Genomic DNA, 288,358 nt, shown 5'->3' with positions numbered 1-288,358 from the left:
CACACGTCTTTAACTGGGAGCCAGAGGTAGGTGGATCTCTGAGTTCAAGGCCAGCCTGGTCTTCGGAGCGAATTCCAGGGCAGCCAAGGCTGTACAGAGAAACAAGTTGATACTTGCCTCTCAAGTTGTTTCAAATACTGATTTTAGCGATCATCTTATTTACTATTCTTTATCACTATTATGGGTCAAGATGAGAAAAAATAAGAGATGCTAGTTAGGTGGGAGCTGAAGAGAACTGAAAAGGTATTTTCAACACTCTTGCTTCTACCAAGAACTTCTGGCTGCAGCACTTGACTACTTGAAGCCCGAGTTTCTTCATCTGTAAAGTCTCCTCTGCTCAGAAACCACCCGAACACCAGGAAGGCATCTCCCAGACGACATCCCCTGCCAACCCTCCTGCGCCCTCCGTCCAGGCCGGCCAGAAGGTGCCACTCAAACAGCCCACTGTGCCCCTCACAATGCTCCCCGTCGTGGCTCCCCCCGCCCTCCCTCGCTCGCCCGGGCCCCGCCTCCGCGGCGAGCGGCTCTCCCGGAACCCAGCCCAGCCCCCGCCCATGCGGAGCCGCCGGCGCCGCCCCCTCCGCGCGCCCGCGTGCCGCAGCCCGCGTCGTCCACCGCCGCGCGCCTCCGTCGCCCCGCGCCGCTGCCGCCGCCGCCGCCGCCGCCGGGCTCGCTGGGTGGCGGGCTGCTGGCGCCGGGCTCCCGCCGGAGGAGAGGACAAGCAGCGCCGCCGCCGTCGCCGCCTCGGCCCGGGCCCGGGCGTCGGCCCCGCCCCGGGCCCCGGCCCCGGCCCCGTGTCCAGCCCGGCCATGAAGTGTCACTACGAGGCGCTGGGGGTGCGGCGCGACGCCAGCGAGGAGGAGCTCAAGAAGGCCTATCGCAAGCTGGCCCTGAGGTGGCACCCGGGTAGGTGACCGACCGGCGGGCGGGGAAGCTGGGCGGCCCTCCTCACCCTCCCCGTGTCCGCGAGACCCCGGCCGGCCGGGCCCCCGCCCCCTGCCTGCCGCCGGGCCTGACGAGCCGCACGCGGTGCGGACGGCGCGGCCGGGCTCACCCCGCCCAGGCGAGCCTCCGCCCCCGGCTGGGCAAGGGCTTTTAAACACGGCCTGCTCGCGCCCGCCTTCGGATCCGGGGCTCCCGCAGATTTCCACGGCGACTTCTTAGTTGGGTGAACGGCCCGGCGAAGTCCCGAGGTTACTTAGGAGTTTGCTCGCCCCGGGATGCTTTGTGTCGCTGTAAAATGCGTCTGTGGGACTCGGGCGAAGTCTGATCTGTCTTCCAGACGACGAAACTTAGTAGGCGAATCCCGTCCTTGTGAGAGTCCCAAGTTCCGCCAATGTTGGTCCTGGGAATTAAAGCCAGCGCCGCGCACCTGCTGGCGAGCGCTCCGCGGTCCAGCTACACCAGCCGGCGTTTTTAAGAAATCATTTCGGGACGGGGTCTCACTAGGTTGCCAAGGCAGCCTTTGAATTTGGGATCCTCCTGCCTCTCCTCCATGAGTAATTAGGATTTACTGACTTGCGCCACCAGGTGTGACTGGTTTACCTATTTGTTTTGGTTGTTTTATTTTTTTAATAGTTCACTTTAACTTCATAGTGTTCAGAGTGGCTGTGCACACGTAGATGCCTGATAGATACTAATAAATAAGCCTTATTTCAGTAGTATACACTTCCTTTTGTTACCCAAACAAGCTTAAAAGAGAAAAAAATCATATAATACAAACATGTTTAAACTTAGTTTTTCCCGCATTGTGTCCAGAAGAAGCAAGTCACTCGCACAAGTGTATACTATGTAGATTTTTGAAATGCTATAACAGAGACCCCAGAGTCTTGTTAGGAAAGCATGTCTTACATACATGGTAACTACTAGTGTGTGATTGAAAAGAGGAAAAGGAAAGGAAATGACTGCTCCCAGGTCTGCTGGAGAAGAAAGTGTATTATAGATGAAAAGGAGTTCATAGTCAGGGACAGACTGGGAACTTCCAGAGTGGACGTGACCCTGAACCGTCGCGGGACGGGGAGGGGACCAGGTGCAGCCTCCAGGAGGCGAAAGGTACAAAAAGAGCCTGTAACCAAAATGTCTGGATTATTTAGGGAAGGGCAGCTCAACCTTTGGGCTGGAGAGTTCAGGGTGGAAGGTGGGGTAATCAAGCCATACCGTGTAACAGGCAGGGACTGAGGAATGCTGGGAGAATCTGGAGGCTAGGTCTGCTTTGATGTGTTCAATAGGCACCTCAGCCTTTTGCCCTTGTTTGAAACTTAACAGGAGCGGAAGAGTATAATTGCTGTTTGGGTAAATAGAGCAACTGGTAAGCACCCAGCAATGGGGGCGGGGTTACCGCCGTGTACTGAGAGATGGCGAGGCTGCGCCCCAGAGAGGGCTTTGGACCGTGTCCTGTTTCAGGAAGAGCACTGTGGTGAGCAGATGCTCAGGGTAATGAGGGGCAGTATTTACAGGAAGGCTACCGAATGGTTTGGGAGAAGAGTGGAAGGAAAAACTGGAGGCCCACACTAGGAAGGTCTACGGTAGGTAGGTGGAAGAAGAAACAGACACTGGTGTGTTGACAGTAAATGAGGAATATACATATATGTGCACATACACATACCTACTGAAAGGAAAGAAGTTTTATCATTGCAGGAATTCAAAAAAAAAGAGCCAAAGTTAATAAACCCAAGGAAAGTGTACAGGTGGCAGAAATGCATTTTCATAGCGTAATAGCTAATTATCATTAGAAGTTGATTTGGAAGTTGGGAGTTCCTTGACTTTCAGAATGGGAAAGGGCAGGACAGAGAATTCTAATGGCAAGTGCATATGTACTTTTGAAGATAATAAAGCATTCTTGGAGCGTGGACTGAAATCAAATTGTAAAGGGCCTTGGATTGGATATTAGGCTAAACACTATGTTTTACCATTATTAATTTGCTAGTATATAGAGTCCTCGCTGGCTTTATTACAATGTCTGGGATAGCACCATGAAGACAATTGAGAACTGAAGAGGCCTGGATACCAGAGTACCAGTGGACAGGGGTGGTCCCTTGGGGCCAAGGGAGGAGAAAGGCCCAGGTGGAGAGATGATAGACAGGAAGATTAATGAGTTGGACAGTTCAGGGAGGGAAGGAAAAAGTATTACTGATTCCTGTGCGGAACTGAAGGCAGCATCTTCTGATGTCATGATTCATAGCATCCTAAATATCTTAGGATTGGAAATACTTGTATAGTTCTACTTCCTCAGGAGACACACAATTTCGGTATGCTTGCTTAGCTGGTCCACTCAGTCTTTTGGTCGATACATATTTAATTTTATTATGTGTGCAAGGCACTGTGTTAGATATTTTGGGAGCTAAGCCTTGGTTGAGAGAAACAGCCTTCCAGAATTCATCCCTTGACTATTCTCTGAGTTCTCTGCCAGGTAAACAAGGCCAGAGAGGTCCCTGCCATGTTTGTACAGATGTTCTTGAGACAGGAGAGACAACAGGCAGTTTGAGCCCCGAGGAGAGCAGGGTTGTTTGAGGGCAGGCGAATTCAGAAGTTGATGGGTCCCTGTACTCACCTGGGCTAGCTTTGTATGTGTGGGTGACAGCGATGGGAAATGGACCCAGGAAAATGGACTGTGAAGAAGTAACATCTAGGCGGAGACACAGAGTGAGTGGTCGTATGCCTGTTGGAGGGAGTATGAGCATAGGAGAGGCTTGCTCGCATAGCCGACTCAGTGGGGTAACTCTGGGGTAGTGGGTAAGCCATAGAACTGGAAACAGCAGGAAGTCTCTCTCTGGTTGTGATAGGACAGGGTGCTTCAGGCAGAGCCCAGCCTGGAGATGAGGACGGGAGCACCAAACAACCCCCTGAGCACGTTGCCAGCTTGTCAGTGGTTGAGAGCAGTGATTAGAATACAAGAACGCAGCGGAAGGGGAGGTATTGGTGGTAGAGACTATCAGTTAAAAGTGTAAATCTTGAAGGAATGGCGAGTAAAGGGGCAGTGACCAGACACAGACCTGCATCACCACGGGCAGCCGTAGGAGTGCTGTGGCAGGAGGAGGAGAGCCCTGCAGAGAATTGATGCTCTCTCAGAGCAAGGTGCTTCAAGAGACAATCCAGCAAAATCTTCCAGAAGGCACGGTACGAAAGTTTAGGGATAATAGCAGAATATGGGAGTATGTCAAGAGAAAACTACGCAGTCTGGTGCAACCTCGGATGGTTGGTAAACCTCAATTACTGTTTGCAGTACCTCTGTCAAAGTGTAGATTCGCTTATTGCTTGTTTTGTGAGGTTCCTGCTGTTAATTTCAGGTCAACACAGTCATCTAACTCAGCTGCACTTATGTAAAATGAAGCCATGTGATGGATTGAAAACATTATTTACAAAAAAGTTTCTGCCTGGCGGTAAGGGTGCATGCTTTTAATCCCAGCACTCAGGAGGCAGAGGCAGATAGGTCTCTGAGTTTGAGGCCAGCCTTGTCTATGGAGTGAGTTCCAGGGCAGCCAGAGTTACACAGAGAAACACTGTCTCAAAAAAAAAAAAAAAGCATGCCTTTAATCCCAGCATTCAGAAGGCAGAGGCAGGTGGATCTCTGTGAGTTGAAAGAACTCTACAGAGCAAGTTCTAGGACAACCAGGGCAACACAGAGAAACCCTGTCTTGAAAAGCTGAAAAAAATAAAGTGCTAGCTTTCTGCAAATTTCCTTGGGGAGGGAAAGAAGGTGGACAGTAGTACTGATTAGAAAGAAGAAGAAGAAGAATGCATGTACACACACCTCTGGCAAAGCACTGTTTTTACTTTACCTAAGGAGAATCAGTTGCCAACTTTTTACATTTTTAGGTTATTTAATTTGAACTGCATTATTGTGTTATTGTGTCTTGACAGAAATGTTTGAGACTTCCGGTTTGTCTCATTTTCCTAGGAGACCAAAACAAAAACCAGTGACACTTTGGTTGTTTGGCAGTCCACCTGGGGTGTGCTTGTTGAATGCTGAGGTGAATATTGGAAAAATGCCAGCGTGTCCTAGGGATTTGTCCTCATCCTTTTCTTTTGGATCTGTTTATGAATGAGTTGATGAAGACAGAAATCTTAACACTTGTCAAGGGGACTCCATCATGAAGGGGTATGAGGACCGTGTTCAACTGTGTGTGGCAGGAAACAGGGTGTTGTTGCTAATGTCAAACTTTTTTTCTCACCTCACAAGAAATCAGAGATGGCTAGTTCTGACAGGTGTCTGATGAAGCCGGTGGAGACTTACTCCAGCATCCTCACCATGTGTGTTGAGTGCTTGACTCAGATGTGAGCAATGAGTCCCGAATGTAGAATTGCTTTCTCTGTAGGGATAGCTTAGTATAGCAGTTCTTGTCCATGGCTCCAATGGACTTGCTGCCTAGCAGACCACGGCTACCCCCTTTTCTCGTCATCCAAGGTAGCAGTTGAAGCTACTAGTCACAGAAAGGGGAAGGAAGGGGTAAAGAAGAGACAAGAGTTGGTGCTAGTTGCCTTTAAAGGAAGATTCTTAAAACCCACTGTAGAATAATTTTATAGACTTTATTACAAGAGCTTAGTCACATGGTACACCTAAATGTTATGGAAGACTGAGGAACAGAATCTTACTACAAGGGCCAGGTACCCATCATAAGGGCAGGACTCAGTGCTTAGTTGGAAGAAAGGAACAGTCAGTTTGGTGTATGAATTGCAGTCTGCTCCAGTTCTTGTCATTGAGAGCTGGGGCAGGATACAGCAGTGGATTAAGGGCACACTGTAACAAGGCCCACCCAAGCCCACACCTTTCCACCAGAGAGCAGTGTTTTTCCTGGAAAGCATCACATTGTAAACTTGTCTTTATGTCTTATGTCTTGTTTTATTACTTTTCTATTGGTATGATAAGATGCCATGACCAAGGCAACTTAACAGAAGAAACTTTATTTTGAGTGTATGGTTTCAGAGAGTTGGTCCATGATGGCGGAGCAGAAGTAGCCAGCAGCAGGTGACTGGAGTAGCAGCTGAGAGCTTACATTTTGGTCTCCAAGTAGGAGACAGGAAGAGCTAACTCAAAATGGTGCTAGTTGTTTGAAACCTCAAAGCTTGCCCGAAGTAACACATCTCTTCCAACAAGGCCACACCTTCTAATCCTTTCCAAAGAGTTTCACCAACTGGTACCAAGTATTAAAGTTTATGAGCCCTTGGGGGAGCTTCTTAGTCAAAACACATGATTGGCTAATACTTCCTGTCTTCTAATGGGTGCACCCTGCAAAGACTAGAGCTCTGTTACTTCTCAGGGAACGGGAGGCTCACAGAGGTAGAAGTTATTTTTAGTTAGTGTAAGACTAGTTTTAGTGCCATAGGATAGAAGAGCCATGGCAAACTACTGTGCTTGGGAAAGTTCCAGTGTTAGATATTTGGCAGAAAAGCCGCTTGTAGGACTTGGGATCAGGTGATGACACAGGAAACAAGATGCCCTCCCCCGTGAGCCATTTAGACAAACAGTAAGACTACTTGGCTATTTGAAGGGAACACATCCTGTCTTCTGCACTCTTAGAAGCCAGGTATTGAGTAGTAGCTTAAAGAACTTGGAGTGTTCCATGTTAGATTCAAAATGTTTGATTTCCGAATATATTATTTATTTATGACAGGACAAAATTACCAATGCCTTAGGATTTAAAGCAGCAAACAACACCAGTTCATTGTGTAGACTCCAAAGATTCTGAAGCTTAGAATGTGGGAGTGGCTTGTCTTAGAGCTTCTGCCAGGGCTCTCACCACTGTAGGGAGGACCTGCTTCCGGACTCATGGACATGGTTGTTGGCAGGTCTCCGTTTGTTCTCTCCTACCCTCTGTTCCTCACCCTGAGCTTCTCTGTAAGCTGTCCGAGTTCCTCACCCTGTGATTTAAGTATTCCAGGAGAGGGTAAGAGGCCGGAATGGGAGCTGTGGACCTGTCTAGTCTCATAGGTCCCCTTGCCTTCCCTCTGTGCCTGCTGTTGGTCAGACCAGCACGGCTGATGAGGAGAAGGGGCCTGTACAAGGGTGATGTCAGAGACCACTGCTGGCTGCCACTTTCAGGCAGATGCTTTTTTGAGCTTTGCAGTTGAGGCATGAATAAGTAAAGAATAATTAGCATGTATGTACCTCTGTGTGTGTATGTGTGAAAAGGTACACGTGTAGGTGAGAGGACAGCTTTTAGGAGTGGATTCTTTCCTACTATGTGTGTTTCAGTGACTGAACACAGGCCGGCAGGCTTGATGAGCAGCATTTTTATCTATTGTGCCATGTTGCCAGCCCTTTCTATTTAAAATTTATACACACACACACAACACAACACACATAAGGTCTCACCTGTAGCCTTGACTGGCCTGGAACTGACTGTGTAGACTAAACTGGTCTTATGTCTTGACATCCAACTGCATATTCTGCATATTCTGGGATGAAAGGCATATATCACCATGCCCAGCCTATTTAAAAGAATAGAATCACACACACACACACGATACATAGTTATCTGTGTACCTGTGGTTACATAACATACACATGGGTATGCCGTGGAGATTACAAGGAGATCATGTGTTGCCTAGAGGATGGACAACTTGCAAGAGTCCAATTTTCTTTCTCTGCAGTATGGTTCCAGAATTGAATTCAGGTCTTTGGGGTTGGGAACTATTTTGATGGGCCATGCATGTCATCTACTTTTTCCATGACCAAATTTCTGTGACTTTATTTTAACAGATAAAAATCTGGATAATGCCGCAGAAGCAGCCGAGCAGTTTAAATTAATTCAAGCTGCGTACGATGTGTTGAGTGACCCCCAGGAAAGAGCATGGTGAGCAGAACATTGTATTGTCACTCTCATCCTTCTTTAGTTTGTTAGCAGGAATTGTCGATATGGGGTTGATGGTTTCTTCACAGTTTAATTCTCTGACTGGTTTGGGAGTGCTGTAAGCTGCTGTCGCCTCTTCCTTCTATAAAGTGCAGTCTGTGTGTTGGAAGAACTTTAGTGGTGATTATTCCAAGTGTCTGCTGTTATCCATGATGAAGCAGGTTTGGTGGTTACATAGCTTTAACTCAGACACCGCAAGTGGTTTGCCATTGAGTGGGGTCCCTTTAGTGTCTGGCAAATGTATTGGTACACAAGAAGGGCGTTTTGTCTTTAGCTGCAATTCTTACTTTAGTGTAAGAATTATAATACATTTTTGTAGAGTACCTGAGTAAATTTTATTCTACATATGTAATAGATACTTTCAACAAAGATGAATTCATAATATAGTTTCATTTTGTAACAAGAATTATGTGTTTGAAATTGTGAGTTTTTATCTTCTTGGCCTTTTGCTGTAGACGATTAGGTATTGAACTTAGACACAACAGTGAAAAACCCTGCTGTTGGGAAAGTGCTGCTGTGAAGGGCACCTGTTTTAAACTGTGCAGCACACCAGCTCTCAAAAGAGAAAGGATGTATGGGAAAGTCTCAAACACTCTATAAACCACATAGAAGACCTTCAGCTTTTCTCTGATCAGGGTCTTTGGAGCTCTGTCCTAAAGCCAGATGTATGCACATGCCTGTAGCTTCTGCCTGTGGTCCCTGTCCTCAATTAGTGTTCCTTTTAGAGCATTGCTATGCCTCCCTAGCTTCCTTTTATTTAGTTTCTCTCTTAAATCATAGATTGTCTTCTTTTTCCAAGACTCCCTTAAAGCGCCTGCCTGGTGATGCTGCTGTCATCTGGAGCTTGGCTAGGAACCAGGCCTTAGCAGTAGAAGGGACCTGGGTTTATGATGATGATGAACAACCAGTACTGAATATCACTAAGCTTTAGTTTCCTGCTGTATCAAGCAAGGAAGATAGTAATAGTGATAAATACTATTATAGACTTCTTATGAAGAGTAATTGTGTGTCTCCTAGATGAAGATTATGTAGACATAAATATATTTTTCAGGTAAATTGTTAGTAAATTCCCAGGTCATAAATGTGAACTTAGTATATTAACCAGATTATGTTCAATACTTTTCCATTTAGTAGTTGTCTTTCCTATGGATATCTTTACCTGCTCAGAGAGAGGGTAGAATTCCCAGTTGATAAGGACTAATACTGTATACAGTATTAGAAGTTGCGGGCATGGTTTTAATCCTCAATTCCTGAAAGTCTTCCAAGTCTGTTAGTTTTCAGAATTCCTTTAAATTGTGTGGTTATGGATGGGACGTGTTGAAACATATGCAGTTATTTTGGCTGATTCAGAGAGAGAGTCCTTGTGAATTTTTATGTAATTTTATTTAAAATGAGTATTTGTCTGGCTCTTTCCATTTTTAAAATTATTTTAGGTATGATAATCATAGAGAGGCCTTACTTAAAGGAGGACTTGATGGAGAATACCAAGATGATAGTTTAGATTTGCTTCGTTACTTCACTGTTACCTGTTATTCCGGCTATGGTGATGATGAGAAGGTAAGATGGGGAACTTCCGTAGTAATAAGGAATGGTGGGTTCCGCCTGGATCCCGGATAGCTTACCCCCGAAATAATTACACGGAAACTGTATTCATTTAAACACTGCTTGGCCCATTAGTTCTAGCCTCTTAGACAGATGACCCTCCTACATCATACTTCTAATTTCTCATCAAGTGGTTAAGTAAAACTCAAAGAGATCTCAATTACAACAGAAGGCGGAACACACAGCTGTCTGTGCTTAGCTGTGGGCGCACGTGAATGCAGAGCACTGAGGTAGTGAGAGCTGTGTTCAGCTAAATCCTGGCTTGTGTTTTCTGTGCTTAGACTGAGTTTCTGGTTTTGTTTTATTTTGTTTTAGGGTTTCTATGCAGTGTATCGTGATGTCTTTGAGCTGATTGCAAAAGAAGAACTAGAATGTGTGTCAGACGGAGATATTGACGATTTTCCAAACTTCGGGGACTCCCAGAGCGACTATGACACGGTAAAAGGAAAATGACAGTTCGCTTCTCTCACTGTTTTAAAGAAATTCTTTTTGTCCCCTAACCTGACTTCCTCCCTGCCTTCTCCCTGACGGAGCTTGCAGCTGTTTAATAGCGCCCACACTTGACTTGCACTTCTGTGGTTGTAGTAGTCTTTTTCTCTGGCCAGTGAGACTATTTTCTTTCTTCTCTAGAATGTCTTGTTCTGGAAAGTTTTTTAAGAGGACCGTCTTCCCCAGCAATTAGTAGTGTCAGTGTGCGAGGGTGTAGAGTTGTGGTTTAGTGGTGGAGCGTTCATCATGCATAAAGGCCTTGGGTTCTGTCCCCAGCACTGCGAAACCTACCACACAGCAAAAGTAATCTTAGGTACAGGAAAAGAACGGTAGAAGATGTTTTAATCCGTAGTATCTACTGCCTTTTAAAAGAAATTTAAGTAAAAACAAGATAATTTTTCCCATTTTCTTTGTCACTAGGTGGTCCATCCTTTCTACGCTTACTGGCAGAGTTTCTGCACACAAAAGAATTTTGCTTGGAAGGAAGAATATGATACTCGGCAAGCGTCAAACCGCTGGGAAAAACGAGCAATGGAAAAAGAAAACAAAAAAATTCGAGACAAAGCAAGGAAAGAGAAAAATGAACTGGTGCGCCAGCTTGTAGCCTTCATTCGAAAACGAGACAAAAGGGTGCAGGCTCATCGGAAGCTTGTGGAGGAGCAGAACGCAGAGAAGGCAAGGAAGGCGGAGGAGATGCGGAGGCAGCAAAAGCTGAAGCAAGCCAAGTATGTAGTGTGGGAATAGATCCTTCCTGGTGATGGGAGGTCAGGGTGGCTGTCCGTGGGGTCATCGGCATGGAAGAGCCTGCCACTAGGGAGCCAGCATGACACCTCCATGTTAGCTTGGACCATCACCATGCCTTAATCTTATAACATAGTTTTTCTTCTTTTTAAATCTCTAAATTCTGGCATTGGGCAGTGTTTCTTTACCTACTATGTACACCTCTCTAGTTTTGGCTACATATTTTCTGTCAGAGGCCCTTTATACTTGAGATCTTTTATTCTACTAAAGTTTGGTAGTAACTAATATTAATTGAATCTTTACTCTGTGTAAGGATCTGTTTCAAATACTTTTCTGCTTTCTTTCTTTCTTGTGAGGAAATGAGGCATGTAACTATAAGTCACAACTGGGAATGGGGCTCAAGAAGTCTGATTCATAGCTTTGCTGTTTAAAAAAGAATTTTTTTAAACTTCTAAAAATTCATTTTAAAGCAGGTGTAGTGATGCAAGTCTTTAATCCTAGGGAGGCAGAGACAGGTGGATCTCAAGGTCAGCATGGTCTATGTTACATAGAGAAACCCTGTCTTGAAAAACCAGAAAAAGAAAGAAAAAATTAATTTTGTATGTGTGGGAGGGGCACTCACATGGAGAGGGCAGCTTGCATGGGCCAGTTCTCTCCTTCTGTTCCGGTTCCCCCAGACTCTCAGGGTTGGCAGTGAGTCTGTTCTCCTGCTGGGCCGTCTCCTCACTGCAGATTCCTGCTGTTAACTCCCATGCAGGCTGCCTGTCAGTACTATTGTTGTTCCACTTAATTTTGGTATTTTCTTGTTATTGTAAAAAAATTAGTTTCTAGAGTATTTAGGATTTTTCTATTTTTGTTCTTATTTTTGAGATAGGGTATCTCTGTGTAGCTCTAACTGCTTTGAACTCATGCTGTAGACCAGACTTGTCTCAAACTCGGAGATCCATCCTCCTGCCTCTGTCTCCCCAGTGCTGGGATTAAGGACGTGTGCCACTACTGCCCAGCAATTTTGGTTTTTTAAGCACAGGTTATTCATTTACTAAAATTCTACTTAAACCCACATTCTATCTTGTATTTTTTGGCACTTAACACTTAAAGTCACCAGAAGACTTAGGCTGAGCTGCTGAGGTTTATATTTCAAGTCCTTTTACAGAGTAGAGTAGGTACAGCAGGTGCACTTACTGGCAGCGTGGGGGGTTCTCTGTAGGGCTAGTTGTAGAGCCCTGCGGAGCTCTGCCTCCCAGCGGCAGTGAGGCTGTGCTGTGTGTCTAGACTGGCGGAGCAGTACAGAGAGCAGAGCTGGATGACGATGGCCAATCTGGAGAAGGAGCTCCAGGAGATGGAGGCGAGGTACGAGAAGGAGTTTGGAGATGGATCGGATGAGAACGAAGTGGAGGAACAGGAGCCCAAACACGGATTGGATGGTAATTTTTCTTGCTATATTAAGTACTTTTGGGAAATATATATATTAAATTTTGTGTACTTAGTTGCCCGCAGTGTCCCAGGTGTGAGATACTGGGGAGTGGAAGAACAAATGACCACCTGGACAGCACCTGACTTCTGCTTCATTGGCTCAGTGCCTCAGTTTCTATTTTATCGTTTTCTATAAGGAACTAAAAATTGGAGTTCTTTTGTGACAATTAAAAAACATTTTGTTGGCCTGGAGAGATGGCTCAGCAGTTAAGATCACTGACTGTTCTTCCATAGGACCCAGGTTCAATTCCCAGCACTCTAATGGGCAGCTAACAACGGTAACTCCAAGATCTGACACCCTCAGATAGACATACATGCAGGCAAAACACGAATGCATATAAAATAAAAATAATTTTAAAAAAAGAACATTTTGTTAAGCAATATGTGAATTGCTTTTTGTTTGTTTGTTTTTTGAGACAGGGTTTACCTGTATAGACCTGGTTTCCTGAAACGAGGTCTGTAGACTAGCTTCAAACTCAGAGGTCCACCTTTTCAGCCTCCAGAGTACTAAGATTAAAGGCGTGCTTCATCATGCCCAACAAGTTTTAATCTCTCTTTTAGGACAGTACTTGTTAGGAAGGACTCTCTTTGCTACGTGCCTTATACCTCCCACTTGCAATTTATGGAAGGTACTTTGTGAAGTACTAGAATGTTTGTTTTCTCTGCCTATATTATTCGGCAGACAGGTATGTATTTTAAAAGGCAAGGTTTAGCCATTTTAGGGAATACCTATAATCCTGATTTTTTTCTTGATTCTCAGCTTTTCCATTCATGAAGCTGATCTGAATATAATTTTCTAATTTTACTTATTTATAAACTGTAGATTTTAAGACAAATAACTCAGATGATAAAATGACAATCTTTTTTTCAATATGTTTAAGATTGAATGGTTTATTAATGAGTCAAGTTAGAATGTACTTTGAAAAGTTAGAGCACTCTCTACATGTGGAATGATCTAATTACATTTCTATTACAAAGTCCTTTCACATACCAGGCCTTGTTTGGTCTTCAGAAAATAGTCCTTAAACAGAGGTTGTGCTAATGGAATTATCTCCATTTAACTGGTGAAAAAAGTAGGAGCCTATAAAGTTGTGGGATATGCCTGAGAAAATATGAGCACTTAAAAGTCCAGACTTTTTTGCTTTATAGCTGGAATTTTTGTCAGCTGTTTGATGGATTAAAGATGCTTCCACACATGGGAAATGTTGGAAGTACGTGTGTAGTGAAAAAAATCGCATTATGTAAAGTGGCCCTACCTTATCCTCCTTGTTACTTCTGCACTCTGAATGACTTTCAGTCAGCCGTGGTCTGAAATGTTAAATGGAATAATTTAGAAATAGCTTCTATGTCTCAAATGTCTATGTTTCAGATGTTGCCTTGGTCTGTGGGTGACGGGATCTTCTGCTGTCCTGTTCTCTCGGTGCAGAGTTCTGTGCAGTGCATACCTTCCTGGTCTCCTATTAGTTACACAGATGGCAGATTAGTTGTGCTGGTGTCATAGTACTTGTGGTCAAATAACCTTAATGTAATGATGACCCCAAAACATGAAAGTATGGATGCTAACATGGATCATGCCAAAGAGAAGCCAGAGAGTGCTTTCTTCAATAGAAGACGAAAGTCTTTGAGGGAAAAGATTGTGTGCTGACATTGCTGTGGTCCAGGATAAATGAAGGAAAGTCATGGCCATTTTACTGTCAGGCTTCAAACTATAAAGCTATAGTTTTATATGCATTTTGCAAGTATGGAGTTGAAATGGGAAAGACATTAATTTATTTGGTTCTGTACTGTCCAAGGTTTCAGGCATCCTCTGTTAGGGATCTGTTGAAATTAGCATTGAGCATAGGACAGAGGATGTGTTCTTATTCATTGCTGTCAGAATGCCTTTCAGAATCATAGTACTATCTGCAAAGAGCCAAAATGTGGAATATGAGACACTTTGGGATTCTTATCGTTAAAAAAAAATCCCAAATAGCAGTCATTTTACTTATTTCTTTAAAAGTAGGCTGTAAGAAATATGTAGAGACTTCCATTTAAGGTTTAAGTCATTTAGATTTCATAGATTGTGTTGGTAGCAGTCATTTTGTTGTAATAAGCCTCAGATTATGCAAAAGGTCTGCATAAACAGTGCTAAACTTTACATGTAATAAGCTGTTTATGACCTCATTGATAATGAGCGAGTGCTGTAAGCTAAGCTCCAGCGTGTCAGGGTAGACCACAATTTGAAAGTGTGTTTGCAGCAAATCTTTCTGAAGATTGAAAAGGTTTTTGTAGTAGAGGCATTGCAGTGGTACTTCCTGTCTTTGACTTAGCTCACATTTAGGGCTTTAAGGATTTCTGAGTCTCTGTGAGCATCTTTGGTACCTACCATAGTCTGTCATCCCACAGGGAAAGACAGCGATGAGGCTGAGGAGGCTGAACTCTACGATGACCTGTACTGCCCAGCTTGTGACAAGTCCTTCAAGACAGAAAAGGCGTAAGTATCCGTCTTTAAAATCACCTTTTATTTTGAGGTAGTGTGTAACGCTTTGTAAGTGTTTATGGGAGTGTGGTTGGAGCAGTTTGATCAACAGCACCTCATCCTGTGGGGATTCTTGTTCCGTGCAGTAAAAAGAGGGATTTGTACAGTTAAGCCTGTGATACTCATTATCATATTCCAATATTCCTCTGTACTAGTCCAGAAATTCAGCTATGACCAGTCATAGTTGACACAGGAAGGAAATAAGACCAAACCTACCATCTCTGCACTGCCGTGAGGCTGCTGCCACCATCACGCTCCCTCCTGGCAGCCTAGGGAGTGTAAGGTTGTCTGCTGAGGCAGAAGTGCTTCCTCTTCTGAAGAGCATGGAGACTGAGCACTCCAGTCCAGAAGAGAGTGTGGTGTGGGCACCAGAGAGAGGCACTAAATGTCCCTCAAGAGGGTACCCAGGAGTAAGAGAAGCAGCAGAGATAGAAACAAAACAGAATGCCATAGTTAGAGAGTAAAATTGTAAAGTACAATTGTTTATTTTGGAAATAATTAAGCCTAAAGGAAAGTTCAAGGACTAGCATACGGTGCACGCGTTAACACGTTGCTTACAGTGTTCATTTGCATGCTTGCACATTAGCACCCATGTAGACATGTAAGCATGTATAAGCATACAGCTTTTTCTGAATAATTTGAAAATTGCATATATAATGCTTCTTTATCTCTAAATATCTCTCCATATAATTTTTCAATAACAAGGCAACTTTGAAATGATTTTCTAAACCATTCTGGAAGTTAGAAATTGAGATAAAGACCGGATAAATCCAAGGAATAGCTGAGAGTCAACTGACTGACCTTCTCTCCATGTTTCCCGTTCCACCAACACCGGACACCCCCACCCCAATCCTTTTTCTCTCTTTCTGTCCCTCTATAGTAGACCTCCTCAGTTGTCCAATAACTCCCTGCTTAATCCTGTCAGCCAATTGCTGACTCAGTTCTTTGATTCAAGGTGATTGTATTGGCACAGTAGAATGGCCACGTGAACAGTTCTCAACCTCAGTGTATGTTATCATTTTAAGAGAGTGTAACATTGATCTAATTTATTGATCATACTCTAGTCTTGTCAGTGTATTCCTTTCTTTAATCATTTTTTTAATTGATATTTATTGAGCTCTACATTTTTCTCTGCTCCCCTCCCTGCTTCTTCCCTTCCCCCCTTTCAATCCTTGCCCAAGGTCCCCATCCTCCCAATTTACTCAGATCTTGTCTGTTTCTACTTTCTACTTCCCATGTAGCTTAGATCTATGTAAATCTCTCTTGGTGTCCGCATTGTTGTCTAAGTTCCCTGGGATTGTGGGTTGTAGGCTGGCTTTTTTTGCTTTATGTTTAAAAACCATCTATTAGTGAGTACATGTGGTAATTATCTTTCTGGGTCTGGGTTGCCTTACTCAAAATAATGTTTTCTAGCTCCATCCATTTTCCTGAAAAATTCAAGCTGTCGTTATTTTCTGCTGCTGTGTAGTACCCCATTGTGTAAATGTACCACATTTTCCTTATCCATTCTTCAATCGAGGGGCATTTAGGTTGTTTCCAGGTTCTGGCTATGATAAACAATGCTGCTATGAACATAGTTGAGCACATATCCTTGTGGCATGATTGAGCATCCTTTGGGTATATACCCAAAAGTGGTATTACTGGGTCTTGAGGAAGGTTGTTTGCTAATTTTCTGAGAAATTGCCACACTGACATCCAAAGGGGTTGTGCCAGCATACATTCCCACCAGCAATGCAGAAGTGTTCCCTTTACCCCACAACCTCTTCAGCATAAGTTGTCATCAGTGTTTTTGATCTTGGCCATTCTTACAGGTGTAAGATGGAATCTGAGTTGTTTTGATTTGCATTTCTCTGATGACTACGGATGTTGAACATTTCCTTAAGTGTCTTTTAGTCATTTTAGATTCCTCTGTTAAGAGTTCTCTGTTTAGGTCTGTACTCTTTTTTTTTTTTTTTTTGATTATGTGATTTTTTGGTGTCCAATTTCTTTGGTTCTTTGTATATTTTGGAGATCAGACCTCTGTTTGATGTGGGGTTAGTGAAGATCTTTTTCCATTCTGTAGGCTGTCGTTTTGTCTTGTTGGCCATGTCCTTTGCTTTACAGAAGCTTTTTAGTTTCAGGAGGACCCATTTATTGTTTCTCTCAGTGTCTGTGCTGCTGGGGTTGTATTTAGGAAGTGGTTCCCTATGCCAATGTGTTCAAATGTACTTTCCACTTTCTCTTCTATAAGGTGTAGTGTGGTTGGCTTTATGTTGAAGTCTTTGATCCATTTGAACTTCAGTTTTGTGCATGGTGATAGATATGGGTCAATTTTCATTCTTCTACCTGTTGATATCCAGTTATGCCAGCACCACTTGTTAAATATGCTTTCTTTTTTTCCATTTGATATTTTTTGCTTCTTTATCAAAGATCAGGTGTTCAAAGATGTGTGGATGGATATCCGGGTCTTCTGTTCAGTTCCATTGGTTCTCCTGTCTATTCTTATGCCAATATCAGGCTGGTTTTAGTACTGTAACTTTGTAGTAGAGTTTGAAGTCAGGGATTGTGATGCCTCCAGAAGTTCTTTTATTGTACGAGATTGTTTTGCCTATCCTGGGTTTTTTACTTTTTCATATGAAGTTGAGTACTGTTCTTTCGAGGTCTGTGAAGAATTTTGCTGGGAATTGCATTGAATCTGTAGATTGCTTTGTCAGTGTATTCTTTATTAGTGTGTTTGTTTCCCCACCTTAGTGCAGAATCCAGTCTGGGACTTTATCACTGAGTTTGTATGTTTAGCTTTCTTTAATCTAGAAAATATACTAGTGCTTTAAACAACTTTTAAAAAAGAGTACCTCTCTTTCTGAGTTTGTCCCTTTATTTGTGATTAAGTTTAAGTGTGCATCTACGTGTGAGGCACTGCGGAGCTGGGTTGTATTTTCCGTGGTCCCACGTCGTCTTAGTGATGCTGAGTAGCTTGATCACTCAGCCTAAGTATTACCCGGTTTTTGTGCTGTAGAGTTAGAGTTTCTTTTTGCAATGAATTTTTCATGGACGCATTAAACATGCTCATTTATCTTCAATGAGCATTGAAACATGCTCATTTATCTTCAATGAGCATTCTGTAAATTTTATTTTTTTGAGATGTAACAGCTCTGTCTGTCCTGGAACTTACTTTGTAGACCAGGCTGGACTTGAACTCACTGAGATGCACCTACCTCTGCCACCCGAATGCTGGGATTAAAGGCATGCACCACTCTGTGAGAGTCTGTACTTTCCAATGGATACCCCCGCCCGACCCAGGCTGCGCGCTTCCTGAACTCGGGCCCACGAGAAGGGATGATTGTCCTGAGGGTTGGAAAAGAGACACACACACAAAAGAGACTTGGCTCATCTACAAGAGTAAATGGCCACTTTATTAATCTCAAGTCAGGTATTTATACCAGTGGGCTAGAAGAATCGAAAATGCAAGGCCTCCTCCCATCCAGAAGCAGGAGAAGAAGATTAAAGCTTCCTGGCCCCTCGGGCAGGGTCAGCTAGGGGAGGCAGGCTATTGGCCCACTGCTAAGACCTTGAATACAAGTGGAATCACCATAACAAAGAGAACCAGGTTCTAGCTAGGTTATCCCCTCAAGCCAGAGCTAGTGCAGAGTCTCCAGGAAGCCGGAGGTCACGCGGCCCTGCGAATCGCCAGGAGAGAAGGGAAGAAACTTTGGTAGCTACACACCACCACTGCCTGGCTGCATTCTATAAATCTTAAGTGTTCCAAAAGTCCTGAAGTTTTTGTGTGCACACATGATACCATGTATTAGAAAACTTATCACCTGAACTACTGTGAGAATATCAGTCACTGTGCCATGTATTTAAAACATAGCATAAAATGTCTTCTGGAAACATGTTCAAGGCATAAATGAAACACGGATGCATTTTATGCTGAGGATTGGATACCAGCTCCAAAATACCTCATTGCATTTCAATAAATATTCCAAAATTTGACATCTAAACCACTGTGGTAGCAGACATTTTAGAAAAGGGAAACCTACCTGTCCTAGCCTTTCTATTGGAGGCTGAGTGATGCTTTTCTGTATTTACCAGTCAGCGTCTGAACCTCTGTGTAAAGCAGTGCCCTCCTCTTTCCCCGTTTATTTTTTTCCACTGTTGAATTCCATTTATTTATTTATTTATTTATTTATTTATTTATTTATTGTTTTTAGGCAGGGTTTCTCTGTGTAACAGAGCACTGCTTGTCCTGGAACTTGCTCTGCAGACCAGACTGGCTTCACTCACAGAGATCCACCTGTCTCTGCCACCTTAGTGCTGGGATTAAAGGTGTGCACCACTACACATGCAACCATGTCCTTACCATTTTGAGCATTTATTTTTAACTCAAGATACCTTGATTTCTCCAGGGGATCTTGGTCTAAGAAGAATTTAAGTGGGAAGGAACAATAGTCATTTAAACAGGAAATCTAGAAATCTGAACAGAACATGAACTAAATGGCCACACAGTTTGCTGCTTAGGGTTTTGTTACCGTTTCTATGGTACTGGAGATCGAACGCAAGGGTTCTCTGCAGACTAGTCAGCACTGTACCACAGACTACATTCTGAGACTGTTTCCAACTTGACAGTTTAATGTTAGCCCTGGTTGTGGAATGTCTTTGTTTTCTGTATATCATGTAAGTTTGTATTTGGGATATCTGCCTGAACTCTCATTTAAGGTAGTAGGAAAGAGTTGAAAATATGATGTTGAAAAAGTAAAAGGAAGTAAACTTGTTCTTCGAGACTTAACACCACGTCTTCTCTAGGTCCCACTGTCTTCTTGCAGTTAGGATATGTGCCCTACTGTAGCATGGCCTGGAACAGACACACCCTAAGCAGATACTTAGTGATTAAAAAAATCAAAATAAAAAAATAGAGAATTTGGCAAGAAAATGCATTGAAGTAAAACGGAAATAGTAAGGGAATGCTGGTGTTGGGAAGAAGGACTCCTTCATGGTCTAACTGGGCTGGTGATGCAATCCCAAGAGACTTGTGTTGCTCTGTATAAAATCGTGCATGTGGCAGGTCCAGTGGTTCCGTCATCCCACAGTGTACCTGTGCACATGTGGTTACCATAGTACAGCACTCATGCCACATTGTGCTTTCAGCATGAAGAATCACGAGAAATCAAAGAAGCATCGAGAAATGGTTGCATTGTTAAAGCAGCAGTTGGAGGAAGAGGAAGAACATTTTTCAGGAGCGCAAGTGGATGAAAATTTATTGAATGCCAATTCTGAGGAAGAAATGGAAGATACACCAAAGCAAAAGTAATTCACAGTATTAAATGCCTGTTACCCTTTTGTCTTGTTAGAGATGATGGTGAAGTGTGTTTTCTCCCAAGGAGGTTGTTACCTACTGTTGTCTGTATCTCCTTCAGTTTACAGGGACTGCAGGGTTAAAATGGGTAGAGACCATGTCTGATACCTTTTAGACTATCCAGTGACTGTTGAAAGCAATTTTTTCTTATGCAGTTGACATGCCAATTACTGTTTGTCTTATGTTCTCTAAAATAATAATAGGGCCATTTTCCTGTCATTTTAATGCTTTATGATACACATTTTTAGTATTTCTTTATCATTCTATTTCCGTATTTTTTAGTTTTACTTAATAGATCTTCACAAAGCTAGATATTTTACATTTTGATTTATATTTGCTCTTAGACTTTCTAAAAAACAGAAGAAAAAGAAACAGAAATCAGCCCAGGTATGTTGAAAGATTTTATTCTATATCTAACTCCTACAATAAATACATTATAAATAATATAATACCTGTTGTAGATTGGAAGTGCACTTGCTTCACTATTTTTTGTTGGTAGTAAAATTATTTTCTGCTTGTGTCCATGTATGTGTGATGTGTGTACATGTGTACTTATGGATGTTGCCTTTCCACACACATTTGAATGCTAGGGGAAGGTGCTAGGTACCCTTGTTACTTTCGGTTCAGAGTCTCTCACTAACCTGAAGCTTTATCTCTGAACTGGGTTGGAAGCCAGCAAGTTGTTGGGATTACGGGTGCATATGAGATAATGTCCGTCTTGTTCTGTGGGTGCTGGGGTCCATCTGTGCAGTGTGTGCTCTTCACCCTCTAAAACTGTTCAAAAGGAAATGTTTTCAGGTTTTAGTGCATTTTCCTTCTTATATGCATGTAACTTACTTAATTATTGTTGCATATTTGGAGATTTTGCATGAAATTCCTGATTGGAATTAACTGAGTGCCATTGTTTTTAAATTAAATATATCTCGGGGCCGAAGAGGTGGCTCAGGGTTGTTAAGAGCACTGCTTGCTCTTCCTAAGGTCCTGAGTTCAATTCTTACAACCACATGGTGGCTTACAACCGTCTGTAATGAGATCTGGTTGCCTCTTCTGACTGCAGGCAGGCAGACCACTGTATACTTGATAAATAAATCTTTAAAAAAAATTAAAAATATCTGAAGGTAGTTATCGATATCAGCCAAAATAACAATTTAAAATCTGGACATAGGAAAATCTGGGTTTTTGTCATTGCATATGTAAATTTAATCTATCATAGAAGATTTTAATCTTTGTTTTTAAAGAATAATTTTGCAGTGATCATTCAAAATGGATCACAGACCCAAATGTTAGGCTGAAATGTGGACCTTTCTGAGAGGAACGAGGCAAAGACTCATCTACTTGCCATCTCCTTGAGTTAGTTGAGGCGGAAAGCATGTGTGTTACAGGAGAGTACACATGAGTGTGAGTCTGCAGACTTGCTGAGTTGTTACTCAGAGTAAAGCATAGCTGCTCTTAATAAATATTTGGCAGACACCCCTCAGTGATGATTCTTCCCATTGCTTAGTATCCTGACTATAAAGTAATGTTTCTCATAATAATTAAGAAATAGAGAAGTTTAAAAATCTTCTTGAATTCTATAGAGATTGCTTAATATTGAATTGCCTTGTAAATGGATTGTATATATAATTTTTTCTTTTTGAGTTGCTAATATATTATTTTTTTACATTATTGAATGGATAGCACTAGAAATATAGATTAAATTTATTTCTCATATTCACCTGTTCACTTATAATTTTTCTTTAATATCTATAATGAGCAACTAAGGATTTGTAAATTTTTATGATAACAGCATTTTCTTTGCCACAAGCTGGCCTTGAACTATGTAGTCTAAGCTGACCTTAAACTCATAGTCTCTTTGCTGTGTCCTTCCTAGTGCTGGGTTTATAGTCCCACTGTGTTTAGCCTTAGAGCATCTTAACTGTTTCTTTTGTTTTTCTGGACCTCTACTTCTGTGAGTGTGGGGCGTTGTTACATTATTCCAAGTTTTGGAAGCATAACAAACCCCATTGTTATATAAGGGCTAGGGAGATATTTTAGTTGATAAAAGTACTGCATATTATGAAGACCTATTTGTATCCCCAAACACCCACATTAATTAAAAGACAGGCTTGATTGTGCTTGGCTGTAATCTGTACAGGGCGTACAGAAACAAGCAGCTTCCTGGAGCTAGCTGGTCAGCCAGCCTTGCCCATCAGTGAGCATCAGGTTCAGAGAGAAACCCTGTCATAAAAAGATAGAGAGTGATAGTGAGAGGTACCTCACACCTGCTCCTGGCCTCCACATGTACACATGCACATATGCATACACTACATGTCTGCATTTTCACAGATGAAAATGATGCTGCTACTATTAGATTGGTTGGTTTTATAATCACATATGTGTTCTCTAGAATTATGATAGCAATTTCCATGAAAATGGAGCTGAAGAAGGAGTAAAAGCTGACCCAGAAGATACTAACTTAAATGAAGATATTGCCAAAGAATTAGAAAATAGGCCCCAAGAAAATGTCTGTGTCACAGAGACCACAGAAGTCTGTGAGGCTCCACAGAGTGAAGCTAAAAGGTAAGGTAGAGCTGCCTGCACTTCCTAACTACTGGTGTGGGCATCAGGGCAGGTCAGACAGAACCTCCTCCCTATGCCTAGGTAGGTGTAAACTGCATGTGTGTGTACACATTCGTAGAGACAGCTTAGGTATCACTAAGTGTCAGTGTCACTGTGGTAATGTCTACCACACCAGTAGCAGTATTGCTGTCTTAACCATTACTATGTACAGTATCACTGTGCTAACAATGGTACCACTGTGGTAACAGCCACACCACTGTAGTGACCATAATCTTACTGTGATAACAGCGTCACTGTGAATCAGGTCTAGTTTCTCTTATCCTGCTGGGAAAGGCTTACTTTTGGCAATCTGTGGGAATAGGGCTACTCCTGAATCTTTTGTTTCTCTATCCCACTTTATTAGATTGGCCCTAACTAAATAACCATTCAGCCATAAGATGTCAGATCATAGTGACATCTTGGTGCCTTCCTGCTCGATGAAGGCCTGATGTGCTAGAGGAGGGGTCTAGTTCCATGGGCCTAGTCCATAATGATCCTGCGGGCTACACAGTGGACATGAGGACTGGGTCAGAGGTGGAGCTACAGCCCCTGAACTCTTCCTGCATCTAGAGTTAAAGACTACATGCATATTCACTTGAGAATGACAGTTCTTGGATTATAGTCTAGTTGTCTCATTTTACCGATGTGAGAAAAGGACTTAGAGTATTGGCAGAGCTGAGACATGACATCCCCCCGCCCCCAGCCCATTGCTTCTCCTGCAGTGGTGCACACAGTGAGAAGTGCTTCTCTTCTGCCATTCCTCAACAGTTAAAAATTACTTGGATTCTCTGAGTTATTGTTAGTATAGCTCAACCTGGTCTCAAACTTGGAATCCTCCTGTCTCAGCCACCCACACAATTTTTCTAATGAAGCACACCATAGCGCTTATAATCTTAGCACATATAACATGACAGAGCAAATTAGAGCTCACAGAGGAAGGAGACTGATGGAGGAATGTTCAGGATGCAAGTGGAGTAGGAGGAGCCTGACTGCAGTGGCTGGTGTTCTAATTTTTGGTTTAAAGAGTACTGGGAGAGCACACTAGGTCAGCAGATGGACCTTATTTTTTATTATTAATTTCTTTGTTAGCATATAAATAATGGGTTTCTTGTGACATTTTCACACTTTTTACTTTTCTCATCATCACCCCAGATAACATTTTTAATAAAAGTAATTTCTTAGTATTTAGTGAATTAATTTTATGAAAAATGAATTACAATGTTTTTATTCTCATTTTATTGTGGAACTCTTGAAATGTTTGTCACAGACTAGATCAGGATTAGGAAATTGTTAGTTGGGCATGGTAACTAACACCAGTAATCCAAGCCTTCAGGAGGTTGAAGCAGGAGGACTGCCATTAATTTGAGGTCAGCCTGACCTACATGGTGAGCTCTGGGCTAGCCTCGGTATAGTATGAGACTTGTCTTTAAAAACTAAAACAATTACTACAAAACAAGAAACAGATGGAGAAGAAAAAAAAAGAAGTTCATATAGGACCCTCAGTGTCATGTGCTGGTGTGATTAGAACTGGTTTTAAAGGGAGCGTGAGGGTGCTTTTCTTCTTCTTTAATGTGTGTATTTACTCAGGAATGTTTTGGGGTTATTGCTTTAGCTTTTGTTTTTAGTGATTTTTTAGTTTTGTGCCAAATTTAATTTTTATCTTTAAAGTTGTTTTTTAAAATTCTTTGTTGACGTGAAGATATTAAAATGAATAAACAAGCTTGACTCATACATTTCATCTTTTGAGTATTTTTGGAAGTAGATGACAACTAGGAAAGATTCTTTCTTTTGTATTATACCAAGTAATTTATTTTTCAGTGTTCCTAAATCCAAAGGAAAGAAAACCAAAGATGTGAAAAAATCTGTCAAAGTACCTGCTGAACCACAAACAGTGGTAGGTCAATCTTTACGTTCATCTCTCTGTAGCAAACATTATTTTTGTCTTAAAGATGTTAGTGTGTACCAAATAAGCTTCTCTAGGGTGAACTAGAATTTGTATGTAATTCTGTCTCTCTGTAGTTATAAACATGAACTATATGCTTTCATTTCTTTTTACTCTAAAAGAAGCACTTTGGAAATATTAGATACTGGTAGAGTTACCATTTCATTTTCTACACAAATCTAAGACCTTGGTGATAAGACTTGGCCTGTTAAGTTGTGAAGCAGAGACTTCTAGTCCTCGTAGTGAAAGCTCTTGGCTTCTCAGGGCCTCTACAGTTGATAGAGCTTGATGATTTACCTCCTGAGAACGTCTGCCTTTGTTGGGTGCTGTGAGATTTGTTAAACATACTTATTTTGGGGCTGGAGAGATGGCTCAGAGGTTAAGATCATTGCCTGCTCTTCCAAAGGTCCTGAGTTCATTTCAGCAACCACATGGTGGCTCACAACCATCTGTAATGAGGTCTGGTGCCCTCTTCCAGCCAGCAGTCATACACAGACAGAATATTGTATACATAATAAATAAATAAATATTTAAAAAAAACAAAACATACTTATTTTGCATTTATTTGATGTTTAACCTTGACCTTAAAACATAAAATGTTGTCAACCTACCATGTGCTCTGACATGTTTTTACTCTCTTCCTCAGAGTGAAGTCCTTATCAACTGTGCAACCTGCCATAGGGAATTTCCATCCCGGAATAAACTTTTTGATCATCTAAAGGCTACTGGTCATGCAAGAGCAACCTCAGCATCATCATCTTTAAACAGTGTAACAAGTAGTCGAAACAAGAAAGAGAAGCGTAAAAACAGATAGGAATTCTGCCAAGTCTTTCTTTTTCTTTTTCTTTTTTTTTTTTTACTCTGTCTCTAGATTTTAAAACCAAAAACTGAACTGAAATAATCTAGAGTTAAAGTTTCAGTGATCTGCAATTTATTGCATTGTGGAAGATTATTTTTATCTTATAAAGACATTTTTGTTTAATATATCTATATTTTTAAACATTTCACTAGTGATTGAATTCTACTTATGCCATCTGACTTCACTTGAATGTCTCATGACAGGTAAATATTATAAACGTGCATCTTGATTTCTCATGTGAACAGAAATGTACAGGGAAAATTAAATTATTTTGACACATACATGTGCCCCTTCTGCTTCAGTGTTTTCATTCTGCAGTGTTTTATTTACTTACTATTCTATTTTTTTAATGTTTCCTGACTTCTCAAAACCTCTACTCTTTTTTAAAATTTTACATTCTTTTTTTCACTTGATACCATGACTCCAGTTCTAATTATAAATAATCAGTGATGGATTCCAATGTTTTTCTTCCCCCTAAGGACAATTATAAATAATCAGTGATGGATTCCAATGATTTTCTTCCCCCTAAGGACAGTGATAGGATAGAACTAACTGGACACAGGCTCGGTTCAAGACTAGTGTCTCTGATTTAACTATGTTGACTTAGTTTGATATACTGGTAATAATCAATAAGGTATTTTGTTTTCTATGTATGGTGGGGGTGGAGGCTGTGTAGTTTAAGTGCACCTGCCTTAATCAGGTGACAGCATGAAGCACCGTGGAGCAGCAGTGTTAATGACTCTTAAGAGGGGAAGTGTTCTTCATGACCCCCAGCCCCACCCCACCACCCACACACACTAGTTTCTAAAGTTTTTGTTCTGCTTTTTCCCCTTTATTCTTTGGGGGAAAATTTTCTTAGTCCTTTAAAAACAGCAATAAAACCCAACAACAACAAACACATGCAGGTTCTTGCTGTGTAGCTCTGATTAGTCCTGAATTCAGAATTCTACTGCTTTAGCTTTCCAAGTGCTAGAATTAGAAGCTTATGCTACACTGCTTAGTTTAATGTGTGTGTGTGTGTGTGTATGTATGTATGTATTTATACACACACACGCACATCCATACATACATCCATACATACATGTTTTTGGAGACATGATCTCGCTGTATAGCTTTGGCTGGCGCAGAGCATGCTGTGCAGATGTGATTAGCCTCCAGCTCACAGGTCCATGTTCCTCTGCCTCCCATGTGCTAGTTTTCTGAATGCAGTATTTTAGATAGGGGTGGTACTTAAATATTTATTCTGTAGCAGTGGTGATTATTCATTACAGAGAACCATTATAGCTGTGTGTGATCTCCATCCAGAGAGGTACGAGGGTGGATGAAAGAGGCAGCTCTTTCATTTGCTTTTGAGAGGAACTTTATACTCATTAGCTTGAAATGTATGCTGTCTAGTAAATGGAATTATTTCTGTTTTATCTTATAAATGAATAGAATTTATTATATATAATTCATTTATCTTATAAATGAATATAAAATCTTATAAATTTGAGGACTTACAAAAGTTCTCAAATGAGTGTCTCATCATTCATGGGTAAAGTTTAAAATGAGTCCTCAATGGCAAGGTCTTTTCTAATAGCATTTTAGAGGAAAATGCTTAGGTGATCTTGGTCATTCTGAATGCATTACATTAGATACTGGTAGAGTTACTACTTCATTTCCTATGACCTAAGACCTTGGTGATAAGAGTTATGCCTGTTAAGTAAAATGGGTAAAATATATAAACAAAATGCTTAGTCAAATTTGAAAAGACCATTGTCACTTAATGTGACAATTATTTTGTGCTTTCAGATGAACAAAAGATAAAACAAAATATCAAGTAGTGTTGAATGTTGAGACTTAGGAACATGCTTTTTTGAAAGTCAAAGGTATTCAGTTAGGTGATGTCTAAGGAAGTTGATAGTACAATGTTATGACCTAACAGTCTCAGTGTTCACCTTTTATATCCACACAGTGTGTGCAAGGATACCCACAGCTGGGTTGTTTGTACAGGACTCTGGGTAAAATGTGGCCTACTTACAAGATGGCAAACGACTGGTGGTAAGAACGAGTGCACCTGACAGATCTATTATGGATAGCGAGCCCTGGAAAAGATAGAGTGAAAACAATTTGTCAAGGTGATGTGTATACCCCGTGCAGTTTCTCACAGAGCTGTGCGGTTGCTGGTTGTTATTTATGTAATTCTCAGTTTCCCACCAATAAGAAAAAGATTGAGAACAATGATCACTTCAGTAAGTGAAAGGAGAGAACGGACTGGGCAGGCTGTCAAACGGCATCTTAGTTCTTTACCCTGAAAGAATTGCAAGCATTCACTAATTCTGAATTTTGGCTTTGTGGGAGCTTGTTCTGGTTCTCACAAAAATACTTAAGATAGCTAAGAAAAAGTTAAATTGCCATTTCAGTAGGAAAATTATATATACTTAAATAGATTGTTATAATTGTTATTCCTGGCATGTTAAGCCCATTGTGTCCAGGTTCTCTTGTTAATGTTCCTTCTTCCTTTCAGAAGTGTGGTTTGTGGTTGGGAAAAGAGAAGTCTAAAAGATGAAAGCTGCCTCTCCAGCCTGCTTGCAGTTCACTGTCAGTCCTGGACACCGACCTGAGCGGCTTTTGGAATATGCCTTTAAACGTTGTGCCTTTGTCCTTATTCCATCTTTCTATCTGGGTTAAGTGAAGAGGCAAGAACTGAATGTCTGGCCCCAATCTGGAGTCATGAGTCCTTACTAGGGTTGATGAACAGAAGGATAAATCTAATATCCCAATCCTTGGAGGGACCCTAGATCAGATAAATTACATGTGCACTAGGCAGAGGTAAAGCTACGATGTCGAGAAGTCACTCTTCTGGACTTTCTGTCACGTGACTCAAATCCGAATTGACTTACATTCAAACATGTGCAGTTATCTAGATTAGGAACGGCTTTAAACAGAAACAGGACATATGGGGTCTTATGTTGAGTTACAGCACTGATGTTGACTTTGACTTTGACTCTGGGCAAATTAGTTAAGGAATCTAAGTGATTTCTTTTTTATGTATGAAAAAGCTGAGACCAATCTTAGAGAATTATAGTTATTGTCCAAAGCATAAACATGATGCCTAGCCCTTGTAGAGTAGCTGCTACTCGTTTTCCTTACTTGATTTATACTTTGGTACCCAAAATAACCCAAACAAAGTAACTTGAATGGAAATTGGGGAATAAATTGAACCTGTGCTGATTAAAAGGAAGTGCTATTAAACTGAATATGGTGTCTCTCCTAGCACTTGGGAAGCTAAGGCAGGAGAATTGTTTTGAATCCATTCACAGTCTCAAGAAAAAACAGAACTAACTCCCAAATGACTACTGTATGTATGTTAGATACATTGAAATTCTGTCCAAATATACAAGATGTTATAGCTAAAGCTAGACACTATCTTGGAAATTGGTAATCCTTAATTATTTTAGAAGGCTTTGTATAGATAATTAGTTGACCATCAAAAATAGGTAGAAGCCTCACAGATGTCCATTTCAGATGTCAAGTGCCTTCTGAAAATGGAAAAGGCTCATTATCCTCTCCATTACAGTCAGTTGATTTAACGTTCCCCCAAATTCCTGAAAATGTAAAGTCCAGAGAAACTTAGCCATTAGATACCAGATACTTTTCTTGTTTTTGAATTTATTAAGAATTCAGCTATCTCATCATGTCAGATGAGATTCAGATTTTTTGTTTGTTTTTCAACCAGTTTCTCTGTGTAGCCTTGGTTGTCCTAGAACTCTCTCTGTGTAGACCAGGCTGGCTTCTGACTTAAAGATTTACCTGCTTCTGCCTAGCACTGAGCTTAAAAGTTTGTGCCACCACCGTTGGCTATGAATCAGAATTTCTAATAGTCCTGTTTTTTAGTAACATCAGGCTTTTGTGGTGGTGTGAGCTCGCTGTCCGTGTGAGTACATGTGCAGGGCTGGCCATTTCTCTCACAGAACACTTGAGAAGAACGGAAGGGCACCTGTAAATCTGAGGGTTGTGTCAGTGATAAAAGACTGCCCCAGAGAAGTCCCAACCACTGATGACCAGGCAGTAGTTACCTCTGCCAGCAGGACTCAGGCATGCTCCTATCCTGATCATTAAAACTCTCTTTGAAGACTTGTACTGGCAGCTGTTAGCTTCCCATTACAGTGATGCTCACATGCTGTCAACATCTGAAAGGGATTCTGTTTTGGCCCAACAATTCAGGAGTTTCAGGCCATGGTCACTTGGTTCCTTTGTTTTTGGGCATCTCACAAAGGCTGGGAACAAGAAAGGAAGAGATGACCTCAAGTTCCCCTTCAAGGTGGAGCTCCCAATGACTTCTGTCCCACAGTTTCGCTCTGTCACGTGTCGGTAGCACCACAGACTGTTGACCAAGCCTTTAGAGCATGAGCCTTTGGGGACATTCCATACCTGAAGCATGGCAGTCACTCCCCACTGTCTTTTTCAAGGATACTTGACTCACTGTTTTTGATCCCCCATGGTGATGCTTCTGTTTCAGTCATGACATCAGCCCATTGGAGAGTACATGCTGAGGATGTACTCATTTGTGTTTGTCATTTTGTGTTTCTGGCAAGATGGTTAGGACAATTTGACATGTTTTTGTTTTGGAGTTTAATGCGTATTTTTCAGAAAGAAGCAGCAGTTTGGGGGAAGCTGGTTTCATTTTTTAAGTTTAGAAATCGTTTCAAAATGAAATTATAAAGTATTCTCTAAGAAATATTCATCATAACATAAAAACAAATATTGCCTCAATCCTGCATCTGGAAATATTTCTGTGCTCATAACCCCAAACTGTTTCTAGGCAAATGTGTTTTCTGCAGTTGAACATCTCCACTTGATATTGTTTGAAAACTTGTATTCCAACGTAATGTTTGCATTCCATGTCAACATGAGATTTTAAAGGTTAGTGCTGATTTTCCATAATTTAATCAGCCTCCTATTGTGTTGGGTTTTCATTCTCGCGTCCTGATGAATATGTTTACATTCAGCTTTTTACTGCTTTGATTTTTGTCTCTCCTGCTTGAGGATAAATTCCTAAAAAAAGTGTTTGAGCAGAGGGGATTACCCCTTTAAAATATGTATTGCACTAACAAGTGTGTCTGCTTGTTTTTTCCCGGTGGCAGTGTAGAAAGGAAGAACTTATATCCTTTCAGGGCCATGAGTCATCGACAGTACATCTTGGACATTTGAATGCAAGTTTAAACTTAGAAAGGGATGAAATCGTTCTCAGCAATGCCAATTTCTTCCTTATAGCACATACATTTGTTCTTGATTATCTGAATGACATCCATGTGTACTCCTTGTGACCAGTGTGGGCTTTTAGACATTGACAGGCAAACAGAATGTCCTGCCCAATGATCTGACAGTATGGGACTTTACCCTATTTTTGCCATATTCAAGGCGCTTAATGCGATTATGGGATATTGGTGAAGAGAAGATGACAGTCTTTTATTTCAACAGTCTCCCTACGCTAACGAAAATAGACCTTCCAGGGTCCTCCTGGGTCCTTGCTGTTTCCCAAAGGCCTTGCCCTTTTGATATATGGGTTACAAATGACTGGAAAAATCAAGGAAGGTATGTGAGCGGCCTCTTCCCTCAAACAAAAAATAGCAGTAGAGAAATATTGTTCATTTGCATAAGAGCAGAGTGAAGAAAAAACAGGGTACAGGGAGTTGGAGACCACAGTTCCATTCCCAGTGCCCATGTCAGAAGGTTCACACTGCTTGTGAGTCCAGCTCCAAGGGACCCACCAGCACCTGCATGCTCCTGCCTCCCTAAACATAAATAATAACAAATCTTTAAAAAAAAAATGTGTTCCTTCTACTCAGGACTGGGAAACTTCTCTTGGAAATGTCACCCAATGCACTGGGATCCTCATTAAAGTGTCGACAAGTTTAAAGCCATAAGAACTATTTAACACCTACTGTTAGGTTGCTATCTGTTGTCCTGTAATCCACAAATTGTTCTGTATAGAATGGAAGATGATTCTTCTCCCTGAACCTGGACTTTGCAAGTAAATAGGCTTGGGTTAGAATCCAACTCTGTCACTAAGCTGTGTGTGTCCTGAAATGAATTATGTAACCTTACAAAGCTGAACCTGCTCATCTGCAAAGTGAAGACAATGATAAATCAGTTTTCTGTTGCTGCTGCAACTGCTTATCACACATGCAGTGACTGAAAACTGCATGGACTTTGCTCTTGCGGAGATGGCTTAGTGGAGTAAGGCACTTGCCTCCAAGCCTGACATCTGGAGTTTGATCCCTGAGATCCACATAGTGGGATGAGAGAAATGTCTCCCGAAAGTCATCCTTGACCTCCCACTGGTTCATGATACATAAGTAAATGCAAAAACGAGCAAGCCCAGTTTTGAACTTATTTGGGGTTCTGACTATCACACGTCCTAAGATGGGTGGTAATGAGCACAAGTCTGAGCATTGGTTTCCTTTGGAGTCACTAAAGAACCCATCCTTCCTCTTCCTGCTTCTAGCGGCTGTGTTCTTTGACCTCTGAGCCCCAATCATCTTCACAGTTTGCAGGGACAGAGACAGTGGCACAAGGAGTGAGGCAAGGTGTGACTGGTGCTGATGTAGTTCGTTGGATTCCCTAAATAAAACAGCCCTGCAAATGGGGCAGGCCTATTGATTGACATGGGTATTGATTTACACAGGTGTAAGCTGTCTTCAGGGTGAAATCAATAGATAGTATCCTATATGTCCCACCAAGCAAACCACATGGAAAGAGGACCTACAAATGAAAAGCTTTAAAATGAGACTCAAGATTATCTCCACACTTTGGCAGCAGGGAAGGGATCCTTTGACAGAAAATTCTACCACTTATAAGAAATAGTATAGTATGACTTTAGACGGCTGTAGGTCTAACCATAAGTAAAAAAGAAAACTGTAGACCTGGGGAATGGTTTATGTGATATAGGGCTGACAAGGGCTGCTACCCAGAATGCATCTAAACAAATCCTAAAAATTCAATTAAAGATCACTGTTTATAAGAATGGTAGTTCTTAAACTTTTGGTGTTAAGACCAAAAGTTTTTAAAAAGTTTGTGTGAGGGGTATTAGTTATTGATATTCACTGTATTTAGACTTAGAAGTGAGAGAGCTCGAAAGTATTAACTTGTTTAGCACACAGTAGGAAACTGGGGAGATGGCTTAGTGGAAAAGTACTTATACAAGCATAAGGACCTAGGTTTGGATTCCTAACGTGTGTAAAAGCTGGGTGTGACTGTGTGCCTACAACCCTCACTCTGGACGATGGAGGCAGGGAGACCCCAATGGCTTGCTGACTAAACGGTCTAGTTAAAATAGTGATTTCTAGGTTTGGTGAGAGACCCTGTCTCAAAACCCTAGGTAGAGAACAATAGAGGAAGCCATCCAACATCAACCTTTGGCCTCTGCATAAACACATCTGTATGTACCACACACATGCAACAAATACTCCCATCACTGAACTGTAGCCCCATTCCGCAAAGTCCTCTCTGCCATGTAAACATTCATAGCTTCACAACTTTCAAGGTTTAAGGGACTGATGTCTGGGGCAGGAGCATGTTATTTGACTTATTTCATTCAAAGGGTATACAAGGCAATTGATAAGGCTACAGGGACATCAAGGCTGTTTTTGCTAAAAAGGAAAAAAATGACTTTCTTGGGTTTACAGACACCTAGTGGCTAACTTTGTGATAGAACTATATTGCAAGACAAACTCTTGGCATCTCTTTGTTTTGTGTCTATGTCCTTTACTGTTTCACAACTTGAGGTCAGATTTCTGTTCAACTCTGTACATAGGAATGTTAATCACTTAAAGAGTATTCCTTATGCTGGGTGGTGGTGACACATGCCTTTAATCCCAGCATTTGGAAGGCAGAGGCAGGCAGATCTTTGTGAATTTGAGGCCACCCTGGACTACAAAGTGAGTTCCAGGACAGCCAGGACTATTACAGAGAAACCCTGTCTCGAAAAACCAAAAAATAAAAATTATTCCTTATAATCTTTCTTAAAGTCAAAAGATGCCAAGATAGAGTAACTAAGATATTTTCAAGATCCATAGAGTCATCACAACCAATAGATTGCCAACTGTTAGCCCTTATCAATTCATATTCCAGACTCATAGGGTAGTACCCAGAAGTCTCAAGTCATCTCCCTGTTATCAGCTTGCCCTGACAACCAGGAGCTATCATCTCTTGTTAGGAGACCAAGTTACTCCCTCAAGTGGCAGTGATTTCCCTGGTTTGACAGAAGCAGTTCTGATGATGATAAAGCATACCAGTGGGCCAGGGTGGCTTGACTGTACATAACTCTCTCTCTTGTTTCTTTTTTTTAACAGGAGAGGTGCTAAGGATCAAGCCCAGAGCCGAGTGCATGTTGACCAAACACTATACCTGAACTTCTAGCCCTTGCTATTTTTTGGAACGAAGCTCGACAGTGTAGTTCAGAATGGCCTGAGTTTGTTATGAAGTCCAGGCTTTTCTCAAACTCAGAACCTTCTGCCTCTGCCTCTGCCTCTGCCTCTGCCTCTGCCTCTGCCTCTGCCTCTGCCTCTGCCTCTGCCTCTGCCTCTGCCTCTGCCTCTGCCTCTGCCTCTGCCTCTGCCTCTGCCTCTGCCTCTGCCTCTGCCTCTGCCTCTGCCTCTGCCTCTGCCTCTGCCTCTGCCTCTGCCTCTGCCTCTGCCTCTGCCTCTGCCTCTGCCTCTGCCTCTGCCTCTGCCTCTGCCTCTGCCTCTGCCTCTGCCTCTGCCTCTGCCTCTGCCTCTGCCTCTGCCTCTGCCTCTGCCTCTGCCTCTGCCTCTGCCTCTGCCTCTGCCTCTGCCTCTGCCTCTGCCTCTGCCTCTGCCTCTGCCTCTGCCTCTGCCTCTGCCTCTGCCTCTGCCTCTGCCTCTGCCTCTGCCTCTGCCTCTGCCTCTGCCTCTGCCTCTGCCTCTGCCTCTGCCTCTGCCTCTGCCTCTGCCTCTGCCTCTGCCTCTGCCTCTGCCTCTGCCTCTGCCTCTGCCTCTGCCTCTGCCTCTGCCTCTGCCTCTGCCTCTGCCTCTGCCTCTGCCTCTGCCTCTGCCTCTGCCTCTGCCTCTGCCTCTGCCTCTGCCTCTGCCTCTGCCTCTGCCTCTGCCTCTGCCTCTGCCTCTGCCTCTGCCTCTGCCTCTGCCTCTGCCTCTGCCTCTGCCTCTGCCTCTGCCTCTGCCTCTGCCTCTGCCTCTGCCTCTGCCTCTGCCTCTGCCTCTGCCTCTGCCTCTGCCTCTGCCTCTGCCTCTGCCTCTGCCTCTGCCTCTGCCTCTGCCTCTGCCTCTGCCTCTGCCTCTGCCTCTGCCTCTGCCTCTGCCTCTGCCTCTGCCTCTGCCTCTGCCTCTGCCTCTGCCTCTGCCTCTGCCTCTGCCTCTGCCTCTGCCTCTGCCTCTGCCTCTGCCTCTGCCTCTGCCTCTGCCTCTGCCTCTGCCTCTGCCTCTGCCTCTGCCTCTGCCTCTGCCTCTGCCTCTGCCTCTGCCTCTGCCTCTGCCTCTGCCTCTGCCTCTGCCTCTGCCTCTGCCTCTGCCTCTGCCTCTGCCTCTGCCTCTGCCTCTGCCTCTGCCTCTGCCTCTGCCTCTGCCTCTGCCTCTGCCTCTGCCTCTGCCTCTGCCTCTGCCTCTGCCTCTGCCTCTGCCTCTGCCTCTGCCTCTGCCTCTGCCTCTGCCTCTGCCTCTGCCTCTGCCTCTGCCTCTGCCTCTGCCTCTGCCTCTGCCTCTGCCTCTGCCTCTGCCTCTGCCTCTGCCTCTGCCTCTGCCTCTGCCTCTGCCTCTGCCTCTGCCGAGAACACTCAACTTGTCTGTTGTCATGCTTCTTATCGTCTCTGTGTAATCTTGAAGCACATGGTATCGCCCCTAAAGACTGAATAGAAGGTCCTTTGCATGTGCGCGCGTGCGCACACACACACATTTTTCTTCTAATAATGCTCTTTTGAATCAATTCCTTTGCTGCCTTTTGTAGTGATCTTTCATTTGGTTTCTGGAGCAAGACCTAGTTGGTCAGTCCCCTCTGGCCTGGAACTCTCGTAGCAGTAAGGTTAGTGAGACTAGCTGGATGCCCTGTGGACAGGTCTCAGGCTTTGGCTGTACTGAAAAATATTTGTAGGCAGATAGGGTCCCTGCTCTTTTAATCCTCTACAGATCTGAAATAGTGCTAGAATGACATGAGCTCCATGCTTGGGAACATTTCCTGAAGCAAATGCCTCACAGAATTCAGAATGTGTACAAAGAAGGCAGAATAACAGCTAGGTTCTGTAGAAAAGCCAAGGGCATCAGCAAGTCATTTTGGTAGGTATCTTAAATGCTGAGTCCTCTTACGGTGCCAGTTCTAGCTGTACTGGGGATAAATTCAGTAGGTGCTTGTGTTCGGCAGAGCCAAGGCCTAGCTGTGTTTGTGTAGTACTGATGAGCATGGCTGGCTCTCCTGTCACAAGACAGAGCTGTACTTGCTGTATGCATGCTTGATGAGAAGGAGCTGCAAAAGCGTCCCCAAAAGACAAGCCCAGGTTCTGTGCTTGTAGAACATCTTCCATCGTGCTTTGGCTTGAGTTGTTCCTTCCATCAGTACCAAAATAGCCCTTCTTAAATGACTTGAAAACGTCATAATATCAGTGTAAATTTTGGGAGCAGTTTACTAATCTCCTGGTGCTGTTGTTTGCTTCGTAGTGACTCACTGACTAGGGAAATGTCCAGCCTCTCTTCATCCCAGGCTTGTGTTGTCTCCTTTCTTAGAGAAGAATGCATGTCTATTAGATTGAAAATTTGGAAGAGAAACTGAACCTGTAGGGTGTCAGGCACCCATCTGCTACAGGCCCATAAAATAAGCATAACTGTAAAGGGTTTGTTCTGGCAATGATGTGGGCAGAACCATGGTTGGGGTTACTCATGGCTGTACAGTGCTGCTATGATTGGGAAGTCTCTGTTTTATCCAGGGGCTTCGTATTGGCAAGTAATCATTGCTACATATTTTTGACCCATCAGTAGTTGAACTGATATAAATCATTTTAATTGTTTCAGAGTTATGGTGGGAAAATGTAGTCCAAAGGTAACTTTTGAAATAATAATTTATAATACTGACATGTTTGAAGAAATTAAAATTTGGTTATTTAAGCAAGGTCAATTACAGAAAAAAAGGAGTCCAGAATGCCAGCATGATAGGCATTAGTAGCAGGATGTCACAGAGCTGTGAGTTGCTTCCTTTACAAGTGATACTAACACCCACTCAAAGACAATCAAAATTACATGGGCAAAAAGAGACCACCTTTTATTCAACTTGTAAAGCTATAAAATGTAAGAAGTTTGGAAACTCTTTGTGGAGAAAGTATAAAAACAGACAACTTATAAAAATTGTAAACACATAAATTATTGGTGACTCCAGAATTATAATTCTAAAATGTGCCGTACAGATGTACTTATTTAGGTGTAGAAGGGTTATACCTGTATCACTAACATATAACCTGAGCTGGCTTGTGATTCATGATCCTCCTGCCTTAACTTCCCAATTCTGGTGTCCTAGGTGTAAACCACCTCTTCCAGCTTTAGGTGGAGCAGTTTTTCTTTTTGTAAAAGTAAGCTTTTCTAAATAGCTGCATGCATGTGCCCAGCTATAGAATATGGTACAAAATTACCTCCCCGGTACAACATTAACAAAAGCATGGTATATTTTGCACTGTGTGGTATTTGATGGACAACTATTGGTGGCTACCGCAGTGAGGCAGAATAATATCCCAGAATGTCATTTTGGAAGACAGAGTTGTGAAAATACATACCTCCTTTCCTTTAGCTTGCCTTTATTTCAAGAACCCATGAAGATGATTAAAAATACCACTCCTTGGATTGTTAAGGAAGGCATAGTTGGCCTGAGATAATCTGCATGGGTCTCATCTGATTATATTAGCCCCTTTGAAAACATAGACTTTTCTGTGTCTTATGGAAGTAGAGGAAGTTGGAAACGTTCTGGTGAAGGAGAAGCATTAGGGCATCATTACTGTTTTGAAGATGAAGGAGGCCCAAAACCTAAGGGATCTAACAGCCAACAAGGTAAATAGGACATCATTCCTATTGACACAAAGAGATGAATCTGGCCACCAACCTGAGTGAGCTTAGACGCTGGCCATTTCATGTAGCCTGCGGAGAGAAGTCCGGACTGGTTAGATCCTACACAGAGAACCAGCTAATCCATTGTGTTAGTCACTTTTTGTCACCATGACAAATACTCGTGCCAACCCGTCCTGAAGAAGAGCTTTATTTGGGCTCATGATTCATGCTCCATCCATCGTTTTGAGCCTTTCTGCATGAGGCAGATGATGGTGGTGGCTGGAGCTTATGGTGGAGGAGGATGCTCATGGCACCCTGGAAGGAGGGAGAGGCGGGTGTGTGTTGAAGGAGACAGAGACAGAAATTATGTTGGAAAGGAAAATCTCTTTTTAGGAGTGCATTTCACAGTTTGGTAGGACCATTGCCGTGGAAACACTCATGGAAGACTAACTTCGACATGTGTTACTGTAATTGGCTTAGAACATCCAGCACCACTCCCTTGGCATCAGTCATGAAGACAGCTTCTTCTGAGTCACATAGTGGGAATCACATGTCTGAAGACAGTGTCAGTTCTCCTTGGAAGAAGAAAGGAGGGCGTAGACACTGGGAAAATAGCCATCATTGAACGCCACACAATCCAGGAGAGACTGGTAACTCCTTCTTGTCTTTCCTACCTGCCCTAACATGCTCTTCCCAAGAGAAAAGGCTAAGACAGTTATTGTTACTTCCAGAGTAAGAATCCAAGAATGGCTCTATAGATGATTTTGTCTTAAGCTCTTGAAGTCAAATGAAATAAAAAGTCAAAAGAGTAAGAAAAGAAGCTCATGAAGTCAAATGAGATAAAAAAAAAAAAATCTAAAGAGTAAAGCAAAAGATTGAGTATCCATGGTAACAAATGATCCAGTAGGCTCTCATGAGTAAGGGGATGTCAAAGGTGGAACTGATCAGTCTGATTCTCAGCCAAAAAGCCAGATTGCCTCTGAACCAACCTTGTAAGAATGGCATACTTCGTGGACATGTGACCTATGCCAGTATTCTCTCAGAAGGACCTCACACATGCTTAATGTTTGTGTTTCCAGCTGAGGTCATTTAGCACTGTACTCTGCTTGTTAGATTGGTGGCACTCAGTTTCTCAGGATAGCTTCTAAACCCTTTAACATATTTGAACGTTTATTCTTAAAAAATTTCATACATTCTTCACAGGGTTTAGCTGAGGGAGTGTAATATGGTGGAAGGAAATGGGACTAGAAAAAGTGAATTTGATTTTACTTACGTTGAATTTAAGTTCTCAAGAGAACCCAAGAAAGATGCTTATGGATATGTATATGCTTATGGATCTTTCCCAGAAACTGACTCTAGTTAGAAGTTTGCGTGGAGAGTCTTTCTTAGGCATTCTCTTGGAACTACCCATGAAAAAGAGTAAAGGAAATAGGATTGAATACAGAGAAAGATCAGTAGGAGTGTTGGTCCAATAGCATCTTCGGTGGATGGCTCATCAGAGCTGACACGTGTTAAGCCAAATGTCTGAGTCCTTGTGCTCCTGATGTCCCATCATTAACCATCAATGAGTGTGGATAATCTTGGAAATTGGGCAATTGGGACTGACAGCTGGAGATATCTGCTGATGACACCTCTGACCACTGGAGCAAAGAGTACTTTCTTGAAGGAGAATCTGGGTGGCCCATGTCAAAAGCTATTAACATTCTCTCTCTCTCTCTCCCTCTCTCTCTCTCTCTCTCTCTCTCTCTCTCTCTCTCTCACACACACACACACACACACCACTCCACACATGTGCACGCACATCTAGAGACAAGGGAGAGTCGAATGTGGTAAGCAATATGACATTCGTGGTGCAGAATATCTGAATAAGGTCTCCTGAGCTAAGAATAAAGATTTATTTAGTTTAATATGCCTTTGATTACACACCACACTTTTTTCCTATTGTTTTGTTTTAAATGAAAAGTTTTTGCACCCTGATAAACCTCTCTGCCAATACAGTAGTCTTAATCAGACCAAATCATACTGAATTGGAAAAAGCCAAGGTTTAATGGATGCCAGCACTCCAGGTGGCATTCCAGCTCCCCAGCAGGGAGACAGGAAGGAAGACCAGAAACCATGTGTTTTTTGGGGGGGGGGATAATTTAAATACCCTGTGGGAGTGGTCTTGCGCACCTCTGAGGAGGAGTCATCACTGGGTGGGCTTTCTCAGGGGTGGAGTCTGGACTGAGGCAACTCCCAGGAGAGGGGACTTGGGATGGAAATTTCCATCCAAACTTTCCAGACTCTTTAGATATATGGATGCCAGAGACTGAGGTGAAGTCCTTTTTTTTTTAATAGATATTTATTGAGCTCTACATTTTTCTCTGCTCCCCTCTTTCCTTCTCCCCTTCGCCCTTCAATCCTCCCCCAAGGTCCCCATCCTCCCAATTTACTCAGATCTTGTCTTTTTCTACTTTCTACTTCCCATGTAGATTAGATCTATGTAAGTGTCTGCATTGTTGTCTAAGTTCCCTGGGATTGTGGGTTGTAGGCTGGCTTTCTTTGCTTTATGTTTAAAAACCATCTATGAGTGAGTACATGTGGTAATTGTCTTTCTGGGTCTGGGTTACTTCACTCAAAATATTGTTTTCTAGCTCCATCCATTTTCCTGAAAAATTCAAGCTGTCATTTTTTTCTGCTGTGTAGTACTCCACTGTGTAAATGTACCACATTTTCCTTATCCATTCTTCTGTCGAGAGGCATTTAGGTTGTTTTCAGGTTCTGGCTATGACAATGCTGCTATGAGCATAGTTGAGCACATGTCCTTGTGGCATGATTGAGCATCTTTTGGATATATACCCAAAAGTGGTATTACTGGATCTTGAGGAAGGTTGTTTCCTAATTTTCTGAGAAATTGCCACACTGACATCCAAAGGGGTTGTACCAGCTTGCGTTCCCACTAGCAATGCAGAAGTGTTCCCTTTACCCCACAACCTCTTCAGCATAAGTTGTCATCAGTGTTTTTGATTTTGGCCATTCTTACAGGTGTAAGATGGAATCTCAAAGTTGTTTTGATTTGCATTTCTCTGATGACTAAGGATGTTGAACATTTCCTTAAGTGTCTTTTAGTCATTTTAGATTCCTCCGTTAAGAGTTCTCTGTTTAGGTCTGTACTCCATTTTTTTTTATTGGATTATGTGATTTTTTGGTGTCCAATTTCTTTGGTTCTTTGTATATTTTGGAGATCAGACCTCTGTCTGATGTGGGGTTAGTGAAGATCTTTTTCCATTCTGTAGGCTGTCGTTTTGTCTTGTTGGCTGTGTCCTTTGCTTTACAGAAGCTTTTCAGTTTCAGGAGGACCCATTTATTGTTTCTCTCAGTGTCTGTGCTGCTGGGGTTAGGAAGTGGTTCCCTGTGCCAATGCATTCAAGTGTACTTTCTACTTCCTCTTCTATAAGGTTCAGTGTGGCTGGCTTTATGTTGAGATCTTTGATCCATTTGGACTTGAGTTTTGTGCATGGTGATAGAAATGGGTCTGTTTCTATTCATTCTTCTACATGTTGATATCCAGTTATGCCAGCACCACTTATTAAATGTGCTTTCTTTTTTCCATTTGATTTTTTTGCTTCTTTATCAAAGATCAGGTGTTTGAAAATGTGTGGATTGACATCCAGGTCTTCTATTCGGTTCCATTGGTCCTCCTGTCTGTTCTTATGCCAATACCAGGATGTTTTTAGAACTGTAGCTCTGTAGAAGAGTTTGAAGTCAGGGATTGTAATGTGAGGTGCAGTCTTAACCCAAACATTAAAGATGGGAGCTTGTAGCTCAGGCTTCCCAAGAATGTATCACTCTCTATGTAACCCAGAGTTGCTTTTTAAAAAATAAAACTAATTCTTTGAGATTTCATACAGTGTATTTTGATCATACTTGCCCTATTACCCTCTATAACCTCTCCAAGATCCATTTTACCTCCCTAGTCCTCACCCAACTTTATGCCCTGAAGAACAAACAATAACAAAGCAAAACAAAAACTTGACTTTAAGTTGTGCTGCCCTTATATTCCTAGGTGTGAAGCCATCTCCTGGAGAGTAGTTGATGTGCTAGGAGCCATATACCTAAAGAGAACGGACTCGCTTTTCTCTAGAAGCAGTCAAGGGTCCATAGCTTCTCAGCTGAGGGTAAAGGTGAATTTATTTCTAAGTAAAAAAAAATTTACTTCATCCTCCCAAACGCTGGGATTACATTCATGAAACACCATGCTCAGTGTAGAATCCTTATTTAACAGACATCCCATATTGTAAGTGTTGTCTATCACAGATAACAAGTAATGAAGAAGTAGAAGTTTCTGGAATGGCTCATTTGGTGATCTAGAAGACTGCCGTCTTGAACTGGAGTGGACTCTTCTATCAATTCTTCCAGTGGCAATATGTCAACATCTTTCTGACTTGTCATATCACAATATTAAAATTGTTGCCTCAGTTCTGGGTAGAAAATGAACTATAACTTAAAAGGGGGAAAATAACCCCACACTTACATTGCAAATTTCTTATTACATATTTCTTGATTCAAATGTGTGGATTTTTCTCCCACTAAACAATCCACCAATAGTATGGACAGAGTTGTGTCCTAAATTTCAAGTATGATGCTGGTTATCAGGAGTTAATACATGTCACATGGGTTAAGATCTCAGTCCCATATGTCTGCTTCCCACTAAGACACCAATTGCAAATAATATGTTTCCAGGGTATCCACATTTTTATTTGATTTAACTAGGATTTGACGTTCACACAACTGCCTCTTAAAACTTGACAGAGAGATCTCAGAAGGACACTGTATTTGCTTATTGGTTTGTTTGTTTGTTTGTTTATTTATTTATTATTTTTGAGACAGTGTTTCTCTTTGTAACACTGATTTTCCTGGAACTGGCTATGTAGACCAGGCTGGCAGCCCTGAGCTCAGGGATCCACCTGTCTCTAACTCCTGAGTAAGGGGATTAAAGGCATGTACCACCATGCCAATCTTAATGGTTTGCTTTTAAAAGATATTCTAAGGAGTATGCATAGACAGCCAAGTGAAGAGGCACATAAAATGATGTCCAGAAACGCCGTCCCCTCTCTTCCCCACCCCCACCCAGCAGGTCATCTTTGGAGTCACAGAAACTCTGCTAACCTCTCATTGGGGAACTTTTTCAGTGGCTTTAATCACATAAGTAGAATCACTAACTCTGTCTTCAGATTCTCTTCCCTTTCCAGACAGTAGATGTCAATACTCGAGCTTACCAAGAATTATTTAACAAGCACAAACGGATTCCTATCACCCAGGGAACCTTAGGAAATTGGGGGGAATAGGAGCTGGGGAACAAGTTCAAATGTTAGCACACAGAACCTCCTTAGACCCCATCACTCATGAAGAGCTGAAACCTGATGTTGATCCCAGCAGCTGAGGATGAAGATGTATGTATCTTACACACAGCACCCTAGTCATCCCACTCCTTTTAAAAACAGGAACTTCCTATGAAGGTAGGTGGAAGATCTTTGCTAGAAGCTTCCCACTCCTCCTCCTCTTCTTAGCCAGGGACTTCTGAGACTACTGTGGTGGCTGCGAATTCACCCCTGAGGTTGGGCATAAAGTCACATCTCCTTACAGCGGGGGTGGGAGAGTGGGATGGGTAGGACCCTCTTTCCGTGCCAGGAGGGAAATGAGAGCAACATAAAGCTACTGGCCAGTATCGTGGTTTGGATGTGAACTGTCCACAGGCTCATCTGTTGAATGCTTGGCTCCAAGCTGCAGATCCTTAGGAGGATCTAGAAACAAGAAGTAGATCACCGAGGAGTGTGGCTTTGAAGGTTATGCCTGGTCCCAACTCTCCTCCTCACTGCCTTCTGTCCTTTTGTCCATGAGCAAAAGAGCCTCCTCTGCCTTTTGCAGAGTGACATGTACCCACTGCCATGATGTTCTGTCCAAGTGCTTGGGGCCGAGCAATCATGAACTGGACCCTCTGAAACAAAGTGAGCAGAATAAAATCTTCCCTTGGGATAGGTTTTTATTTTGGTCACTGAGTCAGGCAGCCTCCAGGATCTGCTACAGTCGGATAACATTGAAATTCAGTGATGAAGAGGAAGGGACACAAGACAGAGGGTGAAAAGTTGGAGAACAGGGAGAATAGGGGCGGGGAAGCCAGAGCAGGGGGAATAAAAGAAAGGAAAATGAAATAAATTATGGTAAGGTCTATAGAGAAAGTAAAACAACTGACACGTACTAGATTGGGCATTTGCCCTTTAGACTGGGCGAGTCTAGATGTGTCTTGGAACTGTGACCTGTAAAGTGAAGTGGGTAAACAGAAGCTAAATTATAGTAGGATAAGAAAATAAGCATCAAGATGATAAATTATAACAGAATGTGATTGCTGAGAGCGCTGACAAAGCAGGGCATCAGGAAAAAGTAAAGGTACCGTGACAGAAAATGATCACTGGTTGCCAGGCCCGGGGCCTGGGAGACATTCATTCCTAATCAGTTTTGAGCACGGCATTATTATGATATGGGAATAGTCACATATATTTATGCATTTGTCAAAACCTGCAGAACTTATCACTTACAGGGTGAATTTTACAGAATAAAAGTATCATTCCTGTATTTTAAAAATAAAAAAAAAGCAGAGTACCATCCCCCTGGACCTCTCAGCGGGGCCTTTCAAGCCCTTCTGAGGAAGACGAGTATTCAGGATAACCACTGCCCATCTGTAATCACATTTGGCCTAGATCCAGTGACCTAGAGACAGACACCCCAGGATCAGCCCTGAGAAGCCTGCCCCAGAAATCCCTCAGCAATGGAGGGCAAGGCACGAGTGTGAAACAATGTTTTCAGAATCTCTGCTTGATTCTCTTTTAGATAGAAAATAGAACTTGGTAGGTCTCAGCCTCATTTTCTTTAAAATTTGGTTAACATCAAGTTTAATTCTTCATCTTTTGTTTTGTTCTGTTTTGTTTTGTTTTTTTGAGACAGGGTTTCTCTGTAGCTTTGGAGCCTGTCCTGGAACTAGCTCTGTAGACCAGGCTGGTCTCAAACTCTCAGAGATCTGCCTGCCTTTGCCTCCCAAGTGCTGGGATTAAAGGTGTGTGCCACCACCGTCAGCTAATTCTTCATCTTATTTCTTGGTGTCTGCTATCAGCATCAGCACAGTGAGGTCTCGGGGAAAGTAAGGCATTATCCCCTGCCTCCGAAATTATATACTTTTGGGGATGGCCTTATTGCATGTGTTTTCATGAGTCTATTTGAATTTTAGAAACTGACTGGTGTGTGTGTATTGTGAGATGAGAGTGGTATATGTGCCTATGTGTGTGTGATGGGTGTGGCATGTGTGCATGTGTGTGAGATGAGCATGGCATATGCGCATATATGTATATGTGATGAGTGTGGCATACGTGCATATGTGTGTGTGATGGATGTGGCATGTGTGCATGTGTGTGCGTAACATATACATATGTGCCCACTTGGCTAGGGTAGAGGAGGATATCAGGCTTCCTGTTCTTCATCTTATTCTTTCCAGACACAGTCTCTAATTGAGTCTTTATCTAAGCTACTGGACAACAAGTCCCAGCAAACCCCTTCTCTCTAGAGCCCCCAGATCTGGGGCTACAGACACATGCATGGCCACACCAGACTTTTTATGTGGATAGGCAACCTAAACTCGGATCCTCCAACACTTCCTGAGCCTTCTCTGTAGTCCCGATTATTGTTGGGTTTTTAATCATAATGATCTGATGAAGGAGAATATCTTTTCCCTGCTTCATTTGAGACAGGGTCTTATGCAACCCATGCTGGCCTAGCATGAGCTTGAACTCTAGACTTTCAAACCTCCACATTTCTGCAGGCTGGATTACAGGTGTGCATCACCACACGCTGCTTAAAATCTTAAGTTTCATTCAGAACTACACGATAGCCTCATTGAGTAAAAATATCCTTTCACCTTGATAATTTCCTTTTAGTGACTGACACTTTCCCTGTGAGCCATAAGCACTTCCTCATAGGATGAAAATAATGCAAACCAAGAGAAGAGTGCCCGGTAGAAGGTTGAAAAGTCATAAATAGGGGCTGGAGAGATGGCTCAGAGGTTAAGAGCATTGCCTGCTCTTCCAAAGGTCCTGAGTTCAATTCCCAGCAACCACATGGTGGCTCACAACCATCTGTAAGGAGATCTGGTGCTCTCTTCTGGCCTGCAGGCATACACACAGAAAGAATATTGTATACATAATAAATAAATATTAAAAAAAAGAAAAGAAAAGTCATAAATAGACTGGGCCTATTTATTGCGCCTTGCTTTGTTTACAGACTACGCTTGGTGCAGTGGAGCATCCAAAATGCACCCAACATGCTTATTGCTGACTTCATGGAAGAGGAGAAAGTCTTCCCTAATTCCCAGGTTGTGAGACCCACATTCCCCATGCCATCAGCAGCATCACGGCATGTAGAGGACCGCAACCACATTCGCCATTCCAAGATGGCGCTGACATCCGGTTCCACCGCCCGGTGAACAGGATAACGCGCATGTGTTGGTAAATTTCCAACGCTGTAGTCCCTGCCTCTCCCGAGGTGTCATCTGGGATGATGGGTAGCTGACCAATCTGAGAGTGACACGTCCGAGGCGGGGACTGTTTCCTATATAAGGGCTGGGTTCGCCTCGCTCTGGGTCTCCGCCATGTTGGCTTATGCTCTCGCTCTCAAGATGCATTAAAAGCTGTTCTGCAGAAGGATCCTACGTGCCCTGCGTCGTTCTTGCTGGCGAGATAGTAGCGCGGGACAACGGCATCCTTGCGTTCTTGTGTGGGCCTTGGTCCTCAGCAAGTCTGCAGTGCCCTGTGTCAGTGTGTAGGACACATTGGTAATTCAGGCTCTTCGGGTGCTTTCAGGAGATACTGAAATCCTCTAACTGCCAAGAGCAGAAATACTAGAGTGGACCTAGAACTTTGCTTATCTATCTAGTTCAACCTGATCATTTTACAATGAGAACTTGCTTCAGAAAAAGGCCTCTTTACAAGCCTACTCAATAGCAATTACAAACTAGGCTCTGTCATTGTTATTAACATGTATTTGTATATGTATCAATATCTTTTGTTGTTCCAAGAAAGACCTAGAGCCAAGCATCCTCTTAAAAAAACTTACATATAAAGTATATAGATTACTTTTCCTGGGACACTAACTAGAACTGATGTCTGAATTTCTCATTCTGCTCATTTAAATATCTGTAGCAATGGTTTCCTCCACTCTCAAAGAAAGACATATTCTTCATATGGGAATATATACTTTATAAACTTTTAAAAATCATTGCAAAATTTTCCATTTTGGTCATTTTTAAACATTGAGCTCGGCGACACTATGTGTGTTCATGTTGCTATACAGTTATTGAGTAAACTACTCATTAAACAATGATGTTCTCTGTCCCTCAGCCCATGCCAATAACAGATCTACCCCTGCATCTGTGCATGGGACTGCTCCAGCTGCCTCATAAGGAAGAACTGTGCACTACATGCTGGGTTCTCTCACTTGATGTTTTTGTTTTAAGTCTTGACTATGTTATAACTTGTGTCAAAATTTCCTCCCTTTAAAAAACTGAATCACATGCAATAATATATCCAATATGCTGGATATGTATAGTAATAATATATTCATTGTTCATACATGCCATGTTTTATTGAACCACTTGTCTATTGATGGACATTTGGATTATTCAACCTTTTAGTGATTGTGAATTGTATTTTCAGGAATGTGAGCATGCAAACACCTGCATCCCTGTTTTTAATTCTTTTGGTCTCGTGTTTAGAAGTGGAGTTGTTGGACCATATAGCAAACTCTACATTTAGCTCCTTGAGGAACCCCAATATTATTTTACACAGCAGAATGTTGTTATTAGACATACTCAAGCACTCTGACTTCTCCACATTTCATTTAGCAACTGCTGTTTTCTGTTTCACAAAAAAACTTTCTCAAAATAATATTTCAATGTGTGTGATGTAGTAGACCACGATTGTTCTCTCTCTCTCTCTCTCTCTCTCTCTCTCTCTCTCTCTCTCTGTGTGTGTGTGTGTGTGTGTGTGTGTGTGTATGTGAATGCAGACACATGCATGCCACAGTACACTTGTGAGGTCAGGAAACAACCTCAGATATCAACCCTTGTCTTTCATCTTGAATCAGGGTTTCTCCATTTTCACTACTACATACACCAGGCTACCCGGACCAAAGAGTTTCCTGGGAACTTGCTGTTTCCACTTCTCATTTCACCATGGGAACACTGGATTTATAGATGCATGCTACTGTGTCCTGCTTTTTGTGGGTTCTGATGGTCTAAACTCAGGCCATCATGTTTATATGGCAGGGGCATTATCCACTGAACCATCTCACTATCATTATTATTTTGACCATCATTTATCTAGTGATAAGCAATGCTTAGATTGTTTTCTCATGTTTGCTAGCTATATGTATACTTCTTTTGCCCATTTTATTCTTTCTTTCATTTTTGATATTTTAATTAACTCATTCCCTCTTATGTTATTACCACCACCACCATCATCATTATTATTATTGTTATTACTATTATTATTTGATTTTTTGGGAAAGGGTTTCTCTGTGTAGCTCTGGCTGTTCTGGAACTCACTCTGTAGACTGGGATGACCTCAAATTCAGAGATCCATCTGCCTCTGCTGGGATTAAAGGCACAGACCACCACTGCCCAGATTTCCTCTTCTGTTATTTTAAAGTTTTCTTTGCATTGTTACTGTTTAGTTGAGGACCCTTTTTATATATCCTAGAAATAGTCATTATTAAACATCTGACTTGCATTATTTCTCTTCTTCTGTATTACCCTTTCCTTTTTTTCTTTACCCCAACATTATATTTTTTTGCTTACTGCAGGTTTTGAAATCAGAAACATGAGTCTGACAGTTGGGTTCCTTTCAAAATACACTTAAAAAAATTGTACATCCAGACAGCATGCATTTCCAAAAGATGTTTTCAGAAGGGCAAAATCTGAATCTTCACATTTTAATACAGAAAACTGTGTTCTTTTCCTTCCTTTCTGTACCAAAAAACCCCAAATGATAACACATCTTGTTTATTGTTTTCCAAATCCTATTGCCCAGTGGAGTTTATTCTGAACATTAAGATTCTAATGGAAGAAATTCAAGAGGAGGGAGAGAGGTGGAGGAAGGTAATGTCACTGGGCAGAAGAGATGCCTGCTGACGGGAAGCTGGATGATGAGATATTGATAAAAGAAAGGGTGGAGTTAGTGGAGAAGGCCCTGCGATCTAGGAATTGACTCAAAGGACGATGTCAAGGGTAGAGAAGGCCTTACCATTGTTTTGTAGCTTGCACTGAACATTCAAGAAACATGGATCTGGCCCTCTTTGCCAGGCACTCTTGCGTGGCGTGCCCCGTGGTCGTAGCTGGAGCGCTGCACAACTGGGCCAGGTAAGACTAACACCCGTACTAGGATTAACTTACATTGCCTTCCCTCCACAGGTCATCTTTTTGTTTTATTTTATTTTGGTTTTTGGAGACAAAGAGTTTCTCTGTATAGCTTTGGAGCCTGTCCTGGAACTCTCTCTATGTAAACCAGGATGGCCCCGAACACTGAGATCTGCCTGCTTTTGTCTCCCAAGTGCTGGGATTAAAGGCATGTGCCACCACCGCCTGGCACCACAAGCCTTCTTACCGAGCAGAACACTAAAAACTCCCAAATGTATTTTATTTCTGGTACAATTCCCACTGTGCACCCGCTGCCTTTCTTTTTACCTCAAGTGGCAATCGGTGATGCTGCACGGTGGAGTTTTGCTGAAACCAAGGAAGAGATAGAGAAAGCGTAGCTGATTGCTTCGCTCGTGCATGATGGATCCATCGCTGTCAGTCTGGACATGGTGACAAGAAATGGGACAAACAGAACAGTGAGTCGAATAAAGAAGCTCCAGATTGTGCCAAGGGCCGGCTGTGACCCTACCCAGTCATAACAGCCGTGGTAGCCGGGGCAGTCTGACAAAGCAGTTAACTTACCACCAGCAGGTAAACAGGGCAGCAAAAGAGATGGCAAGAAGGGGCATTCGCAAGGGCTAAGCCTGGCAAAGGCGTGCAGACGTACAGCAAGAAGGCAGTGACCAGTTATTAGCTTCCTCTGCCTGATTGAATCTGTCCTTTAGGGGAGAAGACAGAAAATGCAACAGACAGCAGAGAAAGCTCAAGCCCATGGCTGTTGGCAATGTGAATGCACGAGCTCAAGAGGAGGTTGCCCTGGAGATGTGCTTGGCATTCTCAGAATCTGGGTGGGAAAGCTGCCAGGGATAATGGATGAAATCTGGCTAAACAACAGGTACAGGTTAGGAAAAAGGGCCCGTGTACCCCAGCAATAAGAAGCAAATGAGGCAAAATACCAAACAAGAAAGTATGTGAAAGGCAGGAAAGGACTTGAGATGTGTGGGGGGTGGGGAAAGAAAGAACATGCAATAACATTTTTCCTATTATTGAAAATAGATTCCTTTCACATAATATGTCCTGATTACAGATTTTCCTCCCAGTTCCTACTGCCCTGCTTCCCCCAAATCTGGATCCATTCCCTTTCTGTATCTCATTAAAAAATAACAGGCTTCTAAGAGATAATAGAATACATCAAAATAAAATAAGGTAAAACAAAGCCGAATACATCCAAGTTGGACCTGGACAAATCAACAGAAGGAAAACAGCCCAGGAGAAGGCACCAGAATTAGAGACCAACTCATTCCTATACTCAGAAATCCCCTAAAAACACCAACTAAACTGGAAACATATACTATATACATAGAGGACCTGGTGCAGATCCAGACAGGCCCTGTGTATGCTGACTCAGTATCTGTGTGTTATTGTGAGCTTTGCTCATGTTGGTTTAGAGGGCATTGCTTTCTTGCTGGCCTCTACCCAACTGTCTCTTCCACTCTTTCTGCCTCTCTTCCATGGGGTTCCCTGAGCGCTGGAAGTAGGGATTTGATGGAGACATCCCATTTAGGTTTGAATATTCCAATGGCTCTCACTCTCTGTGTATTGTCTGGCTATGGGTCTCTATGTTTGTTCCATCTGCTGCCAGAGGAAGCTCATCTGACATTAGCTGAGCAAGGAGTCTATGAGTCTAGCAGAATATCAGTGGAGGCATTTTTATCACTATGTCTCTTTTTTCTTTAAGACCAGTAGTATTAGGTTTTACCCTAAGTCTCTAGGCTATCTACTATCCCATTCTTGGTTACCCAAGCAGTGCTGGGTATGGGTTCATTTTGTGGCATGGGCCTTAAGTCAAATAAAGAGTGACTGATTACTCTCACAAGTTTTGTGCCGCCATTGCCCTAGCATATCTTGCAGGCAGGACACCATTGTAGATCAGAAGGTTTATGGCTGGCTTGGTGTTTACATTTCACTTTTGGTAGCATACAGAGCACCTTCCTGTACCAAAGATGCTAGAACGTAAGAGTGAAGGCTCTATGTAGGTACCAGCTCAACTTCTCCATGTTCAGTGAGTTCTATAAGTGTTGTCTTCATCAGTGGGCCTTGTCAGTATGGAGATGGCAACCTATTGTCTTTGCAACAGCCTGGGTTGTTTGGGGATTCCCATAGGACTCCTTCGGCCAACAACTCAATTAGATGTAACACAGTCCTGGTACTGGAAACTTTGTTTGGTATTAAAAGATAGAGAGTTGGGACTCTGTCTCTCTAAATACCATTTAGGTCACCTTCAAATTTGTATATATTTTAGGAAGCTTCTAGTGTATTAGGTTTCTATAACATCCTTCAAATGCTCCTCACTTTTAACTATCTCTTCCTGTATTACTTCTTTCAACTTTCTTTCCTCTCCCCTCCCGACTTGATCTGCTTCTTCTAGTCCCTTCATCCATTAATAATTGTCTATTCTATTTCTCATTCCTAACAAGATCTATCTATATCCACTAGTCCCTTACTCTATATCTATGCTTTGTGGTTCTAGAGATTGTAACTTGATTACTATTGACTTAACAGCTAATGTCCTTATATAAATGACTACATACCATATTTATCGTTCTCATTCAGGATGAATTTCTTTTCTAGTTTCACCCATCTGCCTGTAAATTTCATGATGTCATTTTTTTCAAAACTTCTGAGTAATATTCTATTTTCTTTATCCTTTCTACTGTTGAGTGACAGCTAGGTTGTTTCCAATTTCAGGCTATTGCAATAATATTTTTGAAGTGGAGAGTAAAGGCTTTGTGTGGTGATAAATATCTGTAACACCAGCCCTGGAAAGGCTGCAGAAGGAGAACTGCCAAGAACTCGAGGCTAGCCTGGGATTCATGGTGAGGTCTAGGCTAGCCTTGGCTACATTGCATGAGTGCCTGTATCAAAAAAATTAGAAAGAAAGGCATAAATGGAGGAAAATAGACTTTCAAAAGACCTGTGACCAGAAGTCTCAAAGGTCACGGAGATTATGATAAAGTATCATGGAGATTAATGTTTCTAGGGTGAATGGGAAAAGGTCTTTGCCAACTAACTTCAGACTAGGGTGAATATATACACTAAAGAACTGGAAGAACCGAATACTATAAAAGCAAAACTGCCAGTGAATGAGAGGGCCAATGAACTGAGAACACAGTTCTAAGACATGAAAATTGTCAATAAATATTTAAAAGTGTTCAAAAGCTTTAGCCATTAGGGTAATGCAAATTGATATTTCTTTGAGATTCCATCCCAACCCAGTTAGAATGGCCATCATCAATAAAAAGAATGGCAATAAATGTTGATGAGAATGTAGGTAAAAAGAAACATTTATTTGTGAGAATGTAGATTTCCTTAGTGACTTGGGAAGTCAATGTGGAAGCTTCTCAAAAACAAAAACAAAAAAAATAGAACTACCATATGATACAGAGAAACCCTTTTTGAATAAATACCACAAGGACCCCATACCATACCACAGAGAAACTTGCAGATGCTCATGTCTTTTCTAGTCATAGCATCAATGAATTGGAATCATCCTAGGTGTTGAGCAGACAGATGACTAGTGAAACTTTGGTACATTTACACAGTGGAATTCTATTCAGCCTCAGCGAAAGGTATCTGGACATTACTATGAGGTAACTCAGAGTCAGAAATATGAATTCTGTATGTCTTCTCTCATGGACACATCTTAGATTTTATGTGGGTGTCACTGTGGGCATAGTCTGAAATTAGAAAGAAGGCCACGAGACAGGAAAAAGATTTAAGGAGAGAAGGAGGCCATGGAACACAGGTGACATGAAAACAGGAGTTATCAGGGGTATAGGGAGGTAGGAGGTGGTGAGAAAAATGAGGGAGGAGGATGTTTGAAAACTTCCTAGTGAAACTTAACACTTTGTATACTAATGGAAACAAACAGTAACAAAAGTAAACAGGAAAAGAAACAGCTCTAAATTCATATTTGGGACTATGTCTAAATAATTATACTTTATATACGTTTCTAAAACATTTATACATAATACTTATGAGTTAAAGGATAATATTTAAATATGTATTTGTACACACACAAGCAGAAGACTTTATTATATGGGTCATCTTTTATTTCAGATGGGCTTATTGTTGCCTTGTATACCACTGAATAAAATAGGCACTGCACCTTTGGAGGTAGGTTTTGTTTTGCACTACGTTTTTAGGCACTAAATACATAAGGACAAGATGAATAACCTACCAACAGCCCAGAGTTCAGTTAAGGAGAAAATAATTATACACAAGCAAAGTTTGAAGGTAATTGGACACCATAATCTCATATGGAGCGGCGTAAGAGTCATGACTTTGCTGGAGTGGCCATAGCCTTATTGGAGGAGGCGTGTCCCTGTGAGGTGGGCTTCGAGGTTTCCTATGGTCAGGATACTGTTCAGTGTCTCAGTTGACTTTGACTCTCAGCTACTATCTGCCTGCACACCACCATGCTTTCATCATGATGATCATGAAACGAACTTCTGAAACTGTAAGCAAGCGAGGCCCCTCAAATAAATGCTTTCCTTAGAAAAGTTACCATGATCATGGTTCCTCTTTGCTGAAATGAAAGTCTAAGACAGGGCCAATCCCAAGGGCTGAAAGATAAATAATAGAATTGGAAAAGACAAAGGAACAAACAAGCACAAAAGGCAGCAAACCCCGTGGAGAGAGTTAACTACTGATCATCACCAATCCATATATTTTCTTAATCAAATTTTCCCAAGCTTCGTGGAGTTATGTTGCCCTCTTTTTCTTATGGAACACGAGAGTTACAGCTAAGAGAGTTTAATTGACTCTAAATAAATCACATGGAGGAGTGCTTACATAGCTTCTACGTCTGTGCCATGCTGGGCCGTCTCATTAAATTGTGTTTTTCCAGTCTTTGTTGTGTCCTGTCCTGTTCTTGATTACACTGTGTTCGGATATCTCTGTTAAGGCAGCTCTCCGTCCTGGATCACCTTCCCAGTTCATTCAGGGCTCGGAAGCACTCTGCATCCATCACCAACCTGACCTCGAATCATCTCCTTTCTCTTCCCTAAACCCAAAGGAATTATGATCATTAAGCCTTTTGTTTCTTTGGCTTCACTCAACTTCATTCAGTGGGCCTTCTCTTTTGTTGAAATTCCGTCATCTTTTTTTCCCAAGTTGTATGAGACACACATCCTCCTCCTCCTTGCTGACCCCTAGTCCTGTGGAGAGGAGACTTCAGGAAACATTAATATCTTCATGTTTCCCCTGGCAACTCAATGACAAAGACAATTACACCTTTTTATTTTTCTACAGGGCAGAATCTATCTGCTGAAGTCTCAAGGTTTCACCTCGCAGCTCACAGGAGCATAGTAAACCTCCTTGAACATTTCTATATTTCAGAACTTTAACCCGTGAGATTATGAAAAAAGAAGTCTTTTTATAAATGGCTTACTTAAGAATGACTGCCTCTTTGGGGGCTTTGTCTACGTACTGTTAAGCCATTCAGCGTGAAAGACCAAATCACAGCGTGTGAAGGCGGCAAGGCTATCGGAAAGACACAGCTGCTAGATCTCCACCTTAGCTCATACTGGGCAGCATTCCTCTGTGAATCTGAACGTCAGTGGATTCCAGTTCCCAGTCCTTGTTGTTATCTATCACCATTTTAATGGGACAAATGATGCCATGTTTGCCGATTACACTTCCACTTTAAGTATCTGTCTTGGTCTGAATGAGAATGGTCCCCACAGGCCTCTAGGGAATGGCTCTATTAGGAGGTGTGGCCGTGCTGGAGGAACTGTGTCCTTGTTGGAGGGAGTTTGTCATTGGGGCTGGGCTTTGAGGTTTCAGAAACTCAAGCCAGGCCCAGTGGCTCAGTCTCTCTTCCTGCTGCCATTGAAGAATGCAGATGTGGAACTCTCAGCTGCCTCTCCAGCACTAATTCTGCTTTCATGTTGCCATGCTTCTGACCATGATATAATTGGACTAAACCTGTAAACCAGCCCCAATGAAATATTTACTTTTGTAAGAGTTGCTATGGCTATGGCTCTCTTCTTAGCAATAGGACGCTGACTAAGACAATGTTCAAGAGTAAACTTCTTATGGCCCAGCAGTCATTCAAAGCTACTGGCAAGTGATGCTTGGGATTCTTTTCTGGTGATACTTTGATGATGAAGAGGCAAATGCTTTCTGTCATCTTTTGCTACTCTTCGCAGAAAAGGTGAGTTCTGAGTACGAATTCAGGATGCCCGAGAAATCTAACCCTCTTAAAGTTCACAGATGTCTTCTAATGATAATGTGGGTTGCAGTTGGCTTTCCAGGTCTTGGGGTTCCTCATTCACGAATTTAGCCAACTGTAGAACCTGGAAAAATGTTTCTGGAGTGAACATTTTGTTAGTCAGAATTTTCTACAGTAACAGGACTTATAGAATGAATATATATGTATATATACATACATATACATATATATATGCTATATATAATTATATATATATATAAAATGCTAGAATGGCTTACAAACTGTGGTCCAGCTAATCAAACAAAGGCTGCCTATTAATGGAAGGTCTGATACTTCAGTAGTTATTCAGTCTATAGTGCTGCATACCTCAGCTGGTCTTCAGTCTATGCTGGAACCATAAAGAAGTGGACTTTAATGCCACTGAAGGAATGGACTTGCTAGCAAGGCCAAGAGCAAGCAAGCAAAAGGAGGGCTTCCTCTTCCATGTTTTTTATATAGGATTCCAGCAGAAGGTGTGGCCCAGATTGGAGGTGGGTCTCTGCATCCCAAAAGATCTGGATTAAAAGTATGCTTTCCCAACTCAAAGATCCATATTAGAAGTGACTCTTTCAGGACCAGAGAGATGGCTCAGCTGTTAAAGGCTGAATGATCTATCTAAGCAAAAATCCCTCACAGGTGTTCCCAGTCCTTTTTGGATTTTAGTTAATTCCAGATGTAGTGTGGTTGGCAACCAAAGTACCCATCACAGAGAGATGCGTATTTTTTGTAATTATTCCATAAGCAATACTAAAATTCATGGTGTATTATGTGTTATAAATAACCTAGTTGTGACTTAAGTTGTATGTTTGAAGGCTATATCCAAATTCTGTGTATGCCTGTTTAGATAAAGGACTCAAGCATCATAATATACATTATGTTGGGAAGTTGTCATATGTTGCTTACGTCATCAAAGCAGAGCCTGGTAGCAAGGAGGCCTTCCTTTGTCTCAGACTCAAACATGTTTAACAAGAGTCTTTTGTAAACTTCCTGCCCTGGGTCAGGCTTGCCCCTGGCTCTGTAATGGTGGGAGGAAAAAACAGCCAACAACTAAGGGTGTGAAATACATTGTATCCTTAAGAACAGCTAAAAGGTACGATTGAGCATCCTTTGGGTGTATACCCAAAAGTGATATTGCTGGGCCTTGTGGCAGATTGTTTCCTAATTTTCTGAGAAATTGCCATACTGATTTCTAAAGCAGCTGTACCAGTTAGCACTCCTACCAGCAATGCAGGAGTGTTCCCCTTACCCCACATCCTCTCCAGCATAAGTTGTCATCAGTGTTTTTGATCCTGGCCATTCTGACAGGTGTAAGATGGAATCTCAGAGTTGTTTTGGTTTGCATTTCTGTGATGGCTAAGGATGTTGAGCATTTCGTTAATGCTTAAGTGTCTTTCGGCCGTTTGAGATTTGTCTGTTGAGGGTTCTCTGTTTAGGATTAGATTATTTGTTCTTTTGATGTCAAGTTTTTTTGAGTTCTTTGTATATTTTAGGTATCAGTCCTCTGTCTGCTGTGGTGTTGATAAAGATCTTTTCCCATTATATAGGCTTGAATTTTGTCTTGTTGACAATGTCCTTTGCTTTACAGAAGCTTCTCAATGTCAGTCAGGAGGTCCCATTTATTAATTGTTGCTCTCAGTGTCTGTGCTACTGCAAGGGCATGTGCACAACTATGTTCATAGCAGCATATTCCTAACAGCCAGAACCTGGAAACAACCTAGATGCCCCTCAACCGAGGAATGGATAAAGAAAATGTACGTTTACACAATGGAGTACTGTTCAGTGGTGAAAAATAATGACATCTTGAAATTTGCAGGCAAATGGATGAGTCTAGAAAAAAAACCATATTGAGTGATGTAATCCAGTTCCAGAAAGACAAATATAATATGGACTTTCTCATAAGTGGATTTTAGTTATAAAGCAAAGAAAAAACAGCCTACAGTCCATAACCCTAGAGAACCTAGACAAAAAAGAGGACCTTAAGAGAGACATACATGGAACTACATAGGAAGGAGTAACAGACAAGTTCTCCTGAGTAAATTGGGAGCGTGGGGGCCATGAAAGAGGGTGGAATGGGAGAGGGGAGAAAGGGAGGGGAACAGACAAAATGTATAGCTATATAAAAACAATAAAAAAAGAACAGCTAAAAGGTAAACTGTTTCCAGCATGGATTACTATTGTTTATCTATGAGCATAGAAATGCCTGTGGGGGGAAGGGAAGTTGCAAGTTCGTTCATAAAGAGCTCAGCTAGAAAGTCCAGCTGCCGGCCTCAGCTTCTCCAGGCAGTTTGCCTTACCGTGAGCGCGTGGTTTAATGTCGCTGCTTCTGTTTGCTCTTTGAATCAAGCTCTTCCAGTCTTCTCTGATGGATGCCAGAAGAATCCATTTTACTCTCTGTTTGCTGCTTCTATTTATTTGCTGCTTGATAGGTTTTTTTTTCATTTTTACTTGCTATATATTTAATAAAGTTATTCATTCTCTAGACTGTATAGAACAAGGATCCTCATGTTTGGCATCTGTAGAAGGCCCTGGAGACAATCCCCTAAGAATACTGAGAGGCAAATATGTACTGGGAAGCTAAGTACTGCACTGATCTATGAATGGAATACTTTACTGTCCAAACAGGAGTGTAGTTTACTATTTTGTCACCTGTTTGGAGGTGTTGTTTTGCAATAATTCTGATCATTAGTGCTATAACCCAAACTTGGTGTGAATTTAAAACCTTACTCCTTTTTGAATGGATTGGTATTCCAAATATTTAAAACAGTTGCTAAGATTTTACCAGTGTATTCTAATCACATGCTTAACCATCAATAGGTCTCACCCGTGGAAAGAAGTTTACTTGAGCTAAGTATTTGTTATCTTCACTTAAGGCTGTTTTAACAGGAAAAGGAAAAAAAAAAAGAGCTGGCAAGAATGTAAGCGCTTGTCTTATGCAACCTGGCTTGTATCCCACGTCCTGTGGGTAGAGCAGAAAATGGAAGGGAGAAACATGGTGGTGCTAAACTTCTGCCCACGACTCCAAATGGAACAAAGAAGGATGCCTTCGTGTTTATAAATCAGGAAGAGCAATGATTGGCCATCTATGCTCTCAGGCACCAAGCCATGCCCTTCTTGCTCTAGGCCTGTGATGATGGACACCTTCATCTCTTCTCAAAAAAGAGTTACATTTTCTCCTGGTCCTCAGGGAGCTGGGTAGATCCATGCACCCTGTAAAGCCCGGAGATGGAGCCCAGCACCTGGATAACTTTTGGAATGGAATTGTGGGCTTTGTGTTAGGATTTGAATGTTTTGTCTCCGTTGTGGCAGAGGTTGGGTCATGAGGGGTAAACCCCCATGAATAGATAACCGCTTTTGTCTTGTGAGACTGTTTTCTTCCCAGGCTGGGTTAATTACTGCCATCATGATAAAGTAAGTTCTTCTCATCTGTTTTCTCTTCTATGTACATCAAGTGCCTCTTTCTTTTCCCTGTGATTTGAAGAGATCTTCATCACATAAGCTTCCTGACCTTGTGTTTTCCATTCTCAAGTACTGTGAACTCAAGTTGGCTTCTTTTTTTTGTAAACTGTCTAGTCTCAAGTGTTCTGTTCTAGCAAAACAACAAAAACCAAAGCAAAACAAAATAACAACAAAAGGTAATAGAAAATGATTCCTTGTAAGTGGGACATTAGTAGAGTATACTGGGAAGTATATATATGATTCTGTGGGCTTCAGAAAGCCACAGGGAATGTACTTCATGACTTTATCTGAATGACTAGATCCTTCAACTCCCCTTCCCAGAAAATGGGAGGGATAAAAATCATGCACATTATATATTATTCTGTAACCGGTAGGGACCCCAGTCTGAGGAAAAAAAAAACAGATTTGTTATTGTTCTGGGCCTTAAAGTGAGTTTCATTATTTTGTCTTCAAAGTTTACTAGTAATGGCTAACATACATTTTATTTTCAGTAGCATCCTCTTTTCACTTGGAAAAGCAGTGTTAGGAACAGGAGGGTTTTGAAGAATCAGCAGGAAGCATTACTCTTTCTTTTCTTTCTCTCTTTCTTTCCTTTTTTTTTTTTTGGATTTTCGAGACAGGGTTTCTCTGGAGTTTTTGGTGCCTGTCCTGGAACTAGTTCTTGTAGACCAAGCCTCAAACTCACGGAGATCCACCTGCCTCTGCCTCCCAAGTGCTGGGATTAAAGGCGTGCGCCACCACTGCCCGGCGGAAGCATTACTTTCTTGTCTGAACTCTCTGACCCCATATTTCTCCACTGAAGAAGAAGGGAGAACACAGACCCCAGGTCATGTTTTATGACACAATAAGAATGGTGGAGATAAAGCAATAAGATGGCTTCACGCAAGTGCATGGGAAGTCGTTCAGTAGGAATTTGGTTGGGTGATGACTCATACCTTTAGTCCCAGTAGGGAGGCAGAGGCAGGTAGATCTCTGTGAGTTTGAGGCCAGCCTGATCTATACGGTCAAGTTCTAGGACAATAAGAGCTACATAGAGAAACACTGTCTCAAAATACAAAAAGAAAAAAGAAAAGAAAACAAAAGGAGTTTGAACTTTATTCCATGAATAGAAGGGAGCTCTCAAAAGCTTTGAGAGACAAGAGACATTAACTATTCACGAGTTAAGTATCCTTATTACTGGTATAGAGAATAGATAGAGAAGGGCTTTGAAGCTTCAGCTCCTCACTCTAGCTGTCCAGAAATTCATCTTGGATACTACCAATGATGCTTCACAGTAATGAAAACTGAAGGGTGGCCCCCAGAGGAAAAGCAGGACACAAGTCTATCCTAACCCAGATGTGCCAGTTAAGAGATAGATTAAATTGTTTAGCAAATATGATTGCCCAAATTAAGGACAATTTTGATATAAATGTGTCATGTTGAAAAAGTTATATGGAGAAAGTACTGATGAAATTTAATCAATCAAAGAGCTACAGGATAACATGGAGAAAGAAAAATTGAAGACCTGAGTTATGAACCCGTGTTGAAAAGGAGACTACCAATAAACGAGATTCGACAGAAGAGAGAAACTTAGAATTTATAATGTTCTTGTGGTTTCCAAATGAAAGAATCCAGAAAGCTGTTTTCTTGGAGTTGGAGTGCAGAGAACATCTTGGGATTTAAAAGTCATCAGCGTAGTTCAGACATGAATATGTTGTTTACAGGGAGAGAATACAGCATGACAGAAGAGATCATGACTCAGGACATGATCACCAAGTGGAGGTCTGTCTAGGAAAGAGACTGAGAAAGAGCCACCTGAGGTCAGGACATAATAATCAAGTTGAGATCTCTCAAAGAAAGAAAGAAACAAACAAACAAAAAGAACCATCTGAAGCACAAGAACCATATGTCAGAATCAAAGAAAGGTATTATGCAAGAAGCTGGTTGGGATAAACAACTTGCGAAGGAGATATATTTAGCCATAAAGAAGTCAACTATGTGATCTTTTGATAAGGCTATTTTCAAGGAATGGGTGACTGGTGTTGGCTGGGAGGAAAGGAAGTATAAACGGGACACAGAAACTCTTCCTGGAGAAACGTTACTAGTGAAGGAGATAAAGGAAATATAGAGTGAAGGGAAGGAATTTCTCTTTTGCAGCGTTCATCAATTTTCAGAGTTTTATATCCACTGATTCACTTCACTCCTGAGGTGACTTCTGAAGATAAAAATGGTAAGTTAATACACTTCGGAAGAAACTGGGCTAAGAAAGGTTAAATGGCTTGTTCAAAGTCATTTATAGCACATTAAGCAGAGGAACCAAACAGAGAATGCAAATCCTTTGCTCTCTTAATCCAATGACCTTCCTGAAAAGTTTTTCCCGCACTCTGACAAGCCTCTCCACCAATGCAACAATCCAAATCAAACCAAATCAAACCGAATTAGAACAAGCCCAGGTTTAATGAATATAAGATACTCCTAGATGGCTTTCCAGCTCTGCAGAGAGGAGATGGGATAGGAAGACCAGAAAACCATGTGTCTGTTTTCTGGAGGGCAGCTTAAATACCCTGTGGAGTGGTCTGAGCATCTCTGGGAGAGGTGTATCGTTTGGATGGCTTTCTTAGACGTAGCGGGTTTTGGAGAGAGATGGAGGAAGGGTCTTGGAGTGGAATTTCCACCCGAAAGCTTTCCGTGGTGTCAGATTGAACATTTCTGGTGTTTGCTCTTCTTGGGTTCTGAAAGGGCATAGAGTTCCATGCTAAGTGGTTTTCACTTTGTCTGAGGGACGCTATGGAGGAGGTAGGAGGTTTTGCACTAGGGAATGCTATGTTTAAGTCAATGCCAGTTGGAAATAAATCTGGTAGCTAGATGTAGGATGTGTTAGAAGAGACATCACAGAAAAATAAGACAATCAGTACACGGCTTCAAACTGGGACATACTTTTAAATATACATCCAATCACATGGTGATTGAGTTAGTTCTTCAGATGTCCTTTGGCTTTTGTTTAGACCAGGGTCTTGGTTGGTTTGCCAGAATTACCTTTAATAGACTTCATATGCTCTAATGTTCTTTTAAAGGAATTCTTAGGCTGAAATCATTTGTAAATGTTATCTCCTAGGAACAGAATTAACTATCTCTCTCTCTCTCTCTCTCTCTCTCTCTCTGTGTGTGTGTGTGTGTGTGTGTGTGTGTGTATGTGTGTGTCTGCGCAAGTTAGTGAAGAGGCCAGAGGTCAAACTGGAGTATCATTCCTCAGGGCTCTCCACCTTGCTGTTTGAAACAGGACCTCTTATTGTTCTGGGATTTGCTAATTTGCCTAGGATGATTGGAGAGTGAGTCCCAGGGATTCTTTTCTCTGCCTATCCAGGGCTAGAACTTAAGTGCCCACTAACATATATGGGCGATACAACAGAAGTTCCTGTATTTGTGGTGACAAGCACCTTATAGTCTGGATACTCAAGCCTTATTTGCTCTGTTTTCATGGTTACTTTTTGTAAGTAGTATATTTCCTCATTTATGGTAATTATATGATGTTTACTGCTGAGTACATTTCAATGAGTATGTCAAACTGAAAAACGTTGTTGCCACTTCTAAGACTCAGATAGCACCTATAGGAAAGAATATGTATGATTGTATATACTAATGGCTAGAGTTTGGAAAATTGTATACATTTGCAATAGTAGAACAATAGTAGAAATAAGGGTTTAGATGAAGACGAGATGGTGGCAGGGACAACAGAGAGGAAAAATAAGCTCTTCTAGGTATTTTTAGATAGTTTGGAGTGCAGCTCTCACCCTAAGGTATCTTCTGCATTATTTCCAAGATTCCCTCAGGCCAAAATAATGAAAAAATAGTTAAAGTCCCGAGCAGCACACTGAATTTATTATTTTATAAGGCAAGAAACCCTGAGATAGGATGGCTCCAAGGTTTGTGGTCAGGGAGCCATTGGCATTATCAACCACTCAGCTTTCAACCACTTTCCAGGTATCGCATACTGACCAGGCTTTATCTTCATGGTTTCCAGATGCCTGGTATGAATTGGGAAATCCCATCATGAGAGGCAGCATTTCCAGTGTGACAGGAAACTTGAAGGATGAAATAATGCTTCCCCAGAGGTGTTAGCACAGAAAGGTTTTCCATCAGGATTCCTTGGCAGTGCACAAGGCTTATTTACAAACTAGTTAATGCAATGGAAAATAACATAGGCTAATCTACACAAATTAGGACTTATTCTCTGAGCCAGGGATAGATACTGTTTTGTTGACTGAGGTTTCTGTCCCGCCCAGTCCTGCAGCTGTTCAGTCCCAAAGAAACACACAGAAGTCTACAATAATTATAAACTGGTTGGCCTATTAGCTCAGGCTTTGTATTAACTCTTATTTCTTACATTAACCCATAATTCTTGTCTCTGTTAGCTATGTGACTTGGTACCTTTTGTCAGTGAGGAATTCTCATCTTGTTTCCTCAGTGTCTGGGTGTCAACTGCAGACTGAGCCTTCCCTCTTGCCAGAATTCTCCTATTTTGGTCACCCCATCTATACTTCCTGCCTGGCTACTAGCCAATCATCACTTTATTAAACCAATACAAGTGACAAATCTTTACAGGGTACAAGACCATTGTCCCACAACACTGTCCCTGAAGGATGAAATTCTCAGGAGATTAGAGGCTTCATTGACAAATATGACCAGTATCCAGGGGTCTATTACAGTTACTATGGAGAGCTGTAGTTTTTCATCTACTAGGTGTGGTTTAAAGATTCTTTGCATTCCTCTCTGCACATAGTTCAGAAAGTCTTGAGGCTCATGGCTCTTCATTCCTAGGAATCTACTTAGATCTTCTCTCCATGTGTTGAATTAAGGCAGTGCGAAACACTTCAAATGCAAAGTCCACTTCTTGCTTAGTGATGCACATTGGGGGCGCAATGCGGAATGTCTGAGGAGAGAAAAATCATCAGAGAATCAAATGGGGCTTCCGGAAATGGGCTAAACCAAGAATCCAAAGCTTGCTTATCTATCTATCTATCTATCTATCTATCTATCTATCTATCTATCTATCTATCTATCTATATCATATTTCTGATAGTTCTCTCACCAGGTTTCCTTCCTCTTCTTCCCTCCTGGGCTCTTTCACCTTTAAGTCTTTACACAAATCCTTTTATCATCTTGCTTTGAGTTTTTCCTTTTTGCTGTCTGTTGAACTGCTTGCCCTTCTTCCATCTTCCTGGAGATCTTACTTTGCCATCTCTCCGAATGCTCAGTTTCTGCCCTCACAAAACATCAGTTTCCCCAGTTCCCACTGTTCTGAATCTACTCATGTACAAAGTCAATGCCTGAATAAGCCAACTGCTGTTTCCCATCGTGCCTACCAAATCATAAGAATTTGGGGCTCCTCGTTCCTTCATTATTTTCTGACCCGTCACTCCAGTCAGGTCCCTTCCTTCTGTTGCCTCACAGCGTGGGGGAATGAAGTCAACTGAATTACCCTCTTTCTTGCCCCTCTTTTTGCAAACGTTTCTAGGATGATGTTGCTTTGCTCATGTGGCCAAGTCTCAGTGCTGATTAATGCTGTAAATGATCTTGAGTTCTGCTTCTATAATCCCACATTCCTCTAAACTCCCAGCACACCACTGGCCCCCTCTTGACTCCACTTCCCTCCCCTTCCCTTCTGTCTACTAAAGAGAGTTCTGCCCTAAGTTTCTGCCTTAACCTCTTCGTAGACTTCCCCAGTTTTCCTCATTTTACTATTTGCATGTTGACAACCTCAAATTACAATCTTAAACCCTATCTTTCCCACCTAACCACATACTCAAATACCAAACTAGGTGCCCAGGAATGCCTTAAATGAAGCGTGTTTAAGGATGAATACATTCATGCCCAACTTAGGCAAACTCAGACATGAGGCTTTCATCCTTCACTCTTGTTTATTCTTTAGACTCAAATCTTATGCAGTTCACTCCCAAAATGTCATCAGAATGTACCTTTTATTCCTGTCAGACTCCCTGTCTCTGATCTTGTCTCAGAGGACAGACTCAAAACTGCACTCACTAGTTATATGATCTGGGCAATTTACTTAACTTCTAAGTACTTCTCATTATTCATCTATAATGTAAGGATGATAATAGTATCGGTTTCTTCTGGTTCGTTGAGAGCACTATGAGTCAGTACATACAACGTGTCAAGAGGAGTGACTGACAGGGTGACAGGTCTTCTGGCTGTTTCCTGTCATCACACCAAGCTGATGCTCCAGCCACACATGTGTGTGGACAGCTCTTGGCACCCTCCTCTTCTTTTCCTCATACTTTGGCTAACTGTACCATGAGCAAAGGCTCTGTTAGCCAGAATAACTGGCCTAAGCATCCCTTCTCTCTCCTTCCACAGCGTCCCATTTTATAGCTGCAGAAGAGATTAATATATTGTACTGCTGTTCTGTGTTTCTGTGTTATTTTTTTTTCTCCCATAAACTCAGTGAAGAAGATGATCTGAACACATTTATCACTAGCTTTGATTCTCTGCTTATCACTGGCTGCTTAACATGAATTTGAAGGGAAAGCTAAACTAGTAGACAATTGCAATATCTTTATAAATGAAGGTTTAAATAATTAAGTCACACTATTTGATGTGAACAGAAAACCATTCCTGGTGTTTGTTTAGGGATCTTGTCTGATAGCTTCAATATCCTCTAAGCAAGAGGTAAGAAGTGGATCTTTCAGTATCCATTGTGTTAGCCAGGAAGCGGGTAGGACACTGAAAATAATGAGGAGTGTAAAGTGGGTAGAAATATTAAATTGCATTTAGAAGAAAGAAGCCTGGTGTTCTGCACACCGTATTGGCGAAGGGTATCAGCAATGCACTGTATATTTCAAAGTCCATGCAGTGGTTTGAATAAGTATGGCCCCCATAGACCCATGTGTTTGAATGCTTTGGAGTGGTACTATAAGGAGGTGGTCTTGTTGGAGTAGGTGTGGCCTTGTTGGAGGAAGTGTGTCTCAGTCTGCTGCCTATGGATCAGGATGTAGAACTCTCAGCCTCTTCACCAGCACTGTGTCTGTCTACATGCCACCCACCATTATGATTATAGACTAAACCTCTGAATTGCAAGCTAGCCCGAATTTAGTGTTTTCCAAAGAGTTGCCATGGTCATGGTGTCTCTTCAGAGCAATAAAACTCCAACTACTAAAGTCAAGAAGAAAGAATTTTGAATGTTCTCATCGCAAAGAAATGATACGTGAGACTATAGATAAGCATCATCTCTTGAACTTTATAATATCATTCATACGTCAAAACATTGTGGTGGATTCCCTAAATGCGTGCAATGATCATGCTTCATGAAAGAAAATGTTTTGAAATGGGAGCAATTAAAGAGAGAAAAAAAGAAAATTATGGGGAAACAGAAGCGACTCTCGTTCTTAAATCTCTCCCATGGGAGCCCTTCCTGGTGAGGGACCTGATGCTGTGGGGATTTAGAGGCAGGTGGTATAGTGCATCACCAGCACCAGCACAGCACCACCACCATCATCATCACCACCACCATCATCATCTCATTCTTGTAGTACAGGGTCAGCCCAGGGTCCTGAGAGTAGAATGGGTTTAACTTCCAGGAAGGAGATAGGGTGAGCCCTCTCTTGGAATATTCCTGCTGAGGGTAAAGGACACTGGGTGGCTCTTCTTGAGCTCTGCACAAGGAGCCATGTTTAGGATGGTCCCTGATCTTTCTTCGTGGCATCATAGAGGGCAGCCATGGATCTTAGATTGCTGTCTGCTGTAATGGCTGCTAAAACAGAGCAGATTCACACAGACTTCAGAGAGGAGTTAAGAAAGACTGTGATTGTTTTCTCAGGGGTTAGAAATAATTCATACACGATGCAGTGCATATGTATGTACCAGTTGCATGAATATTATAACTCTGTTATCACCCACGCTGCATGTTGTCTAGTTTGTGTGGCCTTTCTAACGCCCTTCTTTGCCCCCCCCCAATAATAACTGAATCCTTTTACCATATCACCCTCTAGTGGCAGGAACTGTCTCTTGTCCATTTCTCCTGACTACACCTGAGCATTATCCTAACATGGAGGAAGTACTTGCTGGGTCCCCTAGCACAGTGACACACCAGGAAGACCCTACCTGGCAGAAAGCCCTTCTCTTACCTGAGAAAAAATGCCCCCTCTGCCCACAAGGAGCCCCATGTCTTTGCAGTCCTCATGGATTTGATTCATTTCAGTTTTAGGAAGAGGCTGGCGGCTCATCTGTGAATAAATTAAAAAGCGTTTTCTATTTGGAGTTTCAGTGGTGAGAAGAATGATCTTCCCAGGCACAAGGCCCAGGGAAAACCACAACAAAACAAAACTCAAGCAACCAATATTTTCCTAATTAAATAAAGCTGTTAATTACTGAGCCAGAGGATTTTGGGGGTGGGGTGGGGTGGGTGGGTATTAAAAGTATTGGTTTTTATTCTATTCCATCCAAAAAATTTCCAAAGACTAAATGAAATTCCATGCAGGCAGTCTGAATCCTGGCTCTGCTAAAGGCTACCCTGGCGGGGGGGGGGGGGGAGGGGAGGTTTGTTGGTCCTTTAATACCTCATTTGGGATCTGTTTCGTTGGTGTTGAAATTCCTTTCAACTCTTTATGGTGCTTTGCTGAGCTGAAGAGTTCATTCCAAGGTCCAGGAACTGGCTTCGAAGTTTCGCAAGGGCACATGCAACTAAGTGTTCCCCGGGCCACAGCATGGCCGTGGGGCTGGGGTGCAGCTAAGTGTTTTCTGTGTTTGTGAAATTGCTCTTCCCCCAAGACTCCAACTCTTAAGGTCAGGAAAGTAAGTGCCTGGGAGCCAGGAGGGCTTGCCAGATCTCTAGGCACTGAGGTTGGTCTTGTACCGGGGGCTCAGATATGCTGCATCAACTCTGGTGACCCTGGGCTGGAGTTTGCATCATTTCTGTGTCCTTGCATCTCCAGTCTACGAGCACAAGTGTTTCCCTCTAGTTTATTCATTTCAAACCTAAGTGTTCCTGCATTATCGGGGACCTTTCACACTGCAAAAAACATGGGCCTTCTGGTAGGACAAATTGGTATACTGGAAAGACTTAGCGTGGGTCATTTTAAAAATGAGCCATAGGTAGCTGTCTTGGGATCTCTTCCAATCCTTCTTAATAAGTCTCAGGGGGTTTTGCTGCTCCGGTCTCCCCAGTGTCTTTCACAGATCAGTCAGTCATAGGGCTCATCATCACTATGACTTCTGTGTTTTAGATATGTAAGCCATGATCCTGCCCGTAGGTCAGCCTCTGAGGTAGAGGAGGGGTCCTTCCTGGGCAGTCAGTTTACTGTTCCCTCAGGACTTCCTACCCACCATTCCCATGGGCCTTGGCAGTGCATTACACATAGTAACCCACAGCTTCTTAGTTTTGGATAATATGTATGCATTTGACCCTATTAGCGTCTACATTACCTGCTACTGGCCCCAGGCAGCCACCCACCCAAACAGCTGCCGAGCCTTACCTTGTCTTGAACCATCTCTATCCCTATCATAAGGCCTTTGCCTCGCACATCCCCAACGATGTCAAATTCCTCCCGCAGCTCAGCAAACTTGAGTATCATGTAGGTACCAACTTCTTGACTGTTTTTCTGTAGATTTTCTTCTTTAATCACCTGTGGAGAGACATCCCGAAATAACCTTACAGGGCACAGTCGGAGGATTGACTGAGAAGCACAGAGAGCTAAGTGCCCCGGGTCCTCTTCACAGCAGCATAACTAGACAAACAGGACCCAGATCAGAGTCAGGTGTGGACAAACTGGGGACCACAGGAGATCTGCTCTAAGGAGCGAAACAGCCGTGGTGAAGGCGATTTCCCTGAACCTGTCCACCTGTAGAGGCAAATTTACAAAATTAGAGATGAAAAGGGGCCAAAATCAAAGACACCAAGGAAATACAGAGACTCATCAGGAAGTACTTTGGAAACTTGCGTTCAACCAATTGGGAAAGCTAAAAGAAACGGGTCATTTTCTTGATACATACCACTTACCAAAGTTAAATCAAAGTTGAATTAAGCCATTTCAATAGACCTATAATCCCTAGTGAAATAGCAGTCATTAAAAGTTATTCCCCCCACCAAAAATAAAAACAAAACCAAACAAAAGCCTAGGGCCAGAGGGTTTTAGTGCAGAATTCCACTAGCCTTTCAAAGAAATTAACACCAATACTGCTCAAATAATTCCACAAAAACAGAAACAGGAGAAACATTGCCTGAATTGTTTTATAAGGCTATTGTTATCCTGATACCCAAACTACAGAAAGATCCAACAACGAAAGAAAAGTATAGACCAATTTCCCTTATGAGCATGGATGCACAAATTTTCAATAAAATACTGACAAACTGAATCAAAGAATACATCAAAAAATCATCTATCATATGTAGCATGAGTTCTAGTTGATCTGAATAATAAAAACCTGGAGTCAAATATTAGGGGGTGCAAGCTGAAAGATCAGAGAGACAGTGTAGTCAGCCACTCTTTCTTTTTTTAAAATTTATTTATTTATTAAAAATTTCCAACTCCTCCCACTCTCCCCCTTCGCCCACCCCCTTCCCCCTCCCTCTCCAGTCCTAAGAGAAGTCAGGGTGCCCTGCCCTGTGGGAAGACAGTGTCCTATGGAACAAAGAAGCCCCTGCAGCAGGAGCTGGAGGGGCCTGTGCTCCATTCTCGGACCTGGACCTTCCGCCCCCGGATGGCACACACTCACCTGTCTGGATGGAACTCCTCAGCACAAGAACAGGGACTTCTGGAAGTCCAAGACCCCCCGCAGACAAAAGAGCGAACTTGGGGGGCCGGGGCAGGGTCGTGTGGAACGAAGAAGCCCCTGCAGCAGGAGTGGGAGGTGCCCTGCACTCCCTTCCGGGGACGTTCCGGCGGCGGGGCTGGCAGACACTCACCCCTCTGGGTGGATAGCCTCAGTGCAGGAGCAGGCACTCCAGCCATTTCTTACCTCTATAGAATCCTCAGACCAAATGGGGTATCCTGTCCTCTGAATGCTTTCTCTATGAAACCTCAGTCTGAATCCTGAGCTCCTGTCTTCTCCCACCTTATATTGCTCTCTCTGCCCAGCCATATCACTTCCCATCTCCACTTCCCTAGTGCTGGGATTAAAGGTATGAGCCACTTGGCTCTGTTTTTCTTTTAGACTGATTCAATCTCGTGTAGCCTAACATAGCCTCTGTCTCCTGAGGGCTGGGATTAAAGGTGTCTATCAGCACTGTCTGGCCTCGATGGCTAACTAGTGTGACTAGTTCTGCACTCTGATTTCCAGGCAAGCTTTATTCTTTTAACACATAAATAAAACACCACCACAATCATGATCAAGTAGGGTTCATCCCAGAAATATAAGGGATGGTTCAATATATGAAAACTGATGAATATAAACCACAGACTGAAAGACAAAAACCACACGATCATCTAATTAGGTGCAGAAAGGCCTTTGACAAAATCCAACACCCTTTCATGATAAAAGTCCTGGGGAGATTATGGATACAAGGGGCATGCCTCAATACAATAAAGGCAATTTAGAGCAAACCTATAGCCAGCATGAATTTAGATGGAGAGAAATTGAAAGCAATTCCACTAAAATCAGGAACAAGACAAAGTTTTCCACTATCTCCATACCTATTCATCAAAACAGTACTTGAAATCTTAGCTAGAGCAATAAGACAACAGAAAGGCACCAAGGGGATATAAATTGAAAGGAAAAAGTGAAAGCATCTTTATTTGTAGATGATACAATAGTATCCATAAGGATCCTAAAAATTCCACTAGGGAGCTCCTACAACTGATAAACTCTTTTCAGCAAAGTAGTTGGATATCAAATTAACTAAAACAAAACAAAACAACAAAAAGAAAAGACAATGAAACAGTAGCCCTCCTATATACAAATGGACTGAGAAAGAAATCAGGGAAACAACACCTTTCACGATAGTTTCAAATAATATAAGCTACCTTGGAGTAACTCTAACCAAACAAATCAAAGACTTGTATGATAAAACTTAGTCTTTGAAGAAAGAAACTGAAGACGATGTCAAAAAATGGAAAGATCTCCCATGCTCATAAATCAGTAGGATTAGCATAATAAAGATGGCGATCGGAATTGGACTGAAAGCAATCTACATTGAATCTACAGATTCAATGCAATCCCATCAAAATTATAACACAATTCTTTACAGATTTTGAAAGGACAATTCTCAGTCTCATATGAAAACACACACACAAACACACACAAACACACACACACACACACAAAACCCAGAATAGTTAAAACAATCCTGAACATTACAATCTGAACTCACAAAGAGTTAGACAGCATGCATAGGGCCTGCATAGGTCTGCACCAGATGGGGTCTTAGAGCTCCCAGAGCTGGAAGAAGTGGACACATGCCCCATTCCTAACTGAGAAGCAATCTCCAGTTGATAACCACTTGAAAATGAAAATTTAGTTTTCTCCAAAGGAGTCTCACTGGGGAAGCAGACTACTCTTAAGAATGGGCTTTATGTTCAACAGCAGGTGGCCAACGGAAAGTGAACTCAATAGCATCTTTGGAGGTTCCTTGTCTTACATTGTGTCAGGCAGGGCTTTTCTCTTCTTCCTTCTTTTAAAGGTTTATCACACACAGACACACACACCCTACAGGTCCTTCGTGTGTGTGTGTGTATGTGTGTGTGTGTGTGTGTGTGTGTGTGTGTGTGAATGTAATGACGTCTAGTTTACTGTTTTTATGGGATTCCTGAATGTGCAAATGAGTGGCTCTACGTGTCTGTATCTACTTCTTGTGGTTTTTCTTAAGCTCTCTTTCTTTCTTCTGTTTGTTTAATTCTGATATGTTAATTTTTGTTTTACCTTATTACATTTTACTTTATTATTATCCCTTAGAAGCCTTTGTGTTTTTTAATGAGAGACAGAAATGGTGTAGAACTAGGTAGGAGGGGAGATGGGGAGGAACTGGGAGGAGGAGAGAGAGGGAAGCTGTAATCAGAATGTATTATGTAAAAAAAAAATATTTCAATAAAAGGAAAAAGTTGGCAATGTCAACACCAAGAAACAGATGTCAAATTTCTACCCACTCGTTCACATCTCATGACTTAATCATATCTTAAAGTATTTAATTAGCAATAATACCTTTAACTTCTTTATATCTGTCCAAAACACTTTTAATTTTCTTGAGTAGGTGAGTCATAATTATAGTTCAAAATAAGAAGCACAAAAGTATAAATAGCAGAATGATTTGTACTGACCTCTGACCCTAGCCAAGTTTCTCCTCATATAAATTGAATTTAAAAAAACTCTTTGGATGTTCTTTGAGAAACATGTTGTACTTATTTCAGCAACAGGCATTATACATTTTGGTAAGGACATTTTATAAAGAGGACTTTTTTTTTCAACAGAATAATGGGATAGTTAAAATAAGAATGTGGGACACTTTATTAGTAACTTGATTTAGCAAAATAGTAGTGATTTGGTTTTCTCCTAGGGACCGTGAAGAATTATCAGAGAATGTCTTTTTGTTGCATATGATAATCAATACCTATAATTGGTCAACACATAGAGAACAAGAGACTGTGGCATGCTCAGTTCTCAGTGGGGGCGTTGGTATCACATCCCTTCCACTGGAGGCTCAGAGATCATTGCAGAACTCGGCTGAAAAGACAGTAAGAGCCAGAGGGAACGTATACTTCCGGGAAGCAGTGTTTGCTTGCCATGACAGTGCCATTGCATACGTGAACTCACATTGGCTGAGACTATACATGGTGAAGCCAGTGAAAACCCAGAGTGGATGGAGGAGGAGCTCAGGAAATCCCATTCCTCCTTGAGGAGCTATTAATGATTTCTTGGGGAGGGAGAGTCAGTTTTCTTCAGTAAAGTGGTCCCTGAAAGTCTACCCATGCTCCAGCACACGCCCCATAAACATGTACATCCAGGCATCACTAAATATACTCAATGAGTTAACAAAAGAGAAAAGCACATAAAGTTGGGAGGAAAAAGTGGTGGGTGAGTATGGGAAAGTAAGTAAAGGGAGACAAAGAGGTTGATTTGATTAAAACACAGTATATGCACCTATGACATTCTCAAACAATAAAATCATTACAAAATTGGCTAATATTAGACAGAGTGAATGTGATAGGGCTGAACATATTTTCTTCTGTTTTTTTTCAGTTTTTAGCTGAATTACCCTGATATAATCAGTTAAAACCTGTAGTTTCTCTATACTCTTTCATTTATGATAATACATGGAAGAAAAACATCTATAGTATATAGCAAAAGTTAAGTTAAAATGGGTGAACAGCTGTTAAAACCTATGCAACAAATACTACCTAGAAAGCGAGAAAAATTATCCCATGGACAGGGCAATTCTTACATTTCCCATGCACGTTGAAGCTGGTTATCTACTACCTCTTATTCAGAACTTTAAGAGCCCAAAGTAATCTTTAAAAAGAGGGGCAGAGACTAATAACTGGAGACAAATTTAAATCGGTGAATTACTGATTACATTTCTACTTTACCATGGCAATGTGACAGAGTTCAGATAAAACGTGTTGGTTTAAAAATAGTTACTTAGAGCATGTAATCAGAGGGATAGGACAGACCTCGAGCACAGCGGATCCAACGGCACAGGCCAGAGGGTTTCCTCCAAATGTGTTGAAGTGATGCATGCATTTAGTCAAAGATTTAGCGATTTCTAAGGGCAGAAAATAGAAGAGGTTAAAGTGGCACATTCATACCCACCATGTCTCATCACAACACTGGCATTATGTTCACTTTCTTCTTGTAAATGACATCCATGTGTTTCCTTCTTTACTCATCTAACAGTGATAGACTGGACCATGTTTCCTTAAAACCCATAATGCTAGGACCAAGTGTGACTGTGTTTGGAGGTGGAGTCTTTAAACGGGTCATTAGGATTAAATGTATCACAAAACTGAGGCCCAAGTCCCACAGGACAATGTCCTTATAACAATGAGAGACTCTAGAGTGCTCCTCGCCTTTCTTCTGTGTGCATACATAGAGAAGGTTAGTGAGAGAAACAATGAGAAGGTGGCCATCTGCAAGGCTAGAAGAGAATTGTAGGCACAATTCAACTAGGCCAGCATTCTGATCTTGATGGCCTTCTTATCTGTGGGAAGATAAACTTCTGTTGATCCACGGTATCTTACTCGGCCGGAGGTCACTAATATGTGAAAAAGGAGGCAGCTTATTTATTTAATGAGACGGTGACAGCACAATCTTTAATGTGTCACGTGAGTTAGGAAGCATCTGAAAACTTGACATGCAGGACTTTGCAGAAACTCTCCAATTCACCACGTCTTTTATTTCTACTCGTGAGAGTAAGAGGGAGACACTGAGGAAATGATCTTATATGATGAATTCAGCAACATAATTCGGGACTTGGTCAAGGGCAGTCCGTTACACTTCGCTTTCCGCAATCATACATTTTTGGTTTTAAATTAATGTAATGATTATACAATGTAACGGATTCCATTATTGCATGTCCATGTATAACTACGTTTCTTGTGCTTTTGCTTTTTCTATGAAAACAGATGTCACAAGATTTCAGTTACTTAATGACTCAGAAATGTGCTGACTATTGGGAGAAAATATTTATAAAATAATTTTCAATGATCAATAGTTCACTGGAAATAAAATCTGTCAAAGTCTCACTACAATAGAATAGAATAGAATCAAATTTTAACTTTTATTTTATAGAGTAGTCATTTTCTTCTTTCCTAATGCTGTGACCCTTTAGTGCAGTTCATTTTGTGGTGATCCCCAAACATAAAATTATTTCATTGCTACTTCATAATGGTAATTTTGTTACTGTTATGAATCCTAATGTAAGCATCTGAGATGCAGGATATCTGATATATGACCCCAAAAGGGCTGTGACCCACACGCTGAGAACTGCTGTCATAGAGTGTTCTGCATTAATGAGATTTTATTTTATTTGACTGTGTGGCTGATAGGGCACTGATAGAGAAATCTGAACATTGAATGCATAGTTAAAGGCATTGAAAGACCACGTGATCCTGGAAGATTCTCTTCCAAGGAAAGATTCTTCTGGAAGTTTCAGTGTTTTGTTTTGTAACCCATTTCCTCAATCCTCTTCAGTAGGGTAGAACACTTGCTCCAACTACTCTGATGGAACAGGTCATCTTTTCTCCAGAAAGGAGGGAATGACTGATTCTCTTCCAGCTGCCCCCTGGCCTGGCGCCTTCCTCTTTCATTTGCTTGGACAACACGTCATGTGGCTCCCATCGCTGCCTCTAGCCTATACACGTCGCAAACCGTGCTTCACACCCTTGCGAGAGCAGGAGGCCCAGGAGGCAAGCGTGGCCATGCTGGACATTGTACCTGGAGTGGTCACAACTGCAGCCATGGGGAAGCCATTCCCAATCCCTTTAGCCATGGTGACAATGTCAGGCAGTACATCATGGCTTTGGAAGCCCCAGAAGTGAGAGCCCAGCCTTCCAAATCCTGTCTGCACCTGGAAATAGATTAGAAATCATCAGAAAACTTCCAGGCTCTGTCCTATTCCCTTCCTTTACCTCCTTCCCATCACTCCTTAGCCTTCTCGATCCTTGCAGTCTTATATAGACAAAACCTTCGATCCATGTCTGAGGTTGTATGTATCCAAAGTCATTCCTAGCTTCTTGAGACTTTGGAAATGTTCTTTGTCTTTTGAATCTCTGTTAATTAACTTATCAAAGCGAAATAATCCTATCACCCTAGCACAGCACAGGACTGCTTGAGAGTTACATAAATAACACATGCAAAAGGCACATGTGTTAATAAGTTTCTCCTGTGCACAACACAGAGAGAAAAGTGGAGAAACTGGTTCCCCAAGAGGAAGCAAGAGTAGCTATCTATCCAATAGGACTGGATGCTTATCACCCAAAGAGAAAATGCTGTCTTTCTATCTTCCTGCATTATGGGGATGATGCCACTGAGCCAGTGAGTCCAGAGTATAACTGCTTTAATCCAGTACCAGTTATACGTTGAAAGTTGATCATAGTTTTGTTCACACTGCCCCTACTCTCAATGACTTATGTTTTAAAATCCACTTTCTTCGGCCTAGATCCCAATAGGCTCTATTCAAAGCATTCTAGGCATGCGGCCACCAGAGTCTCTCAATGGATTCTTATTACCAATGTATGTGTCATGACAGCCCTGCCTGAACTAGATTCTTAGTGTTTGTAGAAGGAAAGAAATCATGACAGAAAGATGTCATGAACATCTCCAGACCACAGCCTTTCTTGATTTCCATCTGCCTCTGTTTCTATGTCTGTCTGTCTGTCTCTCTCTCTCTCCACATGCACACTTGACAAGATGGGACAGACACAGGAAGCCTGGTCTCAAATGCATACAAGTCTTAAGGTTTTTTTTTTCCTCAAACTTCTTCTCTTTTACCCCTATTATAGGTTGCTGTAATGGGTTGCTGAACAAGTTGGTTGTCCTTAGGTGACAGTGACCAATACATGAGATGTGGGAGTCCAATAAACCTGATCTGTAATCCCAAGTCTTCACTTCCTAGCTATGGGCCAGTGGATAAGCTGATTAACTGGCCCAAATAATAATGTAGGCATTCTATGTAATTTGTCCTTTGGCCTATATTCTTTCTCCTCTCCATCTATCTTAAAAGGCATAAAAATGGCACAAATGGTGAAGCAGATGATTGTTTGGAAAATATACAAAACCGTGCAGAATAAAGCATCACCAGTCCCATGAGTTTCATAGGGTGGGCTGCACGGTAGGACAGAAGGATCGTTCTGCTGTGCATAAATCCTAGCGTCTCCAGGGATGGGAGTACACGGTAGGGAGCAGGACAGCTGAAGCTGCGGAAGCGGGGTACTGGGACAGTGGATCCACGGCCTCTGTCTGTTATTATCCTGTTACTCGTTAACATCCCAGTCTCTCTCAAACTTGTCCACTGTTACGTTCTCGAAAGTCACGAAATTGGGGGTGGTGGGGAGAAAAGCAAGAGACGGCCGTGAAATCACATCTCTTGGAAATTCTAAAGTTCTGATTTTCTTTGAATTCAGCCTACCTTCCTTCTAATTAGTCTGATTGTGAATGCTTCGCTGTGTGTGAATTCCAAGGCCAAGGTTTATCATCTTTCCCGAGACAGCTAATTTCGAACTGATTGAATGTGGTTTTCCTTTTTTTTTTTTTTTCCCTTCTTCTGTTAATAGTCGATTACCTCTCCCTTGATGGGACCTTGATGAGTCCACTAGAACAAGGAAGGGAGGAGGAGCGGAGCAGGAAGACCTTGTTCAAGCTGCTACTGCACAGCCTTGGCAGTGGTACACTGCCTGTGTACAGTGGTACAGGGACCTGGCCACACAAGTGGCGCTGGCAGTTGCAAGATTTCTGCCTACAGGGCAACCCAGCATGAACTGTGAGGAAATTTTAGTCAAGGAAAACAACCAGTAAAGGCAAGTGAGATTGGCATAAATAGGAGTCACACAGGTTTCCCATTTTTCCATAGTGACTCAAGCCACCTGTTTGTGCAAGCATGCTGGGTTCCCATGGTAAATTTGGAGAGGACTTCTGTGCCTTAGGTGGTCTTTTAAAAAAAATCTCTAGAGCTATCTAGAGCAGATAAAATGCTGGTTTATCTAATAAACTGCAATCCAAGGTATAATTCTAAAGATACAAGCTGGAGCCCACAATGCTGGTGAGCGTTAGTTCCTTCAAAGTAGGGGCTACCATGTACTTATTTCAGCTTGGATGTTTCCACTCTGGTACTTTACAAGTCTGTGCGATCTAAGTCTGCATGTCTGAAGTGGTAGCGACCTTCTCATTTAGAGGCTGAATTATGACTTACTTTTTAAAAACGATCTAGTTGACATTGCTTTGGCATTAAGATGAACACTAAGACTATGAGATTAAATATCTTTTATGGCTTGTCAGGAGTCTGGCAACAATTCATAGAACAAGGAATAATAATAATGGCGAGAATTAAAGCACACCGTGTAACAGTATCATCACCTATGTCTGATAGCAATTATTTAAATATAAACCAGTTTGAATGCTTACATTTCATTATATTTGTTACTCTAACTAGTTTATGGCCACACTTCAGAGTCCATGGACTTGCTTTCTGCCTGAAATACCAAAGAGGGTTTGAAGAGGTCTCCCTGTGCATCTGGCCTGTGCCTACCACACCAAGTTGATCCTGGCATAGCCACTCACTTCATCGGCAATGCACACACCTCCCCTCTCTCGAACCAAGGCAAAAGCTTCCTTCAGAAACTCCTTCGGGTACTGGACAAAACCATTCACACCCTGCAAAGATATAAAGATTACATCAGGAAGACTTGAGTGTCAACAGGAGCCGTGGCTCAGCACCAAGGATGACGATAGATTATTTTCCTCATCACTGTGACGTCAATGCTACCAGCTGAATGAACAGTGGGTAGAACTGTTCCAATTGGGGTTTCGTACCATGCCTTCAGGGGAAAAGCTGTGACTCTATTCTTTCCTGAGGTTAGAAACAAGGAGGCTTGCTGGGTTAAAGATGGGTTCCCTGAACAGTTTGTGTTAAATAGTTAACCATCAAAGGTGTCTTCATTTCCTGGGGACTTTAGGGATTCAATGGCTTCACCTATTTATCTGTCCACTTGTTCCATGCAGGAATGAAACTGATGTATTTTTTTGAAGGTAAACTGAAAACTTGTTTGTTTGTTTTGCTTTTTTACAAAGGGGATCAAAAGAATGAATTGAGCTTGGAGAGGGACACATAAAGGGACATTTAATTAATTGGGAGTCAGAACTGTGATAACGGAAAATTCAGAGAGATACTAGGTTTGTATACCCACTTGAATTGGCTCTGCAAAAAATCCAGCAACTGACTTGGCCACCGAAGTGTTCAGAGTTTCTTTGAATTGTTCAATATATTGTTCTTTAGCTTGGCAGCAGCCTGCAGCAAACACACACACACATGGACAAATCACAGTATGTGATGTGAGAACGGCATCCAGAAAACACAGCAGTAAGAACAGTTCCCTGGCTGGAGTTCCTTAGACTACCGTGAGCTGGGATCCACGGGAGTTTATCTCTGAAGTGGGGGGACATTCTGCAGGAATGACTTTATGAGGACAGCCATAAAGATGGGAAACAGACACCTTCAGTAATTTCATTTGTGGCAGGAACACACCAAAGTATCAAGTCTAGTATAGAAAATCATTTTATGTAAGGACCATCCTCTTAGATGGGTGGGATCTGACTCAGGTGTTATTGGGGTGGCTTAATGTATTCAGCTTCAGCTGTACTGTTGATTGTCCCTTGTTCTCTCATACATGCTTTTAAACTGCAAAGTGCTTTGGCATTCAGTCAGTAAGTATGCTTATATAACCATGAGAATTCAGTCTCAAGAAGGATGTGTTAGAGACAGATAAGTTCTTTTTCCATGGTAGCTCTTGACTTGAGGTTTGGTGTTTCTTGTTTATAGGCTTTTCTTTCTTAACTGAGGGTGCATTCAGTTTTGGAATCTGTGGCTTTGTCAAGTGTCTGGTACACCATGGGTCAGTTTCTAAAGTATTGGGGAAAATAAGTGGTAAAAATTATGATAGGTTTGTGATATATTGAGCAATTTTACTTGAAATTCCTCTCTGGCTAGGGAATCAACTGTTGTTCAGGGGATGCCTTTAATATGTTAACCCCTTTGTTTCCCAGGTTGAACTGATAATAACCCACCCCTGAGTTTTAAATGTCAGTGATTATTTATTACTAGAAGACACACTTGTTTTTAAGCGCTCCTCAGTCATTTTGTTGAGTTTCTTAAGTACTATGCGTATTTTCAAATTTGTATTCACCGTTTAATTTTCTTTGAATTTACTGAACATCCACATTCCATTGTCTGATAATTCTATTGCCTGGAGTTCTTGTGGTCTTTTTCTAGAATTTGGAGTTGTGTTTCCTTGTATGTTAGTTTTGACAATGGATGGCTTGTTTTCCTTGGTATTTGTGAGTATTTTTTGAAGCTTAGAAGGGGGTGGGCTCCTCAGAGTACCTCTCTGCTAGCAGCTTCCCGGAGCACACAGCAGTCCTGCCTTTATCAGCAGACATAGTCGAACTCGGAATGCAAAGCCTCATGCTGGGCAGCAGTAGCTGAGGTTTTCAGTGAGAGAATCCTTGCAGAGCTTGTCTCCTTGATGCCCTGCTGGTGTCTTTATTTCTAGTAGACCCCCCGCAGGAGCCTGTGGCCTCTTGGGACACCAGCTCTGTGACTGGGGAAGTTTTCATGTTATATCTTATTTTGTGGATGTGCCCCAGATCTTGTCTTTTCACCCCTGCCCTCTGTGGATGTCCCCCTGTTTGTCAAGAACCCTGAGGAGAAAACTTACTATAATTCCCCATGGCCTATTTGCATTTCTAAGAAAGTCACCCCTTTTTTCATTTTTAAGGAAGTTGTAATTTAAGTATTTAAAACATCTGTAAATATTTTAGAAGTTGTGGTTTTGGTAAGGAAAATTGAAGCCTTCATTTCAATTTAGTAGTTATTACAGGAGAAGCATGAGGATTTTGTTCTCTCTCTCTCTCTCTTGGTTTCTTGAGACAGAGCCCTGACTCTCCTGGAACTTTCTTTGTAGACCAGGCTGGCCTCAAACTCACAGATAACCTCCTGCCTCTGCCTCTCAAGTGCTGGGTTTAAAGGTGTGTAACAGTATGTCCAGCTAGAAGTAATTTTATTTTTTTTAAAGTTTGTTTATTTATTTATTCATACAAGTGTTTTACCTGCATGTATGTGGACTGCATTGGCAACTGCTGCCCATAGAGGTCAGAAGATGGCATCAGATGGAAGTTACAGTTACAGACAGTTGTGAACCACCGTGTGGGTGCTGGAAATTGAACCCAGGTCCCCTGGAAGAGCAGTCAATGGTTTTAACCACTGAGCCATCTCTCCATTCTCTACAACCCAGTTGTGACTTTTGGGATACTTTTGCCTAATAGTATCTATAGAAAGTGTTATTCAAATGGCAACATTTATTATTTACAATTTCTGTTTCACTGTTTATCACAGTTAAACATTTTCAAAGAGAAGAACGAGGTCTCTAAACACTGGGTTTTGCTTTCTCCACACAGAATTTGAACTTGGTGTCTATGTGTTCTGGGTTCCTTTCTTTGCCAAAAGAATAAGAAAGAATAATTTGATTTTCTTATGTTTCTTTGTCACACTTCCTATTCGTTGAATTCTAGGTGTGCTTTTGTTAGTAGAATGATTCTTTCATGTTTGGAAATATTTAAAAGTGACATATTGAGTCTAGTTGTAGAAAATTTAATTTTTCCACAAACAGAAAACTTAGTCTGCTGTAAGTTGAGAAAAAGTGTTTGAAAGCTTTTACCCGTGCTAATCTACAATTACAAGATCTTCTGGCTTTCTTGTTCTCTTTTAGTACTGTTTGTTCCAGTGAGAGTGCCTTTCACATTTTATGAATGAGTTTTAGTTGTTTTGAGATGGAGCTAAAACTGTCTTGTTAAGACTGGGCTATCTGTCTTGTTAAGCCTGCAGCAGCTGTCTATCCATCCCAAATGTCTCAGAAGTTACAGGTTTGTATTCTCGCCCTGCTTCAAGATGCTAGAAATGTCCTTGGTGATGGTTATAGATGCATCCCTAGCTGTCAGCCTTAATACACAGAGAAAGAAATATAAACCCCTGTGATGGAAGAGTACAAAAAGACAGAATATCCTTCAGGGAGTTTATTAATGCTCCAGAAGCCATTATCTGTGTACTAGCTCTGGATACGGGAACTCTCCAGGAAGGAGGGAAGCGAGATGAGCTGTATCTACACGTGACTGAACTTTAAGAATGTTTATCTGCATTCCTAGTATGGTTCTCAGCAGTCCACAGCATCTCTGAATGTAGCCCTCAGTCTATGCTGGCAGAAGGGATCAAGAGGAAGATGTGGATGGAGTGGGAGGCCTGTGCCCATCTCATGGGAAAGGACCTCGGGTCTGTGTGGGGAGACAACTGTCTTCCCGTCATCTGCTTAGACGCATGCATACGGCCTGTCTCCTGAAGATGAGAGAAACCCTTAGCAGCTATAAAAGAAAACTAAACCTAAATGTGTTTACACTACAGTCCACTAAAGCATAAGGAAAATATCATGTTTCCATTGAGGAAAACTTTATTGACATAGATACCTCATAGCTTTAGAGTAAAATTTTCTATTTTCATTAGCAAAGGAAAAGACAGAGTCTTTGATGACTCTAGAAGGTATTTTAAACATGAATAAAATGCCTGGTTTCTGGGTTTAGCAAGTTCTTTTGTAACTAAGAATACCAGAACAGAATAAAATCAACTTGAAGTGCTTAAGTTAAGGTAAAATCACATCAGAGAAAAAAATTTACTTGAGTGTATCCTACACATCTGATATTTACCCGCACCTACCCATGTATTTGATGAGAAGTAAGACCATCTATTATGTTTTCTATTTCAAATGTGTTGCATTGGCCCATTCCTGTAACTTCAGGTCAGGCCTCCTATGGAGGGAGATAGGGTACATTGACGTATCCATGACAACATCAAGGGAATGTGCATGCTCTGTTGGATATCATAACAGAGTTATTACTCTAGAGCCTATTTCAGTTGGTGTTACAGAAAGAACTGAGCAGAATGAGAAACCAAGAAAGGACAATATTGTTAAGGAAAAAGAAGAGTTTCTTTCACGAAGGAAAGAATGGCCCAATCTGTGCCAGCTTCGGGACACCGTAAGAGCAGTGGGTGATAAGAGAAAAAGTCTATCATGGGGTGTGCCTGGAAACCTGAAAAATGAGTCTCTGGAGTAAACAATCCAGAAGATAGAAAGGAGGTAATGACATCTACCATAGAAAAACAGTAAACTGACTTCTGTCGAAGATGGGATTTGACATAATTATGAGATGAAAATATCCATACTGTGGTTGAATGTATCCAGGGAGAAAACTCTAGAAGCAACTGCAATCTTGAACCATCTACATTAAAATTACTTGACATGGTGGACTGAGTGCAATGGCTGAACATGAAGACCTCATAGGAGTCCACAGTCCACTTCTATATCTTATTGAAAAACGTGGTGTCACTCTTGGGTAGATACCCAAAAGGTGTTCAATCATACTACAAGGATGTTTGTCCAACTGTGCTCATAGCAGAATTATTTGTAATAGCCAGAACCAGGAAACAACCTAGATGCCCCTCAACCGAAGAATGTCTAAAGAAAATGTGCCACATTTACACATTAGAGTTCTACTCAGTGGTTAAAAAAAAATGATATTTTGAAATTTGCATGCAAATGGATGGAAATAGAAAAAAAACATCCTGAGTGAGGTAACCCAGACCCAGAAAGATGAACATGGCATGTACTCACTCGTAAATGGATACTAGCTGTAAAGCAAAGGATATTGAGCCTATAATTCATGATTCTAGAGAAGCTAAGTAACAAGGTGAATCCTAAGAAAAACATATATAGATGCACCTGGAAAGGGGAAATAGACAAGATTGGCTGACAAAATTGGGAGCATGGGGGTGGGGTGGGGGAGTAAGGAGGGTGGAAGAGGAAGAAGAAGAGAGAAGAGGAAGGGGAAGGATAACTTGAGGAGTCGAGATGGAGGAAGGACAGAGATGAGAGCAGGGAAAGAGATATTTTGGTTGAGGGAGCCATTATGGGGATAGCAAGAAACCTGGCACTAGAAAAACTCCCAGGAGTCTATAAGGATGACCCTAGCTAAGACCCTAAGCAATAGAGGAGAGGGGGCCTGATCTTGACTTGCCCTGTAGTCAGATTGATGATTCTCTTAAATATCACCACAGAACCTTCATCCAGCAACTGATGGAAACAGAGGCAGAGACCTAGTGGAGCACTGGAGTGAGCTTTCAAAGTCCAGTTGAAGAGTGGAAAGAGTGAGAATATGAGGTCCAGACCATGATGGAGACACCCACTGAAACAGTCTACCTGAGCTAATGGGAGCTCACCAACACCAGTCGGTCTCGGAAGGAACAAGCATAGGACCAAACTAGTCCCTCTGAATGTGGGTGACAGTTGCATGACTGGTGCAGACTGAGGAGCCACTGACAGTGGCACCAGGATTTATCCCTACTGCTTGTACTGACTTTTTAAGAACCGATTCTCTTTGTATGGATACCTTGCTCAGCCTAGCTATAGTAGGGAGGGCCTTGGACCTTCCTCAAAGTAATGTGCCGTACCCTCTCTGAGGAGTGGATGGGGGTGGGGGTGGCGGGTAGGTGGAGGGGATAGGAGGAGGGAAGGGAGTGGGAAGTGGGATTGGTATGTAAAATGAGAAAGGATAGTTTGTTTTCTTTTGAAAAAATAAAAAAAATAAAAAACCGTGATGTCACAGCTTTAAGTGGGCTCTGAGATGCACGTGGCCGACTTTAGTTGTTGATGCCACACATATGATATACATTTTTATTCCCAAGAAAATTGAAACTGTTATTAAATGCTTTCCTCTAAAAAGATTTACGTGGGAACAAGGCCTGTGCTATTTATTACTATTGTTATTAATTTTATAAACAAGAAAACTGAAGTCCAAGATGGAGCGGAGTCTGTGTCTCTTGACTGCATGCATGTCCTCAAGCATGGAACAGGAGACGGGAAGGAATTATTTTTCAGCTTGGGCTCAACTTGCTGGCACACCCGTCTGAACGAGGGTGCTCACGGGGATTGAAAGCACCAGTTTTCTAAAGCTAGGGTCGGAAGACTTGAGGTCCAGCCCTACTTTTCCTACTTTCTGAATGTAAACTTCAACTTATCTTCCTTAAAACTGAGAGTTTGAGTCGAGGTTTAAACCTTCAGTGCGTTTTTAGCTTCTGTGACCGTGACATTTTGTCTTGTTCCAATGCCCAATATTTCGCTCCCCATTTTGTTATTATCTTGTATGAATTTTAAGGTGAGTGTTTTTTTTTTTCGATTCAAAACTCGGTTTTTAAGGTTTCCATTTTTCAGTCTTCCTCTCAACCCAGTGACTCATCCAAGTCTATTAACTAGCTTTTGGCTGGAGTGCTTGTCCTTCCTCTAGAGCTCCCGGGGAGCAGCTGCTCCAGAGGTTTCATATTGATGATAAATCTGACTAGAGAACAGCCAGTGGTATTTCCATCCCCCTTCTCTTTCATGCTATGAATTCAGCTAAAAATGGGATTGATAAATAGAACTTCTCCTTGCGCAAGAGACACGAGGGTCAATGGCATCCACGAACGGCCCCCATGTCCAACAGATGTTGTTTGGCTGCCATTCGGGGTCCCTCGAGACTTGTTGACTGGTGTTTTGTGACTTGCAGATGTCGCCTTTTCCATTTTCCCCTCTCCCATGGGGAACTGATGAAGGATCACACTCATTTCATAGGCCCACTTAATTGTCAGGTAACACGCTGTTTCTCGGCTTCCATCTGAGAGCGTGAGAAGTGGTCCCCACATGGCCAGATGGCAGCTGGGACCGTTAAAAGTAAGAGTGGGCATGCGAAGCGCTGAGTCACTGAGGGAGGGTCACTCAGTATTTTCTCATTTTGTTTCTTTCAACTTTTCCCTTTCCCAATTTCCCGAATTTGCTTGTTTTCCCCTTCTCCAAATCCCTCACCCCTCCCAGCATTCGTCTCCACCCTCCCTCCCTGCCCATTCCAACCTGGAGTGCAGCTGCATTTCCTAACTGTTTGCACGGGGGAATCTCGGCAGTAGCTTCCTCCCCAAGGGCCACGGAAAACATCTGGGCACATTGTCTGCACATCACAAAAGAAGGATTTTAGCAAAACATTCACAAAATAGCCAATTTGAAGATTGTGTAGTGGCAGCTAAGGCAAGTGGGCTTCTTAATTTGGTATTGAGACGCCTTCTTCATTCCTTTCTCGTTAACGATAAAAATGCAATCTTTTTTGAAGAGACATTTTTCTTAGAAATTACTTATGTGACCACTATTTAAAGAAAATTAATTTTGATGTTAGTTCAGAAGCAACTCTTTCAAAGGGTTAGCGGATGAGGGTTTAATAAGGAATGAGGATAAGTAGGTATCTGGTTCTGATGCTGGAAAAGATGGACTTGGCTTGCAAGGACAGAAAGTCAGGACAGGGATGACTTGATAGATACTCTGTGTGCGCAAGTTTCTAAGATGCTTGAGTCTCTAGATTGTACATAATGAGCGAAATAAAATGTAAAGTTCTATCATTATCTATTACTCAGACTCTTAGGGCATTTCTAAGCAACATTTTCTTCAATTGGCCTTTGTTTTTTTTTTTTTTAAAGTAAAATTGAGATCTTGGCTAATGTCATGCTTTATATTAGTTTCTAATTCCGATATCAGTAAGAAAGGATCAATTATCCAGTGATCCCAGCAGTTTATAGTGGAACAAGACGGAAGTCTCAGAACTTACTGATCGGCAGCCCATCCCACTGGGGAAATCCACCTTGTAGCTCCCTACATTTGTCAAGCCGAGGGTATAGGGACTGCATCCGTGATAGGCTCCGCTGAGGGGAGAAATGGGAGAATGAGGTCAAGTTTATTTCTCTTTGGTCTTTTACCTGCTTCAAAAGAAAAAAAATATGAAAGATATGGGAGGGACTAGAACAATGCAGACATTCGCATCTGACACCTTTTAAGACTCCATCAATTTATGGTACGCGGATGCATTCACTGATCTCACAGATCTGAAACTGTGAAAATGATTTGGGAGACTGGCAAGGACTCTTAATTTTGAATCTGTCACTCTGAAATAATGAGACTGATCTTTTTTTTAAAGTTGCGCGCCAGAGATCACATGTTCAATCATACTCATCTTCAAAGCACCCTAGGAAGACAAATATTTATTCCCGTGACGAAAATGCCGCTCAATATCACCGGGGAGTGCTGCTCTCTTTATGTGAGTACTGTGACCTTATTCAGCACATTGGAAACAGTTTCGGTTTCCTTCGAGCATAAAACACCCATTCTTAGCACAAAGTCATCCTAAACAATTCAGAAGATCTCTAAATCAAAATCATCCTTCAAGGAGCTCCAAATTTTATTTTCAAGAGTGATCATGAGAAAGGAGGCAGAGTGGATACCAAATTCTTCTTCAAATTGATCAATACTTGTCTTGGGTGTGTGTTCTGGGAGGTGATTTGGGTAAAACACAATCACTGTGTTATTGCCAAATTTATTTGACAGAAAATGTTTCTTTAGGCTTATAAAATACATGTGTGCTTCATATGGAATCTGTAGTATTATGTTATGACATAAATAGCTGAATTTAGACAAAAATCATCCTGAAATGGATTTAACACAGGACTAACTTCTTTCTTCATTTCTTATTTTTTACTCTGCTATTCATATCTTTTATATAAATTTTATAAGACTCAATAAACGAGCCAAGGCTGCAAACTAGGAACATACTTTTCTGTTATTTTAAATGATAACATTGCTGCTTAAGCTCCTTCTGTTCCTTCAGCCAATAGCCTTTAAGATACCAGCCCATTTGGGTGTGGCCTCTTAAAGGGTATTGGGAGCTCCTGCAGCATAACATATTCATCAAGAGTTTATAAGGCCAATTTAGATGAAATTTATCTAGTCATCAGATTCACTGGCTTGAACCTGCCCTCAAACTGGACATTGTAAGAATACTGAGAAAACTGTCCTCTTCTGTGCTACAATTTAAAGATGCACATTTAGTGCTGAGATAAGTCAGTGTTGCTGGGATGCTCTACAATGTGGTTACCTGAAAGAAACGATGTCTGTGTGATTTGAGTATGCTCTGGCCATCACCATGGCTAGGTCGTTGGCTTCCGATCCACTGTTCACCAAGAAAATGACCTGATGGGGAAAGAAAGACGCATAAGTTAGTACTTTTTAGGTTCCCTTCAGGTCAGCTTCCGATCACTTTTCCCTTTTAACTACTTCATAAATTCTACAGTTTTTCTTTAAACAGCTGTTGAGTGCTAATAAAATTGGCTAAGAGGTTGACTCATTTGTGAAAAGCTGTGCTTTTATTAGCTTTAATTGATGAGCTACAAAATGGAAAAGGGGGAAGACTTTCTGAGAGGCTCACAGTGGTCAGGGGCAGACAATATCCATAAATGAGGTCTTTTGGTTCCTGCACCTAGCTCATTCCTTTTAGTTCTGAAGGTGAGCATGAGGCAGAGTCGCAACCTGGAAACCCCAAGGGTTTATCTCAGTTTACTGTGTGACCGTGGAAACAAAATGCAGCTCGGTCTGAGCAAAACAAGGGGAAGAACTGAAGAGGGGCAGCTCCTCCAGGCGGAACCAAGGAGGCATGCATTCATGGCTTCTCCAACTGCCCATTTGTGCTCCGCCATGAAGATCTGGATCTGAACAGGGATGGCCAGTCCAAATTTCTTTCTGATATGCGTAGCATAGTAAATGGAGTATTGAGATGATAGGGTAAAATAATAACTAAAGCCATGTATTGAACACTAATTTGGGTCTTACACACACACACACACACACACACACGCACGCACGCACGCACACACACACACACACACACACACACTTATATACTCACTTAATGCCTGCATTTAAATCTTGCCAACATCTTTAGATGTCAATTCAGTGTCAACTTTAATTCACTTCAGATTCAGAAAAAAATATCTCATTCAGTTAAAACGTCTAAGTGCATTTTAGACAAATGTTATTTATACGGAATGGCCTCACTTTTTATAAGAGAACAAAGGAAAATAACTTTTCAGAAACAATGTGGAACACAGAGAAGAAAATCTCTTGGCAACACTGAAGAGCATCTGGAGGATTGGGATCCCTAATAAAAGACTTCTGGAAAGGTATAAGGAGGTGACCACGGAGAGGAAACTCCGGGGGACACATGTGAACATTGGATTGTTGCATCAGCAGCTTTTAGGTATGGCTATCTGCTCGCCATGGCAGACTTTCAATGCCCAGACCAAATACCTTGGGCTCCCAAGTCACCATCATTGTGAGCTGGGAGCACCGAACACTCTACCTTAAGAGGCTCAGGAAGAAGCGCTGAAAGTTTCTCTGCGTATTCATGCATTGGAGGGTGGAAGAAGACAGAGCTTGTATGCCATAGGCGGTTCATCTGCTTTTGAGCCACTGCAGTTACCTTCCTGGAGAAACACACAACCAGTCAAGTGTACAGCACCAGCAGGCTTGTCCTCTCCCCTGGGTCATTGAATCTGGACCCTTGGCTGCTTCTTCAACAGTTTCAGGAGGCAGGATTCACGGGAGCCGTGATCCGTGGTGACGAGCATTTTGTAATGTTGAAGAGTCATTCTTTAAAGAATCAGTCTAGCCTTTCATATCAGAAGGCTCATAATGAAGGCAAGTAGCAACTAAAGCCAGGTAACCATGTGGGGCCCGAATAAGAAGGCTTTGGGAAGATGGGGAAAGGTGTTCGAACTTGATCTAAATGGCAGCAGGGGCTGGTGTTCGATTCACACCAATTCTGTTTGCTATTAATATCTGCTACACCTAAAAATTAACCCAGTGGTTGAATAATTTGAGAAATACCAGACTAAACAAATTCCTCTACTGTGGGACTTGCTAGAGCCTTTGCTTGGCATATGACTGTTCTCGAAGAAGGGAAGGGGGGGGGGGACGTCATAGGATGTCATATTCTTATCTTTTCCTGGAACTTTTTTCCAAGGAACAACTCCTGTGGTTATCATTCCACAAATCTCACTTAAGAAAATTCTGAAGTGTCCTTTTTGAAGAGATGAGATCTTTGACAACAGCATTGCTGATAGAAATAAATCAGAGAGTCACATGACACATAGAATGGAGGGGACACAGATTACTAGTGATGTGGTGGCCGGCTGGGTGGGCAAGGTGGCCTTCCTCTGGAGAGCAGAGGAAGAACTCTGAAAACACTTGTGCTAATGAGAACTGTGGGAAGAGGAACCCCTAGGATTGGGAAGTTTTTGGTGGACGTTTTGGATCTATGGCATCAGGTTGGCTGCAGGAAATGGAAAAGAGGAAAATTCAAGGGCAGCTTTGACTTTCTTGCCTCAAATGCTGGGCAAATTCCAGGAATAACTGAGAGATGCATCAGCTCTCCAGCAGATGGTCCACATGGGTGTCTTGAATAAGTGACTATGTGAGTATCAAAAAGATCGGCTTTGGGGAAAAGACAGAGTTAGTCTTAGCATATGTTGGGATGGGAGATTCTGCATAGAATTGAGGAAATGTGGGGCACCCTTTCTGCATATATCAACTTATTACTGTATTTTGGTGAGGTACCAAGGCTGAAGATATCAAATTGGATAAAGCTGTTGAAAATATAACAGAATAAACATGGCAGGAGGTGTCGGTGAGAGGAAAGAAGCAGAGAGAAGAAGAGGGACAGAGATAAAGACAGAACCGGAATGCCCAAAGTCAAGGTCATAAGAAGCTGTACAAAGGTCAAGAGTGTGAGGAAGAGCTGTCTACTGCCAGGGACATGGTCAGTGTTTTGAGGATTCTGCTCACACTGTTCTCTGCTTTCATGACTATTTGTACTCCATTGTAAGGGGTTTCTGAAATTTAGCTTGGATGCTTGGGACTTACACCTGCTGAAAAAAGAAGAGGGAAAGAGTAGGAAGTAGAGAAAGAGAAGGTTGCGCATGGGGCCCAAGTCATGTCTCGCCTCCTGTTAGTTGCAGTAGAGACCTCTTGGCCCTTGCTTTGATTGAGAGACCTCAACCCATTCAAATGATTTTGTCTGTACTTTTTCCATAATATTTTGTATGTGTGTATATGCTTATATATAATACATATGCATGTTATATACTCATACTACTATTATACATACATTATTATATATGTGTAAACACTAAGTTTATTCACCAAATTCTTAAGGGCAAGAGAGAATGGACCCTCCACAGCTCAGGAAGCACTGCAAAAGATGGGGCAGAAAGAGTCTAAGAGCCAGAAAACTGTAAGTCAGCTGTAAAACCGCCTAGCTTAGAAATGGCTGCAAAACCAAGACCAGAACAATGGCAATATGAAGGGGGAAAAATGTCACTGGGTTCCATCCCTAGAAAAAGAACTATAGGCAACCCTTGACTGCAGGGGGAAGGAGTATTAGCCTCTTCCAGGGATGAGCCCCTTACTCATCAATGACCAATGCCGAGTGGTCAGTCCTGAAACTTTGTACACAGAAACAACAAAACGAAGTAAGCAGGTTGTATTCATATATATTTGTGCACACACATGTCTACCTAACAAACATAATCAAGAAAAAGAGGCTATCAATTTGAGAGTGGGTGGAGAGTGGAAAAGGTTCGAGGGGAGGGTATTTGGGACGAGCTGGGAGGTGGAAAAGGAGGGGAAAGTGAGGTCGTCCTCTTTCAGTTAAAAACACTTGAAAAAGCATCACACAACTATAATAGAGTAACAAAAAATGCAATGGCCGCACACCAATCCAGAGGATGAGCATGTGTGTGGGAGAGCTGGTCAAGGCTTCAGACAATCTCAGCTTTATTTCACGCATTTCTAAGTTAACGTCCAGCCAGTGCTGCATCTCTCTGTTACAGTAGCATCCCCACCAACCTCCCAGAGTCCGCAAAGATGATCCATTATAGATTCAGCAGTTACTTCTTATGGTTCCTACTACCCTGGACCTGCCTCTCTGTTTGCCTGACAGCAGCCTGCCACTTGTCCCTTCCCTCAGCCTGTCACTCACTCACTCACTCACTCACTCACTCACTCACTCACTCACTCACTGTCTTTGGGAGGTTTTCTCCTTCAAGAAACACATGGAGAGACAGAGAGTCACATGGTACCTGCCATGCTGTGTGTGCAGAGGGAATGATCAAAGCTTCCATTAGAAAGAAAAAAAGGACAGGATCAAGTTTGTTTGTTTGTTTGTTTGTTTTTCCTAACTGAGGAAAATATGTAGGTCCGTGTCAGCACAGACTGTAACATACATAATTTAAAGTCACGATATATAACTCAAGGGTTCCAAGTGACATGAATGATCATTGTCTAGTTTTTCTGGAGTGCAACCGCCCCACCCCCGGATTTAAGGATACTCACGGGTGACAGTGACCGACGCTAACAGTTACAATCCCAGAGAAGAAGTCCAGGTATCTGTTTCCCTCTGAATCGAAGAGCCACTCCATGTGTCCCTGGTGGAGCATCAGAGGCTTCTGGAAATATGCTGTTTCCACAGGAGAAAGGTGCTTCTTATGAATCTCCAGAGCACGGCTGTAGGGAAGGGACTACAGGTAGACAAGTTAAAATTGGTTTTCTTATTCCTGGGTCCTGCAGGATCAAGACCAGATCTGCAATATACCAGGGCCTAGTCCCCTTCACAACCATAGCATAGGACTTGTTGCTGTATCGGCACAAATGGGCACCTTATTCTGTTTGTCCTGGGAAAATTGAAATCTTTTCTGCTTAGTAGGTGACATTATCATTGTGTTCCTTTTATTTACGATTTTCCCCCCGAAGTGTACATGAAGACGAGAGTTGGAATTCCCATCTCTCAATAAAAAAAAACAAAAAAACAAAAAAAAACCTTGTTTTCAAGTTGATTTTACCATGAAAATAAAAAAACCTTGGAAATAAGTGGCTAAAGTGATGCCACTTTGACTGCTATAGGTTTGTGAAAATTAAAAAAAACAAACAAATAAATGCTGGCCATGGTGGCACACACCTTTATTTAATTCTAGCACTTCAGAAGCAGAGGCAGGTGGACCTCTGTGAGCTCCAGGACAGCCAGGGCCACATAGAGAAACCCTGCCTCAAACAAAAACAAAACAAACAAAAAACTAAATAAATGAGGTGATGATGATGTTGGCCATTGAATCCAGGACTTTATACATGCTAGGCCAGTGCTTTATCACTGAACTTCAGACCAAAGTTCCCTTTCTCTCTCTGAACATATTTGTATGTGTGCGTGTGTATGTGTGTGTGTGTGTGTGTGTATGCACAGGCATGTGTACTGTGTGCATAGATAGTGTATGTGTGTGGAGGCCAATGGTAAACACTGAGTGTCTTCTTCAATACCCTTTGCCTTAGTTTTTGGTGACAGGATCTCCCACTGAACCTGGAGCTCACTGATTCTGCTAAGAAGCTAGCTGGTAGGCCTCAAGGGACCTTGTCTCAGTTTCCCCAGTTTCATTGTGATCATAAGCTTCTGCTGCCATGCACAGAATTTTATGTGGTGACTGGGATCTGAATTCAGGCCCTATACTTCCCCCTCTAAAGTTTATCCACTAAGCTGGCTCCCTAGCCCACTGTGTTTTAGATAATAAAACTGCTCTGAACATCTTAGAGTTTTTTCCTCATTGCTGTAACAGAAAACTGTCAAAAGGAACATAAGACTGGATGTGAGGAGTTCACACCTTTAATCCCAGCACCCAGAGGGCAGAGATTGGTGTCCTCTGGGAGTTTAAGGCTCGTCTGGTTCACATAGGGAGTTTCAAAGTAGCCAGGACTGCATAGAGAGACACTGTCTCAAAAAACCAAATCCCAGAAAAACAAAAACACAAACACAAACGAAAGCAACTTAAGGAGAGTTCATCCTGGGTCATGGTTCAGGCTACAGTCTGCCATGTAGGAAAGTCATCGTGGTAGAAGATTGACAGAGCTGGTCCCATTCCACCCAGAACCAAGTCATAGAACAACAGATGCATGTGTTCAGTCAGTTTTATCCTTTGTATTCAGTCCCATACCCTAAGCTCACGGGAAGTTCCCACTCACAATTATGATGGGGTTTCCCCACCACAGATAATCTTAGAGGGATAATTCCCCCAGGCCCACAGGAGGGCCGTTCTCAGGTGATTTTAGACTCCACCAAAGAATAGTAACCATCACGCCTATGTTTTCTTTTTGCAGAGAGCTCCCGATTGTTGACTTTAAAATTTAGGTCCAAAGAATATGATGAAGAATAAAAGGACTGATGGGTATGTGAGAGAGAGAGGAGGGAAAGGAGACAGAAAGAGTGAGAGAAATTGTTATTAATTTGACAACAGGAAAACAGCTATACTTTTTTTGGTGGGGAGGACCTTAGGACGTTCACTCGACTTGAGTGACATGAACACATCTGTGCTCTTTCTCCCCATCTCCCTCTGTGTATCATCCTGTAATTGTCCTTGCTTGTGCTTTCTGGCTCACATATGTTTAACAACTCATATATAGCTAGTAAATAGTGTAATAAGGCTTTAGATACTCCCTAAAACTTAAAGAGTAGAATATCTAGGATAAAGCTGTTGACTTACAAAGCAGGGGAATCTGTGGGTTCTTTTTGGGGAAACAACTTTGGAAGTCTTGGGGACTTCCAAGGGAGATCTTTCTTCTTTTCCGGAAGCCCGAGTCTTACCTGGTATGGCTCAGGTGAGAAGTCACATGACGGCATGCTGGGCTTTGTATGAAGAGTGAGCCTGGATCCAAATATCCAGGAAGCACCTACTGAAATGAAGTGAGTTAGGATCTCTTTGTGTCAATCACTTATGGTTACCCAAATCAATTAGGCAATTTTATATAATAAAATCAAATTAGTTTTGATTTTAACACTGGGGTATCTTAAGAGTGGATGTTCTGGAGGAAAAATGATTAAATCTAGTACAAAAAGATAAGGAAGATAAGGAAGCAGCATTTTCCCCCACAAGCCCCTCTCACAAGCTCAGAGAACTCAGTTAAAGCCAACCCTACTTCTTATTGACTAAATACATATCATTAGATGGCAATGCAGCCTGCAGTGGATGTCCATCCACATTGTTTTCTAAGGTCTGAGTTGCTTAGTGCCTGAAATCCTTTGCATGGTCCAGTGCCTGAAACCTGGGTGACTCTCCGTATATGAAATTCATTGTCATTGACTATTCTAGCAGGGAACAAGTAAAAATAGCCATTAGGTGATGGTCTGTACCAATACCTGCAAACAGATCTGTCAGACACCTTCCTCTCCTGAGGAAAGGGCCACCAACCTAAGTGTGTTGAAAAGGGAGAAAGGTTGAGAAGGAAGAGTCATTAAATGCTTAGAGTTAGCGGAGCCTTCTAGACTGGGAAGGGGTACTGAGATTCTTATGTGGAAGCTAGAGGCGTTCTGTTCACCTTGGTGTTCGAGTTCCCCATGCTAGTTAGGAGAACAAGAATGAAACTACAAACTGTCGGCTCCCAGTCTAGAATTCTTTCTCTGCTCACCCTTTCTTAACAGCACAGACTTTGATCTGCCCTCTAAGTGGGAAGGTACAATGTAGTTAGAGGCCATTAGAGAGCATAGTTAAAGTCTTAATAAGAACCCTTGGAAAAGAATGCTCCTCATTCGGAAGGTTTGGGGTCAGTTTTCAGGTAACTTCATAGTTGGAAAGAACGGAGGAAGCAAAGCCTCTGGCATAGCTTGAATCTTTGAATGCATGGAGGAGATGCTGGTGTTTGTGTGGCTGTGAAGTCAGTCTCGAGAAACTCAATGAACAATGTGTTTCTGAACAAAGCAGAGATGTAATAACTGCACATATTTTCTTTCAAAATCCCATTCATTTTTTTTCAGCTCCAAACAATCACTAATGTCATGAATTTGCTCTTCTTTTAAAAGTAAGGTGGCTTTTGGTTATCCATGCGTAAGAATGACAGGAAAAAGGCAGCTTTAAGTTTTCTGAGAATTTCATCTTCTGAAAGCTTTTTATTGTGTATCTCTGTGCTAGTCACTCTCCTGAAATGGAGAGAAAAAAAAGAGTGTTTCTGAGAATTCAAAATCCCTTTATTCCAGCGGTCTTATGTTCTTCTGTATCTGTAAAATTGGAGTTGCCCAATGAGGAGGCTGAGTGTTCATTGACTACGTAGATGTAAGAATTAAGAGAGAGAGAGAGAACAGGAAGAGGGATGACGGAAAAGACTTGACAGAGAAAAGCTGTGATTTTAAACAGTCAAGGTGGACTCAGTCATTCACTCCGTCAGCAATGGGATGGGGACATAAATGGTGAAGCAAGGGTTCTCAGGGAGATACATGAACACATTAGAGAGAAAAGGAAAAGGAGACAGAGGAAGATAAGGATGTAAAAAAGTAAGGCAGAGAGGCAATCAAGCAAAGTAAAAGAAGGAAAAAATTATTCTATAAGCGAATTACATAATACATAATACTCGGAGAACGCTTCTTGACACATGACCCCTGTCAAGAAGCAAGCTTCACAAGTCATAATGAAAATCAATGGATAAAAATATATCAAATCCCTTATTTCTTAGAAAGATGGAAATCAATATGTCTCCAGAAATACCTGCATGCATTCCTTGTGTAAAAGAGTCATTGTACTGAGTGTGCTGTGAGAGTCAGACATTGATAAAGTTTTTCATTGGTTTTAGTATATGGGCACATATATATAAATGTGTGCATGTGTGTGCATAAGGATTGGGTGGGGGAAGGGTTGGGTTAAAGATGCTGAATTCCAAGTCTTCTGTGAATTGGTGTTCCTATGAACTTGCATTTTCTATGTGTCTGTTTGTTGTTTTACTTATCTGACATTGACTTTTTAGACTAAACACAGGTGGCAGCTCTGATTTTCACCCACTTCATCTCACACAGACGACTCCAGACATTAAATGGAATTGAATTTGGAGAAAAATGCCACTCATATAATAAAGACCAACTGGGCAATTAGATTTAAGTTTCCAGCTATCTAATTTTCAGAGTTCTACTGCAGACAAATTGCTTTGTTTTCTTTCTTCAAAATTCACAGTATTAAAAAGGGAAAAACTAGCTGGCCAGTGGTGGTGCACGCCTTTAATCCCAGCACTCAGGAGGCAGAGGCAGGCAGATCTCTGTGAGTTCGAGGTCTGCATGGTCTACAAAATGAGGTTCAGGACAGACAGGGCTGATACACAGAGAAACCTTGTCTTGAAAAACCAACCAACCAACCAACCAACCAACCAACCAACCAACCAACCAAACAAACAAACAAACAAGCAAACAAAAAAACCCCAAAAAACTATAGGGCAAGACAGTGAGAGAAATAAATCTTTTACAGGTATTTGAGAGTTCTCAGAAAATCCTTTGTCTCCTGAAGTCAGTTTCCTACCAAGGAGGAGTGTTTATCAGCAGTCTTCACCCTTGACGTTAAATAGAGTGTTATGAGAACTTGGCAACGCAGAATGCACTCCGTGAGGTGTGACTCATCCAAATACGGTTTGTGTCTTCTTTCCGCAGAGCATCATCTAGGTCCCTTTGTACACACATCCCATTTCCTGTCTGTTCTGATATTCAGGATAGGCACTGAGTTAGGAAAGGGAGATCTTATCCTTCATGCACCCAGGCACTGAGGCAGCAACAGGCTGACAAGCTACCTGCCAAGGAAGCCTTCTGATGCTACACTGAGATCTGGAGGTGAAAGGGACCAGGGCTGGACAGAGAAGAAAATGTTCCGATTTATTCTTTCTCTCTCTCTCTTGTTTGTTCTCTCTCCACTGGAGTGGCTGCTGTCACACCGCGGGCTGGGCTCCTTGTCCCTCTTTCGCTCTTCTCCAGCAGGAAAACCATGCTGTGGTCTGTTCTGTACTACCCAATCCTCCACGCCACCACCACACCCGTTTCTCCGCCCTGTTGCGTGGGCTGAGAGGATAACCAATGCTAGATGTGCACCTCTCAGCAGCAAGGCCATTGTGAGAAGGTTCCTTCTGGAATTCACGTCTCCTGCTGGATCACCTTTGCTCTCTTCTCACGCCCAGTTCTATTTATTACCTTCTGGGGATCGTTTCGGACTCCTTTCCTTCTGCCATGGCCTTTCAACCTAGTCTTTTGCTGAAGTAAAACAGAGGCAGTCACTACTGATTGTGCACATGTGAGAACTCTCTTTGATTTGGGGACTGGTGGGTGTTCCTTACAGTCTTTTTCGGATCAGGCTTCTCTGAGATAAGCCTACTGTTCTAGTAAGCATCCTGATAATCAGGATAATTTTACTTATCCATTTTCATTGAGAAGTCTTTCCAGGAGTGGAATGTTTGGGAGCACATTTCTCATTGGGTAATGGACATTGTTTACCACCTATGTATTTTCCTGTGCACCTATCCTTTGTGTGAGAGAAAATGTGTCAAAAACAGCACATTGGCACACAATTACCATCTAAGTTAAAATGATATGAAGTTTGGAATCTTAATTAATATAAAAGACGCAGCTTTAAGATATTTTTTCCACTCTTGCTCTTGTGACCTGCCCGAGAAAAAGCCAGCCAAATTTCCAGCACAGGTAGGGGAGGTTATTTCCTCAAAGCTACACCTCAATTAGAGGAGATATTGGCAGTTGATAGCTGCCAAACGAGAGAGAATCACTCTTTGATTAGAAGCCTCTAGTAAGATTTTCACGACATAATGGATGGCCACATTCCTATGTACATGTGGATAGCACTAACTGGACTCAATGTTGTTAAAAACAACAAAAAATAAAAAGGTTTTTGGAGGAGAATGTGGTGGGGTCATCTGGGGGGGTGGGATTAAGGTAATGGTGCATGAATGTGATTAATATATATTGAATAAATGTATGGAAATTTCAAAGAACAAAAATATTTAAAAATGTATTTCTACTCTTTATTGAAAATGAATTATTTCCATAACTATATATGCATCTTTAGACCAGAATGACTATATGAATCAAGGTGGGTAAGGCTAAGTAATTTGCATGGACCAATTCCACACAGTAAATGCTCAGGCATTGTAGGAGATTTATTACTTACTTTATGGTTTTACATACCCAAAACACTTAAAATATATAAACTTTTTATTTACCCAAATGCCCCACTTTACTTTTTTATATCCCTTTTCTTTATTCTTTTCTCATATTTTAGTTGTTTATCTGTTCATTCCTGTTTCATCTGTGGGATATACAAGGATGGGCTTTGCTTGTTCATTGTGACTATGTTTGTAATACTAGAACCTACTTACTTGGTAGGTGCCCAAGAACTTTGAATATTTTGCACATACTACATATGCATGAAGAGTGTTCAATGTGTGTATTAGGATGAACAAACACAAGCACACACATATGTACATGGTAAGCAAGTAGACAAAGGGACTTTAAGAGCATTTGGAAGGTAAGAGTAGGGATTAAAAGCTATGTGGTAAGATTACTGCTCCATAGTTTTCTTGATATAACTCTATGTAGGGTTCTAATCTGGAAATGACTATATGGTATCACCTCTCTTAAGTCAAATTGGCTAGTATCAAAAGGCAAGCTAAGCAAAAACAATAAACAAATGTTATTGAGGCTGTAGAGAAGCACTGTTTTGGCCAATGGCTTAGAAGAGTAAAACCAGGCAAGAAATCAGAACAGAGATATATAGAGAGAGTAGGTAGAGTTAAGGAGATGCCATGTAGCTACCAAAAAAGAAAGATGCCAGAATATTACCAATAAACCACAGCCTTGTGATGATACAAAGATTAATATAAATGTGTTGATTTAAGATGTAAAAGCTAATTAATATGCCTGAGCCATTGGCCAAACAGTGCTGTAATTAAAATAGTTTCTGTGTGATTATTTTGGTCTGGGCAGCCAGGAAATGAACATGCAGTCTCTGCTTACAAATGGTGCCTAAATGTTTGGCAAGAATTTCCACATAAAGCCCGAGAAAGCTTAAAAATATAAAAGGATTCTAGACAGACAAGAACAGAGTCAAGTGCAGCTTTTTGATAGCCGTCTTGTCTCTGGTAGGCTCTGTTTGCTGGCAGTGAGCAGAGGTGTGGCTCCTTTAAGAAAAGCTTCTTGACTCAGCCTTAGTAGAAAAAACTGTGCAGCTCTTCAAAGAGGTCCTGCCACCAAACACTTAAATGGTGTTTATGAACAGCTGGTGGCATGCTTCCTGGTGCTGGCATGGGCCTAGAAACTCCAGAGTTGTGGTAAAAAAAAAATGTGGCTCCTGTCAGTACCTCTGCAATTAAGCTAGAGTCTCGAAAAGCCAAGGAGGGTGGTTGATCCAGTAGCAAAAGTCACAGCATTAATCCTAGCCATACTGCTTAGCAAATTAAAGATTCATGTGGTCAGAAAAAGATAAAGATATACAATAAAGACAGATTCAGATGAGAAAAGCAAGCAAGCAAACAAACAAAAACCTCTAAGCAGTTTACAGTGTGTTTAAAAATGTATGTAGGCTTGGGAGAGAAAAGAAAAAGGACAAAGAAAGTCTTTAAAAAAAAAAAAAGAAACCGAGCAGTTGGGTATGGTGGCACACTCCTCTAATCCCAGAATTTGGGAGACAGAGGCAGGCAGATCTCTTTGAGTTCAAAGCCAGCCTGGTCTACAGAATGAGATCCAGACAGTCAAATATACACAGAGAAACCCTGTTTCTAAAAAATAAAAATAAAAAATAGAGTAAAAAAACACATAAAGATGGAAAATATACAAAGAGTCTGGGTTATGTATATTATGGTGTTTTTTTTGAATTTTTTGAATTTTAATGAGCCAACTAGAGAGAAACATCTCATTGTGTGGGCTGCTAAGCTAAATCAACATGTATTTTAAAGGTATCTTGACTTCAAAATATAAGTCTAAGGACAGGTTACTTAAAAAAGAAGTTTTGCTTTTCTTTCCACAGAGGATAGAAATCTGTGAATTCCTTACTGGCTAATATGGTTTGATCAAACAAGACCCCTTGAAGTGATGGCACAGTTGGTCCAACATCCATGACATCTTGAGATGGACCAACCACACAGGATACCACATGAAAGACCTGATTAAAAGTGCCCCAACAAGCAGGAAATAGTCTAAAAAGCTTCACCAAATTCCCAAATATTCCTTATAAATGTTTGTTTTCATTTAAAAGGGGTTGATTATAAATGATTAATGATCACAGTCAAAATCTTTCTAAAAAGAAAAGAGGGATGTGATGTAGAAGTGAATATTTTACATTGGTATGGACTTTGGTTTATTGAGACAAATTTAAGGTCAATTTTGTTACATGAATTTTTTTCTAATTTTTGGTTTCCTTATTTTTTTTTAAAGATTTATTTATTTATTATGTATACAATGTTCTGTCTGTATGCTTGCTGGCCAGAAGAGGGCACCAGATCTCGTTACAGATGGCTGTGAGCCACCATGTGGTTCCTGGGAATTGAACTCAGGACCTTTGGAAGAGCAGTCAGCACAATTAACCTTTGAGCCATCTCTCCAGCCCCCTAGGTTTCCTTATTTTATGTGTATGTTTTCCCTGGATATATGTTTGTGCCCCATGTTCATATCTGGTGCTCACAGAGATGAGCATAAATGATTGGATCTCTTGGAACTTAAGTTACAGATGGTTATGAGCAGCCATGGATGCTGACAACTGAACCTGGGTCTTTTATAAAAATAGCAACAAGTATTCTTAACTACTGAACCAACTCTTTCACCCCTGATCACATTTATAATTTATTTTTTGTAATTTGTCTTCTCATGTGTGGGACAATATAATAGGATTCAGTTGCAAGTTTAACCAAAGATGGAAAAAAAATATTGTTTAGTGTTAGGACTGAATTGGGCTATGGAAATAGCATAGTTATTAAAGTGCTTACCATGCAAGCATGAGGACTAGAATTTGAGCCTCAGAACTTATGTAAAAAAGTTGGGTGTTAGGGTACACACTTTTCATTGCTGGTGAAGCATAGACAGATGGATCCATGAGGCTTGTTGGCTAGTCAACCTTAGCCTACTCAGTGAGCTCCCAACCAATAAAAAGCCCTGTCTCAAAAAACAAAACAAAATGACAACCACCACCAACAAAAAAACCAAAAACAAATAAGCAACAACAAAAAACACCAAGTTGGACATCATCTGAAGAACAACATCTGTGGTTGTCTTCTGGCCTCCACATTATGCACACAGATGTGCACATACACCTAGGAACAAGTATGCACCTCCACATGCACCTGCACAAATACACACGCACACGCATACACACACACACACATTAAAAAACATTGTACACATTGTCTTACAAAATTGTGAGATTTGGAGGAAGTGGGAACAGGAGAGGAAAGGGGAGAAAATGGAAAGCTATGGAGAAAAACAAAATTGATCATAATGCAGGATGAAAAAGGGTCCTCTATACCATTTATAGCACATAGTCATAGGTTTTCACCATGGCACATAAATATGTAAACCGACGGCTGTTTCAGCGTATGTGTTTAGAAAGGAAATCAATGAGTATATTGTGAAGTTGGAGGGAACACAGCCCTGTGAAGATCATGGGTATATGGAAATAAATTATGAAGATTCCTACATCTGCGTGCCTCAGATCTCCTCAAGTTTCTTGTTCCTGCTGCAGAGAGGGGAGAATATGAACAGAAGGGGACGTCCGGTTCGTTTAGTCCTGGCTTGGATGCTTGTGGGAAAATAACTCAAGTGTGCAGTTATTTCTCTCTGTCTCTCCCTCCCACTCTCCCTCCTCCCCTCGGTCTTGTGTGTATGTTTGGCAATCTTACCTCCTATATGTGCAGTGGATATGCATGAGAACGCCTATGGTCTTTCAAAATAAGAATCCCACAAATCTGTCCATTGAATATAATACCCTATTTTGACTTATTTTCCTTTGATTTCTTCTTTATATCAAAGTAGATATAGACAGTTTTAAAATATGAGCTGTGCATTGCCAGATTTTATTATTCATTGATTTCATTTCAGGACAAATGAGCATCATAATGAAATACTGATTTAAATTAAAGGCCAGGGTCAGAAAGGCTCAGAACCGTCAGCTGTTACAAGCTTATTTCTAAACCCCCGACTCGTCACCCAGCTCTCATGGTTTCGATTCTAGGCAACAGACTCCAGAGTCCAGGCTTTCCCCCTCTGTTGACCCTCTGCCAACCCATGTCCCCTGGTTTCCACTCACAGCTCGAGGACGGACACATCATCTGGAGGGTTCTGAGAGAGGTCTTCAGGTAGAAGGCTTTCTGGAAATTTCTCCAGGCTAGAGCCATTTCTTTCCAGGCAGGAAGCAAACTCCAAAATCCTGTGGAAGTAGGTCAGTGGGAGGAGGGGCTCTAAATGCTTGCTGACCCGCTGGACTTTGCTCTTCGAGGGGGAGAGGAGGCTTTAGCAAGGGAACTGTAGACTGGTGAATGTCTGTGGACTTAGGTAAATCGCCAGAGCCAGGCTGTGTTAGAAACAGTGTCTTAAATAGAAAAATGAAGAAAACAAGGAGAGAAAATAAGGGTGGCAAAGGGAGCTTGGAGCAGAGGAAAGGGAAAGGAAGATAAGGGAGAGAGAAGGGGGATTGGAAAAAAAGACAAAATAGAGTTCTTCTGGGCTCATTTTGTAAGCCTGTATTCCACCAGAATGAATTCAGTAACTAGAAGGGCAGTAACAGAGTTAGTTTGGATATAAAATGTTTATATCCAAAATTGGGTTGGTATAAATGTTCCTCACATGTCCATGACTTTGAACACTTGACCCGAGGCTGGCCACACTGCTATGGCAAGTTATGGGACCTCAGGGACACGGAAGGTAATTAGTAGCTATAGGATCATGGGAGCTTAGCTTGGGAGTATTTGGCAGACTATCCTTCCAGCCTAAGCTGTCTTCTTCCTGGTCAGTGCTGTGCAACAAACACCTATGTCCCATGCTGCCACTGCCACGGACCAAGCTGGTCCAGCCTCCTTGCCACTTGCATCCCCATCATGACTGACCATATTGTCTTGCACTATGAGTCAAATAGATCCTTTCTCCCTTACCTTGTTTTTTGTCAGGTTTTCAGTCAGAGTGACAAGAAAAACAACTGATACAGCAAACTGGTTGAGAAGTGGGGTAGGCCACTGCTGTCATAAACTTGACCATGTGGCCTCTGGGTCTTTGGGATTGCATTGTTGGAGGAATGTGGAAGACTGGGGTTGTGGCCTAGAGTAGCCATGGAATGTTGCCAGTGTAACCCAATGGGGTGTTCTGGTTGGATTTCAGAATGGGTATAGGAATATGGGCAGTAAAGACTAATGAAATTCTGTAGAAAAACAAGGATGAAATTGGAAATTGGGATCCATGCTATGTTCTAGCAAAGAACCTGGCTTTGTTCTACTCACCCAGAGATCTGAGTGATGTTGAATTAAATGTTAATGGAATAATTATCTGGGAGACAGACTTTCAATATAGCATAGTATTTCTGCTGTGGCACAGTTACTGCTGCCTGCTGTAGCCAGATTTACAGTGATACATTTGAGAAAAAAGTGGAACAGAGAGATGTGGAAAATGTGCAGCTTGGTGATGAAAGAAGTGCAACTCTATAGCAAGAAAGAGGCTGTGGCCAAAGCCGTCTTAAAGAGCTTAGTGCGGTTAAAGAGATCCTTTGTATTCAGCCTGAGATAGCAGAAGTGATGCCTTGTTGGCAAGGCCTGGCTCTCCAGCATCCTGTTTTAACATGGCTGGGTAGGTAAATGTTCTTCCTGATATAGGGAAGCAAGCGCCGCTGAGACCACGGCAGTCCAGCTTCAAGAGGGGAACAGACTGCCTCTAAACCTGGCTGCAGAATGTCCTGCCATTTATGTGGTGCTGTTATACAGGCATGAAAATGCGTGACAAGGTCATGAAAGCTTGTGAGACAGTTCCAGAAGCAAAGCTAATGAGGCGTGGAGATGTGCTGCCTCTCATATTACGTGCAAGGAAGCCATGTGAGGCTATTGAATGAAAGTTGTGAAGGTGAAATATAAGTTGCAGTGGAGAAGCCAGGATGTTCAAGATATCAGGAGCACGTGGGCCCCAAAGAAATCTGCAGGCACTCGAGTGAAGTGAGCCCAAGAGAGAGCTTACATTTGCATCAGGTGGAATGGGTCTAGTCAGACAATTGTAATCTAGACGGTAGAGACGGAGCTTCAGGATTTGGTGTTTTCCTTGCTGGGTTTCTGCGTTGCTTTGGTCCAATCTTTTCTTGCAATGTCTCTATACTTACTTCCCTTTGGGGGCAGGAATGCTCACCATATGCCACTGCACTTTTTTTTGCATCAGAATTGTTAATTGTTAAGAGATTGAATCACAGATGAAATTGGTGGGTTTTGGGCAGTGTTAGAAGGTAGCAGAAGTGGTGCCTTGAAGACAAGGCCTCATTCTTTTGAAGTTTGACCAGATTGATTTTGGATTATGAAAAGCTATGAGCCTAAGAGGACCAAAGGTGGTAGATTATGATTTCCATTGGAAATACCTCCCAAACAGGCTCATGTATTTAAAAACTTGGTACCTAGCGGTGACCCTAGGAAGATTATGAAACCTTTATCTATGGAGCCTTTATTGTAGACTTATGACCAAGATGGTGAAGGCTGATTCTATTTCTCATCCAAGCTCTCCTGTTTGCTGGTTTGTAGCACTTAATAACCAATTATCCCATACCCTACAGGCACAAACAAAGTTGGTCCTGTCTCCATGCGTGTCTTCTTCACCATAATGGACTGTACTCTCTTAGACCCGTGTCAATACAAATCCTTTCCATCCTAGGTTGCTTCTGTCAGGATTTCTATCACAATGATGGGAAGGTGACAGAGTATGGAGGAATGACCAGGATTTGTTTAAAGAGGTCAAGGATTGAGAAACTGGGGGTGTCGATAAGAAAGACAGAAGGAGACTCAGCATAAAGAAATGAGGAAACTGTTTTAGTTGGATGTACTATTCATCCCTGATCTGGGGAATCAAGTTCAGAAGAACACAATTTTAAGGGCAGTCTTGGTTATATCATGAGTTCAAGACTAGTTTGCAACTTAGTGAGGCTTGTTTCATAATAAAAATAAAAGGGGGCTTGGGATGTAGCTTGTCTGGCATATTCATGGACCTGGGTCAAACCCAGCATTACAAAAAATAAATAAATAAAAAATGGAATAGTAGAGAAAAAGATATGACCTATAAGGGAAAGAGACATTCATTGTGAAGAACTGAGTATTGAGTAGCTACAAAAAAATCGTGGATTTGCTTAATACTTTCAGTTAATGAGTTGGCAGTTGTGGAGTGAGTGTGATGTATTTTCATAATATTTTAAATTTCTTATTCATCACCCCTTCTACCTTCTAATTTTAATCCCCACAGACAACTATTTAATGCATTTATAGACCTTTTTGGCATGTATACTGTTTTGGATGAATGCATTTTCATGTCACACACACACACACACACACACACACACACACACACACTTGATTTTTTGAGGCAGTGTTTCTCTGTGAACTGTCCTAGAGCTCACTTTGTAGACCAGGCTGTCCTTGAACTCACAGAGATCCTCCTGCCTCTGCCTCTGCCTCCTAAGAGCTGGGATTAAAGATATGTGCCGCCACCACCCAGCTGTGACATTTATTTTTAATATTAATAATATTATTGCTGTTAATTGTTGTACTGAGGGTCAAACCCAGAGACTTGGAGCAGGCTACACAAAAAACCCACCGCTTAGCTAACTACATATTCAGCCTAAATGCATTTTTGATTTATATACATGTACAAAATATGCAATATTTTTCTTTATTCAGGAACATATTTATGTTTTAACCAGCTGGTTATGAGACCATCTCTCCCAGGTTTCCACCATTTAAGAGTGCATGTCAATGTGTTTTTTAGAGCAGTACCTGTAGGAGAGATGACAAATGCAATTAACTTAGAGAGGGAAAAGAGGTGGGTTCGATGGACTACATCTTGCAGAAAGTGCTGTGGCAAGACTCCATTTTTATTCTCGCTGAGTGTTCAGGGAGAAATATGTACACAGAGAAAGCACACCGTGGTTAGCAAGAAAATCTTTATTAAAAGAGAAGATATCCTCACGAAGGTATGAGAGGGTTAACCTGGCAGACAGAGGGAACTGACCCGAGGGCTTTATCTGCCTTAACCTTTCTTCTTTATGTTATTTCTCTCTAATTTGTAGGTGTAGAATCTTTTCTCTTTCTCAATTGTTTTCTCAGAATTGTTTTGAACTAGATATTGTTGATTCCTTCTTGAATTTTCTTCAAGTTCTTGTCTGTTATATGACCCTACAAACCCAAGGTAAAGATATCCAACTATTTTGGAGGGTATCTTCATTTCTCTTTTTAAAATGCTGACAATTTTTGTTTATGTTTATGTGTGTGAGAGAGTGCCACGTATATGCCGGGGCCTGTGGAGGTCAGAAGAGGGTGCCGGATTCCTTGAAGCTGGAATGAAAGGCAATTGTGTATTGTTGTTCTGTGTGGGTGCTGGGGACTGAACTCTGGTCTTGAGGAATAACAGCAAACATTCTCAATCCCCGGGCCATCTTTCTAGCCTTGGAGGGCATCTTATCATGGGAGGTGAGGCCAGAGTCTCTTACCAAGATGCAGAGGCAGGCCAACTGTCATCAGTGAGAACTATCTTGTGTATCTCTTTTGGGCCTCTCCCCCACCCTCCACACTTTCCCCCCAGCTCTATTTCTTATGTCTAACTTACTCCTAAGAAAAAGGCAATTGATTTTGACGTATCTTTCAACAACATCAAAGAAATGACTGTTTATCCCGAATGCCTGCAGGAAGCAAAGGTACAAGGTGACGACACAATTGCTAGGAGTTCAATATAAATTCTAATTTCTTGTTGGGATTCCAGCCTCTGGCTCAGATGTTCTGAGGGCTGTAGGGCACATCCATGTGATGTGGCTCATCAAGGGATGCGGGATAATACATCAATGAGGGCAGTGGACAGACATATAGCCTCTCTCTTGGACTCAGAGTCTGTCATGCACGCTGTCGGACTGTGGACATTAGGTGTTGGTTTCCCCAAAATCTGCCTTGTGCTCTCCAGCTTTTCTGTACTATCAGTTTACCTTTGGGAACACTATAAGCTACAGTCTTCATGACTGGAATTTTATATTTTTGGGAGGAGGTATTGTACAATTTGAGGTTTTGTTAAGGCACCCAGCATGAGGTACCTTCTAGAGTGGGAAGCAAAATAGTTCATTTTGAATAATCCTTGGAGAAGTGAGTGACTATTTCTTTTATTTAAAGGTGTGATTATTCTGATGATCACAACATGTGTTTTCTTAAGCAGACAGACAAGCAAAGACACACTCAAGCCCAGGAAAGCATGAAGGCAGTGAGAGGGAGAGAACCTCCCACTAGTCACCCCCAGTGGTTGCTTGTATCTCTGGGTCATAGAACAGGATGACCAGTAACAGTAGTTACTCTTTGAGATGGCTGATAGCAGGAAAGCGCTGATATTTCAGAAGCGACCAAACAGGATGTTAAAAGAAAAGAGACAGAGATAAGATGGACAGAGACAGAGAAAGACACGGAGAGAAAGAGACAAAAGACGTAGAGAGAAACACAGAGAGACAGATATCACCATGTGAAACAGGAAGAAACAGGAGGGCAGAAAGCAGAGACTGAGCTAAAAGAAAGCAAGTGAGTTGTTCAGAAAACACAATTAATACAGATCTTGTTACTGAGCACATTTGCAGTCTAACCAGGGCGGTGTCCTGGAGACTGTACAGATTATTGGCACTGGGAAAATTCTGTCTTGTTCTCAGCATTTGGTCACAGTGGCGGTGGAATCCATTTTGAGAGGCTCTCATCTGAGTCTTCAGTTTTAGGAGTCAAGCATCCCTGCATTGTCCAGTTTATGGAATCATCCAGGAAGGGCCAGGCGCTGATCCACTTTGTATTTGCTTGGAGAGCCAGTCTAATTACAGGAGAGAGACTGAGTCAGAACCATGGGAGGCTCCTTTCAGTGGGAAGTCAGTAGGAGGCACAGGGCAGACTGCTTTTCGTTTCATTTTCAATGATTCATCGATCAGTGTTGTTAACTACCAGAGTGACAGCAAGTGATTACCTATGGGGCCTGAGTTCACCAAAACTCAGAGACCCAAAGGATGGAAGAAGGTAATGTCCTATAGGCATTGGTTGCTGCGTCCATATGTGGCTTCCCTGCCACAAGAACAGGTAGATGTGATGGAAACTCGGGATAATTGGCTAAAGACTTGTAGTTCACCCCATCTTGTTCTGAGAAAATGGGTATCAGAGAGTAACTGTAGATGCCTCTGCCCACAAACCACACTGAGATGTACAAATTCAAATGCCGAAATACAAGAAATAAACAGGGCTACCTGACTCCTTGAAAGAGTGAAAAATTCCTCAATAATCGATTTTAATGATAGTAAAGTGGGAAAAATTTTATCCCAAATAGAAAAGAATGGTGATAAGAAGCATCAACAAATTCAAAGAAGACATAAATCAACTCCCAAACAAATTAATAGAATATGAATAAACTACTGGAAAAAATGGGGACAATCACACACATGGAAGACTTCAACAAAGAACTAGAAAGTAAGAACATACCAACTGAAGTCTCAAAAGTGAAGTTGAATAAACTAAATAAAAACTCATTTAAATCTTCACCAGTAAAGTGGTTCAGCTGGAGGGTAAAATATCAGAGCTCAAAGCCAGAGAAATATAAATATTCAGATGATAATAAAGAAAATAAGGAAAGTAGAAACAGATACTGCAAGACTTCTGAGACACCATTAAAAGGCCAAATTTATGATTTGAAGAAAGAGAAGGAGAAGCAGGGAGTCGGCACAAACTAAAGAAACAGAACACAATTTAAGAAATAGAAAAGAATTTCCCAGATCCTGGGAAAGAGCTGCACATCTGGGTACAAGAGGCTACAAGAACCCTGGGCACATGGGTTTATAAGCAACATGGTGCTGTCTTGAAGCTTTCCATAGCCTTTCCTCTTCCTGTGTGCTTAGTGTTTTAACTATAACACAGCGTGGCTCTTCTCCCTTTCCTGTCCATCCTTATTTGTGGTTCTCTAAGTCTTCACAACCTTGAGAATATGGGAAAGATTGAATCTCATTAGGTGAGTAGACAAGTCAGCAAAGATAGGAAAGGGTCAAATATCACAAAATAACAAATGGAAGGTATTAGTATATATCTTCCAGTTATAACTGATGTTAATGGTATCAAGTATCCAATTAAAAGACTCAGACTAGTCTACCTAATACCCATCCCCCAAACACAACACAACAAAATGATTCGATTGTTGCTTCCTAGGTATGCACCTAATTGGCCAAGAAAAACACAGACTAAACATAAAAATATAGAAAAGTTATCCCTAGGCAATAGAACCTGAAAGAAAGTGTGAGAATCTGCACTCACTTTATAGCTAACAAAATCAACTTTAAAACAAAAGTTGTGAGAAGTGATAATGGAGATCACATAATTTATATAGATAATGGAACAAATCTATCAAGAGTATTAATGATTATAAGCATGTACACACAAATATTCAGCAACCCAGTTTTATAAAACAATACTATTAGTTTATAAAAATACACAGGTATTGTTACTATCAGACAATTTAAAATAAGCATAATTGACACATTAGTAATACTGCATGGTTTTAACACCTTATCAGCAATAGATGTGTCATTTAGAAAAGAATAAATGTAGAAACATCAGAGTAAAATAAAATTGTAGATCACTTAGACTTAGCAGCTAGCTAGAGAATATGACATCCAAAGACTCAGAATATATATTCTTTTCTGCATTCCACAGAAATTTATCCAAAATAGATATTTTAGGGCATAGAACAAATTTTCTTAAATACAGTATTACACATTTGTGCTAATACTCATGCAATTTAGTAAACTACCCATAACACAGCTTTTCACACAAAAGGAAGATCTGAGCCATTTTCTCATATTCTTTAATAATACTCCATTATGTATTTTATTTAATTCTGGAAAGTGTTTTGCCACTATCTTAGCCCATGTAGGTTTATGTGAAAGAGACTAAGTAATTCATGGAATAGAAATATATTTCTCACTATTCTGGAGACTACAGAATGTTGGTGGAGGCTGCTCATTTCTTCCCGGCTGCTCAGACCCGAAATAATCACTCACAAACTGTTTTTATTTGCAATATTGTTTGAACAATAGCTTAAGTGTACTTCTAGATAGCTCTCACATCTATTATTTTATATTTTATCACAAGTCTTGTGGTTTATTGGTAAGGTTTCAGTGTGTCTGTCTTCTGCAGTGGCTACATGCATCTCACTGACCCCGCCTACTTTCTCCCAGCATTCAGTTTAGTTTTCCCACCTAGCTCTATTCTAACTTATCACAGGCCAAAGCAGTTTCTTTATTCATAAACCAATAAAAGCAATACATATACAGAAAGGAATTGCGCATCAACAGAATCCAAGAGATGACATCAGCAGGCTTTTGTACAGGTTAAGGTCACAATACTCATGTGGTTATTTTCATGTTTTTTTTTACACAGCAATAGGTTAAACAGGCTCCTCAGAATGTCTCCCCTAAATGCACCAATCTCAGGAGAATGCCATTCTTATGATGTGACCATCTCACCAATCATCTACAGACTATCACTTTATGCATGAAGATTTTAATACACAAGTTTCAGGAGCGATAAGAGAGCTCAGACCATGGCAGTCACTATTATTTCTGAAACTCTGTTCAGTCCTTAAAGGACTTTAGCAAGGTCCTTCTCCCTGGAGAACAGTTTCCTGCTAAATGGAAGGTGCTAAGTGTATTTCTGCCCCTTTTTTTTCAGCCAAAAGAACAAGATGATCTAAACCTTGGCAATGTAGGATGTTCTTTAAAAAAGAGAGAGAAATAAAAGTTGAGGAGTCATCCTAACGGCGGCTGCCAGAGACTTTCCCTTTTCATGTTAGTCCATATCTAACCTCCAGTAGTTTGTCAACATGACTGTTTCAGTGTTCCTGCTAGTGATGGGGTCAGTGGCTTCTGCTCCCGCTAAGAGCTTGTTTGTACCTGTTAGTATTCACCTGTGTCTAAGTTTCACTCTTTCAACATTACTTCTCTGCTGGGTTAGTTAATTAAGGAAAACCATTAGTTTCAGTTAGTTTAGATTCTCACTGCTGGAGTAAGAGTGATGACTTCCAAGCTTGACTACAAGACAAGTCTTGTTTAATACGCCCTTCTCCACCATTTTTACACACAGAATTGCACGTACTTAATTTTTCCCCCTTTGAACAAATTCTTTGAAGAAGTGTTTCTAGGTCAGCACGTATGTAAGTTTCAAGTGTATGCCAATAAGAGAGCATCAATTTATGGTTTAACTAATCTTCCAAAAAGCCATTTTTCAAAAATGTCTTTCATTTGACTTCCGTAAAGTTAAATAACATTCACTGAATCTGAAAACTGGGAGGGCAAGGAGAGACATTCCATCTAGGAAAAACTTCTCCCTCACCCTAAGAGTTCACTGGAATATGCATCCAAATCTTGCCCAAGGTTCATTCCAGAATACCGGTTAAATAGATGCTGCCTCTGAGCTGTAAGGCATTTAGAGGACAACTATTTTAAATTGTTCTCTTCTCTGTTCTCTTTGGGCAGATGAGGTCCAGTCTTCCTAATTATATCCCAGGATCAGTAAAGAACTTCTCTATCAAAACAGCTGAAAAACGAGGTAGGGTGATAGAAGATCCGTGTTTTACCCCCACCTGAAGCTATTTCCAAGATAATGAATTTTCCTAATGCAGAGTGTATTTGATCAGGGTGGGAAATTTGAGAATTTCTCCTAGAACATAAAAGTTGGACAAACTTCCTTGGTGACTGTAAGGGGAGATTGCCGTATAGGTTTACCACTTATTGACTAGTTAAGTTCTGAGAGCAAATGGACTTTGCCTTTGCCTGCAAGGCCTTTTGTCAATATCAGAACAAGGTCAAGTATAAGGGTTAAATGCTAGCATTTCCAAAGTTATCCTCCAGGTCTCCAGTTCTTGAGACCTGTGGAATAAAAGGAGAATGCCTTTTTTAAAAAGTTTTTGGTGAGGGAAAGTCACATACAACCTCCTATTGTAGGTGTCCCTCTCAGCATTAACGGGCTGTGAAGAGCGGTGTGCATGGGATGACGAGATGACAATTAGCAAGCGTAAGGAACCGCAGTGGGGGTGTGGCGCAGAACCATTTCAGGCAATTCTGGTTTTCTTGGAAAGGAGCACGAAGTGCAAAGACATTCAGACATGTCCTAGCAGAATGATAGGACTTGGTCCTTTTTACAAAGCCGCATTCTGCAGAGACCTGGGACACATTCTGCCTTGGGTTGTCTACTCAACTCCAATACCTAAGAGCCCACAGAGTGCACCCATATTGCTTAATCATGCTAGCACAATGCTCATTCAAAAGAAATCACTATCGTCATCAGCATCATCATCATTATCATCATCATCATCATTATCATTATTATTAATTGTTATAAAAATGGCAGGCTTCATTCTGACATATATTTTGCTATACTTTGCTCATATTTGATCATCCATACCCTTTCTTCCTTCTTCCTTTTGCTCGTTCTGGGTTCTGCTTTCCCATCTAGAAACCACAAACTACCTGTTAAAGGGCTATTCAGTAATGGACGTAGTAGAATGACTGATGGGTGATCTCGCTGAAGAGTTTGTACTCACAAGGACGTCTTATAATTTATGTTTTAGTAAACTGTGTGGTAGGAACTTCTCGGAGGATTAGCCCTTCTCTTAGCAGGTGTCATTTCGAGTTCTCTTTCCTTTGAGCTTTGAAGCCGTAGGGCAATTGGTAATGAAAAGTCCCCAGACTGTCTTAATACAAAATATACAGCTTTAATAAACAGAAGTAAGACTTACACCAACTTACACCAGAATCCAAACGATCTGTCTGGACGCAGGAGCCAGGCGAGAGAGAGCTAGTGGGGGCGTGCTTGCAGGTTTATAGGCAAGCTTTAGCCTAAGGGCGACATGCCCCACAAACAGAAAGTGATTGGCTGAACTCCCCTATCAGAGCTTCCCAATCAAGGCAAATTATTTCTTCTAATCACAGCAGAGTGAGATTTCTAATAATTTTCCCGCTCATTCCTGTTGTTCCTGTGTAGGGGGAGCTGCCTTTAAACGTGGAGGGTCACAAGTTTACAGTGACCTATCTGTCAAGGATCGTCAATTAATACCTGTTCTTGTAATGGTTATTACAAAATTAGACTGAGTCATATAACTCAGGTTGCAAAAGACAAAGAAAAGATGCTTTAAATGAAAAAATGAAAAATGATCCTATAAAACACACACACACCACAATCTCAGTTGGAAATGGTCAATGGAAATCTAGCTGTGTGTAATATGGTGACAGAATAAAGCGATGGCGGGAAATTCACTACCCAGAAGAGAATAAGAACCTGAGTGTCAGAAAAAAATAGATGTTATGATAAAGGAATCACTGGACATCAGAATTAACAGTAAAAGGGCTAAACTTATTAGAACAGTAGTTTTCAACTCAGGTCATGACCGCTACGGGGTCACATATCAGATATCCTACATACCAGGTATTTACATTATGATTATTTTTAAAAAATATTCATTTATTTATTATGTATACAATATTCTGCCTGTGTGTATGCCTTCAGACCAGAAGAGGGCACCAGATCTCATTACAGATGGTTGTGAGCCACCATGTGGTTGTTGGGATTTGAACTCAGGACCTTCGGAAGAGCAGGCAAGGCTCTTAACCGCTGAGCCATCTCTCCAGCTCTACATTATGATTCTTAATGAACAAAATTACAGTTACAAAGTAGCAATGAAATAATTTTCTGGTTGGGATTCCCACAAGATGAAGAACTGTATTAAAGGGTTGCAGCATTAGGAATATTGAGAACCACTGTGTTAGAAGGATTGAAAATTTAAGCCAATATACACTTAATACTATGACTTACAGATATATAGGGCAAAAGTTAATAGAGCCACAGCAAGAAAAAAACCTTTAAACAATGATTTTAATTTGTCTGTGATCACTTCAGAAAATTCTATCTTAATCAGCAAAATGATGAGCCTCACAAGTGTAAAAGCCTTAATTTTAAAAAGCAAATTAGAACTAATAAAATTGATAAAGAGACACCACGAACAAGTGATGCTTCCTCAAGAATACAATGACAGATTAGCTCAAAGATATTTCTCTGAATAATTTTACTGTAATAATTTATTCACTCATTTATGGAGAAAAGTCTTAAACTCATATTAATTACCAAGGGACGAACATAAAGGGATTTCATTAACATAACCAAAGGTATGCATAACTGCTATATGATGGAGTACACCTAAAAGCAAATCTTTAGTCACACTCTTTTTGGACGTCCGGAGCCAGGAAGAAGGCATTTCCTACCTGCTTACATTCACTACATATTGGTAACTGTACTCCAAGTCATAGACTGTGAAAGACAAATAAGAAGTGTAAGCATTGGGAAGAAGAACTAAAGTTGTTTTGTGAGGATATAATTTTTAAAAACGAAAATCCAAGAAAATCTACACATTGTAAGAATCAACAGAGGTCACTTAAGTTACAAAATAAAAGATAAATTTTTAAAAATTGAATTCATGATTTTACCGAGAAGTAACTGCATAGAATAGGATATATATATTTTTTTTCAAAAGGTGGGAATGACAATAGCGACAAAACTTAACAGTTGCTTAGGAAGGAGTTTCATAGAACAAGCACAGCCACGCGTGAAAAATAATACAAGTCTTACCGAAGGCTCATGCTAATGAAGCAATGGGACACGCTCACAAGCAAGGAGCAATAACTTGAAACCTCTCTTGGAATTAATATACAGTTTTAATACATAACAGGCTAGTTCCAGTTCCAAGAGCTTAGGAGAGAGGATAGGATCATCTCAAAATTTAGATGATGAACAACCGAATGAACAGAATGTTTGTGGAAGGGGGTATAGTGATGTGGGAATTGATTTGCTAGGTAGTCAGATTTTTGCAGGAGGCATAGGAATAATCCGAAAGAATCAGGACAGGAGTAGACAGAAGCACAAATTAAGATCTGTTAAATTCAGGCTAAGACAAAAGAAACATAACACAAGCAGGCAACGAATGAGTAATTCAGATACGAGATGGATTCATCAGGGAAAGGGACATTAAAATAAAATAATAACAGTATTTCATTTTGTACTTATCAAATTGTCAGAAAAGAAAACATATAACAATACTATGTAGGTTTTTTTTTTCCTCTTTGGGGGCCCACTGCCCAACTCCAACACAAAGACTTATTCTTATTTATGAATGCCTGGCCTTAGGTTGGCTTGTTTCTAGCCTGCTTTTCTAACTTACATTATACTGTTTCTCTTTAACTACATATTACCTCTGGGATTTTTACTTTTTTAAAATTCTGTATATTCTTTCTTTCCTTCTTATTTCATGGCTAGCTGGGTGGCTGGGTGGCTGGATGACTGCCCCTGGCTCCTCTCCTTTTTTCTCGCTCTTCACTCTTCTCTGGAGCCTAGAGTTTTCCTCCTATGTATTCTCTCTACCTGACAGCCCCACTTCTCCATCTTCTGTTCAGCTATTGGCCACTCGGCTCTCTATTAGACCAATCAGGTTTTTAGGCAGGCAAAGTATCACAACTTTGCAGAATTAAACAAATGCAATATAAAAGAATGTAACACATCTTTGTATCATTAAACAGATAGTCCACACCATAAGCAAATGCAACACATATTAAACTAATATCCCTCAACAATATTAGTTGACTAAAAAAATGGGCAGGAATGGAGGCTCCTACATGGATGGGACAGGTAAATTTGATGTGTTACCTTGGAGTTAACAATTTGTCAGTATCTAGGGAATGCTAATATATGCTTTTTATATCACTATCAACATTTATATCACGGATAAACTCTTCAAACTCTTTACAATTGCATCCAGCAGATAGAACCAATAAGTGGAAGCTGCTTGCATCTTAAAAATTCCAGTGATACCTGTAAGAATTGCCAACATCAAAAACACTGATAACAACTTATGCTGGAGAGGTTGTGTTGTAAATGGAACACTTATGCAATGCTGGTGGGAGTGCAAGCTGGTACAGCCCCTTTGGATGTCAGTGTGGCAATTTCTCCGAAAATTAGGAAACAACCTTCCTCAAGACCCAGTAATACCACTTTTGGGTATATATCTAAAGGATGCTTAATCGTTTCACAAGGACATGTGCTCAACTATGTTTATAGCAGCATTGTTTGTCATAGCAAGAACCTGGAAACAACCTAAATGCCCTTGAACCAAAGAATGGATAAGAAAAATGTGGTACATTTACAGAATGGAGCACTACACAACAGAAAAAAATGATGACATCTTGAATTTTGCAGAAAAATGGATGGAGTTAGAAAACATCATATTGAGTGAGGCAACTCAGACCCAGAAAGACAATTATCACATGTACTCACTCATAAGTGGTTCTTAAACATAAAGCAAAGAAAACCAGCCCACAAATCACAATCTCAGAGAACCTAGACAACAATGAGGACTCTAAGAGAGACATACATAGATCCAATCTACATGGGAAGTAGAAAAAGACAAAATCTCCTGAGTGAATTGGGAGCATGGGGACCTCGGGAGAGGGTTGAAGGGGTGGGGAGAGGCAGGGAGGGGAGCAGAGAAAAATGTAGAGCTCAAGAAAAATCAATTAAAAAAGGAAAAAAAGAAAAAAAATCCCAGTGATAAAAGGTCAAAGTACATAATGATATATGCCTATAGCCACTTCAGAAAATTCTATCTCAAGGGGCAAGGAGATGAATCTTATAAATATAATAATCCATAAAATCTGAAGTATTACGCATATCACTTACTGAAATGTGGACATGAGGTAAATGTAGTTTTTTAAATGACAAGGAGTATATATGACAACTGCAAGATTGTGGTTAACACTGAGTGAAGGAGTAAAGAATTCAGTTTCGAAGAATATGTATGATAGCATCTGTCATGTTTCATTGGTTAAAAAAAAGATATGAACCATGTAAGGGGAAATGCTGATATTAAGGAATTCTGATGTTCATTAATAGCTGTTTGTTATGTTTTATGTTTTCCTAGGTAATTTCCAGGCATTTATGAAATACTTTGTTTAATAAAAACATGGTTGAATCATAACTGAGATTTTAGATTAAGAGGTAGGTCAATTCTAGGCTGGAAAAAGTTAATACAAGAAAATGTCAATTCTGTCACTAAGATTTTGTGGTTTCACAATCTGATTGAGTATCGGATTTGGAAATTCTCTTAATGATTGTTCTTGGTTGTTTCCAGGAGAAGATCCAAGGAACTTCTGGGTGCTTCCAGTAATGTTTGCATTTTCAAGACTTGAATTTGGCAAACGAATAAAGACAAGGAAGATGAGGTCAGTAGAAGAAGACGTAGAACTCAGTCTATTTGAAAGAATGACTCAGAGTTGATTTGGAATTAGAAGGAAAATAAGAGAAGGTGTTGAAAGATGAGTACAAATTTTGTCTTTGCAAAGACATAGATGAGTGGTCTAAGGTAAAATGTGTTAGCATGTGCCTCAATATTTTAGTTCAAGAATGCCATTTTCCTCTTTTTTAATACCAAGTCAAGCCAAAGCCAAGTCAAACCAAATTAAACAAAAACCAAGTTCGAATAAAGATTATTAAAGAGAGAGCTTGCTTCATGTTCCATATGTCATATAATATGTGGTGTAAGCATACAAGGAAACAACTTATTAAAATGAATTTAAACTAAACACTTACCATTGCAAAAAACATTGACTCCAAAAAAAGAAAGCACTGGGAAATGTATGACGAATTCACACAATTCAGAAGCACTACCAGTATTGCTCGTGGAAAATCAAACTACTAGAAATGTCACTTAGGGTTACATTCTACGTCGTAGAAGAAGCAACCACACTCTAAACATGCCCTGGCGCATTTACAACCTTTTAAAAACACATTTATAAAATTCCCATTTTTCCTTCCACCCATTTATAAAGCATTTTATAAAATACTTTACAATGATGTAAAGAGCACACTTTAATATGACTCTTCCTTGTCATAAAAAGAGAAGAATGTTTAATGTTCCCAGGGATGGCTGGGGTTGCGCAATATGATGTGGGAGGAGGTTACCATAAAAGAATTGTAATTTTAGATGTTAAAAATTCTGAATTTCAGGAATTGACTGGATTTCCCTTGCACACTTTGGAGGGGCTCTCACATCCAGCAGGAGATTTTTTTCCCCCACATTCTGTACTGTCCTGGGTGGGGGCCAGTGTTTAATGGCCTTACCTCTTGTCTTCTACACACCAAGATGGAAGTTGTGTCTTCCAGTTTCTAAATAGCAGGATGGAGATTTAGACTATATAGTTGGAGGAGAACCCCACGGGTTCTGATTTTAGACCTGCTCCTGGCAAGATGTGGCAATGTGAGTTCCTGATTTCTCTCAGAAAACACACACAGTACATTCAGAAAACACGTCACCTATTTTATGGCCCCAGGTCACTGTTAATTGTACCGTACTTAATTTTGGTAACAGACACTCCAAATGTTGCAAGTTAAAAATACTCATGAACCTTAGAATTAAAGGCAGATGGTTCCAATAGAAACACAGAAAGTCAGTGCTTTTTTTAGCCCAAGGCCAAGTTTTAGAGACTGATAATCACCATGAGAAAGAGAATGTCTATTCTCTAATAAGACAGCACTAGATGATAAATAGGAGCAGAAAAGACATCTCAAACAATCCTAAGCACACCTTACACAGTTCTGTAACACAACACGAGTGCTGGATGATTCTAGATCAGAATTCCTTGAAAGGTAAAGATTACCCATTCAGGCTTAGTCTGATGGAATTTGTTAGAAAAAAAAGGTTAGTAATAGTGATGAATACAGTGTTCAAAGGGATTCCATTTACCCCCGATGGGTTGGTCCTTTCTTAATTTTACCACAGTTCAATGAGCCTCTTTATTCGATCCCCATAAATCCAATTTCATCTTACTTTATTTCTGTCAACTTTTCCTATGACACAAATGAGTTAAAGGAGGGGAAATTTGCCTTTTTATTGGGATGGGCGGACACAAATGGGAAAATCTGTTTTATTTAATTTGGTGAACAATTTCTTAATTATATATCATTAAGTGTCTTAAAAAGTCTTTAATAAAATTGTCTTAGCTATATACATAATATTCTTCCCATTCCCCCTGTTTTTCAAATAAAAAAGAGAAGAAGGACAAGCCAGGGAAACACATATTTATTGAGCCAGGCACTGAGCTGGGGATTTTCCATAACAACACAAATAGAAATATAATGACCATATTATTCTGGGATCGCTAAGATTTTGTTCAGCAAGCAATATTTTTGGCATGCAGTAAAAATGATGTGAGAGAAATTAGCATAATTTTTGTATTATTGACAATGATTTAACATGTTGTTCGTTCAAAGTGGATAGAGGCAAATGGATAAATCCGTGAAAACCAGGAAGCACAGCATACAATAACCCAAGATCCACAGAGTGAAAAATGTAAGAAACAAATCATATGTGCTGAGCAGTGTATAATCCTTTAATACTAAAAGAAAGAAAGCAGACACCACAGCAGTGACACAGAGAAATGAGCCTTTAAAATCAGAACAAGATTATTTCTGATAAATGGCTGACTCTTCCCATGCCATAATATTTTTGATGGTTAAAATCAAACCAAGGGGTTATTTATTTCTTGGGAGTCTGGGCAAATTAAATTACAAATTCATAATTATAGATCTTCTAGCAGCAAAAATTCTTCAAGAAAAATCACTTTAGCAACATCCATGAAATTCTGTTCATTTGCATTTCAAACAAGAAAATAGAACTAGGGGAGGCAAAGAAAATAAACACTCTACCAGCCAGGCACTGTGTTGGATATTTCAAATATAGTGACATAAATTATAATGACTTTGACCAACCACCTTGAAGTGACTCACTGATAGGGGAAAACTTGCAATCTATGATTTTTTAAAAAAAATTCTGATGACTTACTGTGTGGTCTTTCTGCACTTTACTCATCAGCCAATGTCTACAAAATATCAAAATGTAAAAATGGTTATTCATAAAACCTAGCACAAATCTGTAAAGTAGTGAGTTAGAAGATTTATTATCAGGTTAAAAATGACAACATTAGTAACCACTTCTAATTTCCCACTTCAAGGCTGAATTTTGCTTGGCATTTTATAGGGAAAGAGCAAGAGAGAGGTAGAGGCAGCTTTGGAAACAGGGAGCCGTATGCTACAGCGGAGTCGTTGCTTCAATATGGCTTTACAAAGGAATGATCACTCAACAGGCTGTGTCTGAATTGCTTTGGTTTATATGAGACTCTCACATTGTTTAAAATTATTGATTGAGCACAGAAGCAAGTCTCAAGGTGCAAAGAACACACCAAAATGACACGAAGCAAAGCCAAAGGTTGACATTTCACTAGTTGGTGGATTGTACTTTAAACACATTCGAAGCTCAGGTCAGCTATACAATGACATACAGTATCACTTACAGACAAAGATGAAGGAAAAATCAGAACATTCACAGTTTTCAACAGAAATATATGATTGCATATACGATTACAGATTTTTAAATTTTGTTTTATAGACATAGACATAACTATACTGAAATTAGATACAATTAGATTGTAAGTCATTAAATAATGATTTTCATTTGTATTACATGGTAAATTTACAACATGAGGATTTCAATATGGCGTATACTGGTTTTGAACCACAAAAAGCAATATAGTGTAAAATAACATATACTTAGGAGTGTCACATGAGAAATATAACAAATATTCCATCAACACCAGTCCAAAGATAAGATGTGGTATCTTTCATTCCTAACTATAAGCAGCTTTGAAGGAAAGTCATTAGGATGGGGAAGGGAGGTAGTTTTAAAAATTCAAAATACTTTCCTCAGGAATTTAGTAAAACAAATAATTTTCAGAGGTATTTTTGCTATATAGTTTTTTTTTTTTCCATTTTTGATAATGTGGTAAAAAGGCTGCCTTTCCAATTTGCAAAATGTGTACAGACAAACCAAGCCTGTATTTTTAAGTTTATCTAGGTGGGCATAAATTGACCATAACTATTAAAGTTTATGTTTGATAGTACAAAGGCTTTTAAGTTTTTTCTTCTCTTTTTAAATGGCAGTAGATAAAGATTAATTAATATCCTAAGCTGACCTGTGAGTCCCTTTGCTCATTGGCTAGACCATCCAGATGGGTGTCTTTCTACTCTACGTGTCTCAGTGCCTTCTAACTTGAAATAAAAAGAGGTGGTGTGAACAGGAGAGCTGTCAGCTCATGGTCTTATGAGTTGTGTATGTCTCTCAGCAATTAACTCATAATTGCATGTAGATTTACCATTTTCAGTTAGAAATGAATTGATGTACACTCTCCATTTCGTGGGATTCTGATATGTCTCACACTTTGGCACGTTCCATCTTCTACCCTTTCCCTCCACTGGAAGCTGATACCATGCAGAGCTCAAACCCAAAGTTACCTTCTTGGAAAATAAAAGACTGAGGAGAAAATTCCCATGTGATTCATGGGTGACATGTCTAATTAATCATAAGAAAGGATTGTAATTATAAGTAGATTATAAGCAATTATAATTAGATCATAAACTCTGAAGCAAAAAGCCTGTATTTTAAAGTTTCTCTTTAAGACTGTCAATACCTACTCATCAAGATAGCTTAGATTTCTTAACAAGTTACCAGGTTGAATCTTTAAGCAAGTATGTATCTAAATGGAGTTTTACTTATGACTTCAGTTCAGGTTTGTGTTTGTGGGAAGATTTAACAATTGGTCCATCTTATAAAGATCTAAATTCATGTTTATGGATAATTTTGTTCCTGTTGACCCCAAGTTTACTACTACTCTACATTTTTAATCTTTAGGGAGAATAACAGGTCCCGAATAGAGGGACTGAGAAGGTTTTTAATTATGCAGAACGGAAAGAAGCAGAGACGCAAGGGTTCTGGTCTACCTAACTTGGAGAAATGGATCTCAGTTTTCTGCTAAGTATTTCTACACACAGTCTCAGGCATCCACTGCCTAGGTCAAGGGCATGTCAGTAGTGGAATCTGGACTTTTCATCTGTAGTCTTAGATTTTCCATAATTCATGAAAATTAACTCAAAGACAGACCTAGAAAAAGTCTTAGAAACATTTTTTTTGAGGGTGTCAATCTACTTAACTAAAGAGAAGAGACCAGTGGCCAGAATCAGAAGAGAGGATCAGGGTCATGCAGCCTCGTTAGCAACAGTGATGCAACCTAGAACTGGACATGGAAGGCTCAGCAGCATCAATGTTGTGCTTGAGCCAAAAGTCAGAAAAGAAACCCGGTTCAATGAAGTACACACAAGGCTTTCATCCATGGCAAACTGGGGGATAATTCAACGTTATTACTACTTTTCCGTCTATGTATAGAGCTCCAAAGTGTACATCTTGTCCTCTGCAGGGCTTGGCATACGATCCAGTGTCATTCATTCAAGAGCGCATCAACATTTTGTTTCAGAATGGAAAGTTTTGAGTCATGGGCTGGCAGGCTTATCTCCAATCACACTTAGGCAAAGTGATTGACACTATTCCTTTCAGTTCTGCGACGATTCAATTAAACGACACACAGAAATCTCTGCATATTTTGCTGGTTAGTCTTTAGCTCATTTTGTCATCCCTTTTTCTGGCTGCTCTTTTCTTTATCTCTCTGTTTAGTTAAAAGAAATTCATTTAAGGTAAAATTCACTTTCCAATCAATGCACTTTTCTTCCAAAATGAAGGCTTTTTTTTTTTTAAAAAAAAAAAGGTAAAGAAAGGCACTTTGTAAAACATACAGATCTGTTTCTTTCTTGTCTGTGTGAGATTGAAGTTGCTGAAGGCAGACCAAGTCATTTTGCAAATGATGGGACAGCAGATGGAAGCCGAATTAAAAGAAAAATGAGAAAGAAAGAATCTAGGTTTCTGTTTGGGCAGACTTTCCCCTGGAGCTCAGGTCCTTTGATTGCTCATTAACTGACAATTCACCAGTTCTCTTGGATCGTGTCAAGCAAAGCGTCTCCCAGGTTTGAGCTGACATACGCAGCAGGAGCTTGCCTGCTTCCCCTCAGACTAGTTTACAACGAATCATTAACCTACAACTGACTACCAGAACTGGTCTCAGGCACTTAGGAGAATGTATCATCTATTAAAAATCAGTGACACAGCTGATGGTAAGTTGTGCTCATATTGAAGTTCTTTCTATGCATTTGTTAAAACCTGTCATAGACTATTTTGCCATGTGTGTCCCAAAGTTCCTTCAATCATCCATGGGATATATTCAGTTTCCACGTACTTCATAACATGAGTTCTTAGGAAGTTGCTTACAAAACTACAATTTTTTTGTGGTTCAGAGCAAAAGGTTCTTTAATCTACATGTACAATGGTTATTCATAAAATATGGTGGTGGGAAAACAGCTAACAACCAAATACAAGAACAGAGATTTGAGGCTGTTGGCTCCATGCAGGAATGAGCATGACTTGACACATTAAAGGTGATTTTTCTAAAGAGCAGTGTCTTATTTTCTGTGTCTTTCTTAGCTCGACACCTTAATCTCTGCACACATATTTGCACATGATCTTAAAGGCTGACTTATACTGTGTATGTGCAATGCATGAAGACAAACAGGTGCTGAGATTTAAAAGGGTGAAGCAGAAATGAGCACATCGGTGAAGGTGACTGCATTTCTATATCTGTCTCACCACTTAATTAAGATGCCCGCGATCGGCTCAAATTACTTAGTGAGTCATAGAGTCAAGGCTACTGGCTATTTGTCCAATATAGTCAGGAAAACTGAAATCCAGAATAGGCAATTGGACTTTCCAAGGCATAGCAGGACTAGAACCCAGGTGTCTCGAGCCCTGGCATTCATTCTGTCGCTCAAGCAGCTGTCTTTCAACAGAAAATATTTTATCATAAAGATTCTAATAAACAAATAGATCTATAAATTTTATTTTATTTCATGAATGTATATTTTTGTTGGATGAGATTTGTCTTGAGACAGTCATATGTTTTATCTATGCAAATTATATATCAGAAGCAGATTTTTAAATTTCCAACTATGAGTAGAACATGCACTATCAGTTCTATAGTGGTCATAATTTGTAAATAAATGCATATATTTATCTCCTGGAGAAGAACAGAATATGTTGGGAAAGGCTTAGTTTGTACTGGTTTTGAAGTTTCTTTGTCAGTAGTTTTCAAGATGAACTAGATTCGTTGGCCCTCTTGGAAGTTGTATGTATTTTGCATGTCATTCTCTCACGTGACTTCATATAAACATCATCATTATGTAAATCTTAAATAAGAGCTTTATTCATGCTTTCTCTTTGCATACAGTGTTGTTTATTTCAAGTTAAATAGACTTGCTCCATACTTTCCAAGAGAGGGGCAAAAAAACCTTTCATGGAAATGGTCATAGAAAACAATGCTTCTCCAGATTGAGTGTGCACGTGAGTTATCTTGGCATTTAGCAAAATGCAGACTCCAATTCCATATGTATTCGATGAGACTTGAGATGCTGAAAACAAAATTTCCAAGTAGTGCCAAAGCAACTGGTCCTCAGACGTTCACTATGGAGGATTCAGGGCACTGAAGGAGCTTGAACAGCATTGCCAAATGCTTCTGTTGTCCACAAGATGTTTATGTTTGGGGAAAATAGGCTTCAGGGGTTTGCATTTGCAGTCCTGAAAAAAATGTGTTTACTCTCAGGCATCAAGGAATCTCTTGAGTGCGGTTTCTACCAATATGTGCTTGTTGGATGAACTTCACAAGAGGTGCAGTTCAGAGTCTCTATAACCTGTTAGTGAATGGACAGAGAATTGCTTGCCGATAGGTGGTATGGAGAGGAGAGGGGAGACAGACTGCAGTAGATGAGTCCTGGGTACTCCTAGTAAGATGGAGATACAAGGTTGTGAGCCTTCTCAGGAAGCCTGCCCCTGCAGTTTTCTTGCAGAGTCTCCGTCTCCTGACCTTTGAAGCTCTTGTTATCACTGGACAGCTGCTTGATTTCCTAGAACTTCTAACTGGACGTTCTTGACGTGAGCACAGCCTCTGCCAAGAGTTTGCGAATGCGCTTATTCCAGAGAGATCTTGACTTTTGGTTTTGCTTAAAATCCTTTTGTGTTCAGAATTTCTCAGAAAAAAATGTAAATAAAACAAAGCCAGTTCTCTGTCTTGGAAACTATGCTAGCGGTCACTACTCTCCACTTTCCTGGTTCATAAAAGTCACCCATAGGTGGGCAGAGCCCTAAGCTCACGGGAGAAATATTTCAGGTCTAGAGTCCTAAAACCCTAATAGAGATGACTCCTATTTAAAGTGTCCTGGAGATAAAGAAAATAATCAGATAAATGGTACTCTTTGGTACCTAGTTAAATTTTTCATTCACTTCACATTCTTAAGTGGGCAAGGGGTTGGCCTGACATTTCTCTCTGACATGGTCTGCATATATTATATATACTTGGAATACTCATTATAACCTTGCAGCAGAAATGACTGCCCCCACTTTGAAGACGTAAACAGCAGTACTGGGGAGTTAGAAAATAGTCTTTACTTTACCTAAGTGATAGAAAAATAGTCTTCAAAAATACAGTGCTAAACTTACGGGTTTGTATTAAAGCAAAATTGTATATACAGTAAGGCAACACTTCTACTACCACCCTGCAATAATTACCGGTTAGATTAAAATTAGTCTTTGGGAGTTTGTTTTCTACTAAGAAAATATTAGGGTGTATAACGAATCATCCGTCCTGCTGAAATGAAGCAAGGAAAACATTTGAAAATGGTTCATCACGTGGAATTCATTGGCCTTATTTTGTAAGAAAATTTTATTCCCTCAAACTATACACTCAAGAGGCCTTAGAAAGAAATAACATTTAGGCAGGATAAACCATTCTTGACACACTCAAATTACTTTAAGAAAAAAAAAATGGGACCTGATTTCATTTGCATACAGACAAAGGGTCAGTAAGGTACAGGGACTGTTGTAAACAATTTGGCTGGTGTCCTGGAATGTATCCGTTCAGAAAAGGGTTATACTTGGACCATCCGAATCAAATGAAGGAGGAGTGTAAAGGCTTAGCCATCCGTTTTGAAAAGCTGTTTTGTGGCATTTTCAACATCATCTTACGCTAAGTCATTTTGACTGTTTTATACCTCTACCACAAGCCAAATCTATTGCAGAGGCTATACCTGTTGGCACCATCCCTCAAGAATGGTAAACAATGTGCTTTTATTTCATTGAATACATTATATATATACACATATATATGCATATATATGTACATATATATTACTAATAGCAAAGAGCAAGTCTACACATCACAGCATACACGATCGACTGTTCTGGAGACCAGCTGCTGAGGGAAGGCAGGAGCTGAAATGCGAGCATGTAAAGGAGTGAAGTAGTGTGTTATTTTACCCACATCCTGAAACATTTGCTAGCAGACCGCGTTCATCCATGACTCTGTAGTGTTACCTGAAGAGAAATCACATTTTAGCCAATCGTTGCACGAGTCTAGCTATCAGTGAAAGGAGTGCATGAAGCATGTAGGATCCAGGTAATCCAACCTGCCCAGTTGGAGTCTGCAGTTGCTTGCGCTGGCAGCCAAGCTGGCCAGATCTTTCTCAGACTGATTCTGTTCGAGCGATGGTGGAGCCTTCTTGGCTGAATCCCCCAGCAAAGCTGTGTTCTGAGCTCGGGAATCTGGCACTAACACCAGGATGTTGTCATCCACAACCCCAGACACCTTGGCGTACTCCTTGCTGGTTTCAGGAAGCCCGGGCTTCTCCATCTGGATGTTTTCTTTCTGTTTGGGAAACAATGATAGTACTCCATCTTTGTTGACTTCGTGAATCTCCACATAATCTGGGGGTTTAGCATAGACAATGGGGCCTTTCTCCTGGAGCAGGGGCCATGATGCGTTTTGTTTAGTTTTAGAATGGAAGCTTTTCGTCTCCTCATGCTCCGCCACCTCTTCCTCTTCAGTTTCAAGGGTTTTAGAAAATTTTAGAAGATGTTTTCCTGCTTGGTCCAGGAAAGAGGCGAGCGTATCTACAGGACCTCCAGCGAGCTTGCCCACATCAGCAGTGCTGTGATAAGGAGACCTGGTCATGTGTTGGCCAGGCAGCAAAGGCCATGTTGAAGATTTGGATACATCTGCGTGAAAATAGGGGACGCTGCTTTGGGGGTCCTGGGCGGGAGGGATATTTGCTTCAGGATTCTCTGGCTTCTCAATGATTTCAGGAATGTGGAAAGCGGGTGGGTAGGCCTGGGGCTCCTCACACTTTTCAGACAGAAGAGAATGGCTGTCATAGCTTCCGTGACCCGAGTCACTGTCGGGGTCTAGGTGCGTGGGTTTCCCACCTTGGCCTGGGAACTCTTTGGAACGAGAGGGCATTAGCTGTACGTCCTCATTGTCATCCACCTCTAAGAACTCCACCAGCAAGTCCTCAGAGTCAGAAGTGGGGGGGAAGTCTTGGCATCCTAAGGCACTCAGGAGTTCTTCAGACTTGCCCTTCTATTGAAACACAGACACAAGGAGAGATGGCTGTTAGCTTCAGCGCACGCCACCCTTGGCCTCACAGCTGAGCGGTATCTGAGCAGAGTAAAGGGGCTTTGCTCCTGGGGCCGGAGCCAGGCGGTATCTTGCTTAGTCTTGGAACGGAAGCTTTCCACCTCCTACTGCTCAGCGGCAGGGTCTGTGGGGAGTCTCACAGTATCCCACCCCCAGACTGCAGACACATGTGTCAGGTCATCTACAAACACCTTTTGGGTCCTACTCACCAAATTCCTTTTCTTTAATCTTTCATACTTTTTCTTTGTCTCTAATAGTGGCTATGAACTCAACGGGAAAGTACTATATGACTCAATGTATGATAAACATATAACTATGAAACCAAAGTGTCTTGTGAAACATTTGAAGTCGTAGTGTCTGTGCATACACCTGACTGCTACTCAATGGCAGGGTAGTTGTGAGATGCAGTGACTGGTCTCCTAGCCTCTTCTACCACATTCTAGAGTGTGATAACAGTGAATTGGCCTTAGCTCTGGCTTCTCATACCACCCCATTTCCGTCCCCTTTCCCACCTCTTATGATTTTCCATCTCTCCTTTCCTTTCTCTTCTTCAAGTTTTCTATTTTTTCTTTATTTCTTTCATCTCCTACCTTCTCCTCTCTCTTTCTCCTATTCCACCTCTCTCTCTCTCTCTCTCTCTCTCTCTCTCTCTCTCTCTCTCTCTCCTCATCCAGTCTCTTTTTACTTCTCCTCTTCTCCCAAGTCCTCTGGCTTAGGTCACAGGCCCAAGCCTTGGCTTTTATCCTTTACCAGGTAGATATGACTTTGCATAGGTTGCGCGCCAATTTTATAATGGTAGTAATATCATTTATCTGCCAGGGTTCTTATGAAGTTTAGAGAGAAGGCAAGAAAGAATATAAACAGTATAACCATAGGGTAACCATTTATCATTAGGTCTCCATGGCTAGCAGGTTTAGCTATGAGATAGACATTAGGTAACTTGCTTAGCTGAGACACTGCTGTGGGCTTTATAAAAGTCAATAGTAGACTCAACAGTGGGTAAGATCCTGGACCAGAAACCCAAACTCCTTAGCTCTAGTCCTTGTAGTTACAATCAAAGTGATTTTGAAAGACAGGTCAAATTCACTTTTCACATTCTTATAAGTATAATAAACAATCACATCAACCGGCATTGACTTTTATATCCAGGTGATGGCTTTTCTTCACATCACTGTTAAGGTCAGATTGAAACTACACATTTCAACCCAGAGAGAAATGCTTTAATTCTGTCTCAATCAGTCTAGTGTGCTTTGGGAAACACCAGCCCATAGAGTACTGATCTACTGATCACTCAAATGGGAGCACAGGGACAATGGAAAATTCTGTCACAGTGGCTTTGTAAAGAATATTGAAATGGAAGCTTGGACTCGCGTAAGGGAGACGGTGGTAGTGAGCATTAGTTAAAATGTCTGCTCTCTCTCTCTAAACTCATTATTTGAAAACGGCCATCTCTGTCTTCAAGAACAGTCCTGGGCAATGTAACATGCCTCCCCATGAGTTTGGATGTCTCCGAGCTGTCTTTCTTTGCTCTGTGACTTTTAGAATATGATGATGAACACAGTCATCCCAAACACTTCCTTCTGTTAATATACATGCTGACGAGGATGGGCGACCGGAAAGGGATGAGGGCCAGGTTGGATTGATGAGGACTGAGCGGGCGTATGTAAACTAATTACCACCAAGCAGTGAGTCACATCACACTCTCTGCTTCTGACACTCACCTCCAGCAGATGAGTATCAAATCCTTTTATTTTTGGCCCGGGAACTGGTGGAAAGATGCAGGTCATCATGCTACAAAATAATTCATGAGAGTGGACAAATGACTCATATTTCATTATAATATTTGAAAGAGATTCCCGCCCCCCTCTCCCAGTTCCCAAACAGTTGATGCTTGGGCTATAAGAGGTAGAATTCTAGGGCAGTATGAAAGTAGCGGTAAATGCCAGAGGTAGTGGTGGAGACGCACACTACGCCTTTGCTGGCTAATTCTGAAAGCTAATTTCAAGCTACTGGTTTATTTGTTCTAATTGATTCTTCCAGCGTTAGCTGCTTTTGCCAGATTTCCACAATTTTATAGCTCTAAGTTCCTATTTTATAGAAAGAACACTAGATTCAAAAAGTATATTTTTAAATACTCTTTAAAAACCCATTGATAAAAGATTACCTTTTTTTTGTACTAGAAAAAATGCTAGCACTAATGGATAAATAAGGTACTTAGGCTGTCTGCTGGTTTCCGTCATCTTTATATCGGTGCTTTTTGTCATTATTCCAGATAATAATGCCTGAGAGGAGAGCTGGGAGACAGTGTAGTACCTATAGCCTTTCAAAGCTACTGCCCAGACCGTAATCAAACAGATGACAGCGGAGAGAATGGCCACAATGATCCACACGGTTGTATCTTTTAGGGTGAAGTCTAAAAAACAAACAGCCAGAGAGCTTTGATCACGTATAATATCAACATTAAAAACCAACTAGCCAACCAAAATAACACCTGCAAACTTGGACTCAAGATTTTGTCTTCCTACTTGTATTTCTTGACTTGAAAAGCAATTCATCAACAGAAGGTACATGTAAGCTAGACAGGGAGGTCAGAATGAATGACCAGTGAGTCCTTGGAGGACATTTTAGATTTATATCTGTAACTTTGTTCTAGAAACTGATGTTTGGAAACTATGATTCAGGCAGTAATACAGCTCTTCCAAATGTCTTTTTGTTAGATTAAGAGATGATAATCACATCTCTACCTACTTTTTTAGATAGGGCACAAAATAGTTTCTGTATTATTAGTAGCTATTACATGCAGTTTTATTGCTAGTGATATATACATATAGGGGGAAAGTATAGTCAAAACACTCACCCCTGGGTATTTCAATGGAATTCTCTTGGCCCCATCTACTCCAGTATCCATGGTCTGGCTTGCAGCGTGTCTGGACAAAGTATTTTTGTCCTGGATATAAGTCAAAAACCTTAAAATGTGTTTGCTGCCCTGTAAAATGGTTCTAAGGAAAAAACAAGAAAAACAGAAGTCACCTCTGACTCTTGTTATGATAAAAGAGGTTTTTCTTTTACATAAGTTAATGGGGAGTTAGGTAGATATGGCTATGCTTAGAGGATGCCTTCTTTTCATTGCTCTGTTCTATCCTTTCCTTCTTCCTCTTACAACTTTCTCATAAGAATTTAAAAGGTAGCCGGGTGGTGGTGGTACACGCCTTTAGTCCCAGCACTCAGGAAACAGAGGCAGGCAGATCTTTGTGAGTTTGAGGCCAGCCTGGTCTACAAGAGCTAGTTCCAGGACAGGCCCCAAAGCTACAGAGAAACACTGTCTCAAACAAACAAACAAACAAACAAACAAATAAACAAGGTCTTCTATGTCTCTATTTGAAATTCTATTTCAGAAAGACAATTCCCACCCCTCACCAGTTTACTTAATAAAAGACAAGATTCTTGCTAGCAAATTAGTACATACATATAAGAGATAATAAAATTACTAGTTTACAAATTCCAATGGAGTAATTGGTTTAAAGGATTATTAGTTGGTGTAAAAACTACTAGGTGGAAGGAATCCAACTCTTCATGAACGTTGAAGTGATTGTACACAAATAAAATGTTATTTAGCAAGGAAGCCATCAGGTTTCTACCTTCCTAGTCTAGGACTCAGATTTAGTATCAATTATACTAGGTCGATCAGATGACTTGATGATGCTGATGATGGAGAAAATAGTACGAAGTTTATACCAATTACTTATTGAGCATGTTGAGCTACATGTATTCCACCTGATTCTACTCAAGCCCTGGAATCTAAAGTATGATTGCAGACAGTACAGGAGCCGAGATATTAGCTAAGTGAATATACAAAGAACTAATAAAAGGTGAATATTGTGGGACATCCTTCTGAACAAGTACCCTCCTCTTCCCACTACATCAAAAATGTCTTGGAGTAGACTTAGTTTGGATTAACCAGCTATTAAAGATATATACACACACACACACACACACACACACACACACACACACACACACACTTAGGAAACTGAGACAGGGAGGATTAAAATATAGACTACTTTATTTTCTTTAGGAATTTTAATTACCTTTTTAAAAATGTGTGATCCTATAATTTTGACTATGTTTCTAAATGTCTCATTTTCAACAGGGACACAGGGTAGTATACCATTATGCCTGTAATTGCAGCATTATCATTTTACACTGAACTATTACAAAGCATTTCCTTAAAAGCACTGACCATGGGCTTTTAAACTGACTCTCTTGCCTCCAGGCTCAGTATAGTTTATAGTTTATATCCAGAGGCTGTCTGAGATATACTTAGGTAGGTAAATTGGGAACCGAAGAGGAAACCTGTCCGGTACAAGCAACTGTCTTTGTAAGAGTTGTGAATATGACATCTTTCAATCTCAGTCGAAGGGAGGAGGCATTCCTTGCAGGGCTGTGTCTGCAAGGGAATACCCACAACAATTGGGGAAATGATCTGCTCCGTTGTGAAGGGTTATCCCCGCCGAAGGACACGGGTCCTCCAATAAACTTCACTTTGACTCACCTCCCACACATCTGCCCCTTCGGACTTTAACCGAATTTCATATTCCATTGTAAACCAGCCAGTTTTCACATCAGTTATGTTGGGTGGGGACCATCTAATCCACAAATATGTCTTCTTGTCTTTCAGCTGTCTCACTTCTAAAGTCAGGTTCCGAGGAGGCTCTGGCTCAACTGTGGATGTAAAAGACATCTTTAGTTTCCCTCACGGCTTGGGCCTTCTCTTGGACCCTACTGTTTTCTGTCATGGCTTCTATTTCTGTCGGTCCCCTTTCTCCACTGCATGAGAAGCTCCCAGAGGATATAATCAATTCCTTCTTCCTCTTGACATGTGATCAGTCACGTTTGAACTTGACGATGGGGTTTGAAAAGTAGCAACAACAACAAAATATCTCAGCAACTGAGATTTTGCTTTGGCTGTATTCTCCACTTTCTTTCAGCCAGGTTCATACGCATGTGCACGTTTTCCCCCTAACAGCAATGTCCATGTGATAATAACTGGGGCGGGAGTTACAAGTTGAGATTGCTATAGGAGATGCTTGGGAAAGACATTTGGAAGGGTTAATTTGCCTGAGTTGGGAGCAACCATTTCCTTGAAAGCCTGCACATCTTTCTGTGCATCACCCATGCATATTTGCAACTTTGCAGGTAAGAAGTTTATGGATTTTTTGCCTTCAGTTCATCAAGTATATTTTACACTCAGAGTATACATCACTCTCTGTGGAGGGCAGACTTCTTCCTGACAGATAGTAAATGGTTAACAAGTGCCTAACTTGTCCTTTTGGAGAGTGTTCCTTTGAGTAACCCTCAAGCAGCTTGCTGCCCCATTTATTCAGTCCCCAAATGTTTACTGAATTCCCACTAGCAAAACCTTGTCATTTCTTGAATGCATACTACATGCCATGAATTAAAACAATACTCTAACAGTGAATCATCACTTAATCCCTTCCCCAAATGTCATGAGCCTGTATTACTGGGCCCCTTTGGTAGAAGAGAAATGAAAAGAGGAACAATTCCTGGACTAAAGTCACATCTTCAGTAATGAGTGTTAATTGAAACTTAGAAGCGGCTTTTATTTTGAAACAATTTTTAAACAGTGTTTTCCCTGTAGGCTGCAGCAAGAATTAGCTAATGTGTATGCAACATTCTAAATGAACTAATGCCATGAATTACACAGCTTAATATGATTTTAAGAAGATAATTTTTGTTATATGTATTTTACTACAATTAAAAATAATCAAAGGAAGCACTTACTCTCAGATTCCTCCAACGATGGGCCTTGGGACTACCTCTCTAAGAGTGAAACACCTAGTGGGCTGTGATGCTCAGCTGAAGATGCAACAACACCTGCATCAAACCCCTCTCCCCTGGGCTCTTGAAATAGCACAAGAGGGGCTAGGAAAAATGTAAGAGCGGGAAGGCGGGGAAGGGTGCTGTGAATTGCTGTCTTTTGGGCAAGACTTGGCTGCTACGCACATGAAACCACAGCTACTGTGACTTCCTGTCAAGGATCTGGAGGAGATCAAATAAGTTCAAACTTCAAGCATGGAGGGGGAGGGGCCCCTGAGGTCTCATCCCTAGCTGAAGAGCGACTGGCCATTGGTGGAGGCTGGAGGAGCGGGAAGTCACTTCTCTTTGGGGTGTGGCTATTGCGTGTTGCTCATGCCTCATTGGATGACCCTGTATGGCCAGCACTAATTGGACTCAGTGTGTTATTAAAAACATAACAGCAAGGTAAGCAAGAATGAGGACGTGAAGTTGGGAGGGAGATGTGTGACAGCTGCAGTGGCTTGACCTGCTTTCTGTTGTTAGTGGTACTGCTTCTATGGGGAAGCCTTGAATAATTTCAAACCTTACTAGGTACTTCATAAATTATTATCTAAACATTATTCTCCTCATCCTATCTATTCTCCTACTAGTCTATTTATCATCTGTGCTAAACCATAAAGGCCATTACAGCTGTGTCCAATTGCTCCACTACAAAATGCTGATCATGCAAAGCAAGAACCTATCTCCAATTGACGGCTCTACTTTGTGGATGCTTTCTCCAGATAACACATAAGTGACCAGACTTTTGACAAGTTACTTCTTCCTGTTGCTATTATTATTTTTATTACATTTTGGGGATACTTGAAACTCGGGCTTTTTTATTTATACCAGGCAGCATCCTTCCATGAACCCATACCCCCATCACCCTGGCAGATTATTTGTCTAAGAATAACTCAAAGTATAGTGAAGTAGATACACTCTTGTGGAGAGCTTAGTTTCATCAGAGTATTTGGGATGAATCCTGTAAATTCCGAACCAGAAGACCCTTTAAAAGACCTTCATTTCTGAAGAGTATCCTGTCTTCCATAAAGAGAAAGAAAAGACATTTGGAGCTATTAGTTTAGCTCAGTGGGAGAGTGCTTGCCCTCATCCCCAGCTCTGGGTTTCATCTCCAGCACACCCCCAGCAAAAAGAAAACAAATTTGAGTTGGCTAGTAAAAAAGGCAACATGGTTGAAGGGAGACGGCCAGGGGAGCTATTATTAATAAAGGAGGCATGCAGAACACCCACACTGGATATAAGGCACTAGGATTAGAGTTGAGGAGACATAAGAGAACATGAAGATCCCAAGTACTAATCTTGTTGTCAAGAATCAATGCTGTTGATGTGAAATGCTCGCTCAGCAAAGATGCCATGAATTCTTGCACTTTTCTTATCTAGGATTCATCCATAAGCCAGAAAGACTCAATTTGAGTTTGACTTTTGATCATAACATCACATCACATCACATCACATCACATCACATCACATCACATCACATCACATCACATCACATCACATAACATAACATCACATAAAATAACGGTAACATATTCCTCACCCACTCCCCCCTTACCTATGTAAGTCACATCTACATAAAGTGGATCCGAAGCACTGCTTCCCATTTGATTGGTAGCATTTACTGTGATGACGTAGATTTTCCATATGGAAGTATACTGCTTGCTAAAGAAACAGGAGTTGGGGCCACTGGTTTTGTAGTCCGGACATTCATGGGTAGTTTTCTCTCTGCAACAAGTCATGCGTTAAGAGTGAATAAGAGAACAAGTCTCGTTTTGTTCTTAAAGGATGAATACTACTGGATTTTGGGGATGAGGTGCTCAAAGTACAAGAATAAAGCAGAAAAATATAGCTCTGTGCCCTGCGCAGACTGGTTGGGAGGGAGCAGGCTAGCATCCCAGTTCTCTGCTGCTCACTCACCCTTCTTTCCTGCAGGTGTCCCTATGAACCTCGTGAATGGTCCTCCTGAGTTACCAGTGACCAAGGCGCACTCACAGCAATGGTACTATCATTGGTCACCTTGGGCAGTTGGAACTTTTGTTAGCACACATTCATATTATGGGATCATCCATATTGCAGCTCTGGTCACACAAGCCTGTCAAGCTACATGTGGATAACAGTGTGGATAACACACTGACATCAGAACACATTAGATGCTGTCAAACAAGCAACAAGAGTGAAGTGTCTTGAAAGGAGATCCTTCTGCCTTACGGGGCTCACTAAGTTGCTCGCATCTTAACAACCTCATTCGTACCACACAGGTTCTGGAGGCTGCTTCAGCTCTGCGTTCATTAAGTATTTGTGCCACGCCTCTTTGGATCCCACACAGAAGGCCAGCTTTGTGTACAAGCAATGGAAACTGGCAATGGCTATCTCTGTTGGTAATATTTTATTGTTAGATCCAAGATATGGAAATGTACTTTTTGCTAAACTAACCTTTCTATAGTTCATTTAAGATTTCTAGGAGAGTCTCATTGTGAAGTCATCAAAATTATCATCTAGAGATGATCTTATTTTTCCCTCATGGCAATGTTAAATTTAACAATGCCTTTCAGGAGACCTTGAATTTTATTGTTTTGCTGTGTTTGAAATAGAGGTTTTCTATGTAGCTCAGGCTGACTTTGAACTTGTCATCTTCCTGCATCAGCGTCCAGAATGCTGGGGTTACAGATGTGTGTTACCATGACTTTTAGCTTTTAGATCAGCAACTTACTTAAAAAAAAAACTCTCAAATTCTTTTTCTTAAAGGTTATTTATTCTCTTGGGCATGAAACACATTTGAAAACCTAACGTACCGTGGCTGCCAAAGATCACACACACACACACAGCTTATATAATTTTGTTATGTTGTAAAAGTAGTGTATTAACTAAAAGAAAAAAAAACCAAAAACCAAATAAATAAAAAACTACAAAACTATAAATGTCATGTGGTTTATGGACGAGCAGCTAAGATCAGCCAATCTATAGGAAATGATGACTTGGTCTGCAATCTAAGTTTGGGACAGACATTTGGAAACATGGCTAATATTATAACGCTACTGATCAATGTGCATTTCAAGACTGAGTTTGTAAAAAACTTTTAGAGAACAAGACGGGCTAGAGACATTAGATTCCTTTCCTGGTGTTATGAACCTTATTGATATAAATCCAGAAAAGCCTGGTATTTATAATAAGAACTAATGTAACTAGGGCCCGGAGCGTGAGCACTCTGGTGGGGTTTGATGAGGTACAAGAGAGCTTTTTACCCTTCTTTGCTGTAAGTCAGCGAGTAATTGGTAGGAAGTCCTCCATCTGTCCCGGGATTCCACCAGCAGGTGAATGTTTCCTTGTCGGGAGAACGGCATTTGTGGATCTCAGGTTTTCCAGGTGGTGATTGTCCTAAACCAAAACCAGCCATAAGCCATTCGAGTTAACACTGCGGTCCATTCAACTGCTTACCTGAGCTGCTAGTAACAGAGACAGATTACTGGCGCCCTGGATGTGAGGAGGCCTTGGCGCATTGTTCAGAAAGGTCACTGCATTAGTGGCCAGCTGTGACAAAAATTTCACTGAAAAGTGAGTCTGAGGAAAAAGAGGTGGGTGCATATGGAGACTATGGAGCTAGCCCTTCTCATGGAGCTTGTGTAGCATTAGGATTGCCCTCCGAAGCATTCTTCCCCAGTGACAACTGCCCTGTGCGTACGCGCATGCATGCACGCGCGCGAGCACACACACACACACACACACACACACACAGAGAGAGAGAGAGAGAGAGAGAGAGACCCTCAGAAGCTGTCAGCTGCCAGTAGTGCTTCAGTTAGGGATGGGAACTCAGGAGCCCTTCCCTTCTCCATGTTGGACTGTGGACTGGCTTGATCTTGTGCCATCTGCATACAGCCTTAGCTGCTGTGAAGTTATGAGTACAGTGGTTCTTCCAGGTCCAGAAGTCACTGTTTCACTTCAGTCTTCCTTGACTTCTGGTTTTCACAGTCTTTCCATCCCCTCCTCCCAATGGTTCCTGAACCGTGTGTGTGTGTGTGTGTGTGTGTGTGTGTGTGTGTGTGTGTGTGTGTAATCCCCGTGGCTAAGCACTCGACAGACTAATGGTCCACATTCTTTATCTCCTAATTCTTCCTATTCTTATTTTCTGAACCTTGGTTTTTAGTCTCCTTTTGAATTTACCCCCACCTCCTCTTTCTTGGACTCCCCCGTTTTGGTTCTTTCTATGAGTAGGTGATCTCAAACTTCCTTGCAGTTCTGTGGATCTTCAGGAATCGGGTAGTAGGGTAAGAGGTAGTGGAGCGGGTGGTCACCCTCTAAGTGGGGAGCAACCATGGTTAGATAAGGCACATCCCCACTGTCAGCGACAGAAGTGAGAAGATCTGCAGGGGGTGATGTGGCCGAGGGGATGAGCGTTTTCACCAGCTTAATCTCCAGAGCTCTTGGGAAGCTGACCTCCAGCTCTCTTGCTTGGCTGTTATGTTGAAAGAGGAACAGAATAACCTTGGGATTTTGCCATGATGCTGTTGGTTTGAGAGGCCAACCATAACTGACATTATATCTCATTTCACTATTGTTTTCGCCCTGCTTGAAGATTTAATGCTAAATTCATGAGTAGAAAGATTTTTCTTTCAGAGGTTGGTGTGAGTAGCTCGGGGGTCTTTTATATCTTTTCCCACGTCTATTCAATCTTTCATATAAGCTCTTAGGATGGAACGTTATTTAGTCCAGGAGAACAGGTCATGAAGATTATGGCAAAGGAATCATGGATGAGTAAAGCGCTCTATGTACAATCTATCCAGAGAGTATAATTTAATGGGCCTAGTGTGATGAACCGGATGGGGTCGTGGAAAGAAGGCTGGCCAGTCAGTGGTGACAGAGTGTCACAGTAGATCACGGAATTGCTGGAAAGCATCTGTGTGAGCCTTGTGTGTCTACCAATTTGGAGGACTGCCCTAGTGATGCTGGGAATCATTGCAAAAGCACAAGCTTTCTTTTTCTTGTTTGTTTCTGTCATGCGTGAGGAGAAACATGAAATGTAGAGAGAAATATTCATTAAAAAGAAGTCCCAAACTATCAGGGCATGTTGATGCATGTCATTAATCCCAGTACTCAGAATCGGAAGCAGGTGGATTTCTGAGTTTGAGGTCAGCCTGCTCTACAAAGAGAACTCTAGGATGGCCAAGGCTATACAGAGAACTCCTGTGTTGAAGAAAGAACAAGCCAACCAGACACCAAACACTAAGCAAACAGGCAAAAAGAACCAACCCCTATTGCTGTCAATCTTCAAACTCTGTGGCTCAATAGTGGGTCTACTTGAAGCTGGTCAGGGCCGCTGTTGGTTATTTGAGCACTTAAGAGTTTCTTTTATGGGTGTATCAATATTTTTACTTCTCTCCCCTCTTTCTGTTTCTCCCCTCTCTCCCCTCCCTCTGAACTTCTCTTTTCTGCATTTTTACTTGCTATTAATAGCACTTTTAGGAAACTTGAGGGAAAAAGGCAAGGTTATGAGATTACAACCACTCAGATGTTATTTTCATGCCCCTTGAGAAAACCAACTTCATGGATTATCTCAGTGAACAGACACAAGGGATATTATACAAGTCCAAATGCGGAGTCTTGCTTGCATAGATTTCACATCAGAAATAAGCATACACATAATGCATTGCACCCATATAAGATATATCCAGAGAGAAATAAATGCATGCAAGCGCATAACGCTGGCAGCGTACACTGGTGTGCATAACACAACACGTAATACACAGAGGTTCCTCATTGCCATCCACACACACATACATACACAGATACAGAAGAATTTGCTATTAGGTACTATACGCAGCTGGCGTGTACACAGGTGCATTCAGAAGCACACCCCCCCAGAAGGACACGGAAGTAGATGTGGAAACCTACGCAGACAATCACACACCTTCCTTTTAGCTGCGGTTTTTGTTTCTCTTATAAGCATACATGGGTTATGCCCGTTTTCCACCTTGTCATGCAATCGCTTGCGTGCTCTTACAGTTTTTCAAAGGTCTTTTCACATACATGATTTCATCTGAAGCTTGTGAGATATCCCTATCCTCCCTCGGAGAAATTAAAAACAGGGAAGCAGACAAGTGGTTCGAATCACGTAGCTAGTAACTATCCCCTGGATGGGAACTCAGTTCCCGTCATCCCCCGCGCCCTTTCAGTCCACTCTCAAAATCGGGAATGGGAGAGAGGGAACACACTGATGAGATTTTGCATTAATTTTAATACAGAAATGTGGCAAACAATTTTGTAGCAGCAAATGACACGAACATTTTCATTTCTCATAACTGCATTGCAACAGATCGAGAAAGCCTCTTAACACCCCCCCCCCCCCCCCCCCCCCGCCACCCCTAAGCACTCCAGGCAAGGAGAGTGAGAACTGAGTCTCTTACCATTCAGAAGGCTGATGTTGAGAAAAAGTAGGATGAAAGCAAGGACAGATGTCATGTTTTCCTGCATGCTGGCCCCTGTTTCTTGCTACAGGGAATGTATCAGAGGCTCCCTGGAAGAGAAAACACCGGGTAGCATTTGTTAAATTACAGCCCGTCAGGCACACTTTACTCTGGGTGCTTGCAACCGATCCTTGCTCCTTGCTTGATGTGACCGACAAAAACAGCGGGAAGAGAGCGTAGGAAAATGTAACATGGGATGGCTTGGTTAAGAAGCACCGATTCCCACATGCTGGCAAGGATTTCACCACAAGAGGTCGTCAGACAACAATGTAGGGAGCTCACAGGAAATCCAAACTGTGGGCTTTTGATTTGTTTCGGTTTTGCTTTCTGCACTCACCGAAGTTGTTTTGTTTCCACCCCACCGTTCAGGTAGCTAATAGCACATCACCCATTTATGTAACATTGTGTGCCCTGCAAGAGAGCCATTCAAGAAGCGTTCTGGCTCCACTATTCCGAGATACTGCCAGACTGGGAGTGGGAGGGTCGGGGTGGAGGTTCCTGTCTAAGTTCAGGCTAAGAGGGTTCTGGAAGTCTCCAGGGATATGGCTGTGGCTATGAAGCAAACCTCCTAATGAATTTTAGTGACCCTCCATGTGGCTTCTTTCTCCTTTCGGTAAAGCCCCATAGGAGACAATGAACTCCAGTAATAATTCAAATCTCTTGGGTTCAGAGTAATAAGTCAATTTTGAACCTGCAGGGCTTGAGAGTTTTGAGCAATTTAATATTAATAATATTATTTTTACTCTTGGAACAGTTTTCAAAGCCTCTTATGTTCCTTCCTTAAAAAATTCTTATGTTCCTTCCTTAAAAAAAAAGCTCATTAGTCTTATTAGACTTCAAACATTGCTCAGAAAACAATAGATTTGATGAGCTACGTGTAAATTTCCAGAAACACATGGTTTTAATCTCCCTTTAAATTATATTTTTAAATCAAGGGAAGAATATCTAGGAGGCAAAGTTGCCCGTGTTAGGCCATGTGAAGAACTGCTTGATGGGTCCCTAAGGGACCAGAATTTGTCTGTTCCTCCTGTTCTGGAAAGCCCTCTACCTGTCAAACATGTATTACTCAATGGGCAACTTTTTGGAGGTGGTTTTACACCTGCCACTACTGCTTGTGGCATCACTCGGAAATAGACATTTTAGTGACACTGGAAGGTTGGGGTGTGCCGGCACCAACAAGTTGTGCCCTTACATTGAAGATTGTGGTTCAGAGTTTTGCTGACTCACTAACGGGCCCAGCAAAGTGCTGGAGACCTTTCACTTGCTTTGCCTGGATTCCTTACCCTCCCTAAGTAGCACATTTTCAATCTAACCTGCTTCTTTTAATTTCTTGGGGATTGTTTCTTTAAACCAAGTGGTCAAAGGCTTCTAATGGGTTTTAAATGATGCCTTTATAGTTCAGATGCTGGGCTGAGCCATCTCTTGAATTTCATTTTGTCCTTTCTGTGGCCCTGTGAGTAGATGCTGCTTCCCACCTCCCACCCCATTGTAACAGATATGGAAAATGAATATAGAGAAACAGCTTAATAGGCGGTCAGTCACGTGCTAACAGGAGAGCAATCTGTCAAATCCCACAGCATCTGAGAATCATGATTTGGGGGATATCTGTGATAGATAGCAAAATTGTCTCCTTCTGTAGGATAGATGCACGAGACAGGCACAATTGATCTTTGGAGAGAAGTAGGCCAAGACCTGGGTGAGCTGGAGCCGGAGAGCCAGAGCAGACATGAGGCTATCTCAGCGGCAGCTCTCCTTCTGGTTAATGGTCTCCAGTATTGATCTGTCTCAACTTCCTGTGCATCCTCATCCTGGCCCTCTTAGAAGCTCAGCCTGGCTGAGAAGTGCGTATTCTGCTGCCTGGCCGAAGACGTTCTATAACATCCCTTTATGGAGACTGCTTTATTCCTCTCGGCATCACATAAACAACACCTGAGATCACCATGCTGTAAATCACCCATCATGGGTGAGGCCAGAGAGCTCTGCCAGACAGGGCTTCCCGCCTGTTTTGCAAATGAAATACTAGGCTAGGAATCAGGGTACAAGGAGGCAGGAGTGGATTTAGTTGTTTGTGTGTATCAACTCTCCGGCTGGTGCAGAAACTTCTAATTTAAGTTTCTCCTTTGAAAAAGGCTATCAGAAGCTCCTTTAGGCACATGTAAAACAACTTTCTCTCACGATTTCCTGACACATGCTGGAATCTGGTCACACCCATGCATTTTCCAGTGCCCAAAGCTGACTGTGCCAAGGAATTAGACATGTTCCTAACGTGTTTTGAACAATGACTTTCCAACTCATTCTCTGTCTTACACTCTCTGGCAAGGTAGCTGAGGTGTGGCAAGTGAACTTTCAGAAGGAAACAGAATGGCAAATGTTCACTTTAAATGAGGCGATGCTAATTGTTGACCCTGGTCAATGGTATGCAGTAACTTTGTCCTACCGTAGTGCATGCCCCCTGCTGACCCACACACCAGTCTTTGTGGTGAGCAGACCCTAGCCTAGAGACAGTTTTGGCTTTATCTCTCTGAATCAGTTATACACTGCAAGAAGAGCCTGGCCAAAAGCAGACTTGACCCTCCTTATTAACCACGTCATTTGGGGCTGGGATACTGAGGCCTCAGCTTTGCAGGGTGTTATCATGCAAGTATTTCAATATTTGGATTCAAATATTTAGAATCCAGTTAGCAAAAAGTCAGCCTTGCATACTCAGCCCAAGGATAGTCATCTTAGGATCCACACAGCTCCAGCTCCCTAAGCGTGGCTGTGGTGGGAAAGTGAAGTCTCTACCTATGAGCAGGTTTATGATGAGTTCCAAACTCCCGTCTGCTTTGTCCATGACTGCCTGATTTGGCTTCTTTACTTCAGATTCCTCAGACTCTGCCATCTCCAGGCCCCTTTCATCACCTTGTTCAGACTCTTCCCATGCTCCATGCTGCTGTGGCACAAATGCCAAGGGAACTTTTTAACCCTCTTCTTCCTAGGGCTGCTTTCTGTCTCAATGGTCCTATTTAGACCGACTCTTTCTAACCCCCCCCCCCTTATTACCATTTTTCTAGCAAACCAACCCTCTTCCTCAGAGGCTAACTGCTGAGGTTGCAACTTACGATTTGCAATTTATGCAGTTCATTCTTTTGGGAAACTACAACTAATCCCTAGATGGAAAACCAGTCAGGGTCCCTTGGTCTTGGTTAGTGGTCCCACCCACATCATGGAAGGCATCCCATGGGAGAGGAGGCAGTATGACCATCCAGTGTTGAATAGGCGGGATCTGAACTCTCATGAGATCACCGCCTAATGCTGCCCCTCATCTTTTCTACTTAGACTTTCTCTGGGTGCACTGGTCCTCCTACTCTTTGAGATAATCAGTCAGAAAGTCCAAAGCCTCAGCTCTCCCATGGTGTGGGATTTGCTTCCACTGTAGGGTATTATAGATTTCGACAGTTTCTGCTCCATGCTGCTTTTCTGTCCCTGTGGTCTCAGTTTCCTTAACCAGAGAAATGGACCCAACAGGCTAGATAGAGACTGTGAGGACCTTCTTAGCTCTTACAAGCCCAATCCTTGATAAACAAGCCAATTCAAGACTTACTTTAAGGAGTCAACCTCAAATATTCTGCAGTATGCTATCACCAAGGGAATAGATCTGCGCTGCCATCTGAGTTGCAGAAGAACACAGAAAGTAGCCTGGAAATAGAACTGGTGGCTCCTCCTACTCTCTACCTACCCCAGCAGTACTTTCCAGACTTCTATCATACAATTATTCCTGCCAACTTTTATATAATAGAATCATACCACAAGCATTGTAGGGGTGTGTGTGTCTGACTCCTGTCATCCCGCATTGTTGCATGATGTATTTTGGTTGTTGTATGCACTTTCACATCATTTATTTTCATTTCATTTCATTGAATGAAATACTATAATTTCTTCATTAATTCTACAGTTGGATGCTTGGGTTGTTTCTGGGGGTTTTTTTGGCAAACTTAAAAAATTGATTGAGAATTCCATATATGCATAAAGTACATTTTGACCAAACGTGCCTCTCCCCTTTTCCCTCCAATTTATCATCTACCCCCTCTGCCACTATTCCTTCTGAACTTCATGTGACTCTTTTTAACTCACGGAGTTCACTCAGTGCTGCCTGTACATGCATGGTTTTAGGGCAACCTGCAGGAGCACCGTCAGTTTTCTTCAGGGGTTACTAGCACTCGCTCCCCCAACAGTCAGGGTCATTATTATAAATAAGGAAGCCTTGCGGACATCATAATGCTCACCCACATTGGTTCTTCACTCTAAGTAGTTAGTCTGCTACCTGTCCTCCGTTCTGTCCATCAACCTAATTTACATTTCTAATATCTTTCTTGCCTACCTCCATGAAAGAAAACCTTCATGTTTCACAAACTAATTTCGAATACATCCATCTATTAAGGTATTAAGCAATATTAGGCCTTTTGTTTGGACTCCTCTGCTCATTGGATCACCTCACCTGCCCTAGGTACTAAATGATCAGAGGCTGAAGTAACCGGGAAAGAATCTCATGTATGCCCTTTGAAAAGTTTGATTTTTCTTTCCAAAACAGAATGTTAGCATTTAATTTGGAAAACAAGAGACATAATCTTCTCAGGATGGGGAGAAGAACAGAACGGATTAGCTGTTTTATACCACGATGAAGATTAAGATTGTTCTTATGCTGGATTTCAGAGCAATAGCTCTAGCTAGGAATAAGTACTCAGCACTTGGTTTATTAAAATGAATCCAGTGCAAAGATGCACACATCACATTGTGGTAATTTATCAGCGATTAGATTTCTCAGATCTGTCTCCCTGTGCAGTGCCGACCCGAGCCAACTCCCATTTGCACATGTGTTTGGTGATTTACCTAGGTCACCATGGCGGTGCTAAGGCTACTAGAAATAGTTAGGGAGACGTTTTCAAACACGTTTTCTGACTACTATGCCTTGCTTTCTTCCTGTTTCAAAAACCCAAGAGGTGCCTGAGAAGCCAATGTACTGCGTGCTATGCCCATGCTATGCAAGCAGATAGCTGTATCCTGTAAGAAACAGTCAAATTAGCTGGAGAGCGTGCTCCAAATGGAAGCTGGTTCAGGTTGGTACTGCGTAAGGGTAGTTTCATGGGAAGATCTGTCTTCAAAACTAGTGTCCGCAAATTACAGTCCAGTGCTGTCTTCACCTCTGCACCGGAGTCACTGTAACACCAGATGCTGACCCATAGCTGGAGGTATCACTTCCAGCGCCAGTGACTCCAACTCTGCTTACTCGCTCCCCAAAGTCCCAGCAGCATCTTTTCTGTGACAAAGACTTGTTTTTACTCAGGGTTTTTTTTTTCTTCTTTTTTCTTTTCTTAAAGGAAAGGAGAGGAACTGGGTGAGTGTTAAATCTCCCTGGCCAGGCCACAATTTTGACAGATGTTGGAAAATCTTGGTTGACCTGCTTTTCAGAGGAGCCAGTCTCTCATGGAACCATCTGTCAATAAATATCTGCAGAAGCACCATGGATCGAATATGATGTTTTTGCAGCTAGCTCACTAAGCCACTCCACAGGCTCCAGTGGATTTCAAGCCAAGGGTTTCACTACCAGCGTTGGAGAGTTCCCGCTCCTATGCTGTGTCCCTAGGGATTCTGAAGATGGTCGGGTTCCCCCCCCCCCCAGTCACAGCTTCTGCAACGGCAGCTTCATCAAAACGAGACTGAACATATTTGGAAAGCATTTGCATTGTTACTAAACATGACATCTTGTCATTCCTCAAATAGCACAGAATAACTGAGTGTACCGTTTATACTATATTGGGTAGTCTAAGTAGTCGAGGGATGGTTTAAAGTACATGGGAGGATGTGCTTAGGTTATGTCTACACATTATGATATTTTATGCAAGAGATGTGAATAGCCACTCATTGATAGCTGCAGGAGTTTGAACCTAAACCTACCTATAGTTGATTCTCCTTTTCTTCTTTTTTTTTTCCTTCCATTCCTCCCATGCTTCTCTTCCCCTCCCCTCCACTTCTCCTCCTTTTTCCTCTCACTGCTCCTCCTCCTCCTGGTAGCAAGTTTTAAACCTAGTGCCTCACATATACTAAGAAAGTACTCCATCACTGAGTTGGCACTTCTCTCTACGCCTCAACTTCTCTTTATTTTTGGGGGCTGGGGGCAGATAGTCTCGCTAAGTTGACTATGTTGGCCTTGAACTCATTCTGTATTCAAGCCAAGCCTTCAACTTGTAATCTTTGAGCTTTAAAATGCTTCCTTAATAGCTAAGATTTAAGGCCTTTAGCACCAAGACCACATCTCCCTGGATACTGGGAGATGTAGTGAGAGTTAAGGACCCTTGATGGGTCCTTAACACATGATGCTGTTAAGCACATATACGCCTCCACTACTAGATCCCACTGACAGTTTCCAGAAGAAATCCCAGTTTCCAGAAGAGGAAACTGAGGCTGATCACCATTACATGGGCAGGCAGCAACACAGAAACACTGAATTTAGTCTTTGGACTCTGACTCAACATCAAAGGTAAAATGTTCAACTTTGCAGTTGTCATACCTCACACCCATCATATTTTATTCTTACAATAGACTTTTACAGAATCAGAGCAGCAATTATTGTTATTTTTATTCCTATGCCCATCCTATCATTTTCATGTCAATGATGAGGACACGGATGTTCAAAAGGGTAAGGGGTATACACATCCACGCTCTTTTTTTTAAAAAAAAAAAGATTTATTTATTTATTATGTATACAACATTCTGCCTCCATGTATGCCTGCACGCCAGAAGAGGGCAACAGATCTCATTACAGATGGTTGTGAGCCACCATGTGGTTGCTGGGAATTGAACTCAGGACCTCTGGAAGAGCAGCCAGCGCTCTTAACCACTGAGCCACCTCTCCAGCCCCACATTAATGTTCTTATCTCACAACTGTGGTGGTAAAATATGAGAGCCTTGTGTTGGACACACTGTATGCCAGGCACTGCTCGGTTCATTGGCTTAGCTCTTGTGACAGTCCTGAAGTATGGGTACTAGTATCACTCTCATCTCAGAGATGAGGATGCTGAAGCCCAGAGATGTTCTGGAAATTGTCTGAGATCACACAGTTAGTGAGAAAAGAGGATCTCAGCAGTTGCACTCCAGAGCCTGTGCTATTATCACATACTTTCCACTTAAGCTGTCAATAGAAGACCAATAATCCTACTTTTAAGGAGCCCCGTCCCAGAAGCACAAAATATTACACGAGAGCCGGGAACAGGTAAGATGGCCTTGGATCATTGTTTCTAAATTCTCTGAGGCTGTCATCCCTCTCTTTTGTTTGTTTATCATTTTGGCTTTTGTTTTTTTTTTTCCTGGACAGGGTTTCTCTGTGTAAAAGCCCTGGCTGCTCTGGAACTCACTTTGTAGACCAGGCTGGCCTTGAATTTACTGAGATCCGTCTGTCTCTGCCTTTCAAGTGCTGGGATTAAAGGCATGCGCCACAACCACCCAGCTGTCATCCCTCTTTTTGATAGTGTTTTCAGTGCTCAAATCCATTACCCAGATGTGGCTCTAATGCTGGGTGCTGTGGGAGGCCAATGGCATTTCTTCTATAGTAGTAGATATTCCAGTGGCATTGCCTCTGGAGACTCTTCTAGATACACCATATTTTTGATGTAATATGTCTCTGGGTGTGGGGCCTAGGAAAGGGTATTTCAAACATGCAATTCCATGACTGTCATTCAAGCTGAAATTTGAGAGCTTTAGTTAGAGGTTAAAGAAGGGAAAGGAAGACAATGTGAAGGGTATACAGTGGCTGTCTTGTTGTCTCTGCGGGAAATACCACATTTGAGGCTTTGATGGAGGTCAGGTGGTGGTGGGCCGATTGGACTACAGTGCCTAAATATTTTCTTATTCCCAGTCATGGGGAAACATTTATCATTATAAGACAAACTCGGGCATTATGTTGCAAAGGGACACTACCCAATCCCAAAATTATCGACTCATCCATTTGAAAGGCAGTGGTTAATGAGATGAGAACCATTGTGGCTACTTCGACTGCATCTGTCTGTCCAGAAACAGTTGCAGAGCGTGGCTTAGATTTTCTTTGTCTAAGTCACAGAACTATAGGATTGTATCAGATAGTGGCTACATCCTTACAGCACTCAGAAGCCAATCCCAGAAGTACCGTGACCAGCCTTTTGCCTCTTGTCAAGTGATTAAACAATGATTGTTGCTTCAAGTCACAGAAATGTCACTGTTGTTTGTTACTATAGAAAACCGAACTACCAAGGGCCATGTAGTAGGAGGAAGACATATGCTTTACCAGATTATTTAAGGGAGAGTCTTCTTGAGAGGGGCAGATTTAATTAAACACAAAACTAACTTAGATTTCATTAAAAAAATAAATTATTGCCAGTAACAAGTTTACTTATTTTATGTTATCTTAGTTTCTAGAAACATACTTGGAAGCAAAGGGGAAATTTCAAACAAAAATAAAAAGATTAATTGCTGGTTTACTGCTTCTTTGACTGCCTGCTTAAGATTTTTGGAGTTTTGAATCATGGCATTTTGGATCTGAAAGAAAATCCAACACTTGAAAGGATCTGGTTCAGTTTCAGCCCTACACATGAAGAGAGTGAGGTCAAGTTCTCTCTCTTAAGGCCACTGTGCGGCCTTGAGTAATCCATGAATCCTCTTGTACCTCAATGGCCTCATCTGTAAGATGCAATGGTCATAGTAGCTCTACCTCCGCCTTGCTGTGTGTGGGAAGCTAGCTAATAAGCAGTAACTGTCATGAAGTATCAAGCATCTGATGGGAAATTGGCCAGGTGTCTGATGGGAAAATCTTCAGAGCCTTGAAGATGGGCTATATCCACATTTGAGAAAGCTGGTTAAGTCCAATGAGAAATTTTCAAGAACGTGTCAAAAATTTCTCTCCTTTCTAATTCTTACTTTTCTTTACCACTTTAGTCAGGATACTAAGAGTACGTCCCAGAATAAGGAAAAGGGTCCAGCACCCAACCTAGATGGAGTCTCCTTTCCTTTCCCTCCACAGTTTATGTTATCTTTATTAGTCATCCTGTAGTTAGATGATTGACCCGTGGGCTCTGAAACTGGGGAGAAATGCTACACTTTTAGTCCAGTCTTGACTTTTAAAACATCCTCCACATATATTCTTCCCCCACCACCCCCACCATCTCTGTCTGTAGGTTCCCTTTTCTCTCCTCACCCACAGGAAATGAAGCTGAGGATTTTGTGGTGGTCCTAGGAGCTCATTCAGGAGAAGGGAGGCTCTTGATTTCCTCTCGGAACCCACACAACTTCACAGGGATGAGAAGTAACGACCTAGTTATCAAGCTTTGGAGCTAGAGGCTGAGTATTGAAAATGCCCGGTTTTGCTTAGCCTGGCTAATTTACAGATAATCTAGAGCCGGGCATCGTGGCCAACTTTGGATGGCAACTACTGCATTTAATCAAGCAGAAGAGTTCTGAGCAGATAGAAACCTCTGATGCCTGGTTTGCAGACACAGAGCCATCTTGAACACCACCATCAAAGTCATTTTGTTCAGTTCCTATACTGTCCAACCTGTCACTTAGCACACATTTTAAAGGTGCAATAACACTTGTAGAATGCTTAATTGCTTTCAATGTGTTTTTCCCCTCCTCAGTAATGTTTGGGATTGAACCTAGAGCCTCAGGAATTTGAGGCAAGCAGCCCACCACCGAGTTACAAACTCTGCCTGACTCACTTACAAAAAGCCACGTAAACCATAATATTTTTACACTTTTCTCCTATTCTCAGATCCACAGGGAGGAAAATAACATGTACTCTTGCGCCAGGGAATTCTTTCTTCCTGTGAAGATGCTCTTCAAAATACTGAGGACTCTGCTCTGAAGCCTTACTGACTTCTCCAATACCATTCCATGTGCATTAGTTTGAACTCAAGGACAGCCAGACTAAAGTGTACAAGATTTGGCTACAGGGAAGTTGGCTAATAGCCAAAACAAATAAAAATTTTAGTTATTGGAAACTGAGGAAATGTGAGGGCTATCACAAACAGGCAAAACTTCAATTACTCAATCTTCAAATGAAACAAAATTACGATCCTCATCCAAGTCCTTCTAAATTTTGTCCATTCTTTTTCCAATGAAAACACGTCCAGGGGTAGTATATATGTCTAATTTTCTAAGCATGCCCCCAATAAAAAATTCATTTTAATCAATTGGATACACATGCAAAAATTACTCACTTCTTAATTAGGACAATGAGGTCATTTGCAAACTTAACAATTATAGTGAGATGAGATGCTGTGGTTACAGAATACTATATAGAAAAGAAGTACAGACAAAAGAAGTTTTTACTTAAACCAAACACTTAGGACTTGGGGATCCTCAGTGTCTAGATATATTCTTGTTAGCCTTCCTTTCTTCTTCTCCCCACCTCCCCATCTTTCATTGTTTTTATTCCCTTAAATCCTTGATTTAATAGCTAATGGCCGTGTTTTTGCTACGTAACTCTCTTCCAGTAAGTCCCTTCTACGCTATGGTTGCTTTTGTTCCATGAAGTCAGAAACCTACTACGAAAATTCAAATTTAGAAAGTTGAAGCAACTTTAAACAATGACAAGGAGTTGCAAGGGAGGATGGAGGAATTTTCCACCAGCCTTGCAAATGAACAGATTTTGTTACATCTATTTTTTCCAAATGTCTATTTGGTTTGCTCTCTGGATCTCATACACGTTCCAGATAGTTGAGCTTCTTATCTGAGCTTTAAATAGTGGTACAAGGTAAAAGCAAGAAAACAGGCCCCGTGCCCAGGAGGAGTCAGCCAAGATAAACTGGACTCCTTATTTTTGAGAGAGAGGGGAGGAGAAGCAGAGAGAGAGAGAGAGAGAGAGAGAGAGAGAGAGAGAGAGAGAGAGAGAGAGAGAGAGAGATGACTAGGAAGGTAGGGAGGTTGGGGGATATCTGAGAGGAACTAGAAGAGGGAAATAAATATGATCAAAATATATTATATGAAAACATCCAGGAAGAAATAAAAACATTTTAAAGATAAAGCATCAGTTAGAAAAGTTGAGCATGTTTAACGCTTAAAACTTAAGTGTGACTCTCAGTTAGAGAAGGATACTTCTCTGCATCTCAATATTTCTTAAGTCCTCCATGACACTGATGTTTATCAAGGAAATTGAAACCACAATTTCCAATTTACTAGTAGCCTTCCCAAGCCAATGAAGTAGAACAGGCCTATGCAAACATCCACACACTTTCCTTTGATAACAATGACTGGGCAAATCTCAGCAAATCATTCTTGCTTTTTGCTTTGACAGAGTTAAATAAGTGCTTGCTTGCAGAGCATTTAACCAATGCTGCCCCTTATGGCCCCCACTTTCTGAAACTATGAAAGGGATAATGGTTTGGGACGTCAGGACTAAAAGGTTAGTCCAGTTTCCCTTCTTTCTACAAACACTCCTCTTGGGCATCTATCCACAATGATTTCCACCCGTAACCTGGCAGGCAACTCGTGTTGTCGTGCCATGCTTGTCAGCTCAGTTTTAGCAACAGAAATTGATTTTAATATTATGAAACCAATGTGATTTTTGGGGGAAAAAAGGACTACTTTGCTGATATTCTTATTTCTATCAATGGCCAATTGACTTAAAGTCAAGATATAACATCTTGGGGTGCTTTTCTTAGGTGTGTTTAAGTGACAAGGCTTATTCATACCCGGGTGAGTGGAACAAGCTTCTGAATGCCTTTTATGGTCTAAAAGATGACATTAGAATCCACATTTTTTTAAAATGTGAAATTGTAGGTTCATGTGACAGGCACATGGAGCCTTAGGGGCCCAGCAAATTAATATGTGAAGAGAAGCAGGCCATGGCCACTGTACAGTTCAGGCGAAAGGTTTCTAGCTTTAGCACCAGCTTTCTGAGAACATGGCAGTGTTTAAATATGAAAAGGATGGAGGAAGAGTGTTGAAGTGTCCCAGCTTCCCATAGGTGGCCTTTGTTCCTACCCTCCACCCGTCTGGAGACTACACTCAGTCCTTTGTCCCTCCAAGTATTAATAAGAACAAGGGTTTTGTAGTTTAACAGGGCTGAGGGCTTTCCTAGTCACTACATGTCAGATACTTGACCACATTTCTTATTAAGCATCTGTCTTCTTCCTTCAACAGTTGCTATATTTGTTCCCTTTATCTTCCCTCATACCTCCCTAAGTTCCTGCCTCTTGCTACGGCTCCACACAGTTGTGTAGGTAGCCTCTGCTTTCATAGCTAATTCACCAAAAAGCCACACTGATTGGTAGCCAGTGCAAACCACTGAGATCCTACTAATTCTATTATGTAGCCTGTAAAAATAAGTCTTTGCCCACAAAGATGTCTCTTTTTCTCTCCAGGATTCCAGTTACTAGAAAATGTGACATCTCCATAGTGTTTTAGAAGCAACCAAGATGGTTGCACTGTTACCCAATGAAAAGGCCAGATACCTCCTCCTTCTCTGGTTCCGTTCTCATTCAGGCAGACACTCTTGGTCTTAAAAAACTGGTGTACATAGTAGTACTGATAATGAATTTCAGCTTACCTTTCTGCAGTTCCCTATCCCCACAGTCCTTCAGACAAGACTAGAAGCTCATTGATTCAGTGTGTGTGTGTGTGTGTGTGTGTGTGTGTGTGTATGTGTGTGTGTGTGTGTGTGTGTCTCATATTTAAAACAAAGCTCTCTATATGGGTACTCGATAAATGGTTCTGACGAAATGAACAATACTGAGTGCTTGCTGAATGTAGAAAGGGAAGATGGTAAAGATTTCGTGGTTTTAAAGAGCTATTAATATTGCAATATTTGGCCAAAGATTGTATATCTTCTACTTGGGTGGTTTAAAAATAGATAGTAAAAGCATTGCTTGTTTTAATGGAATTTTTAGTTTTCAAAATGTTTTCATATCAAATACTTTATTTTATCCCCCCCCCCTTTTTTTCCAATCCTGGGGGATTTCAAAATGTTATCACTGAGTATATAGATGCATACTATACTATGTCTAGTGCCTTGTCTTTTGATTGTAAATTGGTTTATCTTTTCTCATAATACATTAAAAGTCTCAAGAACATTGCATACATAATGAATCAGAAAGTATGCTGCAGAAATCTATCTCAAATTTATACAGAAGTGTATCCCAAATCTAAATACACGGAACATCTCTTGAATAAATAGATTCCTCCTCCCCAGTGTTATTTATAAAAACAAATTATTGGAAAACAATTAAAACACCAGAATCTAAAGGACTGCATAATTAGGTCATAGGCAACAGTGGATATTATTTAACCCTTGACATGATGTGCTTAAAATTTCAATCATTTTCGAAGGTGAAATACAGCAATAACTGGGCACATGAAATAGACACACCTGATCCTCATTCTGACACGTGCTTCTGCATGGGTGCACAGACGCTAGCCAAAAATCACATTCATGCCAACACAGTGACAACGATTCCCTTTGGGAGGGAGGACTGCTCTACAGCAGGTAATCTTACAATGTAACAAAATAAGAAGTGACCACTTTTGTGATGGAGGAGACATATTTCAACAACACGATTAACTCAACAACATCATCCTCAACAACACAGCAACAACAAAAATCTCACTAATGAAAACACAGAATTTAGTGGTGTAAACAGAGATCCATGTCCCTGGCAATAAGTTTAGCAGTGCCTGGGAGCCAACCTCTGCACATCTTTGTAGCTGAGCTGTGCCTGTCTTGGGCTATAGTGAAGGATTTCAACAGCTCTCTCACCCACTGGCTGCTCGGTTGTTTTTAAGACTCACTTCCACTTTTCCTAATTCCTTTACTGTGTCTGAGTACATTTAAAACACCCTGGGGACACCAGCCATTATTTGCCATTCAGCTCTGACAAGGAGATGAAAGGCAATTTTACAGAAAACATCTTCTTCAGGCTCCCGAGAAGGGCCAGGTCATCTGATTCAGAGAAATCGAGCAAGTTCAGTTGTGCTCTTGGTCTGAGATGCTGTGTGAAAATTTTTGTCCGACTCCTCAGCTTCTGCTAGGGCTTGTGATGCAAAGTACTAGGCACTGGAAGTCTGCAGGCCACTGATGGGAAGAACACAGGCAAGGCCAAGAATGCAGAAAATTTGCCCATCTTTCTCACCTCATGATGCTCAGGACCAGTCCCAAAGTCAACCCTCCTCCCTGTGCTCCCCTTAGGAGCACACCCCGTCTCTACCTCACTGAGTCACCTTTTGTCACCCATGAACAGGGTGTTCTTTTAGGCTGACTTCTGCACTCAAACATCTGGGCTATTTATCTGTCAAGACAACTGCCAGTTTCTCTTGCTGGTTTTCCTCTTCTCTCAGTTCCATTTTGTTCGGCTCCCTTTAGAGCTCTCTTAGCAGAAAAAGTACCAATCCAACCAGAGAGGTAACAGCCCAGTATGGGGCTAGTTATAGGAGTAGAGCAAAAAATACTTCCATTAAAAAGTATTTCCAAGATGCATTCATTGAATGGGAATGGAAAGAAGTAAATAAAGATTCAACTGTGTGTTTGTGGTCAGGTTAGAAAACAGGTAAACTGACCCATTTTAGTGATTGTAATGCACAGTTATCCATCCATTCATTCATCTATCCACCCATCCATCCATCCACCTACCCACCCACCACCCACCATCCATCATTCATCCATCCATCATTTTAACCCAGGTATCTACACTTGAATGTAAGAACCAGATGTAGAAATGCAATCTTATGCAGCAAGATTTTTTTTTCTAGTATATATGTAGAATTTCTCAAAGAGAGAGAATCCAGCAAAACACACATAAATGACAGGAGAAGCAAGAACAAAGCTCTTCAGATGCCAGGGACAAGAGCAGGGAAATCTGACCTGGTCAAGGAGATGAGGGTGCTTCCCCGTGGAGGGTGCCACTCAGCTGAGAACAAGCTTCCTTGTTTTATCTTTGACACAGCCCCATCCACCAAATGAGTCTGTTTTTATGCAGAGTCCAGTTAGGCATTAGGTGTCCAACCCCAGGGGATGAGGAAGTAACAGGATAAACTAACCAAGGTCATTCTATTTATTTTTGTGTCCAAAGATTACATTACAAATGACCATACCACTCAGTTCTAGTCATTGAGGCATAGCAGAAGTTTTCCTCTCTGCTGAAAAGGAGAGAGGGGGAAAGGAGCCCCCCTCCCTAACCCTCACCCTGACTCTGGGTCCTTGGAGCTATCACGGCCCACGAAATCAAACCTGAAAGTGCTTTTCCCAGAACTTCTCAGGAGAGCGCTGCATGCCCGGTGTTTAATCCACCTTTAGCCAGGCATGCTATGGCTTGCAACTCAAAGTATCCTCTCTGGGGCCACGCCACAGAAGGATGCAGAAGAGGCTTAGAGTCTGCACTTGCTCAAGCCTGGGAGAAAGTGGACTCTCCAGAGCATGGCCCATCTAAGCTTGGCGTAGGTAGTTTAGTAGTCGAATTTTCAAGTGCTGTGGCTTAGATGTGGGAGATGTGGGGCACAGCCATGTCAAAGACCAATTCCTCAGATCCACTGGACTGAGAGACTCCACTCTCTAGGATGAGGCTCCAAGGGATGGAACAGCTTTCATCTGACCCAAATGCAAATACTGACAGTGTATACAAGTAGAGAAATTGGTTGGTGTAGACAAAACCCAGCAACACAGCTTTCTCCTCTTGGATGTTGATAACATCAGAGTGCTTGCCTATAGAGACTTCTTACAAAGACTACCTACATCCCCCCTCTGTGGTGTACATAATAAACATGTGTAGCTTCCAGGTTGATGTGGAGTTGGTGCCATTCCATCAGAGTGCATGGCCCAGCTAACCCCAGATTGTCTGTATGAATATCTGTCCTCATCATTCTCTTACTGTCTCCTAGTCAAATTTCTGGGCCTAAGCAATGCTAGATGTGGAAGCAAGAGCCATTGACTTACTGGGAATTATCGTATTTTAAATGTCACCGACTATTTTTTTCACCGACTTCAATATTATATTATCTAAAGAACTTTAGATTTTATTTCCTATTGTGTTTTCTAGTCAGTGGTGGATTTAGTGTTAGAAATCAATAGACATAAAGGCCACAGCCACTCTCTATATCTTTGTGTGCTAAAGAAAAATATAGGATCCAACCTCTCATGTAGCCAAGCATGCAAATGACTGTTATACATCATGAGTGACAGTGTACTCAAATGAGAGAATATGTCATATTTGGCTACAGGCTATTGAAAGTCAAATGGATGGAAACACTCTGGCTCAGTTTTCTAGAAAAATAAATCTGCCATGATTAAGGGTATCTTAAGACTGAGTATTTGGGAAAACAGTGTTTCCCTGCTACCTTTCCCCATGAAGGCAGACAGTAGCCCTGGTGTGCACACTGACAAACACTGTTTTCCTTCTGCAGTTCTTGAGTGAGAGTGTTTGTTTGAAAGAAGAGATCCTCTGGGAAGGACAGCTCCAGCTTTCGCGGTGATGCTTTTGCCTTTTATGTTGTTGTTATTTTTCTCCTCCTCTTGCAGCAGTTTGGGTAAATGAAGCAGAGACAGTGAGCTTGTGGGAGACGCTATGCAGGGATGGAGTGAGATGCATCTATGGGGAGGTCCTAGACTTGGGGATGATAGACTTAGCGATTTGGATGGGTGCATCGGTGCTAAATGACCTGTGTTAACTGACAGGTTGTAAACTATAGGCAGGATAGGGGAGTGCCTTCTATAGTCACCAGTCGTGTTAATTTTGACTTGTTTCCTTCTCTTTCTGAGCCTTTTTTTTTTCCTAAAGTGCTCTGCTTCCCTCAATGAGTGTCTGAGAACACGAAGCTGAGATGAATGGCTTTGGCGAAAGTACTCTGTCTACAAAGCGCTGTGCAAGGATAAACCAGTGTTCATTAGTGGGCAATGACTGCTCCTCCGCTGCTGTGATTAAGGGAAAACAATTGCCCTGGAAAGCCCCTGTGTGTTGGGACTAATTGAGGCCTGGCCTTCAGCTGCTCTTCCCTGTCTAGAGCCTTCTAATGGAAGTTACTAGAAGCTGTGTTTTGCCTAGAGGATCAGAGGATGGGATTTCCACCTGTTGGCCATTGACTGCAGGGTATTTAAACCTTCATGGTGCTATTAAAGAAGGGCCTTTGTACCAGCGATCGGAGTTCCGTGTGTTGTTCTGTCTCTGTGTGTGTTTCCTCAACCTTCAGCCCCTTGCCCGAAGCTGGTGAACTGGATTCTAGCGCATACAGAGCAGACGGAGGGTGCGGAGCCCGTCACCTGTGTTCCTTGGACTTTTCATAGAAGCAGAAATCTCAATGGAGATGGTTCTTTTTCCTCGCCTTGCTGTTTGGATTTGAATAATCCCAGCTCTAAGTGGACTCTTGAATACGGCCCCAGGATCTGATGCCACCAGGGTGCTGATTTCTTTCAGGGAACTCACTGGCTCCTAAGTGTGAGCCCTGCTTCAGGTCCCCCTTGCCTCAGTATTTGAGAAGACAGTCTCTTGTTTCATCATGAGTCCACAGAATCTAAAGCCCAAACAGAGGAGAAAACATGTCTGAAAGGCAGTGATAGTCACTTCTGCGTCCTGGAATTTCACAGCAGAGTAGCCGTACATTTCTTCATCGCTGGGCACAAGTGACGTCATTGCTGAAGTATTTGAAGTATTCTGAAGCATCCTTTCCCTTTAGGATCCTATGTGTCGTCCCCCCCGCCCCCACGCAGAGCCTACTTATCTGAGCTGTCTCACATTCCTAGAACTCCGCATTGGGATGACCTGCTTCTTCCAGTATAAACTTCTGTGAAGATGGAGTAGTCTAGATTGTCCCTGTCCAATAAAGTGGCCACTAAGCTCATGCAGCTACTGAACATTTGAAACAGAATCAGTATAACTGAAGACCTGACTCTTTAATATCTGATTTCAATGGACTCACATTTAAATTGGCATATGTGGCGGGTGGCAAGGTATCTGTTGGCCAGTGTACTCAGTTTCTCTACTACAACTGAAATTAGTCCAACCTAGGTTCCAATCCATAGCCTTCCCTGAGAAGCACAAGAAAGTCCATCTCGTAAACCAAGTACTAGGTGTAAATTAAGTTCTTAACCCTTGTAGGCAACTAACAGTGTAGCTCTTTCTCTTTTTCCGTGTGTTGGGGATTGGACCCAATGCCTCACACATACTAAGCAAGAACTCTACCAGTGAACCACTTGTGTACATGCCTAGACTAGCACACAGGTTTTTAACAACATCACACTTTAGTCAAGATAGAAGCCCAAGTGGCAAGAACTGGGGAAGGGGGCAGATAAGTGTGATGTGTAAGAAGATGATGGGTAAAGACCTTCTGATGCACATCAGAGCATGCCTAATGGATGGCATATCCTCCCCAGGGCACTGGGATGCTTCTAAACTCTTTTGTCTCTCAGAAATCTGAATTTAAGGTCACAAGTATATGGGCAGGAGCTGGGAAAAAAAACTGGAATGGGCAGATCCTGGAGGATGCTAGAGTTCTTGCAAAAGGATGTAAGGTGCCAGGTAGGTTGGTGTTTTGTTCTGCCTTTCTGTGGAATGAGTACAACCATTGGGACATAACTGAAAAGCTGGAGACCAGGAAGCAGATTACAGAGCTCACAATAGACTATGATATTTTTGTGCTGGACAAGAGATGAAGCTCTGCTCTTAATTTGAATCCCAACCTTTCAGGGAAGTGTTCTTTCTCTTGCATTCTTTTATGAACATTGGTTTCTGGATGTTCTTTTCCTGTTGAAACTGGGCTGTGCTCCTGTGTGTCTTGGCTTGTCTTAAGACGGCTTTCAAGTTCCTGCCTGAGTTTTCACTGATACACACTGGCATCAGAATAATCTTTGCATATCAATTCCAGGTTGGGTAAAGGGTGGAGGACGTGGGGCTGGGGCTGATACTATGGAAGGACAACCAGAAGGATAAAAGGGCCCCGGGGGACACTTGGAGATGAGCAAGGGGAGAGCATACCAATGCCTGTGTTTTGGGATTTGCTCTTGGGGCCTCAGTCTCTTGTTCCAACTGCAGACACATCTGTTACCAACACTTCACCTGCTCTGTACTGCTTGGAGTGGAAAATATGAATTTTAATTAAGACACTGTTCAGAATCTATGCCTTCCTGCTTAAAAAATCTTATAAAGTCAGTCAGAGACTTTTTTTTTTAACACAGATATGTGGTAAATAAATAGGTACACATAAAAGTTAAAAAAAAAGCAATTAGCTGGGAAATCTCTCTGGCGTTGGCAACACAGTTCAGACTCCAGTTTCCTGGGATTCCTTGTCCTCTCGAGGAAAAAATTATTACAGTATTTAGCATAACCTTGTTGTCTCTCAATTTGTCTATCTTTTAAGTAGCACAGACCGTGTGAAATCAAGGAGCAGAAGCCCAGAAAGGAGGAGAAAGTACATAGAACTCCAGCTGCATTGATTTCTCAGTCTGGACATTTGTGGACCGATCAGGGAAGGACATGCGTGCCACAGGGATCTCTTGTAACCCAAGTGTCTAGATGACCTATGGCATGCTTTTTGTAGACATTTCATAATGTCTACTCCGTAGACTATGAATTTCAGTCCATTTAAATGAAAAGACAAAAGGTCCTGCCAGGGCTGAGGTAACTTATAAGTGGTTTTTGATACAAGGATCTTGGTCTACTTAGGAGACTTCTGGCAATGTCTGAACACATTACTGTCACGACCCAGGGTGGGTGGTTTTCCCCTTCTCGGGCCCTTAAGCAATGTTTTGACACTGCTGGTTGTTAAAGCTGGGGTTGCAGTGCTGTTCTCTCTGATGTTGCCAAGACTATTACCATACAGAGAGCAATCTCTGTGACAAAAACATTTGACTCAGAAGGTCTTGACAAAGTTTGAGAAACCTTGGTCCAAGGGACAGGCAAGTCTTCACCAGAGTGAGGGATGACTCTCAAGGGGGTGTCACCATGCCACTGTTGGAAGACTAGTAAACACCACGAAGTGGCTCAAAGAAATCTCAGAAGCTTTTCACTTAGAATGTTCTTCAGTCATTAACTTAGTCCATTTCCCATCTTCATGAGGTTTTCGCTTTCCCTGGAAGGACAGGAAAGTGAGGCCTCAGAGTTACACAGGCCACCCTCTGCTTTCTTACAGTACTTAGGACCTTCCACAGCAGCATAGGCAGGGGCAATCTGTGCGGAAGGTTTCTCCATGGCCTGCTCGCTGACAGGTCCCGGCTCCCAGGGTTTCCTTGCTGTTAGTGGAAGGAGAAGACGCAGAGCTCGCCATGTATGAGATTTGTCATATAGGTTGTGATGGAGCAGATCCAAGTAGTGACATTATTAAGGGGGCTGAGACAAGGATCAGAAAGTGGTGACAGAATTTGTACTGAACTGGTTGGAGAAATACAAGCGGGTGCAATATTTCTCTTTCCGGTTATAAAAGTAACACCGACAATGTCAAAAGATTTCCCAAGTACAGAAACCTATAAAGAGGAAATAAAAATCGCCTGATTGCACTACTAGGGAATACCAACCACGTAAAGCTTTTGAGAGAAACAAGAAAAAGACAAACGAGCTTCAGGTTTTCTGAGACAATGAGCTAGGGAGGTTTGAAGATGTTTTTGAGGACAGCAGAGTGCCCTGTGTGAGCATCGGTGGTTTGAGATGATGCTCTTTGAGAATCAAGATGGCTGAGTCCCCATCGTTGCCCAGTGGGAAGCAATTGGCTGGGCACTAGCTCAAGCCCTCCTTACCTTTAGGGCTCATGTGCAAAGCATCTGTGGTGCTCACCTTCAGAGACAGGAGGAGTGTCCTTCAGCTGAAAGAGAGGATGATTCATTTTAGTTCAAACATGACAAGGCAGGATATTTGTCATTCTTGGCTTCCTGTGCCACATAGCATGGCAGAACGCCCTCGCTTATAGCTCTCATTTTCTGGACTTTTTTTTTTTTTTTTTGGCATCCTCATTCTGAAGTAATATCCATCTTAGAAAAAAAGTCGCAACAATTCCATCTATTGCACCCAGATAACCTAATTATTAAGATGCTACTCATCTTCCTGTGTCTTTTATATATGAAAATTACTCCCCCCCCCCAAGTCACTGGAAAGTAAGCCACAGTCATGAGCCTTTAATGTCCTAATTATTTGAGTTTATTTTCCTAAGAATAGGACATTCTCTTTTATAAACAGTATGATTAAGTCAGAAAATACCCATTGATTCGGCATCGCTATACAATCTATAGCTCCTAGGCCATTTTTACCAGCTTTTCCAACTGGGATTAAGTTGTAAGGAGTTTCATATTGAGGCCCTAGATGGGATTTACTGATTGCTGAAGTGGCCTTGGTCGAGTTAGATTCACCCACTTTTACTTGAAGCTTAAGTCGGACTCGTCCTCGGGGAGTCAAAAATGTTTAGGCAGGAGAAAGCCTTACAGAGTGAGAAATGGACAGACTGCTCACGGGAAGGCAGCAGGAAGCCTTTCGTCCCTGTGATGTCCCCTCCAGGTGTCACAGCCCCAACCTAATGCCTGCTAGTATTTCTGACTCTAGGCTTGTGTATGAAATTCCAGACTCTCGTTCTTCTTGATTGGCCAGGGTTTAAAGGACACAGCGCCGGTAACTAATGGAGATGCAGATCTTTCAGATTGGAAGAAACTCTTTCAATGCTTCAATACAAAACAGGCCTGAATATGCCAGAGGCTGCTTTTTTTAAACGTGGGTTCTCGGGCTGGGAAGATTGCTCAGTGGGTAAAGCCCCTGATGGTTGGCTGTGAGACTGGATTTCAGATCTCCAGCAGCCATTAAATGCTGGCGAGGCGTGGTGGCCTGCCTATGAACCCAGCAAACACGGGAGGTGACGATACATCCCTGTGATGAGCTGGCTGCCTACATCAGCCAACTCTAGCTAGAGTGGGTAGACTCGCTGGAATTCTGGCTTCAAGCGGATGATATTGCCTTACTGTGTAAGGTGCAGATAGAAGGAGAAGGACACTAGACATCAGCCTCTCGCCTCTGCATGTACATGGACATGCATCTCCATATAAACAATTGCCACACACACATACACATGTACACATGGATCACACATGCACACATGCAAAAACAAAACACTCCCTTCCCCCAAACTAACTTTTCCTTTTGTACACAAATTCATAATTATTGTCCAGTTTGCTCTCACAATTCCAGGCAAAAGCCAACTGGTCACTGGAACCAGCCAAAAAAACCTTTCAAATAATTTCTAAGCCTCCAAAGGCCAGACTTCTAGAAATCGTTCCTTGACGAATCTGGCGCTCAATGTTCTTCATGCTATCTCAACAAGCAGAGGAGGGAGTGACTGGCAGGAGACCTGTGGTGGCCCCCAGTGTCTTTGTAACTCTGAAACCCTCACATACAGTCGCTAGTTTGTCAACATTGCTGCTCTGATTGGGCAGCTGAGCTGTGTTTGCAATCAAAGCCCGCAATATGATGGAAGCTATTTGAGCAAAAGATGTTCATCTACAAGACGTTTGGTAATGAGGTGTCTGGTGAACCCACAGCGTGTGACACAGATGTCTGGGGCAGGCTTCCTAGAAGTAAGTCACCAGATTTTTTCCATAAGGTACAGTGACACCACATCTTCATTTAAAAAACTCTTTAATGTTCTAGAGTGCGTTTTACGTTCTGGGAATTATTTTCGCTGTCTTTGATGATGTCCTAACTCTGTTCAGAACAGCCCCTGATCCTCTCCGTTCCCATTTATACTCTGCTTTAATGAAATAATCTATACTTTGTTTATACTCTTGTTGGAAATTCCAGAGGCTACATGAATGCAAACAGTTTGAAATACTAATCCAGTAGTAATGAGGGCCTTGAAACACAATGGCATCAAAGAAATTGTAGTTCCAGCAGCCCCCAAAGGTTTTATTGAATGGTGGGTCCTGGGCTCTCATCTTGCTCTCCTATTATTCATTGCCATGTCTCAAAAGTCTGGCATGTCACTTAACCCTGGCCAATCTCTGTCCTTGTTTCCACACTTACTCTCTTCCTATTCTGGGCTTGATGGCTCTTCCTGCTGGGCTCTCTTGCCTTCGCCTTCAGGGAGAGTTCAAGTGCATCAGGCAGAGGATGGGAAACGGGAATGTCAGGGTATTCTTTCCTTCCACGTCTACCTGTCCTGTGTCGCAGGGGTGCTATAGCGCTGTAGCCTCGTTATTCAGTAGGGCAGCCCTTCCTCTATGACTCTGCCTGTCACTGAGCCCCAGAAGATCATTCTTACTCACTCTGTCTGTGCGGAAGAGTGGTGGCAATTTCCCTTATTCTCTCAGACCTACCCACAAGAATGCTGTGTAATCTCATTGCTCTCTCTAAAAGCCTGGCTTATCTGTTAGTGTATGACCATGATGGAAACATTACTCAGAAAGCTTTCTTCCATTTCTGTGTTGTGGAATAATTTGAGGAGTATTGGTCTTAGGTTTTCCATTGAAGGCCTGGTAGAATTTGGACTGAATCCATCTGGCCTTGGGCTCTTTTCAATTGGGAGACTTTTAATTACTGTTTCTATTCCACTAGGGGGCATTAATCAATGGAATAGAATTTAAGATGCATACACAATTCCACACATCCATGGAAACCTTTATTTATTTATTTATTCAAAGAATCCAAAAAATATACACTGGAGAAAAGACAATATCTTTAACAAATGGTACTGGTTTAACCAGATAGATAACTGCATGTGGAAGAATGGACTCCATGTTCTTTTTCTTGTTTTGTGTGTGTGCTTTTTGTTTTCAAAGCCAGAGAAAGAAAATGAGATAGAGTGGTTAGAAAAGAGGGGTTTAGGGAGGGGTTGGGAAAGGACCTGCCCCTGTGCCCCTTGAACCTTGACCCCTCCCCGAAAAGGTCAAGATCACTCCCCCAGGCTATTTGAACTGCCCCCTCTTCCTGCCCTGCGTGTTGGCTTTCCATTTCCCTGGCCACCTGGGACTGCAGGTGTCCAATTAAAACTGGATATTTTAACTTGGTCTGATTTGATTTGGCTGGGATTATTTTGCGTGGGCAGAGAGCTCGTGTTAGAAAATATTTCTAATGTAAATTTTTAAAAATCCAGCCATCTGGAAATGATGAAGACAGCACATGCACTCTTTCCCCACCTCCACTTGAGTAGTAAGCATTGAAGGCCAGCCTGGCCCCAGTATTAGAAGTGGCGTACAAAGCACAGAGAGGTGAAAGTGTGAACTCACTTGTTAGCGCCTTCATTAGGCCCCACCTGTAGCCCTGTGTTTAATCATTTGCTTCTCAAGGTAAGAGTTGAGACATCGTAAAGGAGCATCTGTCACGAAGCAAGCAAGTCAAGAACCTCACGTTTTCAAGAGCACATGACTCCCAGCTACAGTCCTTATGTAATGAACGGATGAGGTGACTGGAAATCTGCCACAAGTCAGAGGTAATGAAGGCGTCAAGCATTTCTGGTCTACCCAGAGCTGCCGGTGCCATTGCAACTGACAATTTCACCAAAGCCGTGCCTTATCTATTGACATTAGCTCAAGTTTGGGCTTCAGTTGATAAATTTTCAGATATGCTCAGAAAATAAGTGAGGCTTCAAGAATTCTGGCAACAGATCCGGTTACTCATACCAATCTGTAAACACAAAGGTCATGAAGGAAGAAAATGCAAGTCCATCCAAGGAATCATGTGGGGCCCACTCTTGGTGAGTAGCAGGGGCTTAGCCCCAAAGACTGAAGCAGAGGCAACAGAAAGGGAAAAGTGGGGCAGCCAGTCCCACACAAAATTAACACAGGAATAAAACAAGAAAATCTGATGCTTGATGAAATTCTTTTTTTTTCCTGTTCCTGAGATACAGAAACTTAAGGAGTATCAGTCCTAGCTCCCAGTTTTGAGTAACAAATCTCAATATTAATGACAGCTACAGTTTTGATCCATATGTGACAGAAGTAAACCCCCAAACCCTTGGTTAAGGGACTGGGCCTTGTTGGACCCGAAAGGAAATTCTAAAATCTTCACGGGACTGATTGAAAGAGGGCTCAAAAGAGTCAAATAAGGTAAAGTCAGTTCAGACGTCAGGTCCAACAGGCAACAAGTAAGGGCTGACTGGGAATGGGAGACTTGGCCCAAAGGTCAGGGGCTAACTAAACAGTCCAGAGGGGGAAGTGAAGGAGTCCAGGATTCTGTTTGTGTTTTACTGGTGCCAGCTAGCTTCAAGGGGTTGGTGCGGGTGTGGGTGGCCCCGTTAAAGGCACAGAGTAGGAACTGATTACGACTCCAGGTCTCTTTTCATTAGTGCATTACAAAATGATTTTCAGATTAGTGAGCCCGAGGGCATCCACATAATCCTATTTTCTAAAAGATGACTAGAAAACAGAAAGAAAGAAAATAAGTAGTTAACATTAATTGACTGCCAGACACTATTTCTAACCACTTGAACACATGATTTTTGTCTAATCTCCATAAGTACATTTGGAGAACCAAGCTTCTTAATAGAGAACTAATTTTTAAAAAGTGATTAAAATATAAGTATCATTTTGGAGAGAACCTTTAAAAAATCCATCATGGAAAATAAGCCATAGTCAGTCGTTCATTTGTTCACCAACATATTTACTCAGCCAATAGTTATTGATTATCTGAAGATTGTTGGATAGTATCTGAGGATCCTCAGGTAAGTTAATTGTTTTCTCTATTTACTGTCCTCTACTCAAGGGCCCATCCAGATCTATAGATATGCTTAGCCTTTCAGGATGGGACATTAAAAGCATTTGTTAGCTTTAAATTGCTTTGTAGTTTATAATAAATCGCTACTTAATGTGTAGTCTTCAATTACACATTCCCACTCCTGTCAGATGATTCATATTTAAGATGCTGTAGTGGTGCAAACCCACCCAGGCTTCTACCAAACTTCTCTGTTGTTTTAACTGAGGATTTTTTTTTTTTGCCTTTTCAAGTTTTAAGAGTGGCAGCTATAAATAGGGCATCTGTATCATGTGCATCTCCCCGCTCCAGGAACCAGGAAAGATAGCAAGAGCCAGACGTCAAAGAGGATCAGAGCAAACAATGCGTTCTGGACAAGAGATAACGACTGTTCTTCTGAGCTCACAGCAACTGTAGTTACCCGCCAGTCAACATTCCAGCACAGAGGGAGGTTCCTGAAACCCACCACTGCCTGAGGAGCTATTGATAGTTGATTGCTGCTGGGGCAGGGAGAGCCAGTTTTCATTCAAGGTGTGGCCTTTGGTGGGTGGAGCCTGCTCAGGTCGCATAGCACATAGAGAGCAGACTTTACATTAGTTGGGTTATAAAAACAAAGGGAGGCCATGAAGTTGGGAGTAGTTGGGGAGTGGGTGTGTAGAGCTGGGAGGGGTTATGAATAGGAGTCAGAATGACATGATCAGAGTACATTGTATGCAAGTGTGATATCCTTAAAGAACTAACAAAATATTGTTATTTAGAATATAGTTATAAATTATACTGATTTAGAACAATGGCAAGAGTGGGTTCTCTTCTAGGGTCTAGCCATGTGTATAGTTCACTAGGTTTCCAGTACGAGGCATGAGTTCCCTCCTATTAAGTAGGCCTTAAGTCCAATTAGGTGACTTTTGATTACTCTCAAAATAACAGTTCCACTATTATACCATTGGAGATATCTTGCCAGGTTGGTCATTGTTATGGTTTATAGGTTGTATAGCTGGGTAAGAACATTGGCTTCTTTTCTTCCTTTGCAACTAACATGTCACTTTCTAGTATCATGACAACTAGTCCTTGGGGACAAGGCATTTAGATCAGATTCGGCTCAAGGTGTCTGTAGCTGAAGTATGTGGTGTCTCCAAAAATGGAGTCACGCTGTCAAGTTCTGAGGGGCAACCAAGAGTCACGGCAATGGTTCATGTTGTTTTACAGCCACAGATAAGTGTAGCTTTTACCCCTCAACACAGATGCCTCTTTTTGTAGAGGGTAGAGGCTACCACAGTGATTCACAGCTGGTCAAAATAGAGCGAGTAAGTGACTGGGAGGTGTCCAGCCCCAATGGACAATACAACCTTTATGCCTAAGGCTTGACTATTGCACACAATGGACTGGAAAGGGTGTAAGAGCCAGAGGATCAGGGTGTCTGCTGCTGGGTAATATAGCAGGGTTGCTTCTCCCATGAAACAGCAACAGTGTGGTTGCCCAGTGTGGTTGGCCTATGTAATGACAAGGGCCAGTCCACATGAGTAGGAGAAATTCCACAAGCCTCCATCCTAGATAAAGAGTTTGCGACAGTCAATTCTGCGTAGGAAAAATCAAACTTCTCTAGGGAGGTGTCCCTGATATGTTATTCAACCCCAACTGGTCAACCCTAATTCTGTGCACATAAAAGCAACATTGAGTGGGCTCAGGAGGTGGGACACAGACATATATGCATATATGTGTAGCAATAATTATAGAAGAGGTCATAGACCTTAGAGGGAGTTGGGGTGTGGGAAGAATTGAAGGAAGGAAAGGGTAGGGAGGAAATCATGTAAATACAGTACTAATGTATGCATTTTCAAACAATTTTTAAAATTAAGATGTTATGTTAAAAAATTATAAGAGCTGGATGCAATTTCTCATAGGTAAAGGAGGAGATATAGAAAATATAGAAGACCAGAAGGAACTGAAGGTAGGAAGATAACATGTTCTCAGGAACTTTGGGTGTTGTCCTGAGTTCATTCAAAATGACTACTATACTCAAAGGCATGAGAAGATATAGTTTATTCCTGGTCTTATTTTTTTACAGTTCTAGAGACTGGGAAGACCAGATCAGACTCTCTTTTTTTCCAGTCAGTGAAAGCCCTATGACTGTATCATCCAGTGGTCGAAGGAGAAAGTTGAAGACAGTGCATGTCAGAGAAAACGAGAGAGAGGAGAGGGAACCCACTAGAGAGTGAATAAGAAAAGGGGCAGAACTTGCTCTTATAAGTAAGCTTTTATGAGGGATGATATGATTACTTCTTGTTAGGCTCTGTTCTCTGCCTCCCAATACAGACACACTGAGAATTAATTACCCAACATTTGGGCTTTTGGGGCACACATCCAAATCACTGTACCCTCAAATTAGTGGAAAGCCCATGAAGGCAGATTTGCATTCACATCCTATTTGTCTGCCTCTGGGAAGAACGAGAATAACTTTTTTTTAGCTGGGCAGAATAATTTTTTCATCATTATGGTGATTCACGAAGAGAAGGACCACTCTAAGAAAAGGATGTTCCTTGTTTCTGTAGATGTGTATGCAGAGCTGCTTGGGCTCCCACAGAGGGCTTGGGCTGTGTAAAGAGGACTTGTTAAGGAGGTGTTCCGCTCTGGGGATGCTCTGCTTCTCGGACACTGGAGAGACTTAGAATTTAATCTGCTCTTATAACTTCTGCTCCCAAATTTAGGTATTTTTGCTGGGGAAAATTCACGGCTCTTTCCAGTTACTCACACCTTGTCCAAATTCTTAAATTTATTTCATTTCAAGAAGTTCTTAATGTGATTTCTTGAGAAACTACCCACTCTACCTCCTGCTTTTGGTAGTGTATACCTTTAACTACAGCTCTTAGGAGGTAGAGGCAGGCAGATCCCTGAGTTTGAGGCCAGCCTGGTCTACATAGAGTTCCAGGACAGTCAGAGTTACACAGAGAAACCCTGTCTCGAAAAACAAAACGAAAACAATCTGTTTTTGCAATTATAAATAATTACATCATTTTCTCCTTCCTTTGTCTTTCTTCAAACCCTCCCATTTAATCCCATCACTTTTTCAAATTCATGGCCTCTTTATCTTTAATTGTTGCTCCACATTCTACTCTTGATAAACAGTAAGATGTGCTGTAGGAGGTCCTTCTGTTTATGTGTTGCTTTCATTGGTTAATCAATAAAGAAACTGCTTGGTCTGATAGGGCAGAACTTAGGTAGGCAGAGAAGACAGAACTGAATTCTGGGAGGAAGAAAGCAGAGTCAGAGAACCGCCATGGAGATGCCAGGACAGACATGCTAAATCTTTCCTGGTAAACCATGACCTCGTGGTAAACACAGATGAATAGAACTGGGTAAAATCAAGATGTGAGAGTTAGCCAATAGGAGGCTAGAGCTAATGGCCAAGCAGTGTCTTAATTAATACAGTTTCTCTGTGATTATTTTGGGTGAAAGCTAGCCGGGTGACTGAGAGGGAACAACGAGCCACCCTCATTTTGTAACAAAGATGGAAATTTCTTTGGAAAGCAGAGTTGAAAACAAGTTGGGAATATCATACTGTAACTCAAGTAGGTCTTCCTACCCTGCACATTATCAGAGGTATGCTAGTATTTTTTGAGCAATGTTTTCCACACACTAGCTTTAACAGGAGCCTCTAGGCATGCCGGCCTTCTCAAAGGGTGGTAGTTTTAATGAGAGAAGGGATGTTGGAAGTGACTTGCAACAAGGAAATACCAAAAGGGTCATAACGTTTTCTTATTGTTATAACCTGCCCAAAGTCACAGAACTGGTTATTACAAAGCCATTTAGGAAGCAGATTACTTTAAATCCTTTTGAGGGTGAATTTTAAGTAGCTAAGGGGGACTTGTGCTGATATTTAGAAAGAACCAAAGTCCAGGTAGCCTTGGTTGACTAAGAGGGGATGTCACAATCTACAGTTGGATTATATAAACAAGAGAGTAGCTAAACAGCTTAAAACGGGGAGAGGGGGGTTGTTCCAGTCCAATGAATAACTGCAACGTAAAAGTGGTTCTTTGGAAATGGGCCGGTGGTCATCTTAACCAAGGTGGCCATGGGTTGGGCATGGTAATGAGATGGCCACTAGCAGTGGACCTGAACAGAATGGCTTTCTGTTTATTTTTGCCGAGAGGCCATCCGTGTAAGTCCACTTCTTATATAAAGTGAGGAACATTTACAAGCCAGGGCTCTCCTACTAATGTGGAGAGAGCAGAAGAACTAGCAAGAAGAATTAGCAAGCTTCTAAGGGATAACAGATATTTTTCTAGGAAGCCCAAGGAATCGATTTAAAAATCCTGGAGCTGCAGCTTTAGTGGCCCAGCGCATGCTTAGTGTGTGTGAGGTACTAGCTCCCACCTTCAGATGCAGGAAACCCTGACCTCGAAGAAAATTAATTCCCCGTTGATTGCAATATTAAAACCGTTCTTACGTATTACCTTCCCCTGTCCTTTAAATTCCCATGAGGTTTATAAAAAGTTACATTTTTAAGAGTTGGAAGTCACTAAATTCCATCCTCGAGGAAAGAACAATGCTCTTCTGATTAACACAAAGAATTGTTCTGGTCGTGGTGATCTGAACCAAGAACATCCCATCTTTACCTGGAAATGCAAGAGAGCGAATATTTTCTAGTCTTAGTATCCAAGGTTTAGGATTATTTAGGATTAGTAGCCAAAATGTTTTCATCTTTTCTGCTGTGTAATAAGGGAGCCTGTTTCGGAGGGGCTGCTAGTGGGGAGATTTGTTTTTGTTCCCTTCCTACTTCTGTCCCATTAGGGAGCATTGGAATGGTATTTCTTTAGGGTTCTTGAACGGTTTTCTCCCTTTTGGGGTAACACTGTTAAAGAGCATCTTGGAGCAATAAATTAGTAGCTCTGTCAATGCCGACATCCCTTTTCCAGTCTAGCTGTTTATTTCACTCTCTGATGTCTTTTTTTGTTTTTTGTTTTTTGTTTTTTTGAGACAGAGTTTCTCTGTGCAGCTTTGGAGCCTGCTCTGGAACTCGCTCTGTAGAGCAGGCTGGCCTCAAACACACAGAGATCCGCCTGCTTCTGCCTCCTGAGAGCTGGGATTAAAGGCATGTGCCGCCACGGCCTGGCATGATGTTGCCCCTTTAAGGGGTAGTTGAACTTACAGTATGATAAGCTGTACTTTGGTTTGTTCTTTTGTGTTCCAGGTCAATTCAAAAGTGCTGCTGATGGGTGAGGGTGACGGTGATGACTGTCTTACACTTCTAACTCAAGGCCCGAGATAACGGGCATAGGACCAACTCCGCAGCTGGTAGAAATGAAGCGGTGTACTCAGGGTGCTGGGGTTTTCCTTTTGGCCTGTGAGTGCTGTGCCCAGTTATTAATAGTCCTTATAAACTAGGGGTCCTGCTCCTCCAAGCTGGGGAGATAGAGATCAGCTAACTTGCTTTGCTTTGAGGTGTTTTCAGTCTCAGCTTTGTTTCAACAGCTTCATTTCAGGTTCTCATTTCTTATTTCCCCTTGGGAGTTTTTGTGGCATAATTTTCTAAAGTGGTGCAATTGAGTCAATCATTTTTATTTTTTTTAAAAAAAGAAACCAAATGTTTCTTTTTCTTTGAGCATGTTGTCGTAGTTGTATGCCGGCTAGCTTGTTGTGTTATACGCAGTCAGCAAGGTCCAGTGAATGTGACCAGGGTTTGACTCCGTCTGAAAGTTGTATGAAGAGAACCTGGATAACCTGTGTTATAATACAACGTGTAAACCTGCAAAACCTTGGTGTTATAATACAACGCGTAAACCTGCAAAACCTTGGTGTTATAATACAACGCGTAAACCTGCAAAACCTTGATAGCCATGGGACCTGGAGTGAGGCAGTTGTTCCTCAGTCTTTAAGGTAGGAATGCATTTAACCATCTCTTTGTGTTGTTCTTGTGAGGTTGTTGCATAATGCACAAGAATCCGAAGTCTTGAATATACATTAATGATCTTAATCATAATCCCTGACAGCACATTTATCAAGCATCAGGAATTATAGAAGGTACGAAATAGGAACTAAGTCATCTTCATTCGACGATAGGAACAAGAGAGCAACAGGTTAAGTACTATTTAATACTCTAAGGACAAGAAGCGGTCGTATTAGGTTTCTGGAACTTTCAACTGGGCTCAGTTGTCCACATACAGATAATAAACACGAAGGGTTTGTTCATCTTAAGGAAGAACATTCTAATTAGGGATTCTGAGAGATTCTTAAGACCTTTAGAAGCCTTTTTGCTCCATATACCTCGTCTTTTCTGTGTCTCCTCATTTACACTCAGCCTGTGAGAAGATGAAGTCAAAGTTACAGTGTTATGTATTTAGTAGATCCTGATAGATAACTGTGGAGCCTGGCAGAACATCCAGCAACAGACGTTTCAGTTGGGCACACAAAGGCAGATTCTGGGTCCTACATATTTGCCAGTTAACAAACAAACAAACAAACAAACAAACAAACATATAAAGGCCCTGAAATCTCTCTGCATGTTGTAGAAATATTTTACTACAAGGGAAAGTAAAGAAATTGTCCAAGACCCCTCGATTAAGATAGTTGAAAACCACAGATATACTCGTCAAAATCTTTGTTTTGTTTTGTTTTTTCGAGAAAGGGTTTTCATGTGTAGCAGCCCTGATGGTTCTGGAACTAGTTCTTGTAGACCAGGCCAGCCTCTGGCCTAGAACTCACAGAGACCATCTACCTCTGCCTCCAGAGTGCTGAGATTAAAGGCCTGTGCCACCACTACCAGGCATAACCTTATTCATGCTACTATCATTAGGTAATCTTGTAAGCACTCAGTCTTCATAAACATAAATAGAAATTACTTTTGCTAGTGACAGCATAGCACACACACACACACACACACACACACACACAATCATATAGAACAGTAGAATTAAGGATCTGAAATAAACCCACATAGCTACAGCTTTGACAAATTCGCCCTAAGAGACAGCCTCCATAACAAATTATATTGTAGTAACAAAGGGTGTTGGCGAAGCTGAATATTCACATGGAGAAGAGGAGAAGAATGAAATTAGATCTTTGTCTCCAGTCATGCACAAAAATCAATTCAAAATGGAGCAAGACTTTATCTGTAACTTGAATGTTGAATGTATTGTAGAAAATATAAGGAAAATATTTCAAGATCTAGGAAGGGAAGAAACTTATGGGGGGAAATCCAGGAGCATAGGAAAGGAATGGAGAGAATAGGGAAATGAGTTGTTGTTTCTAATATATACACTTTGACTTGGTAATATGTCCTAAAATTATATTGTAGTGACAGTCATGTAAATGTATATATACATAAAAACCATTGAAGTATATATTTTAAACATGAACTTTAAGGCATGCACATTATATCACAACGAGGCTGTTAAAAAAGTCTTCATCAGATAATACAATACAGATCCGGAACAGAAACTGGGTAGGTAGACAAGAGAAGGTGAATGCGATCAAGGTAGCTGATGCCCACATACGAGACTGTCATGAATCCTTGGCTTTGTAGCAATAAAGAGTGAAGGCAATGTAAAAAGCAGCCTGTCGTTCCGCGGCTTACTGGCAAATGTGGTAAAGCCTATCACCCATGTTTAGCAGACCTGTTTTGAATAGGCAACAATAAATAAGAAGCTACTTTGTATAATCACCCTGACCCTGAGACTTCATCTTAATCTGGCCCCACTTCCTTACTTTCTAATCTGTCCATCAAGCTTTTTCTGGGTGAGGCTGGCATCCAAGAGATGAATGACTCTCTTCTTACTAAGTGTACTTCTCAAGCTAAACCAAACCTGCCTCCGTTTTTGGTTATTACCAGTTATGGTAGTTTGAATGTAATTGACCCCCATATGCTCATACGGAGTGGCATTATTAGGAGGTGTGGCTTTGCTGGTAGGTATGGGGAGGAAGCATGTCACCGTGGAGGCAGGCTTTGAGGTCTCATATATGCTTAAGCTATGCCCAGTGTCTCAGTTTGTTTCCTGTCACATGCCAATCAAGATGTAGTTTCTTTTCCAGTCTTAGCTCCTTCTCCAGCACCATGTCTGCTTGCATACCATCATATCCCGCCATGATGATAATGGACTAAACCTCTGAACTGTAAGCGAGCCTCTCCAGTTAAATGTTTTCCTTTATAAGAGTTGCCATGGTCACACTGTCTCTTCACAGCCATAGAAACCCTAAAGAAGACAGAAGTATTGTCTTGTTCTCTTTCCTTTACAGAGCTTTTACATAAAGGTCAAGACATCAAGCTAGCAAATGTGGGATTGAGGCTCAAATGGCTTCAAGAAAGAAAAGAGCTTTGAAGTCTGAGAAGATTCCAGCTGCTTGGTCAAATCCACAATCTATTATTTGGGGACATGATCATATCTTATAATGATAGTTCTTAATCATTTTAATTCATGTTAATAGTTTTTTTAACCCCAGTTTTTCTATACCTACTTTCCCTCCTTCCATCTTTTCCCTGTTTCTTTCCCAGTCTGCAATCGATTAAAAACAGAGCAGTCTGATTCTTGACTTCTTTTCACTTAACCTAGAAAGCATGTAAAATGTCAAGTGTCAGGTGGGGATTGGAATCTGAACACATGCTTTTTCTGCTATCAATGCCTTATCCAGAAACAACATAGGTACTTTGTGACAGAAGGAAGTCAGTCAAGAACCTTAAAAACACCGGTAACTGACTTCTAGCAGAGGGCCATCGGAGGGGTGAGTTTGCTTCGGGCCCATGGCAGGGTACCGGTGAGGAGGAGCTTGGGCGTTCCCCGACCCCATAGACGCCCAGGTCGCCCTGCAGTGCTGGCTCCCCCCTCCCGCCTGCCATTCCAGCTCCCATCCAGGTACGAATTCCTATATTTCTCCCTTCCCCCTGGGACCATAAAATTTCCCCAGCTCAGCTGCCTTGTGAGCTGGGCCTGGGCTGTAGGCGCATCCCGGAAAGAGGAAGTGCCTGTGCTTCAATAGCCTGCCTGAGGAAAGGTGGGCATTCTGTCAGTGAAGTTCCTGCCCAAGAAGGGAACCTGACCCAGTACCAGAAGTTCCAATAGAGAGCATTTGAAGTACGGGATGGGCAGATGCCAAGGCAAGACCTCATCCAACAATCTGAAAAACAACATGAAAACACCAGATCCCAAGGACCCTACAATAGAAGGACTTGAACACCTTAACCCAGAAGAACTGGAAAAAAGTGCCATTATGAAAGCAATAGAGTCCCTTAAACAGGATATGAATAACTCCCTTAAAGAATTGGATGAGAAATACAACAAAAAGTTTGAAGAAATGAGTATAGAAATAGATGAGAAATATAACAAAAAAGTTTGAAGAAATAAGTAAATCCGTGAATGAGACCCTGAGAAACCAAGATAAAACAATCAAAGAGGTAAAGGAAACAGTTCAAGAATTGAAAACTGAAATGGAGGCAATGAAGAAAACACAAACCGAGAACCGGCTGGATATGGAAAACCTAGGTAAACTAACGGAGACTACAGAATCAAGCATAACCAATAGAATACAAGAGATAGAAGAACGAATCTCAGATTCTGAAGATACCATAGAGAAAATAAATGCTCTGGTCAAAGAAAATGGCAAATCCAACAAATTCTCTTCACAAAACATTCAGGAAATCTGGGACACAATAAAAAAACCAAATCTAAGAATAATAGGGATTGAAGAAGGAGAAGAACTGCAGATCAAAGGCCCAGAAAATATATTCAACAAAATTATAGAAGAAAACTTTCCCAACCTAAAGAACGATATTCCTATGAAGGTTCAAGAAGCATACTGAACACCAAATAGACTGGATCAGAAAAAAACATCCCCTCGCCATATAATAATCAAAACACAAAACATACAGATTAAAGAAAGAACTTTAAGAGCTGCAAAGGAAAAAGGTCAAGTAACTTATAAAGGTAAACCTATCAGGCTTACACCGGATTTCTCTATGGAAACCATGAAAGCCAGAAGATCCTGAATAGAGGTACTGCAGAAACTAAGAGACCATGGATGCAAACCCAGACTACTATACCCAGCCAAGCTATCATTCACTATCAACGGAGTAAACAAAATATTCCAGGATAAAAACAAATTTAAAAAATACGTAGCTACTAATCCAGCCTTACAGAGAATATTAGAAGGAAAATCACAACCGAAGGAATCCAACATTCCCAACACTGCCTACAATAACTCAAACATCTAGCGACCATTCACAAGCACAAATCAAAGAAGGAAAACACATACACTCTACTACCTAAAAAAAAAAATGACCGGAGTCAACAACCACTGGTCATTAATATCACTTAATATCAATGGACTCAATTCACCTATAAAGAGGCACAGACTTAGAGATTGGATACGAAAACAGGATCCAACATTCTGCTGTTTACAAGAAACACACCTCAACCACAAAGACAGACACCTACTCAGAGTAAAGGGTTGGGAAAAGGTTTTCCAAGCAAATAAACCTAAGAAACAAGCGGGTGTGGCCATTCTAATATCTAACAAAATCGACTTCAAACTAAAATCAATCAGAAGAAATGGAGATGGAATTTCATACTCATAACTGGAACAATTCATCAGGAGGAAGTCTCAAACCTGAATATCTATGCTCCTAATGTAAAGGCACCCACATATGTAAAAGAAACTCTTCTAGAACTCAGGGCAGTCATCAAACCACACACACTAATAGTAGGAGACTTCAACACTCCTCTCTCACCAATGGACAGGTCAATCAGACAGAAACCAAACAGAGAATTAAGAGATTTATTGAAGGTATTGAATCAAATGGACTTAACAGACATCTATAGAACACTCCACCCAAATAGGAAAGAATATACCTTTTTCTCTGCAGCTCATGGAACCTTCTCGAAAATTGACCACATACTCGGTGACAAAGCAAACTTCCACAGATACAAAAAAATATTAGTAACCACCTGTGTCTTGTCAGATCACCATGGATTAAAATTAGAATTCAACAACAATGCTTCCCCCAGGAAGCCAACAAACTCATGGAAGTTGAACAGTCAACTACTAAATCACCCCTGAGTCAAGGAAGAAATAAAGAAAGAAATTAAACTCTTCCTTGAATTTAATGAAAACAAAGACACAACATACTCAAACCTATGGGACACTATGAAAGCAGTGCTAAGAGGAAAGTTCATAATACTAAGTGCCTAATTAAAGAAAACAGAGAAAGCACACATTGGAGACTTAACAGCACACTTGAAAGGTCTAGAAAAAAAAAGAAGCTGATTCACCCAGGAGGTCTAGAAGACTGGAAATAATCAAATTGAGGGCTGAAATCAACAAAATAGAAACACAGAAAACAATCCAAAGAATCAATGAATCAAAAAGCTGGTTCTTGGAGAAAATCAACAATATTGACAAACCCCTATCCAAATTAATCAAACGGCAGAGAGAGAACATGCAAATTAATAAGATCAGAAATGAAAAGGGGGACATAACCACAGACACAGAGGAAATTCAGAGAATCATTAGATCTTACTATGAAAGTTTATATGCCACAAAGTTGGAAAATGTAAAAGAAATGGACATTTTTTTAGATAAGTACCATATACCAAAGTTGAACCAAGAACAGGTGAACAATCTAAATAGACCTGTTAGTCGCAAAGAATTAGAAGCTGTTATCAAAAATCTCCCTACCAAAAAAAGCCCAGGACCAGATGGCTTCAATGCAGAATTCTACCAGAACTTCCAGGAAGAGCTAATACCTATATTCCTTGACGTATTCTACAATATAGAAACAGAAGAGTCATTGCCAAACTCCTTTTATGAAGCTACAGTTACCCTAATACCAAAACCACACAAAGACACAACCAAGAAAGAGAATTACAGGCCAATCTCACTCATGAACATCGACGCGAAAATTCTCAATAAAATACTGGCAAACCGAATCCAAGAACACATTAGAAAAATTATCCATTATGATCAAGTCGGCTTCATTCCATAGATGCAGGGCTGGTTCAACATATGCAAATCTATCAATGTAATCCATCATATAAATAAACTGAAAGAAAAAAACCATATGATCATCTCACTAGATGCTGAAAAAGCATTTGACAAAATTCAACACCCATTTATGATAAAGGTATTGGAGAGACTGGGGATACAAGGATCATACTTAAATATAATAAAAGCAATATACAGCAAGCTGACAGCTAACATCAAACTGAATGGAGAGAAACTCAAAGCCTTTCCACTAAAATCAGGAATGTAACAAGGCTGTCCACTCTCTCCATACCTCTTCAATATAGTGCTTGAAGTTCTAGCAATAGTAATAAGACAAAATAAGGAGATCAAGGGGATTCGTATTGGAAAGGATGAAGTTAAACTTTCGTTATTTGCTGACGATATGATAGTATACATAAGTGACCCCAAAAACTCTACCAAAGAACTCCTACAGCTGATAAACACCTTTAGTAACGTGGCAAGATACAAGATCAACTCCAAAAAATCAGTGGCCCTCCTATACACAAAGGATAAAGAAGCAGAGAGGGAAATCAGAGAAACATCACCTTTCATGATAGCCATAAATAGCATAAAATATCTTGGGGTTACTCTAACCAAGGAAGTGAAAGACCTATTTGACAAGAACTTTAAGTCTTTGAAGAAAGAAATTGAGGAGGATACCAGAAAATGGAAAGACCTCCCCTGCTCTTGGATTGGGAGAATCAACATAGTAAAAATGGCAATTCTACCAAAAGCAATCTATAGATTCAATGCAATCCCCATCAAAATCCCATCAAACTTCTTCACAGACCTTGAGAGAACAATAATCAAGTTTATATGGCAAAACAAAAAACCCAGGATAGCCAAAACAATCTTATACAATAAAAGAACTTCTGGAGGCATTACCATCCCTGACTTCAAACTCTTTTACAGAGCTACAGTATTGAAAACAGCTTGGTATTGGCATAAGAACAGAGAAGTCGACCTATGGAATCGAATAGAAGACCCAGATATTAACCCACAAACCTATGAACACCTAATTTTCGACAAGGGAGCTAAAGGTATACAATGGAAGAAGGAAAGCATCTTTAACAAATGGTGCTGGCATAACTGGATGTCAACCTGTAAAAGAATGAAAGTAGATCCGTATCTATCACCATGCACAAAAATCAAGTCCAAATGGATTAAAGACATCTACATTAATCTGTCCACTTTTAACCTGATAGAAGAGAAAGTGGGAAGTAGTCTACAAGATCTAGGCACAGGAGGCCTCTTCCTAAGTAGGACCCCAGTAGCACAGACAATAAGAGAAATAATGAAAAAATGGGATCTTCTGAAACTGAGAAGCTTCTGTAAAGCAAAGGACACTGTCAGTAAGACAAAAAGGCTGCCTTCTGACTGGGAGAAGATCTTCACCAACCCCTCATCAGACAAAGGTCTGATCTCCAAAATATACAAAGAACTCAAGAAACTAGACACTAAAATTCTAATTATCCCAATTAAAAAATGGGGTACTGAACTGAACAGAGAATTCACAACAGATGAACTTCAAATGGCCAGAAGACACTTAAGGTCATGCTCAACCTCCTTAGCGATCAGGGAAATGCAAATCAAAACCACTTTGAGATACCATCTTACACCTGTCAGAATAGCTAAAGTCAAAAACACCAATGATAGCCTATGCTGGAGAGGATGTGGGGTGAGGGGAACACTCATCCATTGTTGGTGGGACTGCAAACTTGTGCAGCCACTGTGGAAATCAGTGTGGCGGTTTCTCAGGAAACTAGGAGTCAACCTCCCTCAGGACCCAGGAATTCCACTCTTGGGAATATACCCTAGAGATTCCCTAACATACTACAAAAGCATTTGTTCTACTATGTTCATAGCAGCACTATTTGTAATAGCCAGAACCTGGAAACAGCCTAGGTGCCCCTCAATAGAAGAATAGTTAAAAAAGGTGTGGAACATATACACATTAGAGTTTTACTCAGCGGTAAAAAACAATGACATCTTGAATTTTGCATGTAGAATGCAAACAGAAATGCAGGATGGAAACAGAAAACGCTTTACTGAGTGAGGTAAGCCAGACCCAAAAAGAGGAACACGGTATGTATTCACTCATAAGTGGATTCTAACCATAATTAAAGGTCTTTGAGCCTATTATTCGTGATCCTAGAGAAGCTAAATAAGAAGATGAACCTGATGAAGATTATTTAGCTATCCGCCAGGAGGTAGGAAATAGACAAGAGTCCCAGGTAACCTTGGGTGCATGGCGGGGGGGTGGGTGGGAGGGTTGTTGGAAGGGGAGAGGGTTAGAGAGAAGGGAGTAGGGGAGGAATGGGGAAAGCTCTGTGGACCGGGATGTGGGGGAGGGAGGAAGGATGAATATGGGATCAGGGAAGAATATATTTCAGCTAAGGGAGTCATTTTAGGGTTTACAGGAGACTTGATTGATGGAGGAGGGTTATCTGTCTACTATGTTATTTTCATTGGTCAATAAAGAGACTGCCTTGGCCCTTTGATAGGACAAAAAATTAGGTAGGCGGAGTAGACAGAACAGAATGCTGGGAAGAGGGCTATGAGGCAGAAGCCATGGAGCCAGTCACCAGGTCAGACATGCTGAATCTTTTCTGGTAAACCAACACCTCGTGGTGCTACAAGATTATTAGAAATGGGTTAATATCAAGATGTGAGAGTTAGTCAGTAACTAACTCTCTAGAGATAATGCGCCAGGTAGTGCTTAAATAAACACAATTTGTATGTTGTTATTTCTGGGACTAAGCTAGCCGTGCGGGAGCCGGATGAGGCGAAAAACAGGCCTGCCCGCAGCCCCCTCACTACACTTGATTATATATGGGATCCCAAGTCCAAGGAGAGATCCCCAGATTGTTCTCTGGACAGTGGAGAGGGTGCCTGAACCGGCCTTGGCCCATAACCATACTGATGAATATTTTGCTTATCACCATAGATCCTTCATCTGGCGAAGGATGGTGATACAGACGGAGACCCACATTGGAGCACCGGACTGAGACCCCCAAGGTCCAAATGAGGAGCAGAAGGACGAAGAAAATGAAAAAGGAAATAAGGACTGCGAGGGATGCTATCACCCACTGATACAAGGGGACGGATCTAATGAGAGTTTACCAAAGCCAGTTGGACTGGGACTGAACGAGGACGTGATCTAACCAGATTCTCGGAATTTGGCCGGATTCTCTGAATGTGGCTGGCCCGAAGTCTTTCTGAAAAGCCATTGACTATGACACTGGGACTTGTTTCCTCTGCATACACTGGATTTTGGGGATCCAGTCTGTTTGGATACTCACCTTCCTGGACCTGGAGGGAGGGGGGAGGAACTTGAACTTCCCACAGGGCAGGAAACCCTGACTGCCCTAAGGGACGAAGAGGGAGGAGGAGAGGGAGTAGGGGGAGTGGGAGGGTGTTGGGAAGAGGGGCGGAAATGGAAACTTTTATAATTTAATAAAATTACTTAAAAAAAAAGATAGGGTGCTTTATTTAAGAGATAGATGATGAAGGCAAAGGACCTGCTTGGTTTGCCTAGGATGCCTTTTGGGATTTATCCCTGGTTCTGAACATCCTCCAATGAGCACTGACCTGTTAGCTGGTTATCCATTGGTTAACTGACTCTTCAGGCACATTAATATTTGCCTAGAGATATACAAGGTCCTCACTATTCCCCCCATCACAGAAAAACTCTAATAAGAAAAGACCACAACCTCCAAGTTTGTTGGGATTGTTTGTGGGATTGGCCTGATTTCGTTTGCAGCCTGCTTTCCTGCTGCACCATCAACACAGATTGAAAGCAACTGGGAGTCTTAGAGGACGAGTCAAAAGGAGGGGAAGGTGTTTGGGGAACAGTGAGGGTGCCTCTAACAAGTGAAAGCTACAGAGATATGATTAATAATTTCAATGGAAACTTGGGTCTACTGTCTCTATGGCAGAATCTCCTCATTCAGGTTCTGTAGAATATGTTGTGTAGAACAGGAGACATAGTCCTGGAACTTGTGATGTTCTCTGAATCTTTCCTGTTAAAAATTACTTCCCAGGTGTTGAAATTTTTTTGCTGACTAGTAGAAGTTGCAGTCTCCCTATGGCTTGGCACCTAATCTCAATAGCTTGGCAACACGTAGCTCCCTCCCTCCAGCAGAACTTCCTGCCTCTACCTGCCCTTATCTGGAGAATGGCCCTGGGCCTGCAGGACTGACCTTATCTGAAAGCTATCTCTAAACGAGAGGCCTGTCTCTAAACCAGAGGCCTGACTTATCTTTGGCTTGAACCCTGACATAGATTCCTGTTAGAAACCTTCTTTGCAGCATATACTAGGAGGCTGAGGACCTGAGAGTGCCTCTTAATGCAAATTAGGTGATGCCCCAACCACTGTCCTCAACCTTTATATCCCTTTTTTTCCTTGAACAAAGTGGAGTTTTAGTACTTAACCAGACCCTGTTCACTGGTCCCTTTGGCTCCCTATCCCCTTACAGACCACGTGGAGGAGTAAACCGCACCCAGACTGGGTGAGAAGTAAATTTCAGCTTTTCAGCTCTTTATTTTTGTAAAATCATGAACTCTAGCTATGGTGAAAAATGCAAATGGAATCTGTCTCAAGTGTCATTTGTTTGGATGGCCTTGTGGCTTGAGTTGCTTCCTCCAAAGTGAGATAGTGAAGTTCTCCTGTGCTTCAGAACGCAGCCTTGTTTAGAAATAGTGTCAATGCAGATGCAATTAGTAAAGATGAAGTCATTCAGAAATAGGGTGGGCCCTTAATCTCACTGTCATCCTTATAAGACATAGGAGACATGGGAGAGATCACATATGTTGATGGAGACTGGGGGATAGTGATAGAGAGCCAAGCCACGCCAAGAGTTGCTGGCTTCTAAACTGTTAGCCTCCGAGCCCTGGGAAAATGAGGTTCTGTTGTTTTAAGCCACCTAGTTGGGACACTTTGCTATACCAACCTGAGGAAGCTGGCAGATTATTTCTGCTAGAATGGATGCATGCTTATAAACATTTTTTCTATAGACAATTAAGACTTAGTGTATGAACCAATTAAAATTTAATAATTGTTTTTAGTCAGTGTTGATAGGTGCAATCTCAGTCTAATGTGAGCATGGAATATATCCAATTCTGGGGTAGCAGGTATTTTCCTTCCAAAGAGAAGTTGTGATGTCCTGGGAAGAGCCAAGGATAGTGCTCTAAGTTCATTAGCACAATTGTTCAGTTTCATGTTAAGGGAAATTCTAAATACTGGAAGGAAATTGAAGAATAACTAAGGAAGAATTGAGTTATAGAAGCAGTGTAGATACTTGTCAGTAGGTAAATTGATAAAGGCATAGTATAAATCCACAATAAATCCTGTCATAAAAAGTGGAGTCATATAGTTTTCAGAAAAATGGATGGAACTTTGCTATTAAGTTTAGTTAAGCTAAAATAAGCCATATATGAAAATATGGGTAATATCACATTATTTTTCTCATATGGAGACCAAGAAACAAACAGGAAAAGAAAAAAGAAAAGAGAAAATATATGAACATATAAGATAAGAGGAGTTGGGGAAGATAGAGCAAGAAAGAGTGGTAGAGAGGGTGAACGTGAGAAAACACAGTACATCTAGAGACACACTCAATGAAACTTACAGATCTATGTAATTAACATGCTTTAGTTTATACAAAAATGAATAAAGAGTTACTAGAAAGACCCAAAAACCTATGGGACAAATGGTGCCATAAAGATACTCAAAACTTTGGAACTGCTGCAGTAGCAGTGGAAGATGAAGCAAGAAGGAAGCCATAATACCTGACCCTCAATTTTCATTTAGGCTTCCATGCATTTGAAGACACATTCTCAGTGAGGAGACCTAAGTCTCCCAGGGCTTCTATCCACTGCAGGAAACTGATTTTGCTTTACTAATCCATACATATAGCTCAGAGGGAGAAAAGGCAAATAAATAAATTGAACCTCCACCTGCCAAATCTTCAAGGAAAATTTTGGGTTTCCTTCAAAGGCGTCTACCATCTTGGCCTCACGCCCAGAACACTGAAGCTCACCCACATCTGCATCTTCTAGGTTGGGCCTCAACTTCTCCATTCACAATACAGATTTGAATGAGAAAAGTTGCCAGCCCAAATGGCAATTTATGAGATCTGGACACATTTTATTTTATTATTTTTTAAATAGAATCATAGACATGATATTTTACCCCTATCTAGCTCAATTTGCCTTTATAGAAATTATGACCATATTCTGAAAAAAAAACCCAAAACAAAAGCATTTTCATACCAAAGAGGATTACTAATTCCTTGGTAAAATCTAATAGAGATCTGGTTGTAATTTTTGTGATTCGAAATAGAAAGTAAATTGGTAAATTAGTCTGTTAATGGTGGTTGAGGGCAAATCCAATGTACAGTTTCTGTTGATGCTTAAACTGATGAAGGCAGAAAGCTACATACCTTATGTTTGAATATCATGTAGCACTGATGTATAACTGAGGACTTGGGTGTAATCCAGCTCAGTCTTTCTCCTATGGATGGAGACACTGAGATTTCATGCTGACAAGCTTTTTATGGTCTAGTCCCCTTGACTAGGCTTCTAAGTACTTTGATAAGATGCTATTTCTGGTGAGTCTCTGAGGCTGTTATTGGAAGAGAATAGAGTTTGACTCAATAGGTAGAAGAATGGTTTTCCCTTGTTTTAGAGGGACGCCATCTAATCCTTTAAGGGACAAAATAGAAAAACTAAAAAGCAAATGTGGAGGAAGGCCAGATTATCTTTCCTGGATCTGAGACTTCATTTTGTCCTGACCTTGGACATGAGAGCTCTTGGTTTTCAGGTCATTAGCCCCCCCCCGGATTACACCAGCCCCTACTCTGTAAAGGTCTTGGCCTCTGAGTAGAAGTTACGCCATCATGCATCCCCCACTTCAGACTTAAAATGTTTCATTGTTGCTGTTTCCTGGACCTCCAGCTTCAATATAAACTTCTTGGATTCTATCATCACTTGAGTCTGTTACCATAAAAGTTCTCCTTCCATAGACACATATATGGAATATGAAATATATACGTATATATGTAAGATGAAATATGTTACATATATTTGCTAAATAAACTGTTGGTTCTGCTTCTTGAAAAGTGTCTAGAGAACTTTTATAAAGGCCATGAAAAGTAATGTGACATCTGCAGTCACATGGAAAGCTGAAGGCCAGGGTAGGTTTCTAACACACCCGTTTCTCTGAGTCTCATTCTCCAGCCGGTCTCTTTAGGATTAGAGATGACAAAGGCCTCTTTAGTATCCAAATACATTATGCAATTCTGAATTTACCACCTCTGATTCTCTGCACTACCAGTTAACTTCACTTTAAGACCATTTCCTTTATGGAAATAGATCTTAAATAGCCTGGATTCTCTATAAATTGGCCATGCTTTTGGAAACCAGAAGGCTTTTCCTATAAAGTTGGGGGCAGCTTTGGATATGATCCCTAACTTAAAGGCTGTAGACCAACAAGTGATAAATCTGCAAACTACCCAAAGACAGAGTTGCTTGGAGCAAAAAGGCCACGCTTTCAGGTTTTGCCAAGGAGCCATGAGACTCTGCCAGTAAACTGAATATTACTCAGAAACAGTCCCTGTTGGCCTCTGCCTGGTCTTCCCAACCATTTTTATTAAAACATAAACAACTGAGCTCTTCACACATGAGGATGAGCAATAAATCAAGACACGGAGATGAAACTGGGTGAGCTTTGGAGAGAGCTGCTGAGTGAGTGAGTGAGTGCTTAAAGGGGTGCGAAGGCCACTTTATCCTTGGGTCCCTGTGAAAACATCTGGAGCTCTGGAGACAATGTCTCTCCCCACTCACTCTTGGTCCAAAGTTGTATCTGAATCATTTTAAATGCTAAGGAACAAGGTTGAAGATTAAACTTAGCAGCCAGTGTTAATTATTTTGGCTATGGGACGGCAAGAGACTGGCTTGATGGACTAAATCACCACCCACTTGTAATGCATTCTGACAGTTGAAACACAATGAACTGTGCCAAGATGTGGTTTTGTTGAAATCAACCTGTTGGTGGAAAGTTGAGTGACAAGATAGCCAGCCAGCCAGCAGTCGGAATTAAACAACAACAACAACTACAACAACAACAAACCCCAACAACCTATTTTTGTTGCCCAGACCCTTTGTACCTCAATATCATTTGGGAAATTTTCCAAGTAAGTTTGGTAGGAATTCCAACTTATTCATCGGGTGTCTGATGACATCTCTAGTGGTTTGAATAAGAATGGTCCCTATAGACTCATATATTTGAATGCTTAGGGACTATCATTAGGAGGTGTGGCCTTGTTGAAGTAGGTGTGGCCTTGTTGGAGGAAGTGTGTCACTGGGGGTGAGCTTTGGGGTTCCAAAATCCCAAGTCAGGCGTAGTGTCTCTCTCTTTTCCTGCTGCCTTTGGATCCAGATGTAGAACACTCAGCTACCTCTCTAGTACCATGTCTGTCTGTCTGCCTCCATGCTTTCTGCCACGATGATAATGGACTAGACCTCTGAAACTGCAAGTCCCAGTTAAATACTTTCTTTTATAAGAGTTGCTGTGGTCATGCGGTCTCTTCACAGCAATAGAACAGTGATTTAGATACCATCTATGTATTTCATTCTAAAGGGCAGCTATGCCTGGGGCTACTTGTCTAAGGTATTTCTTGAGATTGATGTTGCACAGTTCAGTCCCCCTAACTATCTGCAACCGTGGGGTGAGGAATGCTTTCTGTTTGTTTTTGCCTTTGAATCCACTGACCTAAACAACTATCCTTGCGTGTGTACCTAAGTACAAATGTAATTTAATGTGGGTTTGAGTTTTGTGTTATTTTCCTTAAGACAGCTCTACCCTGCTGCTTTTAAAATTAAGAGTTAGGAAAGAACCAGTTTACTAGATAGTCAAGAAAATGAAAGAATGCAAGACAAATCAAGTAGCTCTAGATGCTTTTATCCCTGTCCATGGCTTACTCAGCATTCCCAGCCCTGTCTTTTTTCCATCTTAGCTGTCTTATTCCTGTGTCTCTGGACCTAGCTTGTGTGTATGTTGGCTTCTGGTGATGAAAGAAAAGAACGAAGGCTTTTGTTCAATAGAGAGAAGCCTGCCACCTTGTTTTCTATTGCTTTAATATTAGTGGTCATTCTTCGCTTCTGTGTGTGCTGGTTCTGCCTGTTGATGTCTAATACTCCAGACCTGACCCTTCTCCCCTGACCCTCTGTCATCTGTCCATTCTCTGACTGTCAGCCTGTCCCATATTCCCAGAGGTCTTGGGTTTCTCTAGACTGTGCCTAACCTCATGGTTTCCTGACTCTGTGTCTGACATGATTCGTGTCTTCCCTGCAGATACCTTCCTTGGACAGCCATGTTTTGTATAGGGTGTTATTTGGTTCTTCTCCCCTGTGCAGGCTCTGACCAGGAACCAGGGTCTGTGTTGAGTGGTCAGAGGCCTCTGAGGCCACTTTGGAAAGAGTTTTGCCAGAATATGGGGCAGCAGTGATAATCAGTTTCCCTAAGCTGGGAATTTAATCTGGAAGAAAAAGATAAAAATGAGAATTAAAGGAGAAAAGAAAGTAACATTAAGAATAGAGTGGGAGCCATGGGTAAGCCGCAGGACAACAAACGACCTCACGTCTCGTTGACTGAGATAACCACTTAGCTGATGTGGTGAGTGAGCAGGAACCACAAGGATGAAAAGGAGACACAGAAGACTACACTGCCACGAAGAATTTAATGACAGCCATGATTCGTCCTTCCCTATACTCTCCACGCACACACACACACACACACACACACACACACACACACACACACGTACAGTGACAATATTTTAACAGCACTCTTGGGAGTCTATTAACCCTGTTTCCAACCTATCTGTGAACACCGCATGTTTCACAAAAGCCACCTGAAGAGTTTTTAGAGTGTCACGTGTAGTTGGAAGTGGAAGAGGTATGTCAGAAGTAAGGTTTCTCAAGTTCAGCATGACTGATATTTGAAGCTGTTCATTTTACTATATTGAGGTGCGGTCATGTGCGTTGTAAGCTATCCAACAGAACCCATGGGCTATGGGGGTTCTGCCTTGATTATGGAGACATCAGGAACAACTCCTTGGTCATGGCAGTAAGCATTTCCAGGGATGAGGATGAGACTTAATAGTAGAAAGTTTGCTTAACTATCATACCAGTGTGTGGGTGGCCCTGAGTTTGAGCACAAGGAATGGAAAGGAAGAGGAAGGGAAGGAGGGAAAGAGCAAGAGAGATAGGGATAGATAGATAGATAAATAGATAGACAGATAGATGATAGATAGATAGATAGATAGATAGATAGATAGATAGATAGATAGATGATAGATAGATAGATAGAGATTCCCTTGTCAAATTCTCTTGGGAAATCATGGAAAACCATCCTAGTCACTGTTAGAGACCACTGTCCTACACACTGACTGAGAAGGGTGGTGTCTGGACGAAAATCGTTCAGCCATAGCTGCCCACGTCCGTACAACCAACACAGATCTACTCCCAAATGCCTGAGGAGTTCAGTTCCTGCTATATTCCTGTCTCTGTTCCTGACTGCCCCATCAGCTGTCACTTGCTTCCTGGAAAGCTGCCAGCCTCCTCCAACTGCTGTTCTTTACAACTCCATAAAACTCCAGTGTGCACCGGAACCATCATGAAGGCCCATGAAAACACAAACAACTCAACCCCATCTTTATGATGTTTGAGTCTGGGATGGGGTCTGCCATTTTGCATTTCCAAGTGTTTTCAATGGCTGGGCTGTAATGAGTCCAAATAATGAGCCGAAACTTTCCTCACTATCTAAGATTTTTTTTCAAAAAGCGGTATAACTCTTTTCTTTATAGAAAATATAATATGGGATCCCAAAACATGAAAGAGTTGTGAGTAATTGGGAAAGGATATGAAGGAGCATGCCGCTAGCCCCATCCATCAGGCCTCCCACTTGCTGGTCATTCCTAGAAATCCAGCAGGAAAGCCAGTGTCTCTCTCGGAGCTCTCTTCCCATTTGACCTGAGGTTTCACGACATGTGTCTTCAGTAAGGACAGTTCTATGGTTTAGCTGCACATTTGAATGCATCTCATGAAAAGCTATTCTTTACCTTCGAAGAAACTTTAAATAACAAAGCAAGACAAGAAAAGATACACAGTAACAATGGCTGCAACTCATTGGCTAATTTAATGGAAAGACGCTGGTGGAAGCCAACCTGTGGGGACATTGAAACAACTGACTTAATTTTTTAAGCTAAAGTAGCTGCTTATTTTATATGTACAAATTTAAAATGAATATACTTTGAAAAAATGTTTAAGAGCATAATGGCTTTGTCTTGGCTAATCGTGGGCTTGAGACTTGGAAGTATTTGAAATGGCTGGTTAGTGCACCATAGAGACAAGCTGATACAGTTCTGTGTGATTAAAAAAAAAAAAAACTATGGATTTTCAATGAGAATTGTTTTTTAAAAGACACATTGACACATGCTCAAAAGAGATATCATGGCAGCTTCTGTTTTATCAAGACTGAAGTATGCTGGGGACTGTCATGATGATGTGATGATTGTATTTAATATTGCTTCCCCAAGCACTTACAATGACTAAAATAGTAAATTTCATGCTATCTGCATATTATCACAATGAACAGCACAACAAAGACGATTACTTCATTGAGTCAATTGGCAGTCATTTCTCATTTGTTCAGATGTTTGTTGTTTTGTGAGGGAGAAACACTGAGAAAGGATTTGGGAATATACAGGGAAGGGGGACAGGACTAAGAAATGGACATATGTTTTGGTTTTCTTGGTCATGGAGAAGGTACGAGTCAGTGAGAGTCATGGCTGAGAAGCGTTCCGTGCGGAGAGTGGAGAGGAAGGGTGTGTGCACTGTGCCATGCCTTAGTTCCCATTACAAGCATCTTTCTGCTTAGCATGTGAGAGGGTGGCATTAAGGGACCATAACACAACTCAGAGCAATTTATAGTGTCAGCTATAAATTCTTAAAGGAATAGCATGGTTGGAGATATGCTTATTTCAATGTGTCTATGAAGCCATGAGCTGCTTTATGTGCTGGTGAGATTTATGTCAACATGACACAGGATAAAGTCATTTGGGAATATGGACTCTCAATTGTGAAAATGTCTCCATGAGATTGGCTCGTAGGCAAGTTTATGTAGTGCAGTTTCTTGATTAGCAATTGATATGGCAGGGCTCAGCCCATGCGGGTAGCATCACTCTTGGGCAAATCGTCTGAGGTGTTATAAGAAAGCAAGCAGAACAAGCCACAGCGAGCAAGTCAGTAAGCGTCACTCCTCCACTGCTTCTGCATCAGCTCCTTCCTCCAGGCTTCTGCCCTGTTTGCGCTCCTTCTCTGACTTTTGTCCTTCCCTATACTCTTACACACACACACACACACACACAGAGAGAGAGAGAGAGAGAGAGAGAGAGAGAGAGAGAGAGGAAGAGAGAGAGAGAAAGAGGGAGAGAGAGAGAGAGAGGAAGGAGAGAACACAGCTGTTCTGAATTGACTGTGAAGCAGATTATATTTTTCATGTAGTATAAAGAACCCATAGGAAGTTTATTTAGAAGGGTGCTGGCATATGCATATTTACCCAACCCTATGTAATGTTCAAGAAGTATTAGTAATAAAATGAGTTCTGTTTGAGAAGCATTTAAACTCGGAGGGAACAAATCTCATCTAGGAATGTAATACTTCCAGAAGAATAAAAACAATCCATTACACTATATGAACAAAGAGCACCTGACCATGACATTGCCATGGCTTTCCTTGGACTCTAAAGATTTGTCTGTATTTCAAATATGAAAAGGAGATGAAGCCCAAGACAATGATTAAATAAAGCAAAATGGTGCCCATTATATTCTAACTTTCATATTCCCTAGAATAACTTCAATTTAAGAGACATTTTAGTGGAAATAATGACTCAAAAGTAAGTTTTACTGAAGTTAATTTGTACATTGAATATTACATGTATAGCTTTTCTTGGTAGTCCATTATCAATTACTTAAAGAAGCTAGGATATACTTGCATAGCATGTCAAGAAATACATGAAAAAATTATTTTAAAAATTAAATTGAACAAAGAAACCATGAGCGTTAAAAGTATAACTTTCCCCTTAAATAGCAATAATTTACCTATGAGGTTATTTTTTTGATTAGTCTCTAGTTCCCAGCCTCTGAACATGATGGTCCCTGGACATCTAGCTGGTAGAAGGAAATAAAGCACTATTATATGTGTTACAGTCAGGACCAAGAGATGTGACTCATTAAGGACCTAAATTTATTTGATTCTTTGTAGAGTTGGTGGCTTCTTCTTAGCCCTGTTCAATTTTATAAATGAAGATAAAAGGCTCCTGACCCTTTATTAGGCCTGAAGCATTCTCCTTCAGGCAAACCTCCTGATGTTCTTTCTTTTCTTAAGTCTTTTGAGTGGTCTTAATAGTTGTGAAGAACATTCAACGCCCATATCCATCTGCCGGCTTTATTATCAATTGGATGATGTAGGCACAGGAGCGGTTCATTCCAGAGAAAATGGAGTTGTAGTCACTACAGCGTCTTTTTGCCCACTGCCTTCTCACTGGTCTCTGAATGAATAATCCAGGGATTCATCCCCTTAACAAAAGCAAGCCCTTCCTCAACACACACATTACTTTCTAGAGGATGAAAAACCATATATGCAAAACACAGTCTTTTCCTCGAAGGATTTAAATTTGATTATACAAATGAAGGCGGGGTAAACCATATCTAGTGACTGATGTGAATTATTAAAAATAAGGCAGAGTCATGAGCCAGATCGCTCTGGAGGCTATCTGAGTCACTAAAACCTGGGAGTTCAGGTCAACCTGAGCAGGACAGTCAAAATTCAGCTTAGAGTAAGGAAGATAGCAAACCAGTTATGTAAATGGTCAGCCAGACGGTCAGATTTTCAGATCTGTGGGCCATAGGCCTTGATTGCAGCTTTGCAACTCACCTGTTGTGGCTTGGGATCAGCTGTGGGATACGGAAAGGAGCAGGTTCCCAGGACAGCTGAGTTATAAAAGCAGGTGTTGGACTGTAGAAACAGATTGCAGGTGAGCCTGCTGGCCGTGCCTTGCTTCCCCTGTTCCGGATGTGTATTGCTATTGTCCAGGCAGAAGTATCTTCTACAAATATCAATTAACGATTTTGTTTTCTGCCTAAAATCCTTCCCCTCCCCCAGTCTGCATGGTGGGATCATGCTGATAACGGTGTGTAAAGTATTTACAGACAGATCTCTTCCTCTATCTTCTCTGCAGCACGTATCACAATGCCGATTTATCTGACACGCTCACTCACTGATTTGCTTTCATTGTTCTCTGACCTGAACACAGTTGTAAGAAGGGCCTGCCTTTAATTACTTTAGCTTTCAACAAAGACTAATTTAACTGATGAAAAAGTAGTGTGTCTTATCAATTAAGATTTTGAGTATAAAAATGAAATTACTGATCGCAAATGACGTATGTTCTGATCATCCCAGCAGCATCAGCCATGTCTACACTGAGGGAAACAACTTGTTTCCTCGCATTTCTCAGAAAACTGCCCTACCGATCTGCCCGCATGGTTCTGTCTCAAAACCCAGCTCCTTTAGGCCCAGTCTATAAAAGCGACTCGTTTGGGTCCGCAGGTCTGAGCATGTTTTGACTTTAGCTCATCAGTTTATGTCTGTTAATTAGATTCATATGCTCTGGCAGACGCTCACGTTCTCTCAGCTCTTCATTCATTATTCATTTATTTCTGCCTATGGCATCCACTTCCCATTCTTTTCTGTCTTACTATGATGCCATAGGTTTTATAACAGCTTGAAAAACAAGAACGGGGCTGGGTCAGAGGTGTCCATGTTCCTTATTGTTTTGAACATTTAGTACAGTGCCTGGTTCACAGTAGGTATTTTGTAGTAGGAGGCCACTGGTTGGCTCCCGGCTGCTCAGCTCTGAAATAATCACACAGAAACTGTATTATTTAAATCACTGTTTGGCCCATTAGCTCTAGCTTCTTATTGGCTAACTCTTACAAAACCAACAAGTGGCCATCCTCCAACAGTATTTAATAAATTTAAAATGTGTTTTTTAATCAATAAATGGATGGTTTCTGTCCTGAGAGGTTCTACATTATGGTTGTAGAACCACTGTAGGACCTTCTAGAATGTAGAGTCATTCTAGAAGTTCTATAATACAATTGTAAGCAGAAGGAGAGATGCTATCTAAAAAATACAGATCAAAACAGAAATATATCTTGTGCTGGCCACCAGAAAGTGAGAATAGAAGGAATCTAAAATCCATTTTTGAGGTAATTTTACCTTTGATTTTTGCAACATTTACAAAGACAGCCAGAATTCCAGGAATGAAAAAGAGCAATGGGAACACTATGTCTCTCAAATTACCATATGTATATTATTTACCAGTACGAAGAGGCAAGTAATGAATATATTAGGAGAATATGCTCATCCTTTTCGTGTTCAGGATAAAATACCAGTCTTGTCAAATCATCCCAAAGTGAAGGCGATGGGCCGAGGAAAGCTCATTCACATATCTGCCTTATCCAGCAGGCCCTGGAAATTGATTGTGTGAATGCTTTATGCTGGTAACAAAGCAGAAGTACTCTCTGATTGCGCAGAAATACCTGGTTTTGTTTGTTCCCTGACACCTATTTCTGCAACACTCAGTTGTCCTGCGGGTGACTTAAAGAAAGGTGCACACAATGAAGAACAGCGGCATTTCCCTTTCCTGTCTGCTCTGGGAAGATGGAGCAGAAGCAGTGGTCAGGGACCCTCCTGCCCACCCTGAATGAAGCCATTCCTTCCTGGGCAGGGAGTAGGAGCCTGCTGAAGGAAGCTCTGAAATCCTGGAATTTTTGGCAGGGCCCTTTAAGCTCCCCGATGTTGCACACGACAAGGTCTTTCAACTCTTCCCATGGATGTCTACTTCTTTCTCTGAGCCCCCCCCCTCCAACTATACACACAGCGTTGTGGGTGCATGGCTGCAACGTGGAAGAACACACTTGTTGCTAATGCACCATAAGGGCAATGGCCTTAACTAAAATCTGCATTTTCCGAATTGCCTGATGCCTGGCTCATGACAAGCCCCCCAAAGTTCTACAGACTGAGTGAAAATATCCATAAAAGCACAGTACTTTGGAACATCTGATGTTTAGTTAGAAATTTCTTTATAAATTATATAAAAAAGAAACACCTATCTGTCTATCTATCCATATATATGTGACTCTGAAAATTAATACTGAGATAGGAAAATCAATAGTTAAGCCTTCACCATAATGCACTTGATATTTACACACAATTTTGTGTGCCAAAGTTCATGCCTTGTTCATAAACCTCTGTGCAATGAAACTATGGCAATGGTAGTTTAGCTTTTAAACACTCATTGCCTTACCTAGGCCACAGTGGCACACTAAATTGTTTTATTTAATTTTTATATTAGTGGCTTAAGTTTTATTAGCCTCTGATTCATATACCTAAAAGGAATAGTAATGGTGATCACTGGTTTTATTGTCTTCTAGTTTTAAAGTTGATCCAAGGTTGGAAGCTAGCTTGGTCATATTTGGTGCCTAGTGTCACTTCTTTATCGCAGAACGTTCCAGAGGCCTCAGATCCCTCAAGGAACATTGGTAGTCGAGGCTGCCTGGAAAGTGTAAACTTGGAATCTAGGTGATTGTGGCCAATGCTCATCAGTGAAAGAAAACATAGTTTCCCTGGGCTTGTTAGGTTGTCACTTAATTTCTGAATTCTACATAGTCATAAATATCATACATGTTGAATAAAAATTTTGTTAATAAATAAGAAACAGAATCCTAACGAATAATGGGGAATAAAACAGCTGCCCCACTGAGAATTAGAAGGTTGAATGCTTACACCGGTATACTTAAAGACATGAACTTAATGTGGAGGGTGTTTGAATTCTGTTGGTAGATAAAGACTTACCCCAAAATTAATTCAGTTTCTTTTCACTGTTTCAAGTATAACTGCTCACAACAGACTGCATAGAATTACTATAAGTGTTGGTACTGTGAACTGGCTGACAATGAAGCTTCCTAAGACCTTGTATAACTTTGCCATCTAGACCTTTGAATTCTTACTAAGTGACTTCTGCAGCTATCTATCAACAAACTTGTCATTTACATTAGGCATCTTTGGCCAATGACTCAGACATATTTCTAGCTAGCTCTTATGTCTTAGATTAACTCATTCCCATTAATCTATGTATCTTCATGAGGCTGTGACTCACTGATAAGGATCCGGCGTTTGTCTCCTTTGGCAGCTACATAGTATCTCCTGACTCTCTCTCTCTCTCTCTCTCTCTCTCTCTCTCTCTCTCTCTCTCTCTCTCCCCTTATTTCCAACCTGGCATTACTCTGAAAGCCATTGGTCAAAACAGCTTTATTCATTAATCAATAAAAGTAACATATATGCAGAAGGACATCTGCATCAGGCATTCAATAGGACTTAGCTAACATCAGCTATTGGTAAGGGATGGCATCAGCTACTAGAGCGTGTGATATAACAAGGAACACATGCGGCTGAAATACATGTGGTGCTTGTTCAGTCTTAGCAAGCTTACAGTGAGGTAGAAACTGCATGCAAACATAATATGCTTTTGTGTATGCATCATTATTACAGTTCCTGAGACTATGAAATCAGGAAATGGGGAACAGAGGCTGTCAGTGGTTTAGAACTGTGGAGTTGTAATGATTCTCAGCATGGAGGCTACAGAGTATACAACCTTTAGAACAACAAAGGAGAACCCCGAGTGATAGTGACAAACTAAGGTGAGAAACTGGTCTCAGGAATCCTACTTGATGTTCTTATTGAGTCTTTTTCTAAGTATGGTTTTCTGAAGTATGATTTTCCTAACTTTGTGGAAGGGAACGAGATGAAAAAGAGCAAAGAAAGAGGGAAGTAGAGGCACCCAATGGGCCTAAGAATAGGAAGGAAATCTGCCGCCCCTTCACCACATTCACCAAACTATTCCTCCTCCCCTTGAAATTTTGGTGTCCAATATGGGCACAGATGTTGATATGGGGAACAGTGGGATACTGAAGCAAGCTGGACCTTACATCCCACATCGTCCAATCTCCCGAACTCTTAAAAATGTCTTTATCTCACCTCTGCTCATCAATATTGCACATAGTTTTTCGTTTCAAAACTTACATTGACTCAGTGGAAAGGACAGCAGGAATTTGGGGGAGCAGAGGCGCTGGGGGAAGACGATCACCCCAAATGGGGAGGAGGAGGATTCCGTTCCCAGAGGACAAGGTTCTCTGGAGAGCAGTTTCCAGGTTGCTTGAGGGGCACCGCTTTCTGCTGTGCCTGTGTGACAAGGACTACTTCACCTTTTCACCCTTGACGCAGTCAGCTCTCTCTCAGCATCACAGGGAAGTCTGGGCATGATTATTTGCACTCGGACATTATAAACACACACTTCCCTAAAGCAGATTTCTTCCCTGCATGGAGATGAATGGCAGAGAACGTTCCTTACTTTTTCACTCCAAGTAGACGTTGACAAAGAAGAGAATTTAGGCCCCGAGAGGTAAAGCCTGGAGGAAGAACGGTAAAAAGTCCTAGGAGAGCTGAAAGCTGTGATTATTGGATGAATTCAGGATCAGCTGAGAAAAAGGTTTTGTAGAATCCAGAGCACTAAAATAAATGATAAATCCCAAACCAAGGGAGACGAACTCAAAACAACCACACTTTAAAGGAACTGGGTTATAAATGAGATTCCAATAGTCCCAACATCCAGAGAAAGAATTCTTGGTTTGGATTTGGGCAAAAACATTCTGGTATTCTAAAAACAAACACCAGGAAAGTGGGGAAAAAGAGGAAGAAAAACCAAATGGTTGTGGTACTTTATATGGGAGCAGCTGGACAAGGGTTAGGAAATGTTGCTTGATTAAGGAAAAGTGTGTCACTGGAGGTAGGTTCTGAGGTTTCTAAAGCCTAGGCTAGGCCCAGCTGCTCTCAACTATGGCTCCAGCACCATGCTGGCTGTCATGCTCCCCACCAAGATGGTAATGAACTAAACTTATAAAATGGTAAACAAACCCCCAGTTAAATGATTTCTTTTGTAAGAGTTGCTTTGATCACACTGTCTCTTCACTGCGATAGAACAGTGACTAAGACAGCCACTTAGGTTTGGAATAATACGAGAAGTACAGCAGTCGGCTTTAAGGGGTGCTTTCTTTGGACTGCAAAGCAATAAGAAAATGAAGCCAATAATCATTGGCTACCGTCTACCGCGGTGTAGCTAATATTGCTGCGAGACAAAATGTTGAGCTTCTCAGTAACTTTCTCTGTTAGCATAATCAGTACCTAGTCTGTTTTACATCTGATAGACCTTAAAAGACCTGACATTTCATTATCATGGTAGGTAAAGTCATTGTTAGAATGTCTATTGCCAGCGTTGCGTGTGGTTTTGATAGAATCTCTTGTCTATTTCTTCTGACTCAGCCATAGATGAGATTTCAAACCCAAGCAGTAGCTGACAGACCTTGTTCGGCAGATTTAGGAAAAAGGTACCATTTCATAAAATGAAGCCTCTGATCAAAACCCTACACATTCAGTTTTTACTCAGCACAGACAGATTGTGCTAGGATAGACAGATGAAGAAGTGGCTGACTTATGTAACTTTTGAGATGTGTTTTCTTGCTATTTTGAGGACACTTTAAAAGGTAGGAGTCTTTGATGAAGAGGCTTAGCCAGGCCGCTGCACAGTTTTGCCATCTACATGTTTATTTAAACACATCTTAAAGATATTACTGTATTTCTAGTCTCTGCATCCAATTCGTTTTATTGTTTATATTTCTTTTTAGATGATTTTAAGGTAGGTAATTAAGTAAATTATTTAAATGAATTGCCTTGCTCTTTTTACCACGTTATCCATAATTTAGAGAGTCTTCCCTGGGATATTCTGCAGCAGAGTTTAGCGCATTAGTTAAATAAGCATGCCAGTGATTTTTTACACAACCAGAGTCGCCCATGAAGAAATTTCCCCAGGGTTAGGAAGCGGCCCAGTGTGGGAAGCCCTTGCTGTGTAACTCTGAGGACCTGAGTTCAGATCCCCGGACCCACACAAAGCCATATGCAGAAACAAACACATCTATACCCCTTGTCTATAATCCTAACAATGAGATGGAATGCAGAGACAGGAGAACCCCCAGAAGCTCCCAGGCGAGCTAGTCTGGTGCAGGCGGTGTTAAACAATACAAGATGTTGTTTGGAGCAAGGTGGAAGGGGGAGGATTGACAGCTAAAGTTGTTACATCTGTGGAGGCTCAGATGGGTCAGCACCTGCACATGGGCACACATGTGCACCCATAGAACCCCATTCAAACACATAAGCATGAAATAAGGTTCCAATCAAAAGCATTCTGTTACCTCTGCAGGATGTCCTAGAGTCTATTTTTTCATTGTTTCTCCCAGGACGTGAGGATTATTCCATAGGTTTCTATTACAATTTTCTCTTCATGGACCAAAATATAATAACAGAAATCCCACTGGTTTTAGTTCTTTTTATTTGTGAAATACAGCTATGGGCTTTGTTTTTGGAAAATAAGCTATCTTTGTCCTGGATTTATCCACTACCTGTACTCTTAAGATCTCTATATATCTTTAAAAACAACAAAAATAGGAACTGTGTTATCAGAATACAGGATAACTATTGATTGAAATGATATAATTAATAATAAGATCGATTGCAGCAGTGTTCAGTAACCCCCTGAAATTGCATATTAATTGTCGCTACCCACTCTATGCCACATCACGAATTATGAAGGGGAACCCACACGATGACTATGGAAACAGTGTTTTGAGTAACAGTAGCGACTTCAGGAGTTAAGGACACAAGTCATTGATAAGGCCACCAAAATCTAAAGTGATTTCTCGTTTTTCAGGGGAGGCTGTACAGACTCTTGGAACCAGTTTCTTGTGTTACATGCGGTAGTCACCAAGAACATTTGCTGAGTGGCGGAAGACACGTGTAAACAGATTCAAATAATTACAGCAATCAGCCTTGCAAGGAACCTCCACATTTCGCCACACAGGCGATGTCTTCAAGTGATCACAAACATCACACTTCCTCAACATCTGTAACTCTCTTTTCCTTCTGGGTACACAGCGAGACCGCACTTGCTTACTGAATCTAGGCAAGGCTCCACAGGCCATAAGATGTAGGCAGAAGTGATGTTAGGCTTTTCTGAGAGGTGCTATTTAAGTCACTATGCTGTTCTACAACTGCCTTTGGCCCTGCGGCAGTGGTAGTGGAGCCCTGAGTAGGATAGAAGTAGGGACCTGAAACACTAAGCAGCCAATGACCGCTTGGAGAGTTGCCTGGTTCTATAGAAGCTATTGTTGAGCTATTGTGACTGCTGTGAGTCAGTTTGAATAACCTCTCTCTGCCAACATAGTCTTGCTCTTCTCCCACTAAGCAAGTCAAGTTCCTCTACCAATCGGGTGAGATGCTGCAAGGAAGCCAAAACTAGACCAGAGGAGGTCGCACGCTGCTCCTGAAGCATCTGCTATCTAAGACCTCATGCTGTGTGTGTGTGTGCTCCTCCTCAGAACCCAGCTGCCACAGAGCGCAGTCCTGTAGAGACTCCTCGTGGAACTGCCCTTGTCAAGAAGTCCAGCTTCTTGGAATCATCACTGACAGGCACCGAAAATGATTCCAGCCCCCAAGTCTTTGACTGTTCACAGCTGAGACCCCAGACGTTACACAACAGACCGAGGAGTCACCACTGGGTTGTGGCGGATTTCCTGACCTACATAATTCATGAGCATAGTCAAATGATCATTGCTTTATACCGTGAAGTCTGGGGTGGTTTGTTATAAAGCAACCGGTGACAGGGGCACACTGGTGCAAGCGGTTTGCTCTCCTACTGTGACCAAGTTCATCCTAAAAGGAAGATGTTTTGCAGGGACGCACCTGGCACAGACAGCAAGGAAGGATGGAAAAGATCATTTGCAGTTTTCTGGTGCGAACGCCTGATGCAGCATCACCATGCTGGGGAAGGCATACGGTTTGCTTAGCCTGAGAGACCTCTTCTTCTTACCTGTCAATCATGCTCATGCTATCCCGTCCACTACACAAGCTTTTCTAAGCTGGATTCACTGGGGGGTGGGCTCAACTTCTCATGTCTAATTATTTCACCCTGGCGAGATTTGTTATAAAAATAATTGCACGGTTCTGGGCCTCAAGGAAACATATGGTACATGAAGATCTAGTTACACATGGCTGAGTACACTGAGGAAAACTGGGAGTCTCATGACTGAGTAAGAGGAAAGTTGGGAGGCTCATCTTGCCCAATGACAGATTGATGTTTCAAAAACAGCTGGCACTTATACCAGGACTGTGTTGGACTGACACGTCCATTAAACCATGTGCGTCAGGAATATCTTAGTCCACGTTTCCCCCACCCAGGTTATTATTATAAACGCAAAGGAAAAGCAAACACAATCACCTAAGACTTCATATCATTATAAATTTCAAAACAGGGATGCTAGGGACAGGCGAACCCAGAAGCAAACTGCCCATGTTGCCCATGACAATACAAGGAATTAATTAGTTTAATTTTGAGGTTATGCAGCTTCAGGGACAAATGACTATATAAGTCCACTATAATGCACACGAGTCCAGATATGGTTTGAAAAATTGTCTAGACGGCTGCTTGTTAATTAAGCCTGTGGGCTGGCTTTGAGTCTTTATCGTGTGTGGGAGATAACGTAACATGTACTTGTTTGGTTTGCACGTTGCTAAGCGTGATCGTGTATTGTTACTGTCTCACTCCTAAGGTGAGATGGACACACTGTAGAGAAGCCTAAAGTTAGGGTCTGCATGCTCACACAGTGTGCCCCTTTGCTAAGAGAGGCAAGCCAGGGTACTGGAGAAAGCATGGAAGCTTCTACTGGAAAAACCCAGAATTGAGTTGTACCTCTTCCATAAACTTGCTGTTTGGCTTTTAGGATATAATCCTTTGTATTTAGTTTCCTTTATTTGAATACGGAGTCAATGACAGCCATTCCCTAAAACTGAGGAGAGAAAATTGTGTCTGTAGAGGGCCTGACTTTCTTGGAGCACTTGGGGAGGGGAGGCTATGGTGACTGTATTTTAATAGTAAAGGCAATTAGCAGGAAGACCTCCAACTCCAAGATGCACAGATTAAGTAACTGTTAGATTACAAACCTAGCAACTTATTAAACAACTGGCAGATTATAAAATCCATCATTTCATTTGCTTCTTGATCACTTGCCAGGGGAATTATTTACTTGGATTGTAGGTAGGTAAAGTGTCTGGAAGTCCCATTGTCTTTTCCTCTCCTGTGAGGCAAACTCCTTCAGAAAGGTTTGTAACACTGGTCTGGGTGTGTGGAGCTGAGATTTTCTCCCTCATCCGTGAAGCCTGAGTTCACATAAAAGCTGTCTGCAAAACTGGTCAGTAATTGGCCATTGTCTTCCTGGCTTATTATCAGCGACACTGGAATGATTGAGATTACGTAAGGGCAGATGAGGGAAGTGGTTAACTGGCTGATTATCCACACACAGAAAACGTATCTTCTGAAGAGTCTCTGATTTGTTCAGATGATTAAGATGCTTCCTTTGTGAGTCTTATCCCCCACCCCCTTCCGCTTCTCTCCTGGTCTCTATCAGCCCATCCTCAGCTGTGTGCACACCCCACTCACCACCAGACCCTCATTATTCTTCTGGCTACAGGAAGAAGTCAGCTGTCCCATCCCTCTGTCATACTTCAGACCAAGGATGATGCTCAGATCTGAAGCGACGTTCAAACCCTTTACTGGCACTGCCACAAAGCCTGTTAATCTAGGGATTTTTGTTCAAAGTCAGTCACATACAGCGGACGACTTCTTTAATTGGTATTAAAATAATTTTCTCACTTTCAAGAGGGTGCATGGCTATTTTCAAACAGCTACATCTCACCAAAATTGAACAGCGAACTTTGAGGTAAAACATATATTCTCTCCATTAATGGAAACAACAGTTTCCAGGTAAAGACTCATGGTATTATTGAGCTCATAAGCCAAAGAGCTTTTAGAAATAAAGGAGTCCAATGCTTTCATCTGAGGAAAGGAAGATTCCGACATTTTGTACTATAAGCCTAGATAATTTAAGGTACAGAAACATACCAGTATCTAGAGTTTATAGCTGTCATCCTGTTTCTTAGTTGCTTATATATTTGTGTATTCACTGCCATCATCATACAGGACCTTATATAGATCATTGAGACACATTTCTATAATCTTAGCAACTGGGAGTTGGAGGTAGATGGATCAAGATGATCCTTGGCTACACAGCAAGTTCCAGGACAACCTGGGCTACATGATATACTGTATCAAAAGAAAAAAATAAATAATCTGAGGTGATACACTCCAAATATGAAGGAAGTCTTGTTGGATGGCATTTTAAATAAACTGTCTCCTTGGGAGCAATGACGGGTTTACAGTATCAGGCCTGAGTCATGTTGTACTTTTTCCCTGCTTCTTCGTGATGCCCAGGTGATTGTGTGCCTAGGAAACACAGTAGAGCTAATTTGTAGACACATGTAACAAGAGTTCCTTATTAATTTCACAGTTTAACAAATTGAGATAATTGATTTCAATTTTTGCTCCAAAGGGCCTTTGCTAATAAGTTCACCAAGCATTTGTAGCAAGGAAGAACATGAACCAGTGAATGAATTAGAATACAGCTGGGACCAATATTTGTTTAATTAAGCAACTTCCAGTGGCTGCCGTTGGTGTTCGAGGACACCGTGGGTGCAGATGCTGTTTCAGAATTTGTGACACGGTCTTATGTTACCTTCTTTTATAGGATGTGAGAACTGAGGTCCAAAACAACCAAAGAAATTGCTGGAGAGTCTAACTGAGAGGGATCACTATTACTCCCTGACTGCAGAACCAAGGTTCATCCCACAGCAACATTAAGACTTTAGGAACCAGCTATTTGAACTTTATTAAAAGATATATTAGCTATACTAATGTAACTAATAGTGTGGTAACTAACAGGTATGATTCTAATTCATTCATAAAATAAAAAGAATTTATGATTTCACAAATAGTTTATATATATTAGTATTCTAAAATACACACCTGCACTTTTGCATATTGCTTGCACAGGCAGAATAGTAAAAGTTTATGCCTTTAATTTAATAATGTTTCAAGCCATACTTCAAAGTACCCATGTGTTTATTTTAACTGTCGCAGAAACACAGTTCACTCTTATGAGAGTGAATAGCAAAGTCAAATAAAAACGTTTATTTTTATTCCAATTTCTCAGAACAAAAAGTCCTGATGTTATCCTTGACTTTTCTCCTTTCTTTCCATTCAACTTTTTGGCTATACTGAAATCCCAGTTCCTTTGTCTTTATATAAACAGATACCGTTTCTCTCACTTTTATCCACAGCACCAGCCTGGTCTAAGTGATGAGCATTTCCCCGGAGATCACACAGGTCTCTTACTTGCTTTCCTACCTCTCTCCTTTCATCTGCAGGCTGTGAATTTTCAAGGGAGCAGCCAGTGTGATGCTTTTCAAACCAGCACTACGTCTTAGCAAATCTCTTCCAAATGTGCCAGTGAACAATGGCAGGGTAAACAAATAGGATTATATTAAAATGTGAATGCACAAACAATGATGAGAAAACAAATATAAAGCATGGAAAAATATTTACAAATTATATATAAGATAAGGGTTTAATATTCAAAATATTTAAGGACCCAAACAACCTGATAACAAAGAAACAACTCAAAATGGATAGATATTAGAATACTTATTTTCCAAAAGAAAATAAACTAATGGCTGGTATGTGTGTCAAAAAATGTTCATCATCATAATTACTGAAGAGCTGCAAGTCGAAATTCCAGGGAGATGCAACCTCACTGCTGGAATGGCTCTTATGAAAAGATACCATATACAAGTTCTGCCAAGGATACAGGGGAAAAGCAACCCTGGCACATTGCCCGTTGAGATGTAAATTAGTTCAACCATTATGAAAAACATTATAAAGCACCAGTAAACACCTAAAAATAGACAAATTACATAGTCAAGCTAACCCATCACCAGGTGTATATTAAAAGTTAATAGAGTCAGTATGGCAAGAAGGTATCCCATGTTTGCTGCAGTAAGATTTGCAATAGCTAAAATGTAGCCCAATGATCCATCGTGGGTGCATGGATATTAAAAACGTGGCCAACAGACCCAGTGGAATCCTATTCAGTCACAGAAAGAAGAAAATCTGGTCACTTGGACGACATGAAGGAATGCAGAGGACACCGTGTTAAGTAAAATAAGAAGGAAAGTGAAAACAAATAATATAATCTCATTCCTATGGAGAATCTAACACTGCTGGTCCCATGGAGGGATACCAGGTCCTGGGGTTGGTGACGAGATGCTGATCACAGGGTTTGGAGATTTTAGTTTATCTACAAGTGGGGATACACTCAGAAAACATGGTATAACCATGGTGGTGACTAATATAAAATATCTTACCATAAAACTGAGGTGATACACAGTAGATCTAACCGTTCTACAAGGTATACACGCTTCAGAACAACATGTACAATAAATGAATACATAAAATTGTGGTGTCAATTAAAAGCCAAACAGTTCAATTAACAGGCAGGCACGGCAGTATCTACCAGAAGCCTTGCTCTTTGAAGCCTGAAGCAAGAAGATTGTAAGTTCCAGGCTGGTTTAAACTACATAGTGAAAGTCTGTGCCCAGCAAAACCACTAAAAGAGGAAGAAGAAGAAAAGAAGGAAGGTGAGGGGGAGGGGAAAGGGACATGGGAGGTGAGGAGGTGACATCAAACCTTTAAAAATCTCCTTTCCCCCAGGGGCTACCCATCTCTCCTAAATTCAAAACCTTGGACTTCTGAGTGAGTGCTGGGATTATAGTGTCTAATGCTGTACTTGGCTCTGACCTCACTGTTGTATAGGGCTCTCTGTTCGCTTCCTGCTTTTGAGTATTCAGAGGACCTGAGGGTTGTGCTGAAAGTGATAGGCCTTTCATATGAGTGAAGGCAGTCTTCCGTGAAACGGTGACAGCTGGTGCTGTCAGCAAGAACTTTGCATTCTGCCTTCTCTAAGAGTAGAGGGAGATTAACACACTCATCCCTGTCACCCCGTGGACGAGAGGCCTGCCAGCCTCCTGTGCAGGTCGCTCAGCAACCTCAGTCTGCTCAGTGTTCTCTTTACAGGACACTTAGACCTGAGTAATTCCTAAAGAAGGCGTTTTATCTTTTTCTAGTTTTGGATGCTGTGAAGTTCATAGTCAAGGGACCCACAACTAACAAAGACTTCCTTGCTGTGTGACTCCAGGTAGAAGGCAAAAGACAGAGTTACAGTGAGCAAAAGAGACACTGAATTTCATTTTAAAGCAAACTCTCATGGGAGCAGAGGGTTCTTAACATGCTCACCCTTATCAAAAGCCAATTCTATTAAAAACAGGGATTGGCTGGGGTTTGTATCACTATTAGTTTTTGTATCTGTTCCTCTTTTTTTTTCCACATTCACAATTTCCCCTTCCCCCTGGTTATTCCATGCCATCTAGTGAAAAATCTAAGACCCCAATTGCAAAAGTGTGGACGTGGTCTCCTTGATGGCATCCAGAGCTCTGTCCACTGGTGGGTCTGAAAGTGAGGGACAGAAGCAGGGGCAGAAAATGCTGTCTACTGGGATAGATGTTAAGACAATATCTTTTCCCCTTTAAGACTATGAACTATAAGGATTTTATGAGCCTAGGAAGGCGAGAGTCTGTTTGTCTTTCCACAGGAAGGTGCCAACTCAAAGAAAAGCAAAGAGGAAAGAGGCAGGTAAGTGACGGCATGCTTATACTCGTGAGATTGGATTTGAAGACTTTCGGTTGCTTCAGAATTTCCAGATCACATGGCCATTCCCTTATATCGCTCTAATTTTGCATTTGGTTTCTGCCACTTGCAACTCAAAGTTTTGACAAATAATAGGCTGCATCACTACTAGGAATTTTAAAGAGGCCTCATGTTACATAGAATTATGTGAACAATATTATTCCATTTTGGAGACCTCTTATATATGGAAGAGTTCTGGATTATGGCTCTAGCGACCCTTTCATGGCTTTTTTTTTTGTGGCAAGTCTAAGCCAAAATCACTCTTGTGGCTTTTTTTCTGGCTTTCAGAGAAGCTACGCCTCTATGTCTGAGGGTACGCTAGTCAAGGAACAAAAACACAACCATAACACCCAAACCAAAGCACGTCTTAGTCTGTTTTGTCTACTACTCTAAAAACCCAGAGGACACTGGGAAATTTTTATTTGTCTAATGGTTCTTGAGTGTGACAAACGTGTGTCATTTGAAATAGAAGGGCAGGTGAAGCTATGTGACACAGAGAGGGGAGCTGTTAAGGGATATTTGTACACTGTGAAGATATATGGCTGTGACTTGTTTCCTAAAGAGCTGAATGATCAATAGCTAAGCAGGAGGTATAGGTGGGACTTCCAGGTAGAGAGAGAGAGAGGAAGTAGGAGGAGGTAATTGAGGTGCAGAGCAAGTGCCACCTAGATATGGAAGGAGTTGGACATACAGAACGAAAGAAAGGTAAGAAGTCACATGGCAAAATGTAGCTCAAAATATAAATGGGTTATTTTAAGTTATAAAAGCTAGTTAGGAAGAAGTCTTAGAACTAGGCTGAACTTTCATAATCAATAGTAAGTCTTTGTGTCATGATTTGGAAGCTGGTTGGTAGGACAGACAAAGGGTATAGAGAGAGACTTCCCTTTCTTATCAAAGCTGACTAACCCATTCCCAACAATACATTCAGGAGGCAAGCGACCTCGTGAACTAATTCATCACCACTTAAAGGCCACCTACCAACACGACCACAGTGGAAATAAAATTTCAACAAGATCTGTAGAGGAAACACTCAGACCACAGGCGAGCAAAAGCGTTTCTGCCTTGGCTGACACTTACCCTCACCGCCTGTATCCAAGTTAGAACAAAACAGTGGCCTTCATCTGCTTGTTCGCACTCAGAGGGCCTTCCGCCCTACTGACACACATACACAGGCAAGAGAGAGCTTGGCTGTTAGTAAGCTAAAAATCCAGGCTTGTCCTGAGCTCCAGCTGACTCAAGGAATGTAGCAAATTCCTCAAGACAGTTGTTTGCAGGCAAACAGAAGTGTTTCCTTTTACGTTGGCCACAGAGTCACAGACTCATGTTCAGAGAGAGCCGCATTTGCTCACCAGTCCTTGCTCTAACTTTTATGACCAAATCTGCCTTTTTCAGGAGAGTCACACTCTTAAACTTTTTTGAGATGAGATGCACAGTGACTGATTTCACAGTGGAAGGTGACAGAACCCCCGATAAGGAAATGCGAAGTTGCGGAGTCAGCTACAGAGGCAGGGAGGCTGAACAGAGGATAGGGTATTCAATTTGTTCTCTCCTGGGCTAGAAGTGTTACTTGATGCCAGGCAAGCTATTGTCCTAGGCAAAATCCAGTCCACCAAAAGCCAAGGATGGTTTCTATGCCGTTGAAATGTTGAAAAAAAAAAAACCTCAAAATTTAATAATATTTCATAGTACATGAAGGCTGCACAAAATTCACATTTCTGTGTTTATGAATAGTTTATTGGAGCACAGCCATTCCCATTCATGTGGTTTTTAGAAGTTTTCATGGTACAATGACAGGTGTATAACTGTGATAGAAACTATAGAACCAACAACCAAAATAATACTTTTTCCTCTGTCTCTGTCTCTCTCTCTCACACACACACATACACACACACACACATAAATACACACCTAATGAATCCAAGATCTTCCTTTGGAGGCTATGGGCTGTGATGTTATCTTGTGTCACATATCAAAGAAGAATCTTTATATGTTGAAAGAACAGCCAGCATTCTAAGCGTGGCTGCATGCCCAGCTCACTGTGTAACCCTATAAAGTCACATTACTCCTACAGGGTATGCTTTCCCCTTACACCTCATTGCGAAGGTAGCAGCTTCATTCCAGCTTCCATTGTCTTCTTGCAAAGAAACGGGCTGGCTCTACGGCTGAGTGCCCATTCACATGACCACAGGTTAAAGCTATGCAAGGGACCGCTCTGTAGAACCATCATTCTATAAAAGGACGCAATGCTAACTTCTTAAGGTTTATTTAAAAATCTACTGACATAGCAACTGTATTTTTCAATGGTGGTTGTTACCACAGAAGTAAAGTGAAGGGAGAAATCAAAGGAATGGCTAGTTGGAATCCAGTCTGTCAAAGGTTCTCTCACGCGATACCTGATTATAGAGTCAGTCACGGCAGATGTAGCAACACCGTGTGGTCAGCGAGGCCCCTTGCTCTACCAGGCAAACTCCTCTTGGTTTTCTGAGTGGGTGGGGTTGGCTCGGGTCATCTGGCTCAGCTCAGCCTTGACCGTCTCCTGACTTGGCTAATGAAGAACTAGCCAGAGCCAGCATTCTTGGCAGCCTGGATCCATGCTGGAAAACCAAACTTGCACAGATGATAGTTTTGCAAGACATAGATTCTCTGCCTTGTGAGACTTAAAAATCACTGTTGACCCTAATCCTATTCCAAAAATCTTGTGAGAAAGGGGAACAGAGAGTGTGCCAGGTGATTGTTTCTAATGCCAGTTTTCCGAGGTTCCCAAACTTGAGCTGCTGTGGGTTTAGCACCTAGTCATATTTTTCTGTGGCTGGGATACACAGCCTCAACAACAAGCTCAGGGAATCTTGCACATAAGAAAAATTCCTAGGCATGTTTTTAACATTTTAAAATATCTTTAACATTTTTCAAAAGGTTTAACCATGTTTTTTCCTTCCAATAACAAGAAGCTTGTTTATGACTGAGGAGAGGTTCTAGCTCCCTGGCTCCACTGTGAATGTGGTGTAAGAAAGTTTGTCTATCTTAGTACACTGCTTTCATCTCAGTTCACTTTTCCGTCAGAGTACACAGTGTCTTAACTTCTAGATGCACTCTGAAAACCAACCACAGTTTACATAGCCCAAATCCATGGAACTCATACTCAAATATTCCGCTTAAAACAAGCAGAGACACACGAGCAGCCTACAAATGAATTTTACCGTATGTATTTCTTTCTGGTGAAAGTATTTAAGAATGTCAAGCACTTAACTGCAGGCACAACCTTTGAGACTGCTGGTTCCGCATGATAGCCTCGGGATGTTATGCTTCTCAAATATAAGAGGATGCAGCTGAGAGGTCTCCAAGATGAGTGGGTTCAGGGCTTTTATGTCCTTGAGGAAGAATGGGAGGCCACACAGGGCCGTAGCCTGCCTGTGTGAGCAGCCTACCGGCTGTAGGATGGAATTCAGAAGCCGCCTCTCAGCATGCTAAGTCCCTGAGTCTAATGAACAATTTCTTCTACCCCACTTCAATGGTAATACTTGGCTAATAAATAATAAACTGTTTTTAAATAGATTTATTTATTTATTACGTATGCAGTATTCTGTCTGCATGTATGCCTGCAGGCCAGGAGAGGGCACTAAATCTCATTACAGATGGTGTGAGCCACCATGTTGTTGTTGGGAATTGAACACAGGACCTTTGAAAGAGCAGCCAGTGCTTTTAACGGCTGTTTTAAGAGGCGCTACCACTCAAGAGGAAGGGCAGTGCACTAATATATTGTCACAGGCTCCTGGAATGTACTGGCATGCCTGTGCTTCCTGCCAGGAAGTGTTATGGAATTAGTTTCCTCAGCAAATGGGGACTCCCTGGGAGCAATTTTATTTTCTTGTCAACCTCCTTGAGCTTTTGGAAAGGTTACCAGTATGGTGCGGGCACTGATTTTTCTGAAGAGTAAGAGAACAGAGGACTCAGAGGCTACCGCTCCTAGAGGAGCAGGCGGGGTATGACACAGAGATGGGATGCACTGCGCTTCCATGGTCGTAACTGACTTACACTGAACAAGAAAGAGAGAGGAATACGTCTTCTTAGTTCTGGTTTTGGCATCACTGGAGGGCAATTTGTAAGGCAAAGGATGAAAGATACAGTAAATGCCACTTGGAGATGTATTTGACTATACGAAGCACGTGTGTTCTAGAACTTGCACATGTAAATTGAGTCACAGATTTCTATTAAAATATCAAAGAAGGCTTATAACTATTCTTCAAGTTACAGACTTTCCTACCTTTTTAAATTTCAAGTTTCTATGGTCCTATCCATATGAGAAGCCCATTATGGATTGCTTACTAGTAGAAAATTTGGGACCAAATGGTTAGGGAAGCTTCCCGTTTGCAGGTGGTGCAGTAAGAAAAGCCATTGACATGGCTTCTCTATGGTATGGTAAAGGGTAAGGTTTTTATCATAAATAGGAGAGAGTAGAGAGAAAAAGAAGGGACGGGACATGGGCAGGGCTATCTTCAAGAGACGAGAGGATAGACCATAGTGAGAGCAAGGAGGAACAGGAGAGAGAGAGTTAGAGTCTAGTGAGCTGGGGCAGTGGAAATCCTTGCTTCTATAAAGAGGACTCATGGATACTGGGGAGGAGGGAAGCCTGGCGAGGCGAGTGCGGACTTTGAAATGTTTAACAAGTACATTTCAATAGGGGCTGAAGGAGCCTGGATGGTGGCCTGGGTTTTTTATACACAACCACAGGTATATGTCAATGAAGCCATATGTTCCTTCTGTCAGAGGTAAGGGAAATGATCCTTTTGGCAGCTGGGAACTTGTGAAACTGGAGTATAGGAGGCTTTCTGGCACTTCGATAAAACCTCCTATAGTCCAGCTGAGGCTCATGTCTGGATATTCGGACTGCTGGTGAGACCTAATAGCTCCCTGTTCAGAAACAATCTTAGGATTAGAGGTAGTGGGACTAGTAAAAATGGAAGAATTTGACATATATTTCAGATAAAAAGCAGTAAGGTTTTCTTATGGAATGGAAGTAATGAGTGGGGGAAAAGAGCGTTTATAGATGATCTATAAATTCCCGTTTAACCTTCTGGTTTGCAGTGGTGTGTTTATTAGGTAAAGGGAAATTAGAGTCCTTTGTGTACATATTTTTTGAAATGTCAGTTAACGAACTGTCCATAGAACTTGGCTAAACACTTCATAAATTAGTTCCTAATATTTTCTACAGTGTGAAAACTTAGAGCCCCATGAGAATTCTACTATCAACTCGCAGCGAGACACAAACCTCCTTATGTGTACCTCCCCTCCTTCAGCCATCAACCTGCCTCTGCCCAAATCATTCCAGCACCCAGCTGTAGGAACACCTCTCAGCTCAAGAGCACACACAAGATGGAATACTATGTGCTCCTGGTCCCACACTGCTGAGCACACACAAGATGGAATACTATGTGCTCCTGGTCCCACACTGCTGAGCACACACAAGATGGAATACTATGTGCTCCTGGTCCCACACTGCTGAGCACACACGGGATGGAATACTATGTGCTCCTGGTCCCACACTGCTGAGCACACACGGGATGGAATACTATGTGCTCCTGGTCCCACACTGCTGAGCACACACGGGATGGAATACTATGTGCTCCTGGTCCCACACTGCTGAGCACACACAAGATGGAATACTATGTGCTCCTGGTCCCACACTGCTGAGCACACACAAGATGGAATACTATGTGCTCCTGGTCCCACACTGCTGAGGAGTGCACATACTCTCTAGCATCATCCCTGAACTTCCCACACGTCCTGTGCATTGTATCGTCAGCCCTAGATGAAAGCCCAACTACTGCAGTCATGACGTTTTTCTTTTCTGGTAATAATGATTTCTCCTTTAACACTGGCATTCTTTATCAGTTGTGGTTTGGAAACACATATTGCAACTCAGATCTGTTGCAAATGTTTAAGACTCTTTCATTCACTTCTTCCCTGTGGGATCATACCCTGTGCTGACAAATGTAGAATGGAGGCCTGGTCCTTGGAAACATAGCAGGATTCAAGCTTAGCTATGGTGCTGAAGGTCTCATGTTGGTATAACCACAGAGTTTGTGGAAAAGGCTCATGGCAAAATATATAGAGGTTAAGTGCCAGAGAGTATGTAGAACATAGACATTTTGTCTGGAGAGTCTTTATGTAAATATGGTACAAAAGGGCAAGACAAAATAGGAGAACGCTACCTGGAATGAACTTAGAAGTGAAATCACATTCCCCAAGAAGAGAACCTTTTAACTTGGTACAGTCTTCTTAGGTTCTGTTAGACAATCTTTCAAGAATAACAGTCATTTCTGTGTGCACACTTTCTTTACACAGAGTGTATGATGGGCCACAGTCAGAAATGACACCCTTTCACATATATGTAGCCATTGTAAATAAAGATTTAGAGCTCTAAATCTTTACCAAGGCTGAGATGGAGTTGGAGGAAAATATGCTTTGGGACACTAGGATGGGACCCCCCACATTCATCTCTTTTGTTTGTTTTACCTCAGTCTGGTTTCTCTAAATGCGTATGAGTTGTTGTCTAAGGTTTTATGGTCCTTCCTCATAGAAGTTAATTCCACATTGTTTTGTATGTGATTTAGGCTTCTCAAGACTTTACAATATTTACAAAATTCCCAGCCACAGTCAGTTCTGCTTTGGATAGACTGGCCTGTGTATTGGGTCTGGGTTACAAGAGGACAATGTCCTTAAAAGAACCTCCTGGGAAAAATAATTCATGACTACTTTCTCAACAGTCTTATCTCAGTTTTTCTCAAATCCTTTTCTTTCCCACATCCATTTAGATTTAGGAGACCAGAGTTAAGCAAGTGATTCAAATTGCCTGGGTAAGAGAGTCTTTGGATTGACTCTCCTCATATTCCATGGCTGCAGATGTTCACTGTATTAGTGTTCAATGTTCTCATTTTAGTCTTGAAGAAAAATATTAGATGAAGCTTCAGTGTATCATATGAGCAGACATAAGACATAAGATGTTAGCCCTTTCCTCCTTCCCTCCCTCCCTCCCTCCCTCCCTTTTTTCCTTCCTTCCTTCTCTCTCAGCACTAGAAATTGAGCCCAGGGTCTCAACCACGCTAGAGAAGCATTAGATCACAGAGTTACACGCCCATATCTCCTTTTTATTTTTTATTGGAGACAAGGTATCACTTAGTTGCTCTGACTGGCCTTGAGTTCATTATATATCCTGGGAAATCTTGAACTTCCAATTCTCAAACTTCAGCCTCCCGGGTACCTGTGATTACAGGCTTGCAATCCCAGCCCTACCTTATTTTAAAAAATTCTTAAGTTAAGCCTGTAATGAATACAAGGTGTGAAACATAAAAGTAATAGCTGCATTGTAGAGCTTTCATAATTGAGGGTTGTGTATTGAACATCAGTCACTGGCATCTCAATACTATCATCTAGAAGTCTGTGATTAAACTTGGTGCCTAACACTCACCATTAAGCGGATGATAAGGAGTGGTTTTGTCTTTTGTGTCTACCGAGTATTGGCTGTCCACATGGCAGAACATTCAAGGATGCTTTATGATAATACATTGAATGCTATAAATTGTTTTGTTTGGGAAGACAAATTCCACGTCTAAGCCAAGATAGAGTATCTTGTTTAATATTCACATCATCACAGTAACCACCAACTATTATCTATCTATCTATCTATCTATCTATCTATCTATCTATCTATCTATCTATCTATCATCTATCTATCTATCTATCTATCAATCATCTATCTATCTATCTATCTATCTATCTATCTATCATCTGTCTGTCTATCTATCTATCTATCTATCTATCTATCTATCTATCTATCTATCTTCTCTAATTTCCAGGTTTTTAAAGGGTCTAGAGTTGTTTTAAGCAGTCAAGATCGTACAGGAAAAATGAATGAAGTGAGGTGATTTTGATAATGGCCTCTGTTTTTTGCCTTTGGGGAATTTGTTATGCTTCAGTCTCTGGTGACAATTTTTGGAGCAGGGACAGATAAAGAATGAAATAAATGTCCTGTGATTTGAGGCCATCCAATTGAGCTGGGCTGCCAAAGCAACTGAATCTTAAATGGCAATAACCCAAATTTTATGTTCCTACAGAGAAATGCCTGTATTGAAACTCAGAAAACACAGTTCTGAATGAAAAAAAATGCAGTGAGAGTCCTATGGGTAGGAAGAACATGGCTACAGAAGAATGACAGATGGTAACATCAGAGGAAATAAAAATAGTAGCTGTTTGGTAAATTTTAGCATACATTAATAATTTAATACAGCATTACCTTGTGACTTTAACTATATATATTGTTATATTCATATATATATATATATATGAAGCTATAATAATGGTAGACATTGTTGCAAACTAGTTACATTATTTATTATAATGTAATAGAATAGGCTATAGTTCAGTGGTAGCCTGTACCCTGAGATAAGCTAGTTCCTGGGAGGAGCTCCAAGAACAGATACAAAGTAACACAAAAGAAAGTGTAATTAGAGTAAACTGTAACAAGTCAAAGAGGCAAAGTATAATCCTTGGGTAATGACTCAGAGATTTATAGTACAGTCCTAATTAACAAGGCAGGAAATAGAACAAAGAGAATAATAAAACATTGGCATTGGTTAACATTTTGAAAACAGTAAGAAGATATTATAAAGAATAGAAGTGGCAGAAATAAAAGAAATCTTGAGAAGTAGATGTAAAATTTAAAAATTCAATAATTACATTAACTATAAGTGGATTAAATTATCCAAAAGAAAGTAGGAGACTGAAAATAAACTGATAGAAAAAGATGATGCCTTCAAAACATTAGCCAAAAGAAAGCTGATATAGCTATATGTAATATCAAATAAAACTTAAAAATGCTGCAAGTATTTCTAGCTATAAACTGTAAGTTTTAATAATAGTAAAAGATTAATTAATCATAAATTAAGTAAATCAGAATAGAAGTCTCTATTCATCTAAGTTAATAGTGTCAAAACACATATAACCCAAACACCAAATTGCCAAAACTGAAAGGATAAAGATTAAAACAAACAATCACTCTAGATGTTAACTTATTATTTTCACATCTGATTAAATCAGCAAACAAAAACCTTAGGAAGGGTAACTCAGGGTGTCAAAGAGCAAAGCTGTCCACCATGGGCTTAGGGTGTAAGAAGGAAAGAGACTATGTTAAACACAAAGTCATGGGACAGGACAACAGTTCCAGTTACTTCAAACTGATAATGATGGCACATTCCAAGAAATTCGAGGATCCAGGGGCTAAGAGAGGGAGGTTCAATGAATCTACTCAGGGTTCTCTTTGAAAGTCAGAGACTTATTGGAATGGAGCAAGATGTGATTAAAGTTTATCAGGAAGACATTTAGGGGAGGGTCATACAATATTTTAAGTATTCTTTTGTATTTTTCTTTTCCCCCAGTTCTTTTCTTATTTTTAAAATATAGTTTTTGTTCATGTGGTGTTTAAAATGAAAACTGGATGCTGATGCTCTGTATCCTTAAAACATCTACTAATTTGAATTCTAGTGTTAAATATTCACTATTGGTTGCTTTCATCGCGCTGACTTTTGGTGGTCGGCGCTCAGGCCCCTTCATATTGCTCTCTTCACTGCAAAGTTCTCATAGTTCATGAAAAGGCCAGACTTTTCAGGACTGTGTGTCTTCAGGTTTGCGGTGATAAAGACAACCACCAGTGAATGCTGTCACTTGACCTTCCAGCTGGCCCTGAAAGTTCAGAATGTGACTGCTGGATGGCCATTTTCAGGGAGATGGAAGTTCTTCAGAGGATGACTTTCTTAAGCTTGAAGTTACTTTTAAAACCTAGGGGTCTGTACCCAAAGAGGAAGAAGGTTAGTTTTGGAGTCAAGATAGAAACAGATATGGTGAGAGTGACCTCTAATCCCAAGATGGCTTCACCAGGGAGACAGCATGATCAGACAACCTTGGGCAAAGGTCTCAGGGAAGTTGTGACTATTCTTCCAGAAGTGTCGGCAGCAGGACACTGCTCCTTTGGATCTGATTTGTACCTTTTGGCCTGGGACATGGGTTTCAAATGATCTCTTTTTTTGTACTGGTTTAATTAAAATAAACAGTATTTGCTAAAGAAGTAGGAAGATGTTATAACCCAACTCACAAACTATACTCAATTAAAATTTGTGGAATACAGCAGACACCAATACGCTTATGATATGCACTAAGATAGAACACACCTTGTGCTCTGGTTCAAATTTCTGTTGCTGTGATAAAACATCTCAACAAAAAAGCAGCTCATAGGAGGAAAGTGTTTATTCTCCTCGAGTTCCAGGTTGCAGTCTGTCAAAGCAGAAATTCAAGGCAGCTGGTCTCAGAACATCCGTAGACAGGAGCAGAGAGGAACAAGCACCCATGGGGCCTGCCTCCTTTCTGTCATCTAGGTTTGTCCTGTCTTATACAGCTTAGGGTCCTCTGACTGATGAAAGGCACTGCTTATAGTGAGTTCTCTAGCACCAATTAGCAATCAAATTGGTTTCTCAGGGACTTGACCACAGGTCAATTTGATCCAAACAATTCTTCAATTGAAATTCTTTTCGCAGTTGATTCCAGATTGTGATAAGTTAATACTGAAACCAAGTGTCACAGACTGTGTTTCAGGAAATTTCAAAGGATTGAAATTGAATATGCTTATAAGAGAAGTAAGAATTAAATTAGGAGTTAGTTTCACAAAACGATCAGAAAAAAATTTCAAATGTTTGTAAATCGGTCAATATATTTAAAATCATTGTTATTTTTGTGTATGTGTGTACATGATGTCTGTATGTGGGGACGGGTGCACACGGGCCTTGGACACACGCAGAAGCCAGAGGACACTTTCAGAGTCAGTTTTCTCCTTTCGCTGGGGGTTCCAGGAAGCAAACTCACGTTGCCAGACTTGTGCTAAAACATTGTCCTCCAGTGAGTCACCTTCCAGACTGGCAACACAATTTCAATAATCAAATAAGCACAAAAAGAAATGGTTTGGAGGAGGAGAGACACGGATAGATGATGGAGGAGGGTTAACTGTCTATGTGTTACTTTCATTGGTTAATAAAGAAACTGCCTTGGCTTTTGATAGGACAGCAGCTTAGATAGGCGGAGTAGACAGAACAGAATGCTGGGAGGAAGAAGGCAATGAAGCAGACACCATGACTCTCCTCTCCGAGACAGCCGCAGGTTAGAATCCTTCTGGTAAGCCACCACCTCGTGGTGCTACACAGATTATTAGAAATTGGTTAGATCAATATGTAAGAGTTAGCTAATAAGAGGCTACAGATAATGGGCCAAGCAGTGTTTAAAAGGATACAGTTTCTGTGTAATTATTTCAGGGGTAAAGCAAGCGGGAGGCGGGCGGCAGGAAGCGGCCCACCGCTCCTTCTACAGATAGACATTATAAATATATAATAAATATATTATAAATATATAATATAGAAGTAGCATATTGTGTTCCAGTGATTTGAAAATCTGTGCTAATAATTACAAATAAAAACAAAAAACAACCCTAAAGATTAATATGGAAGAAAATTTCAATGGAAAACAGAAAACATTTTGAGTTGAATAACAACCGTTCATTCCTAGAGGAGAAATTTAAGTGAAAAGCTTAGGCCATCTTTGCTCTTTGGGAAGGAAACAAATGTAGTCAGAATTAAGTAGTCCTGGGCATGTACCCACATGTGTCCATACACCACCCATGCATGTGCACTCACAAAAGCACAAGGAAATAAATAGGAAGTGCCAACTACATACCATGCATTGTTGTGACCCTAGTAATAAATCACTGGACAAGCAGCCACAGTGTTCTGTGGAAGTTTGAAATTTAGTAGCAGGGAGGGCTCGCCTAAGCAATGCAGAGCAGATCTAATGCCAATTCCTCCAGCTGCTTGTCCTGAGTGTAGATGGCACCTCATTTTACCCCCAGATTGATAGAATAACTTGCAGAGGAGTAATAAGTCTTTAAGTGGTGCTAAAGTCACCCTGGAGAAATCCTGCTGAATTTACGGCGGAAGAACACTCCAATGTCTTAGACACGGCAATAAAAATGTCACCACAGGGAATCAAAGAGTAAACAAATAATAATGAGAGCAACTCTAACTTATACAGTAATATGAAAGTCACAGCCTTTGTCTTTGGAGAGACATTCAGATTTATTCTGGAGCTTTACACAGGCACTCCCTTCGGGTAGCCTTTGGAGAAAGAAATGATCATCTAGCATATTGAGAGTTCTAAATATGTCTGGGCAACGGTCTGCAAGGTGAACATGCCCAAAACAAGATGTCGCCCAAATAAATCCAGCGGAGGTGATGCTCAGATACCCAAACAACTGGTGTTCTGGGAACCGACTCCTGCCAGATGCCCCAAGATGAGTAGAATGGCAGCAAGGTGATTCTCTTTTCAGCCCTAAAGGCTCAGGTACCAGGTATTTGAGAAGAAGAAGCTAAGTCAGCCATGGGAGCAGGCTTAGGAATGTGAGGCAAATACATGTTTGCTGCCAGAAACAGGAAGAATTTCATCAAATTTCAGTTTTGGCCAGGATGCGGAGTCTCAGTTAGGGTTCTGGGAGATACAATGATCAACTCTCTTTGGATGTCTTTCTTAGAGAAAAATCATATTTTCTTTAAAATTAAAAAAATACTAAATGAAACTGAGTTACATAGGGTCATTTTCAAGGAAGTAGGCAAGAAAACACATAAGTGCCCATCACCTGCTACCCTCCTTCCTCTCCCTTCCCTGCTCCGCAAACGTTAGTGTCCCTAGTCAGTTCAGCCATATGTTCATGTCATCAGAACACACATTATTTATATCTAAACTGAACATAGGTAGGCATGATCCTAGTGAGTGAATTAAGTCACTGTCGCAAAGACATTTATATTTTCTAAAAAACTCTTACTTTACTGAAGAATGTAACTTTCTAAATGAACTTTCATTATCTGAAAAAGCTCAAACCATTTTTTGTGTGTGGTCCAAATAGCCTCATCTAAGTATGAGTTTTGGGGTACCAGGGCTTCTGAAACTGGAACAAGACTGTTTGCTAAGCTAAGGCAATACTGCAAACAAGCGGTTTTGCCTTTTGTGTGTGTATTGATTTCTAGACATCCCAATCAGATTGCTTCGCTTGAGGGTTGTCAGTGGCTTAGAGGAGTGAGCCTTCAAAACCAGTGAGGAAGGAACACACAAACCACATGATTTCAGCATGTGTACATGCGCTGTGAGACTCCAGAGACTCTATCTCAGAGACACGCTTGAAGCCCAGAGCAGGATGTGGCAACCATTCATCTACCCACAGTGTCTGCAGTTCCAACCAGGGTGCAAGCTGGCAGACCTCTGTGCCATCTCCTCCCTTGGCCCCTCCTCCTTGCAAGTTTCCTGTTTCCTGTTCTGAACTATGGTTTGCACCTGAGTTCTACTGATTTCTACAGAAGGTTTGCCTTCTGATTTCCACTGTGAACTAAAGGTGGAAGGGACTTGGCTCGTGTGTGCACTGAGTATGGGTGGGGAGAGGTGTGCCCGGGTTGTATCCCTCCTTGTGCTGCCCGGGTTGTATCCCTCCTTGTGCTGCCCTGGTGGAGGTTGCCCAGGGCTGACTGAGGTTTACAGAGACAGTACATTCTACAGAACTCTCCCTCCAGGGGTTGGGTTGATTGTCTCTATCCTATGCCCTGTCAGGCGTATGCTGCTGGTCCTAGAACTTGACACCTGCTCACCAATTAGTAAAGTCTGTCATTTTGGTACTTTATCCAAATGTTCTATGGGACACTTCTATTTCTTCAGCATAGTGGCAACATGCGCTCTCTCTCCTCTGGGGCTTGCTATCTTAGTGGAGAATGGAGACTTTTTTTTTTCTCTCCCTCCTGCTGGGTACTAATTTCATTGCAAGAGTAATAGATGGGAGTTTTTGTTTGGAGGGAACTGCTAATATTTTATTTAAGGCAAAATGAGTTCTGGTTCAGGAAGTGATTCTGTAAAAAACATAAATTCATCTTAGCTTTTTCGTCATTTTTAATCACATGAATAAGAAGATGGTATCTAAACGCCCGTGTTCTTCAGATTAAAATTAAAAATAAACTTTGGGGTCTGTATTCTTTTTCTTTCTTTAAGATGTCTCCAGAAATGTTAGCCTTGAAAAAACTGGCCAGTGAAGCGTGTGGTATTCCCATCCGAGTCCTTTGTATCCCCCCACTTCCCCTGCTCTTTCATTGTTATTCTCAATCTACCCCTCCCCCATCCCTCTGCTTCTCTTTCCATACCCAATCTGTGAGCCGACTTATTAAGGTCTTATTTTCCCGGGACATGCTTGGAGTGTGGGCTGCCAAAATCCAACACCCTGCAAGAGAGCTCCATGTTTATGAGAGCTGTTGATGGTCTAGAAGTTTCACTGTGATTAACAGGCTGAGGAAACTAAGTCTGGGCATAGGATTCATCTTGTTGTCCCTTTTCTTGTCCCAGATCTTGCTCTCTGGGAAGTTAGGGAGTTAGTTTCAGCACAGCTCAATGCTTGCGGAATCACTCCTGGGGCAAGACTGTGGTGTTCGATGTAAGGGAAACATTGGACAACAACGTGCTCAGATTCGCAGGGTCTCCTGCAAGGACAACCTTTCAGGGGAGGCTATGTTCTCCCTGGTTCTCTTTTATGTTTGGCAACAGAAACTTTTCTGCCTCTTAGCTCTTCCAAAGGGCAAGTCACACTCCGCTGCAAACCACCCAGACTGATGATTCCACAAACAAATTATGAAATAAACAGGCAAGAAAGAGTTGCTAGCATGCATTTCTTAAAGGATAGTTTGTGAAACCTTTTATTCCCGTCTTCCATGCACCTCTGCTTTACTGATTTTTTGTTTTGTTTTGTTTTTTTTCTACTGACAATTTTGTTATTGGAAAGAATAATTAAGTTGTTCATACTCCTTGGTGGACAACCAAGTGTTTTCCTTTTCAAACAACTGTGGTGTGAACATTCTTTAGCCTGATGCCAGACACCAACACTCACATTGCTGCCTTGCAACCCCCACCACTATGCATTACGCTTTTTACATAGTTTTTTCTTTTTGTGAGTTCCTCCTCTCTGCCCCAATTCAAGCCACTTTCTCTGAACTCCTTCCCAGACCCCTAATGAAAGTTATTGTTCCATGATGGTTCTGAAACCCACTTGCTTGACTTTGCCCTTGTAATTTTTACCAGGATGGGACTCTTGCTTCCATCCTTCAAGACGTTATAGGGAAGAAATAAACCTTGGGTACCAGGGTACCAGAGCCTCTGTGATGGACATGCCTACTCTGGAACAGATTTTTGTTGTTGTTGTTGCTCCAGGCTTGATTGACTCATACTCTCATACAGGTGAGGACAGATCTGATGTCAGTCAACGCTACTCTGTCACCTCATATTCGTGGAGGATTATCCAAAGCTTATTCTACTTTAGCTGAGGGGAGTAATGCAAGCTATTTTTCCAAGTCCCAAACATAAGAAACTCCAAAAACTGCCCTAATTTTTTTCTGATATAACTGTAGATTTTCTTAGGCTACCTTCTACAGTCTTTCTGCCCGACAGATCACAACACATTTTGTAAGAGTCTGAAGAAGACAGAACTTAAAAAGGAAATCTCAGAAAACAAAACAAAAATTACAACATGGTGGTGAATGTTCTTTGCATATCTGATATATCAGTGTATATGTTATAGACACATACATGTGGTTCTACTTGTATTTGCCTGTGTTTTAATGAACCTTAATCTAGTCTCTATTGTATTTTGTTAACACACAATTGTCCCTCAATTTTCTATGGCTCATCAAACTTTTTCTTTTTTCTTCAAGTTACATTCTAAATGTTTTCCCCTAAATCAAGAATGAATTTCAATGCTTATTTATCAATTTGCTTCAAAATACTCTCATTTTACTTCCAACACACACACACACACACACACGGTTTCTTCTTCCTTCTTTTTTTTGGGGGGGGGCTGGTTTTTCTGCAGCTTTGGATCCTGTTCTGGAACTCTCTCTGTAGACCAGGCTGACCTCGAACTCACAGAGGTCTGCCTGCCTCTGCCTTCTGAGTCCTGGGATTAAAGGTGTGCGCCACCACCACCCAGCTCCAACTTTCATACTTTTTAAACATTACATTTTCCTTTTAAAGTTGAGAGAGTTCATATAACTGCCTTTTAGAAATTTTAAATGTAGTGTTTTTGTTTTATTCATCAGCTTTGCATCTGTTGTCAAACATTTTTATCACAACCAGAAGGGGAAGAAGGAGACCTTTTATCCACATAAAATCAGTTTTCTGCACTCTTCCACCCTTGGTAAGCACTAATCTAATGTTTCTCTCTTTGGATTTACCTATTCAGGACCTAGCATATAACCAAGAAACAAGTGAATTTTTAATTTAGCATAAAATTTTTGAACCTCATCTACATTCTAGACTGCATCGTTACTTCATCTAGTCTACTCTTTTTTTTATAGTTGAATATTATTTCATTATGTAACTTTGCATGTTTTGCTTTCTTATTCGTTGAAATACATTTGGGTTGTTTTAAACCTTTGCACAGTATTATAGTAGTGTTATAAACACTTTTGTATAATGTATTTATTATCAATGTAGAAAAATATATAGTTAATGGTGGAATCTCTTGATCACAGGACAACCTTAGGCTTAAGGTTTTTGAGTGATGTCAAACTGTTTTATGAAGTTTACATGCCTGCCTCTAGAGAAAGAGAGAGTTCTGCCTTCTATGCTGTCTTGCAGATAGCTACTATGGCCAATCTTTGGCGATTATTGTCTGACTTTTGTATTACAATAATGTGTATTGATTCTCTTGTTACTATTGCCTAATGTCTGACAAAAAGCAACTTAAGGGAAGAGGATTTATTTCAGTTGAGGTTTCAGGAGACATATTTCATTATGGTCAAAAGGCATGGAAGCAGAACCAACTCCGCTGTGGTCACAGGAGAGTTTCTTGTCAAATCTTGGCGGATCAGAAAGCAGACAAAGGAAATGCCAGGACTCAGCAGCCCCCCCCCCACTTTTATTCAGTGTTGACCATATTCAGGGAGTGGCTCTCCTCCACAGCTAATTTTTCTGAAAAAAAAATTCTTAAAGACATACCCAAAGGTGTGCCTCACAAATGACCTCAGTATTTCTGAACCTAATAAAGTTAACAATTGAAGCTAAGCACCACAATAAACATCCTTGTAAATAAGGCATGACTCACTGTGGTTTCTTTCACAGTACCCTAATGAGTTAGGATGCCCAACAGTTTCCTTCTGCTTATTGGCCACTTTTATATAAGTTTTGGAGGAATTCCCATTTTGATTCTTCAGCCATTTAAAAATTACTCTTTCCACATCCAGTGGTGGTGGAGAACATCAAGGAAACGGTTTTCCGTGCTTGAGTGTGGAAATTGTATCAGCACTCACGAAAACCGATAACCGATAACCAATAACCGCTTAAGCTCAAGCCCGATACAATCCCGGCATGGTGGGGGATTGTCGCCATGAAGTCCATTGCTAGCTGAGGAGACGTTGCATTTGGTAGCTCTTGTGAGGAGAGTCAGATTTCTTAATAATGTGACCTTTCCTAAGTTAACCACTGAGCAGGACCGGCCCCCACACCCAAGACTAGTTGGGCAACACAGACTGAACCTGAGAAGAATGAAGAACAAGACTGAAAGTTGGCTGGGAAGGAATGGGAAGGTGGAGAGAATAACTGTGGGAGGTGTTTGGGGAGGTGAGGTGAATATGTTCCAAATACATGTATGTTCCAAATACATGTATGAAATACTCCAAGGATTAATGAAAATAATACAAGATTGACGATTTAGTTCCAAGTGGTCAGCCAAGGCATATACAATCAAGTAATAGTATATGGAGATCATATTTATAGATTTGTGTTATATAAATATGAGTATTTATGTATGTAACATAATTACAGCAAATGGAGGGCGAGAGACCATGAACTTGAGAGAGAGAGAGCGAGAGAGAGCGAGAGAGAGAGAGAGAGGAGAGAGAGAGGAGAGAGAGAGAGAGTGCCAAGGGGAGATACCTTACATCAGACTGGCATGAAGGATGAAAGGAAAAGGAAAAGTGATATAATTGTATTTTAATCTCAAAAAATTTTCCAAGGCTAATTTTTTGAAACCAAAATTTGCCATTCCGTTGCATACCGGGCATCCAGCAAATGTGATATAAACCCTTGGACCTGAGTACATTTGGCCTTTTAAACATGTCACAAAAACTAAGACTTCATCAAGAGGTGGCTACTTCTGTTTTGACTGGTGGTTTTCTAACATGGGGAGTAAAGATAGCCATGTAGCCTGCAGAGAAACTAGAGTAACTAGAAGACACGTTTACAGGATCCAGCTGACTGCCAAAAAAATTAAAATCTTCCCTGTACGTTTCATAAAATCCTTTAGGGAAAATCTGGCTGCGATCACTGCTGATTATCACGCTGACTGGACTGGTAAGGGTGTAATGCTGCAGCTTCATATCGAAGAAGTTTGCTGGGTGAAGAATTCAGTATGACAAAATTGTGTCGATGAACTATGTAATGAGCTTGTAATCCTCTAGGAAATAGTTTTGTCTATGAATATATCAAAACCAATTTCTTAAAACGTAGCAAGTCAGTTGTGAAGATTGGTCCACTTGTGGTTTTTGGGACGCCTAACGTTGGGAACAGCGGCGGTCTCTGACTCTTTTATAGGCCTATGGAACCCTACTCCTTGTATTGTGATAACTTTCTTTAACACACTTTCATCATGATGCTGTGTGTCATCCTGTGATGTGGCCAGATGGCTGTCACTAGAGATCAAATCAATGGAATTGTCCAGAATAGATTTTTTTCTGCAAGAAGCCCAGTACCAGATGCTTTATTATAGCAACATAAAATGGACCAAGATGTTGACTGAATAAAGGAAATTATATATTCGTTCGTACACTTCCTGTCTTGGTATAGCTGTTTATCTTTCCATAAACATCCATGGCTGTTCAAAGTTTGCTGATCTTTCAATACTCACTTTCTATTACATAGCTTCATCTGAGCTATACTCTCTTATTGATTGATAGCGACAGGTCAAGCAATCAAAATAGATGGGACAGTAGATGAAATATGAGCCTTGTCCAAACTAAGCTTCCAGATCAATGTCTTAGAGCAACAGTAAGCAAGTGAACAGATATGTTACTATCTGACCATCATCACAGATGCTTAGGGAATTCAGCTTTAGCCTTAGAGAGGGCCACACAGTGACGTCACACAGCGGCGTCACACGGCGACGTCACACGGTGGCGTCACACAGTGGCATCACACAGTGACTTCATGCTACTCCTCCATACTTCTCATGAGTGTGTCATGTGTATCGATCTCATTTTGGAAGCAATGTCTCTTCCATTTCTAGAGTTCAAGATTTATTTTTGGAGGGTATCTGTCTAGATGTTCATCAGCAGATGAATAGAAAATGTAGTACATATACAAAATATAATTTATTCAGCAATAAAGAAAAATGATATAAAACTTACAGGAAAGTGGGTGGGTGGAAAACAGAAAGCAGAAAACATTACATTGATTGAGGTAATCCAGGCTCAGAAAAATAAACACCGTATCCCCATATCCTTTTTCATAAGCCGTTCTTTGCCTTTAACTGTTAAATATGTGTCTCTAAGTGAAAGTAAATCTAGGTAAAACCTCAGTAACTAGAAAAGGGTCCATGTGAGACATAAAACTTTTAAAGAAGGACAGTGGGCAAGACAATAAAGCAGAGGTTGGAATATTTTTGGGACTGCAGCAGGGCAAGGGGAGACTCAGAGACAGAAGGGGATCGGTGAGAGAGAAAGACAGACAAGCGTAAAGACATATGTACAAAAATCCCATGTGGAAACCTACGGTGTTGTGAGCCATTAACACCCAACACACACGGGGAGGGGGAGGAGTGGGAGAGGGAGGCAGTATGTTTTTGTAAAAAATAATGAATAATGCATATTTAAGTAAGACAGAAAATGGCTAATTTTTGAGGCTCTGTAGGAATAAAGAACTTTTAGAGATTACCTGTGTATGTGGTTGGATATAGAGCAACAAGCTAGCCTCTGTTGACCAAGTTTGCCCTGAAACTCATTTGCCAATCTATTTAACCAAGAGTGATCTCATTAGGAGCTAAAATGTGTCAAAGTCATGCCCAATGACGAGTACTGTTTTAAACTAATTAGGGATTAGAAGCCAGCTATAATTTTGTATAACAGAATGGGGAGTAACACCTTCCAGAAGACTAAGGAAAAATGAGAACTGTATGACACCCCTCATTTCAGTAGGATTGAAAGGAGCAGTCCATGTGCTTACATTCACTTTAAGTCACTTAATGCAGAATAAGTTCAGAAACATTTCTCGGGAGATGCTGTCACCCAGACTGTTGCATTCATAAATGCATCCCAAACCCCTAATATTCTTAATGGCACTGGGTTTAACCCACCCAATTCTCCAAGTCTCAGAACTCATGGATTAAGAGTAAATCTTCATAAAACAGAAGAAAGAAGAGGCAAGGAAAGAGGGTAAAATAATTTTGATCCTGGAATTCTTTTCTAAGTAATAAATGGGAGTAGATTCCAAAGTTCTTTTTAGCAGAAAAAAAGACTTAGGAGAGATGTTTGGGCAGTTACACAGACGGTTAGTTCCCTGTGTGTTGCCCCTTGTTTGGTCCACACAAATTTGTTCCTGAAGATTCTTCTGGAGGCATTCTTTCCGAGTCCTAGGAGACAGTGTAAGGTCTTCAGACTATTTTAGGCAGAACTGACAAAGGGTCACACATGGTCCAGGTTATCCTACTGCATCAGGCTTATCTGTGGTCCAGGCCATCCTACTGCATCAGGCTTAACTATGGTTCAGGCTATCCTACTGCACTAGGCTTACCTGTGGTCCAGGCTACCCTACTGCATCAGGCTTACCTATGGTCCAGGCTATCCTACTGCACCGGGCTTACTTGTCGCTACCATTCCCTGGATGTTTACATGGTTGCTGTACTTTCTACCAGAGACTGCTCTGTGAGTCCATAAACTTAGTCAAGGACCCTAGACAGATTAGTGTACAGAACATTTCGGACACGTGAATCTTCTGGCCACAGCTGTTGCTGTAGGTGATCAGATAAGCAACTTCTTAGAACGGTTGATCTAGAGAAATTGAGGCCAGAGGTAACTGGCTTTTTTCAAGCCAAGTAGTACTGTCAACAGAAATAGTCTCTTTCTCTGCAAAGTAAAAAAGACAACGCTCTGGAAAGCACACAGATTTCTATTCAGAGGGGTTTAATTACTAGTGCCATACGCACTAAGAGAAGGAAAGTACACAGGAAGAAAGGGTGGGCAAGGCCAATCACCAGGAACACCCTCCAGCTCACACTGGTAGATCGCGGCCGGCCCATAGCTTCTCTCCCCTCAGATCTTGAAGACTGGACTCCGTATGCCCGATGGTTGAGTGCTAGGTTACAGGTGTGGTCTGTGTTCCATGTGCAGCTTTGGATTTGACCTGACTGAGAAGTGAGGGAATAAAGAAAGAACAGACACAGACACCTGCACTGGAAGAACTGGTGCCCACTGGCCTCTACTTGTTTTGAAGGAGGACACCAGTTCCTGAAAACAGCCCTGAATCTAAGCCCCTTTGTTATGCACAAGACAGGAGGAGGGGCTGGCTAGTCTTAATAGAAAGTTGCTGTCTCAGGCTGTAAAGAGGGAAGAGGAAGCTGCCTTTGCCAGTCTTTACACATACGAGCAAATCCTTAGTAAACACTCTTACTAGCACACACTGTCAACAGCCATACTCTGACTAGAGGAAGGCTTTGCTGTTCTGAGCCTGACCTGTATGAGAAAGGCTTTGCCAATTTCCTATGGGTTTGAGGCATTGGTTCTTGACATGGCTGTGCCTTTGTCAACAAAACCCATTCACTCAGGGCATCATCCCCTCTTTACAAATTCACTCAAGGCTTTCTCAGGTATATGTGGATGATTAGCACGTATTTCCCATGTGTTGAACACTGGAACATGCCAACGAAAAGCATATACTTCATAGCATTTAAAAATAATGTTGGATTTTACCCATGATCCAGAATGAAAGAAATCTACTCAACTGCTCATTCTTGGCATCATCCTGTTTCCAAAGAGACTAACTGGAGCCGTCTGCCATGTCACTGCATCAGCTGAGGACATGAAAAATACACTTGTTCTGCCACACGCATTTGGTGGCTTTAATGTTGGGATGACGCTGCCGTATTTCAATATTTCACACAGAACCGAACGGGTGTCACTCCTGGGAGTGGAAAACACTTCACCTGACAGCAGGAGGCAGCGGCTGTTCTCCTTGTGATCCAATTCATCCAGATAAAGGAGTAAAGGAACAGGAAGGCTCCCAAGAGCCACAGAATGTGCCTTGAGAGGGACATTGCTGTTCTTTTTCGCTTTCCTCTCATTAGCTGCCAGAGGCATAGAATCCAGAGTTGGAGTAATTCAAAGAACCAAAGGAGGAGCAAATGGCTCAGAGTTCCCCAGCCTCAGCATAAACAAACAGCGACCAAGAAGACACTTAGTCCTGTCTCTATCTTTTTCTCCTCCCCCTGCTCCTCCCATAGGTATGTCTTGTGATATGACAAAAGAAGCTTAGGATAAGGCTAATGAAGCCATCAAACAGCTGTTACTGTGGATACTGGGGCAGCAGGGCCTCTGCACAAGCGCCTTGGCGTTTGCTTCTCTTGGGGAAGAAGTCATGACAGCCACACTGAACAGTGGGAATTCCAGAGATTTTACTCTCTGAGCTTCACGGCCAGAAACATTCCACTGAACTTGATTTGGTTCCCTTTATGCCACAGGAATAGCCTTCAGACACTAGACCAACAGGGCTTAGCATTGTGGAACTGTATCCTGATCATCACAAAATACAGCCGCATTTAAGTTTTCCTTTTTGCTAGATACCAATGCAAAAAAAACATGCTGTCTGCACTGCAAGTTGGTGCCTTTTAAAGTCTCTCGTTGTCTTAAGAAATGGAAGTTTCTTTTCCTTCTATAAGCGTTATCTCCAGAACTTCTTGAGTGTTCATGTGTGTCGGGAGTAGTTACAGGCATGCTATCTGATTGAAAACTAGTGATAACAGCAGAGGCAAGCGCTATCACCTGCCATCTCCACACAAAGGCAACATCATAAGGAAATTATGTAACTGCTGCACATTCTCAGATTCCGATAAGAGAAGATGTGGGTATGAACCCTTTGGCCTTAGCCTCCACAGCCCATGCCCTTAGCCACATCGTGGTTCTGCCTATTGTGACCCATTGGCTTAGCAAACAGTATATTTATAGCATATCTTCCTAACGTTCTTATTGCTGAAGGCATCGTGCCGTTCAGATGCAGGGCCCGGAGGCTCCTGAGATGGAACTGAACTGAGAACCTCCTTCTTGAGGACTAGATTTCATGGTATCAGAAGGCACCATGCAAGCTTCCAAAGGAGGGAGGCAGCCAATAGGCCTAGAGTTACGAGGCCCATGAATTATAACAACAACCAGCATGGCATTGTAATCCAAAGTATGCAATAGTGATAAGAATACCTTGGTGGTAACCAACAGCTCTCTAAACGGACTGAACAAGAGGGAAACTATGTTTGGTATTGACAATCTAACCTACTACCCAGGGCTAGTAAATTCAACTACACAGGGCTAGTGAAGTCAGCTACCGAGGCTAGTGAAGTTAACTACTCAGGACTAGTGAAGTTAACTACCCAGGGTTAATGAAGTTAACTACCCAGAGCTAGTAAAGTCAACTACCCAGGGCTAGTGAAGTTAACTACCCAGGGCTACTAAGGTCAACTGCCCAGGACTAGTGAAGTTAACTACCCAGGCTAATGAAGTCAACTACTCAGGGCTAGTGAAGTCAACTAACTACCCAGGGTTAGTGAAGTCAACTACCCAAGGTTAGTGAGGTCAACTACCCAGGGTTTGTTGCAGCAGAACCTCCAGCCACCACTTTGCTAAACCACCATCACTCCTGAGTACAGTCCTTGGACCCACAGATAAGTGTAGTGCTTACCCCTCAGGAAGGAAACGTCACTGCCACAGACAGGAGGACCCTTACAGAAAACCACAACCAATCAAAATGTACCGAGGGACTCAGCTGCAATCTGCCAAACAACTGCTGCTCCCAAGGCTCAGGGAAGAGAGGGCAGAAAGATCCAGAGAGTTTTCCGTGAGATTGTGCTTCCTGGGAATGTCAGAAGCTCTCACATAAAGCCTCACCCACACTACTGCCTAAACAGGAGCTGAACGAGGATGGTTAGAGACATGCTAAAGTGGATGGGGAAAGCCCACAGGGTCTGATTTTATTCAAAATCTTATTTTTAATATGTGAAGTGGCTAAGGTAGGAAATTATGGTTTGTAGAATATGAAGATTTACAAACCAACTTTGTTTGCTCATCCACAAAGGAGTCCCCTTAGCGTCATCCTAATAGGTTCTTTAGTCTCTCATCAGCTCGGCTGCTGCTGGTCCTTGTTCCCCATCATGAGCCAGGAAAGGCGGCACTGTAGAGAGCAGGCAGTGTCAAGGGGCCCAGGATTTAATCCCTGCTCACTGCTTCTACTGAAGCTATTTTCTTTGCAATTATTTGTTTATTCATTTGTGTGTGTGTGTGTGTGTATGTGTGTGTGTGTGTGTGTGTGTGTGTGAGAGAGAGAGAGAGAGAGAGAGAGAGAGAGAGAGAGAAAGCATGATACATGTCGAAGTAAGAGAATAACTCGCATCAGGCAGTTCTTTCTTTCTCCCACGTGGGGCCCAGCAGTACAATGCAATCTTGTGCCTTTATCTGCTGAGTCATCTCCTTGCTATGACTTTTATTATTTGGAACGAAGAAGGCACTGGTCTATAGAACTGACCTTTAAAGAAGAGATAGGCATCTAATGTCTCTGGGGAAACATCCCGATTCTCACAGTCTCCAGGTTTCTCAGTATGCCTCCACTGGACACACTCTGAGTTATCAAATGTGCCTTGTTAGAGGTACATTGCACACCCCAATAAAATGCTCCTTATGGGTTCTGACCTAAAGCTTCAGGTCCTCTATTCAAGCTTACCGGCCCGCAGCATGCCTCCTATGACCAGGGGATGTCCTGATTCCAGGCCCAGGTCTCCCTCTAGAGGATATCATCATATTTTCTTCATTTATTGTAACCAAGTTCAAGGAGCTCCAGGACATAGAAAACAGGGTCTCTGGTACCCAGGTGTGCGCCCTACTCCTTTTTAGTTCTTACTGGAGGAAAATCCATAGAGAGTAAGTGGATTAGTTCTCCCAGGGATAGCCACAGATATGCACACTAGCATACAATAACCTAGCTTTAGCCTCATAGTTCAGTACTGAACTGAGTATTGCAGCCTCAGGGCTATGGAATGGCTAGTGTCCACAAACAGCAAGAAACATAGGTTTTGAAGAATTTCCTTAGCTTCTTTTTTTGAGTCATTCACTCTGAACTGAAGATTTTTAAATGTATTTTTCCTAACTGAAAGATGGCAGTCTCCAAATGACCTGAGTTCAGTATTATTTGTAATAGAAAAGTAACTCTAGAATGTTGAAATCTACATGTCAAATCACCATCTGTACATATGGGCGGAGTCCCAAGGCTTCAGAAACTTGGCCTTTGTATGTATATGAGACTTTGATCTTTTAAATGCTGGTGATGATATAGACTTCCTGATAATGGTTGGCTTATCAGAGAATCAAGTTTCTCTTCTAGAAGAGCATTTGTTTCAAGTTAGAGGGTAAAACCAAACAACCCTGACAACTAACACGGTCAGATTTGGCACCCCCCTGGTACCCATCACATTATATAGACACTTGGATATTGTGTGTGCCTGGAAGAATCCTGCCTGGACCTCACTCCCTTCAAGCCATGACGCTACCTGACCAAAGGCAAAACTCACCCGTGTTGTTAGGAGATGGTGTAATGGAGGTCTAAGCACTTTGACTATGCTGACGCAATCTTCCTAGGAAGGCAGGAGCCCCTATCCCCAGGTCAGTCATACGACTTTGCATTTGTGGAAATGGAGTAGCCGCTGAGTTTGCCAGGGCTGCACAGATGGTAAATACTTACAAATGAAAGTGTTCCTAGTTTAGTATGATGATATTTTGATGTGACTTGTGCCAAAGTCACATTACATCATCAGGAAAGGTTTTGCTTCACATCAACAGAATTTCCAGGAACTCCTAGAGAGGCTCCGGAGAAGCGAGTTTTGGGCACTCAGCCTTCCTCGGGTCGGGAGCAGTCCGAGCTGCCAGTTGCCAGTTTTGCCCTCCAGGCTCAACCCTTCTCACTTCAAAGGCCTCATGCATATACTGTGGCATGGGACAAAATCCCCTCATTCCCTCTGCCCTAAAATCTAGGGTGTTTGAGTTTCACTCCTTTGGGTCTATGTGACAAGCAAATTAAGCCAACTGAAAGTCTGCCCCCCATGACAGTTGCTGCAACGGATGAAACTCTCTTTAAATAAGCCGGCAAGAGGTAATGGCAGACTACTGGTTTCGGCTCAGGCTACTGGCTTTATTCTCCCCAAATGCATGTCTGGTTGAGGGTCAGATAGGAACACTCACTTTCCTAGTGGGGGCGGGGGGTATGCTTTCAAATGGGTTCTTCAGGATTTGTAGCTTGGGGTTCTTCTAATAAAAATACTGTCCCCACCGTTTGTGTGTATACTGTTCTGGACTCGGGGGAGGGAGCAAGTGGAACAAAGTCCTCTTAAACATGTTCTTCTAGTGGCCTTACAGGAACACCTCACTGTGGCACACTGTGGATTTGTTTGTTAATAATTAACACTGGAGCTCTACCTTAAGGAGGCAGGTGTCTTACGTGTCCATGGCTGAGAACCAGCATTTTAGGCAGGTCAGGTGACCAGAGCAGTCCCAGGATCTGCCCGAGACCAGTCCATGGATGGTTCTGGAGAGAGATGGGTGACTGAGAACTATATTTCACTACTCATTTTTCTCCAGAATCCCTAAAATAGAATGAGTGTTTCCAACCATGTCACGGCTCTCTGATACATCAAATATCTGGGTTGAAAGGTACCCTAGACACCACAGAGCTCAAAGCACATATGCCTTTAACGGTGTGCTGTCCTGGATCGTAACAGACTCCATTTGATATATATCTGGTGTTATTGAAGGGCCCTGGAGTGTGAAACTGATCCTGGATTTCAAAGGCTTAGTGTAAGAAAGGGAATGGCAAATATCTCATTCATATCTATACTGTTACATAGCAAATTGACAGTTGGATGACATTTAAATGAATAAAATAATTAAAAGCTGGGGAGATGGCTCAGTGGAGCGCCTGGTGCACAAGCTTGAGGCTTGCGTTCAGATCAGCAGCGTCCACTGTAAACACAGGCACATGCCTTCGATCCTATGGCTGGGGAGTTGGGGAGGATGCCTGGGGCTTGTTGACTAAGTAGTCTGGCTGAATTGGTCCAGGTTCAGGGAGAGATCTTGTCTCAAGAAAACAAACAAAACAAGGACCAATAACTTATCCTTACAGTAAACAACAACATGCTACTGGCACCAAACCATCTTACTGGAACGGAAAAATCCAGATCCACCCTGAAAGGCGTAACTCAGTCACCCAGAGAGGAGGCACCCATACCTTGCTGAAACCTCAGCTTACCCCGAGGAGGCAACTTTTTTAAATCAAATTCTGGGAGGTGCTCCTGGGCTTTGACACACCTGATTTTCTAAGCCAAAGGTGAGAAAGGGACGGAAGGAGAAGGATGGCAAAGCCCGGAGAAGTCTATCGCTGGAGAGCATCCAGCTAGTTACCACCCATCCTGTGCTGGGGGCATCTCTGCATTCTATTCCACGTTCAGTTCAACAATTTCTGGCATCAGATCATAAAACACTCTTGCTTAACACTCAGAGAAGAGTTTCCCTTGGGAACTGAAAGTTGCTTGGAATAAGTATTCTTGCCTGTCTGTGTGTACCTCTGATGAACCTGCTCCCTGTCCAGAGTGAGATTCTTGCTTCGACTCGGGTTTGGTGCCAGCTGGAAAGGGAGAACCCCTGGAGGTATGTGACCAGGATTGCGTGAGGGGAAAGGGAGGCGCTCTGGTTCTTCACTCAGCAGCTGGAGGTTGTGGGGAAACAGACTTGTACTGTCTGAAACGGGAATAAGGATATGTACTTCAGAGGATGGAAGGGGGAACAAACGTAGGTTTCTGACACTAAAGACCTTCGCAGAATGGGTTCTGGGTGAGAATGAAGATACTCAAATTTTAGCGGCCTTGTGCTTCGTCAGTTTCATGACTCTAACCAAGTCTCTCAATTCTACATTAGTTCCTTCATCCACACAACCTGGCTGGATTTCTAAGAATCATTTCAACCAGAAAAGCCCACGAATCCCACGACTCCAAGCCTCCCAGTTAATGAAGAAATATAAGAATTGAGTCCAGGGAAGTTTAACCACTTGATCTACTGCTTTGGAACAACAGAATGAGCGCATTCTTGCCTCCTGGACCAGTGTTGCTCAGCTCAAATCCGAAGTCCACCTGAGCATCATTGAAAGTAGACAGGGGAATTCCATAGGAAGGAAACTCCATACCTTGAGAGACCTTGGGGATCAGAGTCCAGACTTCTGGTATGAGCCGTCAGTGACTAGTCAGCCCCATGAGACCGCCTCTCCGGAAGATTATTCTTCTCTGTGTCCCCAGAATTCGACTCAGTTTGACTTTGACCTCTTGTGTCAGACTCTACCATTTGCCAGGCAAGTGTTCTCTTTATTTTCTTGGCACTGCAGTCTTTTGGAGCAGTCACAGATAGCTGCCAGGGGCTGTGCCACAAAACTCCCTAGGTCCAGCTCTTGCTATCTTCAACAGTTTGTCCTCTGATGTCCCTTATTCCTAGAACTCATTTTGGCCCACCTGATTTGTTTAACCATCTCCACAAAAAATCAACACACCTTATTTATTTTTACAAAGGCTGATTCTGATGTGATCTGAGGTGAGTAAACACTTTCATTCACGTCAGCTGCTCCCCTAGGGCACCCTGGGTTCATCCTATCCAGGACAGACCTTAATGACCTATCTAAGACTCAGTATGGTGGCCCTAGCCTGGCTCAGATGGACAGGGCTTAAATACTGAGAAGCTTGCCTTTCTGAGAGCCTCAAGAGGACATAGTACCTTCATTTGTCCCCTCTAAAGAAATGGTGGTTGTTTTCCTTTCCCTGGGGCTAAATACAGAACACACACTTGGAGAAAAGGCAGACATTTTTGTACTACCCCATCTTTCTCTCCACCGTTTAGCCAGGACTAGCATTTCAACACTCTTCACGTTACATAGGCTCTGATCCAGCTCACTCAGACCACAACCTCTCAGTGACCGCTGAAAACCAGTTGTATCTCAACATACTCCCCTAACCTGGGACCTTTATGGTTAACACTGAGACCTAAATGTGAGACACTGTTTCAAGTTCTTTATAGAAGATAACTCATTTAACTTTGAAATTCATACTAGGTGGTATTTGGAGTGAATGGCATCTTTAATTGTACAAGAGATTCCTATGTTGAAATCTAAATGCTTGGCATCTTAGGATTGGACCTCATGTGGAAATGAAGTCGTGACAGATGGAATCAGCTAAGAGGAGGCCCTTGTGATGGGCTCTACTTCAATCTAACTTGGTTAAATGGGATAGCTAGATCCAGAAATACAGGTTTTTACAGATACAGATGCACATGAGATAGAGAGAGAGAGAGAGAGAGAGAGAGAGAGAGAGAGAGAGAGAGAGAGAGAGAGAGAGAGAAACAGAGACAGAGTAATTTAAGCATGATTCTTCTACAGGCCAAGGACCGCCACAGACTACCTCCAGATGTGAAGAGAAATACATGGGACAGACTTTTTCCTCACAGACCCCAGAAGAAAACCAAACCCTTTGCCTTTTGAAACCAACCTTTGGTTTCTGTTTTCTTGTCTCCCAGCTGCAAAGCACTTCTGTTACTTCAGATCTCTCGGTTTGTTACACTTCGCTATCGCAGCCCCAGAAAACTAGCAGAGACGACCCTACTTTATACGTGGAGATGGAGTCACAGCAATTGAGTAGTTCACTGATGTCACACACTAGCAAGTATCAAGGAATTTTCTCCTTGATACTTCCTTCTGCAGGACAGCATTTAAACTAATTCTACTTTGACCTGAACAATCAAATCACTGAAAGGAAGCTTAAATGACAAAACCAGTGTTAAAGAGAAATACATAAATCCCTTTGTGGCCGATGAAATTTCCTTGGTAGTTATTCTCAGTTCCTGTGCTAGAACAAGCATCAAGGTAATTGTGTGTCTACTCATAGTCAGAGGGAAAATTTCCCTTAGAAGAGGCAGCGCAGAAATGCTAGGTAACTATGTCCCCGAGGCTAGCGATCGACAGATGCTGAGAGAGGCTAGCCCTTGTCTGGAAGGAATATTTACGTGATAGTCACGTTACATAAATGTCACTGTAAAACAAAGCCATGGTAGTCACTGATACCACAGAAGTAATGTGATTAATGAATGACCTCTTTCTAGAGAGTCCTTCTCACCCTCCATCAGGAACCCTGCGGTGACAGGCATAGGCAGAGAGATTTCTTTCTAGGAACACTGCTTCCAAGCTGCTTCTTTTCAATAGCCCCCCCATGTATTTTCCACCTTTCCCCTCTTGTCCATTTTGAACTATTCTCCATATTTCAGCCAGATCTTTCCTTCTGCGAATACAAACCTCCCTACGCATCTCTTCTATCTGCAATGCTCTGATGGCTTTCCTTAGGCTAATTCTTCTGGCATGGCCTACATCTATCCGGAGAGCTGGCCATGCCTTTCTGTCCAGGCCCCACTTCTCCCCAGGCCAAACATCACATGCTCCATTGCTCAAACTGTAGTCTTCCTGCTACTTCCATTTCCCCAATGGCTTTGTTCTCTGGGGCTGACTATGATCTCTTGCTATGATCATGCTACCCACAGACACCCTTCTCTTAGCCTCATCTTTCATTTTAGTCCTGAGGAACTCCATCATTCATCACAATTTGATCCCAGGACCTCTTGAGCAGAACTCATCCCTCTTTTTGTGATGTGGTCCCAGTCCATCACATTTTTTTTTGCCACAATTATTGTCTTATGGGCAATGTCCCCCACTAGCTTTTGGGGGACAACGACTATTTCATCCACCTATGTGATTCCAAGGACTATCCTGTTATATAATTGGTGTTTAATTAACGTGTGTGGAGAGAACATATAGATGATCAAATGGCCCATAGTGTAGACTAGAAGGCTAAGGAGAGAATTCAGGGCGTAAATAAGTCACATTCCCAGGACACAGAACCCTGCCTTCTCTTCCTCCCTGCTACTACCAAATTAGTAGCGGACTTGGCCCTAAATTTTCATGACTAGTCCTTTCTAGATGTAAAAGTAAATGCAAATGCGCAAGAAAATAAATTGGCTCTTCTGTTTCATTAGCACCTTGGAAACAGCGTCTCATGATACAGATGCATATTTCTCACAGAATTAAAAATCATCAGAGGTATAGACTTCACCCAGGTTCTGGAGACCAGCATAGTGCTTTGCCTTACCGCTAAGCTGCAGCCCAGTCTAGGGACTGCAAACTCAAGGGAGGAGGCTCTGCCCCTGTCTCAGGGACCCCATGTACAGGAGATGCTCTACAGAGTAGTCAGACACAGCAGAAACGGTTGGAAGCTGTTGCTATAGGAGAAGCAGCTGCTCCCATGCTGACGCTGTACTGGTATCTGAATCCGATTCTTGGTCACTCATTTCTGGTTACGTGGAAGCTGCTTGGGCTGCTTCTACTGCCCTATGGTTTGATTATCTCTAGGTCAAGCAGTGGGCACTCAGAATCAGTGTAGGGTCTCCTTTCCATCCATAGACATGGCCTCCTCCTTCGAGGATTCCCAGTCAGAATCTTTGAGTGGGATAGAGAGCTAGCTACGCCTTGCCTACTCCAATGCTGCCAATTCCACCATCCGTTATTAACTGTCCACAGTTACAGTCAAGCCCTGTTGTTATACAGGCTTAAATGGACACGAGGAACAAGCTGTTAAGTCTGTGGATGAGCTCCACTCTACAGAACAACCTTTGGGCAAAGAAGCTCTCAGACTCAGTCTATTGGGTAGAAAATCCTCAAGTGTTCTCTAGCTATGCCGACGGCGTAAGTCAAGTGGGTAGAGGATATGGATACTCCAAAAGCAAAATGTTCGACTTTCATACCTGGCCCATTCACCGATTCATCACCCATTAAGAAAGGAAAGTGAATATCAAGGAATACCAATGCTCTGGCAGAGAACCTAATTTTAAGCAATCGATGATTTTTGAGCAACACACTGGTCTGAGTGATTAGTCCTTTTGCATTGTAGCAGCACTGAGTCAGTAAATTGTCACTTGTGGGTGTCTATGGGACCTGCCAAGTCCCAGCCGACTCATCCATTTCCCTGGAGAGTTACCCACTCCTACCATATTGTAAGCGGCAATCCCTCAGACTGGGGTGGTGTCCTACATCATTGCATGTGGGCTACTGATATTGTTGCCTGGCTGTTCTCTCCTCTCGAATACAGTGGGGTGCAGTCCTACAGCATTGCACGTGGGCTACTGATATTGTTGCCTGGCTGCTCTCTCCTCTCGAATACAGTGGGGTGCAGTCCTACGTCATTGCACGTGGGCCACTGATATTGTTGCCTGGCTGCTCTCTCCTCTCGAATACAGTAAACACTTGAAACACACAGCTGGCTCATCCTCCTGACATAGCTATTTTTTTTTCTAGTACCATGGCAGTTGTTTGGGGGTATTTCTGCTGCCTTGTGATTAGATTGAAACATGAGTTCTTTGGTTATATTTATGACTTATAAGCCAAGGTCAAGGGCTAGCAAGAGAATATTTTCTTGTCGCAGGGCATGGAAAGGCTCATCTGACCAAGCAGCTTCATCTTCTCTGAGATGGCTTATCTTATGGCTTCTGAGCCATTGAGCTGGTATCTGGGTGAATCTTCTTTTTTAGAAAAAAAGTCTTGGAGGTTCAGTTGGTTCAATAAATATATGGGGTGCCTATGATGTGCTGGGCTCTCAGGCTGAAGGTAACATAGCTCCTTCTCTGTAAGAATAGACAAGGACCGGCAGAAACATTGAGGATCTGGCTCTACTCCATGACCGTCGGCCACTAGAACCAGAGTCCTCTTTATTCTGCTTAGACATCTATGCTCATCTCTCTAGCTATTTTTTCTCCTTCCCGAAAGTCTCTGTTTTTCTTCCTTCCCTTATGCCTATTTTCTTGCTACTTTCTCTCTAATTCACCCTTTTCATGTTTCTCTCTTTTACCGTGCTAAATCATTTGCCCAAACAGATAAACTTGATGTAGTTTATCCACGCAATGGTCTGTTACTCATTGTTAAAGAGAGAGGCACCATTTAGCCACAGAAAGACTCAAAAACTTAAAAGCATTTTACTGAGTCAAAGAAAACAGTCTGAAAAGGCCACATTCTGCTGAATTCCAACCACGTGACATTCTAGAAACGGTAAAGCCATGGAAACAGGGCGAATGGTCAGTGGTTGTTAGGGGTCCAGAGGAAGACATGGAAAAAGGACAAGGTGGAAGACGGGGTTTTCAGGGCTGTAAACCTATTTTTCATAGGACAATGATGTGTCACTATGCATTGGTTAAAACCTATAAGATGTCCGAAACAAATGATCAACCCCAAAGTAAATAATGTTAACGATGGTGTGTGAATGTCGGCTCAGCATCGTAATGGCGCCACATCAGCCAGACGCTAACAACAGGGAAACTGTGGGAAAAGGGGAGTGGGTATAGGTTGCTTTCTGAGAAAAGACAAATTTTTTTTTAAGAAAACTATTGAAAAGAACTCAAAATCTTTCGAGAGAGAGAGAGAGAGAGAAAGAGAGAGAGAGAGGAAGAGAAAAGTGTAACTCATCCCGATCTCCCTCAGGCAGTTTGCCGCAGCTCTTTTAGAATTTTACATTTAACTTCTCTTTCCTTTGAGTAAAATCTGGAGGTGTTCCCCAGCCCGCACTAATCCATCTTTGTCTTCCCTAAGGACCGGGCTGTCATGTGACCAGCTGCACTGATCTTTGCTCTTGCGCCCGGCCCGACGTACATTTTCCCTCTGGAACTCTTGAGTCTAGAAGCAGTTAGATGCATCTCGGCTTGTTGGTGCCGTAATTTCACAAGTGGTTATAGTACGCACCTCTTGTTAAAACACAGATCAGTCCATAGACACCCTTTCCTAGCATGAATGCTTTAATCACACCTTGCCCTTCTTTACACCTAGCCCCCCGCCATCCCCAACTGGAAAGATGAGAAGAAAGAATCAGAATGGATAGAGGTACAGAAAACGACGCCCCCCACCCTGTTCCTTACCTGTGATCCTCTTCCGGTCTGTCACTTCCCTTACATGCTTCATTGCTGCCTGCTACATGTTGGTTATGAGGCTTACGGGCAAGTGGCACTCTCCTCAGCACTTCCTACACCAAGGAAGGAGAATTGGAGCCCTAATGTTTCATCCTTTGCAGCCCAGTTGTTAATGATTGACTTGCATACTGAGGTAGGGAGGATTGTTATCAGTACTCACTTATGAGGACACTGAACACAGAACAATCCCTTAACGAAAACCACGAGGAAACTTTTCGTTTCGATGAGTTCCCTGGACTTGGGCTTCTCGTTCAGCGAAAGCTTGCTTGCGTGTCTCTGCTGCTTTTGGCAGTAGAGGAGGGAGGAAGGACCTTAGTTTTTAACAAGTTTTAAGCAAAACAGTGAATCTTGAAGGAAAGTGTTGATTTTCAGGATCTTTTGGGGAAAAAAAAACCTTACTATTTATAAATCTTTATACATCTAGAATATGTAAAGGATACAAAAAATTTTAACAACCTCCCTCAAATTGCCCAATCCATGAATGGACAAATGAATTAAAAAGACAGTTCTCAAAAGAAGTAAAATAGCCAATAAATACATAACAAACCTATTCAACATCCTTAGCCACAAGGAAAATGCAAATGAGGTTGGAGAGACGGCTTTGCAGCTATGAGCACACATGCTCTTGCAGAAGAGTCAGGTTTAATTTTCAACATCCACATGGTCAACTCACAACCTTCTGTAACTTCAGTTTCAGGAGATTTGATACACTTTGACCTCGCAAGTATCAGGCACATATATGACACACGCGCGTACATACATCTAGGCAAACACTCATATACATAAAAATAAATAAATCTAAACATGACTTCGAAAAGCTGTCATGGAGCCAGGTCTGCTGACTGACATGTGTGATCACAATAATTAAGAGGAACAAGCAGGAAGGTGGGTGAGAGGTTGAAGCCAGCCTGGTTTACAGTCTACATATTGAGAACGAAGCCATCTGGACTAGAGAATAAGAGCCTCTCTCAAAACAACAGACCCACCAACCAACCAATGAAACAGCAACAAACAGAACTGAGATTCCATCCCAGCCCATCCATAATGTCTAAAAACGAACAACAGTAAATGCTGGAGCAGATATGTGAATAAAAGAGATGCTTATACTCTCCTGGTGGGAATGTAAACCAGTGTAGTCATGTAGAAGTCAGTGTAGCCCTGTGGAAGTCAGTGTAGCCATGTGGACGTCGGTATAGTCATGTGGATGTCAATGTAGCTGTGTAGAAGTCAGTGTAGCCGTGTAGAAGCCAGTGTAGCCATTTAGAAGTCAGGGTAGCCATGTGGACATCAGCATGGAGATTCATCAAGCACAAAAAGTAGAATGGCTATGTGATTCAGCTGTACCATTCCTCGGAACATCCCTGAAGAAACCCAGGGCAGCACATCCGACCTGTTTCTTATAGCACTGGTTTGCAGTAATAAAGAGACTGCACCAACATGAGTGTTTATCAGCAGATGCTGGATAAAGCAAATGTGGTACATCGACATAGCAGAGGTGTATTCAGATGGAAGGTGTGAAATGGCATCTTCAGGAAAATAGAGGCAACCAGAAAGACAAATAAACCAGATAAGCCAGATTGGAAAGTGAAAAGCTGCATTTTTTTTTCTCATATACAGAATCAAGGGGAGAAAACAAGCAGAGTTGGGCTGGTGAGATGGCTCAGTAGGTGGAAGCTCTTTGGCATAGACTCGTTGACCTGGGTTTGATTCCTGGATCCCCCAGGATGGCAGGAAAGAATTAACTCTGGAGAGTGGGCTCCTGACTTTCATATTCACACAGTGGCATATGCATGTCCTCCCCTTCCCCAATAAAAAAGAACACTTGGCATAAAAGTAAAAGGGGTCTAGGTCAGAAAAATACCGACTTGTCTCTCATGTGGAATCTAGATTTATACATGATTTTTTATGTATGGGTGTGCTTGTATGTGTGTGTTTGTATGTGTGCACGTGTGTGCATACATATATACAACATGAAAACAGAAGGAGAATTGTTTGTGAGGAGGAAGATTAGCAGGAAGGGTGAAGTAAGACAAGAGAGGCTAATGGGGTAAATTTAAGCAATGTAAAATGTTCTTATATAGAGATATGAAAATATTCTAAAACATTTTGTATGCTAACTGAGAACTAAAAACAAATAAATAAAAAGTTCCTTGGAAGAGTAGTCCACTAGGGCCTATGGATCACAGGCTCTGATAAATAAAGACCAAGAGAGCCTGCCATTTCACTCCCGTACTCAGCCAGCCTACCAGGGACTTGGACTCCGTGAAGACACAAGCTGAGAAGTTGAGTTCAGCACTGCCAGGCTTGAGGAGTCCCTGGATTTCCTGGGGAGAGGCATGACAGCCATAGGGAAAGAAGAGGAAAGGAGACCAAAGGGAAGCAGAACATGAAGAGGACATGGAAAGGACTTCAGAAAACCGTCCTGTCATCCTGCCGGATGTGATGCCCGTGCTGTCTGCCTGCCCAGACTCACACTGAGGAAGGGGGTTCTGTAAGAGTAACATCCTGCGTTCTTTCAGGACTCTCAAAGGAATTTTCTAAAGACAGGTTTCACTGAGCAGAAGCCATCCCAGGCTCCCTCAGCTTCGCACACATCACTTCTTTCCTGCACCAGAGAAACCTCCAAGTAGCCGCTCCCGCCGCCCATCCCCGGAGGCTGAGTGGGACCAAGGGACACCGTCATCTTTCCTGAGCAGACAGCCCTTACAGGTGGTGGTCCTCGCTCTGGGCTCACCAAACTCCGGGCTTTGCACAGTTGTGACACTCATGGCTGTGTCTCCAGTGCCAGGAGTAAGACTCGGCTTGGGGAGGAGCTGAATTAGCACGGAGAGCAAACACTGCACATGACGATAACCTCCCTCAAGCAGCTTGTGCCAGACTCTTTCCTGGGAGTCACCAGCCCCTCCTTTTCCTCTCGTCACCTTGAGGATTATCGTGACTGAGCCAGGCTGAGGGTAGAGATGGCAGTGTGAAGGACAGCAGCTTTGCTTCCACCATTTCTTCTGAGAGGACGCCAAGGCCTGCTAACCCTTCACAGCTCGCAGGCAGACATGTGGGTTTCAAGTGTATAAATACCCACATTGGTTTCTTGAAAGAAACACAAGAAAGAACTCAACTGAGTTTTGTTAACCAGAGTGTCCATGCCCAGTGTGTTTTGACTGTCCATGGCTCTGGCCATCCAGCAGGTGCTGCGTTCAGTAACCTTTGAGAGAAATCCTGTTCTTCCTTTTGTGGTGTTTCCCTTGGCTACCCTCGTTGGAAGCTATTAGAAATTTGCTTTGAAATGTGAAACTGGTTTGGCCATGCCATGTTTTCCCTGGTGACAGAGGAGTCATACATGGGAGAAAACATTTGTTTCTATTAGAGGATGTGAAGGCAAGCAAATATGGACAGGAAGCAGCCTAGCTCTCAGTAAGCCAATGCAGGGCCTGAATCATCTCTAGAAAAAGCAATCCCCAGGGTTCTCTGTTGGGTTGCAGTCTACTGGCTTCTTGTGTCCTTTGGAGGCAGAAATTAAAGAATTTTCTGGAGCCCTTTTATGAGGACATTAGTCTCACACACAGAAGAAAAAGTTATATCATTTAAGCAGTCTCCTATAGCTGACACTATGTCAGGACTTAGGATTTTAATATGAAGCTGGGGCACACATGTCCTTTTAAAGGCTACAGAGAAGTAATTTTTAAAAACCACTTGCCTCTGGCCTGCATGGCTTGTTTTATTTTATTTCCATCTAGTGTAAGTCGTTTGTCTAAGAATGGACACCATGACAAGCAGTCAAAAGTCACAAGGAACTAAGGAGGTGAGGCTGGGCCTGCCCAGGTACCTGAGGTACACAAGCTAATTGGAAGCATTTGAAATTCTAATCTTTGTTTTTTGAATTTAGTTTGCTTGTTTCCTTTTCCTATCACTAAATATTAATGACGCGGTCAACTCTTCTCTTTTGGGGTGCTTTCTGGATTAGCCCCATTGCTTTAATCTGGAAATGAGTCTTTAATTAGGGTTCTAGTGAATTAGCGACTCAGCTCAATGTCCCCCTCACTCATTTAATCCTTCAGTCCGGTCTCAGGTTCCCACCTGCTGATCCCCGGAAAGAAACACCTATGGTCTAATATTGGAGGGAGCTAAAGATAAGGCCGCCAACTTCTTGGCCGAGGCTCAGGTTTGTTCCCTCAGGGAAGCTTCCCCACCAGTCACCCAGAGTACAGGACTTAGTAAGTCTATGAAGTGGAGCACAGGGTCAACAGAGCAAGGAGTTCCTTCCCACTTGGATTTGCCACATTGGACCCACAACATCCCTTGAGGGCATTCCTAGGACAGGTAATGACTTGAGTACCATACCTGGCAAGCTTAGGGGCAAAAGTTAGTTTGCATAGAGGGAAAGCCTACTCCTACTGCATGCCAATACAGTCAAAACCAGTGTGGCTGATTCTCTATTTAACCCACTTTTCACACCCTTTAGGATACTCTTTAACCTCTCTTCTTATTCACTGATGATGAAGATGATCCTGGTAGCAAGTTGTTAATGTTATTGCTGAAGCCAGTTCTCTTGAAGAGCCCCAGAGCCCTTTGAATGGAAGGGATGAGCAAAAAGACCTTAAAGAAGCCCTCCCTCTCTTTCCCTGCCCTCAGAAGATGCCCTTCTCTGACTCTAACAAAACTGACCTTGGGCCATTTTAGATATCATTTAGTAAAGTCATCTTGTGCTTGCCAAAGTAAACAAACGGGATGCTTTGCTATATGGTGCCCTTGACTCCATGGAACACTATTCCTGTTCCAAGTTCCTCTATGTAGTTGACAGCCATGATGGTTTTCCTTGGCATGGACAAAAGGCGAACATCTGCATAAGTCTTACAAGACTCTTCTTCCAGAATCTTCTCTCTTTCTTCAGATGTGAAATCATAAATTTATGGTCCTAATTACTGCTATTTAGTCAAAGGACCCACTTAATGTATTTATTGTTAGGTGTGGCTAAGGAGGAGATACCAGACCTCCAAACAGAAAATATTTTGTCTCTGAAAGGAGCATTTTTTTGGTTTCCTGTTTTGTTTCCATAAAATTCCTTTCTGCTTGGTTTTTATTCTCCTTTTCCTCCCTTCCTTGTCCTTTTTGTTCCAGTACAGACTAGAAACCTCCCCTGGTTTGTATCATAAACTTGGTATTTGGAGATACACTTGCTGTACTGACAGGATCTCAGGTGCCTGTCTCACGATGTCCTCTAGGCATGCTTTGTGAACTCCAGTCATCTGCTGAGGACAAGAAGCTTGTGAGCTCCCCACAGCCAGCTGGGCATTTCTATGGGCCAGTTACTCCTCCTATCAGCAAACAGGGAGCAGCTAAGATCAGAGGGGCTGAACAGTTGTCTTCTGTCCTGGCCACCAATTCCCCTGACAGACCAGACTTCAGCCCCTCTGGACGATGGCCACAGGGAAAGCTTGGCAGGGGCTTCTTGCTCGGAGAAAGGGAAAGGCAATGCATAGAAATGGGGCTCTAAACTGTCCATCTGCCATCACAAGAGGTTAGCTGAGGCTTATCCACAGCCCAAGGCAATGGCTCTCCTTGAGAACAAGGAGATGCTAGAGAAGAAAACAGCAGCTGTCTGACAGTGGAGTTTGTGCTGACCGCCCCATCCAGGCTGTGTGAAAATGTGGGACGTTTTCAGTTTCAGATAAGTGTGTGCAAGTGGTTATGATTGTGAAAGAGATAAAATAGTTGGTTGGAAGTCAACTACTGTTTCTTGAGAGGAACAGCTGTGATGTTTTACTTCGTGGTCCCATCTATCTGGGCATAGAAATGACCCTCACTATCTCATGCGGTTATGAGAGGAACATTTTCGAGGTACCAGTTGATAGCCACAAATTAACCTTCAGGAAGAGGAAATTTAGGGGAAATAAACATGTTTTTAATAAAACTTGCCTTCAAAAGCAGGGAAGTAGACTCTTTTGTTTTATATTTTACTCTTTATGGCTTTCTAAAATAAAGTTATTATATGATAGCACAATAAACATATTACCTATCTTGAAATCTCCATACAGAACAATTAAAAATATGCTAAAGAGACTGAAAATTAATATTCTATGCTTTTTAATCCCTGCAACACTTTGCTGCTCCTCCACTCCCAATAGATTACAAACTTACACCCAAAGCCTCAAAATTAACAAAAAAGTGGCGATCATCATTGCAAACAGACACATACACGAGAATGAATAAATACTGAAGGAACCAAGGTTTTAAAATTTGCAAGGAAAAATAAACATTGAGGCTGTCACATTTTAGCCCAAAAATGTGAAGTAAGGTTGCTTGTTGTTCTCAGAATATAAAACGCTTTCGGTCATAAATGCTACCTGATTTCTTGAGTGACATAGCTTTGCCCAGTAATGAAAAAGAGGATTCACAATAACATACTGTTTTCAAAAGCACCCTAATTTTACTTAGTGAGTCTGGGCATTTGTCCTTTTTTCCCCTCCCTTCCTCCCTTTCTCCTTTCCTCCCATCTTCCCTTCCTCCCTTCCTCCCTCCCTCCTTCCCTCCCTCCCTCCCTCCTTCCCTCCCTCCCTTCCTCCCTCCCTCCCTCCCTCCCTCTCTTCCTGCCTTTCTCCTTTTCTTTTTTGGGGAGAGAATATTTCTGCATAACCCATAATAGACTCAAACTTGTTATTTTTCTGCCTCCATTTCTGGAGTGCTGAAATTGTAGGCATGTACCACCCTTGTTGGCTTACTTATGCTGTATTTTTTTTTTTTTAGGATTTATTTGTATCTATGTGTATGCATGGTGTCTTAGTTACAGTTCTATCGCTGTGACAAAATTCCATGGCCAAGGCAACTTATAAAAGGAAAAATTAGTTGGCAACTTGCTTACAGTTTCAGAGGGTTAAAACAGGATCATCATAGTGGAAAGACTAGCAAAAGGCAAGCAAGCATGTTACTGGGGCAGTAGTGAGAGCTTACATCCTGATCCACAGGCAGGAGGCAGAAAGAGAGAGAGATTGGGCCCGGCATAGGCTTTTAAAATTTCAAAATCCCAGTGACATACATCCCCCAACAAGGCCACGTCTCCTCCAATTAGGCCACAGCACCTAATCTTCCCTAAACAGTTCTACCAATTGAGGACTGGGCATTCCAACATATGAGCCTTTGGGGGCTCTTCTCCTTAAAACCACTACATGCGAGCATATGTGTTTGTATATGTCATGTCCATGTGGGTATCCATCTGCGCTAGAAAAGAACATAGGATACCCTGAAGATAGAATTAAAGAGGCTGTGATCCACCTGATATGGGTGATGTGCACTAAACCTGGGTCCTCTGAGAGAGGAGCAAGTGTTCTTAAAATGCCAAGCAATCTTTCTAGGCCCCCCAAGTTAGTTCTTATACTGCAAGAAAATGATACAATCTTAAAACTGTTTTCCCTAATTTTATTAATTTTTTAAAAAATAAATAATTAATTTAGTTTTAGCAGGCTGAGGACATTGTAAGGGACCCAGAGTTTTGGGGCATAGATTCAAGGTTGTCGGGACACTAGAAAAGCGGTTTTAGTATTAATGCCAACAATTTCACCATGCTTCTGTAGAGTGTTTCTGAGATTAGAGAGTTCCTAGGCATGGCTGCTCTGACTGAATTATTCCCTGTAAAATATCAAACCAAAAAGAACAGAAGCAGCTTTATAAGAAGCTAGTACAGTAGTGCAGACACTAAAGAGCATTTTCCAGGACCACACACATAAATTTTAACAGATTTTCATTCTGGCATAGGACTCCATTCATAAAGGCTGACTCCCCCAACCCTGGTTTTTACTGTGTGCAACTAACAAGACTCCATGGATGTACACTTAGATCTGCACAAGAATTATCAAGTCATTATACTCTTTCAAGTTGTATAATTTGTAGCACATCGCTTAGGTACACTGGTTCCTCCTTTCTTCTTTCAATGGGCATAATAATATTCAAATTAATGATAGTGCATACAAATCTGTTAGAAAGGATGGTATCTAGAATACAGAAAATTCTAGGACCTTAGTAGGTAGCACTACTTTCATTTCTGCTGGCATTCACTTTTCGACTTGAGCTCCTCCCTCATGGAACTGATAAACCGATGGCTAGAGGGGTATCGGCCATGGTATCCCTAGGGTAAAAGAGCCAAACCCTGGCCTTTCACTGTGTATCCATGTGACAGCGCCCACAACACTTCATTGCCTTACTTTAGATGCTTCATCTTGGAAAAATGAGGTCATAGTAATATTTACCTCCTCTAGGTACTGTGAGAATGGAATAAGTGAAGCGATCCCTGGAAGTACACCACAAAGAAGAGGCCGTGTGTGTATAGGTATAAGAAAAAACTCTACACACTGGAGACATTGACGTCTATGCTTTGACAAGGAGGTGTTTTGCTGAAGAGGCTTCTATCTTGCAAGAGTGCCTGAAGCTTTCCATCCGTGTTTTATGTTTCAGCAAAGCTGCATAATATACAGAAAGCTATGAGCTCAACTATTCACTTCTGTGACGTCATTTGAGCTGAGCACGCATTCTGAGCAAGGAGTGACGTGAAGGCATTAGGGAGTAATGATAAGCTGGACAAAAAAATGTTGGAATTGTTACTTTATTATTATTATTATGAGTTTGAGACAAGGTCTTTTTATACAGCCCAGATTGGCCATGATCCTCTGATACTCTTTTTCAACTTCCTGAATGCTAGAATTATGGGTGTGCATCACCATGATTGGAAAGAAGTGGAGTTCATACCAGAATCGGCACAGGCAATTCTAGTGGTGCATCTTGATTTTGAAAGGAAAAGGGAACAGTAGGAATAGATGTGTTTCTGTCTAAGTCAAAAGAGAGTCTGGTGAGTACCACAAATGTGGCTTTATTGCAGAGCGATAAGGCCCTGGCTGGTTGGCAAAGCAGACAGGTCCTGATGAGTGGGTTTATTTGATTTAGTGTGTGCTGAGAGGGCAACATTTGTGATTCTAAGAAGACAGATCTTTGGGAAATTGTTGACATAGGAGGGCATGCTTGCATCTCTCACAAAATCATTCAACTGAGAAATATGTAGTTATCCCTTGAGTGTAACGTACAAGGAAAGCCAAAGACCAGAAAGATGGAAATTTCTCAGCTACAACTATGGTCAAGTAGGGAACTTGGATCTTCTTTAGGACATTCTAATAGTGTCTAGGGCACCCATCATCTCGCTTCTTGACATTGCAATAAGATCACAAACATTTCTCCCTACAGCTTAGCAGCCACCACACATTACTAGCTGCCTCCCTTGGGCAACGAGATCAAGACTCGTTTTTGCAAGTGTCTTGGAGGACTTGTCATTTGACTCAAACGGGACTTGATTTACAGAGTGAAGGCGTTCCTCGTCATCCACCTGGATTTATCTTGTTGCTTCTATCACGCTAGTGCTGGTGCCATGACATTTTTTGGAACTTGCCCTGTTGTTGGGACACTTTGTCAGTAGTTGCCTCATCAAGTATACATTGTACCAAGCTTTAGTTAGCTGGAAGCTAAGAGACTTGGTATTTTCTCAAACAACTACTTGCTTTAACATGCTTCTTGACTACGATCTATGTGGGAGGGAAGGGGTTCTTGGAGCAAGAGAAATGTGTGGTAGAGTAGCTAAACAAGGGAAAGAGATTTTCTGCAGAAGGGCACATATTGCATGATGGCCTGCTTAATACTGGATTTTTATTTTAATTGAAGTGGAACCAAACTGTTCACTTATAACAAGAAAGACCTCAGAAGGGCCATTGCTGACCAGCACCAGGGACAGGAAATATGTGGAGAGACCCTGGATCCCAGTTTTACATAGAACATGATCATAGAGATACTTCATTTGACACTGGGATGCATCTCCTATCTTTTAGACAGTGTGGGAAGGATCAAATGCTGCTAATCTTGTTTGCCCCATGACTCCTCATATATTCATTATATATCTTAACTTCAAAGACACAAAACTGAACATGAAGGTGAAAATTACCTCCTCAGAGGAAATTGAACATCCCTCTTCAAATGGAAGGAGTGAGTGAGTGACTCGAAAACATTAAAACCTTTGTACATGTTGGTGCAAGCCACGCTTTAGTCATGGAGGAACCTTCACGGTCACTCTGGAGTAGCCCCAAATAGCATACCTCTAGTCTGTTTTTAGCACCACATTCCCCTAACTCTTCAAACTCTGCTTAGATGGTTCTGGGAATAATGAAGGCAATCACCTTGCATAGGAGTTACAGTGTATTAACTATTTTGCTTTTTAAGGCTGCCAGATTTCTGTTGCTGTGGTGATGCCTGCTGTTCTGTTTCTCACGCTGGAGTCATTGCTCCCCGAGACCCCCACAATTTTTGATGCTAAACTTCTAAGACATATTGATTTTTAATAAGCAATTTCAGTACTCTAGACAGCCCAAACATAGTAGGTGGCTTGAAAGCCCACAATATTTGAGCTATGTTGTAAGAGTAAACTTTTTTAACATTTGTATATCTAAGGAAAATGATACCCTAACCCTATGGTTACATAAAACAGGAGGATGTACCCAAGGCTTATTTAGATGCTATTAACATCAATGGATATAGTGAAACATGAACAGAACCTGTCTGACCTGATTTGATTCCATCCTACAACCCAATATTTGTTCCATTTTATACCTGACAATTTAAATAAAACCAAGACAAACAATAGTTTTCAAGCATGTCTTGTTTAGATTATATAGAATTTAACTTGTAATGAGAATAAATACAAAAGAAGCCCTTGGAGAATTTTAGAGGTCGCTGTCAAATCTGTGGATTTTCGTTCTAAATTATTTTAACATACAGACTGAAGCTGTTTTGTTTTAGCAGTTAGATATCAGATAGTTGTGAATGAGGGTTAGGAAAACAACTCGGCGGCTTAAAGCATCTGCTGTGCAAGCATGAAATCCTGGGTTCAAGTTCCCACACCCACGCAAAATCCAAGCCTGACTAAACATTGCCTATGAGACCAACACTGAGGGGCAGGTCACGGAGCACACTCGTCAGCCAGCCTATCCAAGGCCGTGAGCTTTAGGTTCTGTGAGAGAGTCTGTCTGTGGTGGAATATTCTTTTACACTGTGTGAATATGTGTAATGGTCACTTGTTTAATAAGCAAAATGGCCCATAGCTAACAAGAGGTATAGCAGAGAATTCTGGACCAAGAGAACTCTGGGAAGAAGAAAGGGGGTGTTTCTAGCCAGATGGAGAGGCAGCAGGATGGGCAGTACAGAGTAAAGGTAGCTGAAGCACGTTAAGACAATATAGATGAAAAGATATGGATTAATTTAGCTTATAAGATCTCTTAGGACAAGCCTAAGCTGTAGGCCAAGCTTTCATAATTAAGTCTCTGTGAAATTTTTTGTAACCTGACTACATATCACACACACACACACACACACACCCACACCCACACCCACACACCCACACACACACACCAAACAAGCAAACAAAACAAAAATTTTAAGAAACAGTCACAAACAAGCGAGGAGTAGGGCATTTGAATATATGGCTGGGATGTGTTCCCTGTTTGCCTTGTTCTCATGACCTGAAACTTGGCAGTTTACTGGGCCTTTTACAGAGGGCAGGCTTTCTTCACACAGACAGCTGTGTAAACACTTCTGGATCAAGGGTAAAGTCTGTAGGCAGAGCGAGAGACTCCTGAAGTCTGATTCTATGGGATCACCCAACTCCATGCATAATGTCGTACGACTTGATTTACATCTTTATGTTTCAGTTTCTTCACCTGTAAGATGGAGGTAGCAAGAGACCCTACTGCTTGCTTCTTGGACGTCATTTATCTATTTTATTTCCATCAAGAGACCTTTGTTGGAAGCCAACGGCCTACTGGAGCCCACTCTATTTTAAAGGATGAGAATATTTTGGCCTTGAATCAAGGAACCTGGGAGAAAGTCGTCTGCTGGCTGACTTTACTGAATCACAGACGCCAGAGTGTTGACCACTGCCTTATGTGCTCACTGCAACCGACCCCGAACTACATTTTCTGTCGTCCTCGATTTTCTATGTGCTCCGCCCACCAGACTCTTTGCAACTAACTGCCCGAAGTGTCAGGGACGTGAGAACCTCTGTACGTTTGTGCATTCTTTTCCCTCCCACTGAAGGCCCTCCTTAGGCTCTTCCAGCCTGTCTATTAACTGCTTCTCTTCTGCCTCTGGTGCAGCACAGCCACTTCCTTGATGAGTCTGTGACATACTGAGAGCAGAGAGTGACCACTTCTTATCTGCTTGTGCTGAGTAGAGTGTCCAAAACCGAGTGGGCAGGTAACAGCTGTTTACAAATAATTGAGAGATTAGGTGAGTTTGTTTTCGCTAGATCTTGTAAGAACACTGAGCATGTCTGCTTTGTACTGTAGGAAAAACATGTGCGCGCCTCTCTCTGAACGCGAACAATAATGCCATGTCAACATTGATACCCTCACTAAAGTCCGACGCGCAGTGTATTCTTAGACCATTCCTCTACTCCTTTGAAAGCTCAGAGAAAAATTCAAGTGGCAATTATTTTGTGTGTCCCTGAAAATGTCAATAGAAATTCCTCGGTTAATGGAGCATCTGCCTTCTGCCAATAAAAGAGGACATCCTGCGTAGTGACCGCACTGTTGAACTTCCTGTGAAAACATGCTGTAACTCCATGGCAACCTCAGTTGTGTCCTGAGAAGATGCCATTTCCAAAGGGCATCTGGGAGGAGAAGAGGGTCTGAGCAGATCATTTCCTTTATCCAGCTTTGAAAGGTGCACCAGTAACAAGACTGCCTCACGGAAAACAGTGCCTCGAATTCTCCCTTGTGAGAGTACAGTTCATTTAGAGAGACTACACTGACTACTTCTAGAGGCTGCAGAGAACTGGGTGAATTCTCACGCGGGAAAGTTTGAGAGTTTAGCAACATGCGGCCAAAACAAATTTCTTGGGTAAAATCAAGTATCTGATTATGCCAGAGGTGCAGCTGTCTTATTCATTTAGACATATTCCTGAGAATGGAACTCACATGACCCGCCAGATGGAAGAAAAGAGACGAGGAACCAAGCATACACAAGCTCTCTCCTATGGCCAGGAAAGGATAGGTTGAATCATCACTATGCGGTGACTGATACCAATATACCGAGGTAGATCCTGTTCTGTTGTGCCAGAATTTTGGACTTGACATTCTTCTACCTATCCGTAGGTATAAGGATAAAAGCATGGAACAGAAGTCTATAGACTGAAAGGCTAGTGATCGGAGTCTTTAACACAGGTCGTGTGTGCTAGCGCAACGCATTTTGCTAGTGATTTATCAAACACTGATATGAAGAGCGAAAAAGAGCCTACAAACCAAGTGCTCATAAGACTAACTTTGCTAGTATGGTTTTCTGATTGTAATGCTTGCTGTTTCTTCTAGGGAGAAAGCGTGGGGATTCTGAGCATTTGTCAGAAGCACAGCATTGCTGTCCTGGTGGGTAGCTGAGTTTTTCCCTCTCAGTTCTTTATCTTTGTTTTGGTATCCTTGATGTTGCAAGTCAAGATTGAGAAATCAAATTGATTTCTTTTTGAGGGTCATAGCCATCGCCAAAGGGAACAACACTGCGCTAATATTTAGTAATAGTGATAAGGGAAAAAAATCATCACGGGGGAGGCTGATATTCGCTTCTTAGAAACTTGTGTGGGGCAGCGCTCCCATGTTACTAAAAGAAATGTGCATTTAAAGGGCTGATGGTGTGAAATCTGTGCCCCAACCCCTATACAAGATCATACTTTGTTTGACTTTGCTAATTGACTCAAATGTTAGAAACTACCCTTAGCTATGAATAATACACAGTTAGGTGAGGGTACACACATTTAAATGTTTTAAATCTCATGATGACCTGGGCCCCTTTCCTGGGGAAGCAGGCTTTAGGAGCTCCTATAGCATAACCGGTAGTGTTTGCTTACAGGGTGCTCTAAGAGATGTGCCCAAGACCCATCCTTAATATCTGGGCTGTTTGGTGGTGCTCTTCAAAGACCCTCCCTGTAATAATCTCATTACAATCATAAAAGAGTGCAATCAGAATCAAACCTTCGCTGGCAGACAGAAAATACATAAATTCAAGAGATGGGGAACACAATACATATTCTAGTTTGCTTTCTATTGCTGTGATAAACAACATGACCAAAAGTGACTTGAAGAATCAAGGGCTTTTTTTCACTTATATATCCCGATCACAGCCAACCACGAAGGGAAGTTAAGGCAGGATGAGAATCGGGAACTTGGAAGCACGAACTGAAGAGGGGCTGAAGGAAAGCTGCTGCCTGGCTTGCTCTTGTGGTTTCCTCAGTCTGCTTTAGAAAACCCAGGACCAATCCCAGCATTGCTCACAATAGGCTGGGTGCTCCCATACCAATGAACACATCAAAATGCTAAAAGCCAAGGGGCCATTAAGTATATATTTGCGTATAGAAAGTAGCATGGGAGTTGTTCATGCATACTTAGATTTGTTTTAATGAGGAACTTATCCGAGATTCATGGAAGAAATATGTACAACAATAAAGATACTGAAACTGGCTAAGATCTAAAAAGACATTTATTAGGTTTCTGAAATAAAATCCCTATTTTTGACTACCTTACAAGACACAGAGTAGGGAGGAGGGAGAATAAAAATTCCAGACAATACCCAAACTCCACAGTCAGTTCATAGCCAGCAACTTGGAAGATGTGTCATGGCTAACGTTATCCATGGCCCCGAGTTAATGATCAGCATTATTAGTCAATTAGTACTCTTTGCTGTGGGACAGATGAAGAAGCCAAGTGTTTTTGATTCCTCCAATTCAGATCATGGTTCTTCTCTTTCTTAAAAAGTTTCTGGCTATCCCTTTGTTTAATAAGGCCCTCTTCAAGCAGAGAATCCCTTCTAGATCCACATAAAACGGTAACCTTTAGAAACCATTGCATCTGAATGTCAGGAAACTGGGCACTGGTACACTGAGCAGGCAGGCATCTATCAAGTACAGATGGCAAGGATGGGAGGTGGGGAAAGGAGAGGAAGAGTCTTGCGAATCAGGTATTCCAAGGCAATGAGTGTTTGAGTCCTCTGTTTTGAGTATATGAGGCTGAGGAAAAGAAGATCGCATCTCCATGCAGAAAGCCACCTTGTGGGCATTCCTCTTAGAAACCGACAGGGAACTAGAACATGTCATTCTGCCCTCCAGCTGTGTGCTGGAAAACTTAGGGCTTGGTACACACTGAGGAGGTTCAAGAACACACTGCACTTGATAAATGTTCACAAATATTGGATCTAAGTAGGTTGGTTTTTCATTCCTGGAGGAGTAAGCATGAAAAATAAATAGCACAGATGTGGAAAAAGTGCAACCAAGAGAGCTGAGCCATCATCAGACCGCCAGAAAGTGTCTCTCATCTTCAAACAATGTAGGAAATGCTGTGAGGAAGGACAGGTAGCTGTTAGGAGATAGAATGACGACAGGAAGAGTGTTCTTGGAGGGGAAGGGATAGGTCAAAGCCTAGCTTAAAATGAAATTTGAAAATAACGTAGAAAGTGTGAAAAAGGAAAGAGTCACTTTAATATGTACAAGTAGGGTAGTAAGAGGCAAGACTGGCAGGCACTACAGGAAACGGAGTCAGACACTCACAGAAACAATATACCCTCTAAAAGGGATAAATTGGATACAAGACAGATGATGCATAAAATGGGTGACAGAAATAACTTAGTGCGGACATAGACTTGCAAACAAGAGACTCAGTAATCCCAGGAGTTAGCATTGTGTCCCTACTATGACATCTGAATGGAAGGATAAGAACACCAAATGGACACAGAGCAATGAAACTCTCAGACACTGCTGGTAGCAGGGCAAAATGGCACAACCACTTCCATAGTGTTTGGTTGAGACTTGAGAATTAAACATGCATCTTGGGACTTCAGAATTCGATCTGTTGCCGATTGCCCAAGTGAAATAAAAGTATGTCCGTAGGGACTGGAGAGATGGCTCAGAGGTTAAGAGCATTGCCTGCTCTTCCAAAGGTTCTGAGTTCAATTCCCAGCAACCACATGGTGGCTCACAACCATCTGTGATAAGGTCTGGTGCCCTCTTCTGGCCTGCTGATAGAATATTGTATACATAATAAACAAATAAGTATAAAAAACATTTAAAAAAAAAAGTATGTACGTAACAAGTCTGTAAGAATAGGAAGTTGATTTTATTAATAATAGTCCCCAAGTATGAACACTTGAGGCATCTCAAGAAATCAAGGATACAAAACACAGTAGTATACAGGGGAAAGGGCAATAAGGGAAGGGGGATGAAATGGGATAGAGATAGGATAGGGGAGAGGGTAAGAGGAGGGATAAACACCAATAAAGTCCTTTTGAAAAGGTCACATGGAAACCTACTACCTTAGAATATTCCTACATCTATATATACATATAAAGATGATTAAATAGAGATAGCCTATAACTAGTCAGCGTTTCCCTATTAGAAATGGGTTGGTTACTTCTATTGTTGGCCAGTGAAGTCCCATGTACCCCAAAACATTGCTGGTTATTGCCAGAGGTTTTAGTTACCCCTCCAGAGCACGACAGTAAGACCCTGTTACTAGAGGTGCCACATACTTGAGTCATAAAACATGGAGCAGGTAGCAACTTGAAAACTTTAGCCTTCTTAGCTAGCTTTAATGATTCTAGAAGGTTTGGTATGTACCCTACAGGAGAAAAGTGATAATCACTGTCACCCAGTTGTAAATCCTGAGAGCTATAACAATAACCTGCCTAGCAAGATGTGCCCACTTATGAAATAACAGAATGAATACTATGGGAGTAACCAAACTCTGATTGTATTTAAGACCTGCTCCACGAGATGGAACCCATACCTGACCTTGTTTTTATCCAGGCTACAAACTGATAGCTAGACATGACTGAGGTCCTCAGAAAGAACATACCACTATTATTCTGTTGAAGGACATAGCGTTAACTGACTCCTAGTGACTTATTGCTATACTTAGAGATCAATGCATCTCTCAAACGTCATCAGAGAGGTGTCTTTTGTGCAGTATATGATGATTAACACAGAGACTCTTCCCCAACTGGCCAGCATGCAGAGGATAAGAGACCGAGGAGTACTCTGTGCTAAATGGCACATTTATTTCATATTCCCTCCTCTCAAAGCTGAAGGCTGATAGCAGAAGAAGGGGTGGAAAGATACTAAGAGCTTGAGTTGGTGGATAGTGATAAGGGAAGAGCAAATTGTGGACACAGCGTGGCAGAGGCACATATGAACTCGCAGTGGCAGATACCAGTATACTGTTGTACACACATGGCCCGATCAGGCTCAAGCAGGACAAAGCATGGATAGGGGAAGTGGGCCTGGAATTCCAACTCTAGTTGAGGAACTATCTAATTGGCAAATAAAAGCTGCTGGAGATGAAGTTAGTTTCCTCCCTTCTGCCTAAAAGTTTCTACTGTGGCACCACAAGCTTTCAGATACATTTCTACCGCTTATTTTTTTTTTTTACCATAAAACACTCATACATTCAGAGTTGTTTGGAAAATCCCCATTTCAAGAATATTCCATTTTTTTGAGATCATAAAATAATTATGTCGTTTTCTCCACCCCTCCATTTTCTTTAAGGGGGTGCCCTCAGGTAGGATGCTCATGCTTGAGTGGGAGGCTCCACCCTCAGAAAAAGAGCAGCACAATTTGAAATTGATGAACTTTGAAGAAACAAAGTTGGGTAAGTAGGGAAGGGGTGTAGACCTGGGAGGACTGATCAAAATGTGGTATATGAAGTTCTTAAAAAAGAAAAAGGGAAGAATATACTTATTGCTTACTACCCAGCTCTAAGTGAGCTGGAGTAATATAAGTCACACATGAAAAAGTCTCAAAGCATGGAAAAAGAAGCAAAAATGAACATAAGGATTCTGACATATAACGTATGACCCCACTGATGAACTTGTTAGAACAGATAAAGCTAATTAAAGGGGACAGGAATTAGGTCAGTGGTTGTTCGCAGTAGGGTGCTTGCTTGGGGTGGGGGTGAGGAAACAGGCAGCAATTTGAATCCTACCAGAGAGAGCATTTAACAACACTGATTAAGCCGTACATGCATCGTCTCTATACACACATGTGTACCGCTTGGGAGCTGTCACTATATAAAGGAAGTATTCAGATTTTAATGACTCGTTTTGAAAAGGGAAAATGTATGGAGGCAGTAGTCAATTAAAAACACTTAAAATTTTTAAAAATTAAAAGTACATATAACCATATCATAATAATGGAAATATGAGTCTGTGAAATGAATGATTCAGTAAATGTCATGCAAAATCAATAAAAATGAGCTTATATCAGGTACATCAAGACAAGCATCTTTGCTTTATTAAAGTTCAGATAAAGCAAAGTGTTCTGGAGGTTGAGTGGGTCACTATGAAAACATCATTATGTAAAGTGTATTTTTTTCCTTTTTTAATTTATTTTTTATTGCTTTATAAATAATACCATTCAAATTTTCCACTTCCTCCCCTCCTTCCATTTCCCTCCTGCTCCCCCACTCACCCACTCCTCTCCCCCTCCAGTCCTAAGACAGGGCAGGGTAATTTGCCCTGTGGGAAGTCCAAGGCCCTTCCCCTTTCATCCAGGCTTAGGAAGGTATGCATCCTAATAGACTAAAATCCCAAAAAGCCACCTGCAGTAGAGACAAATCCCAGTGCCATTGTCATTGGCTTCTCAGTCTGCCCCAATAGTCAGTCACATTCAGAGAGTCCAGTTTGATCACATGCTCGTTCAGTTCCAGTTCAGCTGGCTTTGGTGAGTTCCCATTAGATCAGGCACACTGTCTCAGTGGGTGGACCAACCCCTCATGGTCCTGACTTCCTTGCTCATATTCTCCCTCCTTCTGCTCTTCAATTGGACCTTTGGAGTATTTTAAATGTAAAGTATTATTTTAAATACTGAGAAAAAGGTTGAAATTGGATTAAAATTCTCATCTTTAATGAAATGATTTAAAAAAGACCATTTCATCCAGAAATTGATTAGGTAAATATAGAGTCAGCATTCATTTTGACAAGCATGGGATTTTCTGAAAACTTAACAGTAGCTACTTATTGATATAAGAGAAAATTTTGGAAAATTGTAAACAAAAAAAATGATGTGGGATTCCTCTTTGTATGCTGTAAATACTACTGGTTAATAAAGAAATTGCTTTGAACGTATAGCAGAACAGGACAGAACAGAGTGAGGTGGGGGGGGCTAAACTGAATGCTGGGAGGAAGAAGGCTGAGTCAGGGAGAGGCCATGTAACCCCACCGGAGATAGATGCTGGAACTTTACTTGGTAAGCCACAGCCTCATGGCAATACACAGGTTAATGGAAAAGGGTTAAATTAATATGTAAGAGCTGACCGATAAGAAGCTAGAGCTAAAAGGCCAAACAGTGATTTAATTAATACAGTTTTTGTGTGGTTATTTTGGGTCTGAACTGCTGGAGGGTCGGAAACTAAACAAGCAACCTCATACTATGACAAAAATGTAGTACATATAGCAAGAGGCAGATGAAAAGGAAAACACTGGGAAGCAGAAACTTCCTTTTTCCAAAAACAAAAAAGTGAATCAAGTTTCCATAGCTTTGAGTGTTATAATTGATCTAGAAAGACAGGGAAACTTGTCTCTAGGAAAATACATTCTAGAAACAGTGGATTAATATCAGTTGGGTCAGGTTCTTTAGTTCAGAGCTCTGACTCATGACAGGTTCGGATCCCCAGAACATTGAAAATTCTCCATCAGAGGCATTCTACTTGAATTTGAAATTAGAAATGATATCCGCTATTATCATTATTTAATATTACAGTAATGTTATCATTATTTTCTATGCAGACCAATGAACTAAATATCAGATAAAAAGTAGATGCAATCCTGAGAATGGAAAAGCATCATTATTTACAGATATCATAAATTAATTTCTTTTAAGATGAGACATACTTTATAGCCAGTGGTTAGCTAGAGAGTGAATATACTCAAATTAATATATATTTCACAGTTCAATAGTGGGGAAAAATTAATCTATAATGAAATATCAATATTAAAAACAACACATAATATCTTCTAGCAAAATTACGCAGGACCTAAGATTAAAAACAATAAAGCTTTCAAAAGAATTGTAAAAGAAGATTCATGCCAGGAAAAGAAGTCACACAATTTTAAGTCAGTATAGAAATCCATTCTTCTAACCCTCTCCTAATTTCAGGGACATACTTTGTCATTTATAGGAATGCTAGCATATCTATGCTTACATAAAATTACTGTCTTCCGTCCCCTGAAAGTACCAAACAAAGTCAAACTGTCTTGGGAAAGAAAAGTTTAAGAATTTTTTTCCCCCCCGACGCAAATGCGTAGAAAGGTAGTCAAAGCCAGAAGCAGAGTTCCAAAGATCAAAAGAGCACTCAGTACACGCTGTTCAGAATTGACCGGTTCTGGAGGACACAGGGACTTCAGATGCCTAGGACGGAATGCCTCATAAACATTAAGGAAGACCATTTCTACTGATTTTCTAAACAAAGTATGATTAAACCTCTTTTTCCCCCTGTCCTCTGAATAGGTGCCAGAGATACAAAATGTAAACACTCTCCAAAGAGTCCAATTATGCCATATGCTACACCATTTACTTTCACACTATCCTAAAGCAAACATTTCAACTGTGCAATGGTCCAAGGGGCTTGTTTCAAATATAATGATGATGATGATGATAATAATAATAGATTTATCAGTGCCATTCATCTTTTTTACTAATCTCCTTCTCATAATCAGTCCATGGGCATCCAAGCTTGCCACACAGAGTATTGTCTAGAGCAGCCTTTGGGGTCCTCAAACATCTAGCAATCGGTTCATGTTATATCCCTACCCTCCAGGTTTCCTATTTATCCCTCAGTGGCCTGGTAGTGCCTGCATTTCCCCATATCTTCTCTTGCTATTTTCACATACATGCCTGTTCTCTCCACTTTGGTGGTGCTGAAAGTGCTTTTCATGTAACTAAAAAAATTCTTTCCTTTTTTCGAACTTAGACCTCTCACTACTCTCTTAGGGTTGATCTATGAGATAACAATGTCTTATTCTTGTTGTTCGAACTACATCTAACAATGCACTTGCTGTGTGTGTGTATGTGTGTGTGTGTGTGTGTGTGTGTTTGAGTGTGCATGTGTATGTGTGTGCATGCGTGTATGCATGTATGTGTGCTCAGAGTGGGGATTGCATACTCTAGGCAAGCTGTGACTGAGCTACATCCTTATCCAGGGAGCCTATTATTGATGTCTGTTCCCTTGCTATTTCAAAGACTCTGTACAGACACAGACCCCTCAGCTCATCAGTAATTTTCCAGCATCTGGGACAGTTTCCACAAGTGTGAGAAATGTTTTGCTTCATGAATTTTACAGGATAGTCCCTAAAATGACTATGATAACTTTTAATTTGAAATTATGCACAAAACTTTCAATGAAAGCATAATTCCTTCCATAACCCAGTTCAGTTATTGCAGATTAACTTTTCCCACTGGATCAGGAGGAAGGAGGGTAGGGAAAAGAAACCAATGCAAAGTAAAATTTCCAAAATCTAAGTAACAGAGTTTATTCAGCCCATTATGTTAAAATATGTCCCAGATTTCCTCATCCCACAGAAAGAATGTGGTTTGTGAAAACTCTTGGCACACAATCCAACGGAGACAAACCATTAGCAGAGATCTTTCCTCTCAAATGTTACATGATCATTACAGACAAAGCAGGATGTTAGTTTTATTCTCATTCTTTTTGACACTCTAGAGAGCTTGACTGTGGTCACAACCAAAACTTAAAGGAATTATGATCAGATTAGTAGTCCGCTCAGGGCGTTATATAAGAGACAATGTCTTCCTTTCATGTAGCTCATTTGTTTCTTCTGTGCTTTCTCAATTTTCTTCTACTTTCTCACTTCTGGCTTTCTTTGCTGTTGTTTACAGCTCTCTGTTAGTAGGAAGAACTGGTGTGACGAACCTTCAACACAAGAGTTCTGGTCTAGTTGTTACAATGTAAGAACTCACAAAATCTAATGAGACCCAGTGATATAAGCATAAAGTGACAAAGAAGATGGGTGAGTAGGGTTATTTAAAGACAAATCATGAAGATTAGGACTATTTTGTATCCAAAAATACAGCTATCCTAACATGCACTGGACATGTAGATAGAAAAGATCAGCCCAAATAAATCATTTTCCAATATACAATTATGTAAAACTCTGTAAGTCGGAGTTATGAAAATGAGAGATCTGTCACACAATCCAACAAAGAATTAACTGAAAATACTTGTTATCTCAAGGTATGTTTATTACTGATCACAAAAAAGGGTAAACAAACACTTCTAAAAATCCATATGTGACAAGAGAATCATGACCTCTTAATGGTGGTTAAGTGTAAACTGATTAAGTAAATGGTTAGATAAGGTTATTCATGACAGAAAAGTGTTCAATGAATGTAGACTAAATATTAGAATAGTAGACTTAATTTAGGATAAATAAGTCAAGCTATGACTTCAGATAGATTCTTGGGATTCAGAAAATCTTGAACAGCCCACAGGTCCACTGGTTCTGTTTATTATTGATGTTTATTTTGATAATAAAATTTTATAAGAACAGAGCCACCCTCATTCACTTATGCAGTCATTGTTCGTGGTTGTTTTTGCGCAAAAAGGGCAGAGTTGAGTAATCATGATACAGGCCATATGGCGTACAAAGTCTAAAATACAATTATTATTTCTTACAGAAAATGTAAATACTCCAGTCTAAAGAAGATAAAGAGCATCCTTAATATTTTAGATTCATGATAAATACGAAAGAAATTCTGTAGCCATCACCTGTTGGTAGATGCAGAATGTTGGCCAGAAGAGCAACTTTGGATAATTTTATGAAAATAAACACATTTGCTAGTCACATCATCTTATCTTCGCATTTTTTTTCTTTGCAGATTTTGCAGTAAAGTTAGCGAAACTTTGTGAAGCTCAAGAAGACAGGGAGTCAGCAAGTTTTCTGTCTATCTTTAGCTCTTTTCAATTCTGGGCTTCCCATCTAACTGGAATCATTGAATTATTGGTGACTGAAACTCAGAAGTACTAAGGGACATCATAAACTTAGATGGAATCAGAACACAGGGCTTCAGGTGTCTAGATCAACATGCTAGTCTTTCTTGTGTGGCAAATATCCTAGAAAGGCTTTGCTCACAAAGAAATGAACACCAGGCTTAAGAAATAGTGACATCCTCCCACACATTTGAGTTTGTTCCATAGGAAAGCTCGCTAACACATGATCAGTTTGCATGCATGTATTATGACATGTTTTGATAACCACGACAGTTGTGCTGCCTAACAGCTACGGAGCAAAGGATTAAGGAAACCACTATTCTGCTGTAGCATTCTGGTTCCCTGCATGCATAATGGAGCATGTATTCCCAAAGAATGTTCACTCATGGGTGAATTCCTGGAAACTTGGTCTAATAGTACTGCTCAGAATATAGATTCCATTGTTATAGGAGAGGGGAGAAGGTATTTCCTAACCTACCTGCTTTATCCTTCACAGATGGATATTAATTAGAAGGAGCTGTGCTTTTTGAGGGTGAAACTACTAGAATTCTTTCATGTTTGCTGAGATATCAAATTCTCTAGAAAAATTTAAATTTCCTGACAGCACCGATGGGACAAAAGCCACAACAGTGTGCAGGGATTAGAGAAACTGTCTACCATGCAAAAGGTCCTCTTGGGCTTGGTCCCTGGCACTGAAAAAGAAAAGCAAAAAAAAAAAAAAAAAAGAAGAAGAAGAAGAAAAAAAAGCCACAGTAATGAACGGTGTTAATCATTCAGACTTAAAATTTTAAATACTATTATTAAACTCTTCATGAATAGAGCTGCGACTCAGCGGTCAGTATCAAATATGATATTTGACAGGGATCGAATCTTTAGCTGCTTCTAGAAAGAGCCAGTGTCATCCTTCCATTCCCAATGAACGCTTGCTATTGGTTGGATACGTTCACGGGCAGAAAGTCTCAGCATCTGGTTCCTACTTACACAGAGGCAAGATTCTTTGAGAAACTTAATGCTTGACAGTAGAAGAATGTCTTTGCTGTCTACCACTAGACAACAGTAACACCCCACCAGAAACTCTTTGCTTCTAAGGGAAGATGAGTTGGAAAGGGTTAAGGCCATTTTGCAGATGAGGTTTCCATGGAGTACTACTGTGAAGGGAAGTTGTTTACACTTGAACATGCATTTGCTGCAGCCTTACACACTGCATCTACATGGTAAGAATGCCTACATCTGCTTTATGTTTCGGTTGATGACTGCCCTAGTCCATGTATAAAGTATTACTCACAACATTTGAAATTATTATTCTGGCTTATGTGTTGATTCCCACTCCAACAGTGTAACACAGGATACGTGGCTCATGTTACTACTGTTACTGCCCATGTTTTAATTTCTTGTAACTTTTCGCTACTGGATTATTGTAGTATACTTTATTTCCACAAACAAAAGTGTTCTACATCAACACACACAAAATGTTTAAGGAATTAGATAGACATGAGTAGTACCAAAGATAAACCACAACAATAGGTATCTAAACCTTTTTGCACAACCACCCTCAACTAGTGGCATACACCATGCAAGACTGAGGGCCCCTCCATGTAGCCAGAGCAATCCAAGTGTCTCTCTTCACAATTGTTTGGCCAACTGGATAGTTTAGTGAGTCACAATCCCCAAATCATTCCGTCTCTCACAAATGGAAACAGATCTGCTTTGTTAGGTGAGTTTTCAGTCGTCAGTGCCCCAGGCTCAGTTTCTATGAGCCCAGTCTTGCCTTTGACCACTCAGGCCTTTGTCCAGTCTGAGGCCAGTCTAACAGGCTCTCCCACTCCAGAGGCCAGCTTTGCTTTCACCAGCAGAGAAATTTTCCCAGACATTTCAACCATGCCGGTGGCCAGTAGCTCCGCTGTATCTCTGAGATTTTACCTCTGCCTGGCTTTACCAGAGGAAGAACAGGTGTTTCTGCCTTCAATTTTCTGGGAATTGGACACTGCCTAACCAGCTCTGCTTTGCCTGCTGGCATCAAATGTAGGGCAAATGGAGACGTTACATAGAGGTAATCTTCTCGCCCATCTCTCTTGAGGAGGTTTCCTGCATGTTTATCAGATTTGGACTCCAAAGACTCATAATGTAGCTCTCTAGATAAATATTTAGCAAGAACAATGGCCTTGAAACTGCGCTCTCTGTGACTGAGTGGACAAAGCACCAAACCACCAAACTGTGGGTCATCATTCCAGGGTCTTTCTTCCAAGTTGGGCAGACAGCTAAAACCACAGGGGTCAGAGGTGGACTCACGGCGAGCCAATGGCAGAAGATCACAGGTTACCCCACCCTCAAAACTGTCCTGATATGCAAGCATGGGCTTGTTCACTTTTCGCAAATGATGGGCCCAAGGTTCAAAAGAAATTTAGAAACTTTTCTATGGGTCACTGACCTGTTCCATAACTTCATCCCTTAAACTTTAGCGCAGAGATAGGCGCCGTCTGTCTAGTTCTAGCAAATGGGTTTCTATTGCAAGAGGTGCAAATGAGTCTCTCAGACACAGCCACTTCTGAGTCCTTGGAAAAGCCTAGCTCTTTGCTATGCAGAATTAGAAATAAGGGCTCTGTTATGGAGGGCTTATTCTGAACTCAGCTGGACACTAAGAAGGCTTTATTATAATTATATTTTACGAGTTTATCAAAAAAGCTACTGCAAGGGATGATGGGAGTTTTCACTGACTTTAACATGTTTCTCCTTATGGCTGGTAGGAAAGCTTCCTAGTATACATTAGATAGTTCTAGTGCCGAGGACATGAACATGCCAGGAGCATTTCCTTCTTGCTCTGCATGGTTTATTGGGCTTTGTTTTTTTTTTTTTTTTGGCACATTCTTAAGAACATGCAGTTCAGAAGAGGAAGGCATTTTTGAGAAGAAAACAGACAATAAATGGGCAGAAAACTAAACAAAAAGGAATTAGGGGCTTCTGTGGAGCCACCCCCGTGCCAGTGGGGTAAGTAGAAGAAAAAAGAATTTCTTTTTAAAATAGAGAGTGATGATAGTGGAAATGGGTTGAGATAAGCAGGTAAGTTTATTCTTTAGGCCTCATATTAAACACAAAGTGATTCTTAAAGAATCTTTTTATAACGAAGATATGCATACAATCAACTGGTCCTTAGTGTCTGACAGCCACATACAACGTGGGATGGAGGTCAACAGGAAAGGTAGTTTTCTGTCTTATTGTCTTAGAACCTACACCTCTAAGTGGTCAGTTTTCACTTCTTTCAGTCACATAGATAGCTATTTGCTTCCTAATTGTCTGTAACTTGTGGTGGCTTGAACTGTTTAGTAGGTTTTACCATTAATGAGTATTGAGGTTCTAAGGAAACAGTGGGCTCTGGGGCAGTATACAAAGGAGAAACCATGATGATCCTGCTCTTGGGTATGTCAAAGTGTGGTGGTGTCAGCCAAGAAGCATATCATTGACACAGGATAGATAAAGGTCATGAGGAAGCACCATGGCTGTAAATAATACAATTAAGATTTTCCTGTAGGGCAGCGTTTGCCTTCTCTCATTCTTCTTTCATGTCTTAACAGGTAGTTAATTCCATTGACTGATTTTTCAACTCTACCCAGCACTCTGAATATGCATTCCATGTGGTCCTTTTCTACTAAGGGGTCTCCAAAATCCGTGATGACCCGAAGCTCATAGTGAAAGGAAATAAAATAATAACATATGTAAATAAACATATATAAATAAACTAAAAGGAAATATAAATAATAAGAATCTCAAGTCCTTGAATAAGATCAAGTCTTAGCAGGCTTATATCCCAGGATTCATCTTGGTTACTTAAATTCTACCTGAATTATTTATAAACCTACTATTGATAAAACATGCCAACTAATATGGAGGTGGGCTATTAAATTTCATCTCTTCCTCCATACATCTCTGAAAATGCATCAGTTTATCCTAGATAACCACACTGAATAATCCATTTGAGTTTAGAAATGAAACTCCAGAGTGAGGAAGACTCAGAACTCCTAACAACAGGGGCAGTGGTCTTTGGCTTCATGGAGTCATAGCATCCTAGAAGACAGAAGACTTATTAAGAGGATCTGGTCCATATTCTCACATGTGGATTTCTGAAATTTTTGGAAAGGCTGGAGTGTTTTCATGCATATTTTTTGCCACTTTAGTCCTAACCATGAGCAAAGATAAAAAATTAAAAGTCACAGACACAAACACTGGTATGATGTTAATGAAGACACCTGAAAAGCCAAATCAGAAAGTTCTGGGAGACATAATGCATCAAATCTAATTCTGATCAAAGTGATGGGATTAACTCCATCCTCCTCTACCTGCCACCATGCTGCTCTGACCCCTGAACGACTGGGTGTTATCTGAGGGCAGAGCTCCACTTGATATATTTAATACAAGTGTTCCGATAAATAAAGAACTTACACTCTAATGACTTGAAGTTGATTTTTTAAATAATTAAGCCCTTTATAATATTTTGAACTATTTGGAGAATATTCAATATTTGAAATGGCTTTTAACTTTTAATTCAGTGATGCTGCCAGGAAAACCTTCAAAACTTAATGAAGACCATAGTTTCCTTTTTCTTTTGCAGTTTTGAATCTGAAACTTAATTCAATTATGAGAAATATGTGATGTGTGTTGTATAACATTTTAATTACACTTTTACTGAAAAAATCAAACCAACAGATGAATGAACAGATTGATGATTTGATTAAAATTAACAATCCCAATAATGCATATCAGTCTCTATTGAAAACCACACTGTGGCAACTGAAGCAAAAGAAAAGACTGTATCATTTTTAATTAAAATATTTATCAAGCTTGAGCTTACAGCATAGAAGATGAACCATTATAATTACTACCTTATGGGTATTGTTGAAGCATGTATTATGTAGATTGAAGAGATCTTAATGGATTTGCATAGACCTCAATTCTGCAAATCAATTCTTAGCATCATCAGGAAGAGGGTAAGGCCTGCCGCGTTCAGGCTGTTAGTGGGAAGTTGAATCATTTGAGAACAGAATTCTCTAGCAGAAGACACAGGGTGGAAAGTCAAGAATACAGAGGGAAGCTACTGCTGGCCCTGAGCTTGCTTTATCTCCCCCCATAAAACTCTGGAGAAAAACCTTGAATATTTTTAAAACAAATATTGAGATGACAAAATAATTAATGATCTTTTTTGTTTTGATTTGTTTTTAAAAGTTTTATGGGCCCTGGGGAGTAACTAGAAAAAGATTGCATGGCTTGCTAGGTAATTTTTTGTTTTGTTTTTGTTTTTTTTCAGATTAAAGAAACATGCCTGAGGTTGTAGGTGGACAGGATGCAGGAATTATGAATAACAGACAGAAGAACCTGGACAGGAAGGTATGTAGCAACAGCCTGGTGGGATTGGCAACTATGTCCAGACCTAGGTGAAGGACCTTATGGCAGGTGGGTTAGATGGGAGTCCTCCTGGGGGAGGAGCTGACCTGTCCAACCCCTGCCAACCCTCCCAGGTGAAGAGTGACCTGCAGGAAGAAGTCATGCCATGGTGACAGCTTCACTTAGAAAGAGTAAGAAGGAACCGGATGCCAAAAGCACAGCAGAGTGGCTGAGACCCAGAACTTTGTAGCCAGGCTCAGTTCACATCCTGGTTTTTTTCAGCTGACACCTCTGTGAACTTGGAGCAAATGATTAAAGTTCCTTTACTATGTCTCATTTCCTCATCTGTAAAACCACAACAAGATTATTCAGTTATCCATATAATTGGATCTAGTTATCATAAAAATGGCTGAGATGATTAAATTAGTTAAAATACAAAATTCTCAGGACATTTTTTTTTGCATATAGTAAAGGCTCATTAAGTACTTATCATCAAAGTGTTACATTTATATAGAGAAACTGACCAACTGCATAAAGCAATAAAGCCAAGGAGTTGGTAAATATAACTGATATCAAACACGCTCAGAAAAGGTAAACTAACAGCTTGACCATGACCATTCGAGCACTCAACCAGGATCAGTCATCAAAAACACAAATCACATGAGATCAGTCTTGACACAGGATGGACTTTTTATGGTCAGAAGGTAACAGACAGCAAACAGAAACTTCTGCTTGGATGGAATTTATGTTTTTGTGGTTAAATAAATGAAGCCGCAAATTACTAATGTTTCTAAGTAGCACTATAGGCGACTGGATTTTTAGTTCAAATCCAATGACTGTACTTGGGATAGGGCAGGGGCAGTTGTGCCAGACAGGATTAGGGTTTGTTAGCACAGCCTGGCCATCTGGAAGCTATGCTGTCTTGACTGCTAAATTCTACACTCAATCTCACACCTTTCTACTCTACCATTGTTACCTTAGTACAATCTAGTCTTTCCCTTGCTTGTACATATATATGCCCAGCATTCCATGGTCAATTTTTTTCTGGATCATCATCTGTCACCCCATTGACGTTAAAAATGTTTCTTAAAAATCCATTCCTTCCCTACTTGAAACCTCCCAGTGATTGCTTCAGAGCAATTGAAATCCTTACTCTGTCCCATGACCTCAGGCCTTCTCTCTCTTTCCATACCTGCCTCAGCCCCTCTGAGGTCCACTCACACTGGCCTCCTTTGTGTTTCTCATACACACCATAGTCTTGCTATTTCCTCTTCCTGTAGCCATCTTTTTCTCAGATTATTTTTTGTATGGTTTCTTCTTAGCGTTGTTCTCACAATAAGAATACACATCCCAAGAGAAGGCAACTCATGCAGGCCTATTGAAAGTGGAACTCATAAGCCTCTAGTTCCTGTGTTTCGTCTTATTTTTTCTTCTCAGCATTTGCTTTTGTTTTGATTTTTAAATGTGGATGGAGGTTATTTTATCACTGAAGTATAAATTCTTCCCAAATATCATTACTCCATCTCTAACTCTCCTCATGGGCCCCTGTAGAACCTCTACAAACGGAAAACGAGTGAGTTAAACTGTTGGGTGTTCCCACAGCTTCCTAAGCAGCAGATCTCTGTCCACCTGTCTCCTGAAACCTCCTGAGTAGTGTCTGTGTTTTCTACTAACCTTGCAGACTCAGAAACTTAGAGAAATGAGAATGGCTCATCAGTTTTCGTCTTCTCACTCTCTGTCAAATCTAATATAAAAGCATGGCTTCCCTTTGATATTAATACAACTTCTTGAGAAGAATTGGTGTCCCAGATTCAGCTAGGTATGAGCAATTTGTTTTAGGATTATTCTCCACACCCCAGGTTCTTCCATATTGATAATTTCCAAACAAACCTTCATTATTCTTCTTGCCTAGTCTGTTTCAGGTAGTCTCTGCATCCCAAGTGATTTTTCCCATGTGTGAGATGTCATTACACAACCAAGTTAGTTCTTGGCAAACTTAACCTGGTAAAAGTCGATCCATGACAGCCCATGGAAACTATCACTGACGTTACACTTTTAATAAGGGCATGACTGTGCTAAGAATGGAACTAATTGACCTGATAATGGCGGAGATATGAAAGTAACTCTTGATCAACTAAAGATCGACACAGCAATTGAGAAATTCAATATATGGGTGGCAGGCAAGTTCAACCTTTATATTTCTATCTCTTAATTATTAACCTTGTGGAAATCTGGCTTTCAAGTTTTATATAAGGACTTTTAATCCTAAGGTGATTTGGGGTGACTTTGAGGTTGGAATCTGCTTAGAGAAGGAGAAGAAAACCATACTCTAAAAATCTGAAAATCACACAAGTCTAAGTGTGGAATAAAGAAATTGCCAGAAGAAAAGCATGGTTTGGCTTTCTGGGTCATGTGACATAAAACAAGCAATAAAAGAAATAGATACAAGCAATTAAGATTTGACTTATTGCTGAGAAGCAGTTCTTAGGAATGCACGTCATCCTCACGTGGAGAACTATAAATAAATACAGACTCTCAGGCCCCATTCCCAGAACCTGACTCAATGGGCCTACGGGTAATTTTTAAGGCTCCCAAGATGATCCTCCTGTGCAATCAGTGTTGAGAACCACAGGTTTAGAGCTTGCTTTTTGCTATAGCTAAAGCTTTCGGCAGTTGTTCTTACATTAGTAATGGATTTGGAGACAGAGAAGAAGAAAACCATTTGCGAACGATGTGAATTGACCTGCCTTCTTGCCTTAAAGTGAGTGCCCTCCCTCCTGTGACAGGCTGCCTTTTGTCTACTATTCTTTAGAAGGAATGCTAGCTTCACCATTGGCAAAGATCCAACTTGTAGAAGGAACTCTTTAAAAGGTCCGCTCAAAGAGCAGACAGCAGCCTACAGAATGAGAAAGAAACTTTGCCAGAAGGCTAACATCCATAATTTAAACACAACTGCAAAATAAACATCACACACACACAAAATAAACAAAAACAACCCCCAGAAACAACTTGTCAGTCAACAAATAGGCCAAAAAAATGAGCATATTATTCTCAAAAGAATAAACACAAATGGCTAATACACATTTTAAGAAAGTGTTTGATATCCTTAACCATTAGGAGGATGCAGAATAAAATTACTTTCAGTAGAGCATGGCTGGACATGCCTTTAGTTCCAGCACTCAGGAAGCAGGGGCAAGCAGATCTTTGTGAGTTCTAGGCCAGCGAGGACTACATAGTCAGACCCTGTCTCAAGCAAACAAAACCACCTGGTGATACTGTCTCACCACTTATCTTATGTCATATGCTGACTGTCAGGAAATTTGGCGACAGATACTGTTGATGGTACCTTGGGTGGGTATACTAATTGATTTGGAGATTTCCCAGAAAATTAAAATGTAATTACCATGTAACCCAGCTAGACTATGCCTGGGCATATTCCCAAAGATCTCCATATTCTTCACAGAAAGAGTTGCAGATCCCTATTTTTTGGCCCTACTCACAACATTGCGGAATTAGAATCAGCCTAGATGCGTATTAGTGGATAGACGGATAAGGAAAATGTGGTTCAGATAAACTGTGAAATTTTATTCAGCTGAAAATCATGACATTTGTGAGAAAATGGCTGGATATGGAAAACAAGATATTAAACAAGATGAATCGAATTCAAAAAGAAAAGAAGAAAAAAACCCCACATTCTCACTCACATGTGGCTCCTACTTTGTAATGTATTCATTTATCTACCTATCTTAGGTTTTATAGATAGGTATAAATATGGATAAAGCCTAAGAGACTAGAAAGAAGACTAAGCGATGATAAAAACTGGTGCTGAGGAGGTGTTGGGGGAAGGGCAACAGGACACACAGGACATGAAGGTAGAACAAAGATTAAGGTAAGGTCACACGGAGAGGAAGGGTAGGGGGTCAGGGGAGGAGAAGACTGTACTAAAACGTAGTTTGTTTGAAAACACCGTAACCACATCTAATACATTACATGATCTTCTAAAAAGCAAAATAAAAATTGGGGCTGAGGAAATGGCTCAATTGATCACTTGCTGCTCTTGCAGAGGACACAGGTTCAATTCCTAACATCCATGTGGTGTTTCATAAGCATCCAGAACTCTGGTTTCAGGCAACCCCATGCCCTCTCCCAATCTCTTTGGACACCAGCAGGCACATGCTGCATCCACAAACATTCAAACAAAACACTCATAGACATAACATGAAATAGGTACATCTATAAAAATGTAAGAATAAATAAAACAAAACATTTAAAGACACAACTGTAAAAACATAGACGTTCTCTCTTTCTCTCTCACTCTCTCTGTTGTATAATAAGCAATCAATATCCTCTCAATGAGCAACAGGAGAGATCAGAAAGGGTGTCAGGCTCCAGAGTCAGCAAGAATACAGTCAGAGCCCTCGCTTCCCACAGCAAGGGTTTTGAATTATATGTGGGTATGACCAAGTGTCACTTGAGTAATGACCCAAGTCTCATGGGATTGCTGTCAGGCTGCCTTCTGGCAGCTGATACCCATAGTCTCCCACTTCTGCCAGCTAAAGAAGGTTTGTAATCCTTACTCATCCATGCGTAATGTAAATTCATTCATGTAAGAAATGATACTGCTAGAAGCAAAGACCTCTGTCACTAACAGGAGGCTGAGCAGACTCACTTTGGGACCTAAAACAATACAGAGAATTCCGTAGCTGAGGACTTTAATCTCCGTCATCTCTGTCCCAGCCAGCATTCTGCTCAGGTCAAGTCATTAACATCCATTTCCCAATTTGTACGATTGGAGGGGTGAGAGAGTTACCTATGGTTATGGAATAGCTACTGTGGACACCAGTAGGCATGGTAATAAAGCCCCTTGAAGTAACTGCAAATCCTGGTGGTTGAAAACAACTTTGACCTACCAATTGCCCATGCTAGGCCTGACTCTGGGTAAAAGCACACATAGAATGGAAAGGTTCGGTCAAAAGGAGGCCTCAGAGACATCATTCAAGAAGATAGGATCGTAGTTGGCAGTTATTTGGAAATCAATGTATAAATACATCTGTAGATAAAATTTCTACAAAGCAAAGACCACATTCCTCGTTTGCCTGTTTCATGCCATTTAGAAGAATTTCCTTTATTTTTTATGGTGATGATACTCAAATTCTGGCTTCACATTAGAACACTCTGGGGAATTCAAACAAAAACAAGATAAACCAACACTGGTTGTTGAAAGCTAGATTCCAATCTTGGGTTGACTAGATAGAGGCTGTAGATAAAGGACTGAGACATTAGTAGTTTTCAGTTTCCTAGGCAATTCTGAGATCACGCCCTGTTGTGAGAGTCATTGCATTAGGCCTGCTGCTCTTTACCAAGTCAGCAAACACCCCCTGATGCTGTCATTGCCACAAATCTCCACATGTTTCCTTCGGTGATGGCCTTTCTCCTCCCCTTTTGTCTAGACTCATCCTCAATGTTCAACCAGACCCTCAGCAATGAACTTTAGAATTAATATCTATCCTGCCCTCCACAATTGCCAAAGTCTAATTGCTTTTATCATCTATGTGACACCCCAGGAATGTTCTTTTAGGTTGCTACTGGACAATTAGGCTCATGCACCATTTCCTAATTAGAGAATTATTCCATCCTTCCAGATCCTTGCCCTATTGAAGTTGGGCATAGATTTCTTGGATAAATAGATGATTATATATACATATATACGCAATCATATGTAAATATATAAAATTATATAAAAATTGTAGTCATAAATAAACATATAATCACACATATAAACACATGCTATATATATATTGATCTGCTGAAGTTCACTGAACTTTCTACTAAGTTGAATCTAGTCATCTTTTTTTAAAAACTGTTTTCCCCAGAGTTAGGTTTCCACTGGAAATGAACAGTTGCAAACCAATGTTATTGGCATGCACCCAAAAGCATTTTGTATATGAAGAGAATATCTCCTTCTGGTAAGAGGACACAGAGCCCAGCAGGGCTCAGGCCATCAATGATATAAAGAGGATGATTCTTTTAGAGCACATTTCTTCCTCAGCATTTTCTGTGCCATTATCATATCAACTCTAAACGTGTGCAGTATTACTGGAAGAAATAAGTGAGTCCAATGGACAATCGGGCAGAAGAGACAAACTGAGTCTCTGCATGCATGATCTCCAAAGTCAGAGGCCTCCCCTCCTTCTAGATTCTGACTGCTCTTCCCCTCGCAGGAAACAAGAACAAATTATATCTTTGTTTCGATGACATACCTAAGTGTTATTTTAGTCAGTGAAGAAAGAAGGCAAAGGTGGCCTTTTGTGACACTCCTGATGCAGTCCTTCTGGAGACTGGGGTTGCTTCTTGTTCAAGCAGTTCTCATCAAGAGGATGGTAAGGAAAGCGCACTTCTCTTCATGGGAGATGGCTTAAGGAGTTTTGCATATGTATGTGAAATCCTAGCTCTCTTCTCCTTGGCTTTCCAAAGCACTAAGAGATACAAATGTATCATCTTAGGAAGCAATGTAAAGATAACATTTTTAGAATGTGCCTTTGGTCACTGGGTTTTGTGAAAAAGCTTCTTGAGATTTTCCTACTTGAAGGACTGTGTCCTGGTGACAAATGTAACCACAGAGTTAATTTTATTAAGTCCCATATCAACAGGGTGGGATTGGCTTTAACTGCATCATGTGCATAAAATCAGCATGAGAGGTGGGGAGAGGGTCCTTTCAACTCTCTAATTCATCAGATAACTGAATTCGTGGTAGACATGAGAAGAGTATTAGCCAAGCATAGAGGAAAAAAAAAATGATGTCCAGGAGAAAGGGGGGACAGTAGGAAATTCCTATCATATCTTTGTCAAGTTATCAGTCTTAAGTAGTGCTATTCCAAACAAATGCAATGTAAGCCATAAGTAATGTCATCTAAACTTGCTATTAAGGCACAGTAAAACAAATTAAAGCTAGTAGGTAAAACTGATCCATTTTCACCGAAACCAGTTCATCTAAAATGTTACCATTTTGATATACAAACTAAAACTAGAAGCAAATTTGCTTTTTGTTTATGGGGTGCCAGGTGTTTAAAATCTAGGGTGTTTTACAAATTGAGCATCTTTCTTATAGGTTATCCTCAAGTCAAGTACTCTACAACTGGACATGACTTTATAATCTCTGTATTTTCGTCATAAAATTTATCAATATCTGGAATGGTCTTTAAAATAGATTTTTTTATGATTTGTGTATAAGGATCACATATGCATATGGGTATGTCATGCCACAATATTTATGTGGAGGTCAGAGAGCAACTTTTGGGAGTTGGCTCTTTCCTCTACATTTCATGGGTCCCATTGATACAACTCAGGTCTCCAGGCTTTCACGGCAAGCGTTTTTATCCTTGAGGCCATCTTACCAGAGCTTGAATGATTTCTATGTGTTTGTTCATCTCCCTGCTAATGACCATTTTTCCTTCCAGAGAAGCTAGCTAGATTTCCACTTTTCTCTCCATTGTGCAAGCAACTACTCACACAACACACAGCGGAGCGCAGGTGAGTAAATGAATGGATGAATCCTGAGCACAGGAAGCAAATGTAAAGACTGTCTTGATACAAAAACTAGTAGAAACTGAAAAAGCTAGTAGAAAATGAAAACCCCAGAGTTTTTTGAACTTGAAAAGACTGCCCAGGATGCGAGTGACAGTCAACCAGCCCCAGCTCAACTGCCTACACTGACTATCACTTTTCTGAAATGTGCAAGCTGAGCGCGGCAAGAGTCAGGAGGACTACTCCCCACAAGTGGTTTGTCGTTGCTACAAGTTAATATGTGCCACAAGTTCTGTTCCCCTCACTTAGAGTGATCCGCCACATGTGGTCAGCCCTGCCCTTGAGAACGATCCAAGTCCAGTTGACATGGTGCAATGTTCTGATATCGGGAAGGCTGGCAGCACTAGGTAGTGGAAAAAGAATGGATGACCAAGTCAGACAGACCTGGACTTCTACCCCAAGCTGTGTGGGCTGGACAAATTAGGTACCTGCTTCTACCCCTCATTTTCCTTACCCGTAAAACTTTACATGATAATTCATACCCTTGAAATTTCATTGAGAATTAGTTGAGGTGTACAGAAGTATGCACCACCCTGCCTTCTAAAGGCTCAGGGAATGGTATCAATGTCGCCATCTTTGCACACAAGTACTCCAAAGAACATCGGCCTTTCCTACTTTGTGAGTGTGTAATTTCCTTGTCCTTAAGGTTTGATTTTTTTTTTTCTACTTGAACCTGAGAGGTCAAGTAGGGGAGCTTCTAAGTTGAGTTGAAATCTTAACTTGTACCAAGCATTGAAAGATAGCAATGGAGCCAGGCCGTGGTGGCACACGCCTTTAATCCCAGCACTTGGGAGGCAGAGGCAGTCGGATCTCTGTGAGTTCAAGACCAGCCTGGTCTACAAAAGCTAGTTCCAGGACAGGTTCCAAAGCTACAGAGAAACTCTATCTCAAAAAACAAAACAAAACAAGCAAAAGAGAAATGGAGACATTTATCTCTATGGAGACATTTATCTCTATGGAGACAACTTGTAGTGTATTTCGAGATACATGTGGGGACTTTTCTGGTTTCATATTCAACTGCTTGTAGCTGTAGGCACAGATAACTATTTTGCATGCAAAGTTATAAGCCAGAAAGGAACTGAGAGAAAGTCTGAGAATCCATGCCAATCTGGAAGTATTTTATTTGTTGCCAATACACAGAGTTCTGCTTGACATAGCACAGTTGAGACAATAAACTTGACCCTGGGTTTTGAACTCCTCTCTCATCCTAGAGACTAATGAGCTGGTTTCTCCCTTTCTTCTGGTAACACAAGCCTCACAGGAGAGACAGCTGCTCTAAGATACACAGACTAGTGGGCACTTGCAATGCCACAGGAAAATTAAGAGTTGATGGCTGAGCAGGGGTCAGGCATGATATAAATAGTATTTCCATTTCCTCAATAACCACACAAGAAAAGCAGAATTATTCCCCATCTTACATCAGGAAAAGCGAGACTCAGAGAAATCCAGTTCCTTGCTGAAGCATAACTATAATGTGATGAAGTGCAGGCTCCCCCTGAAGCTCTCGGGCTCCAATGCCATGTGCTTTCTGCTCTACAGCCCCTGTGCTGTTGGCGTTGTCATTTCTACAAGGTGTTGAGACCATCTACCTTTCAAAGACAAAGTACATATGCCCAAATGAATACTATCACTTCGCCACACCGTGTTTGGGGGAGCAGATCAAGCTTTGTCTCCAAGCAAAGCCTTGGCTCTGCTTTCTGACAGTCAACCAGTTGGCCTGAAGGACATTGGTTCCTGCGGACACTGACCCTCTGCAGGCTGCTTTCCAGGGCTATTTGTGGACAGAAACCTCTAGGGCAGTGGTTCTCACTGTGCGGTTGAATGACTCTTTCACAGGGGTTGAATGTATTTACATGACAATTCATGACAGGAGCAATATTACAGTTATGAAGTAGTAATGAAAATAATTTTCATGCTTGGAGGGTCACCGCAACACCAGGAACTGTATTAAAGAGTGCAGGGTCAGGAAGGTTGAGAAGCACTGCCCTAGGGTAAGGCATTAAGAATCGAGAGGAGGGGGTCCCATAGAAGCTCATAGACTGATAAAGCCATTGAGGACACCCACCGTCTGAGCACCCTAGCAAGTAGGACTGTCTCTCCCAGCAGTGCCTCAGACTCCACCAACATGACCACTTATTCCCATAACCAGCGCAGCCACCAGCAAAAGCTTGTCTGGATGGGTCCAGATGCAGCATCCTTAAAGACAATGGGGTTTTCAGGCATGGCCAACAAGGAGTATTTGTGTCAAATTCTTCACCTGTTTCTTAAAAAGAGTATCCACCCTGGGGAAATGACCCAATCAGTTCTCAAAAGGACCCTTACTCTGAAAAAAGCCACGGGGGCAAAATGTCTGAAATGTTCCTGTTTCCTGCGCTGTTCAGCACCTCTATTCCATTAAGAACTTACATAAAGAATGAGCAACTTCCCTAAATTTTGTAGAGTAAACTGAGGCCAGGAGAAGGTAAACACCCAAGTTTGGAGTCTAACAGAGGCAGAGAGGGGATTGGTTAAGACACTCAGGTGGGAAATCTTTTCCAGCCAATTCCATGAATGAAGATTAAAGGATGCTCCCACCCTCGTGAGATTAATAGCAGGCTGCAAGCATTTTCAATTTCAATCACAGAAAACACCAAGTTCTTGGTTATTAGGGAAACATGTGTTGCTCCCCGGCCACACAGGTAGAGGTCACTAACAGGATATTTTTCTACTTAAAAAGCCACAACTACAGCTTTTGCTTTCCCCTACCTCAGCAGTCCGGCTCTGGGTTCCTGCAGTCGAGCCCCCTTCTTTTCTCCCACGTTGCCAGCACTCTGCTTCAGCAGTGTGTCCTTGCTTCTACCCCGAGGGCTTGAATTCCTAGCTCCCGGCCAGCAGGTTAAGACTGGGAGACTCGTCCCTGCCACTACTTAGTTGCATTTGGGGGTGGTGTGTGCGCTGCCGCTGGCGCGGGGGCGGGGGCGGGGGCGGGGGCGGGGGCGGGGGCGGGGAGGGAGTCAGGGGCACAGGTAACTCAGTGTCGCTACTCGGCAACCATTCGTGTTTCCCGAAGGAGACAGCCCAAGTTAGCTGCCACCGCGTCCCGTGTCTGATCCCTTTCTACCTCCCTGCTTTCTCCCTAGCTTTTCATTTTGACACAAACCACCTGCAACCCCAGTAACCCACACTCACGCTGCACCCGTTTTCAAGGGCTCATTTGAAGGTATATTTTAAAATATGCCCAGCGTAGTTGTAAAGGCTAGGGTGCGTAGTCAAGCACCTTGGCATATATTTAGCTTTTCTGAAGAGGGACATCAAGGTTTGACTTTAAACATGGTCACAGCACGGGATGCGATTTCCTCAAGACTGGTTGCTGCCTGACATTCCCCCAAGCTATCGGCGCCTGCAGCCAACCGCTCCACCTCTCACATGCAGCCCCGAACCTGCGATTCTAGACAGCGCCCGCCCGCGCCACCCCTGGCCGCGCGCAGCCGTGTCTAACCCAGGTACTCACTTTTGCTGGGGAGAAAAGTCTGCCATACCAGGCGGTGCGCACTTCCTGCAATGGACGTGAGCTTTATTGCTGCAGGTGAAGCAGTTTCCTGAGCCCTGGGTAAAAATCCAGAAGGCAGGAGAAGAGCGAGTAAGACTGAACAGGAAGGCGGGGAAAGCCCAGCCCAGAAGACCCGGTGTCTGGGGATTTTAGCCTCTGCTCCCGCAGTCGCCAGCCGCGTGTCTCTGCGAAGAAGAAGCTCAACTCGGTGCACTTGTTCACTCTTTCTTCACTAGAGGAGGAGTCAGTGTTGCAACATGCATGTTCCTTGCTGGAGGCAAAACAGAGATTTTCTCCAGCATGCAAAAGGTCCAGAGTCTGCCAATTCTACAAGGCAACGGAGGTATTTGGAGGAGTCGGACTGCAGAGAAGAGGTGGACAAGAAATTTTCTGATTTCCCCTGGATCCGTTTTGCATGATCAAGGGTCGTCTTCTACTAAGACTTGACAAAACAATAATAAAAATGCCCTTTAAGTCGAGTGACCTCAGAGATGACAGTTCTCTCAGTAGCCAAGATGAGGCTTGGTGTCAAATTTCTTTCCTTATTTCCCAGCAAGCAACACTGAGCAGCGGCTTGTCAATACTTGAGGGGGCTCCGGGGATTTGTATCACACCTTCCTCGGGAAGGAGGAGGAGTCAGAGAAAAGTGGTCAACAGAGAAAAAGCAGGGACCCGAGGAGGCTTTGCTTTCTTTTTTAACACAGCAAAAACTTCCAGGGCTCTGCTTTGTGCCCAGCCGCGTCACAGTAGTACAGAAACACCCGCAGCCTCTCAGGAACCCATGATTAATGCAGACTGTACCTCCTCAAAGAGGCTGCACGATCTGAAGGCTATTTTATTTTGTTTTTGGTATTAACCAAATCATTGCTTTTTCTCTTGTACCGCTCCCCATATTCTCTTGAAAACAAAATATTAAAATCAAACCGCGACGGCTGCTTGAGTCAAATAGTTATCTCCAAACAGGTAAGTAGGCAGAGTTTGATGCTTTTGATTAATATTGTGTCCTATTGTGCTGTAAGAGGGTCACTGTGGGTTATTTTGAACAAGCTATTGAGGTTTTGATTTTTTTTAAATCATTAAAACATTGCCCTTTCTTCTTTGAATTAACTGACACTTTGCAATAACTGGCAAATCACAGTCAACAGTGACTTTCCACCATGGTTCAGTGCAGGAAACCACTGAAAATCCCATGCTGTTTGGGTGAGCATCCTACATTAGAAGAGACACCTGTATGAGCTCAATGTTAGCTACCCAGTACCTCATTTTGTACAAGGTAAACCATGGTCTACATCTGGTTTTTAGAGTAAGTGGGGGTGTGCATCTGCCATGCATGCGCTGTGCAGACTTCTGGTGAGTTAGGTACAATTTTGCTCACAAGTAGGAGAGTGTATGACACCTGTTTATTTTCAAAACTAAAGGGTATTATCTCCAATGGCAGAATATAGCTGTGTTTACTGGTCAAGTTAGGTCCTACTTTAACTCATTGTTGGTGACGATATTTTAAGTAAAAAAGAAAACAGAATTGAATAAAGATACCCGCTGAACACCCTAACACAGACACACAGACACACACACACACACACACATACACACGCTTGAATATGGGCAAAATCATCTAACCCCAAGCTTAACTTAGCGGGATACTTGTATAGGTACAACCATCTTGAACCGTCATAAGTTGGCTACTATATTTCTGTCTAATGGTTGAAAAGTCAGGATTACTGAGTTAACTGTGGTCTGATCATTCTCCTAGAAGAGAGAATGAAAAGTGAATCACCTTTGATAACTCCAAACTGCTCGCTTTCCTTCGGTTCGCACACATCTGTGCGCCTGCTCCACAGCAGAGGTAGGTTTCTACAGCACAGGTTAAATGACTAAGCCACCTACTATCTGGAGACAAGGTCAGGGCTCTCTGTTTGGCTGTGCAGCTCATACACTGTCCCCAAGCCACCGGCTTTCGCAGTCAGGGAATTTCCTGACACTCTCTCATGTGTTACTGAGAGGATGAAGGAAGTCATGCAGAAGCCTGGCTTTCCTCTCTCCTCTGCAGCTGTACTGGGACTCTATCCTCTACAGAGTGACGACACAATTCATCCTTTTCTTGTGTTCTCTTTTGCTTAGCTCTGTATCTGCCTCCAATGTTTGGAAGCCCCTTTTTGTCTAGCTGATACTGCCAGCTGTGTCTTGGACTCTATATCTGCTCACTGCCTCCAAGACCTTGTTCCACAATTCAAGGTAAGGCAAGAACACAGGAACTAGAAATGGTTTGGATATTGCTATTTGTTGGTAAGGGAGAAGCCATGGAGCTGCTGCCAGAGACAGATATGGTGAAACCTTGCCAGGAGGCCATGAGCCTTCTGCCCAGCTATACTTTGGATGAGTTTACAACCTATTTTACCCCCTTCTTCACTTTCAAACATAGGAAAGCAATACACAGTCCTCAGTTTTCTTGACTTTCCTTCCTTTGACTTAATGATTCTTATCCTTGACTGCTGACCAGCAACACCCAAGGAGAGTGTTGTCTTAGTTAGTGTTTCTTTCTTTCTTTCTTCCTTCCTTTCTTCCTTCCTTCCTTCCTTCCTTTCTTTGTTATTTTCAAGACAGTGTTTTTCTTTGTAACTTTGAGCCTGTTCTGGAACTCTCTCTGTAGACCTGGCTGGCCTCAAACTCACGGAGATTCTCCAGCTTCTGCCTCCCAAGTGCTGGGATTAAAGGCATGTGCCCAATTTAGTCAGGGTTTCTACTGCAGTAAGGAAGCACCATGACCAAAAGCAAGTTGGGATAGAAAGGATTTTATTTGGCTTAGACTTCCACATTACTGTTCATCACTGAAGGAAGTCAGGACAGGAATGCACACAGGGCAGGACCCTGGAGGCAGGAGCTGATACAGAGGCCATGGAGGGATGCTACTTACTGGCTTGCTTCTCTTGGCTTGTTCAATTTTCTTTGTTATAGAATCTAGGATCACCAGCCCAGGGATGGCACCGCCCACCATAGACTGGGCCCTCCCTCATTGATTACTAGTTGATAAAATGCATTATAGATGGATCTCATGGAGGCATTTCCTCAACTGAGACTCCTTCCTCTCTGATGACTTTAGCTTGTGTCAAGTTGACACAGAAAAACAAAAAAACCCAGCCGGTGCAAGTGTCTAAATGCTAGTGTCTGAGTGCCCCTTGAAAAACTTCTACTACAAGAAGTTTTTCTCTATTCCTACAAAAAGCATCAAGTGTACTATTTAGTTTATTATTTTGTTTTGTTTTCTTCCATAGCTACCCATCAGCTGTTCCCTGGCCAGGGTTATCTTAGCTTTTCCCCAGCTCTGTTTCTTACACCACTCCTCTGTGAACTCCCTCTATTACCTTTCAGGGCCCTGAAGTTTCCTACTTTCCTTCTTTCTACTGTTCATGTGTTGGTTTCTGTTGTAGCACCTCTTCTTTCTCCTCCTTCTTATATGCAGACATTTTTGTCGCTAGTCCTTCATTTCTCCCCTTTAAAGATCAATGTCCTTTCTTTAACACAGTAGAAAATGCCATCACAAGAGTGAAAAGAAAAGTTACCAAAATAAAACAAAATTATATCTATATTTGTAAAGCAAAAAAGAAAAAATCCTGCTGGGTGGTGGTGGCGTATGCCTTTAGTCCCAGCACACGGGAGGCAGAGACAGGTGGATATATCTGTGAGCTGGAGACCAGGTTGGTCTCCAGAGCAAGTTCCAGGACAGCCAGGACTGTTACAGAGAGAAACCCCCTACTCTCTCTCTCTCTCAAAAAATCCTTCCATATCATACATCCCCTTTATTTTTTCTAGTCCTATCTCTAAAGGAACCCATCACTGGCACTGAACACATATCTCTTCTTTTCAAAGTGTACATATTTATTCATCTATAGGTACTTACATATATTTTCAAACTAAAAATGGATCTAATTTCATGGCTTGTCTTTTTTTGGTTCAACAATATAAGAAAAACAACTCCACAAATCTCTCTGTCCTGTCTTCTGCAATGCCTCGAGCCTTAGGCAGGTGTAGGAGTTGTTTTGAAGATGTGTTCCTTTGGACTGGACTCCATAGCTCTGCATTATGGTTAGTGGTGGTCTACTGTAATGGTCTCTGTTTATTGCAAAGGCGAGGACAAGGGCAATAACTGAGAGTCCATGGGGCCCCTGAACTACACAATGAACTTCAAGGAGCTTACTGTGAGATTTTGTCTTCTAGTGATGTCAGCAACTACACCCATAAAGTCTCACCAGCATGACTGCATAAACGTGAGCTGAGCTAGAACAACAGGCGTGTTAACATAGACAGGGTTGAATGCGGGACCCCATAAGGCCTCAGCCCTACACAAAGAGCTACAGACAGCTAAAGAATGCTGAGCGTGGGAGAAATAGTCCTCTGCGCCACAACTGGTGTGGAAGAGCACACCAATCGGTTATCCAATACCATACGGTCAGCCCTGAACACACACACACGTGACAGTGTATAAACTGAGTAGGTTGTATTGTGTGTTTAGGAATATATATGTATATATGTATACATACTTGTAGGTGACAACAATTAAGGGAAAAAGAGCCCATGAACACGGCAGAGAGCAAGGAGGGTTATAAGGCAGGGGTTGGATGGAAGAGCAGGAAGGAGGAAAGGAGGTCATTAAAAATAATGAATAAAATAAAAATAAAGAATAGAAAAAGAATCTCAAAAATAAAAAAATACTCAATAAAAACCTTATAGTCCTGGGGATTGAACAAAGGGCACAGACACATGCTAGGCAAGCGCTCCATCACTGAGCTGCATCCCCATCCCAATACCTTGTCTTTCAAAGCTCAACACAGTCACCCCGCTGAGGCTGCTGTCGAGAGGCTCACTCCCATGGTTTCTTTTTCAAGTTAACTTGCACGCCTCTAAGCTTCTCGTTGTTTTAATTTTATGCATACGGGTGTTTTGTCTACACGTGTAAATGTGTACCATGTATGTGCCTGGTACCAGAGGAGGCCAGGAGAGGGTGTCGGGTCCTCTGGGATTGGATTTACAGATAGCTGTGAGAGCGGTGGGTTCTGCAGACAGAATCCAGGTCCTCTGCAAGAGCAACATGTGCTCTCAACCACTGAGTCATCTCTTCAGCCCTCACTTCATTTATGTTAGTGGCTGCCCAAATTTTAATTTATTTCTTCCACTCTTTTCTTGTTACACTTTTGGTTATTGAAATTTTTTTTAATTATCAAAAGTTCAGCTATGATTATCTTTGTATAAGGCAGACATGTAGAAATTTCAGACTTTGGACGAAGGGAATGGTTATTTAAAAACTACCACATTACACTTTACAGAATGTTATAGGCAAATGTTTTAAACATGAAATTACTAAGTCAGGGACAGGATATGTAAAAATATAATGTATTTGTTAATTATTTAATTTCATTCATATGCACAATGTATTTTGATGAAATTTATCATCCTTGGCTCCTCACAGATCCACCCCCAACTCCCACCTTCATGCCTTTTATAACTCACCAAGTCCGGTTGGTGCTGCCTATGTAGTTATGGCTGTGGGACCACCGATTGAATGGTGGTCCTCCTCCTCGGGGGCACACCCTCGACGAAGAGAAGTCAGGGCTCTTTCAACTGTCACACAGACTTTCACATTCCATCACCAAAAGTTGATTCATACATTCTTATCAGGCTTCCTTCCTCACATCTTCGCGAGCAGGAGACCTCCTTGATCTAATCATTTCAGATCTAATCTGATCAGCAAGATGGCCTGTTCTCTGTTGCAGCATCCTGATGAGCCAAGGCTCTGATGTCAGGAGACCTTCTCATGATGACTTTCAAATCTAATGCTTACTTTTCTTTCAAGGTGTTTGTGTTTTAAAAACCAGTTCTGGCATCTTCTATTAGGCACATTAACAGTTTACCAACTGTATGGCAAATTTTTTTCCCCTTCTGTGATATTTCCCTTGATTTTGATTAGAGACCGATTGTGCAAAACTTCTTTATTTTCATGTTGTTGAATCCATGCCTTCTATCTGATGAGGCCTCTGGATTCTTTGTCTTGCTTCTTTATGTAGAACTGATAAAAATACTCATTTTTCTTTCCAAAATAAGTCTTTAATTACCTAAAGATTTTTAAAATATAATTGATAAGTAAAAAAGTTTTAGAATATAATTGAGATGGAAAGTTAAATTTTCTTTTGAATTCATGGTCAATGACTCAGTTATTTTAAAAATTATTTTAAAAATGTGTATTTTTTTCATTTATTTCTATGATTATATTATGCATAAGTGTGCATTTTTATGTGCTTATATCTGCTCTGGACACCACTCTGCTCTACTTATATGCCTTGAATGCAGTACACACTAGTATAACTACAAAGCTAGTATGTTTTAGTGGCCTGTACAGTGAGGATTCTTCCAATCTTTTCGTACATTTTCCTGTTAGCTTGCTAGGATGGTTTGAATAAGAACATCTGACCCTCACAATAGACTCATATGTTTGAAATGTCTAGTTACCAGGTGGTAGAACTGTTTGAAAGGATTAGAAGGATTAGGAGATGTGGCCTTATTGAAGGATGTGTGTCATTTGGTAGGCAGGCTTTGAATTTTCCAAAGTGCCTATACTAGAGATAACCTCTTGGTCACTGCTTCCGTACCAAGTTCCAAACTATGATGATAGTGAACTAAGTTTCTGAAACTGTAAGCAAGGCCCCAACTGAACATTTTCTTTTGTAAGAAGGGAAGAGGGCCTGCTAATATGCTTCCTTTTTTTCCTGTTATCACCTCAGTCTTTGCTTTCATCATTTTTGCTCCTTCCCGTTAAAAGATCCCCAAATATACTTCCTTTCATCAACCTTGCCCATGTCAAACTCCAATGCACCCATGTTGATTATGGTAACATTCATCCCTCCCTGCATTAAGATTTGTTTTTCCTTCATGTATCTACTTCCCACAGAATTAATTGGAAGCATCTCTGCTCTTGGCGAGCTTATTAGGCTTCAGAGATACCGCTATAAATATCTACAGCATGCTTGAATCTACTAAGCAGCACTCATCCGCTTAGAACTCTTCAGGAGGTTCTCAAACTCCTCGGCGCCTGCCTCTTCCTGGTCACTCCGACTCTAAACGCCTTCCACTTGCTTCTGCTGTTCTGGGCTTGTCAGTGGACTTACAGTCTGACTGCTCTGCTCTACTTCCAAGGATCATCATGGGCTGATATGAGCTGACCCGTGCGAATATATCTGGTAAATTATAAACCATGTGTAAACACAAGGCACGCTATTATTAGGCTGCCTTTCCTTCATTCTGAAGACTTGCTGGATAAGCAATGAGGCCGACACAACCTGCCTTCATGAGCATGGAAAAGGGAAAACTTTCCTGCATGGGAACATGCGGTAGGACAGCACTAAGGGAGCTGCCTACTGATTGATAGAAAGTCAAGTCTCTAAAGCCCTAACGGGGAGAACTGAGCGTGGCGGTTCCTTACTGCCATGTCTTCAGGTAATTGTACTGTGAGCTTTTCAGTGCAGAGTGTAGCTCCAGGACCAATTTCCATGCCATCATGGAGGGTTCATTAGGGATACTGTACCCACCCTCAGCCTCCCAATTAGACTTTCTGTATGGTAAGAGCCCCAGGTATTTCATATGAACAGCCATCCCTAAGCTTTCTGGCAGTTGTAACAGACTATAAGATTTACACATTGTAGGACATAGTTTCAGAAGCTCTGAAAATATAAAAGGTCCTATAACCCTTGAAACTAGATGGACCCGTTTCACCTCCCTGCTTAATAGGTTTCTCCTGATCCTTGGTTGTCACCTTTCTTTACAGCCCGCCATGGCCATTGGCTCCCTCCCAAGTCACCTCCCCCCAAAAATCATTTTTCCTTTTCACATTAGTTTTGGGATTATATAAAGAGTGCCTTTCATTCTGACTCCTTTCAATTAGCATCATGGACTTAAAATTCAGGTACTGGCCGAGTGCAGAGCATAAGTGTCTGTGGTGTGCTCAGCCATAAAAGGGATATCTGTGTCACCACCTAACCTACCTCCCACAGTTCAGGAATCATCACAGAATGGGGGTGGAATGATTGTAAAAGCCAGAGTTTGGGAAAAGGGCTGGGGTAGTATCTTCTGGACAAGAAAGAGCCACAGAGCTCATAAACTCACAATGGCTGTGGCTGCCTGCAGAGGAGCCACACAAGATCAAGCCAGTCAGTAAACAAGTCTGCATGGCATGAGCCCCAAGACTGAGTTGACAATCTTTTGACAGTTGGTGGAAGCTGGAGATGGGGAAGGATCAATTTCCTGTCTGTTTTAAGGTTTTATTTATCTGTTTTTTTATTGATGTGAATGTGTTGTCAATAGGTGCCCACAGAGGCCAGAAAAAGAATCAGATTCCCTGGAGCTGGAGTACCAGGCAGGTCCAAACTGTCCAACATTGGCTCTGGGATTTGAACTCTGCTCCTATGGAAAGGCAATGATGAACTCTTAAGCACTGAGCCATCTTTCCAGCCTCCAGAGTTGCTTTCCCTTAAGAGTATTTCCTCTGGTACGTCAGCCATGATCTAATGGACAGTCTCAGATGCATGAGTATATGCACATCATGATGCAGACTAGCGGCTGATCAAAGAAAGGAGAGAGATGACATGGATTTGAGAGGGAAGTGGATCTAAGTATTGAAGGGAGGGGTGGGAAATGAAGATGATCA

General features: G+C 41.6%; 3 protein-coding genes across 16 annotated transcripts; 1 reads left to right on the top strand and 2 right to left on the bottom strand.

The window, feature by feature from the left end:
- The first annotated feature begins 718 nt into the window (after positions 1–718).
- On the top strand, positions 719–25,685 carry Dnajc21 (DnaJ heat shock protein family (Hsp40) member C21). Its single transcript, XM_087896947.1, has 12 exons — positions 719–906; positions 7,700–7,793; positions 9,284–9,407; positions 9,768–9,890; positions 10,362–10,666; positions 11,955–12,106; positions 14,541–14,628; positions 19,798–19,956; positions 20,350–20,392; positions 22,392–22,564; positions 24,422–24,497; positions 25,192–25,685. Exons 1-12 carry the CDS (start codon positions 810–812, stop codon positions 25,357–25,359), a joined length of 1,602 nt encoding a protein of 533 aa, XP_087753073.1. The 5' UTR covers positions 719–809; the 3' UTR covers positions 25,360–25,685.
- Positions 25,686–62,439: 36,754 nt separating this feature from the next.
- Agxt2 (alanine--glyoxylate aminotransferase 2) lies at positions 62,440–102,492 on the bottom strand. Of its 2 annotated transcripts, none has more exons than XM_048429424.3 (14): positions 102,333–102,492; positions 93,872–93,960; positions 91,582–91,766; positions 88,550–88,673; positions 87,290–87,384; positions 85,970–86,063; positions 85,228–85,321; positions 78,433–78,533; positions 77,807–77,899; positions 74,966–75,098; positions 73,204–73,295; positions 68,077–68,226; positions 66,730–66,828; positions 62,440–63,518 (listed from the first exon to the last, which is right to left on the bottom strand). In XM_048429424.3, exons 1-14 carry the CDS (start codon positions 102,418–102,420, stop codon positions 63,411–63,413), a joined length of 1,545 nt encoding a protein of 514 aa, XP_048285381.3. In that variant the 5' UTR covers positions 102,421–102,492; the 3' UTR covers positions 62,440–63,410. The 2 variants fall into 2 exon arrangements, with proteins under 2 accessions (XP_048285381.3, XP_048285389.3); XM_048429432.3 differs by having other exon boundaries at positions 93,872–93,957; positions 102,333–102,487.
- A 4,891-nt stretch (positions 102,493–107,383) lies between these two features.
- On the bottom strand, positions 107,384–279,834 carry Prlr (prolactin receptor). Of its 13 annotated transcripts, XR_014997008.2 has the most exons (12): positions 240,073–240,182; positions 160,885–160,912; positions 140,075–140,184; positions 136,919–137,051; positions 135,232–135,401; positions 132,352–132,521; positions 130,657–130,798; positions 130,113–130,212; positions 129,521–129,590; positions 120,185–127,742; positions 114,561–114,606; positions 107,384–108,082 (listed from the first exon to the last, which is right to left on the bottom strand). XR_014997008.2 is itself a non-coding variant. In XM_085676644.2 (11 exons), the coding sequence occupies exons 3-11, from the start codon at positions 140,139–140,141 to the stop codon at positions 126,697–126,699; spliced, it is 1,806 nt and encodes a 601-aa protein (XP_085532770.2). In that variant the 5' UTR covers positions 140,142–140,184; positions 160,885–160,912; positions 240,073–240,182; the 3' UTR covers positions 119,408–126,696. The 13 variants fall into 13 exon arrangements, 11 of the variants coding, with proteins under 11 accessions (XP_085532770.2, XP_048285300.3, XP_085532768.2 ...); XR_014997007.2 differs by lacking the exon at positions 114,561–114,606; XM_085676644.2 differs by lacking the exons at positions 107,384–108,082; positions 114,561–114,606 and having other exon boundaries at positions 119,408–126,700; positions 126,793–127,742.
- Between the last annotated feature and the right edge of the window lie 8,524 nt (positions 279,835–288,358).

The sequence above is a fragment of the Myodes glareolus genome, chromosome 15 (assembly GCF_982192425.1).
Source record: "Myodes glareolus chromosome 15, mMyoGla1.1, whole genome shotgun sequence".
NCBI classification, from domain to species: domain Eukaryota; kingdom Metazoa; phylum Chordata; class Mammalia; order Rodentia; family Cricetidae; genus Myodes; species Myodes glareolus.
The sequence above is the reverse complement of the archived record's forward strand: the minus strand, read 5'-3'. Positions and strand labels throughout refer to the sequence as shown.

Coding starts and splice junctions, on each gene's coding strand:
- Dnajc21 (XM_087896947.1), top strand. CDS start 810: ATGAAGTGTCACTACGAGGCGCTGGGGGTGCGGCGCGACGCCAGCGAG. Junction 9,408..9,767: donor GCTATGGTGATGATGAGAAG/GTAAGATGGGGA, acceptor ATTTTGTTTTAG/GGTTTCTATGCAGTGTATCG. Junction 22,565..24,421: donor CCACAGAGTGAAGCTAAAAG/GTAAGGTAGAGC, acceptor TTTATTTTTCAG/TGTTCCTAAATCCAAAGGAA.
- Agxt2 (XM_048429424.3), bottom strand. CDS start 102,420: ATGGCTCTAGCCTGGAGAAATTTCCAGAAAGCCTTCTACCTGAAGACC. Junction 88,674..91,581: donor AGCGTCGGTCACTGTCACCC/GTGAGTATCCTT, acceptor GTGTTTCTCCAG/GAAGGTAACTGCAGTGGCTC. Junction 73,296..74,965: donor TGCAGTTGTGACCACTCCAG/GTACAATGTCCA, acceptor TTCTGCCCTTAG/AAATCGCTAAATCTTTGACT.
- Prlr (XM_048429343.3), bottom strand. CDS start 140,141: ATGCAGGAAAACATGACATCTGTCCTTGCTTTCATCCTACTTTTTCTC. Junction 137,052..140,074: donor CAACATCAGCCTTCTGAATG/GTAAGAGACTCA, acceptor GTTTTGGTTTAG/GACAATCACCACCTGGAAAA. Junction 130,799..132,351: donor AAGGGGCAGATGTGTGGGAG/GTGAGTCAAAGT, acceptor TTTTTTCCTTAG/AACCATTTTACAGGGCAGCA.